This window comes from Fundulus heteroclitus, chromosome 6 (assembly GCF_011125445.2).
Source record: "Fundulus heteroclitus isolate FHET01 chromosome 6, MU-UCD_Fhet_4.1, whole genome shotgun sequence".
In the NCBI taxonomy this organism is placed as follows: Eukaryota; Metazoa; Chordata; class Actinopteri; order Cyprinodontiformes; family Fundulidae; genus Fundulus; species Fundulus heteroclitus.
The window spans coordinates 16177335-16460623 of NC_046366.1; the positions used below are offsets into that span (position 1 = coordinate 16177335).

Here is a 283289-nt window from a genome sequence, read left to right on the forward strand (position 1 = left end):
TGACCTGCTGGCACCTTTCAGCCTCGGCCTTTCTGCATGTCACACAATATTTGACGACTTTTTGGGCCAATCTTCGGATATACTTTGATTTAGCCGTCACGTAAGGTAACACTCAAGACTGTCCTTCTATTCTTAGCCTCTGGGTTAACATTTGAATTAATTTCCTATTTTTCATAAAATTACACAAGTAACATGTCTGAGCAAATTCTCAGTTATCAGTGTCATTGCAACAGCAAACAGGCTTAAATCTTAGGAGATTGGACTTTCGCTCGGTTCTTTCTGAAAATGTTTTGACACCTATCCAGGAGTCTTTGTCAATTCTGGAGGCTCGCACTTGAGCAATCTGCATCTGACTTACTAAGATGGGCCTCCAGGTCCTTTAGAAACAGCAGCGCTCCAACTGCAGGTTAAACAAGCAACCACTAGTTGACAGTAGAGCCTATGCATCAAAATCCCCTTGTTATCGAATTTAAAATACATTATTGCATCACAAAATGGTTTTTATCGTATTGCCTGCTGGCTGTGGTCAGAGGGCCGGTGCATGGCAGACTCGCCTCTGTCAGTCTGCCCCAGGGCAGCTGTGGTTTCTAACATAGCTCACCACCGTCAGGGTGTGAATGGGTGAATGACTAAACTGTAGTGTGAAGCCCTTTGGAGGTCATCAGACTAGTTGAAGCTCTATACAAGTACAAGCCATTTACCATTTATAAACCACATGCACACCCTAGACACCTCAAATATTCCACCCCACACTTCTTTTAAGATTGAAAAAGGGTTAGCTGTTCTCACAAAAGGCATGAAAAGGTAAAATAAATGTAAAAATAAGTAAAAACTATAGTTTTGATTAGGACTAATGGTAATTTTATGATTTAAGCACTATAAGTGAAAAACATATATATCTATATAGTTTTATAGCACTTTTACAGCACCTTTCTAAGCCAAAGCCACATGCTGAGAGGGACTGTGATTGGAAAATTTGAAAGTAACTTCTATGTTTGATATTCTGTATAAATTCAAATAGTGTCCACTCTACCTGTGCGCGCTTTACTGCTAGGTCAGGTATGACAGAGGGCCTTTTTAGTGTACCTCGTTAAAACCTGGCTTTCTGCAGAGGTCACTTATCTGCCAGGAGTGAATGGAGTGGAGTTCCCCCTGAAGGTCATAGTTCCAAGAGTTAAATCTCTAATGTCAACCTTGTGGAAGAGTTTCAAAAACGTATTCTCAAGAGCCAAACTGAAGATTTTCAGGACTCTTGGTTTCCTTGTTTTGTTGTTTCATTGCTTTTGTGTGATGGAAAAACACCAATATAAGCAAGAGGCTTTCTGTTGTAGTTAGAGCAGAACAGAAACAGAGACAGAGCAGAGGATTATTGACACTTTGTTCTTCCGTTCTCATTCTTGCAAGAATTAATAATGAAAATCACCTATCTCATTTCCTTAATTGAGAGCTGAGTTTTTTTTTTATTCAATCAACAGGACCAGAAAAGGGCGAGATTTTAATGCTTGTTTGAGCTTATAGTTGGAGCTGTGTACTTTGAAGGTAATAAAGCCAAATATGAGAAATTCATTCTGTGTGAGTTTGGTGTGGATGCCTATAAAAGGGAGCTGTGTTCATAGTTGGGAGAATTCTTCTACATTCGGCTTCAGATTCCTCCTCTTTGGTGCACAGATCCGTACTTTTTGACGTGGGCCTGTTTGAAATAAAATCCTCCTTTTTTCAGCCAAGTCCGTTTCAACAGTTTCTCCCTGGAACATTCTCACATTAGCAGTTTTGAAGGTGACCCAATACACAAAACTACCCAATAGTGTTATATAGTGTCCAGTTTTCACATTTTTACACACATTTTCTGTGCATATGAAAGAATTTGCAGCTAAATGTTTCTGCCTCTTAGCTTGTGGTACTTGTTAGTCCTTCTTCCTCCCCTACAAGCCTCAAATCTGTTCACAAACATCTACACGTGTCAATTGTTTTCAATTCAGAAAAGTTTTACTGATCCAGCTTTTTTTTTTTTTTAAGTTTCTTGACTTTATCATAAGTAATAATGTGTTAGTTACACTGTCTAATAACAGTGGCAGTGTCAGAAATAAGGTTTCACATTTCACGTCATTAACAGTTTTATCAGTACTGGTTTTCGTGAACATTGACAGATTCCCAAATTTATGACAGTTATAATATCCCCCTGATGTCCGACAGTGTTCTAGATGCTGTTCTTTTTGCTGGTACATAAAATCAGAATAGTGCGGTAACTTAATTTCCTTTCTGTTGCGGATGCATCACATTTACAGCCATACTTTGAAATTTCAATGAAAGTGGTAAAACCCATAAAGGGAAAACCATTATTTGCACTTCCTTTTATTTCTGGCATTCGTGTTTTACAATAAAGTTACATCATTTTGAATAAAATAACTGGCAAATAGAAAGTGAATAACATCAATTATTCCATAAGAATTAAAAATCCAAGCAAGCTATAAACATGTAAAACTACTACAACTATTTAAAGACAACTACATGTTGACTTTTTGGACAAGTTGCATTATTGTCTCTTACCACAGAAGTTCTTATCTGACATGAAACGTTGCTGAAGTGATGGTTGAACTGATCAATCCACTTGTCCAGCACAATCTCCTTTATTTTCCAAACTTACGCCATTGCCGGTAGGTTAAAAATGGGAATGTATTGCAAAAGCCATCAAAAGATCTTGCAATAGTTTATCTGGCACATGGTAACAAAAAAGTAGTTTTGTAATTCCTGAACCTAAAGCTCAATCTGTGTTAGGTAATATTGACTTTAGAAACATGACGTTAACTGGGCAGAGCTGCAGCTTTAAATACACAGGTAATGTGTCTTTGTTTCTTGTTTTAACAGATTAAATGTGTCTGTAACATAAATAGTGTTCATATGGGAGTAAAGCACATGCAAACGTGGTTTTTATTGCAAGAAATACTCAAGAAATGCTGTAATGCTTTGTGGAACTTGTGATAAAAGATTTGACCCATTTGTAAAGCTGTCTGAAGGATTGCATTTAAATAGGTTATTTAAACAAACATGCGAGCGTTAAATGCAAAATTCAAACTGCTGTCGCACATAAAAGACCTGCAAGTTAAAGTATTCAATAGAACAAGCTCCTTTGGTCAGCTTTTTAAAATCTCCGTTGTTTTACATGGAGAAAAAAAATCCTCTACATAGCAAAGAGTGCAGAGTTTTTGCATGAGGACAATTGTTTTCCTCTTAAACAAACTTTGCCTTTGGAGTAAAGGTGATGATCAAGTCAATTGATCAGTTCAGTAATGCTTTTTGCTTACAAAGGCCAGTTATAAGGTGGGCAATAATCAATGTCAAATTTAAATCCGTTGAACAAAACTTGAGAAAAAAAAAGCAAAACGTGTGGAAAACCCAATGTGTGGAAAGCGTGTTTGCCTTGTTATCTAAACTGATTTGTAGAGATGTAAAATTCCATTATGTGGAAATTTAGGTCAGGCCTCTGTTTTCCTGTGTATCAGCACACCAAAGTACACTGCATCGCTCACATTAGGAAATCTGAGCAAACTGTGGTATTTTATCTCTTGGCCAGCTCCGGTCGGCTCTGCTATAAAAGCCACAGCCCCCTGACAGAAAGTCTGCTCTGTCCTTCAGGTCAGGAGACCCCACAGTCCACCAGCATGAAGCCTCTCCTCCTTGTAGCGCTGCACGGGTGCCTCGGTAAAATACTTTTACTATATTGAAAATGTTATTTGAGTTTTAGGCTGACTAATCCTTACTGATATATTTCTTTGTTCTATTTACAGCTGCTGCGTTTGCGGCCCCGGCTGAGAAAGTGAAATGGTGCGTAAAGTCCGACCAAGAATTAAGGAAGTGCATGGATCTTGCAGCTGCAGCTCCTGCTTTCTCCTGCGTGAAAAAGGAAAACACCCTTGAGTGCATTATTGCAATCAAGGTAAGATTATTACCCTGATTTAATTAATTACAGAAATATTTGCTCTCTTTAAAATCCAAACTTCACTACTTTGTACAATGAATGAATGTTTCTTTTTCGTCCCAGTTTTTTTTCTTTTTCTTTTGCTTCTACCAAAATTTGACTCTGATACTTGTTGGAAATAGCTGAATATCATCCATAGGCTACTAAGCGGTCATGACGTAGCAAGGTGAAGACTAAAGACCTATAGTTTGTGTTACCGAGGGGAAGCAAACAGCAGAGACAGAAAGGGTGCTAAAGAAGTTTTATTCTGATTAAAATGGGTAAATGAGGCAATAAGAAGAGAACACAGCAAATGTTTTGGACAAAAGCTTTGATTTGTAAACTCAAACTCTTCACAATTCAAATTATACACAGAGCTAAAATTTTAAGTATAATTGTTTTAGAGCATATCAGTCAGCCAAATCTAATCCAGCATTCCCTGTGGCTTATTTCAATTTAAAATCAATGTCAAACTAAGGTCATCCATACTTTACAAGTAACAGTAAAAAGATTATACTGTGAAACTGAAGAATAGTGAATTGCAGACTTACTCTTTAAAGAAATGAATGACAAAGATGGCATTCAACAAGTCGACTGCAAAGCATTTATTATGTAATTTTAACAACACACTCACACAAAGGGATCATTTTGAATGACGAGCAAATTAACACATTAAACAGACGTCTGTGAATGTGCATTCTTCCACAAAGGGCTATTATGAGAAGCTGTATAGACTGATCACAGGGTTAAAAACATTAAAACATTCTGACAAATTTTACGTAGTTCAATAACACATCAGTCTACTGCCCTGTCTAAATGTATGCATGTTGCATAATTTCAAGAAAGAATAAAAACACTGACTGAATGATTGTGACACCATGATAAAGGGGGAACTCACTACATAGAAGGTATTTCCATTCCAAATAATCCGAGTTTAGTAATGCATAACGTAAAGTACTGCAGCAAAACAAATTGATGACTATCTTCATAAAAATATTTCACATTTTGAACTAAATCTATAAAATAATAGGCTCATGTTTGAAACTTGTGTAGCCTATGTACAAAAATTTGAAGAAAAAAGAACCCAGCACAAAGCCTCCTAACGTTAAAGGTCAAATGGAAAAAGAACTGGCAAAGCTGGAGGTCAAAACTCCTTTATAAGCGCAAGGTAGTGGCCAAAATTGCCTCTTCCCCTGCTAAACCTTCCAGTTATTTTGCTCTAGTAAGCTAACTTATGTTAGCAGACTCCAGTAAGTTAGCTCTCTCTGGTTAGCCCACTTTAGTTAGCTACCTCCAGTTAGCTCCTCCTGCTTAGCTCGCTCTAGTTAGCTAAATCCAGTTAGCTTATTCTAGTTAGCTCCATGAAGAAGAAAACCAACCGCCATTTGGTAATAAGTTAGGAGTATGTAGCAGTTTAAAGAGGAGAGATTGCTGAAAAAACAATAGCAGGATATTTTGATTTTCATATGACAAACACTCCCTGTTTTGCATAATGAAACAAAAAGTCCTACAATATTTCATAAAAATAAATGGAATTGATAACCCCCCTCCCTTCCCCCGAGGCAAAAGCCCCAAAACCCCATTTTAAAAAAAATCACATTCTAGCCTTCATTTCACAACAGATTGCTTTGATTTTTTTATTGGTTTGTTTTTCCCATATTTCTGGATTTTAATTTTCAATAAAGTATAATCTTCCCAGAATGCATCCATTCCCAGCTCAGAACTGATATGCTGGTTTTACAGGAGTAAAACCCTAACCTTTACAGTGAAAAACAATGTTGCGTTTATTTGCAAATAAAATGTTTTATTAAAAAAAAAACTAAATATTCTGTGTTGTATTGAAATGCTGCTCACATATACAAAGATATATCCAGTTAGAGACATTAGACACATTTATTCTGGATTGATGTTCTCTTATAGGCTGGGGAAGCTGATGCCATCACAGTAGATGGAGGAGACGTTTACACAGCAGGACTGAAAAACTACGACCTCCACCCCATCATTGCCGAAGACTACGGCGAGAGTATGCATACTGTCTTTGCACATAAATTAGTTATGAACAGTGACAGCTTTAATCACTCCTTGTTTTGATGTCACACATTCAGCTTCAGACACCTGCTACTACGCTGTGGCCGTGGCGAAGAAGGGAACCGGATTTGGCATCAGAGAGCTCGGAGGGAAGAAATCCTGCCACACCGGTTTGGGAAAATCTGCAGGCTGGAACATTCCCATTGGAACTCTGATTTCAATGAATATCATTCAGTGGGCCGGCATTGAGGACAAACCTGTGGAGGAGGGTAAGTGCTCCATTTGTCCTTCAAACTCAGCCCTCAGATAAAAGTTACCATAAACCATCTGATTATTTCCATGGGCTTTAGATTAAACGTTGAGATGATGTAGGAGAGTTTGAGACCAACATTTATGTATTCGCAGGATGAAAATAAAAAGTTCAATCAAAATACCAAGGCTGTAAAAAAAACGATTGACAAATCAACATGATACAGCATTTTTGACTCTGACACTGATCTTATGAAACATAAGAATAACAGCAGCAAGATGGCGCTTAGATTGTTTACACAATGCAAAGGCACACTTACGTAATTGTGTTTCTTTAGGGGCTACTTTAAGTAATTTACGCCCAGCATCAATTTGATCCAACTTGATCCCAAACAATATCTTTGTTCTAAATTTAAAGAAATCCAAATATTCTCATAAGAATATTTTGAGAATGAATGCACTGGCAAAGGTAAAAAGCTGAAAGTTGGCACAAAAATCTCAGTTATGCAATACAGTGAAAAAATAAAAAACTAATTCTGATCTGCCTGAAATGCCATGTAGGTAAAAAAAAATATATACTTTTTCCTTCACCCAGTATTCTAAAACCTTGAAGAATATTTTCACAAGTATACCTCAACACGCTTCAGGCGTTAATGCAGACAATGGGGCGAATGTATCACACCTCTGGCTGTGATTTAGACTGTGATAAGTCTTTGGTAATAATTTAAGACTTTCCCTTTTCTGAAATGTATTTAATGGCCCTTGTTTTAATGTAAGGTTTTTATATTTTAGAAAGTAAAGAAGTGGTAACGTAGTAAATTCATTAAGAAACTACAACTAACTTGTTTCATTGCCAAAACCGATGTTGGCCAGAGGTCTTTTTCAGTAAAAGCTTACTGGAGTTATTATTTATTTTTTTCTATGCTATTTCTTTGTATTAATTTATTATTTGATGTATTTTCAGCGGTGAGCACCTTCTTTCAAGCAAGCTGTGCCCCAGGAGCAACAAGGGGCTCTAAGCTGTGTGAACTGTGCAGGGGAGACTGCTCCAGATCTCAAAGGGAGCCCTACTACGACTACTCTGGAGCCTTCCAGTCAGTATTTGCTAGTGTCTTCATCTCTTTCCAATGCCCCCTTTATTGATCTCTGACAAGATTGAAGAATCCCACCACAGTCTCACATCAGTCGGTTAAATGGTCGGTCCTGTTTATGTTTTTTCCCCTCGTTTAACATCTTAGGTGTCTGGCAGATGGCGCGGGCGACGTGGCATTTGTGAAGCACCTCACTGTACCCGGTCAGTATCATTTATTTCAATGCTTTGTGTCAGTTTTATTTATTGTTCTTACATTTTGCCTGTAAAATCAAATACAAACGCAGACATTGGCAAGTACACCTGTATCAAAACCATTCAGTAAGTTAGTCATAGGCTCAACCTACAAACGAAGTGCCCTTACAAATGTGTCACCATTTCAAGAGAGGTAGCAGAATAAAAACATTTTCGAGGCAACAAGATTTATCACCAAGAGGCAACAGCAAAAGCAATATCACCCCAAATGTATTAACTTGTTGCGGGAATTGTAGATGTGGTTCTTCGGATTGTAAATACGAAACGTATTTAGCTTAACACAACATTTCTTCGTTTTCACCTATATAGAGGCTGAGAAGTCCAAATATGAGCTGCTTTGCAAGGATGGTACAAGACAGCCCATTGACAACTATAAAACCTGCCACCTGGCCAGAGTGCCTGCTCATGCTGTTATCACCCGCAAGGACCCAGAACTGGCCGACTTGATCTGGAATAGTCTCAACGGAGTACAGGTAAAAGGACACCCGCATAAAGGAAAAACTAGAGGCTGCCTCACATAGCAGGAGGGAAGAGGAACGTCGGGTGCTTGGGTTTTCATTGTGCCCGTGACTCCTTGGCCTTTCAGAACTTCCAGCTCTTCTCCTCTGATGCGTACGCCCCTGCCAAGAATCTGATGTTCAAGGATTCGACACAGAAACTGGTGCGCGTGCCCCCCAACACAGACTCCTTCTTGTATCTGGGTGCCGACTACATGAGCATCGTCCACTCCCTCAGAAAAGGTAAAAGCGGGAAGAACCCACTGATAGAAACAAATCGACATTTTTATCAGTCGTGATCCATGCCTGACACAAGGGTCTTATTTATTTATTTTATTACATTTTTTACCTCCCTCTCCAGAGCAGACCACGGGAACGACGTCCACTGGCATCAGATGGTGCGCCGTGGGCCACGCAGAGACTGAAAAGTGTGACACTTGGAGTATCAACAGCGTGACTGACGACAGCGCCTCCATTGAGTGCCAGAACGCGCCGACTGTTGAGGAGTGCTTCCAGAAGATTATGGTAAAATAAGAAATAAATATTTTTTTTAGCTACTTTATAGGAGAACTGGTTTCTTAACGTACTTTGTTTGAAACGTCCTGCAGCGCAAGGAGGCAGATGCAATGGCAGTGGACGGAGGACAGGTGTTCACGGCTGGGAAGTGTGGTCTGGCTCCTGCCATGGTGGAGCAGTATCAGCAGGGTATGATGCCTATGAACGAACACAAAGCCTGTATTTTATGGACGCTTTGGTAAATGTGCAATGTTTTCATCTTTTTTTTGTTTGTTTTGTTGTCTCTCTACAGAACTGTGTGGCTCTTCTCCAGGTACTGGAACTGTCTCTGTTTAATAGTTCTATCAACACACTATTTCAAAGCAGTGTAGTCCCTGTAACTATTTCAGGATCTAAGTCTGCTTGGCTAGTGTCGATGATCTAAGAACAATTCTGAGGGGAAAAAGCTGAAGCATTATCTGTTTAAAGTGCCTTGGAAAAGCATTTTTTTTTTTTTTACATTTTGTAAAGGTCTAATAAATTCGAGCATGTTTATATTGGTAAATCATTTGATAAACCAACACAACTGTGAAGCGGATGGTAAAAAGTAACCTTTTCTAAATATTAAAGTGGGGCACACATACTGTTCAGTGTGTCCCACTGAGTCAAAATTTTCTAGAACTGCCTTTTACTTGAGTAGCAGCTCTCAAATATGTCTTTACCAGCTTTTTACATCTAGAGATTGAATTTTTTTTTGCCCATTTTCTTTGCAAATGAGCTCAAGCCCAGTCATGCCAATGGGTCAACCCCTTTTGTGCTTATGATCCTGTTCCTGTTGAAAAATCTCCTCGGTGTGATGCTGCCACTGCCATGCTTCACTGAGGAGATACGAAATTATATGCTCCAATGTACCCCGTCATTGTTGGAGGCTTTAGACCCCAATAATAATACATTTATATAAATAATACATTTCTATGCTTGCCACACTTCTAAGTTTTTTATTAGTGAATATATATATATATATATATAATTTTCTTTCTATTTCCCAATCATGCAACATTGTGTTGGTTTATCACATAAAAGCCTAACAAAATCCACTGAGGCTTTTGCTGTCCGCTTTACAAAAATGTTAGAGTACAAGGGGTATGAAAACTTTTGCAAGGCAACATATTACAAGAAAAGAAGCTTTTTCACAGACTGATAGAGGTTATTTGAGGAGGTCATTTAAAAACTATCTAAATTTTTTTCCTCGCATTGGCCGCCACCAAAAGCATCATGGAATAAATCCTAGATTTGCCATCTTGCTATTGTCTTCTCTATTTAAAACAAATCTTTCAGATTTCCTTGCTATAACCCTTCTACTTCTGATTTCACAGCCACAGCCTCCTCTTATTATGCCGTCGCCGTGGTGAAGAAGTCTTCAGGGGTGACCTGGGCCAACCTGAAGGGAAAGAAATCCTGCCACACAGGCGTGGGCAGGACAGCGGGCTGGAACATCCCCATGGGGCTGATCTATGCGCAGACCAAAGACTGCAACTTTGGTGAGTGACCGACCGTCCACTTGAAAAAGCAAATGCAATACGGAAAGATTACATGGCATTTAAATACCAGGGTAAAAAATTGGTTTTATTACAAGACAATACATTTTTTTTACCATCTTAAGACTTAAAATGAACCCTTTCTTGAAAGGCTTTCAGTCCGACTGATGGACGATGCTCTGCTTCTCCGCAGCTAATTTCTTCAGCAGCGGTTGCGCCCCTGGATCCGAAGCCACCTCTCCATTCTGCCGTGAGTGTAAAGGGAGCGGCAAAGCCGTGGGAGATGAAGCCAAGTGCAAAGCCACTGCAGAGGAGCAGTACTACGGTTATGCTGGAGCTTTCAGGTACCTTAAGATGCAACAGTGACCGGGCGTAACACCGTAGGTCTTTGGGATATTTTGACCATGCAGACAGAGTTGTTTAAATGCGTCGTTTCAAAATTACACAGCTAATTTAGAAGGGGTTGCAGAGGTCACATAAGAATATGTGTTGCAATATGCTTATCCCACTGACCTTCTCTCAACACTATAAATTGAACACATGGTGGCTTTTAGCACAGGCAAAATGGCTCGTTCTGCAGGGGCTCTTCTTCTGTCACAACCATTAAAATAATTAAACAAAATGATTAGCTGCCACCCAGAATTACTCTTTCATAACTTATTAACTGCTACAAACTTGTTCAATTAAAGGGCTGTTTCGCTGACGTTTAAGGACTCTGGATTACATCTGATCCTATCTAGGTCAAAGTTTGAAATAAATTGACAGTTGTGGGGCTGGATTTTTCGACCCTGAACAAAAATTTATTGAAACACAATTTGGGATTCACAAAACCTTCTTCATATACTTTTTCCCTGCTTCATTAGCCACCAGGGCCACCTTAGATTAAGGCGAGCATAAAATGTAGAAATATATGTATTTCTACATAAGAATAAAGGGTGGAAAAGAAATCCTTTGGAAATCGGTCTTTCAGAAAAGACTTACTTTTTTGTAACATCAATTATGGCCTGTTGTTACAGGTGTCTGGTGGAGGGTGCTGGTGATGTTGCTTTCATTAAACACTCGATCGTTGGCGAAAACAGCGATGGTAAGAGACCTGATTTTACACCACCTCTTTCCTGAATCGTTGGCTCGTGAATGACAGCATCCGTCTAACCTGCGTGTGATTTTTCTCTCCTAAAAGGTAACGGTCCGGATTGGGCTCGTGGCGTGAATTCTGCCGACTACCAGTTGATCTGCCCTGGAAAAGATCCGGTGCCAATCAGTGAATTTGCCTCCTGCCACTTGGCTTCTGTCCCGGCACACGCTGTGGTAACTCGCCCTGAGATCCGTGACAGAGTGGTCCGCGTTCTCCAGGACCAGCAGGTCAGTGAGAGACTTTAAAGGCGGTTTGAGCTTTTGTTCATATCTACAGGCCTGAAAATGTTAGTCTTCACATTATGAGCTAAAAAAAGAATAGAATAGATAAAAATATTCACCGAATATTTAATATTGCCGCATTCTAATAATAATAATAATAATAAAAATAATTAGCACTTGCAAAATGCTGTTTTTTCTTTTATTGGTTACTCGAATCTGCATTCGGCATTTTGATTGTGGAGTCACAATAAAGATTAATTTAAAGCAAATAATCCGCTTAAAAAAATATATCTGCCTATAAATTTTCCGACAGCAAAAAAAAAAAAAAGTATTCTGTTTGATCATAGAAAAATAAAATTAGATATTCAGACTTCATATGGCTCCCTATACAGTATTAACTACTTTGTTCCAACGTTTGGATATGTATATATTGCTTAAGTCTGTTTTCATTAATTTGAAATTTTAACTAGAAAACAATTTTACCGATCCGCTGTACCGATCCGTTGTGGTGAAGAGAGAGCTGAGCCAAAAGGCGAAGCTCTCGATTTACCGGTCGATCTACGTTCCTACCCTCATCTATGGTCACGAGCTTTGGGTAGTGACCGAAAGAACGAGATCCCGGATACAAGCGGCTGAAATGAGTTTTCTCCGTAGTGTGTCTGGGCTCTCCCTTAGAGATAGGGTGAGGAGCTCAGTCATCCGGGGAGGACTCAGAGTAGAGCCGCTGCTCCTCCACGTCGAGAGGAGCCAGTTGAGGTGGCTCGGGCATCTGGGCAGGATGCCTCCTGGACGCCTCCCTGGTGAGGTGTTCCGGGCACGTCCCACCGGGAGGAGGCCCAGGGGAAGACCCAGGACACGCTGGAGGGACTATGTCTCTGGGACCTGGGAACGCCTTGGGATTCCCCCAGAGGAGCTGGCCCAAGTGGCCGGGGAGAGGGACGTCTGGGCCTCCCTACTGAAGCTGCTACCCCCGCGACCCGACCCCGGATAAGCGGAAGAAGACGGACGGACGGACGGAACTAGAAAACAAAAATCTGACTTGCAACTTTTACCAATTATCTACATTGGAGTACATGAGTGTTGAAAGAGAATCTCTTCTATCCTCAGTAACAGGTTGTTTGACCTTGCTTAAAGCAGAATACGGATCACAAAGCTTAATCTACAGCTCCCTCGCCAGTGATTACCATACAACGTCCGTTACAATACAAAGCTGATCAAAAACTACATTCCTCGTGACCCATAAATAAAACCCCAACAAATGTACTTTCTTTACAGACCAAGTTCGGAGCCAGTGCCGGTGATTCCACGTTCAAAATGTTCCAGTCCACCAGTGGAAAGAACCTCCTCTTCAAGGACTCAACCAAATGCCTCCAGGAAATTCCAGCTGGAAGATCTTATGAGCAGTTTTTGGGACCGGAGTACATGTCTGCCATGGCCTCGCTCAGAGCCTGCAGTGACACTGCTTCAGGTTTGTGCAACCCTAAATTACACTGAAACTAGTAGGACCACAGTTTATTAACAAAAAAGGTTTTTTCTCCCACCAGATCTGGAGAAATCTTGCACTTTCCATACCTGCCAGCAACCCTAAAAGTGTCCTGGACAGTTCTCCACCTAAGTTGGCCAACAGTGATTCAACTACACTTCCGACACACTCAACCCTCTAAATCCCATTGCTTTAATCAAACCGATCTTGTTGCCTGTTTTTATACGCAATCAGCACGGAGTTTTTACAAAATTCAAATCAATAATCATGTAACCCTGTTGTTCTATGTATTGTGACTCTACTTGTAAAAATAAACAAAACAAAATCACACTTCCAACATTATTGGACCAACTTTGCTTTTTCCAGTGTCTGACTTTTCCCAAATAAAATCTCTCAAAAGTTTTCTTTCTGGTCTGTGGGGGTCTCTGTTTTACACTAAGAACTATAGATGTGTTAACGTATTTTCTCATTACTGACTCAAACATACGTGCACTTTTAATAATCCTTTAGCGAGTTTTACTACATTCACAAGTCAGCCTCTGGGATATTTGTGCTTGTCCATGCTCCATAAATTTTCCCATGATCAAGGTTGGAGCTTTAGGAAAGCCATTCCAGAGGCTTATTGTTAGACAGTTTTATTCCTACTAGACAACAGTTGGTTGTGTTTGGGATAATTGTCCAGTTGAGTTGGAACAGCCAACTGTGTCCCAGTATCACCCTTCAACCTGTTGAGTATTTGTATGTTTATCTATTTTTATATACTCAACAATGCTTTACAATTGGTAGTGTAGTTCCTTCCCTTAACTCCTCAAAATGGCGACATTTCCATCTTGTTGGACCACAAATATTTCCTCTAGAAGCTATTTGAATTGTGCAAATGAACAGAGGTCAATTCTAATAGAGTTTGAAGGTACTGATTACGAAACAAGATCCATATTTTTTAGCTCGTGCATTTCATTGCTTTACTGAGGTACAGAATACAGCCTTCGCTGTGGCACTATGACGTTGACGTTTGTGCTCCATCATTTTTTTGTGACCTGCCTGGAGCTTGTTTGTGATTTGTTCCTGAATATTTTCAACAAATTCCTTTGGCTGAATTTTTGCGTCTTCTTCCAGACCACGGCAAAATGGTGACACATCCATAAACCTGCACGGAAACACGGTTGTTTCGATTTATATTCCTAGTACCTGCAGCTGTTTAGCAAAAGCTTTAAAACAATTAACCACCACCTTTTAGGTTCTCTCATCAGCCCAAGCTGGGAGTCTGTTTTACTTTAGCTTGGTTCAGTGTTCTGAGTAATTTATTAGTTATTAGGCGTTTAGCCTTGAAGTACATTCTAGAAACTTTTTGTAACTTTTCAAACGATTTAGGTGAACGCATGAGCAAACAATTGCATACAGAATTAAATCACCATCCACAAAAATTTAATTGAGGTGTTTCAATCACTTCCATGTCCTCAGGTTCATAAAATCCAGCGGGTAGACACTCTAATTCTACAAAACCTTTGTGAAAGACTTGGTGGCTTTCATGGGCTCAGTGAACTGCAGTGGTGCCTTAGTAGGATGCAATAAGTTCAGTGATGAAAGTTACTCAAAACTGCATAATAAACAGTCAATTGGTTGCTGTATTATAACAACATGGAAGTAATTGTACACAACGTGGAACGCCACAGAAAGATACAGAATGTGTCAGCAGATTATGGTGACGTTGGTGAGGGTTGCTCTTCGTGAGTTGGGCTTGTCCTCTTAGTTAAAGTGAAAGGAAACCTCAGTGCTTCTGTCCACCAAGTAGGTCCCTTCCTGTTCCAGCATGACAGCAAATCGGATGCTGAAGAATATTTACTCCATCTTAAAATTGTAACTGTGCACTCCACTATTACAATACTGACTGAAACTACAATGTTGAGCCTAATTTAGCTTACGTAAATTGGCACAGTGCAGTAGCAAGTGAAATTCTGTAACAATGTACGCGTTTAGGCCACTTTTTCTTTCTGAAAGTCAGGTTTTTCCAGTCTGTGTCAGACGGTATGCTATGCACTCCTCTCCTGACATCCTCTGAAAGACACTTCTCCTTATTTGTGCATAACAAAGCACTGAAGCATACAGGAATGTAAGAGACACATAAATAAATACACATATTTAAAGTATGCTGTTATTATCACTGTTATTATTGTTTATTAATAATTGTATTAGTGCTTTATTTATACTGCAAATAATGGATAAATTGTATAAAAATACGAGAAACAAATCAGTAATAGGCATATCCATTAACAGAAAATGTAAACATGGCATAATACAGAAATATATGCAACAATAAAGCAGAACATTTTTATTTTGAAGGATATTGTGCTCTTATTTATATCTTCTGTCATGTTTTGCAGTTTCAGTCCTCCAAATTTCAGCAAATTGGAGAACATGTAATTTAATGACACTTTGTTGGATTTTATCAGTAGCTGTATCGCTGCCATAATTATAATTATCTTTATTAATCTGATTTTAATGAGATGTAGCATGTGGTGTCTCATAATAAAATGTATGTTTTAATGCCAATTTTAACATGATTTCTGTTTACTCACCATTAAATTGTTATTATTAAATAATAATAATAATAATAATAATTATTATTATTATTATTATAACAATTATCGTTGTTGTTCTTATTACTATTAATGGTGTAATATTTTGTGGAATTTTGTGTTGTATGTGGGTTTTCCAAAAAGAAGGGGTTAAAAACGACTGATTACAAAAAAAGAGACATGCTATTATTTTTTGTGGTCAGCCATATATATATATATATATATATATATATATATATATATATATATATATATATATATATATATATATATATATGAAGAGTTCATTTGCAAAAACAGATGACTCCGTTTTTAGCCAAAAAACTAAAATGTAAGTGGGGGGGGGGGGGGTCCTTTTAGTAAAGGTGTATTTTTGAGATGCCATTATTTTGTTATTTCACTGTTACTTGATCAAATTCACCCGGTAGGTTAGTTTGACTGGTATCACCTTAACTAAATAAAGAAAAAGTATGTTTTTTTTTGTTGTTTTTTTTTTTAATTATAAAAGCGGAGTTATCTGTTTTAGCAAATGAACTCTTCATTTATATATCATACAATCTGTGGTTGGTTTTCGTACTTTTTCTCCATTGTGTGACGCTCCAGCGTCACGTGACCAAGGAACCGGCATCAAATTGTAATTTCCCCGGAACTTACCCATGCGACTTGGAGGTGCACCGGCTCCGTAGAGCACAAACATCGCACTATGGCCTCTCTCTGAGCCTGGTCGGACGAGAGAGAGTACAAATCTAACCGGCAATCCGTCACCATCGACGCCTTGATCATGGACCTCCAGTCCAGAGGCCTATCTGGGAGTCATCGCAATCATCAATAGCACTCCCGAAGAGCGATATTACATCTATTTTTTAAAAACCACTGTCACTTTTGAACATCCTGGGATTTAAAACCGAAGTGAGCACTCACCCCCATCTGCCGGTTAGCCAACTAGTTCGCTAAAGTCAACAGCCAAGAAGGGCTTCACTCGTCTGTTGGAACAAAGATCAAGCAAACAAAACTTTTTTTTTTTTATTACTACCAGAAGACTGACCAGAGGCTGACACCCCAAGGTCCCAATTTTACAACCCTGTCACTGTTGGTACCTGGTAAGAACTAGGCCGGTTAGCCTTGTTGACGCTAGCTTTGGGTGCACTCGGGCTAGGCATTAATTTCGTCAAAGGCATGCAGGTTGAGCAGGCCTCGCCGGGCTGTCAGTCCACACGCGTGGATGGCGAGCAGACGAGCGCCGCTTTATTTGACCAGAAAACCCTTCGGAATCAGTTCAGTGTAGCATTATATATATATATATATATTTTAAGAAAAACATTTATTAATCTGCTGCTTATACTTGAGGCTGTTAGCGGCGTTTAGCCTGAAAGTTCATCAGAGGTTAGCCGAAATGACAGTTGGTGGCTAATCTCGACCCGGTCTCCCGTTATTATCGGTTGCTTGTTACATCGATGTGGTGTAAAAAACAAACAAATAAAACAAAAAAACTTTTTTATTGTGTGGCCAGACAGCGCCTTTAATTTAAAGCCCTGTTTTGCGCTAAATAAAAACCCGGCAAGGCCGCTATCCGCTAAGGGCACGGCTGAAGGATAGAGCTGGCCGGCTCGGTTTGATCGTGGAGCCTGTTGGGCCTGTGTTTGATTTGCTCATATGGCTGTCAGGGCTAAAATGCTAGCTGACGTCCCCCGTCCCCCCCAACAATAGCTTCGCCACTATAGAACGTGTCAGTCCACCGCTGACGGAGAACACGTTGTTTCCCGTTCTCGCGATTTCCCCCCCTAGTCCTCCAAAGGAAAGAAAAAAAAAACGTGTCCATGCCCGTTAGTAGCAGATGCTAAATTGAACGCCATGTACTCCGGGCTGAAATGCGGAGCGAGCCACGTCGCGTTAACTGCAGAAAATGTCTGTGGTAGCGGGACACGTAACATTAGCGCGCAGGCTGGTGGGCTCTGCGATTTACGAGCGGCTGCCACGCTAGCGAGGTCGGTGAAATTCACGGTTGCCCTCCTCTCATCTCCCCTCCCCTATTAGACGTGACCATGTTTTCGTTGAGCCATCTTTTTTTTTTAATCACGGTCCAGCCATCACCGCGAGCCGCACCACCATATGGTAGCATTGTGGCTTAGGAAGCCCCACAGCATGGCACTAGCTAACCGGCTAACGACGGTTCCTGTGTCAAAAAACGTCACGTCGTCTTTTTTTTTTTTTCCCCTTTTCTTCTGCAGTGTCCCTTCGTGTTGCTGTAGGACAAACTAAAAAAAAAAAAGGTTTTCTATTAAAGTTTCATCGCATACTCGCTGCCATTTATCGCGTTAACATCGAGCGCGTGCAGCTTATTTCGCTCGCACATGGACCCAGAACAACACTGGTGCCACGGGCAGCGAGCGCACTTTGACCTGAGGTATCCATTTTCTCAAACTTAGTGAAAATTAGAACTGTCCGAGGGTATTTTTGAGCATTTAAATCTAAGGTATTCAAACTCGTTGCCCCACACCTGTCAGTATTTTTGTCCCCACACTTGCCATGGCATGGCCTATTTCAGTTGTTGTTTTCTTTTTCCGTCACGTTTTGGACGGTCAGCACCTAAATGTGTTTATTTCTTTGACTTTTAAACTGCTGTTTATGCTTTAGATACAACATGCAAGCGTGTGGGTGGTGGTGTTGGTTTTTTATCTCTTGGCCACACCCTCCCTTGCTTTAATGGTTGGTGCCACACTTACAGATGTGTCCATACAGCTGTGTTCCTGCCCCCGGTGTTGCAGCAAAAATCTGTTTAGGCAACACATGTGTCGCGCCCGTGTCTTGGGATTATTCAGTTAAAGTCGTTTTTTATTTTTCGCAATATGTGGTATGGCTGGAGTGGAAACGCAACTTGGGACGCTGTCGTTCCTTAATATTGTTTTCTTCTTCTTCTTCTTCTCTACAGAGGCTGGCAACATACAGCCACCCTGATGCAGACCTCTAAAAGAACGTGAAATGAACAAACCACCACAACCTATAACGGGACCCACCTCTGTCCCAAATCCCTCCCCATCCCCCGGACTGACACAGGTGAGGCCTGTTTTCCTCAGGTAGCTTCTGTCGATTTGGATAGATCGGAGTCCTGTATCATTTTTTTTCTCTCTCTCCCTCTCAAGGCTGCTTACGGCCCCGGACAGCCGCCCTCTCTCGTTTTTGCCACGCCGCCACAAATGAACTCCGCACAGCAGCCCAGACAGGTATTCTTTCGTGCCGCTTGGGGTTTTTGGGGTTAAACGCGTGCCGCGTCGGAAGTCTTTCCTGCTCTTTCGCTTTGATTTCCGACACGGCTTCTTCGGCTGCAATGCTTGGGCTCAGTGTCTGCCGTTAAAAGCCTTGAATGTCTGTCGTGACCTCTTTGCTCTTCTCTGCTGTCCTCCCAGTTTGCTACAGGGCCTCGTACTTTACACCAACAGGTACTAACTCTCCTCTCTTTGTCCCTATATACACCCTCCCTCCCCGTGCCGTTAATATGATGCATGTTCTCACTACTGTATTTTCACAGATTACATAACACCTTTAGTTTTTAGTCTTTAGGTTCTGTTTATTTATTTATTTTTTTTACGCCCATATTTAATTTCTTAAAATGTATTGCTTCACACCAGATACGGTAACAATTGTTTAAAAGCAGGCGCCTGAATTATTTTACTTGCTGTTCGTCAATCTTTTTTTTTTTTTTTTAAACATTCTTAATACTAGCATTTAAAAACTGATTATTTTTTTTCCATTTGCAAAAAAAAAAAGAAGCCCACTTAGATTTTCTGGCATAAAACCCAGCAGCAATGTATTCTCTACTGCAATAGAGAATACATCTTCTAAGTGATTAGCATTATGAAGGATTGCCCTGTTGGTTTAAATGAAATTGCCTGTGATGTTGATCTCTGGTTCGAATGGGTTGCAGAGATGAACAGAAACCAAATTCACCAATCTTCTGCTTCTGTGTTCTCTTTCAAACGAAGCGGCAGTTTCATGTCGATGTAAGTTTTGCTTACGTAACCGAAGCGTGTAAGATCGAGATGATTGTTTTGGGATTCCTCTTTTAATGACAGGTTGTAGGTCGGCATGCAAGAGTCACTGCCTGTAAAAACCTTTTTAGACGTTACGTAAATCAGATTCACTTAACACTCTGTGTGTAATCTGTGTGGAATTAGTAATTCTGATATCCTTTTACATTGCATATACATTCGTCGACTTTTGAATCGTCCTCTGCAGGTCTCTTAGTACGTCTTTCTTTAAAATACTGCAAGCAAGCCCGCCTGGATGGCCAGCCGTAATCTGTTTCGAACACTTCATTTTTGTTAAAATATTTCTAATCCTTTCAAAATGAGAATAAAAATTGGTTGTGCAGGTGGGCTTCCTTGATTGTTCGTAGACCCAGATAAATGTTAGTTTAGTAACCTGGTTTCAGTGCGTGCCACTAAACTGGGTCTGTTCAATGGTGTCGGGGATTTTTGATTATTCATTCCACTACAATCGAAGCTCAAAAGCGTTGACATCAGGAAGTTCAGCTGTAATGGCCGACTGATAAAGTAGAAAACTTCTCCCAATCAGTGCTCCGTCTGCCACGACTCCTCCTCGCTGTCTTTCCCAGCTATTAAAAGATGCCAAGTTTGATCAAATACAACTCTAAAGTAATTCAATTTAATAAAAAAAACAACAACCTTTAGGCAAAATCTTTGAATTTATTTCATAACTTCATATAGTTCAACCAGATCACTTTCTTCCACGCGTTGTCGTGTGTTTCACTGGGGATGGTTTTTGAGGTTGCACAACATGCTTGTTTAAAAGAATCAGTAGTTCACTTTTTGAAATAAACAGTAGTAAACGGTGACGCTTTATCTACAAAGGCCAGAACTATTTTACCATAGAAACAGTATAGTGAGACAGAGGAGACCTTGGCGGTGAAAGTAAGTTTCATTGTAACGAAGTTGAGATATTCCTCTAAAGGAGTTGGGGCACTTCCACCTCCCCAGCTCAGAGTATATCTAGGACAAGCTTGCCCGTAATTGTTGTCAAAGACAAGGGAGCAAAAACATTCAGTTTTGATATTTCTATCTAAACTGTGCTGATATAAAATAGATTCCATTCGTACCTTTTAGGTGAGTCCCCTTGAAACACGAGGTCTCATTTTCAGGTACCTTGGCTGTGCTAAGATGTAAAAGCTTCCAGATGGCTGAACAGTAAACGGTAGCACCGTCCTGGTGACGAGGAGGAGGAAGAGGAGGAGGCGGCGGGGCTCCTTCTGTTGAAGGAAGCGTGCCTTTATCAGAGGACTTAATTCGTCTGGGAATTATTTGATAGTCTCAGCCCAACTGGTGGTACAATTTCAAGTAAAGAAAAGCAACGAGGTGCAATGGAGATGAACGATTACATCAGAAAGTTGAAAGCTGACGGGGGGGGTAATGCGTTCTAAAACAAACGAATGTTGTAGCGTTTTTTACAGCGGTTTCTGCATGTGCCTGCAGTCCTTGGAATGATTGCTACACCCAGATTATGGGCCCGGGGGGGGGGGGGGGGGTCGTTTCTACAGAGTTGCATGTGCATCTATGATAGTTTAAACCAAATGTTTCACGGCTTTGGGGACGCACCGCTGCCTGTCTCACCCCTCACTTGTTAAGTTTTTATCTTTTTTGCACTATCCACCTTCCTCGTTGTCTCCAGTCCTCACTTTCTCCTTAATCTCACTCCCTCTCTTGCTCTCTGCTCATGTGTTGTGCGGCTGAAGGGTGGATACAGAGCGTTGCAGGTAACCGCTTTTCTCTTCGTCTCGTTTGCCCCCCCCCCCTTCTAACTTGGATAACCTCAGTGTGACAGGGACTGCATGCACAGTGTAGATTGGATGCGGAAAGCCTCAACCTGATGTAGAAATTGTCAGATGCTGTAAGTGCAGCGCTCCCCATTGAGGTTATGTGCGTGCGTCCGGCCGGGACACGCGCACCAACCAGACAAACACTCCCCACCATGTGAATAAATGGGCTGGACGTAGTCGGGGGATGTGTTTGAGGCGCGCCGAGCAAGCGTTTCTCACCTCTCCTCTTCTCCCTCGCCTCTGCTGTAGAGTTACTATCCGAGTCGAGCCACGATGGCCGCCAGCGCTCCTCGGGTGCAGACCAGCAGCGGCCCCCGGCCCGTCGCGCCTACGCACGTCTACTCTCCCAGCTCCCAGATGATGATGATCCCCCAGCAGCAGCTGCCCTTCGGCGGCTCCCAGGGCTACTTTATCCCACCCGGACAGGTTGGTTCATCGGCACTGTGGGGAGGTGGTCTTGTTCCGTCGCCAGATGTGCAAAAGCAATTTTTATATTGGTGTTTAGCTTCAACTTGAACAAAACCTACAAAATTCTATTATTTATAATCAACGATTTAACGCTAAAGAAAAGACGTTTTGGTACAGAATGTAAAAAATAACTAAAAAAAGTCCAACATGGGTGTTCAGCTGTTTGGACACCCATGATTTATTCAACTGAAGGTGGTCAACATAACTTAAAGCTGTGTCACAGCAGGTACAACATGTTTTTAAAGGATATTTTCTCGTTTTAAACCTCACGTAGTCCGACGTTGACGTGACCGAGCACCATGTGGAGATGAACGCACCTGAGGCCTCCAGAAAGAAGCCTAAGGGCTTTAAAGAGGTCTTTAACTGAAAGGGGTGTCGGCCCTTCCCTTGGACAGAAAAATGTTTTAACACTAGGAGACATTTAGTGAAGGTTCTGTCATCCAGGTCATGATCAATCAAAAAACTGGACTTCTGTTCTGAAGCTGAAGACGTTTCGCTTCCCATCCAGGAAGCTTTGTCAGTTCAAAATGTCTGGAGTCCCAAGCTTTATAGGCCTGCTGTTGAGGGACCATTAAGCTTAGATTCACATGTAGATTGACCTGGAAGTGATCACCCCCTCACAATGGAGAGTCGTTGGGTTCGTCGTTGGCCTCGCTCACAGGAGCGATGTTGTGGTCATGTGCATGGAGGTGTGAATGGGGGTGAAACTTGGCAGGAACCAAACCTATTGCTGTGTTGTAGGTTCCTGAAAGTTGAAACCTGAGCCGCCCTCCTCTGTTTGAGTAGAAGACATTTAAAGCAACGAGCTGGCCCTTTGCTTCCTAAGAAAAGCACCAAGGCCAGATGGAGGTTTGCTACCAGGAATAATGTTTTTACCGATGGGTCTAAAATGCAAGTCTTTATGAGACGGTGGATGCGGTTTACAGGTGAAGAACCTCAAACCGTCCGGCGCAGCTAGAAGCGTCGTGGTTTGTAGTATGAAGACCCGGTCAGCTCGCCGCCATGTCATCTGCCGCTCTGGGTCCTGAGCTGGGTCCCGCAAGCTGACAATGACCCAATCGTTCTGGTAAAGCCATCCGGGCTCAACTGAAAACCAAGAATGGACGCGCCGGTCCTAATGATTCAAAACGGGCTGGACATGCGAGGAACCCCTCAGACGGCAGCTGAAAGTGACGAGGGGCGTCTTACTGAAGTGTTTTTTTTTTTAGGGGAAATGGGGAAACGCAAACTAATGGGGCGGTTTTGTCCTTTAAATCAACATAAACACAATTATTTTTTTGTCTTTTTAAGGGAAACAAGATTAGCTTTTGTTAATTTAGTGCAATTAAAACCACATTTTTCCAGAGAGAATCAAGATTTGCAAATTTTATAAGCTCTAAAATCTTAATGGGGACCACATGTGGTCCTCAGGGGCTCCCTGGTGCCTTTTATTTCACTTCCTTACACCCAATGTTTTTGTAATTCTTTCATAAGATTTATGTATTGATTATATCTTATCAAAATATACCCAAAAATAAATGTTTTATGTAGTTAAAAAAATGTAACCAGTTTTAACGCTGATCCAATGGAATGCCGTATGTCAGCAGCTTTAATGACACTTTTTCTGAGGATTTGGCTGTCGTGTTTCTAAGCGATGCTCGTCTCTGTTTCTGCAGTACCGTACTCAGTACATACCTCAGACCCAACAGTATCCTGTGACCAGCAGCACAGGCTTCTATACCGGGACGAGCCCTGCAGAATACTCTCCTTATGGTAAGGCTTTTACCCCGAGGCCACCAGCAGCAACCAAGCACAACCTTCAGTCTTACCATTGAAGGGTGGAATCAGAAACACCACACCCCCCCCCCAAAATGATCTGCGTTGTGTATGTGTGTGTGTAGCTGTTGTGTAGAAGCTGTCCCTGCTTATTCTTAGGGGTTTTGCTTGGTTGTGTTTAGCCATCTCTGACGCGTCTGTGTCATAATACTGCTCTAAGTGTTACCGTGCCAGTTGCATGCGGTCTGGCTTGATTCTGCTTTGGTCTGTTTTTCTCTATCTGCAGCCACCTGACACTTTCTTTTAGGTCCCATGAAATGACTTTAGAGCTCACGTTTCCCATGAGTCTACTGTACATGCCCAAGGTTGGTTGAGTGGCGTCTAAATCTGTCAGGAACCAAATTGAAATAATACTCATATGGTTGGGGGAAAAACCGGAACCATACTTTTTATTATTATTATTTTTTTTTAAGGTTACAACAAGCTTCAGAACCATGATCCAAACATCTCAGGCCTTTAAGTAAACATATATATTGATTCCCTTTCTTCTATTATACCTGATAAGTGAGCTTGGGTTAGCATGAGATTTACATGATATGGTGACATGCAGTAAAACATAACCCCACTTTCACTGTATTCTGGTTTTAACAAATATTTAAAGCTAAAGTGTTTAACCTAATCCAGTTTCTTCGATTTTAAAAGCAACAAATGATTATTTAAGTGTTAGCTTAAACACTAGGTTGTTTTAAAATGTGTCCTTGCTCTTTGAAGCCTTAAATTAACGAAAAGCCAAACGCTAAATATAAGATAAGATGAGATAAGAAGATAAGATAAGAAATTCACATGTCACATCATTTTTAAACTAGACTTGAGTATTGCTAGAAAGGTTACCGATGTTTACCATTTTCAAGCTGGTATATTTTACAATTGGCCCTTAAAAACAAGAAACTAGAGGTCCCGACAGTTTGGCGAGGCTCAACTAATTTGTTGCAGATCAGTTGACGATGGCGTCCTCCTCGTTTTCATGTGACGTGAGCCCAACCAGGAAAAAAAAGCGAATAATCAGGTGGTCTGCACAGGCGACTGCTAAACCCTAGAAACTAAAAGCAGCTGCTTCCTCCAATTTTGAATAATTGTGTTCACACTTTTATCAGGCTAGTCCAGCCGCCGCGTCGCTCGGCGAACAGAGACGCTCCAGTGAGCAGCCGACGGCGGCGTTGTTCATTTCATGGGACCTTCTTAACACCCTGCTTCCTCTGGATCCTCTCAATAACTCATACGGCATCTGTCTCTTCCTTGCCCTCTCTTCTCCTTTCCACCTCCTGCTCCTCACTCCCCCCCCCTCTCTCCCTCCCCTCCCCCTCCCCTTGCTGCGTTGGTTCAGAGCCCTCTCTTGCTGCGCGGGAGAGGCGGGGTGGCGGGGGGAGAGGGGGCGGGCGAGAGAACGGCCGTCTCTCTCTCCACGGCGCTCCTCTCGCCTCCCAGCGCTACCCCGGTGAGTAGTGTGTGCGCGCGCTTGTGGTCAGCTAGCTTCAGTGGCAACAATCCGTGGCGCTTCCCGTCTCTGATCACGTCCTACGTGTTTGTTTTTTTTTGGCAAGCCGTAGAGTTGTCTCTGTCATCGGGGAAAAAGATGAACGGCGATGGGTAGAAAACGGAAAAGCAGCTTTGCTAGAACAAGGCCATGTGATAAAAGGGCTCCAAGTATCTAATGCATGCATATTAGTGTTTCTCTGTCCTAATCCATGCTTTTTTTTTCCTGTTTTTCTTACTGTACAGTTTTATTAAATGAGTTTTTAATGATGCTGAATAAGTTGCACTTTGACATCTGCTTAACGACCGTAAATGTACCCGTTGTTGTCCGAGCAGCTGGAACCTACTACCCAGCCCAGCCGCAGTACCCGCCATCCGTACAGCCGGCGCCGGTGATGATCAACCCGCAGCAACAAGCCCCGCCCCCCCAGCAAGCGCCCGCGCAGCCGCAGGGCCCGCCGAAGCGGGAGCGCAGACAGGTAGCGTCTCCCAACAAAGGGCCAGCAGGGCCTCCGTAGAAAGGAGGGAGAGCGTATTGTTTTTGTCCGTGTGGAACCTTCTTTATTAACCTGGAAATGGCAGCGGTGCCGCTGGGTGGCAACAATGGGCGGCTGCACCCCCGCTGGTGTTTTATGGGGTCGACGCATTCTGAGACACAACGTTAATGTTCTGTTTCTTCCCCGTCCGCCAGATAACGATACGAGACCCCAACCAAGGGGGGCGGGACATCACGAAGGAGATCATGTCAGGTGGAAGGTCTACCACAGCGGCGACTCCCCCGCAGGTGAGTTCAGAACGTCGGCTCTCTGTTAGAGAACCGGTGCTTCGTAAACAATAACCCCGGTTTACAGTTAAAACGTCTCTCTCTTCATCACTAGTGAGCTACAAATGCGTGTCCGTGACTAAAACGAGTCACAGCATGTCCTTTTACTACAGGTGTGCTGTAGTCACAAACCAGCAGATTACTACAGAGATGTTCTCCTTAGTTTCATTTTGTCATTTGTGTCACACTTCACGTTCGCTTTAATATTGATTTTTAGCGTCACCTCGGAGCTCCATGTGTGAAAATCCATTAGTGCCCATCTGGAGCTCTTACCGCGCTGAACCAACCCCCTAAACTAGATGAGGCGAGTTTCTTGGTTAAATACATCAAACATGAGCACAGCTCATTTTTCAATTGTCAAGTTTTCCTTTTTTTTCCTGATTTCCTGAACATTAATCAGTATTCCTGTTATCTGTAGTTATTAATGGGAGCTATGTGAAACTATAGCTTCATAATGAGCTGCTTGTGATATCTCTTAAAGCTATTTTTTTTTTCCTGAAATTGGTCGAAAGTGAAAGTTATCGTCTACATTAGCTCTCCGTCTAACTTGCCTCAGGTTTACAGCAGCAGCAGATCCTGGTTGTTCTAGCAAAGCGAATCTTCGGTTCATGAGTCTAGTTCTTTCTAAAATGATTCACACAGGCTGATGTGGGGTTTAAAGTAATCTATTGGCGTTAACCAACGTGTTTGTTCTGACTGGAAGTAATATATAATATTTTTCAGCCAGAGTCCTGACCTGAATCTGTGGAAGGAGCTAAATATCAGGGTGATTAGAGACTCGCAAATCAGAGCCAAAGATGTGGAGACTTTTATTTTTAAAGTGAAATCTTGAGTTTCATGACGAAGCACTCTGGGAAAGTCTTTGCAAATTACTCCAGATAAATTTCTGTTGACGCTAAAAAGAACATTGATGCAGAATGTGAAGTCCTGAGTACGAGCCGGACCTTTACACAAGGTTCGTGTTCAGTTGAAGAAAGAGTTTTTCCTCTCCACTTTTCATTTGTTATTCCCCAAATATTCCTCTTAGACTAAACGGAGCAACCTGTGTTCTCTGGGCATTTTAAAACAGGTTGGCTCCTTTTCCAAATGCAATTGCAAGTTCTGTTTATTACCTGATATTTAAAAATCCTTCATGTTTAGTTTTCCACCGGGTCTAGATACGTTCTCCTGTGCTTTAAATCTAACTTCACCAAGATGGGAGGGAAAAAACATAATTTTTAACAACTTCTTGTTGGGGGGGGAAAAATCTAAATTTGACCAGAATTCATGCTGCGACCGCTCTGACATTCCCAGGCTTGGATAACACGCCTCACTAAAACTTAAAAGTGGCTGAGTCTTTTTCCCGCGGTCACAACTTTCCCACCAAACAGCGCTGTAACCAATCAGGGCCCCATAAACGTAGAAGTGGCCGATTCTGGTCACCGGGCAATTTCTCTGTTCACCTCCACTCTGCGGTGTAATGTGACGGTTACGTTTGTGGCCCCGATGCAAACTTTGTCGCATGACGACGCTTCTTATTGGCAAATGAGTTGTTCTGGATGATGACACTGCAAAATAAAGTAAATTAAAAGTAAGTTGGCATGACTGGAGCAGTACAATACTCCAGTTGTAAAGTAAAAATGGAAGATGTGAAGAAGTAGAAATTACTAGTATAAATGGACTGAATTATGCGGTGCCTTACTAAAGTATTCACCCCCTTTGTGTTTTTTTTTAATGTTTTGTTGCCTCACAACCTGGAATTAAAATAGATTGTTTGAAACTTAGCACAGGATCCAATAAAACTGATGTTTTGATCTTTTTTTTCTTGGTACTTTAAAAACACGTTTCTCTCTGATCTCAGGCATCTGGAGCAGAAGTAAGCATCGCCCAGACCAATGGTGAAGTTGTACAGCCTGTTGCTACGGTGACACGAAAAGGTGAGGAAACCTTCCCGAGTTTGATTTTGTAGACCGGTGTGAAATGTCTCTGCCTTTTTATTTATTCCTCTTCGTTCCCGTCTCGCTCTCAACCAGAGGAGCACGCGGAGCCCGCTGCTTCCACTGAAAGCCCTCCACCCGCTGCCCCCGAAAACACGGAGCCCGTAGCGGAGGCCAAACAGGAAGTGATCAGACGGCTCACCCCGCCTGTGGAGTCGGCCGCCCAGCCGGTGGCGACCGCCGCCGCTACCGAGAGACTTTCCCCGTCGATAAAGGAGCGAATGTCTCCGGCTCCCCTCCCGCCAGCGGCTGCAGCTACCAGCGGCGCCGCTGAGGCGGTCGGTAAAGTCGTCGCCGACACGGTCGACGCGCCGGTCAGACCTTCTGCATCACCGGTGCCGCCAGAGACGGCGGTGAAAACGGAGGAGCCGCCGGCTGCCCTGTCCGAAAAGCAAGCCGAACAGGAGGAGGTGAAACCAGAAGTCGTCGAAGCGGAAAAAGAGGAAGAGACGCAGAGCGCCGCGCCGGAGCCCCCCGTTGAAGCTGCAGTAGCTCCTGTGGAGGCCGCGAAGGAGGAGGAGGAGGATGCTGCTGCAGAGCCATCCGGTGACGTCTCCCCGCCCCTCGCCGTACCTCCACCTGCTGCTCCACAGGCCCTCCGCCTGGACCCCAGCTCTGAACCGCTTAGCTCGGCAGAGACTCCCCTCTCCAACGGCCTTCCTCAGGAGGCCGAAGAACTCCCTGCAGACGCACCAGTGACTGACACTACACCCCAGGACAAACCCGACCCCCCTCAATCTCAGGAATCCGCAGCTGTGGCTAAAACAGCACCACCAGCACAGAAAGAGGAGGAGGAGGAGGAGGAGACGACGCGGGAGGAAGAGCCGCCGCCGCAGAAGAAGACAGAAGATGCTCCTCTTGCCTCTGCCAGCTGTCCAGAGGAAACTACTATGCAAGGTAACCAGATGATTCACCTGGATTTCATGTTAATCGGTGTTAAAGCCGAAGGTGCTGAAAGGTGTCGTCCTAAAGCCAGTAGGGGAACGCCTGACCTGTTAGAGGCATCTTCCCCTCTGAGTTCTGGAAGTTTGCGTGTTGAAAGAAGCGCTTGTTAGCGAAGGAACAGCGTTGTCAGTGGTGCCTGCCTGTTTGGATCGCACACACAGCAGCGATTATAGGTGTTTAATTAGACACGTTCATTTCATTCCCCTCACCGCCTATTGCTGTGCAGCCTAATGGAGATGACGCTACATGTAGTCCGGAGGAAACCAACAACTTCATGACAGGAAAAAGGTGTAAAAAATGGATAAAAACACAAACCTTAGTGAAACTAAGCAGTGATGAGCGTTATGGATTCAAACACAGAACAGATCTCTGTCCCGTTCGATTGAGGAGCAATCTGAGCTGAGAACCAATTACTGCCCACAAATGTCGCCGTGTGACAAACTAGGGACAGTTTAGAGCCCAGTGGAGGAGGAGAAATGCCCAGAGGAGCATTTCCTTTTCAACAGCTGAACCTTTAGGGATAAAAACAGGCACACAATGTCCTTTTCTTCTTTTCAGTGCTGGATTCTAACAGAATACAATGTTTTTAGCAAGTCCACCTAAGAAAAGGGTTTATGCTCTGTGAACATCCGGGCACCCTGGGGGATCATGGGGGATCGTAAGATCAGGCGGTGGATCACTGGAAGAAAAGAAAGCGGGGCTGACACAGAGATCGTAGTTTCAGGGTGATTAATTTGCTTTATTGACCCCCGCCCTTTTACAGCCACTATAAACAGAAACATGGACCCCGAGATCAAAACTGGTCAGTCTTAAAAATGTACCTCGTTAGGGTGAACCCATGATCAGGAGGTCAGATTCTCTGGGAACCCAGCGTTGTTTTCAGCACATGGTTCTGATGTTTTTCTGTAGCCTTAGAGACTAGAAACCAATGCCTTAAAGGAACGACTTTGAATTAAAACCAGATAAAGTAAAGATCGGAGGATTTTACGTTGAACACCTACCAGGACATCTCTGAGCCATGTGCTAAGATCTGCTGAAGTTTTTGTTCATAAGGAGACATTTTTATTTAGTGAAGTCATGAATTTTACAAAAAATGGCAAAACTACTGACAGGAAATGTTCCTAAAGACTCTGTTGAACCCGTATTTTCTAATAAATACCACTTAGAGATAATTACCCTAGTATTTTTCACCGTGCTTAATTACACAGCAGAACAGGGGACGTTGTGACAGCCGTTTCACAAATGCATCAAATCAGCTCATCTAGTCTTTTATCGCAGAACTCAAGCCTCTATGGGGGACCGATTGAAAGAAAAATGGTTGTTACGTTTAGTATTGAGGGGAAAAACCCGCTTTAAAGTGTTTTTTTTTTTCTTTCTTTCTGTTTTCTTCCCCCTGTTGACCTGAACAACTTGACCTCTGTCTATAGCTGCTACGTCTGTGCCAAAGAAGAAGAAGAACACGAAAGATCTGGACAAAAAAGCCATCCTCCAGGATGCCTTCAAAGAGGTGAGGCTCTCTTCAGCTGCGATGTTGCTGACTCTGCGTAGAGGAGCGGGTCGGCCTTTATGGCTTTATAACTTAACCCATCCTATCGTTCTAGCCGGAGCCGGAAGCCAAGCCTGTTCCTGAACCATCAGCGGTCCAGGTCTGCCCTCCAGCTCCAGCTGAGCCTCCCGCCGAAGCAGTGGAGGAGACCCCGGAGGAAAAAGAGGACAAGCAGAACTCAGAACCGGACAAACCCGAATCCCCCGTTGATCCAGATCAGAAATACCAGTACAAAGAAGGTCGGCTGCGATTCTGTGCATTTAACGAAACGTCGTGAAAAGCTTTAAACTGTCCTTAGAAAGAATTTAAGATCTGCGGTGAAGTTGGACTTTAAATTGGTGGAAACCAGGTAGTTACACTTTATTTTGAGCAGACAAGTAATGAATCGCTCGATGAAAGCCCAGCCGCAGATTTCTATTCAATTTCAAGTTTTTCTGCAAAAGAGAAAAACGCTAACCTGTAGATTAACTTTCAAAATGCAAATGGCAGATTATCTGTTTATCAGTTTATCAGCGCTGCTGTTCTGTAGCAGCTCTATTAAAATTGTTGTCAACTAAGCAAACTTCATTTGCTTTGCTTGGTTTTGACAGTAGTAGATATTCACATTTTTACAAACTATCACTTTTCTGAACAGCTTTCACTAATGTTTTAGTTACTGATAGATTTTTGATTTTTGCCATTTAAACAACCTGGAGACTATTTGGAAATTAATGATGGCTAACCGGGCGTGTGTGCGTTCCTAAGATCCACGTGAGACGGCGCTATACAGTCTGACATTTGAGTCCAGGAGTGGTTTGAGGCTGAAAATGTGCAGAGCGTCAAAGAAAGAGCTGGCGGGTTAACGCTGTGTAAGATGTAGAGGGTTTAGCAGCTTGGGTACCTCTAGTGACGTGGTCCACTCTCACGTTTAATAGAGATTTAATGGCGTAGCTGTTTTTCTTTTAACTTTTCTCTCTCAAATTGTTAAAACGTTGTGTATGCTGATGTGTATCAAATGTGTGTCGCTCAGTCCAATGGGAGCCGATAAACCCAGAAGCAAAGAAGCGGTACGACCGGGAGTTCCTTCTGGGCTTCCAGTTCCGCAGCGCCAGCATGCACAAACCCGAGGGTCTGCCGCTCATCAGCGACGTGGTCCTGGACGAGGTACGTAGCAGCAGCTTCACCGGGGGAAGGAAACGGAGCAATCCAGACGTTTCTGTTTGACAGATATGATTAAATGTTCCGTATTTGCCGTCATCTCATTTCACAAATGAGGCAGTCTCAGCGCACCTTTTTGCCTCCTTCATGTGGTTTTTTGTGAGAGGACGGCTGTGGCCATCCTGATCCCCTAATTTGGATATCTGCCGATACCAGAGCTCTGTTTGCTTTAGTTTTATTATCATCATAGCCTGTAATAAACTCCTCTCCTCCGGAAAGTATAATATGTACGACTGTAAGCACATTTATCCCAAGAAACAATTTGAGTCAAGTATAAGATCAGAAAAACAATCGTGTTGACAAGAATTGTCTGATTATATGAAAACAAAGGTGCAACTCTAAGGGTCTCAGACTGACGGATGCCCAGAAAGGGGGAAACTTCTCTGCTGTTCAGAAGAATTTTAGTTTAACTTTATGAATTTGTCACGAGAAATGTAGGAAGTTGTTAGGCTCGACTATAAAGTCCTAGACTGTGACGTCTGCCCCTCTGTCTAAAACCCTGTGGTCTTCAATGGGAGCTTAGTCAGATGTTCACCTTGGTTGCACTGTAGGTCACGGCGGAGCTTCTGCCTCTTGGTACAAAGGCTTTGTTAAACATATGTTGCAGTTTGGCTTTGCGTTGTTTCTGGTGTAAGGCAATCTGCAGCTTTTACTCCCTGATTCACCAAGAAACTCTGTCACAGCCCTGGATTCAGAGCCCTTTATGATGATGATGATGATGATACTGATACTACATTTTCTTTATAAACGCCTTTCTTGACACAGGTCACCCTAAAGAAAACATAAGAACAGGCGTGTTATATAAAAAATAAAAAGCTATATGCCTACTTGAAGCTTTTATTATGAAGGTTTGCCCTGTTGATTAGGGCTGGGTATCATCTAGGATGAGCCGATTCCATACGATTCTCAATACATAGCTCACGATACAATATGATTCTCGATATAGCTCAGAGTGGATTTGATTTGACTCCAGTATAGATATTTATTACTTTCAAATTAATGGCCAAAGTCATTCAATAAAAAAAGACAAATATTATATTTATGTTCAATTTATTGAACACTATTAACAGGAAAATAAAGTGTGTTTGGTTTAATGCATTTAACGTATCACAGAGACCGAAAATTTGCCTAAACGTCTGATTGTTAGGGACGAAGGCGCTTCTAAAATCCTGTTGGCCATTCCCACTGAGCTATATAATACACTGGAGTGCTGATTTTGCAGAAAAACTGAAGTCACTGGCCGCCATCTTGCTACTCCCTACTCTCACAGAATCCCATAGAATTTGGTTGCAACAACAAGCAGTTTTCTGGCTGAGTGAAAACGTTTCACAGTTAATTCTACAGTCAGTGGATGTACTAACACTATCAACTACTAGGAAATTAGGTGCTGAAATATTTTACATGTTATTCATATTAAATATATATGTGTATATATAAGTATGTATATATATGTATACACATATGTAAATATTAGGGCTGGGCAACGATTAAAATATTTAATCGCGATTAATCGCACTGATTAATCGCGATTAATCGCATTGTATTTACAAACTCCAAGAATGAATTCAAAAGTAGTGTAAAGAGCACTTTTATTTTAATGTTCTGCTGCCATATGAACAAAAGTGTTGTAACATTTGTAGCACTTATCAGTAACACATATTTAGTGTAAAGCTCAACTTAAACATGTAAAACAAAAAATAGCAATAATAATAAATTAAAGCTTATTGCCACTGACAGGGAATTCTCTTTATGGGGAAAAAATCTACCAAAAACAGGCAATTTCTGAGGTAACAGCAGGGAGCAGCATTACCATTTTATGTTTAATACCAAAGTTTAACTTGGCAGTGGTTCCAACTAACTTGTTTCTGTCATATTCCATGCTGGAAGAACTTTAAACTGAAATGCTTGCTAACTCGATATGCTTGCGTTTATTTGACATTGACACGCGGTTTTTTGTTGTTGCTTTCTCGCGCGCATATAGTGAATGGCAGGGAAAACAGGCAAAAATACATGGATACTTTGAAACGAGAAGCGACTTCACCGACGGCGTCGATGCAGACCCCCCCCCCGCTCCGCTCCGCACAAAACTTGTTCCATTCGCCAACTCACTGCCTCGCCTCGCCTAAGCTCGCTCGCGGTACCTGCGGGAAACACCGCCTTCCGCATGTCAGCTGTGTTTTTTTCCGGCCAGCACCTTTCTTCCTCTTTGAATCTGAGGCTGGGCTGACAGCGAGGTTATTGGCGCATTATCGCCACCTACTGTTCTGATTCAAACCCCTACACCGCAGCAACAGACCTTCACAAAATAAAAGCATGTGACCAACATGCGTTAACGCGCGTTAAAGAAAATATCGCCGTTAATAGTCTAATGAGTTAACGCGAAATTAACGCGTTAACTTGCCCAGCCCTAGTAAATATATGTTTTTGTATATTATTTATATATTTATAAATGTTAAACATATATATTTAAATGAATAAAATGCAAAGTATTTCAGCACATGACTTTCTCAGTACTTGATAGTTTTAGAACATAACATAAAAGTATATGGCATTTGACATTTTAAAATTCTTAAGCCCCCCCTGAACATGAGAAAATCCTCGTTATTTGCTGCTGTAGCGCACATATTCCTTAGTTACTGGGAGAAAATAGGGAGTACCAATATGGCGGCTGGTGGCTTCAAAGCGACTCGTTCAAACAGACGGTGATTAGCACTCCAGTGTATTATATAGCTCAGTGGCCATTCCGCATATTTGTCCCACTTGCTCTTCCTCACTGTGAGCAGTAATGGGGCACTGTAATATCGCCCCCTAGGGGTTGGGAGGTATATAGATATTGAAAGCCTGAACATCAATATTAATCTTTGTAGCGATTTTTATGCACAGCCCTACTGTTGATACTGTAACTGGAGGCATATGAAGTTGTGTTAGTGTTTCTGCTGCTCTACAGAGTGCACTCAGGCCCAATAATCGTATAAAATGTCAAACTGAACCCCTCTGCTTTGGGATTTAGCCATCCCACCTTGTAATTTAAAAACGGTGGCTTGTTTGTGCGGGATTGGCAGCAATATTTTTGTCTATTTTCTTCTCCAGGTAAACAAGACTCCGCTGCGGCCTGTCGATCCAAGTCGACTGATGAGCGCGGGTTCAGATTTCACGCCTCCGTTTTTGGGGGGTCTCGGGGGAAAATCAATGGGACAACGACCTCAGGTTATTTAAAGTCCTCCTCCTCTCATCATTTCCATCACGTTGCGTTTTTTTTTTTTTTTTATCCAACACATTTCCTGAACAATGCCCCGTTTTGTGCCTGCAGCCCTCTGGCTCCCATCGCTCCCAGCAGAGCTTGCGAAAAGAGCCCAAGAAAATCATCATCATCAACAGCAGGTCTCTGACCGACAACGTGCAGCTCAACAAGGCCGCCAACGCCTGGAAGCCCTCCACCATAAAGCAGGAGGACAGCACCCCCGAAGAGAGCGACGACGAGCAGGCAAAGACCCGGGAGGTGTTCAAGCGCCTGCGCAGCATCCTCAACAAGCTCACCCCGCAGAAGTTCCAGGAGCTGATGAAGCAGGTGATGGAGCTGAAGATAGACACAGAAGAGAGGCTGAAGGGGACCATCGATCTCATCTTCGAGAAGGCCATCTCCGAGCCCAACTTCTCCGTAGCCTACGCCAACATGTGCCGCTGCCTCATAGGGGTGAGTCCGCCGCCGATCGGCACACACACACACGGGAACGGCTCCCATGATGACCTCAGTTTTCGTGCCACGTGTCTGGGCCACTGAAAGCTCATGATGGCTTTTGAGGATCTGATGGAGCAAAACCAAATCTTTGCATTTAGATTTGCTCTCAAAACTATCGATAAATCAAGTCTAAACTCGTGTTGGTTGTTCCAGCTGAAAGTGCCCATCCCGGACAAGCCTGGAAACTTTGTGAACTTTCGCAAACTTCTGCTCAACCGCTGCCAGAAGGAGTTTGAAAAGGACCAGGACGACGACGAGATCTTTGAGAGAAAGCAGAAGGAGATGGAAGCTTCCAAGAACGTATGTTTCTTTTTCCTCCACCACCTTGTTTAGTAGATTTTTTTTTTTTTTAGACCAAATCGATCAGCTGGGTGCAAGAGCGAGATTGAGAACTTCTCCTTTTCTTTGCAGGACGAGGAGCGCGAGAGTCTGAGGGTGGCGCTGGAAGACTCCAGGGACAAAGCTCGCAGGCGCTCGCTGGGCAACATCAAGTTCATCGGCGAGCTCTTCAAGCTGAAAATGCTGACGGAGGCCATCATGCACGACTGCGTGGTCAAACTGCTGAAGAACCACGACGAGGAATCTCTGGAGTGTCTCTGCAGACTGCTCTCCACCATCGGAAAAGATCTGGACTTCGAGAAGGCCAAGGTCAGTGGGGCAGGAGGAGGCGGGTGAGGTGGGGTGCTTTTCTGTGATGACCTTTGTTCTTTGTGCCACGTGTCTGGTCCACTGACTCTTTATGATGGGTAGAGGAACTGAGATGGCATACGGTGCCTATCAAGAGTGTCCTTACCCCTTGATCTTTGTGACGTAGACTAACACAAAGCTTTGCAGAATGGTAACAAAGGAAATGATGCACCATTTTTAGGATGCAAATTCAAATATTTGATATACGATTTGTTTTCATCCTCCTTTATTCTTATTCCACTAAAGACCGGCAGTGCCGCCAATTGCATTCAGAAGTCTGGTTCTGGTTAGGTGAGACCAAAACCAAACTTTGTGATCTACAGTATTAGAAAACACCCTTCCCTGATGGAGTCCTTATTTATTGAGAAGCAGCTTGGTGGCAGCGTCAAGCTGTGGGGAAGCTTTTCTTCAGCGGGGTCAGAGAATCTGGTCATAGTTGATCAGGTGGAGCTGCGTCCAGACCGCAATCTGAGCGATGAGCTGGGCTAAGGCTTGAAACTGTTGTTCAGAAGCTTTCAAGCCGATCTGAATGGGCTTTAGCTGTTTAAGTTCGAACCTTTAGATGTGATGCTGACCCATTTCCCCCAGATACCATTCAATTTAATTTAATTTATATAGCGCCAATTCATGAAACATGTCATCTCAAGGCACTTTACAAAGTCAAAATCAATCATATTATACAGATTGAAGCAATCAACTGGTTTCCTTATATAGGACATTTTTGACCAAAGTCTTGACAAGCAGCATTCACTCCTGGGGAACCGTAGAGCCACAGGGAGAGTCGTCTGCATTGTACATGGCTTTGCAGCAATCCCTCATACTGAGCAAGCATGAAGCGACAGTGGAAAGAAAAACTCCCCATTAACGGGAAAGAAAAACCTCCGGCAGAACCGGGCTCAGTATGAACGGTCATCTGCCTCGACCGACTGGGGTTACAGAAGACAGACCAGAGACACAACAAGAGAGACAAAAAAGCACAGAAGCACACATTGATCCAGTAATCTGTTCTACATTAGATGGTAATATCACTAATACTAGCAGCTGGACAGGCAGGGAAAGGTGGTTCTACCAGGTATCGACTCGGATGAGGCCGATACAAATGTAAGCCGTGCATCTGAGATTTTTATTACCAAATAGCCTTCTGCTTGTCAATTACTGCACTGCTTTGTGTTGCTCCATCACATGAAACTGATGAAGTACATTAAAGTCTGAGGTTGTAAAATAACACGAGGAAAAGCTCAGGGGGTATGAATACTTGGAGGCACCATAAGTAAAAGTTATCTCAGTTGTACTCAGGTCTCACGTTCTTGACAAGTAAAAGCCAGGATATTCTTTTTCCTTCATCAGCCTCGCATGGATCAGTATTTCGCCCAGATGGACAAGATCATCAAGGAGAGGAAGACCTCATCCAGAATCCGCTTCATGCTGCAGGACGTTCTGGACCTCAGAAGGGTAAATGGTGATCCACAAAGCAGCAAAGCAGCTCATAAGTGATGCTGGTGGTGATTATCTTTTTTTTTTTTTTTTTTGCTTCCTTCTCTGAATCTTAGAATAACTGGGTTCCACGCAGAGGAGACCAGGGTCCTAAAACAATCGACCAGATCCACAAAGAGGCAGAGATGGAGGAGCACAGGGAGCAGATCAAAGTCCAGCAGCAGCTCCTGTCTAAGAAGGACAGCCGCGGGCCGCACACGCCTGCGAGGGGCCGGCCCTCCCAGCCTCAGGATGAGGGCTGGAACACGGTGCCCATCTCCAAGAATCGGCCCATCGACATCACCCGCCTCAGCAAGATCACAAAGGTAAAACCTCCAGAGCAGCGGACTTTACTCTGGCAGCTGTTATAAGCTGAAATGGTGCAGTTCTGAGTAGATTTAGATTCTACTTCTGTTAAAAAAAAAAAAAAAAAGTGTTTTGAAGCTTGTTTTCTAAATGCGACCTGGTGGTCTGCCTGCAGCCCGGCGCCCTGGACTTCAACAACCAGCGGCTGGCTCCGGACGGGAAAGGCATGTGGGGCAGCTGGGGGAAAGGCAGCAGCGGAGGAAGTGGAGCTAAACCAGCAAGCGGAGATCAGGGTAAACCTTTTGTCTCTACAAAGACCATGTACCTAAGGTGGTTTTACAGACTCTGATCCTATTTTAAATGTTCTATTCTCCTTTTCTGCAGACTCTGGACGTCCAGCGACCAGCACTCTCAACCGATTCTCAGCCCTGCAGCAGTCCGGTTCCATGTCATCATCAACAGACTCTGATCGGCGAGTTCCTCAGAGGTACTCCCTGAAACTCCCCCTTCGCCTCACTGATGTTTTCCGCTTGGAGCCAGTGTCCACTCACATCGTTTCAGCTGTAGTTTTAGGGAGTTACTTTGACCTGTCGGAAGTGTTGGTTTAAACCCCACATATCCCCAACTTGTAGGTCGAGCGCCAGTCGGGAACGCGGCGGTGACCGAGACCGGAGTGACCACGACAGGGACCGGTACGACCGATTCGCTCGCAGCGAGAGACAAGACGGGAACCAGTTTTCCAAGCGAAGCTTCAGCAGAGAATCGCAGGAGCGCGGCGGGAGGGGCGGAGACAACCGGGCCTCGACGGAGCCCGTGCGCCGCGTCGCCAGCATGACCGACAACCGGGACCGAGGCAGCAGAGACAGGGGCAGCCGGGACCGAGGAGGTCACGACCGGGGCAGCAGAGACAGAGGCAGCCGGGACCGAGGAGGCAGAGATCAAGGCGGCCGGGACCGAGGAAGCAGGGACCGAGGAAGCAGGGACCAAGGGAGCCGGGACCGAGGAAGCAGGAGCCAAGGAGCTCGGGACACTGGGCCAAGCAAAGACCTCCCAGGTATCAGGCTTGAGGAACTGGGACAAGCTTCAGAACGGGTGTCGACAGTAAAAAATGTGGGGATTAACTTATTTCCACCCGTTTTTGTTTCTCCACAGTGAAGCGTGAAAGTGCCCCTGCTTCTCTTCCCAAGCCGGCCATGACTGAAGAGGAGGTGGAGAAGAAGTCCAACGCCATCATTGAAGAATACCTCCACATAAACGACATGAAGGTACGAGCGTGTTTCCAGACGGCGTGCTCTGTGATGTCAGCAGATGTTAGCGCTTCCAACTGATCGTTTTTTTTTCTTCTCGGCCCGCAGGAGGCGCTGCAGTGCGTCGCAGAGCTCAACAGTGCCTCGCTACTCTACATCTTTGTGCGCAGCGGCCTGGAATCGACGCTCGAACGCAGCACCATTGCCAGGGAGCGCCTGGGTTTGCTGCTGCACCACCTGGTAGAGGCGGGGACGTTGGCCACCCAGCAGTACTATAAAGGGTGAGCAGAGGTCACTGGGGTCCTGGGCCCGCAGCAGAAACGTGGAAGTAGAACCAGAGAGGGGGAAGGTAAAGAGTCCTTTGTGTTTTTCAGGCTGCTAGAAATCCTGGAAGTGGCCGAGGACATGGCTATAGATATACCTCACATCTGGCTCTACCTGGCAGAGCTCATTACTCCCATGCTCCATGACGGGGGCATCCCTATGGGACAGCTCTTTAGGTGAGTGCTGGAGGAAGACTCATGTAAGAAGGAAGTTTTGACGCTCTGTTGTGTCCTCGTGTCAAACTAACAAGTACAAGCGTTTCTCTTCCTCATAGAGAATGTTTGCCGTTTCCTTATCTGGGCTTATCACGGTCTGTTTAGGAACATTTCTGACTGCCGCCGTAGTGAGATTAGATTCGCATTTATCCAACCATACCGATGCAGATTCAGCTTGTCTTATGGCTAATATACCAGCAGCTTTATACTTAACTATGAGAGGAGAAATTGAAACATTTCAGTGTCTGTCAGTTTGTTTCATGTCCAGAAGTGTTGCTCCTCTCTCTCTGCGACTCTTTACCCTGTATGCTTCTCAATGCGAACGTGATTCTGAAACGTTCTTCATTCAGATTCTTTTAAGTCTGAACCAAAAGATGCTTACTCAGCAGTCTTTTGTTTCTCTCCCACCTGCTTTGTTCTACCATATATACGTTTTCTGCCTTTACGTTTTAAATGCCGGGTGTTTTATGAAATTTTTATTCAGGTTCGGAAGAGATCGGCAAGACACAAATAAGAACACAAATACTGTTTCTATTAGGTTAATGGCGCCCATATTTATTATTCCCCACAGAATACAGCAACACAAACCGCAAGCTCTTCACACACGTAAAGTAGCAAGCATCAAAGCCGACAAGCTTTCAAACAGGCGTGATGGTCCATCTCTTACCATGGTATAGGATTGGGATGTCGGTCAGTCCGGTTAGAGCACAATCCACGCGGCCGGGCGTCCACACAACCCACGGCAGACTTCAACGACTGAGGGCAGATCCCTCCTTTTTATACTAATAAACAAAGTATCAGATGGGAGCGAGAGTGGCCACTTCTGAGCTGTTCGTCCCGTTTCCAAAACATGTTTCCCAAACAAAAAACGTTCCTAGCATCTCAGCAGTGTGTGAAGCAAAATAATATTGCAAACTCAGAATACAGCAAATATAAGCGAAATAAGGAATACAGAATCACTCTTTCCCATAACACATTGTCATAGGTTCCCACCACAAGTTAAAACAAGTTATAGCAAAATAACACATGTTGTTCTTAGTTTAAAACTAACCAGTTTTCCCCAAAATACATTGTCAAAGAACAAAAATAATTCTTTAATATATCACCGGGCCTCTGTAGCAACAATCATCTGTAAAGTTTACTCTCAAAAGCGGCGACGAAACAACAAGGCTTACACACCGAAGGCGGCGCCGGCTCTGCTGCGCTCCACAATGCCTTCGTGTGTTTAGCTTGTTCTGTGCAGCAGTGACCTTCTGCTGCGCTGAGCTGAGCCCAAGTGAAGCGCAGCTTCCACCTCTCTGGGTGCAGGTGCCCACGGCTCTATGGAGCTTTCGTTGCGCTCGGGTCAAAATTCGTTTGTTGAACTTTGCGGAAAGCTGCAGCTCACACTCGTCCTGCCATTAGAGACAGAAGATCTATCAGATGTCTCCAGAGGCAGCAGAAAGCAGAAACTGAGCTCCTCCACAAGCTTTTTTCCCTCTTTCTTTCTCACTATAACAAGTTTAGTTCTAATGTTGGATTTTAACACTAATATATATATATATATATATATATATATATATATATATATATATATATATATATATATATATATATATATATATATATATATATATATATATATATATATATATATATATATATATATATATTTATATTATTATTATTATTATTATTATTATTATTATTATTATTATTTTTTTTTTTTTTTTTTTTCCCCAGTTAACACCTCATTGCTCCTTATTTAGAAAATTCTGCCTCTTTTTCACTTTACTGTGTTGCGGATGTGCAGTGCCATCGGTGTTGGCAGCGTTTTAAAAAATATTGTTTCTGTGCAGTAATCTCAGTCTTGGGTGACTTTTTTTTTAGGGAAGAATTATATATTTCTCGTCTAAAACCACCTTTAATATTCTGGGATTTGATAAATACAGGCAGAGACATGTATCTATACCACCTAATGATAATTTAAATGTTTAATGCAAATTATCCCCATTTATGCATCAAAGCCTACGCCCTCAACCTGTATCTGTTTTTTCTTTTTTTTCCTAAACTCAAGACTGATCAAAGAAGGCTGTAAAAGTAGCAGTTTCCTGTCTATGTAATTACTCAAAAGAGGGAAAGAGGTTTTCCCGTATGTGACCCACCAACCACCGGTCGATCAAAAGAGGATGCATCATTAGCTATGTTTACATGGCCAAAATTTCATGATCGGATTAAAATGTATTCGGATTAAATAATCGGATTGTACCTTTTTATATGGGCACACAATCAAGTAATCCGATCATAATGTGCATGTATATGCACCTGGCTTTATTCAGAATAGAACCACTCTGACATGTGCAGTCATTAAATTCCCCTAAAAAACACAGAAGAAGATGTGCTTCCTTCTTTGCTAAACAACAAAAAATAGTAAACAAAGCAGTCTTCCGAGCGCCCAGGCTGGATTTGTACAATGTTCTAATTGCGGTTGAAACATTACTGAGTAAACAACAATTTTGAGTTCTTTTATTTATTCGAACAGAAAGGTTGTATCGGGAGCCCCAACAGTTTTGCTAATGCAGAAATATGTCACTTTTACACATGCGTACTCGGGTCAGTTTGCCACATTCGGAATAACTTGACAAGCGTTTATTTGCATGTTGATAGTATTATCAATCGGCATAAACCGTCCCTCTCACTCTGATTATAATTTCATTCAGATTGATGTTAATTTGATCATAATTTTCCGATTGGCTCGTTTACGTTACGCATTTTATTCTGATTACTTTTGTCCATGTAAACTTGGCTACTAACTAGAACAGCTGGTAGCTGGCAACCAGCCTTTGGATGCGTACCGTTATGAATCTTAGATTTTACAGAAGCCATAAAAAATCCTTCTAACTCTAAGGTTTCTTATTTTTGTTAAGAATATGCTTTGTCATCATGGGTCCCTTTTTTTAAAAAAGAAAATAAAAACACTAAAAAAACAAAATTCTTACGGGTGTCTATCTGGAATTATTCGTTACTTTGCATATTTTGACATAAATTATAGATTTACAGATGTCTAACAATAACTGCATTTTAAAAATATTCTTCACCTGGAATAAAAGGGTCAATCAGATGTAAATGTAGCTCACGTTTTCAGCCGGATGACTCGACATGCATCTTAAATCAAAATATGATGCATTTCACTCATCTTTTTCCCTTCAGTCGCAGTATTAACGGACGTACAAAGCTGCTAACTATTGTTGCAGTCTACAAGCTTGTGAAAACGCAAACATTGATGCCGTTTTAATTGCGTCTTCAGGGAGATCTCGAAGCCTCTGGTGCCTCTGGGGAAGGCCGGCACACTGCTGGCGCAGATTCTCACGCAGCTCTGCAAAGGAATGGTACGTCTGTGAGACTCGGTCCAATCATCAGCCTCCGTCTTTTGTAGATTCAAAGTGTTTCAAAGCTCAACTGAAAGCTTTTACATTTTTATTCCCCCATCAGACTCATGAGAAGGTCGGGTCGTTGTGGAGAGATGCTGCCCTGAATTGGAAAGAGTTCTTGTCCAAGGATGAAGATATCAACAAATTTGTCACCAATGAGGTACTTGGCAGATGTTCGATCTTTTTTTATTTCATTCTTTATTTTTAAAGAATGAAAGCTAGTATGGTTCACTATAGTGTGAACCATACTAGCTATGGTGAAACAGTTGGTTTTACCGCAGAGCTAACAGTCATCTGAATTTGAGGGCTCATGATTAATTGTGTAATTTGCGCACTACTTAAATGTTTTGTCTGATAATACAGCAGGCATTTAAGATAAGTCTTTACAGTCTCAGATAGCAGGCATCCTATTGATAAGGGTGCCTACAGCTTTTTATTAGATGACGAGAACTTCATTGACTTTGTAAAGTGCCTTGAGATGACATGTATCATGAATTGGCGCTATATAAATGAAATTGAATTGGAATGTGGCAGGATACAAGAAAACAAGTGAGTTTTGTCCGAAAGAAAATCAAGTGGTTTCTGAACCAGCTGTGTGCTGCATCCCCGCCAGTGCCGATATCTTCTGTCGGTTCGGCTAACCCCAGCTGGCTGTTGATCTAGTTCCAGCGCTCTTTTTCACATGAATGTGACATAGGGCTGGATGATAATCCAATAACAATATATATCGATCGATAGAGGTATATCCATGATAGAAAAAAGGGTCAATAAAATGTTCATTAAAGCAGTTTTCCTTCCTTTTGCATTCCAGCCATGTAGATTAATACTACAATCATTACATCCCCCCAACCAATCACAAACGCAGACCCAGGAACGCGCAGTCTCCAAGCTCCGCCCCCTTCAGAGTTCAGAGAGCCTTTTTCTTTTTAATGTTTTAAAAATTTGAAGGTTTGGTAAAATACTTGGCTGAATAAAGGGTGGAGTATAAAATGGCCAAGGCTGCACTTAAAATATATGCTTTGAATTTGTTAATTATCTATATCGATCAATATTTCTATTTTATCAATATGCTATTTTTACTACATTGTCCAGCTCTAAGGTGACGTAAACAAACTAAGAAAAAGATCAAGTTTCTGAACATTGTTTTCAGACTCTTTTATGTGCTGTACTCGTTTCAGAAAGTGGAATTTACCACTGAGGAAGACAAAGAGCCGAAGGAAGCTGGTGAGAAGAAGGTCCTGAGCGGAGAGGAAATCAGCAAAGAGCTGGACCGGCTGCTTCAGGAGAAGGCCAACAACCAGCGCATCAGAGACTGGATAGAGGTGGGTGGTGCCACAAGTTTCATTCAGGTGCATCGTGGGAACCTGGTTTTAACGTTAATGTCTTTTTGGGGTTTTACTCATTACTAGTTGTTAGTCAAATTGCAAGTAATTTGATTTATTTTATTTTTTTTAATTATAAATAAAGCATGGTTTATATCCCAGGCACTTAAAGTTTGCTGCGTCATCTGATCATTTAATGTTTAGAATCTGGTAGGAAGTTATAATTAAACACTGTTAGTTGTATTTAAAGTAGGACATTCTTATTTCTTGGTTCCAGCTATGTCCACAATAGTGACTTCCCTTGTTAAAATGACACCATTATAATACATAAATGTAGAGTAAGGTGTCATCAGCTGTGTTAGCTAACCGTACCGCCATGACTGGAGGAAAGTAGTTGAACGTCCAGCTGGTCGTTTAGACGTCTCTAATCTTCTCTTCTTTTGTAAAAGCTATGCATTGATAACCTTCACGGCTTTATTGCTGCAATAGCTGTGGTTATATGTCCCAATAATGCTGTCCTTGTTTAGGCCAATCTGGATGAGCAGCAGTGGGCTTCCAGCCACTTCGTACGAGCGTTGATGACGTCGGTGTGCCAGTCTGCCATCATATGTAAGTGGATCTGATACAGCCTGCCGGCCCATTTGGCCCCGCCTTCAAATACAGCACGCACACTCACCAGCCACTTTATGAAACGCGCCTTGAACGCCGTCATGTCGAAGAAAGCAGTTTGAGGCGATGAGCGTTTTGTACCGGGCCGGCAGCACTCCTAAGACGGGCTGTGGCGTAAACAACGCGGCGTGGTTCTGACGGGTTTAAAGCGTGCCGCTATCACCGACACCGTTAGAGGACAACCAGCCCCCAGATGAGCTGCTACTCTGAGCAGCTCATCTGGGGGCATCAACCACAAGGCGTTCAAAGGCCTTTAGATCCATTTCATCTCCATTCTGATTCTGAACTTCAGCAAATCTTCTTCATGTCGTCTAGAGGTCTAAATGCACGGAGTTGCTGCCCTGTGATTGGCTGATTTGTACCCAATAAAGTGGCCTTTTGAGCGGCCCCTACTGTCGGCCTTCTTGGTGCAGACGCGCCGTAATGGTGGTGATTGTGATAAGAGACGTCTTTTCTCACCATGACAGGTGACAACCCGTACAAGGTGGACGAGAAGCAGATCAAACAGAGAGCCCCTCTGCTGCAGAGATATCTCTGCGACGAGGAGAAGGGGCTGCAAGCCCTCTATGCCCTCCAGGCCCTCATGGTGCACATGGAACAGCCTGCAAGTAAGTTTGGATTTCACTTCCGTGCGTCTACAATAAAGAGTCTTTAAGGGAGAGTGCCCACAGCAAATGTGGCCTTTTAGGTTATTTTACCCTGTAACCTTCAGTATTAGTCTTACTTGGTACCAAAGCAAAGTAAATATTTTTTTTTTGTGGTGTTATTTTCTTTGTTTTTTTTTTGGGGGGGGTTGCTACAAGGCAGTGAGCTCCTTGGTTGTCGGTGCTGACCTCTGCTCTGTTTCTGCAGGCCTGCTGCTAATGTTCTTCAACACCCTTTACGACGAGGACGTGATTGAAGAGGAGGTCTTCTTCAAGTGGGAGTCCAGCAAAGATCCGGCAGAGCAAACCGGCAAAGGCGTAGCCTTGAAGTCCGTCACCGGCTTCTTCACCTTCCTCCGCAATGCCGAAGAGGAGTCCGACAAGGACTGAGGAAACTGTTTAAAAAAAAAAAGAAAATAATCCTGCTTTCATCAAAACGAGGCGGATCTGCAGGCAACTGCGAAAGAGTAGTAGACAATATATTTAGCCCAGAGTGGCAGACTCGAATCAATCCTCAATGAGGATAAATCTTTATTTTTCTTTTTTTTTTTTTTTTGTTTTCTTTGAGGGATGAACTCAGAAAACAATCATTTCTCCCTTTCCCTCCTCTCCTGCTTTACACAGCAAGTGTCCTCATGAAATAAACTTGAAACATACTCAGCAGGACTGCTTGTTAATGACGTGTCGGAAATCCACACATCACTACAAACTTTTTTTTTTTTTAAATCACAGTAACACAAACCAACTGGCTGCTTCTCCATCGTTCTAGACGATTACGCCTGATGTCCTCTGACCTGCAGGAGGCGGCCTGCGGGGGGGAGGGGGGGGCTGTGTGGTGTGGTGGCTTCCCTTAGACCGCGGGCCTCTTGGAATGATCTGATACACAGATCCTCTCTGTCCTTTTTACTGGAGTGTGCAGCATGACTGAAGTGCGCTTCAATCAAGAAAAAAAATAAAATTAAAAAAAATTCAGCGGACGAAATGTTTGACGTTAAGGACTTGAACTTAGATGGAGTTTTAAATGCAAAGGTTGTCTATTTTCCTCTCTTCCTGTTTCCTGTCATGAGAGCTGATGATGACTCTGACTACAGGGGGGGGGGGTTGGTCTTAATGCTTCCTCTAAGCCATCCTTTCCCATCCCAGGTGGTGAGCCACACACCGACTGACTCATCTTTACCTCTTTAACCTGACACCTAATGACCCAATCATCATTAGAAACTTGAAATCCGCAGAGAAAAAAAAAAATGACTTGATGAAAATTAAATATATACAGTGGGGGAGGGGAGGCAGTTAAAAACACAGAAGTGATCCGAAAGCCTTTTCTACTTTAAGTGGAAACTCATTTCAGGACCTTTCTGTAAATATATAATGATGATGAACTTTTTTTTTTCTGTTTTTATTTTTCAGAAACCATGAATTTCTGATGTAATTGCAGTGTCTCATTTTCCAGCAGAAACCACAGTTGTCCAGATGCAGAGAGGTGCTTTAGATAATTCAATGATTATTAGTTTTATTTCAATTTTGTAAATATTTCTTTTTTTTTTTTTTTTGCTTTCTTTATTTAAGAAAATGATTGCTTCTTTTGCATCGGAAACTGGAAAGATGAGGTGACAGAAACATTACAATAAATGACTTATTAAGTTGCCGTGCAGAGTTCTGTTGACTGCTTCCACGTTCTTGCTGCCTGAGGGTGCCGTCTCGTACCGACTGTGTGAAGCTGACCGGATCTTGTTCCTCATCAGTCGACATTAAGCTCTAGAGAAGTGGGATGAGAATTTTGCGTCAGGCCTGCACCCTAGTCTAGGGTGTTGGAGCAGTGAAGCAGCACCTGCTAACCTGGCTGCTTCTCCTGTAGTCCGAATGGGCGACGGCGCCATTTATCTCAATAGCATTTTGGAACTTGCATTTTGTTAAACTAAACCTTCATGAAGGGAGTCATATTTTAATTTCCCATCCATATTTTAGAACTCATAATCTCATGAATGCAATTGAAGACATTATTGGATGTTACTTGTGCTCTGTTCAAGCTTAAGCTCTTGGTGCAGCACACCTGACAGATGTTTGCTACATTTACCCCAACCCCCTTAAATCTTGAGTTTTTTTATTTATTTTATTAACGACAGCCCATGTGTATGATGCTGCTCTCTATGCAAGCATGATGTTGTACTTATGTGGCTTCTACTTCCTGCTAGTCTAAATTATTTCCATTGCATTGGGGAACAATATTTTCTACTCCAAAACTAAATATGAACGTGTGTCTGGTTTCTTATTGGCAGAATGTGGTGGAGAATAGTTATTTTAGGCTGCGTTTTTCTTTACAAAGTCTAACATTTTAGCGTATAAATTGTGAAATCCCAGAAGTTTCAGCTTTTCCTACGAACCAACCATCCGTTGCCTATACCTGCTAATCCTTGCAGAGATGTGGCGTCCTGTTGCCCATTTCCACTGGTCGCTGGGGTCCTGGCACCCACTTCCACTGGTCGCTGGGGTCCTGGCACCCACTTCCACTGGTCGCTGGGGTCCTGGTACCCACTTCCACTGGTCGCTGGGGTCCTGGCGCCCATTTCCACTGGTCGCTGGGGTCCTGGCACCCACTTCCACTGGTCGCTGGGGTCCTGGCACCCACTTCCACTGGTCGCTGGGGTCCTGGTACCCACTTCCACTGGTCGCTGGGGTCCTGGCGCCCATTTCCACTGGTCGCTGGGGTCCTGGAACCCATTTCCACTGGTCGCTGGGGTCCTGGCACCCATTTCCACTGGTCGCTGGGGTCCTGGCGCCCATTTCCACTGGTCGCTGGGGTCCTGGCACCCATTTCCACTGGTCGCTGGGGTCCTGGAACCCATTTCCACTGGTCGCTGGGGTCCTGGAACCCATTTCCACTGGTCGCTGGGGTCCTGGAACCCATTTCCACTGGTCGCTGGGGTCCTGGAACCCATTTCCACTGGTCGCTGGGGTCCTGGCACCCATTTCCACTGGTCGCTGGGGTCCTGGAACCCATTTCCACTGGTCGCTGGGGTCCTGGCACCCACTTCCACTGGTCGCTGGGGTCCTGGCGCCCATTTCCATTGGTCGCTGGGGTCCTGGCACCCACTTACACTGGTCGCTGGGGTCCTGGCACCCACTTCCACTGGTCGCTGGGGTCCTGGCACCCATTTCCACTGGTCGCTGGGGTCCTGGTGCCCATATTCAGTGGGCGAGATGCAGGCCACACCATGGTCAGGTGGACAGTCCTTCAAAGGGCTCTTGTGAATCACTGAACTAATGTTTAGGTGTACAAGAGCTGTTTCTGTTTTGCATGGACTCGACCAGCTGTTGTTAACTGAACAAGTATGACGAGTGCAAACCACCATCCTCCACATTTCCTGGTTTTGCCTCAGACGGACCGTCTGACGTCACCCTGGAGGTTTTCCACTGGAATAAGGTCCAGAAATATGACTACCGAAGTGCTGCTCTCTTACTGGTGTGTTTGGGGTCGCTGTCTTCCTGGAAAAACCTGATTTGAGGACATTTCCTCCTCATCCAAAGGCAACATGTCACTTTCATGTATGTATTCGAACTGATCCATGATCCCTGGCGCATACAGCCACAACTCCATAGTATGAGAAGAATTTCCATAGCATGACAGCTGAACCTAGTGTTTCAGGGTTTTGTGGCTTAAATACAATGTTTGGAGGTCATGTCACAAACTTTCTGTTTCTGTGGCCCCCAGACTACAAAAGTGGGGGAAATTATTGGTTTCATCAGGCCATTAAAGGTTTCTCTTTGACACAGTAAATGTGTTTTGCAACCTCTTCAGTCCATGTCTTTTTTTCTAAAATCAGACTCCAGGGGCCCCTTGTGGATTGCTTGGCACCTGCAGTTCTTACTGGTAAATATGAAGCTTCTCCAATAACCAGACCTGATCCTATATCGAGTCTTTGCCATTTTAGCTTTTCTTCAATCCATTCAAACAGTTGTCTTGGTAGTCTTTTTGGTTTTCTCTAAAGCAATTTTACCACAGTTTATTTGGACAGCCATCGTCTGCATTTCTGTCTTCCTGAGCTTTTTATTCAACGGTGTTTTTCCTGAACTATGGATTATTTTACACACATTTTCAGAGAGGATTTTGCTATTATGGTTTTTTTAAGCAACCACAAAGCAATCCTTTATATCTCCCAATCTACAGTCCCCACAACCCACTCCATATCCCCTCAGTTAAACTATATCTTGCATGGTAATAACGGGACCAAGCTCTCAGTCGATCCTGAGGGAATCTGTTTCCAGGTGCTGCTTCACAAACGTGAAGCAGCATCACCAACATCTCCAGAAGTGCCTTCCTCTGTTTCATCTCTGCCCTTTATTCCACTTTCCCACCACTGGAAATGTGATCAGTGGATTTTGTAATCCTACAAGGATGGCAGAACAGCACCTTGAATTATTTTGGAATGCCAATGCTTTAAAAACTGTCTAATAAAATCTAGCTGGCCATCTGGAGTATAGGCAGGAGAGTCTTTGGAGAGGGGAAAGCTAAACGGGCCTAAGAGTTGGTTACTCTTACACATGTGTAGGGTTTGGTTTATTTCATGTAATAAAATGAAACAGAAATTAGATTTAACTGAAAACAATAGTTGAAATAATTATCAGTAAGGCATAGATAAGTTTATTTGTATTGTGCATTTTTGTAATGGGATAATTCAAAGTGTTGTACGTGCATAAAAGGGGGGAAAAAACAACAGAAAAACACATTGCAGTGACAAAACATTGGATTACCAACTTAAACTAAAAATGTTTCAGTTAATAGTTTAACTAGTTCATTCAAAGGGTACTGGGTTTGTAACCTTGATTCACAATAACTTGGTTTCAGCATTTACAGTGTTATGTTAGTTTATTCCATGTAAGTGGCGCGTATAAGAACTAAATGCTGCTTCTCCATTTTTGGTTCTGGTTCTGGGTATGCAGAGTAGGCTTGAAACCATGAGACCTGAGCCATCCAAAAGATTGACAGACTGACAAGTCTGTGATGTATTTAGGTGCTAAGCCACTTAGTGCTTTATAAACTAATAGAATCATTTTAACGTCTGAGATACAGGGAGCCAGGGTAGATCACGTTTTGAAAAATGACTGCAATATGAAAAAGTCCGTAATCTAAATAGCATTGTTTTAGGATACCAGGACTTATTACATGTTTGGCATACATAAATGATATTGTCACAATTAGTTGGCCTGCAAAACAAGATTTTCTTGTACACTGACGTTTTAAATGACCTTTCAAGGATTGCACCTCTAAGCCTGAACGTTAGATAAACAGATCCAAACAGATTTTAGGGCTCAGAAACCGTATTTCTTTCCCCCCACCAGCGCATCCAAAAGCTCCCATGAGCAGCAAACATTAAATGATCAACTGCCTTTTGTTACATTGCTTTCTTTTTTTCTTATTTATTTTGCATTTCTTTTTAGAAGTCATTGCACAAAATGCTCGTTCAATAGCAGCACGTCTTAATAACTTATTGACCTTTCATGATGTCGGTAGTTTTCCACGCAAAGATCATCCTGCATGCACGTCTTTCCTTTTTTTTTTTTTATTATTTATTTTTTATTGTTTACCGAGCGACTGCAGATGTCTGAAGCCCTCTGGGGGGGAAACGAACCACCGCCAGTCTGTAGCTGTGATTCTTGGACTGAATCCGCAGGTTTGCTGGGTCTTCTTGGCGGCGCAGAGACGACGTGGAGAGGAGAGAGGAGAGGGGCGGGTTGGGGGTGTGCAGAAACGACACCGCCTTGCGCTGATGACGCTCGCCATCGGGAGACACTTGGACAGCCTTCAGCCCATATGCAACCCATATAGAGGGCGACAAATGGTGCGCCTTTAGCAGGAGACGTGCGGAAGATACGGAGATGTTGCGTCCGTCCCTGTAAGCGCCGCCGCTCAGCCGCAGAGACCGCAGCCGCTGGAGGACAAACCCCTCCAAGCCCCGCGGTATCATCTGTTGATCGGATTGGGAGACGATTAAGCGCAAAACCATGAGCCGCCGCGGTCCGATTTCCAGGTAGGTGGCCGAGAAACGACGGGGAGACAAGAGGCAGACAGAGGGAGAGAGAGAGAGACAGCGCGGCTGTGATGGGAACCAAGCTGCGTCGTTAGGCTGTTTATCTGGAGCAGGTACGGAGCTATTGGTATGCAGATTGAGACTTCAGAGGCTTCAGCGCATCGGCTGCTGTTTCCTCTCCGTTTCTCTCTCCTTTTTTTCTTCTTCTAAAGTCCCACTCGATCATGAGTGCAAGCTGCAGATTTGCGCGCATCAATGGCGGATTGGTGCGTTATTCAGCGGCGAGCGTGTCGCTTCTGCTACTTGAATGCACCATTTACCGAAAAAAAAAAAAAAAAAAAACACCCCAACAAGTGTGGCTTCTGCACTGCAGCTTCGCTCCGTTCACACAGAGCTGCGGGCAGAGTGGCTTCACCCTCCCACTTGTTGGTCATGTAAGTCAAAATCTGTGTCCGGAGGTGCCAGACGAGACATCGTTTATCTCTGAGAGCTTGTATTACCTTTTTTTTTTAAAATGTGTGGTGGGGAGAAATAAAAAAAAAAAAACAAAAAATAAAAAAACTCTTTTGCTGCATTCACAGCCACAAATTAGGTTGGTCTGGCTTAATTAGCTCTGTTCACCAGATGCAGAGAGCTGGCAACCTGCATTGGTTGCCAGCAATGCAGGTCTGGACGCATTATGCAAGTGTGCAATGTCTTATTTTTTTATTTTTGCAACAAGAGATTTGCTAATATTTCAATATACATTTGATTAACACGGTTTATTTATCAGCCAATAACTTTGATTACGGTAAAGCGCAGGGCCACATTTAGGTGGGGTGGGGGCCCCTCTTGCTTAGAGCCGTTTTTGGTGCCTTTAAACCAAACATGCACAGAACAATTTGATGGTAGCAATAGTATGTCAGCTATCTTCCGACCAGCAATTCTGGAGGGCATACAGAGCAGAGCACCTCCGCATAAGTGTGTGGTTTCACACACCGATAACTTTCTGTGCTGCTGTAAATTGAGAAAATATGCGACAAAGAAACAGGAAGGGCTTTGTTTACTCTTTACTCGTCATTATCACCATGTAGGATGAAAAAACAATGGTTGCTGTCAAAGATAACATGGGTGGAACTGCAGGATTTGACTGTGCTACATCGCAGCAGTGTCTCTGTTACTGGTTTATTGTTTTTGCATTCTCTGAGTTTTATAAAGCTGAAGCCTGCCTATAATTGTTGGCGAACATGAAGTGGACATCAATTTACAAAACCTCTTAAAGTGCTTGAAAACAACGTCTTACCCAATGCTTCTAGACAAAATCTGGCCATGTTGATGTATCATGGAGTGGATTTTGGATTTCAGCTCACTTCAGGTAATGTTACAGACAAGCTGTGGATTTCCAGATTAAGGTCTGTGACTGCCTACTAATAGTTGGGGGAAAAAAGCAACCTTTCACCTTGGCAGTAATACCAGCCAGGTCTTAGGCTGGGTAGGCCACTGATGCCTTAATTGGCCAACTAGACTCAGCTCTTTGCTTCAGTGACAACATCAGTTAGTTCACCACATCAGTGAATGAGCCAATAGACCCTGAATCTGGTCTATGTTTGCTCTTTGGCTTCTGACATGGCTCTCTTTCAATAAACAACATTTTCGTACTTCAGGGTGACGCACTTATCTTCACTCAGTAATTTTTATTGACAGCTCCAAGTTGTGTTGCCACATTCACACCAGTTGCTTGTTCTACAAGATGGGCCTTGGGTACATTTTGTGAGTCAGAACAGCCACCTAACAGGTTGTGGGGTACAGGGCCAGCATTAGCTAGGGCAGCTGTGCAGAGGTTAAAGCAAGGAGTTTGCAAGCAACAATCACAACAAAGTCATATGTAAATAAAATAATTACAATCTTTAGATGGCTAGAATGAAGTTTCATATTTTATCAAATAGAAAGAACTGAGGAAATGTCGCAATCATAAAAGAGGAAATAACAGAGACTGATATTTACATGTTACAAAGATTTCTAAGTTAGTAAAAGAGACAAATGAATAAAGAAGAGTCATAAAAGTAAATTCTACTCCTGATGACATCTAAAATACTGGTATTAAAACACAGTTACAAATGTTGATGATATTAAAGGTATGAAATTAAAAATGCAACAGGACCAAATAACTAGAAATTAACGAAAAGAAAGACAAAGATAAAGTGGATTGCTGACGTTAAACCAAAAATTGGCCCTTGCTTTTTCAAAACACCAATGGTCTTGGCTGCTCTCAGGTCTTCAGGAAGGTTGTCCAAAGGTCACAATAATAACATGAATGATTCACCATGAATTTTAACTTTAACTTTAGGTACAAACAGAAGGAGTTTCTGGATCCGCCGGAGCTTATCTTTTGTCCTAGCTGGAGTTATCTGTTAATTCCTTTGTTTTATATTTTTCTATATAGGATTCACAAGTACTTCCTCTGTCAAAAAATCTTAGCCCTATTTTTTTAATCTCTTTTTGGAGTTTAATTCTTTATGGGGAAAAAAAGGAAAGAGGGAAAGTCAGAATCCCTTAACTAACCTGGCAAGGGCAATTAGCCAAAAAAAAAAAAAAAAAAAAAAAAAAGCCTGATGAGTGCATCTTTAACTGTGTTGTTAAGTTATGATTATTTGAATGAATTTGTTAAAAGGATATTGCAAAAATTGTAAGCTGCCAAAAGTACTTTCCTACCTTCTGTCAACATGTAGGAGATAATATCTGTGAAGAAAAAAAAAGAAAAGAAAGGGTGTAGATGAAATTGATGTTGCTTCAGACTACACCTTGGGCTTATATTTGAAGATTAAATTGTTTCTTTTCTGTTTTTTTCTTGGCAAATGATATGACACGAAACAAATTAGATATGTAGGAAGCAAAGAAATGCAACACAAATGCAGCTTAATAGCACGTGACCTACAACAATCCACATCAGAGCGTTGAGCTGTCCGCGGTGCTGAAATCTCTGTGCCTGAGTCTCAGGTGGGAGCCTTTCAGAGCTCCTCAGCCCCCCACACCCGTTTGTCAGCGTTCAGAGTGAGTGGCGTCTCACAGGTGTGTTTGCAAGGCGCTAGCTCCCTGGGGAGCGATGACTGTCACCTGAGCTGTAGAAACTGTTTCCACCTTCATATCGGCTCCTCCCTGAGTTCCCCGTCGGCCTGTTTGCTCGCGTTTCCTGTCATGCTTGACTTCAACGTAAGCCTTTTACCGACGGCAGAAAGATTTTCTTTCTTAGCCGCTTAAGGAGACAATCTGCTTAACAATATCTGTCAAGTCATGCATGTTTTCTCAGGGTATGTTTCTCCTGCTTGTTAAAAGTCCCAGAAAGGGGACGTATTTTGAGTCAACCGATCCAGTTGGTCATGTGAGTTTGCCTGTTGAGGGCACAGAGTTCATTAGGCAGCCGTATTGGTTTCAATCAGTGGCTTTGTGGTGAGCGCGCCTGGATGGAGCCGCTTTACCCACACGCCATATGTCTCCTCAGTCAAATGGAGACTGCTGCCCCAGCCCTCTGCTCCCTCCACCTCTGACCACTCGAACCGGTTTCTCCGGCTTACTGGGGCTTTAGCAGCATCTGTGCAGCAAATTTAGGGCAGTGGTGTCTGTGTGTCTGACTGGTGGTTTAAACCAGAAAAGCGGAGCCGTGATCTTTAGTTGTGTGGGCTTACGGCGCCCTGAAACCTTCGCTGCATGTCCGCAATGATGTTCAGCCCCAGGTGCAGGGAAAGAATGGAGAGGCAGACCCTGGAAGAGGTAGGAGAATTTTACACAATGGGTTACAGCTGGGGTTTTTTATCCGGTGCTGCATATTCAATCGTTGGGTCATAAAAGCTGCGACATGTTGGGGAATTTAAGCTGTTTGTCGGGAGGTGAAGCAGCGGCTGGGTTTCATGCACAAATGCAGAGAGCTGATGCACGTTTTTGCCAAACTGTCCTGTTTATTGCAGGTGAAATTCGAAGAGGGTGAAATGATTCCAAAGTCGGGAAAATCTCCAGCAGACTCCAGGAAAAGTGTTGGCATCCATGAATTTGCAGCCCTCGCCAGATCCTCCCTAAATGGTAGAGAAAATCTTTTTAAATTTCATTTTTTAAATGTAATCATCAGTCTCTGACCTCTACATCTCTTGTCGATCCAGGCATCTCTCAGGCAGTGAGGGACCATGTGACAAAGCCAACCTCCCTGGCTCAGGGCCGGGTCGCCCACCTCATAGAGTGGAAAGGTTGGCCTAAACCTACAGGTCCTCCGCCGGGAACTCACTCCCAGTTCAACTCTTACTGTCGTCTGACTGAAGGGGAGAAGGAGGCTCGGTTTGCAGCAGGTAATCAGCTCTTGCGTCTTTCTCAGCTTCATATCAGACTTGAACTCCACTTTTCACAGTTATTAATGCAAAGTAAAACTAGTTACCGTCACTTATCTGTTTGGGGGAGAGCATGAGCATCCGGTTACTTAGCATGGTTTAACTACAGAATCGTCTCGTGAGCGACGTCCACCTTCTGTCATGAGCCTAATCCCTTCAAAACTCCTCATGAAAGGCCCCGCCCCGCCTTCAGGATCCCTCGGCCACCGGCTTGTCTTGGCAGCAGATGGTGGCCTATTAGACACACACTCCCAGAACACCTCGCTGCCCACCGACGGTACAGCAGCGCTTGTTGTTTTTGCCGTGACTCATCCTTTCTGGCGCCGGTGACATCGCTGCAGCTTGATGAGGAGATAATGTGAGGGGGAGGAAAGCAGGGAGCAGACGAGGCGAGCATACATCACGCGCGTTATGAAGTCTCTTCTTCTTGATAGCCTAATTAACGCAGCAAAACGCCTAAAGGTTACCTCGCCGTGAGCATTTAAAACCAAAAGCTGGGACAGGGTTATTGTTTTTCCTTTTAACAAGCTGCTGATTATGTCGGAGCCACTTTCAAGGCAACCAGTGGAATTTTAAACTGAATATTTTGATGTTTTAGATAAAGACGCTTTCTTGAAGCCATAACCATGAGCTCCTCTGATTAAACATGCGGAAATATGATAAATATTGAGAAAAGAACATGGACTTTATAAGCTTTTACCTCTGAGTCTGATAAAAACAGAGATGACGCAGGCACATTCATGCAAAAATGTTCCATGTGACTAGTTCCAAGGCCCACCTGTAAAGTAACAAATTACCAAAACTGAAAGGAAACGCTGACAAATAGTTACCTATAAAGTTAAAGGTGAAGGTGCATGACATGTGAATGAATGAATAATTTACCTTAAAGCTTTAACACATTCCCTCGACTACATTAGAAACAATTGTTAAAATTAACGCCTTGCTGTAGCGTCTTTTTATTCCTCATTTCTCTCATGCAGAAAGGAATATCAGATGAATCCCACCAGAATGGATTCAACCCTAGATCAGACAGTGCTGGTAAAAATTACATGTGCCATTACAGATTTCTTCCTGTCTTGATTTTTGTTTAGTACCTCATGTTCTAGAAAGCTAAGCACCATTTTGCTTGCCATCCCCTGACCAGACCCTTAACAGAACTTGCCTGACAACATGAAGTAGGCTAAAAGTTCCCCGAAACAAGATGGCATGCCCTGATCTAAAGAAATTCAAGAACAGATGAGATCCTCGGCGAAAGGCGCTATCCACAAATGGAGGAAACTTGGAAGAGTTTCCTCCATTTAAAGGAAACACCAGATGTATTGTGTTTAGTTATCTGGTGTAATTTCATCTTTATTGTAAACCAATCCACTGTATGGAGGTTCAGGAGTTTGTTAGAGAACAGCATAACGAAAACCAAGGAACCCAGCAGACGGTTCAGAGATATTTGATTGAAAGTTTTTGTTCACGAAACACTTTTCCAAGCCTGCACGATCTCATAGAGAACCGTGACATGTTCAAACTACAACTGCAAACCTACACAGACACGGTCGTCCTCCTAAACGAGCCGGCTGGGCAAGTAGAGCGTTAATCACAGAACCAGGCAAGAGCCTCATGGTAGCTCTGGAGGAGCAGCAGAGATCGGCAGCTCATATGTGAGAATATGTTGATGGTAAAAGTATTCAAGGCACAATTTTTTTTATCGAAGACTGCCCAGAAGAAAACACACAAATAGACTTTTGCAGTTTGCCATGTAAGAGACACTGTTAAACATGTGGTACAAAGGACTTTGGTCAGGTTAGAGCAAAGTAAAATCTCTGGCCTACATGAATAACATGTGTAGCGGAAAAGTAATACTGTATGTCATCCTGAAGAAACCGTTCCCACAGTGAAACACAGAGATAACTGCATGTTGCTATGGGGGTGGTTCTCCTCAGCAGGAACAGGGAAGCTGGTCAGAGTTAACAGTAAGATGGATGTGGCTAAATACAGAGAAATCTTGCAGGAAAATTTGTTAAAGAATGAAAAAGTTTTGAGACTAGGGCAGAGGGTCACCTTCCAGCTGAAATCATACAGACAGAGCTGAATGAAAGCTAGATGAAAGCAAATTCATGTGGCCTAGTCAAAGTCTATCCAACTGAAAATTGGTGACACAAGTTGAAAGCTGATGTTCACAGATGTTGTACATCCAAAATGGCTGAGCTTCAACTGAAAAACAAAATAAAAAAAAATGTATTTGCATTGTAATATTTTCTTTGAGTTTTATGATTATCAGCTACTTTGCGTTTATCGAATCCACCTTTATTTATAGAGCACTTTAAAACACCACAGCGGACCAAAAGTGCCGCACAGGGTTAAATCGAAGCCCTGCTCAAGCAGAACAAAAACACGATGCTCAACATTAGTGAATTAAAAACAAAAATCAAAAAACAACAAAAACCTAGTAAGATATGTTAAATCAGATTAAACCATCAAGACACCAGTAAATCAGTATTTGCAACGGGACGAAATGTAAAAAAGCTCACAGATAGCAACAGATATAATTGTCCCAAAGAAGTACTAAAGTTTAGTACATAAATAAATGAACTAAGCTTTCGGGGGTAGAGGTGGCTAATGGTTGGAGAGGGTGCAAGGTTCCCGGTTCGACTCCCATAGACTGCAGTTCTGGGTCCCTGAGCCCTGGCCCCAGAATGTTCCCCGGGCGCTGCGCTCTAAGGGATGGGTTAAATGCAGCGGACGAATTTCACTGTAATGTACGTCGCAATGACAATAAAGGTAGTTAACTAATTAGGCTTCTGCCCAGAGGAGTCAGGACTCAGAGATACTCAGCTGTTGTTGCGCTCACCTTGACTAACTTAACATGTGTTCCTGCAAAGGAGTGGCTGAGCAGTTTGCCATCGCTGAGGCCAAGCTTCGTGCCTGGGCGTCTGTGGATGAAGACGACGAGGAAGATTTCAACGATGAAGATGGGCAGACTCGCACCATGTCCACCGAGAGTCCAGGTACCCGACGTCATCATCCTCCTCATCCTCTTCGCTCCCTGTTCTCCTGCGTCAAAGCGCTCATCTTCCACATTTCTTCATCCATCATCACTCCCAGCCACGTCCAGATGTTCTGACCGTTTGCTCCTCTCTCAGACGCCGCCGTGTCCGAACCTATCCGGGGAGACCCATGCCACCCTGAGGCTCAAGACGTCGAGGTGCCGCCGTCTGTTCATCCCTCAGGCTCCATCAGCAGCAGCAGCAGCAGCAGCAGCAGCGACGGCCCCTTCCCGGATAGGCCTTCAGCTGATAATGACCTGGAGAGCGACTCGCCCGGATCGCGCAGCGGCTACTTGTGTCCTTTCCTGGAGGAAGAAGAAGAAGAAGAGGAAGAGAGGCTGAGCGGCCTGGCGGAGCAGCTGGCTCCCTCGCAGGAGCAGCGTGGCGAGGTGTGCGTCCACAGCAAGCCAGAGTGGCGGCCTCGAAACAGAAGCAGCAGGTTCGACTCCTGCTACTCCACGTCTCACTCGGAGTCTCCCGGGGAGGAGGACGAAGAGGACGAGGAGGAGGAGGAGGAAGGCAGCGTGTTTCACGAGGTGCGGGTGTGGCACTGCAGCCCCAGAGGCTTCTTCTCTGACCGGAGGTCTTCCGGAGTGGCGTCTTTTGACGAAGAGGAGGGGAGGGAGGAGGCAGAGGAAGAGAAGAAGGAGGAGAAGGAGCATTTGATGTGATGTGTCGTCCATGTTTATGTCTTTCTGAGTCGGTGTTGATTCTGATATGACATAGATCTATTCCGATTACAATGTGAACCTCCTCTCCATCCCCTCCGTCTCTTTTCCCTCCACCTCTCTCCTCCACTGGCAGCCCTCCCTCCCTCCCTCCCTCCCGCCCCCGTCCAGGCCTTTCACTGACCTCCTCCCACAGGTCGTCGCTGCCATTAACAGTGTACGTGTCAGAGAGTCCAGTGAGGATGTAAAGCTGTCGTTCAAACTGAGTTTTGTACATTTTTGTGAAGAGTCATGTGCGGTTCATTTGTCGTTTTTCTATGGATGTTTTGTAGTGTGGTTTATTTTCCAGGTCATGCTGTGTCACATGGGTTTGATATGGAAAGCACGAGTGTCCTTCATATATAAATATGATTTTTGAAACAAGATTCCCTGGTGGTTCTTTTTTTTTTTTCCCCCCCAGCAAAAACAAAATGTGTAAAAAAAACAAACAAAAAAAACAACAATTCTCAGTTTTGGTTTTGCACATTTTCTTCTTTAAATTTATTAATTCATGTACAAAAACAATTTCATGTTCTCTGAAAAATAACAATGGTAGTTGAGTTCAAAATGCACAATCCTCCTATGTACAACAGCATGTAGATGATCCTCATCTGTGTATTTATGTTTGTACAAAGCATATACAGGCCAGTGTCATATAAAGGGAGATACTACAGACTTATTGCTTAACTAGATACGCTGCAAATTAGCTCAGACGCTGTCTACTAATGAGTCCTTACACATTACCTTATAATGCAACCGTTACTGAATGCTCCACATTCAACCAAAAAGTGAAGACATTTATTGTACAGCCAGAGAAAACAAAAAACGAAACGAAACAAGCCTGGTTTGGTGCAGTTTAGTCGTGGGCCAGTGACGGGTATCAAGGTAAACCAATGGTTGTAAAAGTTATAAAACTGCTACTATTCTCACGGTTTTAACAGCTTTTAATGAGATTTTGGAGAAACTGTGGAAAGGATAAATGTTTTTCTCCAGCACTATAATAGAGTCCCACCTGTTGCTGCACACTGGTGTATCACAGTGAATTAGAAAACCACTCCAAGGTCAATTTATTTCACCATATCTGTTCAAAAAGTTAAACCTTGTTTTGATTTAGATCCAGATAACGAAAAGTTGCTGCATTTTGTGAGTTTCACTGCATACGGCTTACAGCCAATGAAATGATTAGACTTTTATGTGTGACCCATAAGAAATAGACGTTCATCCGGAAATGTTATGTTATGGCCTACATAAATATGTCATCCAGCAGATGATAAGACCTCTAACAGGAAGTTTCTTGACTAATACTGAAAAACTGCACCATCCTAGAAGATTAATGAAAAGTTCAGTGTAAGGAAAAAGTGTGGTGGAAAATTGCACTCAATCACCAGGGACAACAACAGCCTTGAGATGACTGGGAAGAAAAGCCCATTCAGTAGCTTTGGGGGAAGAATAAAAAGGTGTTAAGAAGTCGGAGCTGAAGGAGCCACACGTGTCACAGTCCTTGTGTTAACCTGCTCCTGAACCACAGACATCGTCATAAACTGGGCCAAGGAGGAAAAGGCTGAGCTGTCGCTCTGTGGCCCAAAGTCCTTTTTTTCAGATGAAACTAAGTCCGGCATTTGGAAATCAAGATTTGGGGGGGAAACCTGGAGAAGCACAGAATCCAAATTGTTTGTGCTCTAGTGCGACGTTTCTACAGTAAGAGATTTTTGAGAGCCATGTAGTGTCAGTCTGATGTTTTTGTCCAAAGTCAGCGCGCTCTGACTTTATCAGGAAATCTTAGAGCACGTCGTGCCTCATGGTGCTGACAAGCTTTATGGAGATTCAGAGTTTTATTTTCCAGCAGGATTTGACCCACGCTGACCAAAGGTTGCCTTAACGACCACGACATCCCAATGCTGGGTTGGCCAGCAAGCTGGTCTGCCTCTAAACCCCCTTGAAAATCTGCGGAGCTTCGTCGGGAGGAAGATGAGCTGCACCAGAGTCAACAATCCAGACGACCTGAAAGCCGTTATCAAAGCATCCTGAGATTCTTAAACACCGGGGCGCTGCCTCAAGCTGATCGCCTCCATCGACTGACTCCACCGATGCAGTTTTTCGTGCAAAAGGAGGAAACTCCTAAATATTGAGTGCATGCACTGTATGGACTTTTCACTAGGATGATATTTCAGTAATTAAAGCTGTTACCCTTTGAAGATTTCATTAGCTGTAAGTCAGTCTTCCAAAATAACATAAATAAATGCCTGAATTCTTTCTGTGAATCTCTGTATTCTTTTTTTTTTAAATGAATTATCAAAATAAATGACCATATCTATATTCTAATTCGCTGAGATGCACCTCTAAGACAAGACAAATTCAGCATTTGTGCAAAACATGGACAGCCATCAGGTGGAAATTAAATTAATGCTATCCGATAAAAGTAACGCTGCTTAGAAACTACAGCCCATGAGCAAAGAGCTGCATTTCTGTCTCGCAGCAGTTGAGCAGAACGGCTACCTGAGCAGACAGACTGACTAATTTTTTTTAGACTTCCAGTGTTAGTCCACAAACTGCAGAATGGTACTAAAAAAAACAACAACTTTTGAAACTATGACTAAATTCAGCAAAGATTTGTTCTATAATTTTACGTCAGTCTATATGTTTTTTTTAATATTTGCATCTTTATAAGCTCTATGTATCTTGATAACAGTAATAAATGGTTTGCAAACGCAATTAGGGTATAGTAGGAATAATTGTTTCAAATCTTCCTGTGTTAACGTTGTTAAAACCGTTGTCTGGTTAGCTAAGGTAAAAGGAAAATAGCTTACTGGCCCATGCCTACTGCAGACATACAACTCAGAAATGGCTCAAAAGGAGTTGAAGCTAAAAGGACGTCCATCAGAAGTGTTCACACAGTTTGCCCTAAACCAGCTTTTATGGCCTATTACAGCAGTCCAAACGTCAGCGTCAGAGCTCAGGCTGGGTTGAATTCACTCTATCATAAAGAGACGTTAAATACCCGCAGACCGAAGAGCATTTTGTCAGCGTTTGTGTGTGCACAGCAGCCTGTAAATCTCTTGATTGGGCCCCTCGTTTACGGTGCACTTTAGACTCGCATACAGCAGCAGAAGATGCTCGGACGATGAAACGGACTCTCTGCGCCGACAGTTTGGTGTTAAGGTGATAATTACAATGTGCTTTTGCTGTTAGAGCCCTGCGTCCAGCTGTAGGGATCTTTGGAAGCTGCCTTTTTATCTCAGTAATAATCTCCAAAGGGCCTGATCTGTAGACCAGTATCTGATATCAAAATAAAAATAAATGCTGATGACGATATACCCTTAAATAAGGCAGTCTGCACTTTCCCTTTACTGCATTATTAACACAAATGTATTGCATTTCATTTGACACACAAACCAACACATCCTACTTTTTTGTTCTTTGTGCATTGCTCATAAATAGGTAGTTTGGATCAATACCCTCATGTGCTTATTTGAATCATTTCCTCGTTGTTCTGTGCTGTCAGCATTGTTTGCTCTTTTAGGTTTTTAGCCCACGTCATTCGCACAGGAGCCAATGATTTCCTATATTCTTTTTAAGTTGGCTTCAAGTTTGCAGGATCTTGTTTTGTCAAATTAAATGTAGGTGTTAGATTTAGTCATTGTGAGATAATTATTTCATTATGAGATGCCTTTCCTTGCACACAGGCCGACACCTCCTCACCAACACACACACACACACACACACACACACACACACACACACACACACACACACACACACACACACACACACACACACACACACACACACAAATATGAAACTGTAAAGCTGGTGTTGTTATATCTTAATGTCAACAAATTCCATTTTAAAGACTTAACAAACTACAAGGTACACTTACATGAGACGATGGGGATTCATGTGCTCGTGGAAATGGACACAAACACAGCAGCTATACATGCTGATAGATATTTAGATCTAAATGTGCACTTTTGTGTCAACAAATTTACCACGTATCTGTTTAGTGACCACCCCTGAAAATGGTGCGGAGCTTTTGGAAGTTTTCATGGGTCAGGACACGACAAAGCATGTCTTGGGCCTTAACAGATCTGAAAATCTGGTAAATACCCGCAGCTCAGATACGGCGGCTCATAATATGTTATACGGTGTCATAAATCAATATCAGCCAAGCTTGACACGGGACCTATGTGTACTGCTTTACGTAAAGGAAGAAGATAAATGACAACATGGTCCTGCTTAGCAAACGTCCCGGGTTACCTAGACGCCACCCGATTAAAGTTCAGCTAATTTGCAGGTCAGGAGACTACAGCTGCATGTCAACACAATGCCAGGAGGGAAATACATCAGCAATGGTTTCAGAGAAGCAGTTATTGTTGCTTTTTCCAGTTATATGGAAAAGGTCAGAAAGGCTTTTTAAAAGAAGCGAGGCACCATCAATTCCCAGCGAGAAAGCTCTCCGCAGACACCTCACAGTCCTGTTAGCAGTGATTGTTCACTAACGTTAGACAGAGGTCAGACCGTGAGGCTCAAAGTAACTTGAGAAAAAAAAGAACCTCAAACATAAAGAGAACGTTTATGACAATACAGTAAAATTTAAATGAATCAAATTTAAAAAAGCTCTTGTATATATATATATATATATATATATATATATATATATATATATATATAAAAAACCTTCTGGAACTGCCTCCCATGGATAAACAAGATCATAGTCATGATGCTCTGCTACAAGAGCATCATGGGGGAGCATTTGGGGGGTGGCTTGGCAGAGAGATGATTGGGCCCTGGCACCCTGGCCATCACTGGGCGGGCCCCTTCTTCCTCCATCCCTGCTACCTTATTCATTATGCAACTTTCCAAAAATATCAACTAAAAAGCCTTTTTCTTTGTTTTTTACTTTACTTACAGCAAAAAAAGTTGACAAGAGGTATAACCTCTTTTTTTTTGTTGTTTAAGTGTTTCTGTCACACCCCAGAAAAATGCCACCCTGGGCAGAGAGCCACGTCACCCAAGCCTGGTAACAAATATGAGGCTATCTGTCTAAGGCCTCGAACTTTGCCTCACAGGGCTCCAATCCTTGCAAATCTACAACAAAGAGGCGAACCATGGATGTACCAAAACGTCAGCGGTCTGGGTAATTATGCAGTAGCACTTAGCAATTCCAGACCTCGACCTGAATGAAATGCTCTGGCAGCTGAGCAAGAACTAACGCCCGCAAACTGTGATGCATAAGGGTCACGGAGAAACAACCACTTTTAGGTCTATATAACATACACACAATAGTTCTATATATTTTGAATGAATGCTGACCGTGTGTGTTACGCGATGAGCCGTCTGCGATCTGATGCTGTATCTACCAGTTTTTTAGATCAGATTTTTACGCGTAAAACCTTTGAACTAAAATAGGGTGTAACGCACTCTGATCAGACCAAACGCTGAAAACATAGACGAATGAAGCAACTGAAGCAACACTGATTATATTGTTTCATCTTCCCTGAAGTGCTAAGAAAGCTTCATATTGACTTTTTCAGTGCTTTGCAAAAAAATATTCCTAAGCCTTGAACTCTTCCACATTTTGCTCGTTACATCTACAAACATGAATGGATTTTAATGGGATTTTGATAGATTAATATAAAGAGACACACCGTTGTGAACAAAAAGGGAAAGGATACAATTTTTTTTTACAAAATACATGTCTATTCAGCCTCCCTTTGCTCCAATTCTCCTAAATAAAATCCAATTGTCTTCTGAAGCCATCTAATTAGTAAATACAGGCCAGATGTGATTGATTGATTTTTCTGTATACACAGCTGCAAAGGTCTTGGGCAAAAAGAAAAGGCAACAAATGTCCCGTTTGCAGTTTAACTTGCAGCCATGTGAGGTACGCGCCACACATATGGGATGTCAGATTAGAGCAAAACATGCCATGTTGGGTGAGATGAAAAAACAAACACTGCAAAGCTCGACGCATGGGGCGGCATACGCACATCACACCTTTCAACATTTCATACGTTTTTTTGTTTTTTTAAAGATGTTTTTTTCCTCTTTTTTTCACAAAAAATCCCAATAAAATACATTGAAGTGTGTAGTTGTGCGGTGACAAATGCTGAATAGGTTTACGGGGTGAGACTAGTGCAAGGAACTGTACACTGATAATATTTTGCCACTTTGACGCCCGCCGCCCGATCAGCAGCCATCTTTCTGCTCACACCCAATCAATTGGGCCTGTTTTAAGCAATCACATGAAGAAAGCTGTTTGAGGGTTTCAGGCATGATCTTTGTCTAACAGTTTTATTTGTGATTAGGACTTTTTGGAAAAATATCCCGCTAATTGAAAATAGCCATTAACTAGTCCTGGCTGAGATTCAGAGTCGCAGCTCCGCAACACCACTAATGCTCCTAAATAGACACTTAACACTTAGTTTTACCCCAAAAACAGTCTTAATACCTGTTAAAGCCAACGTGCTGTTTTCGTTTACTTGTTTTTTCCTGCAACGTGACTTGGTCAGCAAATTTCCAGTGCGATTTGTGAGGAGAAGCTAGTACAGCCTTGTGCTTTAAGCTTTTTTTTTTTTTTTTTTGGCTTCACGCCTTCCGACTTCTTGTTTCTCATTTACAAACCTTATCAGCTGCCCACCAGGAGAAAAGAGGCTTTCCTGCAGCTTGTTTCACCTCCACGTACGCATGGGACATTCCCTGTTTCCCAGCGCTAAACAAACCATGATGTGAACATTTTTGGAAAATACTGAGATATTTGGTCTTTCGTGAGTGATCTGTTGACTCCTATAAAGATACAAAATAAAACCAACTTTTGTCCTTTCAACAGAAATTCGCCCACGTCACTGGGTTAGAAACACAAGTCTCTAGGCTGGACTGTTACAAATTTAAGAAACAGATACATTTATGAGGCAATAGTATAGAGAAGCATTAGATTAGCATTGTGATTGGTCCTTGGTGTGGACAGTGCTACCCTCTCCCCCAGGTTCTGATTGGTCCATGTTCAGAGTCGGACTCCTGTGCTCGTGCTCCACGTCGGCCGGCTCCGGTGTCGGGTCGGCGGGGTCGGGGTCACAGCCCAGTTCCGATTCCTCGGTGTGAGACGGGCTACAGTCAAAAGTAAACTCTGATTGGTCCTCGGTGAGCGAGGGGCTTTCCTGGAGCACAAGGTCCGACAACTGGTTATCGCTGTTCTCAAACTCCAAAGTGCTCTTGTCCGAGAAGCCGACGGGGACGTCCTTGAACGAAAGGTCCAGCTTTTTCGCCGCGTTGGGAGCCTTAGGGTCCCGTGGCAAGGACAGCCCTCTGTGACGCATGCACAGCTTGTGTAGTTCTGTTACCTCAGATACGCTGGTGCTGTTCCCACTGTCGCGGAAACTGGCCAGAGGAGGACGCACTTTCACTCCAGTCACCGTCACTGAGCCCTCGATGGCCTTACGCAGCTGCAGACACCGAGGAGCAGGCAGCAGGGAAACAGAAAGCGAGCACAGCCAGTGGGGGTATAGGAAAAAAAAGAAGGTCGTCAATTAAACATCTTTAAAAAAAAAATTTGTACGGCTTCAGGAAATCACAGGCGTACCTCTTTGAGAGAGACCACTCCAACCAGCCGCCCCATGCTGGTCACGTAGGCGTGATCCAGGCCCAGCAGAGAGAAGATAGTGTGAGTCTGTGGGTGACGAGGAGAGGCGGGTCATGGCCTGAATACAAACTTGAAAGAGCCTCATTTGCATTTTGCATCTGGGCTGTGAGAACTGTCATGCAGGGACGGGGACTGCATTGTGTCGAGATGGTCACCGAGTCAAATGAGCCCTTCTTTCACCGCACAATCACAGCTTGTGTCATTGGATGAACTGTGTGCTCAAGACATTTTCCTTATTTTTTTAGGTTGGTTTACTATTTTTTACCTCACTTTTACAGACTGGTCGCTAAAAAACAGCAAATGCTGCGATCAGACAGAAATAATGTCATGAGCAAGAGGGATTTCTCCCGTAACACAGGGTCATGCAAAGGCTATACAGGGGTTACATCAAATTCAAACCTTTTTTTCTTGGTATTAATACCGCTATTCTGAAAGGTAAATCTAAATCCCATGGCATTGAATGTTTTTAGTTAACTCTGTACCTTATGCAGGGACGTTTGCTCCACGAGCTGGAAGGGGGCGGGGTCAATCTTGCAGTTCTTGAAATCCACCAGCTGATCGAGCTGCTGATCCTCCCACTCTGCTATCTGCAGAGGGATAGAAAAGCAGAGATAAAGATGACGTTTTTAATATCTGAATTATAGAAGTCCTGGTTAATCCCTTCTGACCGTGAGAATCTCACCTCTGAGGGAGTCATGCAGTCCTCCACTTCAGAGGATTCCTGAACGTAGGAAGACAAAAGTTAAACGTAAATTTTTTTTTTAACCTTTACAACAATATTTACCATGTGAAAACATATTGAAAAACAAAACCAGCTGGTATCTACAAAGAAGCAGCTGGCTTTAGTTTTAACCTTGTGTCAGGGTAGTGACTTCTAGAGTTTCAGATCGAAAACTGACATGATGGCTTTCAGAGAGCCTTTCACAAATAGTCACACCATTTAGAAAAAAATAATAAAAATGCTCAGACAGCAACCCCAAACGTCAGGGTATTTTGTCAGGATTTTATGCCACAGACCAAGACAAAGTGTCCTATAACTGGAAATACTCAGCCCTGCAGAGTCTGTACGTTATCACATTTCACTGTATTTGCGCTGTTGCAATTTTCGACAATAAATTTATTTTTTTTGCAAAATAGCTTAAGTTGAGGCAGACTAGATGGAGGGCTTCTGTGCCTGAGGCATTCAAACCCCTTAAAACACTTTGGTGTGTAGCGTACTTAATTGTACAGCAACTCAGGGTTGTTGTGGAGGAGAACCTCTGCTCCAGCCTCACGCCATGCAAAGTGTTTTGCATGCACAACAAAACGTTCAGTTTTGTTTTCCTGTGACTCCCCCCCCCCCCCCCCCCCCACCATGTTCGCCATGTCTCCAACACGGCAAGGGGAACAAATGGGAGGACTCTTTTCACCATTTAATCAACTTCTAAATGCGACCTGTTGCATAGGATTTTATGTAGGGGTACCAGAGTAAAAGGGGGGGGGGGGGGGATTTAGAAAAATGTTTCTTTTTGACTTTTATTTGTGAAAATGCACATATTACATGGTGTTAGTCTATCACATTAAATTCCAATAGAATATGCGAACATGTGAAGAAGTTTAAAGGGGTTTGAAAACCACTATTTGATTCTAACAACACAGGTAAGGATGTATGTCGGAAAAAAAAAAGAAAAAAAAAAGACACTGAACAGGTATTATCAGCAGTTTAGAGTGAGAACATCTGGACACACGTACAGCTTGACCATCCTCACACATGCTCTCTCTCTCTCTCTCTCTGCGTGTAAAAAGCCACTCTGATGCTTTCGGTTCGAGCACCACAAATATTTTTTTTGCTCCAGCACTTACTATGCGCACGTCGCAAGGCAACAGTTACTTAGCAACAGTCTCTAGGCGGCAGACAGTCTTACCGCCATGGAGATCCTCACTCGTTTGGGCTTGGGCTTTGTTTTGTCAGGAGAGGCCGGCCTGGCCGGACTCTTCCAGCCGGGGGAGAGAAGGCATCACAGCACAAGGTTAACACAGAGGTTCAGGTAAAGCGGACAGTTTTTAGCCCTCTGGACATGGCGGCACTGAAAGCGCAGGGTTTCAGCCAGACTTCTACAGGGAAGAAGTCTCTGTGATGTAAGCACAGTTTTACTGAAAGGCTATAATTACTGCACCACGGATGAGGATGAGGGCACACAATCTTTATGAGGCGACCGATTTTCATGCAGCACCTAATGTTGGATTACACAGCCAGGACAAATGCGCTGATCGTCCCACGTTTTAATGTTTTTAGTCCTACTTAAACTATAACAGCGTCTATAAACTTCTATTATAGAAGAAAAAAAAAACCCAACAACATAAATTTACTTCTTTCAAAAGGAAGAACTTTCACCTTACCCAACTAATAACCAAATGGAGAAATAAACTAAACCTACAGTTTTGAATTGTCAAACTATCAACAGCTCTTTCTGTTGCAAAACACACCTGGTCATATTCAATAAATTTGAATATTATTGAAAAGTCAATTTATTTCAGTAACTTAGTTCACTAAGGGAAATTCATTGTATAGATTAACACAGACTGATGATGTTTTAACGTCTTTATCTACATTAATTATAATTTTTTTTCACCTCTTGTTTATAAAAACACATAATTTAAAATTTAGAATATTGCATGGGACCAATAAGAAAAGCAAAATATTTAATGAAGAAATGGGGGGTTTGTGAAAAATATGTTTGATGCCAGTTTATAGTTTTTTTTTCTCCAAAATGTACTTTTAATCTGATAAACAGGTCTTTTAAAAATGCATATTCAAATTGTTTTGAATATGACTGTAGATAACATAAAAAACCTCAGCAGATTTTTTTAATAAGGGCATGAAACTTTAAATGCAAGGCCTACATGTCCTAATTCCTATTATTTTCAGTGTTTCGTTCAAGATACTCATCTTACAATGTTAAAGTAGCATTATCTCTATAGTTACATAAAGAAAAGTTATTGTTTAAAGCCAAATTACTAAACAGAGAGTAAAATATTTGTTAAATAAATAAATGTAATTAAAAATGTAATATAAAAAGTAAGAAAAAAGAAAATTAAAATGTTTTATAGATGACAGCAAAATAATTAATCAAAATAATACTTTTGATAATAAAAGTGTTATATTATTAAAGATTAATTAATTGGTTGCTCCCCTTGGAAAGATAAAAATAAAATCCCTAAAAATAAATATGCAGTGCCTTTGTAATTTTTGTGGTTGTAGCATACTCTTACACTGAAACAATTTGAAAACATCCAACGTTGAATTTCAGTGCATCTTATTCAGATGGAGGAGAGAAGTCCCACATTAGGAGATACACTTCTCACAACACAACTGGCAGCACAATTACTGTTAAATGTTGAATAACTTCAACATTTAATCTGAAATAAATTATAGAAGCATTTTTCCAAATCCCACTTTAGATTTTTGCTAGATTGATCAGAGATTCTACAAACTTCTACTAAGTAATCCGTGACCTTTGTTGTCCCTGGGTTAAAAGGATTAACTTAAACACGTAATTTATTGTTATTGACCACTAGGATGAGAACACAAAGTTATCTTGCCAGCTTAAAGTGGAGGCAAGTAAGTGAGGTAAAAAACAAAAATAAAAATCTTCAAACTTCACACACTACTGTTTGAAATTGATGACAAAGACAAGCATGTCGGTGTCAGAACAGCTTTCTACATAGCAACAAGTAGTTGAGGGATGGGGAGGCTGTCCTACCATCACAAATGTGAGCATGTGGAGATTGCTTAGTGCTACTGGGAATTCAACTGGAAGCGTGTGTTTTAGTCAGCTGAACCTAAGATTGACTTTTCCTGCTACAAACACTCCCGATCTGATGCTAAACAAAGCGTCTGCTGTCAAACACAGGAAGAGTTTGGAAAAGCCCCTCATGGCCACTGTTAAGTACGGTGAGGGACCTGTGATGCTGCGGGCCAGCTTCTCTTCTAAAGGCCTGGGAGTGCATTTCTTTCACCCTGCTGAATATATTTAGTCTGAGGGCTTTACTAATGATTCAAATCTTTCTTATTAAAACATTACCAAAGCTATTTTTTTTTTAGTTTAGTTATAATGCAGCCTAAATGATCTAAATTGATGGCCTGCGTTCTGGCTTCTTTAAATGTTAGAAGGTTTTGCAGGCCTCATGGGTTTTAATAGTGTTTGCTTGCAAAGCGTTTGGGGTTTTTCGGGCCTGATGAGCTTCTGCATTGGCGAACCTGACGGAGTCAAAGACAGATCAATAGTCGCCTCATTGCAGGGCTCCATCTCTGCCAGAAATGCAACCAAAGTGAACTGAAATGCTGGAAGACTGGCAGTGAGTGTGCCGTGCAGGTATAGGGTGCAGTCACTTGCTGAGGGCAGAGCTGTGTGCACAACGACGACACAATGACATTACAGTAAAAGCTCAGCTGCCTGGGGGTGAGTCCTATCTGACAGCAACAGGACAGCAACAGCGCACGGACTCAGAGAGAGCACACACATCCTCTCACACAGAGCGTGTCACACTCTTCCCGCCACAGAAAAGTCACACCTAAGTAAACTCTGTTTTTCTCACCTCCAGCAGCTCCTTGTCTGGATCAGCACAAGAGAGGGTCTGTGAGTCTGACAGAGCAAAAAAATAAAAACACATTTCATCAAAGCGGCGTTTGATTCCGAAACAACGGCGCTTTAAAAAGTGTTCACGCCCCTAAAACATTTTTTTCACATTTTGTCACAATCACTGAACTGTTTTATGTTAGAATTAAGTGACAGAATAACATAATGTCACACATCATTTTGAAAGTCATGTTTTTCAATATCTTTTTTTCTAAATAAAAACCTAAAAGTGGGATCATCATCATCATCATCATCATCATCATCATCATCATCATCATCATCATCATCATCATCATCATCATCATCATCATCACCATTATCTCTATATTTTAGATATATAGAATAGAATAGAATAGAATTCAACTTTATTGTCATTGCACTGTCACAAGTACAAAGTAACGAAATGTGGTTTGCATCTATGCAGAAGTGCTATACAGGATATAAATATGTATTTACAAGTGTAAGTACAAGCAAAAAATAATAGCAAGGGACTATAAAATGTTGTGTATAAATATAAATATAAACATGGGAGCTATATGCAGATTATACAGATTATACAGAATTACGGGAATGTTAGGAAATGATTATATATCTATATCTATCTATCTATCTATCTATCTATCTATCTATCTATCTATCTATCTATCTATCTATCTATCTATCTATCTATCTATCTATCTATCTATCTATCTATCTATCTATCTATCTATCTATCTATCTATCTATCTATCTATCTATCTATCTATCTATCTATCTAAGTGTAATAAGATAAGATGATTTTGTAACGTGCCTTGAGATGACATGTTTCATGATTTGGCGCTATATAAATAAAATTGAATTGAATTGAATTAATAATTGTATATCTGGAGTGTGTAACAAAAATAATTTCCTATTATTACATAAATTAAGAAACTTGCACAATAAAACAATGCAAACACAGATAAAAACCATACCAGTAAAAATAAACTCAAATCTCAGTTGGGTTGAAGGCCAGTGAGTAAAAGTACATTTTTAAACGAGTTTTAAAAATGGACAATGAGGGGGCCTTATTTGTACAGGTAGAGCGGTCCATAGTTCTGGGGCCCCAACAGAGAAGGCCCTGTCTCCTCTAAGCTTCCCCTTTGAGCTGGGAACCACCAGGAGCAACTGATCACACTGATAGGAGGTGTAGTGGTGGAGAAGCTCTACCAAGTAGGGCGGGGACAAGTTATGTAAGACTCTTAATCATGACCAAAAGGATTTTAAAGTGAACTTTAAAATACACTGGGAGCCAATGAAGAGAAGCCAGGACCGGAGTAATATGCTCCCATTTACGCGTTCCTGGTAAAAGACGTGCTGCAGCATTTTGCACCAGCTGCAGAGGAGCAAGTGAGGACTGGCTGATTCCCAGATAAAGGGAGCTACAGTGATCCATCTGCGATTAAATAAAAGCGTGGATGTGTATTTGTTTTGAGTCCCCTGAGTCAATACTTTGAAGAACTGCCTTTTGCTGCATTTACAGCTGGGACTTTGTTATTTTATGTCCCCGCCAGCTTTTTGCATCTAAAGGCTGAGATTCTTGGCAAATCTTCCTAGCAAAAGAGCTCAGTTTGATAGCATCTGTAAACACCAATGTCTAAGTGATGCTGCTGACTTTCATATGGATGCAGATTTCAACGTTTCAACGATTGGTCTAACAAATGAATATGCTTTGATCTAAAATTATAGCTCTGGCTGTATGTTTAGGGTAGTTATAATGGTGTAAGATGACCCTCCAGCTCCAGTGTTTTCCTCCAGATGATGGCCCTGGATTAAGCTCCACCTATCCTTTGACCAGCTTCCCTGGAAAGCATTCCCTGTCAGTCACTTACAAGAAGTGAAAGCATGAACTACTCCGAGAGGAATTCTCCTGAAATACATCCAGGATGCCATCGCTGCTGGCCCGGACAGCCTGCGGTTCGCCTACAGGGAGAATCGCTCCGCAGAGGACGCTGTCTCTCTGGCACTTCACACGACTCTGGCTCATGCGCAGCATCCCAACACCTGTGTTAGGATGCCATTGGAGGACTTCAGCTCAGCATTCAACACCGTGCTCCCAGACATGCTGGCTCTGCAGCTCCACACCCTGGGATTATCCACACCACTCTGCTCCTGGATCAGTGACTTCCTCACTAACAGGCGGTGGGGATGTGTAAACACACATCTGTCCCGCTGATCCTCAACACTGGCATGCTGCAAGGTTGTGTCCTCGGCCCTCCTCTCTTCACCCACTACTGCGCTGCTACCCACCCCACAAACATGGTGGTGAGGTTTGCGGACGACACCGCTGTGGCGGGCCTCATTTCCAACAACGATGAGTTCACTGTCTGTGAGACAGGACAATAACCGCCCAAGACAATAACTGCAGAACGATTAGTGATTATTACCGATAACGCAGAAGAAAGTCACTAGATTTTTTGCTGTGACACACTGCAAAAACGGAACTAAAAATAAGTCAGATTTTCTTGAACTTAGTGTATTTGTCCTTGATTTGAGCAGGTAAATAAGATTATCTGCCAATGGAATGAGTATTTTGACCCCTAAAATAAGATAATTAGATATACTGCACCTGAAATAAGACGATGGAGATGAGTTGTTCCTATTTTAAGTGCAAAAATCTTATTCCATTGGCAAATCATCTTATTTGCATGCTCAAATCAAGGACAAATACACTCATTTTAAGAAAATTCAACTTATTTTTAGTTTCATTTTTGCAGTGCATAATTGTAAAAAAAAAAAAAAAAAAAACTGAGCAGAAAACAGAGAAAACTGAACGGCTTGATAAATATGACCCCAAAAGAATATAAAGATATCTACAAAGCTCCAGGTCAGACTACATTCACATTTCTGCATGCCTAAAGACTCAAAGTACACAAAAAAAGGGCTAAAAAAAAGCAGATTTTGCATGATATGTCCTCTTCAAAGCTTGACATATTGCTTTAAACTAGTCCACAACTTTATCCTTGGTCTTCATGGTGCCGCGTTCACAGACGTTCTCTAACAAACATCGTAGATCGTCATAGAACAGCTGGATTTATACTGAAATTAAATTACACAGGTGGATTCTATTTACTCATATGCTGACCTTTTAATTAAGGGCATCAGAGAAAAGGGGGTGTTAAAATGCACTATTTTGTAAATGGTAAATGGCTTGTACTTGTATAGCGCTTTTTAACTAGTCTTGACGACCTCCAAAGCGCTTTACACTACAGTTCAGTCATTCACCCATTCACACACACATTCACACCCTGACGGTGGTGAGCTATGTTAGTAGCTACAGCTGCCCTGGGGCAGACTGACAGAGGCGAGGCCTCTTCACACAAAGTCCCACTACACTGCAAAAAGGGAACTAAAAGTAAGTCAAATTGTCTTGAAATTAATGTCTTTTTCCTTGATTTAAGCAGGTAAATAAGACTATTTGCCAATGGAATGAGTATTTGTCCCCCTAAAATAAGATAATTAGATATCCTGCACCTGAAATAAGATGATAGAGAGGAAATGTTCCTATTTTAAGTGCAAGAATCTTATTCCATTGGCAAATAGTCTTATTTACCTGCTTAAATCAAGGAAAAATACATTAATTTCAAGACAATTTGACTTACTTTTAGTTCCCTTTTTGCAGTGTAAAATTCATTTAACATTTGTGACTATACCAAGACAAAATGTGAAAAAAGTCAAAGGGGTGTCAATACTTTTTCACAACACTATCATATTACATGTTCCAGTTCTTGTTTCTTCTGTGTGTTCTTGCTTAAGATACATACTATTTGGCGTCTCTGCGTCGCTGATGGCCGACACGGTTTTCAGGGCAGACTTCAGGGGAAGCTGAGCGTTGGACACGACCGGGCTGAAGGAGGACGACTCCTCTGTGGAGATCTGCGTGGACAACACATTAACAGGGGAGGCCAGACGCAGATACATGCGCACAGAGAGACAAAAGCACATAGATCGACCAAGCACATGCACAACAACAAACAGGACAGCACAGGTAAAGGCACAGAGAACAGAGACAAGAAAGAGAGACGTTAATGGAAAAGTAGTCATATTTCACATTTGTATAAGTTCAAAAACACTTACCACCACCACAAGATAAAAAAAAAATAAAAAATCCACAAGCTCAGTCTGTGCCTTTACCTATGTGCTTCACTCATGCCATTTCTGAACTACTTCTAGTCTACTGCTACGACCCACCCCAAGCCAGAGCTTGTCCCAGCCCCCGCCCCGGCGCCCCCGGACGCCTCACACCTGTTGGGTGCTCACCAGGAAGCGGACAACTTGGCGAGCACTGGTGTTGGTGGGGGTGTTGAGGTGAATGTGGGCGCATGGGGAGCTGGGGGTGCTGTCGGAGGTCAGACTGGGCAGACGATCGTGAGCGCCGTTGTCCTGGGCCAGCTGACGAAGGTACTCAAGCCTCCGCTGGCGGCTCAGCTGAAGAGACAGGAGGGACTGGAGCTGCAGTCGCTCTATGGAGCCCAGCAGGATCATGGAGTCTAAAAGGGAGAGGGCGAACGGTCAAATCCACCGTGCGCTGAACCACCGGGAGGAATAAAGTCGTACACGTTAGCTCAGAAGAGGCAAATCTCGCCTCTGTTATTCTGCTGCATTTCACAGGAGCAGTATCTACTTCCCATTACCTGGCATTACAGCCATTTTCACAGGGACAGGAGGAGTGAGCGAGACGGAGACCACACACAGGGCTAATTATTGTTGCCACCGAGCGGTCCCTCAGTTGCACAGCAAATGTTAAAAGGAAATTAGGTTCAGGTCAAACTGGAGGACATAAAGTTGTCTGCTGTTGCTGCAGCAGCAGCAGGAGGCTCATGCTGCTTTATCTGCCAGCTCAGCTTTGGCAAACAGGAGCAATTGTCCTCCTTCTAGTTTGGCTCTCTGGACTTGACACAACGCTGTCATAAGGTGCTCTTTGTGCACGTATTCACAAATCAATAAAGCAATTTAAGATGGGGTTTACCTAATACAGTTGTTGAAGAAAATAAAGTACACCCTCTTTCGATCCTAATGTTTTATATTATCGTGACGTGGTAAAATAATTTCTATCATGTTCAAATGATTCAAATCTTACCATAGGTGCACACAAACACATCACTGATCCTACATTATCCCTGTTCATGAATCAAGCCCTGCATTCATTGGTACAGCAATGAGCTTTAGCAGCAATAAAAGTGATTGTTTTCTCAAGAAATGTGTTAATCTCTCATATCACTGTGGGGAAACGTCAGCTCGCTCTTAAAATGTCAGTTCCTTGATCTTCGGAGACTCTTTTAAAGTCCCGCCACAGCATCGGTGTCAGTTTGAAGCCTGTAATTTAACTGCATCCTTGCATCGCCTCGATTCTTTATATTGTGGGCCATTATGTTCCTGCTGTGTTTGGGATCACTGAGCCTTTGCATGACCCAGTTACACAGGATCTCTGTCCAGCAACTCTAAAACACTTTGGTATTCAGAGACGTTTGTCGTCAGCTCAATAACTACGACGTACTCCTGAGGTGCACAACAAGCCCAAATCACCAGCCTTCCACCACCGTGGTTAATGGTGGATAATTGTTTTTCAGCTGATATGCTGTCTTTGGTATTAACCAAACACAAGCTGTTCATTATGGATTCTCGACTTTCCTATGGTGGTTTATTTAAATCAAACTTTGCTAACCTTCTGTAAAGCCCAGAATTATTCATACCGCTGAAGAATTTTAGTTCAACCAAGATTGGAAACCAGACAGGCGTTATTTTATTGTCTCAGAAGACAACAAAATAATGCAACAGGAGTATTAATGTGGAAAAAGAAATGAAACACATTTAAATAAAAACAGCATGCTGAAAATTTAACGAGAAATCTGTTTGTTGACATATTTATTCCATTGGTCATTTTGATGATTTATCTTTAGTCCTAATCTGTGGCTGCCTCCACAGATTTTTTTTCAGATTCAAGACAGTGCTCGCCCAATCCCAAATGTTTCTATTACTTCCAGTCAGAAGAAACATGTCGGTAAAATCAAAGGTTTGAGGGAGATAGGGACAATTTTGGGCTGAACCGTATGTCTTGTGGCCGTATACAAAGAGAAAACATTTTTGTTTTAATTTGTCTGAGGACTGGATGGTTTGATCTTGGGGTTATATTCTGGGACATCCATGCCTGTGAAGGTTGGCAGCTGTCTATAATATTTTCACTTGTTAATAATCTTTCTGACTGCATATGTAGAATGATGGACGTGCGACTGTTTGGAAACACCCTATTTGCCCTTCACAGATTAATAAGCAGCAACAATTGCTTCTCTACAGTGATTGCTGATGTTTTTCCACTTAACCATTGCGTTAACAAGCATATCTTAGAGTGCTTTTATCTTTCTTCGGTACATAGTGCCAGCATAGAATGTGCTGTGTATTTTGGTACAGTTGAGATTAGACTTAAAACAAATAAATATCTGGAAATACCATTTTAATAAACCCTCAGATGTTAAACCCTGGCATTAGAGACGGGTGTCATGGCTTTTCACCGTGACTGTGCATGATCAGGTCAGTGCAGATAAACTATGAAATACATTGAAAACACTTAAAATATTCTAAAGTAGAAGAAAACACAAGGTGCAGGGATATGCAAAGGTTGTGCTAAAGGGAAAAAATTCATATAGCCAAATGTGTTAGAATTAATTTTTTGTAGCATATTGAGAAAAAATACAAACAGATGCTATGTGTTTGTCGTTACCTCATTTTCTAACAGTAAAATTGTGTGGACATCCTTGATAACTTTTGTCAATTTGTCATATTTTATGTTTCATACATTTTTTTTCCGCACTAGTGGCCTTCATTTGTCAGTGAGTTGACAGGAAATGGGGTTCAGAGAAAGGGGAAGACAGCCAGCAAAGGACCATGAGCCGGGAGGGTTGTGTCAAGGACTGGGGCGTCTGTGCCTGTGCCTCCATCGTGCTTCATTTTTGTCAATTTATAACATAACAATTTCATGAGCAGGACTGGAAGAAGAAATAAAGATATGGAGCAGCAGAGGAAAGGAAGAAATGGACCTGGACAGGACAGGACAGGAAGTTCAAAAGCAACAGCTTAGAAAAACTATGAGTTTAAAATGTTTAGGATGTGTTTATAGCAACTAATGATAAAGGAAAACATAAAAAAATTAAAATAGCTCTTGCACCGCACGAGTTTTGCCTCAAAATTCACATTGGAAACAAAAACCTTTGTTAAAGGAGTGGATCAGCACATATTAATTTGTCTCTTAACCTGAAAACATTCAATTCACAGGAAATCTAAAGGTCCTGGCCTTGGATAGATGAGCCACTGCTAATCGTAGCAAGAAAAATAGAAGAAGATGAAAACAAACCTCTACACTCAACAAGGGCGAGTGTTTTAAGATGCCCGGTCAGCAGCATCTCCTGCAGGTCTCTGTATGAAGAATTCAGAGTGATGAAGCGCAGATCTCGGACCATGATGTCCTCCACACGGATATTATACTTCCTAAATCATGGAGGAGAAGGTAATAGTTTGGGGATGGAAAGGGTGAGATTAAAAAAAAAATCTGAACGAAAACAAATGAGGGCTCATAATTATTTCAAAAGCGAGAAAGAAAGAAAATCAAACTCACTCGTGGTGTCCCATGCCCAGCTCTGGCAGATAGGGGAGTTTCTTGATGCGAATGATGGAGTCGTACAGGGATGGTTGGAGCGCCTGCGCCACGGCGTTGGCCAGGATCACGGCGATCATCACAGGCAGGATGTGGGAGATCTGTCCGGTCAGCTCAAACACAATGACCGCGGTGGAAACAGTGTGAGTGACCGCTCCAGAGAGCGCTGCAGCCCCTGCACAGTGAGAAGAGGAAGCAGATGTATAACTGTCTTCCTAGATCTGTACAGCTGCATGTAAAACCTGCCATTAAAAACAGGATTTCTGCAAGATTTCGCTCCTACTCCAAACAATTCTCTTTTAAAACATGAACATTTTTGACCCGTTGAACTCACGAATTTTAGTGCTACTGTAGTTCAAAAAAAGGTTTCTGTTTTGGATTACAGCAGTATTGATTTCATTCATCCTATCTGGATGTTTTGCTATGCCGGTGTAGCATTTGGTGCCTGCAAAGTGATGAGATTTGCTGAAGCCTCAGGGCTACGGCAATTAAGGTCACACAAAGCGCGCACATTTAGAGAAATGGGTATAAAATGCAAAGTAGAGGGAACAACCGAGTATAAGAAGCAAGTTAGCGACTCACCAACTACAGCATAACCACCGGGAACAATGGGATAGACACTGCCATCTTCATGGATGCCATCAGGAAACATGGTCGCCATGATTTCTCCCACTAATCTGCCAAATGCTGCGCCTGCCAGTCAACAACAGACACAGAATGACGCTGATCCTTAAAGAGCAAAAAATAGCAGCTCACTTGAAACCAGAGGAAAATGCTGACTTATTTATTCACCAATAAGAAAGACAGGCATGAAGGCTCCACATGGGACCGGCATGGTGGTGGCTACAGCAGACATCCAGAACTGAAACACAGAGAAAGGTTTGGGTGGAAAAATGTAGTTCTTCAGCTTTACACCTGAACTGCAGAGTTTTAGGCAAAGTCCTGATTTACTAGTAACACCTTGTCACCGGATAATAGGTAAATTATATGTTAGAGTCAGAAATTATGCAGCGAGACATATATTGTGCTTTACAGGCTTTGTGGCTTCAGATTGTATTAAGTAGCTGCAAAGAACTTGATTAGCTAGAAAAGATGCTATTGCATATGAAACCCTATTGTCACAGGTAGTCTAACCCTGGCACAAAATGATCTATCATACATTTTAATGTTAACATGGTTTTAGTACAGGTACAGCTGTCAAAGAGTGTTGTTGAAATGACTTCAACAATCTAAGGAGCAGACAGGTTGGTTTGATTTCTAAAAAGTTATTGTCTTCTATTGTTGGTAATGTTTGCCTCCAAAGAGCATAAAGGCATCCTTGTTTTGCATCAAAATCAATCATCTTACATGAGGGCTCCTGCATCTGAGGTCATGCATATTGCAGCAGAAAGACTAGTTTTCCAAACGATCAAGAACTTAAAAGGTTAGAACGTTGACGTTATATTCGTTAAAAAACTTTTTTTTTTTGCAGGCTTTGGCTTTCTCACAGTTCACTGCCAGAACAGTCCAGGAATAAACATATATATATATATATATATATATATATATATATATATATATATATATATATGTACAGTACATATGTCCCCTGTTTGACAACGGGTGCTCAAAAGCAGTTTATTGCTTTTACCAAATTTCTTTTCAGATATGAGCCTCACTAGGAAGCTGTGTTCACATCTCAAAAGGCAGGAGGATAAACAGAAGCCTAAAGAGCACTAACGACACAAATAAAGGTGCACCATCAGGGTTTGTTCCAGAAGTTGATGTAAATGTTGATGTAAATGTTGAATATGGTTATAAAAGCTAGCTATAAATACGCAAGAAAACTCTTAAAGGTATAAATCACAACTTGTGTGTCGCTGCCACAAACTGGCCTCGGCGTGTACAGAGAAGGTTTTTTAATTACCCGAATCCACTGAGGAGTGCAAGTGCAATGTTGAAGGGCCATTTTTATACAACTCATGCAGGTAACATTCCCCCACACCATTCAGCCTTCAAGTCTTACCTTCATGATGATGAAGAGGATGAGCGTGACGAAGACGTTGACCTGGGGGTGTTTCCAGGCATGATGGTGGCTGATGTAGTCAAACTCCTCCGCTACACCCTGGCGACACCAGGTGCGGTTGTCGAACAGCGCAACCAGAGACTCGTGCTGCGTCAGCTGAGAAACAGGGAAACTGTCAGAACGGCCGATAACTCAGACAAGTACAAGAAAAACAAACCCTCATCGCCATGTATTGACGTGGCTCCTGGGACGATTATTTAGAAACAAAGATCCCTTTGTCAAGATTTATTTGGATAATTTCTTCAAAATTACAAGTGCAGATATATTAAGACTGTGAAGTCTTTAACAAAATTAAGGAGCAAACTCAGACGATGATCTATTTTGGGAGCTTCTAAGGTTATTTCACAACATTTGAGTTAATAAGAGGCAAATCTCAAAGACAGTCTATCTTTGGGATATTGAAATTAAATCAGGAAAGATATTAGGAAGCGTCTTGTGGACCTCCGCTTGTTCATCCTGGGGTGTGATTTCTAGATGCTTGAAGGTGCCACAGTCATTTGTTCAATGATTTATACACAAATATAAACGGAAAAGTAAACCCATCACCCTGTTCAGGAAGGAGGCAGGTTCTGTGTGAAAAATCTGATTAAATGAACATGTATTTGTGCAAAATGTGTGTAAGGTCCCTAAAAGAAAAGTAAAATATTGTAAGCATATGCTGGCTGCCATTATCCACCTTTAAACTAGTCCTGTACCAACAGGATCCTGACAGCCCATTCTGTGGGATGAAGCCATTATTCCAATCACAACAGATGTCCTGGGTATGGAGGACCAAGCCTTCCATATTTAAAAATAAATATGTCTCACTGTATAATTTAATTTCTATCTACATTTATTAGTTTATTGTATTTCTGGTGGCAATTAATTGTATGCTTATTTATTTATTGAGCATTTATTTATTTCTGTATTTATTTTTAAATATGGAAGACTTGGTCCTCCATACCTGTGGTCTGTTGAAACTAACATAGAAGTGCATGGCCATGATGACCGTCGTTGCATGTGGTTGGAAGAAGGTGGAAGATAGAAACCCCGAGAGCACCGTCACAGCTGCAAAGTGCAGGAGTGGCAGCATCATGCTGCAGGATTGTTGTGCCTCACATAATAGGAAAAAAATGCTGAAGCAACGTGAAATCAAGAAATCAGTAAGGAAGTTAAAGCTTGTGTTTTGTGAATCGACAGTCACATTAAGCATACGACCAACTCAGTCACCAAGTGGCTGAAGTAAAACAAGGTCAATGTTTTGGACTCAGTTACAGCTTTATGTGGCCAATAAAAAAAAAGAACTACTGCAAAAAGCATGTGGAATGACACCCCACGGACAATGCAACGGACTACTAAAAAAATGTGTTTAAACTTTTTAATTTCAAGTGAATAATAACTTTTTCTCAAATACAAATAGAAAACACAAATATTTTGATAATCTTAATTGACCAGAAACAGGAACGGTTCTGTCTGATTTAATGGCTTGTTTGTCTTTTAATGCAGTGTATGTGATTGAAACTGTAAGTGAGAATCATCAGAACCAGAGCTCTACATCTTGGTTTACCTGAACAAGGATACATTTCCTTTAATTTCCTGTTAATGGGTGGTTTTTCTTCCCACTGTCGCTTCATGCTTGCTCAGTATGAGGGATTGCAGCAAAGCCATGTACAATGCAGATGACTCTTCCTGTGGCTCTACGGTTCCCCAGGAGTGAATGCTGCTTGTCGGGACTTTGATGCAATCAACTGGTTTCCTTATATAGGACATTTTTGACCAATCTGTATAATCTGACCCAATCTGTATAATATGATTGAACTTGACTTTGTAAAGTGCCTTGAGATGACATGTTTCATGATTTGGCGCTATATAAATAAAATTGAATTGAATTGAATTGAATTGAATTTTCGTGTCCCTGCTTGATCAAGAGCTCAGGCACTGGCTCTGAATGTCCATAAAGATGTTTTAAAAACACCTAACCATCTGAGCAAACATAACAGCTGTTACACGGCTTATTAAGTATGAAGAACCCAACTTGACACCGACTCTCACTGCATTTAAAAACATCCATCAGTTATCTCACAACAACCAAGACGTGCTTTCCTTCTGTCAGAAAAGGTGCAAATGTATTTTCTCACCTGTCCAGCCATGAACTGCCCGAAGCCAGGAGGAAACGTGAGCGTGGACACCAGCAGGGTGACGAGGGCGGGGTACACCAGCCGCCTGACAGGAAGAGACGGACTGTGGGGTCATTAATGGGCGTGCTCGACACCCCGTAAGTACGCAGTCCATTCACCGCTCTATGAGTACCTTCTGACGCTGACGTGTGTCAAGCTGACCTAATTCACACACCTACATTTCTTCAGAACAACACTATCAGTGTGACACGCAGCGTGAGCAGGAAGTTGTTAAAACACAAGTGAAAAGAGGAGCAGGATTACGGTCAGAGGGTGGAAAGGTACAAAGCACAGTAACAGCAATGTGTCATTTTAAAAAAAACACACACAACCATCAACAAAACACTTGGGGTTTAAGGTGATTTATTTTTTTATGTTTAAATCTCTTTTACGTTGTCTCCTAAACACTCTTTTTGCGTGAAATTGTTGTGTTTCTGTTTTCCATTTTGTTGTAGTGTTTACTTTTTCTCATCATATGTTTGTCCTGGTCTCGTGTCAGCCAGATTTTATTTTTTTCATCTGTCTCCATCTAACCCTGCCTTCTGTATCTTCTTCTTTCACACCAACCACCTACATGTCCTCTTTGGTCTTCCTCTGGTAGTTCCAGCCTCAGCGTCCTTCTACCGTTGTACTCACTCTCTACACGTCCAATCCATCTCAGTCTGGCCTCTCTGGCTTTATCTCCAAAACATCTAACATGAGCTGTCCCTCTGAAGTACTCCTATCCATCCACATCCCTCCAAAAGGGAGCCTCAACATCTTCATCTCTGCCGCCTCCTGTCTCCTCTTCAGTGCCGCTGTCTCTAAACCTGACAGCATCACTGGTCTCACCACTGTCTTGTACACCTTTCACTTTTTCTTTCATTCTCTCTCTCATATCACACAACGCACCTGGCATGTTTCCACACTCCTGCTTGGACACGTTTCTTCACCTCGTCTCATTACTCCCCATTGTTCTGGACTGTTGACCCGAGGTACCTAAAATCCTCTACCTCCTTTATCTCTGCTCCATGTAACTTCACATCTCCACTTGAGTCCCTCTCATGTTTACAGACATGTACTCTGTCTTGCAACGGCTAACCTTAATTCCTCTCCTTTCCAGGGCAAACTTCCATCCCTCTAGATTTTGCTCCACCTGTTCCCTGGTCTCACCGCAGATCACAATATCATCTGCAAACATCATAATCCATGGAGCTTCCTGTCCAACCTCACCTCTCACCCTGTCCATTACCAAAACAGAAGGGGCTCAGAGTGTATACATACATATACTTACATATATATATATATATATATATATGCACAAGTGTGTGTTGTCATGGTGTTCATGATGCACTTGCTGTTTGACTTGTCTTTGTATCTTATCCACTTCCTGATGTTCCCCTTTAAGGATTTATGACAGCAGATTATATGCAAACAACGCCATATTGTGCCTAATCAGTGTTTATCAAAGTATTTTAAAGACCAAGATCAGATACTCACTTCCTCAACAAGAACTTGTTAATAGTCTTCTGCTTCCTCATGCACTCCACAATCAGTCGGTTCAGGTAGACAAACAGAGCCCCACCAAATCCACAAGCAATCCTGCAAACAGACAAACGGGACTTGTTTAGTATGTAGAAGAAATTACCACAGATCCCAATTAAGCCAATTATTGTTGGAAGCTCTGTCACAAGAGGACATTATTCTAATTTCCTGTTTACAGGAACATTTTAGCGTCTAACTAATTCGGTAAAGGCTCATCCAAGTTTATTATTTTCAAAGTTTCTTGCCCCATTTTCTGAAAAACAAATCAACCTTCAAAGTCCAAACAGTAACAGGACTGCTATAGAGGAGAAGACTTCAAAGAAGGCTTGACAGCGCTCAAATATCCTCTGAAACTAAACTCTGTTTAATGCGGAGTCACTCCAGAGAAACACACCCACCCGAGGATGGCGAACGCCGGCAGCTCCTGAAGGTCAAACGGAAAATCCAGACGGAAACGTGTCTTAAAGAGAGCAGTGATGGTCTCTGGGGAAAAGAAGATTGTTCTCACTCCGCAGCAGCAGACATTACCCAGCCATGAACGACAATCTGTCATCCCGACTTTTGAATAAAGATGGCTGAATATCAAAAATGCAACAACTACAAAAAAATGCTGCTGTTTGTGCGACAGACCTGGTCCCCAGCACAGGTGAAGTGGCACAAATATACACAGAGACATATATTAGCATCTCCTGTACCTTCCTCCTGGTTCCAGACAGCCAGCACTCTGAATATGAAAGCACTGAAGGTGGCGGCGAAGAAGCCCCTCCAGTAGTTCCTGACTGCAAAAAACGTTGACGTGACTTCGATACTGAACAGCACACCTGCAACGCACAAATGCACACCGAAATAATCCCACATTTTAGCACAGAAAAACGGCCACAGGGCCTTGCAAAAGTACCCAAGCCTCAAGAACATTTTTTTTTTTAAATATTGTCATGTTACAACCACAAACTTTTGGGAAAGTAGTGAATAGTTTGGAAGTCGACATAAAGGGAAATAGGATGTTCTGAAAAAAACATTACATGCGTTTGAACTTAGTTCCTTTACCCCGAAGCCTCTAAACCCAGCAGAATTGATTGCATTCAGAAGTCCCATAGTTCAGTATAAATGCGACGGTTCTGTTAAGGTCCCAGAGGATTGTTTGAGAACATCAGAGTACAGAGACCATCGTGGAGACCAAGGAACACAGCTATGGGTCGGGGACAAAGCTCTGGAGAAATCTGAAGCAGGGCTGGATCATGAAACAGTATCAGAAGCTTTGACCACTGGTCAATCCATCCTCCAAAAATTGAAGAGAGTAGGGCAAATCTGGAGAGCCATGAATGCATGTAGATCTGACTAAAGTTACACAAACCTATGGAAATGCTGAAGGAGCTGCAGCTTAGGTGGGAGGAACAGGTGAAAACCCATGAAATGTTCTGATTGCAGTTTGCCACCAATCGTGTAGTTAAAGAGGATGCTCTGGTCAGATCAGACCAAAATATATAACTTGTTTTTGCAAAATGTGGCAAAACGAACACTTCCCATCACCCTAAACAGACTTCTCTCCTGTGGTGACACATGGTGGTGGCCACATCGTGCTGTGGAGATGTTTTTCTTCAGCAGGGACAGAGAAGCTGTAGAGTGGGAAGATGGATGGAGCTTAATGCAGGTAAATCCTAGAAGAAAACCTGTGAGAGGCTGCAAAGGACTTGAGACTGGAGGTTCAGCTTTCTGCAGGACACTAACTCTAAACCAACGGCCAGAGTTTCCAAGGAATGGTTTACATCAACGCCTGTTCATGCTTTAGAAAGGCCAAGTCAAAGTCAAGACTTCAGCATAATTAAGAATCTCTGACAGGACTGGAAAACTGATGTTTGAAGTATTTCTCGTGCTGTGAAAAGCTGCTAGAGACATAACTAGAAATATTTTGAGCTGTATTTGTGGCAGGCTTAACATAAAGGTACGTTTTTTAGATGGGAAAACTAGACTGCTCGAAAAGCAGGATGTTTGGCATTTGTCAGAAAAGGGAGGTGATACAGGCATGTGGCGGCCACACATGCTACTAAATCTCATTTTGACTTGTTTAAGGACATTACATCAAAGCTGGATCCGCCTGTAGTGTTTTTCCACTTTAATTTTCAGTGTGGCTCCAAATCCAGACCTACATGAGTTAATAAATTTGATTTCCATTGTTATTTCTTTTGTTGTCAGCACATCCAGCTATGTAAAGAACAAAGTATTTAATAAGAATATGTGATTCATTCAGATCTAGGATGTAGTATATTAGTGTTCCCTTTATTTTTTGAGCAGTGTATTTTAAAAATGAACCTTTTCAGTCCACTTCTCAATCCACCAGCCTGCTGATTTAATTTTTATTTAGCTCAAAGCAAAATTTGTTTGCCATATAAAATACAAGTTTTTGCACATACCAACAGTTGCATAAATAAAGGTTATTCGTTTTTTAAACTGATTCTACACCTTTTTTCTGGTCTAAACCATTAGATTCCAACATATAGATGGAGGTGTATAGCTGTAACGTGATGAAATGTGAAAAGGTTCAGTGGTTAGTAACACTTTAGCGAGGCACGATACCCACATCTTGAAAATAATCCCCTGATGAATCCAAAAAGTTTTAAAACTGGGGCTGCAAATATTTATATTCATAGCCAGTTATGTTCTCTACTTTTCATTAAACCAATAAAACCAAAGAATTGTCAATCCGCACAGCAAATAATTTTGGATTGTTTGTCTCCATCTGATCACTTAATGAGTGCTGTAAATCTCTCAGTAGCTGGACAGCACAAATTGTTCTGATGTCAGTACGAGTTTATTTCAGAGCTTTAAATGAATGAGACAACACGTCAATCATGTTGGAAAAAACAACAACAAGCCCTGTCTGTCTTTGTCTGTATAAAAGCATCAACTCAAACAAAACACATAAAGAGTTTTTGATTTAAAAACTAAAAAAACAAAAATAAATCAGGATTTAGATTTTATAAATGAGGGGAAATCGCTGACAAAGAATGTCTTAGTGTCATCAAATGCACTGGATGAAATAGGCTCATTTGCAGTGTTTTAAACACTTCAGGGTAAAAATATTATATATATATATATAATATGAATTAAATTAAATCAGAAGAGAGCTTAGTTGGATGACATAGTTTACAAGATGTAAAATCAGTTTTATTAACGATGTCAGAGGACAGGTCAGAAACTTCTTCAATTGCTCAGTAAAAAAAATAGAAGTTTAAACATTTCCCTGAGTGGGCGAGTCCATCTGGTTAGAAAAAAACGCCATCGAAAAAAGAACAGCTGCTGAGACCAAACATGATTCATCACTTTAACATTTCATCCAACAGACTCAAGTTTAGAAAGCCCTGACTTCAATCAAAGAGTGGGTGAAGTGTGTGTTTTGACCTAGAAGTAGGAAGAAAGTTCAAGGATCATCAACAAAAGAAGATCTAACTCATGATATAGATAAACAAATATGTAAATGACCTTATATGTTGTCCTGAAGTAATTAGTAATTTGATCTGTGTAGAAATGTTAATCACTATACCGCTTTTTCTTTTACTATTGGCCCTACGGCGTTTCTAGCTCTCTCATCGCTCATCAACAAGCTTAACGAAGCAAACAAGCTCATTATTGAGAGGAAAGTTAATAAAACTTCCAAAATAAATCTAATTTAGAGCTATTTAAAATAAACTTTTAACTGCAAAACTTTAATTGAAGTGATCAAATATGTAAAAATGTCCAATGTGACAAAACAATGAAAGACCTATTGCATAAAATTTCATCACTTTCAAGCTCTACAGGCACAGATGTTCAACTCATCTATTTGGGTTTTCTTCACCCAGCTAATCCTGTCCAGGGTTGGGGGAATACTGAAGCCTATCCCAGCAGTCATTGGGTGGGTGTACCTGGTGTGGCTACACCAGGTACGACCACCCAGGACAGACACACAGAACAGGACCCAGGACAGACTACCATCAACACACACACACGCACACAGATGAAAGCAAAAAATTTAAAAAGTAAATAAATAAAATCGAGACCTTTGATGTAACAACTCCAAACTCAGCTTCAATGTATGTATGTATGTATGTATGTATGTATGTATGTATGTATGTATGTATGTATGTATGTATGTATGTATGTATGTATGTATGTATGTATTTTTTCACCTCAGGAATATCGCCAAAATTAGAAACATTCTGTCCAGGGGTGATGCTGAAAAACTAGTCCATGCATTTGTTACTTCAAGGCTGGACTATTGTAATTCTTTACTATCAGGAAGTCGACAAAATGCAGTTCAAAGTCTTCAGCTGATCCAAAATGCTGCAGCAAGAGTTCTGATGAAAATCAACAAGAGGGATCATATTTCTCCAATTTTAGCTTCCCTTCATTGGCTTCCTGTTAAATCAAGAATAGAATTTAAAATTCTTCTTCTAATGTATAAAGCCCTTAATAATCAAGCTCCATCATATATCAGAGCTCTGATTACCCCGTATGTTCCTAACAGAGCACTTCGCTCTCAGACCGCAGGTCTGCTGGTGGTTCCTAGAGTCTCTAAAAGTAGAATGGGAGGCAGATCCTTTAGCTATCAGGCTCCTCTCCTGTGGAACCAACTCCCAGTTTTGGTCCGTGAGGCAGACACCCTGTCTACTTTTAAGACTAATCTTAAAACTTTCCTTTTTGACAAAACTTATAACTAGAGTGGCTCATGTTACTCTGAGCTACCTTTATAGTTTTACTGCTATAGGCTTTGGCTGCTGGAGGACATCAGGGTGTAATTTTCTCACTCTATAGAGTTCTACTGTTCTTCAATTATGCATTACGTGTTGTCATTTCTGCTTTAACTTTCTGTTCTCTCTCTTTTTTCTTCATAGTAGGTACACCTGGTCTGACGTTCTGTTAACTGTGACATCATCCAGAGAAGACGGCTCACCCGCTACTACCATCTAATGTAGAACAGATTACTAGATCAATGTGTGCTTCTGTGCTTTTTTGTCTCTCTTGTTGTGTCTCTGTTCTGTCTTCTGTAACCCCAGTCGGTCGGGGCAGATGACCGTTCATACTGAGCCCGGTTCTGCCGGAGGTTTTCCTTCCCGTTAATGGGGAGTTTTTCTTCCCACTGTCGCTTCATGCTTGCTCAGTATGAGGGATTGCTGCAAAGCCATGGACAATGCAGACGACTCTCCCTGTAGCTCTACGGTTCCCCAGGAGTGAATGCTGCTTGTCGGGACTTTGATGCAATCAACTGGTTTCCCTTATATAGGAAATCTTTGACCAATCTGTATAATCTGACCCAATCTGTATAATATGATTGAACTTCACTTTGTAAAGTGCCTTGAGATGACATGTTTCATGAATTGGCGCTATATAAATAAAATTGAATGGAATTGAATTGTATGTATGTATGTATGTATGTATGTATGTATGTATGTATGTATGTATGTATGTATGTATGTATGTATGTATGTATGTATGTATGTATGTATGTATGTATGTATGTATGTATGTATGTATGTATGTATGTATGTATAACCAACTAATGCAGGGACTTTTTTAGGTATACATTAATGGCCGAGTTACGTTTGTTTGCAGATGATGCCATTCTTTATTCTTCTTTGCAATAGCCTCTGAACTGGGCCAGCTTTCTGCAGCATTATGGCCAGGAGGAGAGTAAGCACCTGCAACTTTTCCCAGCTCACGCTTCGGTTTGTAGAGGAGTTGCAGCAATAAGCCAGAGGGTTTAGGTATCCTGGGATCGGTGGGCTTGTGTTGTGTCTGAAAGGTTTGCAGGTGTTTTAGTTCACTGTGGAGAAGAATAAGCTGGGATCTGTAGGTCCAAACATGATAAGTCTGACTTTAATCTTGAGTTTTATCCTTTATGTGATCCATAAAAAGAAGATCAGAAGCACAGGTAGTTCAATTAACCTCATAGAATGGTTAAACACCTGGTAGTCTAAGCTAAGGCAAAGTGCTCAGATCCCCAGAAGGTGCTCTGCAAGAGCCACAAGTCAGATCAGTATCGAATTGAAATGTTTCCTTTATAGCTTTTCTGGACAGGTTCAGCAGACTGATAGCTTGCAGGGTAGACTCAGACATCGCTGGAGCGGCTACATATCTCATCGGAGCTTGGAACGCCAGGAGGAGCTGGAAAGCATCTCAGGAGGGGAGGACGCCGGGAACACCCTGCTTAGCCTGTTGCCACCAAGACCAAGCCTCGGTTGAGTGAAGGAAAAAGGATGGATGGATGTATGGACGGACAGATGGAACTCCTGGTTGAGTTGACATGGAATGTCCCACAAGGAACAATGGGAAACATAAATATACATGTAAGCTCACATGGCAGTAAGGATGATAGTCGTGGAGATACAGGATTCTGCACTGACTGAAAGAATTACAATAAAATGCTGGCCTAACTGGCAACTCCTACAGCTAGAAGATTACACATTATCTTCATCCTGTTAGCTTTTGTAATTATCTACCATTACTGGATCAAGTTCAGTCAGAGGACACGGTAGCAAAGTCTTACCTCCAATAGGAGCAGCAAAGCAGCAGCCAACACCCACGGCACAGGCAGCCGACAGCATCTCCGTGTTCCTCAGCTCATTCTGATTAAAGAGAGTGAGATATACATGTATGAAAAACCACACGGAGCAATGCAATCAAGACATTCAAAACACACCCACAGGTTTAAGTCAATGCATGCATGCAAAACACAGTGAATACAAAAGTGAAAACCAAAACACATTCAATCGTTCTCAGTTTCCAAAGCGTGCAACATGGAGTATTAATCCAGAAAAAACAATGTGTGTTCATACCTTGCTTCCCTCAAAGGGCTCTTCCTTCAGCAGTACGAGCAAAAGAAAAAAAAGTGTGAGTGCAGATGTGACTTTCTTATACACTAAATCCAACAAGGAGCGACAGCATTTCAGCAGATTTTAGTCTCTATTCAATGTTTCCCCAGTCGGATGTGGAATACTGTCCATGTAGCAGTCTGTATCAGTCTAAGTCTTTTGTAACTGTGCTGTCATGTCTTTTTTCTTCCTTTTGGACATCTCAGGCAGTGTATCTTCTTCCAAACTATCATGGCTGTGTGCAGTGAGGAGAATACCAGCCCCGGATCCAGTGCAGAAACAAGACTGAGGTTCCAGGTTGAGGTTTCATGTGCGTGGAGGTGAGAGCGTTTCCTGGGGAATGGCAGAAGGTCAAAAATAGCATGAAACACCTTTTTAAAGAATAATAGTTTTTGTTTCTTTTCTTCTATCATAATTATTTTTTTATTATTAAAAAGTAGCTTAAACTTAATTCATCTTCTTCTGCTGAGAAAAATCAGAATGGTCCTTATTTTTTCCCTTTGTTGCCTGAAAGGCTCTCTGCCTGTGATTTAAATCAGACATTTAAAGTTTTATTGATCAAATCACAGGTCAGTTTTTCACTTCGGGTGCTGGTCATTTCTCCCTTTTGGGCCCCGCCTGGGATAAAACAAAGACTGAACTGCACACAGAGAACAGAAGTGACGGGCAAAAATGCACAGAATGCACAGCGTTAACACGTTTTAGCTCCCAGGTGCGGGGAGTCACAGCGGGAGTCTCAGATACACCACAGAGCAGAAAAACTCTGCACAGCAGCAGCTCTGACTCTTTTTGCCCGCAGCTCTCCAGGCTGCATCGGGGAGGACATTAGTGGGCATCTCTTGACGTCGCTGGCCAAGTAAAAGATTGCATCCTCAAAGAAACCTTGGAATCAAAATGAGTGAGGTTACACCTTAATCTGTTGTTCAATAATACCACACTTCAGGCAGGAAATGTGTTTTTTTCCTCTTGTTGTTTTTGTTGTTGCTTTAGTTGTTGTTGTAGTTTATTCCTGACCATCAGATTATTTATCAAAAACCATCAACACTGTGCATCGTTTTTGGACTACTTACTTTGTCTTTTTGTCTTTTCACCTATTCCCACTGGCCTTGTTTGTGTTGGATAACTCACAATAAAAACAAACTAGGTCATACAACCAGACCTTTTACCAGTAGGACAATATGTTACAGCAATTTTCTAGGAGGTTGGAGCATACGGAGAGAGGGAGATCTTTGACCATCTAGCTTTGCACGATCTTCTTAGACAATCCGGTCCTGGGTCTTGTTTGATGCTCTTGATTCTTCAGCTTAGGTCACATGTTTTTCTAAAGGATTTCGGTCTGGGGACAATAGAGGAAAGTTGTGTTCTTTTGACTGGTAAATCCTTTCTGCTGCTTGGGATCATTGTCTCTCTGAAAAACCCAATAGAGATATATGTCCAGTTTTTTTTTCAGCAGAGACCCCTGGATCATTATTTAAGTTATTTTGGTATTACAAAGGTTCCATATTGAAATGCAACACACATACGTTTCACAGCAGGTTTTGTTATGTGAAACAGGCCCACGGCATAAATGATTCTCCACCACAGTACGTATAACACTCTCTGCAAAACTACTAAGACGTTTTGATGCTGAAAAGCCAAGTCTTTGTTTCATCTGACCAAAGTACGCGATTTCTGTTAAAGTAAGCACAATGTCCAGTAAACTCAACACATTTACATTTGTCATAGTAAGACAGAACAATTTTTTTTTTTCCTGCTTCCACCCCCAAACAACCAGTCGGCATGTAGATAGCCTTTAAAAAGCTGATGAGGGTTTTATGACCCCAACATGCAGAAGCTCTGCCTTTTTATTTTTATTTACTTTTACCATCTTTTACATCTCATGTTGTGCTTTTTGACAAGATACATTTTCTGTTTCTGGTTCTTGTCCAGACTTGTTGGCAACGATTCCAGTTGTTTTGGACTTTCAGTTTTGGCAAGCAGCCACTTTCCTATAGCCATTTTCTGCCTTATGAACGGCATGGCATACTTAACTCAAGTTGGATGTATTTTGTGTCATTTATCATTCAGATAAGTATTAGATAATCCTAATAAAAAACCCGTTCCTTTTCAAATGGTTTCAACTCTAGTTAAGCAGGACATACGTATATGGACTATTTGTGCTATATTTCTTAATTATTTTTGATAGATATTTGGTTTAATTGATGAACTTCTTATATGTAAAGCCCATTTGGGCATCTGTGTTGATTTTTAGATGTGCTTTATAAATAAAATTGATTTGACTTTAGTAAAAAATTCTAAACATATTGATCAATTTAAAAAAGTAGGTTAATAACCCAAAATACTTTGGTTAGATCTAACGGGATTACTACATTTGACAATGAGCGTGGCTCCTGTGATTTTATAAAATCTCATTTGTAGCAGGAGCTTTGCTAAGCATTATCAGCAACTCTCATGCCGAAACGCAGAGAGCATCTTCAACCATGGTATTTTTTTTGTTGCTGCTCGTTTTCTCACTGAGATGAACTGAAAACGAAAAAGAAAACCTTTCAAAAAAAACCAAAAAAACAATGCGACGTGTCTGTTGTTCTCACCATGTAAATCCCACCAAAAACGGCAGCCATGAATTTGCTCAGGAGAGCGGCGCACAGGCTGGCGACATGAACAAAGGGTCCCTGTGAAGGAGGGTGAAGAGAGATGTCACCAAACAGGATACTAATGAAAGCATTACAACTGTGAGAGGAGAATGCTGCAATTAACACCGGCAGGACCGTCATTAAAAACGCTTTACACAAACAAACCCCTCTCAGATTTATTTTCAGCCTACTTGATGTGCCAGCGTTTAGCAGTAAAATCGGGATGCTTTCACCAATGTTACCAAAAGCAGGAGGAGAAGCTTTATCTTTTGTAATCTTATGTAACAAAAAAAAAAAAATAATTCCCTTACCTCTTTCCCCAGAGGCATCCCGCTACCCAGAGCACAGGTCAAACCAATGACTTTAGCCACAAAAGTCTTAAAAGTCAGATACTCCTTGAGAACAACTCCTCTTAGTATCGTCTTCATCTCAGGAATACCTGAACCTGAGGTGGTGGAAGAGAGAGAGAGAGAGAGAGAGAGAGAGAGAGAGAGAGAAGAAAAGAAATGCCAGGTGGGATGATGGAGTGCAGAGAAAAGACGAGTTGAAAGAAAGCAATTACGGAGAGAGGGATAAAATGAATAAATGAAGAAGCGCAGGGATGGGAGGGAGGGGAGCTGATTGATTAGCATAAAGTTTTGTGTATGCACATCTCATCAGAGGCGCACTTTACGACTGTCCTGCCTGTAGAGATTCGCAGGACATGTCCTTGGGGCCCTTATTGTGCACTTCAGCCAATTACACGAGTCAAACACAGGAAATGACTGTGAATCAGTGAGATGAATACATGTTGGTGCATAAATGGGATGTATGTCTTACCAACAGCCTGAGGCGCCAGTATCTGAGTGAATCCTGCAGAGAAAGTGATGAGCACCACTGGGTAGGAGACCCAGGCGATGTACTGCAGAAGCATGTTGCTGTCCAGGCCACCGTGCATCCATTTCTGTGCTGCACAGACACACAAGTAAGTCATGTCATCTTGGTATAAATCAGCAGAAACCCAGACAACCTGCATCGCTGCTTCTTGCTTCTTGCTTCTTGCTTGTTGCTTCTTGCTTCTTGCTTTGTTTAATTTTTTTTCTCTTTGGGGGATTTCCGAACTCTGCATTGGTCGGCATGTTTTAGTCACCTTTTGGAGCTTGAGGGCCTCTGATTCAAGCATCTTTAAATTCTCTTGAGAAACAAACAAACAAAGAAAACTTGCAGGAAAAGAAAGCCTCATTAAGTGGAAAATAAACCAAAATATTATTTTATTGAAGGACTAAAAAATAACTTTTTTGGGTACAGTGCCACTTTACAATAAGGCTGGCCTTATTGTAAGGGGAGCCTCAAGTAAATAGTAAACTATTTACTAGATGGTTAGTAAATGGTTTATAGATATATCATTAATTAATCCGTAAACACATTATATCCCATTCATAAGTATTTATAATGCCTTAATTAAGGAAGGGCAAGAGACAAAACTGAGCATTTTGTGCTTACAAGGTAGTAACTTAGTCTGAAATGTTTAATATAAGCAACTCCAAATGAGATATATAGCTGAACAGATTAGATTTACTATTTGACAAGAAATCTGTCAGTTTTGTCTTTTGCGTGGCTTTGATTAAGCAAGTTTGCCCTTTGTTTGTTTAAGCCCAACACAGAGCGTGAACACCATGGTGAGATATTAAGAGGTGTCTGAGACCTTCAGAAACAAGACTGTGGCTGTTGATGAGTCCAATAAGGGTTTTTGAAGTGGTGTCAAAAGTTCACTCTGAGAGCAGACTGCAGGATCCTAAAGAAAGTCTACAAAACATTAAAATTTAATGTAATCACAGTTTCTTGCAACAGTTAGGAAAGAGCATACCTCCACAACCAGAAAAAGACTGGAAGTTTAAACTTGATGGTAGCTGTGCAATGGGGAAACCAAGCTAAAGACCAGGACTTCTGTAATGAAGTTATTTAGATAAATTAGTCTTAAGCTGAATTATCTAAACAACAGAATAGAGGGGATGTTTGGCATTAAACAAATACAGGATTCAGGAGAGGAACCCCATACCAGCTGTGAAGCACGGAGCTGAAAGTATTATGGTGTGGGAATATTTTGCTGCAGCAGGACTTCTCCAGCCCACCAGCATAGAATCCACCATGAACTCTACATTGTATTAGACAATACATAAGGCAAATGTGATACTAAAAAAATTAAAGCTTGAGCACTCATGGACCCTACATGACACTATCAGGGTCAGCAGGGGTCCATCAACATCAAGCAAGCATACTGCTGGCAGAAGAGCTTAGCTACTTTTTCACTTAATTCGAGATAAGGTCAAGTGGAATCGTCTCTATCCAGCTGAACCCTGCTGATCAACAGCCTGTGGTGGACACAGCCTACTGAAAAGTTAGCTTTTCAAACTCATACCGCGCAAACGAGTCCAGTCTCTTTCCACCTCATGCACTGCCGGTAACAAACCCAGGAAGCTCAGTTACACTACTGATTAAAGGGTTGGAGTCACACCCCACAGCAATACTTCTTAGGTTGCTGGAGGACATCACAATCTATTTTTCTCACTCTGCTGAGTTCTCCTACTGTTCTCCAATTTGCATTATTTGTTGTTATTTCAACTTTTTGTTATCTGTCTTTTTTCTCTTCATAGTAGGTACACCTGGTCTAGCATCCTGTTAGCTGTGACATCATCCAGGGGGGCAGATCATCTGCTATTACTCTCTAACATAGAAGGCATTCCTGGGTCAATGTGTGCCTCCATGCTTTTGTGTCTCCGCTCCGTCTTCTCTAACCCCCAGTCGGTCGAGGCAGATGATCGTTCACACTGAGCCTGGTTCTGCTGGAGGTTTTTCCTTCCTATTAAAGGGGAATTTTCCTCTCCTCTTTGCTTCACGCATGCTCAGCATGAGGGATTGCTGCAAAGCCATCAACAATGCAGACGACTGTCCACCGTGGCTCTTTCAGGAGGAGTGAATTCTGCTTGTCAAGACTCGATGCAATCTACTGGGTTTCCTTAGATAGGACATTTTTGGACCAATTTGTATGAGTTGATTGAATTTTACTTTGTAGAGAGCCTTGAGATGGCATGTGTAGGCACTATATAAATAAAATTGAATAGAGCGCTAAGGAATGCCCATCTGTCTGCCAAACTGCTGGAGTCCTCACACCGTGCAGCGGCGGAAAGTTTATTAACTTACTGCATAACTGTCCGGTTTGGGAACTGTTCAGCAGCTGACAGAGCGGCTCTCTAGGGGGATGGTTAAAACTGCTCAGGGTATCATTGACCCAAAATGGGCTTCAACATGCAAGAAACTCCTCAAACATATCGCACCTAGAGGTGAAGAGAGGCACACTTTCTCGGACTGTTGTCATAAACTGGTAGATAGATAAAAAAAAAAACCCTTCCTACTGAAGACATTTTCACTAAAGGTGTAGGTGACACTGAGTAAAATGCACTCAAAATGAAGAAAATTTTTCAGAGGGGCAAAATATTATCTGTCTCTGAGTAAATTTTCTTCAATTTGAGTAAATTTTATGCAAACAAATTTACTTTGTAGCTACTAGGGGAAAGAGTTACCTAACCGTGTCTTCTGTCAGAATATATATTTTGTTTGATGAGAAAAAAATATTTTTAACAATCTAATTTATTTTCCAGAATCAAATATTAGTGGAGGAATTAAAAAAATAACTAAATATTTAACAAGGTGCCCTAATTTATAAGGCTCAATTTAGAAGTGGTCTTTGCTACCTGCAGATTTTCTGGACTAAAGGGTGAAACTAATTTACTTGTTCTTGTTCTAAGAAGTTGTACTAAGAGTGAGAGATACAATCACAAAGTCCATAAATATCATTATCATTGACTATTTCACTATGTATCAAAACAAGAACTGAATGCAAAAGTTTTAACTTATTGTGGATTTTCTTTCAGCCACACAGATTCAGATAAATGCAGGCACCCTCAGAAATATTGGATATTTCATAGGTGTCAATAAGTCTCTGGCATAATTCTGGTTCGATATTTGACCACTTTTCTTATCAGAATCAGTAGAGCTCATTTGAGTTCATTGGTCTCCTCGTTGATGGTTTCAAAGCACAAGGGGTGCGATGTTCCAAGGAACATTTATCCAAATGTGTTAGTGGGGCCGTTTGTTTGAAGCTGTGTATCTATTGGTTTGACCTTGTGTAATTTAGAGAAGAGGCCCAATAAATTGTAAGTTGTCACCCAACCAAAGTTGTATGTTGCATAATCTTTGAATCCTGAAAATACAACAGCTCAGAAGAATCTTTAAAAGACCCCCAAATAATATGACACTTTTTTTCCCCATGGTGATCACTGCCACCATGGGCTCCTCTGGGAGAAAAGCCCATTCTTCAGTCATTAAACGGATGTCTTCTTCTGGCTCCCTGTCTCTTTCCTACCTTCTTGGCAGAAGGCGATGGCATAGTCCATGACCCAGCTGACCAGAGCCATGAGCAGTCCCAGCAAAATGAGGAAGATCCAGTCCTCTCCCATCCGTGAGATCAGGAACTTCTGGCAGCGAGATGCACATACTGAAGACACCAAACAAGAAAGAGAGAAATAAATCACTGGACAAGTTACCTAAAAGGAGGGACAAAACTTCACCGAGAGGCGTTTGCAAAGATTGAGACAAAAAAGGGGGTTCTTTCGCTGATGACCTGCAAATAAAAGGGGGAACCCCGGGGTTCCTCATTTACAACAGCAGAAAAAAAAGTGTTGAACAGGTAAATATTTTTCTCGGTTTGGATATTTCTAATTTTTCAATTGGCAAAGAATTCACAGCAGCTTTTGGCGACAACCCAAGTAATCCTCCTATTAAAAGGGGACAAAAAAGGAAATCAAAGCAAATTAGTCATATTTTTTTGTTTATATGCAATAAATTTTTGTAAGTACTAACCAAATCAGAAATTGCGAAAAGGCATAGAAAGCCAAGAAACCAGGGGAAAATCTGTCAGTATTCAGAAAACATCCCTGCTACCATGTACAAATCAATATCACCTTTTTTTGTATGATCGTTTCCAAAGTTTTGCGCTGGATGCATTTTGAAGTTTTCATTACCAAGAACGACTGTCGACAAAATATTCAATACATTTCTGTTTGCTTATTGTTTTTGACATCTGGTGTAAATTTTATGTCAGTGCAAACATTGGAAATATTTAAATTTAGAAAAGCATTGATGTATTTAACACCTTTTTAGAACATTATTAATAGGTGTCGGAAAAAAACGGCATAGAGAAGAAGAAAATAAATTCACAAAACACTGTCAAGGCCAACAGAGCTTGGTTATTATTATTTCTGTTATTATTATTTTGGTCGTTGCTGTTTTTTTTTTTTTTTTTTTACAGTTTCGTGTTGTGAAATCCTGGATACTCGCATTCAGATTTTCTGTGAATAAGCTGTTGTGCTTTGAGGCTGAAAGTGTGAAAACAGATTTGTCCTCTTTTAACAACTGCAAATGAACCAACATTTTTCTAAAGCATCAACAGGATCCAAAACTCCAGAAAAACAAAACTATTAAACATGATAAACATGAAGAAGTGGAGAAATTAAATTCAGATTTAAAAAGAGAATACATTTCCACTCTGTAAAATAGTATGACTCAGTGTAATTTCAAAGAAGCTCTCATCAATCACTTCGTCATTAAGCTATTAACAGATCTTTAGACAGGGAACTTTATGGGAGACAGAGCATCACTTAATCAATATGCTCTTAAAATGTGTAAATATAGCAGTGAAATAAAGCTAGGTCATAGTTATAAGCTTTATTACAATACAATCTATAAATCTGAGCTAGGTCAACTAAAAGAAGCATCACTGGACTCATTTCCTCACGCTGGTCTGTTAAACACAGCCAAAGCCTGGAATTCACTTCAGTATCCAGAGCATTCATAGATGTGGTCTTCCCTAGAGAAGATGAAATGTGCCACTAACGCGCAGAAAGATCCACATTTCCTAAAACTGCCTCAGTCAGGGTGCCATAAACTTATTTCTTTTGTTTAAATGCCCTGTTTAAATTTTAAAGGGGAAATCTGACGGCATAGAACAAAGAAAATGGTGAGAACAAAGCATGTGTGAATAAAATTTAAGTCAGGACTAAAAGCAATACATGAATGTTCAGCAATCTTATTTTTCAACCGGCCATGATATAATGGTTGGCCAGACTTCATCAGATTATCATTAACCCTTTCCTAAAGTGATTTCTGCTTAATCTGATTATTATTTTATCTAACGTACAAGGGTGAAAAGGGCCAGCAGTTCCCCCTTCTGACCTCTTTTTAGGTCCACTTTCACACCAGACAACCTAGGAGAGGCTCGTTGGGTCTAAACGTCTTAAAGTGCTATTTTATCGCTGTAAAATGTGCTTCTATGGTTATAGCACAGCACGCCTCCCTGGCGTAATCAGGATTTGAACCCATGTCCCCCATTTTAAAGTCACAAACTCAGGCTACCACGCCACCACAGAGGGACTGATATAGCAGGTTAACGGGGGCTAGAAGGCAAAAATAAGTTTCCTATAAAAAATGGTAAGGATGACGCATTCTTCAAAAAACAATTGTAAAAAATTCAAAGCAAATGTAAGTTTTGAGTGGCCTTCCTCGGTCTTGCAGACATTGTTTGCAATTTGTTGTCATTTTGAAACCATACAGGAAAGTCTTACTCATTGGAAGAAAAATAGAAGGAAGTGGGGGATGTTTGCAAACCTTTGCAAAGTACTATAGATTTTATTAAAATGGGTTTGCTTCGAGAAATCTTTTAGAATGGATTAAAAAGGCCTCAGGCTAAAATCTCGCAGGTGGATAAGATGTGACACAATTCCAGTTTGCTGTAGCTACATAGAAAGTAACAGTTGTAAAAGTATTCACACCTGTTAATTTTTTCAACAATTTATGTTACAGCCAGAAACCTTCAAGGTATTTTATGATAGTGTTATGGGACAGATGTAAACTATTACCTAATTGGAAAGTAGAAGTAGCATGATACAATGTTTAATGTTTTTGTAAATTTCAAAATGAGAAGCCTTCATTTATATTTACACCCCTTCACTCTGATACCTCTATTTAAAATCCTGTGTAACCAATAGCCTTAAGAAGTGAAAATCAGTAAATAGAGTATGCATGTGATTGCTTTAATTTAAGTATAAATCCAGATGTTCTGTGAAGGCCCAAGAGCTTTGTTAGAGAGTATTAGTGAATACCACTAAGACAAAGTAACAAATTACACAGGACAGGAATAAGGTTAGATTTAAGTGAGTATAGAGTTGTATCCTAGAGGACTACTCAAGTCATGATCCAAAAATATTAAGGGTAATGCACAACTGCAAACCTACCAAGACACGGTGTTCCAGCTACACTGACAGGCCAGGCAGGAAAACCATCAATCAGAGAAGCAGCCAGCCTGCTAATTCTGGAGGCGCTGCACAGAACCACAGCTCTGTCAATTATTTTAAGGTATGGACTCCCCAAATCTACATAGAAAAGAGCCGAGACATGTCATATTACCCTGTAAAAACATTAAAATACCATTAAATAGAAAGTCCACGGTGGTGGCAGCATCATGCTGTGGGGATGCGGTTCTTCAGGAAGAACAGAAAGCTTGATCGGAGTTGATAGAAAGGTGATCCTGGAAGTGACTGTAAAAGTCTCGAGACAGGGATGGAGGTTCACATCCCAGGAGGAAAACAACCCTTAAAGGTTTAATATATCTGTGTTGACTCCAAGGCCAGATTTAACTGTGAAATATGTCGCCACAGCTGAAAACTGTAGTTAGCGTTAAAGTTACCGCACCCTGTCGCCGATTAAACAGCTTCTGGGACCCCAGTTCTTTTTACCTTAAGCAAACTCCACTTGTTGCATAAAAGTTGTGAAGGAATGACGCTCCGAAACAGAAAAACTACACTTTAACATATTTCATCTAACAACGCAGAGGGCTGTTTACAGCTTCACTACTGGACTCTCATTCATAAAACAATGTGAGACGGGCAAACCTCTCACTTACATCAACTTATATGGTTCAGCAAAGACCTGACCCATGATTGATCGATTCTTCCCACGTCGTCTTTGAGATACGTGTCACTGTTAGCCCGCCTCCAGGGATATCCACGCGTCCGCTCCGCCACGATATAACCGTCCATCTGTTTATGCATGCCACATCTGTGAAGTCCTTGGCAACCCCCGAGTTATCTGCTGTTTCCCTGTTCACTGCTTTCTGCTGCTATAACCTCATGATCACATTAGTAAATTTAAATAAAATTAAATTTAACCGAGCTGGAGCTACTTTTAAAAAGAAGAATACGCACCACCATTTTCAAATATTTGCTTGTACAAACGACGTATACTTCCACTCTGTTGTGCACGACTATGTGTTGTTCTGCTGCATAAATCCCTTTGAGGTTGTGGGATGTACCTAACAAGAAGTGCAACACATGTTCACCTCTGCTTTTCTATGTTTAAGAATACATTATTATTCTCTGAATGACATCAATCATGTCAATATATGCAGTTTTTACTCCAGCAAGTATTATTTTTTTTTAAAACAAGCTTTCAGAAAAGCAAAAATGTTTAAAGGACATGTAAAAAAAAAAGAAAAAGAAAAAAAAGAAAGACTTCAGCTCCCTTTTGGTGAATGAAGGCGTCAGAAGACAAGTGGTTATAAAATCTCTAAGGGTGAAAAAAAAAAAAAAAAAAGACACAACTGTGTGTTTGACAAGCCAAGACGCCCAGCAGCCAGGCCACCTGCTGAACAGACAGCTGCCAACAGAGGACGCACATGCGCGCAGGGTAAACACGCAAACACTCACAAGCAGCTAGCGCAGCAGAAGTACACACACACAAGACACCAAGCTGATGGGCAAAAAGAAAAAAATATTTTCAAAGATAAACAATTGTGACCATAATCGGCTGCCATGTTTTCCGAGTTAAAATTTCTCCGTTCAGAAGAGCTGGTGACATTTCCAAAAGTGTTTATTCCTTCCACACACACACCCATTAATAAAGATGCTGGCATTATGCCTTGAAATGAAACCATCAAAGAAGATATTAAGCACCCAGCACTACCTTCAAGTAATTCATTAACCCTTACATTAAATCTTAATGTATAAAAAGGGATTCAAATTGTAAGAAAAATAAAAAAATTGATATACATGTCCCTGCTTCTAAAATAAAATCGCCCCCCACCCTTTCCCCCCAGTCCTCACAATGTTAGTCGTTCACAGAAACACAGCGTCTGGCACCTGCAAAGCCTCATATTTCCGTGTTCATGTTGGCTCGCTCTCGCATCCGCAGACTCATGGCATTCGCAGATGTCTTCTACCCCCCAAATAAAGATCACCCGCAAAGTCAGACAGCATTTCAATCTCTCCTGGCCCTGCACAGCCCTCAGCGGATGCCGTCATTGGAATAATAAAGCACAACCCTGAAAACACAGGCTTTATTTAGGATCTTTGGAACCTTTTTCCCGCACGTGATGGCACTGTACGCACTGTGACACGTAACACACCTGTACGCATAATCCAAAAACTTAAGGCTTGAGTCACATCAGCCATAAATATCCTCCAAAATTCCCTTTGGGGGTCGAAATGCATTCAGTGAGGTACGTGTTTTTTTTGCTCTCCACTCTGACAGGCACCGGAGCTTTTGGCTTCGTGTGTAGGCCGCCTCGTTCAGAAGCTGCAGCCGCTGATCTGAAACGAGGCTCTCTCACACTTGAAGTCCATCACCCACAGAGATGCCGCTCCCACACAGATGCATGAGAGGAGAACACTGAAACGCCCACTTCCACTAAACCCAGAGGAAGCCTCTCTGTGTGTGCGGTTACCTAAGAAGACAGCGGCTGGGCAGCGTTCTCTGTAGATGGATCTAAAAATACAAACACCTCTTGATCCACGGGCAGACAGAGAGCGCAAACATACAGTATCGCTGGCTGCTGATTCCGGGGAGTGGATGTTTTAATAGGACTGCTTTAAAAGGGAGCGAGAAAGGTTGGACTGGGATAGTGTAGTTTTCACCCGAGGTGCAATCCATCACACTTTAATCAGACCACTAAAGTCACAGGGGACAGGATCAGAAATTGATCCTGGAGAGCAGTTAAGCTGGTTTAGTCATAAACACCTTTTTCCTACACGAACAAGTTTTAGCAAGCCTCATTAAGTTAAAAAAGGAAAAGAAAAAGAAACTTTGCGACCCCATACAGGTGTCAAACTCAAGGCCCGCCAAGGTAAATTATCCGGCCCTCAAGAGCCAAAAAAAAAGGGCATATCATGTCATAAGGTAGAGGCATATATCCTCATAAAGTGGCTAAAACTGTGCCTCCTGTAAGTGTAACTCACCTCAATATCAACTATTTTTGCAGATAAACTGTACAAACTGGGCCTGAGGTGCTACTTTTATGTTACTGTGTATTTTTTATATTTCTATGTGAACTGGAATGAAATTATGTAATGAAAAGTCTCATCTATATATGTGCAACCGGCCCTTTTAATGACTTCATGACACCAAATTGGCCCCATATAGAAATAAGTTTGACACCCCTGCCATAAGGGATCGCGAGGGTTGCTGGTGCCTATCTCCAGCTGTCAATGGGTTAGAGGCGGGGTTCAACCTGGACAGGTCGCTGGTCCATCACAGGGCAACACAGAGATAAACAACCATTCTCACACACAATCACACCTAAGGAGAATTTAGAGAGTCCAATTAACAATTATTAATTGTCATATTTTTGGATTGTGAGAGGAAGCCGGAAGACCCGGAGAGAACCCGCGCATGCACAGGGAGAACATGTAACCCCCACTCTGGAGAAATAGCTCCAACAGATACCTGGAGAAACATCAGACATCTCAGTCCAGAAGAGCACAATCTTAGGAACAACTAAGATCCTAGCTGTTCCTAAGATTGTGATAGAGATACTGGTAGAGGATCTGGGCTGCTCAAGAATATGAGGGGCGGGTGAGAGAGAGCAGTTTTATACATATATATATATGTATATATATATATATATATATATATATATAGATAGATAGATAGATAGATAGATAGATAGATAGATAGATATAGATATATATATAGTTATATATAGATAGATAGATAGATAGATAGATAGATAGATAGATAGATATAGATATATATATAGTTATATATAGATAGATAGATAGATAGATAGATAGATAGATAGATAGATAGATAGATAGATAGATAGATAGATAGATAGATAGATAGATAGATAGATATAGATATATATATATAGTTATATATAGATAGATAGATATAGATATAGATATATATATGGAAGAGCAGGTGCTTATCTCCAGTGGTCAATAGGCAAGAGGTGAGGGTACACCTTAGACAGGTGACCCGTTTATTACAGGGTAACAAAGACACACACAACCATGCACAACCATGCAAACACATATACCTGTAGGGCAAATTAGAGTGAAAAAATAACCTACCACGCATGTTTTGGACTGTGGGTGTAAAACTGGAATATTTTGAAGAAAACTGCAGACTAAGCTAAGCAAATATTGTGAAGTTGTGGAGAAACTAACAAATAACAATAAACTTTAGCAAACTGCTACTTCTTTGATTGGTCGGTTGACTTAGAATACAAAATGCTATTAATTTCTAGATGGATTAAATATCAAAACAGCAACGTTAAAACCACAATCTGAAAAAGTTACAAAGTGCTGGAGAAAACACCTTTTTAATGTTGCTTTCTGTCTTGTTCTCTGCTGCATATATCTGTAAGAAGATCCAAATAAGACTTCTCACCCCCCCCCCCCCCCCCATCAAACAGATAGGAACACTGCAGATACAGCCTATGCACTTTTTATTTTAGTATGCTGTGGCTGTAACCTAGTAAGTCCCCCAGGACTGTGATATTTGAGATTCTTCTCTCATATAGAATATTTCTTATAGTCAAAAAGAAGAAACTGTGGAGACGCAGAACTGCAGACAAAAAAAAAAAAAGAAAGCCTCTTTTGCACTTGACAATCGGGTTTTTGTTCCTTCTGTTTAGAATTAGTCATAATTTCAGCAGGGCACAATGTAGGCATAGAATGCATCCATTAATTGTCAAAATATGCCAATAATTAACATGCTTCAATAGCTCAACTATGAATATTTTTACACAGGTTAGCTACAAACACATTTACACATTGTGGTCAAGTTTAAGATGTGTAGCATAATATGATGCAGATAAGGAGAGCTGGTGGCATCAAGAACTAAAATCTATGGGGTGTTTTTTTTCTTTTAGAAAACATCTTTGTTATGGAGCCTCCTGCTGCCTGTCACTCCATTCCAGCCTGAAGTGAAGCTCTCTGGCAGTGCCACGCCCTTATCCGCCTTCAGCTGAGAACAGGAGACATAGAAATAATCTGACAGCACAGATCAGAGTTCAAATCAAACACACACACACAAAGTAAAGTATTCCCCCCCCCTCTCCAACCCCCACACCCACAAATTGCCAAACCCACCGTGACCCACTGGCAGCCAGCAGAGGGTGCACACATTGAGGCCGCCCTTGTTAGCTGCAGCTTGTTGCTCAGATCAGTCACTTTTAATCTCGCTCACATCCTTCCCTGCTCCCTGATGCCAGGTAGCTGCTCCGCTTTCACTTCAAGGAGTCGGTGTTTTCACACAGCTTCTCGTGTCTCTCGGCAACAAAAGGCCGCCGCACACACGCCGCACGGCCAGCACAGCGCTGGTCTGACCTTCAGGGGTTTCCACACGGGCACAGTTTTTTTTATTTTTTTCATATGAGGTTTTGGGGCATGATGGACCGTCCGTACTTACGCTGGCACTTTGCGCAGGGGTCTTTCTCGTACTCCAGCAGGTCTGCGGTGCGACTTCGGACGCTGGTGTTCCTTCTCAGACCCCCGCCGTCCCGCATCCCTCCATCCCGCAGGCGGGCCGCCTCCTCCTTGGCATACACACCCAGCTCCTGGGTGTACCGCCCATACATCTGTCGATACATAACACAAAATAAACAATCACCTCAGTGCAGGTAATACAGGTGGGAGGCTGAATGACTCAGCAGGGGTCGTGATTGAACACTTGACATCTCACGGTAGGACAGCAGGCTTATATAAACAGCATGAAATTTAAGCCTAAAACTGAGGCTAAATAGTAGAGAGAGACAAAAGATACACGACTTAAATCACCAGTCCGTTGTTAAATTAATACTTAAATGGTTTTGTTTAAAACAATACCAGCGAGCTTGAAATTGTCAGTAAAGTGTAAAATGTATGTGTAAGTTTTTTTATTTTTGTTTCAATACACATTGGGGAAACTGTACATTCTGTGCTGAATCAAAAAATGATGAACACGATGGTTCTGCTCTGGGGAGGATTTCGCAAAAATGAAAAACATTACAGACAACCCTGAGCATCGTCTTCATCAGACTGTCGTACAACAACAGTGTCTTCAGTCAGAGGCTTCGCCAGAGACAGACCGCTACAGGAGATCCTTCCTGCCATCAACATCTACAACAGCTCCGTGAAGAAACTCCATTTATGTCAATTATGATAAGATCTAATTTCCCTTTGGGATTAATAAAGTATGTTTGAACTGAATCTGTACAAAGTTTGTTATCTTTCAGCAGACAGTAAAGCAAAAATAATGATAGGCTGCTCAAAAAATAGCAGGGTGTGCATTTATCTCCACAAACGCATATATTTAGAAAATGTTTTCGTATAACTTGAAAAATAAGTGAATATTTGCACTATTTAGCTCTATAAGGACAGTTTCAGAGAACTGCTCCACATCTGCGGTGCGTGGAGTCGACCAGCTTTTGGCAGCTGTGAGCAGGTATTTCACGATCATTGGATCTGGTTAGTGACAACTGTTTCCATGATTCCTGAATAAAAACTGAAAATACAAACATACTTTTGATAACAATAATACTAAGAGTATATGAGCACATCCATAATTATTTCACAGTTTAAATAATTATTATGTATCCAATAAATGTGAAAATACTTTAGCATTTTTTTTTTTGTTTAATACATGTCAAAAGCATATACAATTATTTAGGTTTCATATTTAATATAATCATTTCACTTTTCAGTGTTGCAGAAATGTAAATGTATTTTATCTGTCAGCCTTGTGTCAGTCAAAGTTAATGGGCGGGCCTGATAATGCTGTGGACAAGATGACAGGCCGGTGGAGTTGCTGTGCAGGTTAATTAATTGGATGTTAGGGCTGTTTGACGAGCCAAAGTGAAAGCTCAAATTAGTGTGGTAGACTGTGGCAGAGGAAACCTGAAATATATAAATAAATGTTGAAATATTTACATGAGTTATACATTGTAATTTAAATTAATGACTGATAAAAAAATATGTGTATTCAATAAGCTGTTGACATATTTTAAATAATCATAAAACATAGTCTTTAATATAATTATTCAATTCATCCTTACATGATTCTATATTTATATGTTCTTGGACTTAATGATTTTTCTCCCCAACAAGTCCAGTTGCTACTCTCATCTCCAAAGAAGACAGCAAATCCACAGATTTTCTTCTTCTTCTTCTTCTTGTGGAGTTTTATGGCGGTTGGCAACAAACTTTAAGTAGCATTACTGCCACTTACTGGTATGGAGTGTGGTTCTTAATGGTATATATATATATATATATATATATATATATATATATATATATATATATATATATATATATATATAAATCTATACATATATCAATCTATCTATTTATATGTACCTTAATATTCCCTTCATTTATATAATTCTCTCCTTCTATAATCAAATTCTATGATATAAATTAGTTTTCTTTAAATATTGAATAACTATTTGTAAATGTTTACTCCCCAAATGCTTCCTCAAAATATCTAATAAATTAATCTTTTACTTAATACATTTAAACTCTTTCCTCATATATCTTCTTTCTCTTTCATATTTATTGCATTCTAATATAACATGTTCTACTGTTTCATATTAATCCACAGAGCTCCTTCCTCTTCTTGATTTTATTGGCGGTAGGCAAACCAACTCCACAGAGCTTTAACTCATCAGTCCTGAAATGAGTTCCCAGAAATAAGATCCACCTGTCCCATCCCAGCTGATTAACCCTGCAGGTCTGTCACACATTGGGCTCCTGATGGGGGAGGCGGAGCTTCAAGCGCAGCCGCTCCCACAGTCAGCTGTGTATAAAAGCTGTGACAGAGCAGCATGTGCTATAGCTGTAGTTCTGGCTAGAGTTTAGTTCCTAATACTGCCATGGAGTTTTTCAGGTGTCTGTTTGGCGTCGCTTTGATTTGCGGCGTTTCTGCTCAGACGTACTGGATGCAGCCGCCACAGAGACACCAGCTCTCTCCTTCCTTCCAGAAGCCTGAGCAGCAGTCCAAGGTCCCTCCAGCTCTGCCTCCGTTTGATAAATGTGTCTTGGAAGAGGCTGAGAAGATCCAGTGTGGGACTCCAGACATCACTGTTGCTCAGTGTCAAGACATTAACTGCTGTTTTGATGGGCGCCAGTGCTACTATGGGAAAGCAGGTATGTCTCTAATTTTTACTTTTTTATTTTTTTAAACATGTCAGCACCTGAAGGCTTAAAATGAATGGCCTTATTTTTACCCAGTAACCGTCCAGTGTACCAGGGATGGGCAGTTCGTGGTGGTTGTGGCCAGAGAGGCCACTCTGCCACCCCTCGACGTCAGCTCAATCAGCATGCTGGAGTCAAATGACGTTCTCTGTGGACCGGTTGATGGCACCTCTTCCTTCGCCATCTTTCAGTTCCCTGTGACAGCGTGTGGAACTACACTTAAGGTTGACAGACCTCCTATCATTAATAATTTAGTCCCCTGTTTTTCAACTCTGCTTTAAAACTGAATTGAAACTGTGAACATCAAGTTGTATTGATGAGGAATGTCCTTGCATTACAAGCTGACTATTGTTACCAGCTGCGATTGTAAATGTGAGCACTTCTAAATATTTTGGTCCTATGATTTTAAACTCTTAATGTATTGTCATTTGTAGCAGAATGATGAGGGCTATGTGGTCTATGAGAACCACATGGCCTCTTCATATGAGGTGGGAATTGGCCCAAAGGGATCAATCACCAGGGACAGCCATTTTGAGTAAGTTCAACCTGTCAAGTCCACTTTGAGTATGATAACATCATTACTGCCACCCACTGTCAGGAGTGGGTGGCAGTAATGTGCAAACAAATCACTTGCCTATAGGGATGCCTGGCTTTTTTTTTTTTTTTTTTTTTTTTTTTTTTTTGTCTTCTTGAGGGGGTGTGGTGGAGGGTAGTAGAGGTCTTGTTTTGCCTTCATAGGAGACACTTAAAACTATACTTGCATAACATCTTGACGTTGCAAACCTTAACTCAGGTTGGTGTGATTAGACCTTGTCCTGAAGCTGTGATGAGTAAAGACTTGTCAATTTCTAGCTAGCCAGACTTCATTGGGCTTTATGTGTATACAATTTAGCAAAGCGGTGGATTAACAGAAGGCATGAGTTGTTGCAGGCCACTGAAATTCTAATGTAATTTTTTTTTTTTTTTTTTTTTTAAATGAGACTAAGGTGTAGAAAAGTTTATTTGAAAGCACTTTCTGAGACTAGTTTATCTCTTTAAAATTGGATGCAGACTATACACCAGCTGCCTGTAGGTGAACCAAGTCTTGCAGGCAACCCTGTGGTCCACAATAAACATTCAGGATGAAATGGGGAAAACATTGTTAAACCCTTAATATATTTTTGACATGTGCCAAAGAATTCATGTCAAGCTGCTGAAATCTGGCGGTAGCTTGAAAGATGCTAACGTTTAGCAGGAATTTAAAACGCTCTCTCCCTGCAGATTACTCTTCCAGTGTCGGTACTCCAGCACAACAGTGGAGGCTCTCGTCGTGGAGGTGAACCCTGTTCCTCCCCCAGTGTCTGTTGCTGCTGCAGGACTCCTGAGGGTGGAGCTCAGACTGGGCAACGGCCAGTGTTTCTCCAAAGGCTGCCTTGAGGGTATGCGGCATTAAAATTGCTCGTCCAATATGAAACCTGTAAACGTAACCAAACTGCTTTGCTTACAGAGGTGGCGGCATACAGCTCCTTCTACAGCGCATCTGATTACCCAGTCACCAAAGTGTTGAGAGAACCCGTTTATGTTGAGGTCCGTCTTCTGGGGAGGTCTGACCCAAATATTGTCCTGAACCTGGAACACTGCTGGGCCACTCCAACCCCAAACCCTCAAAGTGTGCCACAGTGGGACCTTCTGGTTGATGGGTATGGAAATGGGTTAATCTTGACAATTGGCTTTCCTTGCACTCGCTAAGTATGCTGTCCTTGTATGCAGCTGTCCCTACCATGATGACCGATACCAGACCACAGTGATTCCTGTGGATGGCTCTTCTGGCCTGGAGTATCCTTCTCACTACAAACGTTTCATCAGCAAGATGTTCACCTTTGTGGCTTCAGATACCTATAATCATCAGAAAGATACAGTACGTATGACTGCTTGAATATCGTAATGAAATCCCCCCCCTGTAGCTGCTTGTCCAGGATTGACCCTTGTGCCCCCTACTTTCAGGTGTACATCCATTGTGCAACAGCTGTGTGCTACCCAAGCAGCACAGACTCTTGTGAACAACAATGTCACAGGCAAAGTGAGTATCCTCTGCACTTTGGCTCTTTCTTCCTCTCCAATTATACTTGGAAAGAAAGCATTCTAGAATAAACTTATAACCACCAAGCTTTGGAAGATGTTCCTACATGCCTCACTGCAGTAATCTTTATATATATATATTTTTTTTCTTCTGCTCACAGGAAGAGCGGCAGTGGAGAAGGTCCCCTCAAGCCAGAAAGTCCTGGTTTCTAGTGGTGAAGTTATTCTGTCTGAGACGGCCACTGCAGCTCATCAGAGATGATCCACTCACTGTCACATGAACTCTTTTAATAAAGATCGCTAAAGGTCATGTTTGACTCTGCATTTTTAATTCCCAAACTGTTCAACTTTATGAAAAAGCAGCTAGCTGGTCATTGAGGAAGTGTGGTTTATACCTAAAAATCCTAAGGTTGTGTTATCTGTACAACTGTTGCCAACGAGTAGCACTCACTGAGCTATATTATACACTGGAGTTCTAATGGCCCGCTGTTAGAACGAGTCGCTTTGAAGCCACCATATTGGTACTCCCTATTTTCCCCCAGTAACTAGGGAATATGTGCGCTACAGTGTCAGATAAAAAGTATATTCTTTTATTTATTCCCCCCCCATGTTCAGAGGGGCTTAAAATGTCAAATGCCATATACTTATGTTCAAAAACTATCAAGTACTGAGTCATGTGCTGAAATATTTTGCATCTTATTCATTTAAATATACATTTATAAAATACAAAAACATTTATATATGAATAACATGTAAAATATTTCAGCACCTAATTTACTAGTAGTTAATAGTGTTACATCCACTGACTGTAGAATTGCCTATAAAATGTTTTCACACAACCAGAAAACTGCTGCTTGTTGCAACCAAATCCTATGATTTGGTTCTGTGGGAGTAGCAAGATGGCGGCCAGTAACTTCAGTTTTATGGCTAAATCAGCACTCCAGTATATTATATAGCTCAGTGGTAGCACTACAATAACTTCCCTATAAATCCAGGGAGTCTTGGCTTGACCAGATTCTACTTGGCAAAAGATTAAACTTGAGCTTCAATGCTGTACACCAATTGTGGCAAAACATGAATTGCTTCAGTTCATGTAGAGACCTATAGGTGAATGAGGTCAAATGTTGGCGGCACTGCACTTTTTTTTTTTTTTTTTTTTTTTTTTTTTTTAAACTGACTTGCCAAGCAATGTCTTTAAAGTTGACAACCTAATTGGGGACTTCAGTCTTTTATTGTACAGGCATGATCTCTACACCCACAGGGGTGTGTACAATTACAGACTCTTGCTCAGAAACCCTCCTGCTTTACTACTGTGCTCCACCTCCTTGTTTCCCCTGCCTGTCTCATTGAGATGGGCATCACGACTCCTCCAGCCTAACTCTCTCTGCTTGCATGAACACGGGGGAGGAGGGAGACCAGAGCAGCCATAAAGGCTGTCTGAACACAGGCCTGTGCTGATCTCATTTGACTTTTAACTATGCTCTGTTGGAAGGTCTCAAGGTAGCTATGCCTCAAAGTACATGGCAACATTCTTAATCTGGCATTTGATGTAGAATTAATAGCAGCTCCTCTGGCATAGCACACCTGTGAAGTGTGTGTGTGTGGGGGATGGTCTTACTACTGGTTAAAATTATCTATACTGAGTAACAGATCCATTTGAATGGGCAACTTTAAAGTTAGCCAAATGTCACTTTTAATTTAAAGGCCAGTCTGGGAATTTGAAAGTCACATGTCCCATTTTCATTAGGCTTTTTTTGTTTTTTTTCCCCCCAAAATTTCTTGCATGTTCCAAAAATACTAGTGTATTGACTTCAAGACCAATGTGGGTGTATGGTTTGTCTTATGCATCTCTGCACTGGCGACCTGTTTAGGGTGTACCACACTTCTTGCACAATGACCAGTGGAGTTGGACACCAGTCTCCCTTAACCCTGCATGGATAAGCTGGTATAGATATAGAAATGTTGGCTCCTTTCCAACCCTGACATGACCCAATATTACTAAGCTGCACATAAAATGTAACTAAAAATCAAATACTGAGTTTTTATTATATTGGTTTGCAGGTTTGATACAAAGTCTTGCAATTCTGTTGTAAGAGATCTACATGTCAACATATGAAACCAGCTGAGTTTGAGGGTATTACACAGTGAGTTGTCAGGTGTGCAGAATCAGGAAATATTAGCTTGACTGGACAATGCCAGCCCATTAGAAAACAGAAATCCAATAGCTTTCACACCCCATGATGTGGATTCCACTTTTTACTCTGGACACTGTTGCTGATTTAAAAAAAAAAAAATACTTTTGAGGAAGCAATGTAAAACGGTTTTAATGCATGTTGAAACATGACTGCAGTTTATTAGGCTCTGTTAATATGGGAGAGAGGAAGACCTTGACTAGATAACAGGAAGGCTGAAAGATGTACTGCAAAGTTGCTCTGTTTTAACCCTTTGAGCCTTAAACTTCAAGAAATTCCCTCCTTAATCGGATTCAAATGAATCAGTTCCAGATTGATAAGGTGCAGAACCAGAGTGCTACACACTTTCAATCTGGCTGACCAGGTTAGTGTTTTAGTTCTGCTGTTGACACCCACCAGGCTTACTGCGCTGATTGCTACTACATTAGGATACACTTCATATTTATTTTGTCTTTGGCTTGGAATATTAGTCATACCCGTTTACAGCATCTACTCTCACGTGCGTGGTGGGATGTTGCCTCTGCTCCGAAAATATATAGTCAGTGTTAGCTAACAGCAGAAAGACAAGCAAACATATTTTCAATGCTTCTCTTTCTGCGTTATAGTTCCCTAAAAAGAAATCAGAATCAGCTAAATAGACTTGCCAGGTCAAAGCTTCACAAAAACAGTAGATTAAAGATCCGTCACAAAATTGTCATTGAAGCATGTCTGGAATTTACATTGAGTGGGAAACCCCACCAATGTGGCAAATGTTTGAAACAAGTGTTGCTGGTATGGAGAAAATCCAGTGAAAGAAGTTACAATGCTGCCCATCTCCAGCGGCGGGCACCCAAATGCAAACCATAAATAACCACAGTTTAGAGGACATTTTCACTTCATCAAATAGAATCCTCAAAGCTGTCAGACTATTTCCAAAATTAAATGACCCATATCTTCCAGCGTCTGCAGATCACAAGCAATGCAGAGATCTGCAGTAGCGTTTTCTGGTGACTAGCATTCATAACATTTTTTCCCCATCCTTGGAAAAAGCATATGGATTTTTATTTTTATTTAGTTTTGTATTTTGCACAAACAGTTCTTTACCGAGGCACATGCTACAGCAGAGACACACAGGCAGACATCAGCAAACTCCCGTTAGAAGTACAACGAGAGCCTGTTTCTCACGTGGGCCTGTGTAAAAGCAGTCACAGGCCATCTGGAGCACGCATCGGTCAGTTTTTATCTCAGCATAGCACTTCATATACTGGACATGTAGCCCTAACTTATGGAAATATTTCCTTTATACTGCATGAGAATATAGGCATATAGACAGGGTGTCAAAAATGTTGGATGGGTTGGTCTGGGAATATAGGAAAACAGTTTTAATTTTACAATTAGCAAGCAGCACATGTTGTTGTGGACCAGGCGAGACAATCGATGGGGGCAAATTGTCATATAAATTTAAATTTCAAACCCGTTTAAAGAGAAATAGGCAGCAACTTCAGAGTCTATCCAGAGCTTTAGTCTTGTCACATCATAACCACAAACCTCCTTGTGACAGACTAAAAATAAGCACAGCATACTTGTGAAGAGGAAGGAGAGGTGTACAAGGTTTTGCCATTTTTAAAACTTTTTTTTTTTAAATAAAGGAAACAACAAAGGGTAAAATGTATTTGTACTCATCCCCCTGCACTCTAAATAAAACCCAATAGAGCCAATTACCTTCAGGCGTTAGCTAATTAGTAAGCAGAGTCCTGTATGAAGCATTAGTGACCAAATGTCCCCTGAGAGAACCGTTCAGTCCACGATCTGATCTGAAAACTGGTAGGACAACTGCAAACCTAGTCAGGCCTGGCCGCCCAGTTACACGGACGGGCCAGGTGAGGAAAACATTATTTGGAGAAGCAGCCGAGATCCATGGGGTTAAATATAGAGGAGCTACAGAGATCCAAAGCTCAGGAGGGAGAATCTATGGAGAGGGAAAGCAAGACTGCACAGCCTCCTGAGCACGTGGTGGTGGCAGCATCATGCTACGGGGTTGCTTTCCTTCACCAGAGACGGGGAGGTTAGAGTTAATAGGAGGCTGGATGGAGCTAAGAACGGCACAGGTCTGAAAGTGTTAGAAGCTGCAAATAAACCTGAGACTGGTAGAAAGGTTCTGTATGCAAACAGGATAATGAACTCAACATACAAGCAAAGCTACAAAGCAATTTCTTAACTCAAAGAATATTTATGGGCTAGCCAGTTTCAATTCCAACTGAGAATCTGTGTTAAAAACTGATGTTCACAGCCACTTTCCATTAAATCTGTCTGAGCTTGAACTATTTTGCAAGAACGAATGGATAGAAAAAAAAATCAAAAGCTGGTAGAAACATGTGTAGACCAGCAGATGTAACATCAAAAATAATAAACATAAATAAATAAATGGTGCTTCCAAAAAGCACGGACTCAGCTAGGCTGAATACAAACACGTTCCGTACTTTTCTGATTTTTATTTGTAAAAAAAAAAAATAATAATTTTCCTCCCACTTAACAATTTTGGAAAGATATTTTTACTATGTCCCCCTGACAATGGAAGTTATCAAACAATCTGATACCTGTTCTGGAGAAGCTGGTCAATGTTGCCATCCTCTACTGACAGCGCTAAAGAACCATCAAAGAATAATAGCTGATATAATAACACATATAAGTAGGATATTTGAAGAAATACTGAGCTATCCGACACTTCTTTCGACACAGATCTTTCACACAGTTGAAATGTCGACTTTTGGACAGACGAGCCGGCATCCAAAATGATTTCTGACAAAAACATGATGCAACGCGCTACAGACCGAAGATGAAAAGAGACCCGACTGTTCGGGCAGCAGGTCTGAAAGCCAGACTCTTTGATGCAAGCCAGTCCCCGCTTTGATGGCAGAAGTAAGGCAGAAAAGCACACAGACGGATCTTGAGTTCATAACTTTTTCAAGGTTGCCTTGAAAGCACAACTTTCCTGAAAATACGACTGAAAACACGTTATTGCACTTTTTATGTGTGATAATGTTGTTAAAAGAACAAATTAATATGTTTTCATAAATACTACAAGGTTTCTGAGGCAAAACAAGGTGTATTCCAATTAAACACATTCAAGTTGAACATTTATAGAATTTATTTTGATGGATCCAAAATCGACTCATTCAACAACGCTTTTGCTTTTGTTTTGGCCACGCAGCTCTTTAGCTGCTCCGTGTCTGAAGACGCTCTGACATAAGCGAGGAGGCGAGAAGTGAGCAGCTAACCTTTCAGCCGGCAGAAAGGCTGCCGTTCCTCCCCGAGCCACGGGAAACTGTTGATTCTTTGCAAAAGCCAAAAAAACCACCACCTTCTCATCTGGTTACTTTACAGGTTTCCTCTGCGACATTCAGAACGTCTAAAGGGCGCACAGGCTGACCTTCAGATGCTGACTCAGCTCTTCATATTAGGAGGGCTGAAACAATGTTGGCTCTGGTTTCTGTGTTGGAGGACCGTCCGTGGAAGAGAAGCTGGTGAGTTTTTTGTTTTGGCTCCGAGCTTGGAAAATATAACACTCGTGGGGAGCATGACTGTTCTTTTGTTGAGAAAACCTTTAGCTCGTTTCATCAAAACGAGGAGCCGGAAACGGGACTACGTTAGCTCACTGCCTCTCTGTAATGCATCTTGATTCAGATTTCCCATTGCAACCTGCATTAGTTGCTTAATAACTGCCTGTAAAAGTGTCAAACCATCTCTTATTTCCTTAAGCAGCAAGATTTTCTGGTAATTTCTTGGTTGGCTGCTCTTCTGACTTTCTGACGGTCTTTTTTAGACCTTTGCTGCTCTTTCACAGCAGAATGTCTTCAAAGCAACATTTCTGTGTTTGCTTGTAAACCAGGTACTTAAAGAGCATTTACGCCTTTTTTTACAGATTTGTCCCATCATTGCTTTTTCACACACTTTAAACCCAGAAATTGGTTGGGCCACGCTTGGTTAAAAAGAACAGCTATAAAGTGTTTTACATCAGTCTTGACAGAACTGTCCTAACTCTGCGTGGTTTCGGAGCATTAGCGTCAATGCAGCAATATTGTTTCAGGCCATGCCGTGACGATTTCATCACATTTAATAACCTCCTGCATTTTGAGGTGCTTTGGATCATTTTCCTGCTGTGCTGGAGTTTAATGTCAGCAAACGATTTCAAGGATATTTCTTTTTTCAGTGTTTTTTTTTTTTTCTCTTCTGTGACTTCTTGGATGAGTAGTTGATACTTGAGAAATTTTGGCTCGGAAGGGTCTTCATTGGAGACTCTCCACGCTGTCATGTTGTCTCCATTTGTTGAGGAACTGAAATTCCTAAGCCTAAGGAATAACTTTGCAGCCCCTTTCCAAACAGATAAATATTAGTTTGTTTCTCATCTGTTCTATAATAGCTTTAGATTGGGGCGTCATGTCTTGATTTTCGAGACCTTTTAGCCTACTTCACGTTGTCAGAAAGTTTCTATTTTCATGATTTCTTTTTACTACAGGTCTGGTAGTAATCCTGGTGGTGATATTGTCCTTTTGTCCATCTATTTAAAAAGTAGGACTGGACGGTATGGCCAAAACCTATATCGCCATATATTTCCTGATTTCGGTTGATACAATATAATTCTAGCAATATAAACAAAATAAAAGCCTCAGAAAGACTGCCAAGAATGCCCACAACAGATGCCTGTACAAGGCTATGACAATTATTTTGCCATATTTACAAAACTCCTTCATTGTAACATTTTATGAATTTGCTTAAAACTTTGCTTAAAAAATAACTTGGATTTAGAGTAAACTTTTTTTTAAAGACACAATTTTTTTGTCTTTTCTTTGCCACATATCTATACTAAATACTTTTTTTAAAACACTCTCAGCATTGCAGGGACTTTGGCAAACATCGTCTTACACTAACACGGTTATTCATATTTTTTTTCCTGCCAAACTTACTACTTCTCTTTCCTTATTTGTAAGTGCGGCTTATGCAATATGAACCCATTCTGTGTTTTAGCCAGAGGCTGCAATAAATGCCTACGTTTAGGCTACACAAAGCACTTCAAATATTCCCACAGTTGACATTAGATGATATTTCATAAGAACGTTTTAGCCCCTTAAAATGTGTTCGTGTTTTTATGTCAGTTTTGTTTAAACTGCGAACAGTTCAGAACTGTAGAAGTCGTGAAATTTGCTTTTACAGTTGAAACCAGGGGGATTTTTTATCTCCTTGTCTGACATTAAATCTGTGCTGTTTGGACAAAACGTAAAACCTCCATGCGTCTCAAAACTGTATCCAAGCACTAACCAAACTTGTGAAGGTCTGCAGCTAGCTTCGCAAAATCTTGGCTGTTTTATTTTTATTTATATTCCCACAATGTCAAACAATTAATTGAGGTTTTGTCTCAAAATTTATATATTTCCATCTCTTAAATATGCTATTGTTAATAACCATACGGCATTTTTTCTTATGTTGTAAATAAACTCTTCAGGTACACGTGAATTTCCTCACTGTGAACAAATAAAGGATCTTTCTATTTTACACCTTTACCCTCATTTAACTCACATGCTGTCAATAAACTTATAAGAAGCTCACAAAGTGATTACATTATCTGGGGTTTCCACATTGTTTAAAGGTAAAGCATGAAAACATCTAAAATAATAAAAAAGCTCTAGAGAGATATAGTATACATCTGGTAAGACTAACCTAAAACTGTCATGGTTGAGTTTTGGTTTGGCTTTGTTTTTCTGTTACTTTCATTTTTTCATCTCTTTTGGGTTAGGTTTGACTTTATTTATTGTTAGTTTTCAGTCATCAGTTATTTTCTGTCATTTTTCACTTCACCTCCTCAGCAGTCAGTCACACCTGATAATCATTTACCAGCCAATTAGCCAGACCCTTGTTTCACCTGTTAGTGCTCTATTTAAACCTCCCTCTGCCTTCAGTTCAGCACTGGGCCGTCATCATTCCACACCTCTCCATGCCAGTCCCCGTTTTGCCTTGGAAGCTTTGTTTTGCTCCTGTTGTTAAGGTTAGTCCTGTCAGTCACTCTAAAGACTGTTTGTTCACTGTTTGTTCCTGGAGAGGTTCTGCTCTGTGTCCTGGTGTCTCCAGAGAACTGCTAACTGGACTAGCCATCCTGGAAAGGCTCTGCTCTGTGCCCTGGTGTCTCTCAAGTTCTGCTAACCTGACTAGCCGCCCTGGTGAAGCTCAGCTCTGTGCCCTGGTGTCTCCAATGAACGGCTAACCTGAGTGCTATGAGGCCTGCTAGCCGAGCAGCACCTTGCAAGTGTGGACTCTCTGTCTCCGGGCCGTCAGCTCCTGCCATCACATTCATCCCTGACCTTCTGCAGTCCTGAACCTCCGGTCTTCATCATTCGCCACCCAGCATACTTCCTTCAATAAAGACTCAAACTTTTAGTCCCGTGTGTGCGTCCTGAGTTCATCAGTAAACAAAACCTTGACAAAAACAAGAAACATTTATTCTAAATTAAAGTCAGACAGTAAAGAAAAAAAAAAAAACAATATGTTTGTTTTTTACAGTGAATATCAATATCTGGTTTTAACTGTAACATTTAACCTCAAGGCAACAAACCATAAGGATGAAAACCGTGTCCTAAAGATATGATATTCATAAGAAGTGCATCTTAAAGTAGCAGCTGTAAAATATAGAAATAAAATCATCTGCAGCAGATAGTCTTCTTTCAACGTTCACTTGTCCACCGTTCTTCTTTAAATCACACACTGCACAACATTCTGCCAAGGTTGGAAAACAACAAGTGAAAAAGCAGCCGAAGTCAAAAGAACACCTTCCTGAAAGCCCGAAACTATAAAGAAACGACGACGATGCAGTCTAAAACTTCTGCACTGCATTCTTTTTATGTTATAGCTTCAGACTTTCTCAGTGGCCATGCTTCGGTCTTTTCCGTGTTTCAGCTTGAGTGTGTGCATATGGATGTTTGCCACATATGTCTTTGTAGCTGGAGAGAAGTGCAAGAATAAGAGGGTATAGGGGATGAGCCGAGACACAATGTGGATACCTTAGTTAACACTTATTGTTACCATTCAATCTTTAAGGCATTAAAAAGGCTTAACAGACGCCCAATGTGTTTAGCAGGCACTTTCATTAAAGCCCAATATGAAGGAGGATTTAGATGAGCAACACAGCTTCCCCACTTAGTGAAAAGCTGTTTCAAAGTCTCATCTTTTCCAACAGGAGTACGGCTCCACGTTTCAGGCAAAGTAAAGGGGCAGCAGAGGCCCTAAATGGATTTAAAACCTCGGCTGTTGTAGCTGTATTGCCTCTAAATGGGGCCTGTGAACGACTTCTTCACAAGCAGGAAATATCTTCACATTCTGAGGTTGATCTATCTTTCCAGGAGAAATTTTCCAAGAAGCGTTTTAGTACAGCAGCACTGCGCTGGATCACATGTTGGGTTTTAGAGAGAGAGAGACTGTTCTGCATGTCCGCAGAGTTCCCAGCAAGCAACGCCACCCCCTCCACACATCTCTCGCTGTGTCATATTTGCTAAGTCAGACAATCTGCTTTCTCAGGCTATAGGTTTTGTAATATCTTTGGACTAATTACTGTGTTCAGTTGTTGTTGCTTCAGTCTCATTGTTTTTTACGCTCAGTTTGCATTTTTCAATGTTATCTTTTATTCTGAGCTTTCCGGCGGTATATCGCCGTCCTTGTTTCACAATGCGTTTTCATTTAATGGCCAAACTTAAGCATCCCACCAAATAAACAAAGTGGCTGAGTTAATCTTCTTTAACTAAGTAATACACTGCTTTTGTGACCTTACAATCACATAGTTAAGAATGTTTCATTGGGTATTTATTTGCAATAGACCAACACAAACGCATAGTTGTTTGGAGGAAGTGAAATTATGTATCGATTTTAAAATGTTTTATAAAGAAATCTGAAAAGTGTGGTCTGCTCGTATGTATTCAGCCCAACCACACCAGACCTTAAAAAAAGAAGAAAAAAAAGAAAACCATGTATCATTTACTTCTACTACATGTTTTTGTGTTGCATAAATTCAGATAAAGCACATTTTATACAATTTATACAGATGTAGCTGTAGTGTGGCTCAATGGGAATAAGTCCAAAGGGTTATGAATATGTTTGCGAGACACTTTATACGGGTCTAGGAGAAAATAAAAGTAAACATAAGAAAATTGTCCGTCATACAGCCAATTCCAAGTCGTTACAAAATCATGTATTCAAACGGGACAATTACGGCATGTGACAAAAACATCCACGAGGAACATCTAAAGCTTTCGTGCCCGTTGATTTTAACAATAAATATTCATCAGATGATTTCAATCTCTTTTTTTTTTTCCTCCGCAGAGTGCCTCATCTCTACAGGAAGGATGATGAATTGATGATGGATGCTCCAGATCCTGTATGATTGTGGTTGTCTGATTACTTAAACACGTGCTGGGAACACATTGATGAGACCAGTTACAAAAAAACACTACAAACACGCCGTCTAATCTTAAGCATACAGCCTCCAGGGACAAGACGGAAAATTGAATTAGAGGAGGAAAGGGACAATCTGAGTCATCCTGCCTTCCACATTTGAATGAATATAGGTAGCGCGGGCCACTTTTCAGAATGGTTCCCCGTGAGTCAGGGCTGTTTCTCTCTCTCACACACACACACGCGCAGAGAATTAAACGTGCACAGTCTCGACGCAGTCGGGCAGGGATACGCACGCGCGGGGAACCAAGACAAGAGAAAAATCCACAGCATCACAAGATAATAACCTTAGAGAGGCACAGAGGTTGAAGACCCGATGTGCAGAAGAGATAGGCAGCGAGCGGGGAAACAGACACCCTGTCAAAGAAATACTTAAGTACAGAACTGGATTTTTAGCACACATCCACTCAGGGATTACGCTCCCATCAACCTTAAAGCACCAAAGCTGGAGCAGGTTGCTAAAACAACCTGACATGTCAGTTTATGGCTGAGAGATAAAAAAAAAAACACAGTCTAAAAGTGATTCAGATTTAAGAAGTGAAATCTGAGGCGCAAGCACTGTATTCTGCCCCACTGTTCAATACGTCCACACTTCGCTGCATTTCATTCATGCTCTGCACTCACAGGGTGGCATCGCCTCCCATTAAAAGCGTATTGGGTCAGCAGTCTGCTTCTCTAGGACACTGTGACATTGATCTGCCAATCCTCGTGATTGCAGCACACCCTGAGCCACGTCCGCCGTGAGATTCCTCGTTTGTTCTACAACCTGAGCCTGTTGTAGAACAAACGGGATAATCACACGTACGCTTGTGCAAGCATGACTTAAAAGAATCTTTAAGGTTATGGGGAAAACACGCCTTTGATTAAAGTCAGACAAACGTACATAACACAAAATGTAGCTTGGGCACGCGTGTGTTGTGAATCTCTGACGATCTTGAACCGCTTGTCTGAGTAGTTTCAACGTTTTTTGGTGCCATTCTGCTTGTATTTTCCACCACTTTTGCAACACTGTCTGTTCAAGTACGATGCAACAGAGAAAGTAAGCATTGAAAAAGTTAGTGCTCTTCAATATAAATATATTTGCGAAGGGGCTGTTAACATGAAACGTTCCCTATATATCAGTCACAAAACACATTAATTCACACATACATAAAACCCAACACAAATTAGACCATACATTATGTGAAATTAAGTGAAATGGCTCTGGGACTATGTATTAAACATGCTTATTGAAATGTATGCACCACTCTGTAAAAAATCCTCTGTTTATAGTGACATCTTTATGATGCTGACTGCGTGGATAAATCCGTCGTGTGCATTGATCAGAGGGGATTTCACTTCATTCATCCACACAAGCTGTTTTCAAAATGTAAATCCTAAAAACCTATGGAGCCTTCAGTATTTTTCATTGATTTTAAGTTAGGGTCGAGGTTGACTTGATCCTAAAGCAGCCTTATTTACTTTCTAGAAACCCAAATGAGAGTTTTTCTTGTCTGTGTGTTTGGGATCATTTTCATGCTTAAAAAACACTCTGATTTTATTTTCTTCATCCTGGAGGATAAAAGCAGACGTCTACAAACATTTGTCACTATTACCATCCTACACTTTTGTGGAGTCTGCTCTTGTGATAACCGTAAAAACAGTCCCGCGCCGTAATGTCCTCGCTTCCAAGCTTAATTTTTGTTAGGGTGTTCTAGGGCCCATGTGCACTGACATCGCCCCTCTGAACAGGGCGTGGGAAGTTACATCCAACGAGTTTGACCAGGTTATATTCATTCATAATTGCCTTGTCAAAATGTTCTGCAGCAAATTCTGAATGGGCATAAATCTTATGTGATAAAGCAGCTATTTTTTTTTTCTTTTTTTAGGGGAAAGCTCTTGCTGCTGATTCCATGTTTTTCTAAATCTCTCTCCGTGTACTTCTTGGCTCGTGGAAAGGTCTTCTGATTAATCACTTCTTCCGCTTTTTGGTCTGACTCAAGGTCAAAGATGTACTGCTGATGTACCACTGTGCCTCTGTTTGCAGCCATTTTCAGGTACATAAAGTGCGAGTGTAAACGCTGAGCTGGGGCGACCAGCTAAAAACAGCTCATTCTGAAGGGAGCCTAAAATAGGCGAAACTATAGCCTATAGACCTATCCTAAATGTGTAAAAGGAAGCACCTTCAACTCATCATAAATATGTCTTTTTGGGGTATTAATTAGGACTAAACCAGATTATATTAACTTGCCTTAACGGGAAGCAGGAATGCTGTCTAAGGGTATCAGATTTTTTATTGCAGCTTCTTTTCTTCATGTGTTAAAAACGTACCCAATGTCTCATTCCACTTTATTAGACATAACAATAGGATAGAAGACATGTGTTAATGTCTTGTAGTGTGGAGTATCAACATCTGGTATTAATTTTCATACTCAATCAATAGGCCTGATAGAAATATATTCAATGAGAAAAACATTGACGTTTTCAGTACTTATTTCCCCTGCATAAACATCACTTAGCTTCAAAAAATGACGCTTGTGCATCTGTAATCTTATAAAAAATAAGTCCAAAGTTTTCACCTTTTAAAGAAGCTTTTTATATGTGTATCTTTTATAAATCTCATTCATCATTTATTTGGTACTGCCCCTCCTCGGCTGCTACCTTCTAGATATTATAACATTTTTGTCTTGATTTGTCACTGGCGCTTGTTTCAAGTGGTAAATGGGTGAGAGGCGGGGTAGACCTTAGACAGGTCACCAAGAGAGGATCATTGTGACCTGTTCAAAGTGTACTCTACCTCTCTCTAATTGGCTGCTAGAGATAAGTACCGGAGCCCCTCAGTATTAAAAAAGTATTGGAAACAGCGTGTCTCCATCCTGGTACTATGATTCCACTTTTCTGAATGCTGTCGTTGTTTCTCTGATGCTGCACTCCTCAAATGAAGGGGCAATTAATAGACTTCTGAAGCATTTTCAGTGGCATGCTGAGTAAGTAATGCAATCTTTGTAATCCGGTGTTCTGATGCAAAGAAGCGTCTCAAACATGGACCTGAAACCGGAATTAAGATTTGTTTTGGCTGTGAAGACATTTGAATGAAAATGATCCAATTTTGGCCAACTGGGGACCGTTCGGTCTGCCGTCCCTGCAGTATCTCGCTCAGCAGTGTCTGCAGGTAACAGCACAATTGGGAGGTGACAGGATCTGGACTGGACTCGAGCCAAACCCTTTGTGTGTGTGTGTGTGTGTGCGTTTGTATGTGTAAGAAGTGTGCAGAGTGCTGACAAGGAGAAACCAGACCTCCCTGAAGAGACAGCAATTTTTGTGCGACAGCAATGGAGACGCTAAAAATGCATACGCATCACGTGCAATTTAAACCCCAATGCAATGTTTAACTTCCCTTTCCAGGAGAAAAACAAAAAACAAATAATAGTCTCCTGAGGAGAGTCTGAATGATGGAAATGACAAGCGAAGCAACGCTGGTTAATTTCAGCGTGCCGCAATCCTTCAAAGAGACAGAAGTAAACTGTAAACAGCCTGCTGCTATTTACCAGCCCAACTGCTCTGTGACACTTCAAACAATACGAAAAGCGAAGGCACAGATCTCACACTGCTGAGTCTAGCTTTCTGTGGACACAGCGCCGGCTCAAAGCTGCGGAGACGATCTGTGTCCGCTTTCTGTGTGATGCACTTTGAGCGGCCTGGTAATATCCGTGTAAAGAGTCGCTCCACGCTGATGTGCATCTGCGAGTGCTCAGTGTAAAGCAACGTGAAACCTCTCAGGTCCGCTGACGTTCTGCGTCCTTTTAATTTCATCCCTCTGTGCATGTTTAGCGCAAAAAAAAAAATAATAATGCAGTGGAGTGGCTTTAAATATTTATACGTGCACAAATAGACTGGAAGAGATCTAAAAGGAAGGAGGGATGGTTCTCAGCAGGGGGTGTATGTGGACTTTTTGCGTGAAGCAGATTCCTCACGGAGAAGCCTTCTCACGTGTGCGTCCTTTAAAGACGGCGGCAGCGTGTGTGCTGAACGCACGGTACGTTTCTGCAGTGCTGCAGTGCCCTGTGCCGAGGCAGAGGCAGAGGGGAGTGGCTTCTCTCCCTCTCAGGTGGACGATGCTCGCAGCAGCTAAACCCCTCAAGCCTCCCGCTGCTGGACAGACCTGCTGTCACTGATATGGTGTACGAGGTTTGCGTGTGTAGGCAGGTGAATATGTGTGGGCGCAAAAAAACATACCCACCCACCCACCCCCCCACCTCTTCCACTTTAACACACACAAGCACACGTTTACTCACACAAATGCCCATGCACAACCTTGCCCACGCTCCTGAAAAGAGAAAACACATGTAGCCGCTCGGGCGAATCCTATGACACATCCAGACCGCCCACGTCTCGGAGAAAAAGCTTCCACGGAAAATCAAAGATTGAAAAATAAAAAAATAATCAAACACTTGGAAACAAACTGCCGCGACACAATCCGCTCGCCTCCTTTCTCCTCAGCTTCTGACCCGCTGCTTCTTTAATTTACCACTTCCAGTCCTCCATCCCGTGAGACACAAAGCAGGCGATCGGCTGACTGATGTCCCAGCATGCCCTGCCCTTGACCTGACCATTTCACAGCGGCTACAGCCTAAAATAAAGAACTTATTTGACTCATACAACTGGTTTTCATTTCTTCTGTCTGGTTTAGTCTCCATTTTTTTTTACTGCACTAGTGGCTAATTTTCCATATAGTGGACTGACAGGAAAGGGGGTACAAGAGAGGAGGGGGGGGGGACATGCAGCAAAGTAACCCAGGTCAGAGTCAAACCTGGGTCAGCCGCGTCGAGGACTAAGGCCTCCCCACATGGGTCGTTCACACTAACCACTGCGCCACCAAACCACACCCAGTCTCCATTTTTTTTAAAGGAAGATGTTTGTGGAGAAACATTAAATGCTTTTTAATCAGTTTTCAAGAATTAAGAGAAAATGCCCTTCATTTATTACAGTGAGAGCCAGCACAATCCAAACAAGCTATACTCAAGGCCTAACGGGACCTTCCAGAGATTGCTTGGCTTCTCGCACTGACTACGGGTCTCAAAACATCATATTGGGAGTTATGAATCAATAGTGAGCCTATTTTTAATGCAAAATTTCGTTTTATTTTCTTTTAAATTAAGACTTTAGATGCATTTAGGATAAAAAAAAGTACAACCTGGCAGCAATTTCAGATTCTGATATTGACTAATACAGTTTTTTTTCCCAAAGAACTGTGACAAATAAAAGGGATTGATTTGTTAGAGAAATTACTTTTGAACCCAACAGGACATAAAAGGGATTTAACCAGTCATGCTGTTGGCTGATGCATTACCATGCTGAAAGTGGTGGGAGATCTTAATTTTAATGCATTTCCTGAAAGGGAAAAAAAAAAAGTCAGTTTTCACCCAACTATCATTGACCACAGACAATAAAGAGAAAATTGTCAGGTTTCCATCTCTGTGCTGGACCTCTAAAGGAAATTTTTTTTAGTTTGATGGCTAGCTTGACAGTCGGGACTTATTTCCACTACTTATATGGTCTTTGTGGTTTGTGTCTGAACAGGAGTCACATTTTACGCACAGTTATCTGTGGTTTCTTGTAAGCACAGCCAATTAGAACCATTTAAGTCAAAGATCATCGATCAATTAAACATGGCCCAATAGCCTGACAGACACTATTGAGCCTGTATTAAAAAGCTGTATGCCCTACATGACTGCTAGACTAAACGAGAAAGTCAGAGAAACAACATTGCTTCCACAATGTATTTACAGCTATAAATGTATTTATTTGTTTATATAAGTAATATGAAGTGCCTAATGTGAGGACAAAAGGGGAAGAAACTCTGACATAGTGGCACCCTAGGGGTGTTAAACAACCCCAAGAAACAACAGTGGTGTTGTTGAAGCTGGGTTTAATTGAAAATTAGCACCCAAATCACATTTTGCTCTTGTCCCTCTAAATCTTGAACCCCGGCTATGTAAGAGCTTTGATTTAAAAAAAAAAAAAAAATCATTAACAAAAAAATGGGTGTTCAAAGGCTACACTCTTTCAGGCGCTGGTTCTAATAAAACATTATTGCTGCATGTGTAATACGACATGCTGGTGGCCGATAACATCGAAGGCCCACGCAGCGTCTGCACCTCCTGCACCTCCTGCGAGTTTTCTGTAAAAAAACTGATTGAACCAGAAGCTACCCGCGTCCTTCTATCGTGCCACCATCGAGAGTGTTATAACTTACTGCATCTCGGTGTGGGATGCGGGGAGCAGAGCGGCAGATAAAATGGCCCTGCAGAGGCTCATAAATACAGCTCTAAAAAAAAAAAAAACGAAAAATCACCAGATGCCCTCTGCCCTCTCTGGAGGAGATTGCCAATTCAGGACGCTTCAATAAGAGCCACAAACATCCTCAAAGACTCGTCCCAACCAGCTCATCATCTTTTCAGACTGATGCCTTCGGGCGAGCGTTGCAGGTGGATGAAAACCCGTACCTCCCACGTGGAACATAGCTTTTAGCCGTGGTCCTTCAGAGCTGTCAGCTGTGACAAGTATAAACTCCCGCTGACAGCTGTTTTTAAGGAATAATTTCAGATACAGCATTAACTCCTACAGTGAACATTTTCTGACCAGTACAACATTTGTCCGCTGCTGCTATCTTCCTGCTACTGCTAGATTCCACGCTGCTGCTATTATTATTATTATTATTATTATTATGACTGTCTCAAATGTTTCTTATCAATCTTCATTATATTACTATTTATTTTATCTACAGCGCCTAACTATTGTTTGTATATTCGTGCGTAACAGGAGATGCAAACTTTTGATTTCATTACATGTCATATGCCACCTTCATTATGGGTTCCGCAGCATTCGCTGCAGCCTGCAGGTCCACCAGGTTCTGTAAAAGCCTTTTCCCTGCTGCCATCAGACTGTTGAACTGCTGAAGCTAAAACTGGACTCTGTACCACGTTTGTCCTGCATGGTTTACATTTCAATCGCTGTGCTGTGAAATCACTGCTGCACTTTATCCTGAAACTATCCTGCAAAGTTGCATTATTCTGAAATCCACTGCAATTCACTGAAATTCTCAAGCTGTATGCAAACGAAATTTCGTTCTGTAGGCACTCAGTGCATACAAAATGACAATTAAGTTTGTCTAAAGTCTAAAGTCTAAATGTCCATTTTGCCCTCTGCGATAGACTGGCGACCTGTCCAGGGTGTACCCCGCCTCTCACCCATTAAATGCTGGAGATAGGCACCAGCACCCCTCGCGACATCATGAGGGATAAGCGTGACAGAAAATGGAGGGATGGATGGATATATGTTTCCATTTCCATTTTCTAACATGTCTATGTCATGAGGGGTGCTGGTGCCTATCTCCAGCTGTCAGTGGGTGAGAGGCGGGGTACACCCTGGACAGGTCGCCAGTCTGTCGTAGGGCAACACAGAGACAAACAACCATTCTCGCACACACTCACACCTAAGGACAATTTAGAGAGGCTAATTAACCTAACAGTCATGTTTTTGGACTGTGGCAGGAAGCCGGAGAACCTGGAGAGAACCCACGCATGCACAGGGAGAACATGCAAACTCCATGCAGAAAGACCCAGGGCAAGATTAGGACCTTCTTGCTGCAAGGCAGCAGTGCTACCCACTGCCCCACTGTGCAGTCCGACTATGTCATTTAATGCCAATAAAGCTGTTATATACTTATATGTAACTGCTGAGAAAGTAAACGGAGAAATTATGTTTCTGTCACCCATCCTCCTTGAGAGGTCCCCTAAAGGCTTGGTGACGTCTGCTCATGTGGCCCGCAGCACCATGCTGCCAAACGCCGAGCAAACACGTGACTCAAAGTCGCCTAAGTCTTGCCCGAGGCAAACAGTAAAAACCATAAAAGAGCCTTTTGTCAACATCAGAATCCAATTTTGGGGCTGCAGCTAAACCCGCAAGAAAATCATCACTCATCAGATTATCAATGTTTTCCTTTTTTTTCTTCCCGTGGCTTTTGCAGCGGGTGATTATCAACCTCTAAATCTCATTCAGTGTGCAAGGGGGGGGGAAAGCAAAAACCCAGATGCGTCGCTTCACCTGAGGAAAGAAATGTGATAAATAGCGCTGCTACTGCACCAGCATTCAACTGCAGATACACACACACAGGCATACGAGGCTATTTTTGGCAACAGGACCCGGTGTGTGAGGGGTTAACAATAAATCAACTGATCAGAGTAAGATGGTCAACGACAGAGGTGGCGTGTACAGACAGCACGTTCCAATCTTCACACACTGCCATTTTACATTGCTATTGATCTTTTTTACTGAGAACCCAGCATGACATCGATCTTCACACCAGCAAGAGGGGGGAGAAACATCTCCGTGTTCATCAGGGGCCCGACACAGCTGCGAGAAAACACAACGACGAACAGATCTAATGTCTGAAAATTGTGCATCCATGCGTGCAAATGGGTTTAGGCAGAAACAAACAAACCAAAAAAAAAAAAAGCTAAACAGAAGATGAGACACATAGATCACAGATGCATACATCTATTTGGGATGACACAAATCCACAGGTTTTTTTTTTTTTTTCCTGCCCGACTGCCTGGCTGTTTCTCTGTCCTTTTATCTGAATATAGATAAAGTGCTCCAGGCTATCACTGTCAGTGCTGTAGTGACATGGATGGGAAACTAGTGCAGGAGGCAATTAATATTCAGAAACATTCAACTTTTAGTTCATAGATCCGGCCGGGCCAGCAGGCGAGAAGGGCAGAAAGGATGAAGGGGTATTTCGAGCACATAAGCATTTTATTAATTGATACTTTTTTCACACATTAAGGGATTGTGGATGGAAATGCATGCAATCCTGCTCACATGGCCTGGTGTAAACTTATGGGAATTAATTATATTGGTGCAGGCGGCCAGAGTGATGCAACACCTGTGGATGAAGGTGAATGGAGGGAGGGCGCAGAGAGGACCCCTGCGTTTGCTTTAAGAGCACACCAGAAGCGTTTCACACCGTACACGCTATAGGTGGTAGTAAAACGCAGCGGCAGGCACAGTCGCCTGTCCTCCTGCAGGACAGAGCAGAGCAGACAGGAGCTGCGCCTCCGTTCTCCGTGTAAGCCCAACACGTCCGTCCTGCGGCTGCAAACATCATCCATGACATCACACCCACGAAACTCACCAAAGTTTGCTGGTACTGGAGCGTCCGCTCCTCTGCTTTGCCCTTCACCATCGCTGCAAGATCCTCATTAAGAGGCCAAAATCCCGTCTCCGGCTAATTAATCTTCAGAGGAGGAAGATAGAGAGCGAGAGAGAGAGAGAGATAGAGGACCCGGTGCGGCTGGCTGCCATCGCGTGAGCGGCGTGTAACAGGTTTGTCATCACCGGCCCGCCCGCATGGTGCAGAGGACCGCTGCCTCGGCGTGTGAGCCAGATGAGAGGTAGAGCCGGCTGCTGCCTCACAGCAGCGATGCGGTTTTACAGCGAAACACTGCCTCCCTCCTCCACTTGAACTCTGATGCTCTCTCTCTCTCTCCCTCTCTCCCTTTCTCTCTCTCTCTGGAGCTGCTGTTGGAGGACTTTTCCACTAATGCTTTCTGGACCCGGGTGTGCACAGGTAGCATCATCCGTCACTCCTTAAACATAACACAGTATACTCTAGAGGGGTGTTTTTTTTTGCTCCCTGCTCCTGTACCCAGCTTGATTGATTAGAAAAAAAGAAGAAAAGAATCACAACAATTGAGGCTGGCCTGTAACCGGGACTCAGAAAGAAAGGAGAAATCATGCATACCTCTAGCAAGTTTAGACTATTTTAAATTATTGTCATTCAACCAAGAAGTTTCTTTCTGGTAGGAAATGAAACTATAATAAACAATATAAGAGGAGTATTAGTAGTGGACATGTTGTAATTATCTATTTAGATTTTATTAAAACATTCCATGTCTAAAGTTATTTATTTATAACCTTCTACATAACAGGACAATCATTCATTTGTATTACAGCGGTCAAACCTGGCTCATATTTCCTGATTGGTCCAATTATCAGGGGCCTCCCAGAAATGCTTGAACTGTAACACAGAGTGAAAGTTTTATTTATTTTATTTTTTTATTTTTTTTGAAAATCAAAATTTGATTTAATGGTTTCATTATAGATTAATTAAACAATTTAAAATTGTTTTCAATTCAAGATTTAAAGGAACTAGCAGGTTTTCTGTGTAAACGTACATACAACAACCTACATTGTTAACACAGCTACAATCTGAAATAGAAATAGAAACAGAAATACCTTTATTGTTCCACAATGGGGTAAACCGGTTGTGACAGTGGCAAAAACACGTAGACAGGATACGCCAGGGCTACACGCTAAAATAAGTAACATGAATAAAAGCTCATTTAAAGTTAGGTTTTAAAACAGAAGAGAATGAACTTATCAGAAAGGCCAAAAAAAGAACAATATTTAAGTTGTTAATTGATCATTTGGCACATTTAGGTCACAATGCACACATTATGTAAAAAAAAAAATGCAATATTCAAGTTAATCAGAGGAAAGACAGCAGCTGATTTACAGAATGATGTGAGAAAACTGTAAATGCATGATTGTACAAGCAAACACCTCAGAATAGCTAAAGCATGTGCCAAAGGAAATTAGCATCTGAGAGACAGTGTAAATGATGCACTATTAGATCGAGAACCCGTGCAATCATTGGCATGTTTGTAAACTCACTTTGTGAGTTTGTTGTGAGCAGCAGAGATTATAGAGTCAAACAGCAGCTGGGATGAAGGACCTGCAGATGCGCTCCTTAGGACATCTGGGGGGCAGCAGTCTGTCACTGAAGGAGCTCCCCAGCTCTGCAGCGGCTCCGTGTATGGGGGTGGAAGACACTGTCCATCAGTGGAGCTATTTTTCCTCACAGTCTCTGGACCCCAGGTAGGTCCAGGGGGAATCCCAGGACAGAGCTGGCTCTCCTAATGAGCTTATCCAGCCGCTTCCTCTCAGCTACAGATAAGCTGCTGCTGCAAGGAACCACACCACGGAAGGTAGAGTCTACCCATAACCTTCCTACTGCTGCTCTGACTTTAATCTCTTCTTTGCTGGGTTTATTCACAAATTCTCAAACAAAAAAAACAATTATCTGTAATTGTTTTTAAGCTCAGTCAATTAAACTCGGACCGTCAAGATTCCTCCAAATCTGAATTGAAGGGCTGTCAGCAGTGGTGATATTAGAAATCCTATTCTGATTAATGCTCACCTTGCCCAGTCTGTCCTTTTAGTGCCTCAGAAAGGGCCAGCTCTCTTCTAGGATGCCACCTTTACTCAGTGCAGATCGTAGGAAATGAACGAACTCCGGCATTTTACTGCTGGACAGTGTCTCCCACCCCATGTAAGAAGCCGTTGCAGAGCTGGAGAGCTCCTTCAGTGCCAGACTGCTGCATCCTAAATGCACAAAGGAGCCTGATTGCAGATCCTTCCTCCCAGCAGCTCTTAAACTTTATAACAATCACTGCTCCAAACAAACTCAATACGTGCTTGTGATCTCTTCTGTTTATGCAGTGTGATTCATTCTTGTAAATAGTCTGTTGGTGCTTCATGATGTTGATTGTTCAATTAAGTTCCCCGACAAAACCTCTGAGTTCTTCAAAGAATATTTGCATTTGTACCGATTAAACCAAAATCTATTCACCAGTTTGGTGACTTTCTGAAGGAAACTGACCTCACTGGATGTCATTTAGGGATATCAGATTCAAAGGGGCTGACTTCATAAGCACGCCACACTTTTCAGATTATTTTTAGCTAAACTAATAGAAAAACATGTATCACCATTATGGACTAGTTTGTGTTGGTCTATCACATAAAAACACAGTAAAATGCACTGGGGTGTGTGGTTGTAGTGGCACAATGTGAATCCTTTTGTAAAGCAGTGCTTATTTAAAAATGTAAACTATTAAAAAAAAAACTTTTTGTGGTGGTCACATATTACCATCCACCATTGCTTAGATTTAGGAGACAGGAAAAGTCTGAAAGTCTCATTACTGCACTTCACAGTTATTATAGTGAAATGTTGTTACAATGATTTGCACAATCAGGTTAGAGTTTAAATTGGCTATAAAGGAATCTAAAACCTGAATGCACACAGAGGCCCCACAAACTCTTTTCCTCTTGTTAAAAGGCAGCTTTAGAGCAAAGGAGGGGCTGGACACCCCTTATGTCAGGTCAAAGATCTTACAGACAGAGACGAACAATGAAAACGTTATAAAAAGAAGAGAGACGTGAAAAACCACTGCAGAGTTGAGCTGTTCTGAGATTTTCTGGGATAAATGATAAAGGAGTGAACTCACTTAATTAAAAAAACTCAGGGACTGATATTCAAATTTACGTAATATGTAAATCTCTAAACATTGGAGAGGCAGGTACTATTGATAATAATAAAAAATAACAAAATTTAATGTAAATGATTACATAAAAATCACAAATCAGGGAGAGCTGGCTTTATCAGCTCCTCCCCGAGCCCCCTTTGACAGAGCGCAGTCCAGGAAGGAGTCCTGTCAGATTTACAGCAGTGACATTCATCTCTAGACAGCAGAATTTACCCCCACTGACTCCTCACAGCACCCGCTTCACCCAAAATATTGCAACCCAAGGTAGGCCCATTATAAGTTAATACAGAATTACTGCTTTGTACAGAGGCCATAAGGGGACATTGAGGGAGGGAAAAAATCCCTTTGCCACAAGTTGAGAAAGTGTGCTTTAGGCGCACCCCCTCTCTAATGTTCCTTTATAGCAGTGGTCTCAAACTCCAGTCCTCGAGGGTCGGTGTCCTGCAACATTTAGATGCATCTCTACTTCAACACTCCTCACTCCAATATGAGCTCTTCAGCAGAGCTCTGCAGCGATTGGCTCAATCCCAATACCTTTGTAGAGCAAGTACTCTTTAGCCAAAGTGGAAATGTGTCTGTGGCGTGATAAGTGCTGTCCGGATAGTGCAGTCAGTAAGGAAGGAGGTAGGAAAAGCAGCCTGTATGCTCCCTCTTACAGCTAGTTTTGCCTGGGAACCCCACGACGTCCTTCACCGGCATGCACTTCTGTGGGATACTTAAAGAACCCTTTAGGTATCCCACAATTCTTTGCGTGACCTGACGTATCAGCACAGTCTCCTCAGAGAAATCCACAAAAATGTCCGGAGAGAAGAGATCACTCACTTTGACTCTCATGATCCATGTGCGATTCCGTCACGTAATGGCGCTGGAGTTAAAGCTCGGCACACAGCAGTCCAAAGCTCCTTTCCTCCCCACTTTAGAGTTCTTGCTGTTGACCCTGTAAAAGGCTTCTAGCTCCCAGAGCAGGAGCTAAAAGCTCTTATTAAGGGTATTTGGACGGAGCCAGTGACTGCCTGTTAGTGAGGTAGTTAAGTCATCTGATTCAGGTGTGTAGGGTAAGACACACATCTAAAAATGTAGGGACACTGAACCTCGAGGATTTGAGTTTGAGACCACTGGTTTAGAGGCTCAGCGATGGTTGTTCTCAGGTGATGATTAATATTCAGTTTTGTTAGTTAATAAGCATGCCACAGTATTAAAGTCCAGGCACGGTGTTTGTCCTTCTGGTTTAATTGCATAAACATTGCTTGTTTCCCGCTGCATTAATCTGCCCAAAGCAGATGTGTTTTTTCCCCCCGACTAATATTATTCTACTAGTGTTATTCCTGACAGTCGTAATATGTTCACATGCAGACAGACTCTCTTTGTATCGTGTGTCATTTTACCGATGCCTGTGCGAGTCCAAACGTGCTCGTAAATATAGACGCAAAAACTTTGCTCGCAGTCACTTTCAGGTTTGACAGATCACTTTGCGGGTGGTATTTCATTTGAATATCCTCATCAGCATGTGGTCTGCATATCCATGAAGGCACAGACTAAAAAAAAATTGCGTCTGCAGTTCCGTTTATTCTACACACGCAAATCGCTCTGCACCTGTGAAGATCAGTTTTGCACGCGCTAATTCGTTTGTACATGTTTTTATACACGCAAACCTTCTCAAGATCAGTAAATGCGCAGAGCCCAAATGAAATGTGGAATTGTAATGCATTCCTCTTTGTCCTTCCTGTCATTTTTAGTTTTTTTGGGCCGCCTGGCTGCTTGCCACTCTGATCCGCTCTTCTATTTAGAGTCAGTAGATACACCTGTCTGTCTTCTGATCACCTTCATTCCTCTCTGCTGTGATGCTGCCTTTATATACCTGTCTCTCACAGCCAGTCTTTGCCAGATTGTTGAAAGCCACTATGTGAGTAACTGTCCAACATTATTTATTTTTTTTATTTCTGTTTTGCCTTGCCCTCTCTTGGACAACTCATCACATCTCAGATTCTGGACACGACCTGGACTGTGTTTTGGACCGGGATTCTCGCCCTGCCCATTGGACCTTTCTGCCAGCCATCCTCTGCCTGCCTGCTCTGTATATGACCCTAACCCGTCTCACTGACCTCTGCTCCCAGCCTTTTCAGCCGTCAACCCCGGCTGTGAGCAGCCTACTGTCAGCACTGCCTGTCTCCTTCTCCACTCTGGTCATCAACCAGCCAGCATCAAGTTTTGTTATTTTTGTTTTCTTTTCGACTAAACACTTAAAGCGCAACACCATGTCAGGCTCGAATATCGGGTTCTCTGCAGTCAGTGCATCACAGGAATGTTTTGGGGGTTCGTTCGGGATCTTGTTATAGTAAGCCTATATACCCTCAAAGCTCACTTTTGGAATAAGCTGCCTCAAAGCTGAAGAAATTTCTCCTGAACCATTTGCATCCTGTGCAGCATTGACAACAATTAAACACATATTTAAATGAAAGGATTTAAATCTTTGCATTTAATACTATAAAAATGTGACATTCGGTCCTAATAACAGAGAGACTCTCTGCTAACCAGCACCCCGAAAAACTAATCTTAACAAGTGCGCATCACTCTTCTTGCTTGTCAAAAAAAAAGTTATTTTTGAATGAAAGGGTGCAGTCATGCCTGCAGAAGCCCTTTTCAGGAACCTCAAAGCTCAGACAGGAAGATTACTACTTAAATCCTTTCCTTTTTTCCATGCACTATCTTAATGTGGACTGTGTCAAATAGCCTTTTTTTTGGAGTTCAGTATAGTGGCAGAGACATCTGCTGTACTCAAATGCATGATGCCAATTTGACTACAACCCTGAAAAATAAAACAGTTCAAAGGATTTTTTTTGCTTCTTTATTGGAGCAAAATCATCCTCTGGGTTTATGTGTGCTGAACTCAAAAAAGCTTCAACATTGGGATCTCCTGGGTATTTCCTGGTAAAAAATCAAGTAAGGCTTTCGTATTCCTTGTACCGTGACAAAATTATTTGGTTTTTCACATTTACCACATGACTTTTAGCAATGGAGCTGTTTACTCCTCTCTGAACTTTAAACTCTCTGATCGTTCAACGCATGAAAGACTCTATTCCTAGAGGAGCAAAGACATCTTAGTAGTTAAGAGATTAAACAGTTTGTCAGAAGGGGCGGCAGCTGATAGGCTCCTGGAAAGGCAACAAGTGGAGAGAGATCAGGCAGACCAGAAGATTGCTGGATCTGAGAAACTGCTTAGACTTGACTACACTATCAGAAATGTCATTACTAATGCACTTTATCTAATAGAGTATCTCCAGTCCACAACTCAGCCCCTCCTCCTCAAACCGAGAATAATGAGCTTCAACAGCTTCACTTAAGTTGTGATAAGAGAGAAAAAGTGCTTTGCAAAGTATTTCATTTAAACTTTTCAATCTTTTTTCGTGTTACAGGCTCTTTTAATGGATTTATATGGATTTTATGTACAACCCCAACATGACATAATGCTTATTTACGCATCAGAAGAAGCACGATTCATTGCTTTTATTTTCCGTTTTGTCTTCTTCTTTTTATTTTTACAAAGAACAATGTAAAACGTGTGGCATACATTTATAATTAGCCCTACAGTCAATACAAACTAGCTGGAATAAAGGAATAAAGATTCAAATGTGGTGGTGGCAGCACGATGCATGATGCTGCCACCTCACTGGGATGTGATGTTTAGATGTTTAGCACGGTGTAGCGTTTGTTGTAGGTCCCACAAAGCATTTTGCTTGTAAGCTAGAAAGTTATTTATTTAAATCTCTTCTGAACACGTTTTCTGTTGCCCCTACCCATAGCTGATAGCAAACAGCAAACTTTTCTGACTTTATCCCAACAACAGCTTTATTCCTGCCACTCTTCTGTCAGCTTTATAGATGCCCTCTCAGCAGATTCTCTCACCTGAGCTGTAGATCTCAGCAGCTCCTCCAGAGCTGCCATCAGTGTCTTGGCGCCTTCTCTGATTAATGCTCTCATTGGCCAGCCGGTCTGATCAGGAGGACACTGATGTTTTGGTAGGTTTATAGTCAGCCAGACTGTTTTTGTTTTCTAATGATGGATTGACCAGTGCTTACACTGAAACTAAATTTCACACGAGTGGAGTCCATTTAAGAATTAGTGAGATTGATTCACTTAGGGTATCAGAGTAAAGGGGCACGAAAACACATGTACAGCACACTTTTCATTTCTCTTGATTTCTGACATAACACCTCCATCAAATAGTTTGATGGAGGTTTTATGTGATAATAGCGATGTTTATTGTCGACAAAATGTAAAACAAAATGCCAACATGTGTGAATATTTTTTGCAGGGCACTTTATTCCTGTTCTGTCACTTGTTGTAAATATGGATATCAACTTTATTGGCATAGCTGTTTTACTCATGCATTGTTTAGCTTGGAAGTCTGTGATCTTGTCAAGGACTCATCCAGAAGAGAAGGCATCTGCGTGGTTAACAGATTAAACAGTTCTCCAAAAGGGGGCTGCAGCTGCAGCTGGTTCTTGGCAAGGCAACAAGTGGAGGGACATATAAGCATCATTCATCACCCCATCCGCATAAGTAGCTAGGGCAAAAAGTCAGGCACAGCTCCAGACTGAGGTTAATGAACTTTGCCAGCTTCATCTTGAGGCACACAGAGGTGCATATTCAGGCAGCCCCCAAGACAGCAGGGCTGCTTTTAGAGAACCGGAATTACTGAACATCATGGAAACGAAATCAATGTTCAAAGTGACCCTGGAAAAATGGATACTTCTTGGGCGTATTTCAACATTTTTAGGGAAGAGAATAGCTTTATTCTGTTTTTTATATACGCATTTTGTTGTATTAACAAAGCATTTAATCCTTTCTAAAAATATATATATATAAAAAAAATCGTTACGTACCACAGTCTGTTTATTTTTAATGCCAAGTTACTGAATTTTAGGTCAGTCTGTGGGGCTGTAGCTGACACAAACCGCGAGGGAAAGAAAGCACTAAAGAAAAAATCTGAATCTCAACAAATATTCGACCTTTATAATTACCATTTGTCCTTGAGTCAGATGCAGATAAAGTTCAGGAGACATTTGGATGGATTTCACACTTCTAAATAAGAGCCCGTCAGGACGCTGTGTACTCACGGTTTCCTCTGGGCTGCCTTTTTGCTCTCTTTTTTTCTCCAATCTCCTCCTCGAGTTTGGGGATTCAGAAGCGTCAGCTGCGTCCTTCCATTGCGCCTCCGTGGAACGTTGACTGATATAAAAAGGGGCGCACAGCAGCTACAGGTTGCAGCGCTCACTTACAGAATATAAAGCGATCCGGCAGCTTGTGACCCCCGGTGATGACACAAAACTCTTCCAAGGGAGAAAGATCGGCAGATCCCAGAGGCTGTCCTGTCACTGATGCGCAATCCATAAAGGCTGCCGCGCCAAAGTTATCAGAAAGGCGCGTAAAAACCACCGGCTTTGCGCCTCCGGAGCGGCGCACATCTGTTTTGCGGGCTTTGGCTGATCGCGCGGCCGCTTGACTCCACAAAAACTAGGCGATAAGACGCCACAGTCTCCTCATCTGCGCCTGTTGAGGTGGGAGGAAGACAGCGGGGTACCGGGAGTCGTGTCCGTGATGCAATGCGGGTACAGTCAGCGCTTTGGCCCGCAGTCTTCTTCTCCCAGCGTGTGCAGAGATCCTCTCGCTCCGGTCGTTATCTGCGGAGGCGCGGCGCACATTCGTCTTAATTAACGGCAGCCGGGATTGTCTGCAGAAAGATGAGGGAGAGAAAGAGAACATCTGTATTTTGCTCATGGTGCGTCTTCCCCTGCCTGTCACCGCGCATACGCGCACTTAAAGGTCTGAACTGGGCGTCATGCGTCTTAATAAGGGCACACACACAGACAGAGGCACAGACAGACACACACACATACACACACAGACACTCAAACATAAAATATTTAAAAAAGCGAAGGCGCAAAATTGCAATAACGCTGGGACCCATTTACTGTCCGGAAAGAGGTGACCGGGATGAACAAGTGTGCCTGGGGATTAGGATGGATGTGCATCACTCATGTTTTTTTTTCTATCCATGATTTTGACAGCTAACCCCTCTCTCTACATGGCAATTGAATTGGAGCCATCGCATCTTCCAGCTGCGACCTGGCCGCTTTAAAACCCAAAGTGTGATTACATGTTTCCGGACGAAGATTGTTTCTTCACGGTCTTGATGATCAATGCAGCGAGGTAGACTAACGAGCTTTGGAGGGCAGTGATGTCACCTTGTCCTGCCTGCAAAGACGTGGCTGGATATGACTTTGATTTTTTATTTTTTTATTTTTTTTTAAATGAAAATCTGAATGGCTTGAAATCAACGTGTAGAAACTCAAATATGACTATTTTGGATTGCAACATAGCTCAAGCTCAGTCAGACTGGATGTGAATCATCTAGTAACATTCTCTATATGACCTCTGGCTCTCTGCAAAGGGTGATAGTAAAGATGGAAGGTGGATCATTGTCTCAGCATCAGGTCTTTTGCAGCCTCTAAGAGGTTATCTTCCAGCACTACCCTGCATTTTGGCTCCATCCATTTTCCCATCTGAAGAAAAACCTCCCCTCAGCACGATCCTGCCAGCAAACCTTGCCACTTTTCCTGACGCTGCTGTAGAAAAGCATCCCCACATCATGATGCTGCCCCCACCATGTTTCACCATCAGGATGGAGCGTTCAGGGTGATCTGCAGTTTCTGGAAAATGAACACCTCATAACAGGCCAGAAAGTTCAAAGAGGCCCCGTTTGAATACAGACTGCTATAATATAAAAAAAAAAATCGCTTACATTGTCCTGTCAGGCAAATAAGCTGCAGCCACATATGCTGCTGCTCATTGCCGCAGATGGATGTAGTACTTCTCATTCTTTTTGAGCAGCGCAGGATTTAATTTTTTTTTTTACAAGGAACGTAATATCTCTCAGTCATTGTGAAAGGATCTGACGGGCGGTTATGTAAAACCATTGCACCCCGAAGAACAAGCAAGAAGAGATTTCAAGTCAAATGCCATTTTACAGCCCGTAACATTCAGTCAGTAAAAGTCGGACAGTGTTGTCCTCTTAGACTAGTTAACACTCGCACTTCCCACTACCAAACGAGAAGGTGGGAAATCAAGTGGTGGCGGGACAAATGGGACACACAGCTCCATTTTACGAGACAGCACAGTAGACTCAGAGCGATTTTTGTTTTTTTTTTCACCTGATGCATTGCTCGATGAAACCAATAGGGAGCAGCCAGGGCAGCGCTTTAGGCGGCGAGTATACATTAAACGTCAACACATTGAGCATTTCAACGGACTTGTCACACAGGCCAGATTTTAGATCCACAGGTTGACGACAGGGATCCAATCCAGCACTTCCGCTGCTCTGTCTGCCTGCCAGCCGGAAGCATTTCTGTGCAACGTCGCTGCCAGAAAGGCTGTGAATATTGTGCCAGAGATGGAAACTGTATTGTTAAAGGCCGTCATTTTCTGCAGCTTCCAGATAACGCAGTCTGACAAAGTTGTGCTCGTCTCTCAGAGGAGTCCTAAGATGCTGAATCTTTCTCTTACATATAACACCTGTTTTATCTGGCCTCCCCCCCCCCCCTGCAAACATCCTCACACCAGTTCAAGTACCCCACATTGAGATTCATGCTGCAACTCGGAGAAATAAAACTGGATGTCAGCACAGGCATGAGTCGACTGCTGCTGCACTTGCTCGCTTCCTTCCTATCATCTTTTCTCCTGCTGCAAAAGGAAAAGAGGGGAGACAGCTTTGAGGCTTCTCGTTGGGGTCGTTAGGAAACCAGCGTAAAAAGGCCGTGGGACTTTGCCGCTGCAGGGATTGGAGGTTAACGTAGACACCTGCCCACTTATAGTTGCACAGCTTCAGCTGAGTGTCAGTAGGATGCAGTCGCAGGGACACGCTGCATGCAAACAGCCTCATAAGCACCAATTTGCTGGTCAAATTAACTTTATTCGCCATCAAATTAACTCCTGTCTTAAACCTTTAAATCCTTCGAGTCTTCCACTTGCACATGGTCCGCCTTCGTCGCTTTCACCCCAGAACTTCGCAACACGTGCCGTGTGCTGATTAAAATTCATAAACACCAAAGCAAACACGTCTTCTCGAGTTTTTTTTTCTGTAATTGGCTTGCTTTTGGAATCAAAGGCGTCATTAGCTTCCTCTGCTGGGAGATATCCTGCGTTCTCATAAAATCTTTACTCGGCTTTTGGGAATATCAGTGTTTTGTGACTCAAAGCGCCTTCCTTCCTCAGGACAAGAAGGAGATAGCAGTGCATATTTTCCTGCTGAGAGAGTCCTTCTGAGAAGTCACATGGGCTGTGCATGTGTTATCTTGTTTGTTATCCAGTTTGGAAAGGATTCCACAATCGTGTAATTTTAGCATTCAAAAGCTACGCCGACGATTAAAATAAACCAGTTTTCTAAACAATTACACATCAGGTGTGAAAGATTAACTCTTGACCACCCTACTGACTGAATTCAGTCACACTTTTAAAATAGCAATGTTCTGCATAGTTCCCAAATGAAGATTTGTATCTAGCGTCAGTGCAAACGCAGCTACACTTCAATTAGAGAAATTAAGAAACAAAAAGTCACAGGGCAAGAAATTGCTACAATAAATAAGTAAAAAAAAAAACAGATATTCACAATTAGTGCACTTAAATCCTCTTAAAGAACTGGGAGAACAGTGGGAAAACATGTACCCTCTGTCTTTGTTGACTCGTTTTGCTTAAGTTTTAATGTTTCAGATCATCATCTTCGTGTTGATAGCCACCCAGGACAATCTGAGCAGCAGCTTTTAGACGGTAAAAGTAAAAGGAAAATAAGCTTTAAACCAGCGACGTGGTGTGTTGGAGAAGGGATGCATCTAAAAGCTGCAGGATCGTAGCTCTTGAGAACAGGAACTGGTCCAGCGATTGGACTATAAACTCTGTGTTTGTGTGAGCATACATCAGTGGAAAGTATTGTTTGACATATTTACATTTATCTATACATAGTTTGAAGAATCAACTTCAAGAAACATGTTACCCAACACTTTGATGTCAAAACATTTTATCTGTGTAATTTGCAGCCTTTTTTACATTTTGGAAAAGGTCCAAATGATATTATTGATGTTCTGATTTCATAAGTTTCGGCTGAGGTTAATTCACAACATGTGAGTTGACCGGAGGCACAGCTGTGGATGTATTTTTAAGGCAACAGCTCACAGGCACTGCTTCTTTGTCTGATACCAAGAGAAAAATCCAGCTAACATTTTAGTGAGAGAACTTTGGACCTCCACAAGCCTGGCTCTTCCTTTTGGGCGCAATCTTCAAGTATTTGAAGGGGCCACATTTGTCTTTTCAAACCAGGAGAATGTCCGGTGATCATACCATTCAGGAAGGGGATGTGTTTTGTGTCCCGGTGAAGGACATCTTTTGTTTGAATGTGCAGGGAGAACAACCTGGAGCTCAATGCTCTAAAAACAGTGTAAATGGTTGTGGACTTCAGGAAGAACTCAGCCCCATCTACCCCCATCACCCTCTGTGACTCCACCATTGAGACTGTGGAGTCTTTCCGCTTCCTGGGAACCATGATCTCCCAGGACCTAAAGTGGGAGCTGAACATCAACTCCCTCACCAAGGAAGCCCAGCAGAGGATGTACTTCCTGCGGCAGATGAAGAAATTCAACCTGCCAAGGACGATGATGGTGCAGTTCTACTCCTCCATCATTGAGTCCATCCTCACCTCCTCCATCACCATCTGGTACGCTGGTGCCACCGCTAAGGACAAGAGCAGACTGCAGCGTGTCATCAGGTCTACAGAGAAAGTGATTAGCTGCAATCTTCCATCTCTCCAGGACCTGTACGCCTCCAGGACTCTGAGGCGTGCAGGGAAGATTGTGGCTGATCCCTCGCACCCCAGTCACAGACTATTTCAGACACTTCCCTCTGGCAGGAGGCTGCGGTCCATCAGGACCAAAACCTCACGCCACAAGAACAGTTTCTTACCATCCACTACCAGCCTTATGAATAAGGCCAAGAGTCCCCCTTGACACTTGACACTGCCTCTCTCCTTCCCCTGTTCAGGACCCACAAGCTACACCAAAGTAACATCTCCAGACCTTCTGCGTTACATTAACACACAGTCTACTGTGTACATAGCTCTAGATTCTATAGCTGGTGAAAAAAGTCTAATTATTTTCAGTAAAATAAGTATTGTACTGACATGAGCTGAAAAGCCACTCAAACAGGAAGAAGCCTGTTCCCAACATAAAAAAAAGCTAGATTACAGTTTGCAAATGCACTCACAAGCAAAGATCATATCGACTTGTTATATGGTCTGATAAAAAAGGAAATTTAAATGTTTGGCCATGATTGCCATTATATTCAGGGGACAAAGAGTGGAAGCTTGTAAGCCTGAGAACACTGTCCAAGCTGTGAAGTACAAGGCTGGGAGCATCATGCTGTGGAGGGATATGCAAAATGTTTGATCCAAGTCAGAAAAATGAAAACAGTTCTCCGCAATACTGACAGTGTCGTGGTGGATAGCACTGTTGCCTTGCAGCAAGAAGGTCCTGGGTTTGAGTCCACCTTGGGTCTTTCTGCATGGAGTTTACATGTTCTCCCTGTACACGTGTGGGTTCTCTCCGGGTACTCCAGCTTCCTCCCACAGTTCAAAAACATGACTGTTAGGTTAACTGGCCTCTCAAAATTGTGCTTAGGTGTGAGCGTGTGCGTGAATGGTTGTTTGTCCTGTTTGTCTCTGTGTTGCCCTGCAATGGACTGGCGACCTGTCCAGGGTGTAGCCGGCCTCTTGCCCATTGAATGCTGGAGATACTGTAGGCACCAGCACCCCTTGTGACCCCACAAGGGATAAGTGTGTCAGAAAATGGATGGATGGAAGTTAACTATAAATATCAACTATAAAGTTAAAAACAACAACTTTTCTCACATTGAACAAATCCTATGTGAAACTCTCAGTCTGATTTGATGCCAAACAGTGCAAAAAGGGACTTTTGAGTTTTTAAACCTCTGGTAAATGTTGGGGTGATATCTAAGACTAACCAAACGGTGGTATTAGAGTCTCATTCTGATCTCTTTTGACCTGCAATGTGTGAATTACCTGAATCTCAATTATTAAAGCAGAATCCTGCAGACATGATACATGAGCAATTTTTTTGAGAACAACAAAAAAAATGCTTTAAACAATAAATACAGTGCCATGGATTTCTTTCCTTTTTTGTGACAAAAAACATTTTGTTGGTTGTCAATGTACTTTTTGATTTTATTTTTGCCATTTTTGTTAACATTTTAATTGCATTTTCCCCACATCTTCCATATATATATATGATGTTTTTAACATGATGTTTACATGGTTTGGCTGGAAATGTAAGCAAACATCCTATATTTTGCATCTCTGTTGCTTGCTGCAGTTGTTTATGCAAATAATATTCGCCGGAAGGCCCGAGTTTCATACTTTATGGTTACAAATCTGTGGCTCCAAGCTAATTAACCCCAACTGGCACCTGATTGGAAAACATAGCTGGAGGAAGTAACGTCACTCCTAATCAACAGGTGGTAATTGCCGACAGGTGCGTCAGCTGGGCGGGGTCTTACTGCGGAGGTTCCGGAGGGGAGTCAGCGGTAGCTCCGCAGAGATGGCTCTGAGGACGTCAGCCCCTTTGGCCAAAGCAACCTCTCTGTAAGAGAGTTAAGCTTTGCTGGGTTTGCTCTATTTTCCCCCTGCAGTGACCGATAACTAATAAACCATCGGCAGAAATGGCAGAAAAAACTCCTTTACTCAATTACCGACTGCCCGCCAGCTCCGCTGCACCCATCCCCGGGGATGAGTGTGAGGGGGTCGGGCAGCCGTCGGCTACAGACGCTCCCCGGTCCGCGGCCCGCAAGCTGGGAGTGATGTTCGGGGTGGTCATACCGACCTTACTGTCCATGTTTAGCGTCGTGGTGTTCCTGCGGATTGGTGAGTCCAAAAAAATAAAATAAATAATTATTAAAAATTAAAGTAAGCCGAGTCATATTGACCAAAGGATTTGCTCTATGAATGTTTTCTAAGACAACCACAGAGTTCAAACTCAGTATTTTCCTCTTAGGTACTGGTGCTTTGTCAGGTGGTGAGCGGATCAAATAAGACCAAAAGCCTTCCAGCTTTTATTCAGTTGTTTCTATTAAGTGGAGAAAAAAACATTTGGTTGAATTAGGGCTGGAGGAATCTGGAGATAGAGGCCTTCTTGACAGGTTTAATAACTTTTTTTAAGAGCTTTTCATTCATAACAGTGGCCTTCTGTTAGAAAAGCCTTCAGGATGGATTATTTACAGGATAATGTTTTGAGCAAATATATATATATATATATATATATAAGTATTATTATTATTATTATTATTATTATTATTATTATTTATTTATTTATTATTATTTATTTATTTTTTTTCATCCTAAATTTTCTCCAGAGTTTTGATTAGGCTTGTAAGTTTACAAAAAGCAAACGCTATCTACTGTCTGATAGGACTTTGGTAAAAACAGAATGCACAGGCTTCTACAGTAACACTTTTTTATGTGTGTGTGTGTGTGTGTGTGTGTGTGTATTGACCAAGAATTGTGGTTTATGCTTTGAAATAAATGTATGACTTGTAATTTTTGCAGGATTTGTTGTGGGTCAGGCAGGACTGTACCACTCCATCATCATGTTGCTGGTGGCCTACTTCATCATCACAATGACTGTTCTTTCCATTTGTGCCATCTCCACTAATGGGGCTTTAGAGGCTGGTGGTGCCTACTGTATCCTTTTTTGTTGCTCAGAGAGATTAATGCCGTAGCTTTAAAACCTCACTTGGGTGTCGTCATTAAAAATGTGACAAAGCTAAGTTATGCTCGCAGCACAGACTCCCTCTTTGCTCAGGTTTTGATTTTTTTAGATGTTTTTTCTTCTCATAGGAGATTATTTTTTTGTGTGTGTGATCTTAAAAAGAAATTCCTTTATTTTACTCCCAGACATGATTAGTCGAGCCCTGGGTGCTGAGTTTGGCGGCAGTATTGGCATCATGTTTTTTCTTGCTAATGTCTGCGGCTGTGCTCTGTATGTTTTGGGCTTGGTGGAGGCCATCGTGTCTTCCTTTGGAGTGCCAGAAGGTAAAGTTCATGTAATATGATGATACTAGACGTGTTGCGTGTACTAACGCCTTGTCTCACTGTTTCTTAGAGAGCACGGCAGGCTTTCATCAGATGTTGCCGACGGGATACTGGTGGTGCCTGCTTTATGGCACCATCCTCCTCTTTCTGTGTTTTGTAGTGTGTTTGGTAAGACTTTTTCTTTTCTTTATGAGAACAATTAAGATGGGTGAAGGTGGGTTTGCAATTTATTTGGCACATGTACAGCCAAAAATACAATAAAGGCACTCCCAGTAGCTCTAATTGCATGTTAAAAACAAATTTGACTAAAGTTAAAATTCTATATGTAGTAATAAAAAACTCTATCCAACAAACAATGTATTTATCCAAATAAATTGTAATCAACACAAGCTGTGTTTTGCATTACATGTTTCTTATTTTTAAATGGTTCGATTTCATTCTGTTTCCTAGAGATTCCAATTTAGCATCCTGAATAATTTTGTCTATGTATGAAATATTTTGAAATATCAGATCTTAGATCATAAACATATCCATGAGAAAGACTTGATGTATAATTGCTGCAGCTTAATTGAATATATCCAGATGCAAAAGGCGCAATTTTCTTCTTTTAAGTGACGAAAGAAACCCCTTTAAAAAAAATAAAATAAAAAATCAATCAAATGAATTTGCAAGTCTAATTTTAAAATTATCAATACAAGGAAAGAGCAAACATTTATTTCAGAGTTGGTCAACCATATTCATGACCTCTGATATTCACAAAAGAGAAGCCATCCAAACTTTGTAAATTTCTGCTGCAGATGAGCAAAAGACAGTCTTCAGATCCAAATAAAGAGTTATAAAAGTATTTATACCTCCTGGAAGTTTTCATTTAGTTATGTAAGATCCACCAATTTTAATATATTGGGATTTATGTGATTTAAAACGACATAATGCAGGACACACATTTTTGTGAACTTGTTTAATTCTGCAGTATTTGTATTGAAACCATCGTAGTGCTTGAACGGTGGCTATCGCAGTTGAATTTTCCTATCGGTTCAAACAGTTCATGCTTTCATCACCATGGCCCTCCGTTTGGGGGGTGAAAAACCCTCCACTTCAAAAGACCGTTTTGTGGCAAAAACCACCAAATGTCTGGTCACTACATGTTTCAACAGGTCACTTTCCCTCGTCCTGATCACCGCAGCCAGAAGTGCCACTTAAAACCCCCATTGCTCTTCTGTCTCTCTTGGAACAAAGCTTAGAGTTTAACGCTTAATTTAATCAAGTTTTTCATGCAGGAATGTGTGCGGAGGAAATTAATACTGCACATTCCTCCGAATACTCAAGCCCCACTATGAAACGTGGCAGCAGTAGCTAGCATCATGCAGGGATGGACCAGGATGGAAAACCACTGTTAGAGGCTGATCAAGACTTGAGATTGCATTGACCAAATCAAAGTTTAGACTTAACTCCAACCTAAAATCTGTGGTGAGACAAGACTGCTGTTCAGCAGATTTTTCAAAAAATAATGGGCATAAATTTAGGTCTAGACATGTTAAGCTGGTAGAAATAATTTATCTGGAACCATGATTGCAGCAGTGGTGCTTCTAAAAGCAATGACTACAGGAGTTCTCCATCACATTACACTTCTGAATCTTTGTTCAAACTGAACATGCATAAATATACTTTGAGAGTTTAAGGACTTTGGCAGGGCTCCTTCGGTGGCTTTAAAGTTTAAAGAGTTTCCAGCTTTCTGAATTGGCGTTTTCTGTCGGGTTCTGTGAAATTCATTATCTTCAGTTAAAACCTAACCTAATATGTGAGTTCTAGTCTGCCATCGTGTTTTTCTGGCACGTTAATCCCAGTTAAACAGGTGCCATTCTTTAAATTTCAAAACTACATGCCAAATCCCGAAGAAAGCACAGAGAAGGCTCTTATCCTGGGGCAAGTTTAATATCTGCCACAGTATATTGAGTTAGTAACACATCTGTGTCTCTGAGGCTTAAAGAAACGTGAGAATCCGTAACATGAGGTCATCCCTTGTGAAAATTTCAATAAAATGTAATGGAATAAAACTACCACAATGTAGGGTGGGGTGGGGGGGGGGGACGATACAGCTACAGGTGTCACGCTCCACTGGCCAGCCTACAGTGTTGGTTAGAGAAGAGGGACATGGAAAAGCTGCATTGAGGTCCCTGAAGGGAGGCTTTCACATCTTTAAGCAAATTGCTATGTAGGGATACAGCAATTGTGCATAAAGGGAGTTTTGCAGTTTACCATTTATAATTTCACAGTTCTGCAGAAAATGTCCGTATTGTTGAATCAAACTTGTCTTTTACAGGTGGGAGCCCACATTTATGCCAAAGCTACCTTTATCATTTTTATCATCGTCCTGACTGTTCTGGCTTCAATCGTCATCAGTTTTTTCGTTGTGGGGCACACCGTGGTGATCCTTCCCGAAACCTCTCTAACCAACAGTACAAGAAGGACTGCTAACTATACGGGCCTCTGGCTCGGCACGTTGAAGGACAACCTTTTCTGTAAGTGGAAAACAAGTTTGCAAACTTCTTTTGATGGATGAAAACGTATATTCAGTATTTTTTTTATTTTTTTTTAAGTAATCTCTGACCTATGTTAATGATTAAGCCCTGTTTTTTACCCCCGTCAAGCTAATTACACAGTTGACTACACCACTGGCAGCGTGATGAGTTTCGCCCGAGTTTTTGCAGTCCTGTTCAACGGGTGCACAGGAATCATGGCAGGCTCCAACATGTCAGGTATACTGCTGTGACTGAAGCTGGATATAATAATAATAATAATAATAATAATAATAATAATAATAATAATAATAATAATAATAATAATAATAATAATAATAATAATAATAATAATAATAATAATAATAATAATAATAATAATAATAAAAAATAAAATAAAGCAGCAGCTCTGGAACAGGAGTTGGGTGCAAAGTTTGGAACAAAGCTTTTTCTTTAAAATTGTTCTGAACACTTTATCGAGCTGAATGATGGTTGCTTCAGCTTTGACTAGTTTGAGTGAAAAGCTGGCAAAACTCCTTGGTTTGCTGGAAATGGTTTTGTCACTGATTCAACCTGAAAGCAGGTTTTCATTCTCCCTGCTGAGGAATTAAATGTCCTTAAGGCTCAATATTTAGCGATGAATTACTCGTGATTCTTTGGTTAGCGCCTATTAATCAACTAAATGAGGCCTAATCTCCTCATGGAACAAGCTGCAAATTGTTAAGGAGACACTTACAGTGCCACTTTGCTCAATCTTTCACCAAGCCCCATTTTGACAATTATGTAAGATTATTCCAGTTTGTTTTGGCTCATGATTAGAAGCACGGGTGGTGTTGGACTCCTTTTACTGAGACATATAACCCAGGATGCATGTATGCTGTGCCCCAGTAAAATTCCACATTTCAGAAATGTATGAGTGTATTTAATGTAAAAACCATGCATAAAATCCACCTGTTGTGGGTTTCCCTCCAATAGTCCATATTTTGATATTCCATTTAATTTAAATTGTCTAAATACACCTATAAACTAGCTCTGTCCCTTGATAGTCTTGCACAGCAGACTAGAGGTAAAATGTGATACATTTAAAATCTAATAAACCAAATTTTATCTTAAAATCAATCGATGATGGATTATTCTCCCAACTTCTTGTTAGGGAAGGATCTACGCACCTAAAAGGAGACTTTTGTCAGACTTTTCACGTGTCTCACTTTAATATTTTTTTTTATTTTTTTTTGTCCAATAACTGCAGGTTAGTTTAATGGAGGAAGAGGTTTGTTTTAATTATTACCACTGTTAATCTAAGTTTTTAAAAATCATTTTTGTAGCCATCTGTTAAAAAAATCTGTATGTATGTAACATATTTTAGTACCACAGATGAGCAGAAAGATGAGGAACCACAAGTGTACATTTTTAAAGGAATAAGGACAGAATGAAAAATCATGCACTGCAGATCAGATGTCCTGATGGTCCAGTTCTCTTTAGTCCAGACAATTCAAGGCATACTAGGTTCAGCTCCTCATTCAAGATGTTGCGCTGATTTTTAACAAAAGGGTTGCAAATGTGTATTTACCTTGTAGAAACGGCCTTTGCTGTGTTATCAGGTGATCTGAAAAACCCCGGCTTCTCCATCCCAAGAGGAACGCTTGCAGCTGTTCTTACAACCTTCATCGCGTACAATCTGCTGAGTCTGCTGGCTGCAGGATCCTGTGACCGGTTGGCGAGATAAATCACACACAAAGCTGCAAAAATGTTTCTAAAACTTGAATAGTTTTGACTTTCACAGTCTTTCCATGAAAAATAAATTGCTGTTTTTTGGTAAATGCAGTCGAATGAGATGAACAAACATGTGATGGTTCATATTTCTTGACTCGTGCATAGTTACCTTCTGCAGAGAGACTACAGCTTTCTGGGAGACATCAATGTATGGCCACCCATGGTGACAGTTGGTATCTACTCCTCCGCCATGTCTGCTGCAATGAGTAACCTTATAGGAGCTTCCAGGATCCTGTATGCTCTGGCCAAAGATAACTTACTGGGTGAGAATGTGAAAGGTGTTGCTGCTAAACTGCCTGCAGAGTCTACATCTATCAATGTACAACAACCTTTAGCATTCTTTAACGGATAAAGATTCACCTGTAGCATTTTGTTGATTGGAATTGATTTAAACTGCAGAAATGAAGCTCAGACGAGCACAAGTGAAAAATGAGGTGTTTGAAGCAGGGTGATTATGCCTGGAACAAAGATTTAATCATTCAGCGATCGTTTAGTTCATCTTGATCCATAGTTTACCTCTAATTAAGCCTCTCTTCTGTAAAGCTTGTCTAAACATTTTATTATTCATCCATCTGTTTAGAATTGGCCTCGTTCCTGATTGTGACAAAATGTCGCTTGTTACTGACTTTCATGGTGGAGGCATTTTAATTTTGAAGCCATAGTTTGTCAACAGATGGCTTGCTCTGTTCACTCAGAAGAAGGGAAAAAAAAAAAAAAAAGAAGCCTTTCTATTGTGTGTGTGTTCGGCTTCACGAGTGCAGGATGACTCAGTTGTTTTTGATTTTTGGAAGATGAGCAATTCGAGAGATTTTCCTAATGTTCCACATTTTGTACAGGTGGTGTCCTGGCGCCAGCGAGGAGAACATCCCACAGTGGGAACCCCTGGGTTTCTGTACTTATCTCCTGGTTGCTTGTACAGGTAGATCTTCACTAAACTCAGTATTTTCCTTTAGCTTATGGCATAATGATTTAGAGGATGGATTCCATTTAACCTTCCATGTTTACCCCCAGATACCATCGATGTTTCAGACTTTGGATGAGAACTGTTCAATAATCTCGTACCCTTATCCATCATTTCTGCAGGAGCCTGCTAATGAGCTGTTTACCCTCAGTAAAAAAAAAAAAAAAAAAGTCAGAATGGGTTTCTAACCGAAAAAATGCATTAAAAAGATTCTATTCTGTGATTTTTGTCCCCAGTTGCTTCTACTTTGCAACAATACTAACGGCCGGTTGTGGGATATTTACTAAGGCTATTACTTGAATGGACGTATTATTATATATTAACACAATGTTAGAATTCCTCCTGAGTGACCCATTATTTCACAGATGCTTGTAGTGGTAGTCCACATGACTCAGTGGTGGATTTTATACATGTCGCCACTGAAATGATTGAAACACCTGAATTCAGTGAATCAGAAAGGTGATGCAGTATAATGTATGTCAGGATGACATAAATATTATACTCTATTGCCCAAAATTAACACTTCCAAAGGTTTAACAGGACTGGGAATGTTTAAGGGAAGTCTTCTGTCCAATAAAAACTGTTTTATTTCCATTTTGCTTATAATGGCCGACAATAATAATAATAATAATAATAATAATAATAATAATAATAATAATAATAATAATAATAATAATACATTTTATTTAACAGTGCCTTTCATGACACTCAAGGTCACTTTACAGAGAACAAAAAAAATCAAAACACTAACAAGCAATAGTTAATGCACTATTGTAGTTAACATATGGTGGATTTGTGATGGGTCAAAATGTGACAATCTTAAGGTACCAGTAAATACAACACCAAAACTGGAATCAAGAAACATAAATGATTGAACTTTAAAATGAGCTGTTTTAGATCCGCTTATGTAACTGCTTAGAGTATTATGTCCCGTCTTCTAGATTTTACATTTATCAAACAAATGAGGCCAATAGTTTGAATTCTTTCAACAAGATGGCTGTATTTTGTTATTTTAAACACATTTTTAATGTCATACAAATACTTCGGTAATGGTGGTAGTAGTAGTGAATATTGTATTAAAATCTCAGTGTTAAACAATCATTGATGCAGGTATAAACTAATACCTTCTGAATTTATGTAATAGGCAGAATGTAGAACAAGAAATTAAGTCTGGAAACATATTTTCCAGGGACCATGCATTGATGTCTTGTGTAAAGTTAAATCACTAATTCTGCTCATGGTAGATATATTGGGGAGGGGGGGTGAAGCTGTCATAATTATTTAATAAACAGTCAAATTCAATGACATCTTATTGTTCAGATGGACCCAAGTGTTTTAAATTGTCTGAGACTTTGGTCATGGGGCAGTTGCATTCTCTTTGTCAGCTGTATTAAATAAATTGAAGTCATATGTTCCTTCCACTAGGTGGTGCTGTTTGCTGGGAAATTGAACACCATAGCTGGCATTGTTACCATCTTCTTCTTGTTGGTGTATGCTGCTGTAAATCTGGCCTGTTTAGCACTTGAATGGGCGTCTGCACCAAATTTCAGGTATTTTTATTTAATTTTTTTTTTAAAGGAAGCAGCAGGGATTTACCAGTTTTGGGAGTTAGCTGTACACCTTTTACCTTAACCTGTTTTTGTTTTTAGACCATCTTTCCGTTGTTTCACATGGCACACCTGCACTCTTGGGATCTTTGGATGCCTGGTTATGATGTTCTTGATCAGTTCTATTCACGCTTTTGCCAGCATAGCATTTATGCTGCTCCTCTGGATGCTCATACACTACCTGGGGCCCATCAGCAACTGGGGCTACGTCAGTCAAGCTCTCATCTTCCATCAGGTATACAAACTTTTTCTTGCTATAAATTAATGGGTTACTACTATTAAGAAAAACAGATACACAAGAATCTCTGTTTGCAGGTGAACTTTTGCTAAACTCTTTGGGCTGTGTGCAAACCTGTTTGGCATAATGCTAAAACTGGCTACGTTTACATGGATGAGAGTAATCAGAATTAAGGGCCGATCGGAATAAGGTCATGTAAACAAGCCAAACGGAATATTTAATGATTGGATTAAGCTCAATCAGGATGAAATCCTTTAAAAGCCATGCCAATTTTCCTCCACTTCACAATTAGGTGCTACATTTTGTTAACCTGCCAAAAGAAATCCTATGCATTGAACTTTGTGGCTGTAACTTGACAAACACTCAATACTTTTTTCATGACAAAGTAAATATGGAACATTTAATGTAAATTATTTCTGTTCTTATAGGTGCGTAAGTATTTGTTGTTGCTGGATGTGCGTAAGGACCATGTGAAGTTCTGGAGGCCACAGGTGCTGCTTATGGTTGCAAACCCTCGCACCTGTACGAGTCTCATGACCTTCATCAATGACCTGAAGAAAAGTGGCCTGTACGTCCTGGGACATGTGAAGCTGGGGCTGCTTGGTAAGTATAAGGAGACATTTCATGTTCAAACAGCCTTTTTGTTTTTAAACAAATGGGCTATATAATGCATTTGACTTACAGGTACTCCTATACAATTAAATTCTTGGGTCATCTTCCAAAACCTCATCGCTTATTGATAGTCAAAAAGTCGTTTTTAATAGTACATCCTTCTGTTAAAATAACAATTTCTATTCTTTAATCACCTTTGTGACAAAACAAAAACATCTCAAGGTTACTTTATTTATACCTGTAGATAGATTTGTTTAGTAGGGGTTTAGGACACATACATACCCACGTACACTATGTGAAAAATGTACCCAAAACCATTTACATCAACATCAGAACATGCTCCAAGTGCTAGAGGCTCCACTAGTCATAATATAGCAGGACACATAAGCTTAAAATTAAAAAAAGCCGGCCTGTAAAAATAAATAAAAGGACAGATAAAAACACATCACATTAACATACTGAGCTGTGATCAACATTTCTTTAAAAGAAATCTGTTCAGAAAATAAATGTTAAATATGTGTAATACCCTGACTGTAGAAATATTCACATCCTTAAAGATGATGTATGCCTTGAGATGACATGTTTCATGATTTGGCGCTATATAAATAAAATTGAATGTATGTTTTGATTTACCTCAGCATTCAGTATTTTTGAGTACATCAAGTTTCATAAACCATAAATTAAAGTCTGACTGTTCTAGATGGAGGGCTGTAAACTGAACCTTCTGTCAAAAGAGACATCCAGAAAAAATTCAGGCCCAGTTATAATTTATAGCCTTGAGGTAAACACTGTTGAACATTGGGCTTCATTTCAAAAAGGAAAGTTTGGCACAAGAACACTCAACATTATAAAAAAAACTGATTTTTTTTTTTAATCTTTATGTAAAAATCATTGGTTCCAATTGCTGGTAAATTGTGGCTCAGACGTTTAGGTTTTTCAGCAGCAGTGAGTCAACATATATCCAAATCCACAAGTATTATGGTTACTATTAGCAAATGTTTATAATAAGAAAAGTAAAATTTTCTCAAATCATTTTCTGTAAGCCAGACCAGTTGGCCTGTCTGATTTAGTTGCTTTCCAGTTCACCAGTTCAGGTGCCAAGATACACATTTTTCTTAAGACTCAACAAAATGACATGTTGACATGACAGATCAGTCTGAAAGAGGTGCCCCATTATGTTAGTCTAGCTGTTCCCAAAATATAATCAGGCAATCCTGGCATGTTTTTTCTGCTGAGACCAGAAACTACAATCTTTCCACAATGGCAAAAAAATCATATTCCTGCAGACTTCATCGTCACTGCATTGATGCATTTACCACGTCCAAAGTTTTGGTAACAACGTAACCACCACATTCTACATGATTCTGTTATTTACCCAGAGGTTGATTGTAACATAAGATGTCATTATGCATCCACCTTCTGTGCCTCTTTGTGATTACGCAGATAATTTGCCAACCGATCCCCTGCAGAGCTCCTACGACTCCTGGCTGTCCTTGGTGGATCATTTAAAAATCAAGGCCTTTGTAAACCTGACTCTGGCTGATTCTGTTCGGCATGGAGTTCAGAATCTGCTGTTCATCTCAGGCTTTGGTAGGATCCCTCTGCTCTATTTTAAAGTCTTCTCTGATATGTATGTGATTATGGTGTTAATAATCCTACTGGTTTTAGGTGGAATGAGGCCAAACACTCTTGTTTTGGGTTTTTATGATGATTGTACACCTGAGGACGGCCTTGGCTCTGATGGGTCGTGTCCAAACGCAGATTCTGGACAGCAGAGCATCTTCTTTCCACGGGTCCGAAGGCCTGATGAACCTAAATACCTCCAGGAAGGGGAATATGTGTCCATTATTGCCGACGCTGTTAAAATGGGAAAGAATGTGGCTCTGGCTCGTTATTTGAATCAGTTCAACCGGGAGGAAGTCTTGGGCCTCCAAAGCTCAGTGGGACCATTTGTGGACTTGTGGCCTCTGAACCTTCTTCATCCAAACAGCCACGGATACGTGAACATCTGCTCCCTGTTCCTGCTGCAGCTGGCCTGCGTCCTCCAAGAAAGCCGGGCCTGGAACCGGGCAAGACTTCGCCTCTTCCTGTGTGTGGAGGCGGGCTGTACGCTGCCGGAGGACGAGGAGGAGAAGCTCCAGAAGATGCTGAAGGAACTGAGGATATCGGCTCAGGTCCAAACTGTGGTCTGGGACCAGGTGGTGGCAATGCACTGGCAGAGACAAGGAGGGAGAGGAGGAGAGGAAGATTTTCTACAGAACGATGAGATGAGGTCGAGACCAGAAGATGAGAATCAAGATGGCGCCCAAATGTTTCCCTATAACGCTTCTCATTTAACAGATGAGTATATCTGTGCTGTCAACAGCTTGATTTGTCGCCATGGCTCTCCTAAGCCAGCTGTGCGGTTTTTGTATTTGCCCCACCCACCAGCAGATACCAGCCGTTATCACGCCTACCTTCGTCAAGTGGACTCGTTAAGTAGGGACCTTGGCCCGACGCTGCTCATCCATGGAATCACTCATGTTGTCACTACTGACCTCTAAATCTTTATCAGCATCTCTGAACTTAACGACCAAAGCAGCAGTTTACCTAGAATACTATGATTAAGAGTAAGCCTGCTGATTTTTAGTTTGAAACAGGTTCTTGGGCGTTTTAGGCGTCACTTAGACCAAAGTAAAACATATTTTCAAATTTTTATAACAAAAGTGACAAAAAACCCAACGATGTCCTTGTGTATGTTTATCGTTTGGCCAGGGTTTGAAATTTGTTGCATAAGGGTGTGGACTTGGTGTTTGTGTACTTTGACTTCTTATACTTGTTATATTAAAATTAATTCTCAAAAGCTTTGTGTTAATTTTTGAAAAACGGTGCCATAAAGTCTTGGGCATAAGTCATGGGGGGCAGGCCCGTATTAAGACTATACCTCCAAGCCCCCCCCCCCCCCCCCTTACTCGTGCTGTCCTCCGGTCAAAAACACCAGACATAATCAAGGGGATTTCTGTAATGTAATTTACTATTTACTAACTTACACAACTACATGTAGGCATATGAGCAGTGAGCAATATTCAAATATCTCATTTTAAAATGTTGAAATCAAAAAAATCTTGATTTATTTATCATTATTATTTTGACCTCAGTGTTCACAAAACGAATAATGCATGGTCTTTCAACAATTTCAAGTAAATATAACAATTTATGAAAAATATATTTTTAAAGCATGTGTCATGTAGTGCCCCCCCATGGTTGGTGCCCCTGGGCACTGGCCCACTGGCCCTTATGGATAATCTGGCCCTTATGGATAATCTGGCCCTGATAGGGGGGCGTAAATTGAAAGCTTTTTTTTTTTTTCCTTTTTTTTTTAAATACGATGAGGTATAATTAGCCCCAGTTACCTCATGTAGAAATATAAATGCCATCATGTTTTTCTAAATGTTGGTTCTTACTATTTTAGCCTGTTGTGGAAGGTCCAGAGAGCCACTTGTGGCTCCAGGTTGCAGACCCCTGATCTAAATGAACAACGGGTGCTGCTTATGTCTGGGTCTGCATTGGATAGTAGAATGGGTAAAGCCTTGCACTTGTTAGTTTACTGAACATTTCTTATGGGAATGAAGTTCACTTCATAGATTGGTTGGTTAATAATAGGTGATCAAGGCGTTTTGCCAGCTGATGAAGCAGAGCTCTGTGTGGCAAATGCCACACTTGCTCTGACGAAATTTCCATGAGTTCATTCTGGCTGAGCACAGACGCAGACATGCGCGTCGCTGACAAACGGCATGTGGGAGGAGAGTGCATTCCCAGATGGAGGCAGGTTTGGCTCCATCCAAGAAAAATGGCCAGCATAGATGCTCTGACCTGCATCGTGTTTGCTTGGCTCAAGATTAACTTTATGTGGAAGTGAGAGATGCGCAGCTGTTTTCTCACAGCCTGCGATGGCTCAGATCAGATGGATGAATGTCTGCGCTCTTCACTTCCTAAACCAAAAAGGTAGAGAGGGGAAGAGCTGACTCACTTCCGGATGGCGGGGAGATTTACTGATGGGAGACGAGCACTCTAAACCACATACATTTTGTTGTGACCTGCTTGGCTGCTGCCGGCTTGTGATTTTTATTTATTCATTTGTTTTTTTTTAAAAGGTGGAACATCGGCTTCTATTTAAGGCACTTAGAGAAATGTAATCAAACAAAAATAAATCTCACAGTTGCTTCCACCTCCAGGAGAAATATTAAAGCATTTAATCATCTTTTTTTTTTTTCTCTCGGCGTATGGATTACCTGAAAAAAGACGCGTACAAAAGAGCATGTTTTATAAAAACAGAAAATAAAACTTGGCCATTTATGATGATTACACAAAATGGCCACAATTATCTGCAGTTAAAATTAAATTGAAATCGACCTTAGGAGTTCCACTTCCAAGTACCTTGTGCCGTTTATTGAAGCTAGGATCCAAAACTTTTTTTTTCTTTACAAAGGTCACAGTTTAATTCTCTAGTAACTCACCCATGAAAAAAAAAGTTACAAAGTTATTTGTTAAAATGGATTGACATTCGGGGGGGGCAGGGTGTTGCATTTAAAACAAACAATGCAAAAAGCCCCTGAGTAAAAGAACATGCATATTTTGTAAGCGAGATTCTTCCGTCCAAACTCTTTATAGACATTTCTGATGTTTTTTTTTTGCACTCTAATCTTCAGTTTTGAAATATTTTAGATTTCGCTCCAAATCAGATGACTGAGCAATTCTCATAGTTTTGCTTTCTGTATTTAATTAAAACTTTGGGACTATCGTCTTGCTTGGAACTAACGCCCGTGTCATCTTCATTTCACTGTCTAACTCTTCTGTTGCCAACCCTAAACAATTTCACAATGTTTTTTTCTCTCCAAGAGAGGAGTCTTGCGTACTTGATGTGCAAAGAGGCAATTGTGTTGAGTGCATTACTTTTTTAAATTGTAAAAACTGAACCAGCACCTTCCAATTCCTTCTGCAAGGGATCCTGGATCTTGGACAACTGTTTCTGATTATTCTTTTCACTTCTCTGTCAGAAATCACACAAAGGGCACCTGGCCAAGGTCGATTTAGGGTGAAACTAATGTTCTTTCCACTTCAGTGCTCACTGGGACGTTCAGAAGTTTAGAAATGCAGTTTCAACCATTGTTATCAGCATTTTTTTTTGAAACGGGGAGCTTTGGTGGAGGTTCCTGTGCTTTTGCCCAATCCAAGCAATCATTTGCTTGGATTGAGACCTTTTTTTTATAGGGTATCAGTTAATAAACTGGTGGATATTGATTTGCAAATAGCAAAACGGTTTTATCTTTTTACACATTCTTTTTACACATTCGTCTAATAATTTTCCTCTGTTAAATTTTTACACATTTACTTTGTATTTTATATGTTGATTATATTTGGGGATGCTGACATCTATGAATTTCATGTTAATGACGCTCATTTAAAAACTTTTTTGACTATAATTCAAAATATCTGCTGCATAAATATTAGGATTCTGCTTCTTTGATGGGTAGATCTTTCCTTTTAACATCTGAGGAGCTCTTTGAGCGGGTGTGGATGCTGATTGGTCCTGGAAACAGGAAGATTCCTGGATTTCTTCAAAACTAGAAGCTGCTGCATGTGGTTTCATCGTTGGCACACAGGTTTTTGTCTGAAACGCTTCTTCTGATCCGTAGCCCGTTCTATCTGTGGCCTGCGTCACGTTTGCACCACAACTTACGTATATTTTCACCAGCCCACGCGCTGCTGAAAAACTGCACGTAGGAGGGAGGTAGGGTGTTACCAGACTGAGGCAAGCCTTATAAGGGGATCCAACATCCACGCTCAAAATATCTTAATCACTTGTTCAACTACATGTCAGAATAACAAGGAGAGGTACTGGCACAGCTTTACACACGCACGCACAAATGTCGCTGTCACATGTTACATCGTCTCAGCAGTTTTGGGTGTCAAGGGTGATTCCTTCACTGACTCTGGGAGCTTAATGCCTTAGCAGCTGTATGATGAACACGTATAGAAAGCCTGTTTATCAACCGACTAGCCGCCCTAGCTGAGACCAACTCATGAAAATGGGTTTAAATGATGTTGCTTCTGGTCTGATTTTTATTTTATTTAAATTTTTTTTATTTCAATTTGCATTTTCATAGCCTAATTTCCGTTCTCGTTTTTAGCTATGGCTGGATTTGGACTGTGTCCCAGATTTACTCATGCCAATCAGTAATTGAATCTATTTATAAAGCCCTTTTCATACACATTGAAGGCAACACTAAGTGCTTTACAAAAATGTAACACAGGAGATAACCAAATAAGGAGCCAAAAAAAAAAAACCACATTGAAAAATGTTAAATGTGTAGATTATGTTGCTTTAAAGGTCGGAGGAAAATGTAACCGTTAATGATTATAGTGGAAAAAAAGCACAGGAAATGCTTTATATGGTCATTTTAGCTGCAGCACCAGGGGAAAAATGTCTAATTAGAAAACACCTGCAGCGACAAGAAAGCATCCATACAGAAGAGAAGTGAGAGAAACAATTATACTACAAATTATAAAACAGTGGCTCAGGCAAAGACAGATTTGTCACAGAGGGAAGGCCAACAAGCCTGATTATGTCTGCAAAGATAACTTGAACAATTGAGACACTCTCTTCTTTGATTGATAGGGAGTCGCAGGTGCATAAATGGAGCATGTGTTTAAAGAACTGAAACTAGGAAATGTTACTTATAAAGTGTAATAATACATTTCAGACTCAGACATACTTTAATGATCCCAGGGGGAAATTACTTTGTTACATGCTCCAGAATGCACACATTGTTATATATATATTTACAACATTCCATACAATAAATGTATGATGTCCTGATCGATACTTAAACCATCCAACTCAGGGTCCCAAAAAGCAGTCTTGTTTTTTTTTTTTCGTTTTTTTTTTCTTTTTTCTTTGGGGCTAGAAAATAGGGCAGCTGAAAAAACAATCATGGAATGTAAACGATGGTGTAGAATTACTTAACTAAGCGATTATCCATTTTTTATTTTTGCTGTCTCTTAGATGTTTCAAAAACCTTTTGATCTGTTGGAAGGCTTTGAAATAAATGTACAAAAAGTCACATTTAAAGAAATATTTTTTTTTTTTGGGTGGTCGCAATGAAATGAGGTTTGGAGAAGGGAAACAGAAAACACGCAGGGCAACGGAGGACTATCCTTTAAGCTATTCTTTATTTTCAGCTTTAATGTTTTCACATGTTTTATTTTATGTGGGTCCAGCCTGATAGTCCAGTCTGAGGCGTCCTCTGCTCAAACCATCTCCCAGAAAGCCTAAGCAGGTTTAAGATGGCCAGGTTAATAGCTTGACATGGAGGATAACCTGGTTAATTCAGTTTCTCATTAGCACATACATTTGGCAGGCGTGTCCTCTGATCAACAGATAGAACCATCTGTTGCTTACGTCAGCTTTCCACTGAATTCTAAATTTCTGATTTACGTGTTTAATCACCAGCCTCCATTCCACCTCACTGTCAAACAGGATGTAGGAGGAAATGTGTTAGTAGTTGGGCAAACACCATGAAGGGATATCATCACATTGTTGGGGCTCAGCCATGAGAGGAAACCAAGAACGACCTATACGGAGAACAAAAGAGAGTGGTTTAAAAACTCCAAATCCCAGAATGCACATGATCAACCTATTTACATGACAGCGTCCAGGAACGAGGACAACAGACACATGACTCTAGCACGAAGAAACACGTTTTTTTTTTTTTACCCACTGCCGGTTTGCATTGAGATGAAACGTGCGTCAATGTCAGATAGGTGTAGTTAATCGAGGTTATGCTGGTTCTACGATCTGAGGAAACAGCTTTGCTTTCTTGATGGGGAGAAAACCATACAAGTAGAGATCCTAATTCTGAGGTGCATAGATTTCATGAAGTCATGATATGAGTATCAAAAAGAAGAAAAGTAAAATCTACATGTCATTCAAATAATTGGTAAAACATTTAACAAACCAAATGTATATTAAGTGCAGTTACTTATCAACATAACACAAAAATAAAAGGGCAATACAAATCCAACATCACTGGAGATAAAATAAAATTAGAAATAAATGATATTCAAACCAAAAAAATACACATTTTGAGTTGAGTTTGACAGGTGGAGCTGTGATAACATGATGCCTGAAATGATGCCTTTCCTGAAAGCATCTGGAAAGCTCGTACAAGAAAGCAGATGTCGTCACTAGAACTATTATAAATAAACTCATTAAAACCACCTTAGAATAGATTCTGAAATGTACAGGCAACCAATACAGTGTGTTGAAAATCAGAGTGAGTTGCCTTCCTGGTCTTTGTCTCTTCGATGGACCAATGTTCTCTAGATTTTTAAACCCGCTGTTGGTAAAATCTTAAGTATGAGTTGAAAAACATAAAAAAATAGGTTTTCTTAAGTCGATCTGAAGGGTTACTTTCCAGATTTTAACTGTAAATTTAAGGTTTATCCTACAACGAGTAACTTAATACCAATAAAAAGTGTCTCAAACAGCTGTTGGTCATCAGCATGTACATTAATTTACATTTTTTTTGTCATTAGCATAACTCTGAAAATTAATTTTCCTGGTGATCTTTTTCCAAAGGCACAATATACAAAATAAAAAGTGTAGGACCTATAATTGAGCCTAGGGATACTTTGTGTCTGAGTTTGTAATAATAGTTACCCCATGTTTACGAAGAGTTGTCTGTCAGATAATGTTTAGACAAAAAAAAATGTCTTTAGCTTTAGAGCCCTGTGTGGTCAAGCTTCATCTTATATTTCCAACTTTTTAGATTCCCCTTCTCGTAGTTTGAGATCCTGCAGCCCATATTGTTGTTCAGATCCAGGTTACATCTACGGTTATAAGCAATCTTAAATAATGCTGTCTCTGCACTATGGTTGATTCTGAACCCTTACTGGAATGCAGCAAATCTATTATTAATTGTCAGAGAATAGTTTAATGCATTTAATACATGTTAAAACACTTTTTTTTCAAACTTTCCATACAGGCAGGGAAATTACAAATCAGTTTTTAGCTTCTTTAGCATGCGGTTATTAAGGTTGGTTCTCTTCTGATGGCATTTAATGTTGGCTTTCCTAAAAGCCTGAGAAAGTTTTAAAAAGTGATGTAATTGATCTAAAAAGCAAGCTGTCTGTTTAAGTTGTGAGTATAAAACTGGTGTAGATCAGCTTCATTCAGGGGAAACATCTCTTGCATCTCCTTATCAGCTGAGAGGATTCCACATTTCATCATTCTAGTAGATAACCATAGAAGCAGGTCTTTAAAGGAGAGCTCACTGGTGGATTGGACATATCATGGAGAGACAAGACCAAATGACTGGATTAACACGTAATACAAAGTACTGTTAGGGTTTAAAAGAAGGTGCATTAGTGTCATTTTAACAAATTGAAGTGGCCAATTGGCGGTTTTATTTTTGAAAGATGTGCCTTCTTTTCTAATCATGGGTCCCCTAAACTGCAAGAGTTGTTGAAATATATGCATTAAAAGAGTATTTTTCCTGTTTTCAACATGGTTCTGTATACTGAATATAAAATTTGGTTTCTGTGGCAAAGCTTCTTGGTAGTGTACAAATTAGTTTAGACACAGGCATGAGGCAAATATAGTGTCCCTTATTTATTTTTAGATATACTTTATTTGTAAAAAAATAAATAAAAATTCCCCGTTGATAGATAAATGTAAAAAGATATTATCAAAAAGCCTATTCAGTAATTCATGATTTCTTGTGTTCCTGGGATATAAATTCAACATAACACAGACGCCTATTCCTCAAAGCCCCTTTTCAAAATAGGAAAGAGGAGAGATCTTGACAAGTTAAAGAATTGTAAAAAGAAAATAGTTATGTGCCTAAACTTGCACATATTAACAACCAGAGCAGTAATTACCATGTTTAAAATTACCCGAATTGTTTTAAGCAATGATAAATATTTATCTTGCCACCACACATAGTGTGAAAAATTCACACACCTTTAGAAAAATGCAGAAAGTATTAATTTTAAGGCTTATTACTCCAATGAACCAGTATTTAATTTTGGTTGCATAATGACAAGAAAGACCTTTGATTCTTGATTACACATCTCACCAGGGCTGCTGATTATTCTGAAGGCTTTAATATCATTGAACACGACTTCTACAGAACATATTTCAGCCTGTTTGCTGCTACGATAAACCACATAACTGAGAATTTGCACAGGCATGACCAAAGAGAAATTTGAAAAGATCATGGTACATTTACTGTGATTTCTTTTATATGCTGGCTGGCATTTGAGTCTGTAATTCTGGTCGTGTAGCCATTGTTGAGTGCTATCCAGCGTGTGTTCACATTCATAGGTGTTATTTTGTCCTTTTATGGGTGAATTTGTGTGTTTCAACAATGCTCAACATCATTATGCTTTTGAATAACTAGTGAGGCGTTGAGACAGACAAAATGCCCAATCAGTGTTTATCTCGCTTTAACCAAAGACCAAAGAGTTGGCAGCAGTTTATCACTAGGAGAACATATATATTTAGCCCCACGGGATACTATCTCACAACATTACCCCCTGAGGGCCTGTGCTGATGACGTTCAAAATGTGGAAATAGCTCAAGTTGATGTGAGGGTGGGAGGCAAAGACTGCAGGATGTTTTATCATGTGGGAGTGTGCAGTAAGCTTCTCTCTACTTCTGCCCACACAACCCCAGAGGTTTATTTGTGGCTCCTTCGCAAATATGCTGCACCGAAGCTGCCGTCCAAGGTGTAATCTATTGTTTTGCGACTGTGACGTATGTCTTTTTGTTACTTTCGAAAAGGATCCTAAGTAGTTAAAGTAGCTCAAAGGGGATAGGTTTTGCTTTATACTATGTCTCCGTTCAAACCATTGAATTGTGACACATAACATCAAAGGTAAAAGGCTAAACTAACTGTTCTTTTTAGCAAATTTTTTTTTACCTCATGTTTTTATTTTTTACCTCACCCTTCCTTTAATTTTGTGCCACGGGTTGCCTTTATTTGACAGTAGGCTGACAGGAAAGAGGCTTGAGGGAGAGTGGGAGACATAAAGCAAAAGTCCACGAGCCTGGATGCGAACCAAACACGGCCACGTTGTGGACTGAGGCCTCTAAACATGGGTCACATGTTCTCCACCTGCACCATAAAAAACAAACCAACACAGATAATTAAGAGCAGGTTCAGTTATTTTAATCTCAGAGGTAAGTCAGGGGTATCAGTAATTGTAACACTGATCATCTTGTAAAAATCATTATTTTCCAACATGGGATTTTTCCATCACCAAATAAATGTACAAAATTAAAGATTACGTTTTTTCCCCCCCTTAATGTCTCAAAATATTTATTTTAAGCTGGTCCTTACAGAACCTGCTAATAAGCGTGGCTGGAACTGTAACTGTATCAGACAACTGTACCCTTGTTTCAAGGTTACAGTTCTTACTGTTACCGAACAGCGTTTGCATTGTACGAAACTGAGTTAGACCGAAAAAACAAAACAAAAAAAACAACAAATTGCAGTTCAGTTGAACAGCAATACAAACACCCACTTCAGAATTACAGTGAGGCAAATCAACCCTCTAACATTTTGTCATTTATACAATAGAGGAATGCTGTTGTAAAAAAAAAAAAAAAGTTGTATCTAAACTGAAAACCAAATCTGCATCACCAAGGTCTATTTTTAGAGTATTTCCATGAGGTTCCTTTTTTCCAAAAGCTTTAAATGCAGCACTTGATGGATCCAACTTGTACAATCTTGACTGACTCACTGTTTGTACCCCTCAGTGGGCTGTTGGACTGTGGCCAGTGGTTCTGATGATCATAAATGGTTTTTGTCTCCCTCCGCCCCCACATTGCCGGGGATGCCCTTATCTCCATGGAGAACTTGGCTACAGCACGGCCTGCGTCCCCCTCCTTCTGCGTCACTGTGACACTTTTACTTTCATGCATCAAAAAAGGAAACATTTCCACTTCGTGATGCTGTTGATTGTGATCCATGGGTTGTGGGTTGCATGGAAACGATCAACGTCCAATGAGATCTCAGTCGCTGACTACATTAGTGGCACGGTGCTTGGCAAAAGTGTTCAAACCCTTTCAATGATCCCCTTAAATCTTTTGACATTTTGTCACAAATATTCATGTTTTATTCATTTAGTAGATCATCAAATAGTAGCACATGATTGTTACGCGGAAGGAAAATGATGCTTCATGCATTTGCACTTGGACCTCCTTACTACGATACTTCTGAATACAATTAAGTCGAACCAATTGCCTTCAAAAGACATCATAGTTGGGGGATAGAATTGGATGGATCAGAGATACAGTTGTGAAGAACTAAAAAAAATTAAGCCTTGCTGAAGAGCTAACAATTGAGATGGAAAAAAAATATTTGAAATAAATCTTGTCTAGTTAAGACATGAAACAAACAGACAAACAAACATGTGGTCAGGGACGAGCAACAATCATAGGCTTCAAGCAGGAGGATCAGAACCAATGTCCTGATCTGATTTCCTGTCACAAATCAGATCTTAAATCTACTGCTCCATCTTTATCTCTGGCCCCAACAGATGTGCTGGTGTCTCCCCCTCCTGCCTGTCTGTTTCTAGCATTCTGGTGAAGAGGCTTATGAAGACGCTGAACCGGAACAAGGCTGCACGTCCGGATAGCGTCAGCTCCAGTGTCCTCGAGGCCTCTTCAACCTTACCCTGACCCAGAAGAACTGTCCAGTGCTGTGGGAGACTGCTGTCTCTAGCAGGGAAATCGGTAAATGAGCCACTGATGGGAAGAGTTGTGGGTTTGAGACCATTTATTATTTACCATTTAACCCTTTTAGGATAATTGTCACAAAACCACCTCAAACTGCTCCTGGTGTTAATTCAGCCAACATGCCGTCTTGATGAATGCTCTACACATTCCAAGGACTGTGTTGAACGCACTGTCCTATCATCTAGTGGTCAGAGTGTTGACGACACCCTGAGGTGATTTGACAGTATTAAACTGAATTTAAAATACTGTGATGGTGGACCAGAATGTACTGAAATGCATTTTGCAAGCCCGGCTTAGCAATAGTGTCAAAAAATAATCTATATACCGGAATGTGGAAACATTCTTTAATTACTGTTGTGCCCAGTTGTGCCTAATGTCGCAAATTTGCATCACAGCTAAATTTACATTTATTCTGTGTGATGTATTCAAACTAACATTCTCTACTTTCATTTAGCATCTGCTTGACAAGAAAAGCATTGCTAATTTATTTTTCACACAAATGTATATCAATAAATAAACTCAGGCAAACAGAGGTTAAAGGAGCAGCACACCCTAATATATGTGATTAGAGACCACTTCTTTGGGTCATCTTACTTGTCTTTAGATGATTTAGACACATGTATGATCATGTTATCCCAAATGATGTTTCAAGTCACTGTTCCAACATGTCCCTTGTGGGAAACAGCTGGAGTACCTTTGCTTTGCAGTATTACAATGAAAGAGCAGTTGTTTACATGTAAGTCTAGAAGTTGCACACGTAACATATTCATACAAAACCGTGGGTTAAAGGAATAATGTAGGAAAGTTAAAAAAGTTAGAGTTAAATTATACTTTCTAGGAAGGATTTGTTCCTAATAATAATAATAATAATAATAATAATAATAATAATAACCTTTATTATTATTATACTGTGAGAGACTGGTGACCTGTCCAGGATGTACCCCACCTCTCGTCCATTGAATGCTGGAGATAGGCACCAGCACCCCTTGCGACCCCAGAAGGGACAAGCATGACAGAAAATGGATGAATGGATGAATAATAATTTTAATAATAGTAATAATAATCCTCAGAACACAAGCATGAACAATCAATGTTGTTGGAATTTAACCATTATCTATTATTGCATTCACAGACTAACATGATTCATACATATTTAAATGTAAAAAATGATATGCCTTAATATATATATATATATATATATATATATATATATATATATATATATATATATATATATATATATGTATATATATATACATATATATACATATATATATATATATATATATATATATATATATATATATATATATATATTAGAGTATCTATGAAGTTATTTGAAGTATTTACACAAGCCTTTGATACAGTAAGCTTCTTCTGCATCGTGTAGACCAGGCGTGTCCAAAGTGCGGCCCGGGATTTTGTGCCCCCCCGCCTGTATTTTAAAGCGTAATAATTTTGCCCTAATTAAAAATAATGTTTCCATCTTCATCAGACAGGTTAAGATCTTACAATTTAAAATGTTGGGTACAACATAAGGTATTCATCTTTCAATAACCACACTTTTTACACTCTAGCTATCCAAGGACTTTAACGCAAGTTCAGGCTTTTGTGAATTAAAATAATTTCTGAATTAATTTATTAAAATTTGCGATATGTTCTCATACAAACACTGACCCAAATCCTGTTCTGATATTGCTAGACCAAAACTAATGTTTTTTTTTTTCCAATTGACCCTAAAATACTTTGCAAATTTGGTGACCATCTGTTAATAAAGCAAATGAGCAAAAAAATATTTTTAACTTTGGTTCTGCAATGATTTACACATCATTTTCCTGCAGAAAATCTGACTAATTTTTTAAAGAACAAATATGATATTTTATAGAGCAGGTAATAAAAAAAAATCACACCATATTTTTTTATTCTTTTTTTTTTTTTACTGTTTACATAATTTTTTGGCCCTCCAGTATTTTTGACTTGACCGTTTCGGCCCACGTGCCGAAAAGTTTGACCACCCCTGGCGTAGACGTAACATATCACCGTGTAGCCTACAGAGCGACATCGCTGAAACGAGTTCCTCCTTATAATAAGCAGACGATATATTTGATAAACTTCTGCAGGAGCCTCGGCATTTTTGCACAGGCAAACTTTCCTGCTTACGCGAATGACTGCGCACAAACGTCCCCCCCACATTGCCATGCACACACTTGTATAACCCTTTAGATAACAGCCGGTCGCTCTGAGCCGCTATGAGCCAACCCTGGCCACTGTTTCATTCACCGGCTTCTGCGTCGTAGTGATTTGCTCTCGCACATCACGCTGCCAGCAGCCGTGGGTTTCCATGTGAAAAGCCCGTCACAGCCTTATGTAAAGCGACTGACAGCCGAGCGGACGAATCGCCACGCGGAGCGGCGGCGGCGCTGCCCGCCTTCGCCGGCTCGCGGTGCGCCGATTGGTCCGACTCGCGACGCGGCGAAGACTGGCGTCCGTTCGGACCAATGGGCTTTGAGCAGTGGGAGGAGCTTAGAAGAGGAGCTCGTAATGAGGTCACCCCTTGCGTTGGAGGTCCAGAGCAGTGCGTGGAAACCGGAGCCGGGGAGAGAAATTGAAGTGAGAGCAGCCCAGAAGCAGCGGACGGACCCGATCCTTTAGAGACGGTAAAGCTGCTCCAGCAAGGATTTCCTTCACGGAACGACCGGAGGAACTACAACCAAAAGCCGTCAAGTGAGGTTGGTGAAGCTTAACTTCTTCGATATAACGAGTTGGGTGTTGCATTATAAGGTCACGCGTCATTTAACTGGACGTCTGCCCTCTGGACGGCCGGGGACCCCTGACGGAGTTACCGCTTTACCTGCAGCGGAATGAAACACGGCAGCCGGCGGAGGCTTCCTTTAAGGAACTTGGCGCACGGAGCGTGAGAGCGTCCAGAAAGAAAGTTGAAGCAGTAAAAAAAAAGCGGTGAGTCCCTTCTGGAGCTCAGTTAGATGTAATAGATGGGTGAACTCGGTGGTGTGAGTGTCACATGAAAACGCCGGTATACAGCCTTATATAAAGTGTTATGCTGCTGCTGCTGCACATGGAGCAAGTTCACATGACGCGCCGATTAGCGGATATGCGGCACTAGGAGCTGCAGACTGGAAGAATCAACCGTTCATTCATTGTAGTTTCAGAAAAAGTGAGGGTATAATAGCTGGCCCAGGTGAATCTCTCTCTCTCTCTCTCTCTCTCTCTCTCTCCTGTTCTGCATTGAGTTTTCATGTTCTCCCCTTTGGGTTCTCTCTGGGTACCCCTGCTTCCTCTCACAAGAAAGTGCGTTTTTCCCCCCTCTAAGGCTTCTGATCTCTTCAGTCAGAAGTTTATCACCCGTAGAGATAAAAGAGGAACTGAGTGTGCGATAATAGTGCCGCGTCTATCTCCCTCACCTTAAATCAGATTAAAAAAAAGTGGAGAACTTTGCACGCCATTGACTTATTCGGGCGGATGGGAGACGGCTGCTAATGTCTTCCAACTTGCAGCCACGAAATGCAAACGTAGTTGTGTCAAAATATCCCTGTGACCATTTTGTAGCTGGAAACTAACCGGTGACGCTTTAAAAACTTGTACTTGTCCCAAAAAAACAAACAAAAAAAAAAACAAAAAAAAAACAACGTTATCTCAAGTAGGATGGTGCAAAAAAAAAAAAAGCTTGTGCAGCAGTTTGAGAGGGCATGACAGTTCCTGCCCACCTGTGGCGCTGTGCGCGTTTTGTGATTGAACTAGACCTTTGGGTTCAAGAGCCCAGAGACCAACATGAGCTGATGTTTAGGTTGGCAAGTCACTCTGCAGGGTGCATATTGCAACAGTTAGGACAGAAGTTAGGAAGGTGCAGCAAGCATATTAACAAGGGGTCTTTTGTCAGTGTAAAACAGGTAGTGAAATTGTCCCAAATTGCTCAGAAATAAAAAGTTATTTACACTCTTTACCATATCTGTCTGCGAGGAAGTTTGCAAAATCAGTTGTTCGTATGTTTTGTTGTTTATTTGTCCCAAATTAGATTTTTCTATTCAAAATAAGCAAAAAGTTTAGATTTTATTGCACTTTTGAAGAGGTGACAGTTGGCACTTCATGTTTTAACAGATTAGAATGCTTATTACTCATTCAGATACTATTTAAAAGTTTAACACAAAGTAGCCACAATATAATCCCATGTTATTGAATTCAATATCATTTATTGATTGTAGTCAATTCAGAAACTCTCAAATACAGCTTTTTTTTATTGGTTATTGCAAATATTTATAGATTTTGCCAAACAGGAAACTATAGACTTGATTATACAATAAAAAAATATCTGTATAATGCTTCAGTTTATTTTTAAGCAAGTTTTAAACTGTCTAATGAATACATAAGAATGAGGTAGAAACTTCTCGCTGACTTGGCAACTTGTTGTCATGGTAACCCTGCTAATTATTGATCAGGGCACAGGGATGCTTACGCCCTCTAGTCAATCAGGAGTCAACACTGCAGGTCAGAAAAGGTCTGTGGGACTTAGGTTAATTTTTCCAACTTAAACACATAGAGAACACCCACAATCTAAGAATATGGGGGAAAAAATGTCATGAATTGTTTTTATCTGATCTAAAGAACAACTTTGGGACAGTTTTTACCTTCTTCTTTAGTTGTAGCGTTATCTCTAATGGACGTGTGTTTTCTCCTAATGAATACCATTTATACCATTTAACCAATAAATTATTCAAAATAATTTCTAATCCAAACCAATTCCAAAGCCCCAAGGCAGCCAAATGTTCCCATTAGCCTCAAACACGTGTTAGATTGCGCTGACTTGACCACAAAGTGTGATATAGTGCATATCACACTTTGCAGTCAACCCGACGTTAGCAACATCCGAATAATTGTGTTAGGTTTCTCATCTTGCGGTGTTAGACACCTGTGCCTCATTGACCTGACTTTACTGCTGGACGTACGTCACAGCTTTATGGAGCAGCAGCCAGACGGTGCGCCCTTTGAGCTGAGAAGCACCGTTTAACCGAGTCAATCCATGTGCCGATTACGTTATGAGGAAGAGGAAGAGTCTGACTCAGCAGAAATGGAAGGAAAAAAAAAAGACTTGAAAAATGGGGATGGACAGCAAGGTCCATTATAATTGATTTTTAAAATGATCAATGGTTTACCCACAGGGACAAAAATGACCTATTGCCTCTTCTGTTACCTTTTTTTTTTTTTGCAGTTGCTCAGCTAAGTGGAGTTGCTTTATTGTGGCAAGAAAAGAAGTCAGATATGTTAAATTTGCTCTGGTCCATTGGACACTCATAGCCTCCTTTAAAACTCAATAAATGCAGTTGGTAATTAAGTCAAATGACCTGTAGATATTTGTTTTTTCTTCTTAATTTCTCTTAACAAACAATAAAGCCTTCCCAGATAATCGTCCAGCGACATTTTAACATTGTTAGGAGGAAAAACAAACCCTGAAAGCAGGAATATGTTGTGTATTGTTGCTCATTCAGCGGATTTGGATTCATTCTAAGCTAATGAATGAAAAATCCCCCACGCCGGTAGCTGGTACAGTCTCCTGGACTTTGGCTTTTGCGATTCGACAGATTGTCAGAGAGCTCTTTCATCTTTGGACTAGACCTCCGGTTTGTTGCCTCAGTTGCCCTTGCTGTAGGCGGAGAAGGGGGGAGGGGGGGGGGGGGGGGGGGGGACCTCAGCATAGTAAGTGCAACGAGAAGTTCAGAGCAGAGTGTTCACTATGTGCAGAACAATCTGTGAGTAATGGCTCTAAGTTACATGGGGAAATTGTTCCAATAATGGCAGTGAAGGGGATTTTTATTATGACCGCAAGAGGTCAAGTGCTGCATCATTGTTTTTTTTTTTTCTTTCTTTTTTTGCAGATTTGTTGTTTTCCTCTTTTGTTGACATCACATTTTGTTTATATCTTCCAGTTTAAGTTACTCAATCTTGGCTTAAATATGTCCGCTCTCGAATCATCCCTTCCAAACACTGGATGGCCATGAAGATCTTTTGTTTTTCTATTTCAAATCAGCCCGTATACTTGCGCTTGTTTAGCAGAGATCATGAATATTTGACTCCTTTAGCCCATATGTTTTTCACCAAATTTCAGGATCCTGCTTTTTCTTTTGAAATTTGCTTCCAAGAATCAAATTTCAAAAAGATGTTTGCCTTTTCAAAGGATTTTTACATATTACTTCATACTTTCTGGATCTTTCTACATTTGCCTTCAGATATTGGCCTCCCTTTAACAGATTTTCTTTCCACCTTTTTTAAGCTGCTTAACTCTGACCAGTCATAAAACAGCCACTAAACTCCAGGGATGACCCACTGGGGTGTCTACAGGTTCGAGACAATTTAGTAAGGTGCTCATTTTGCATGAGGTTTTTATACACTTTCTTGTCATCGGCATTTAACAAAGGCAGTACTGTCCCATTTGTTTTGTTGGAAAAGAAAAATCTAAAGAAATATCACAGTTTGAACGATGCATTTGAATTGTAACACGAGGATAAGGATGCATCCATCTGGTCCTTTGTCAGGTCTCTCCTGGAGATCTTCTTTTAGGCTACATCATAAATACATTATTTTCATGTAGTTCTTATTTTGTCTGTATGCAAAAAAAAAATTGTTTTTGCATACAGACAAAGGAGTGAAAAATCCCAAACAGTAGCGTTGACATTCAGAAAGCCTCAAAAACTAGAACATCTGACTTCTGGTGAGGATGGTACACAGCGTCAAACATTGCCTTCTGGTCTTCTATTGGTGTTTGGATCCCCATGCTTTGTCTGTGCATGCCCATTCTTGTGTTAGCCACGGACGTCACCATAGATTTGTTTTTCTTTCCTATTCCCTGCTCTGCTGCACTTTTAATCCTTTCGAGATCTGCTGCGGCTTCTTCTTCTTCTACTTCCTACCCCTCGTCTCGTGCCCGCTGTCTGTGTTGCAGTCCTGACTTGCTCCATCCTGACAGGCATCGGTGAACTCGTTGCTCAAGACACGCTTAGCTAGTAAATTTTACACTATGTAACACGTCACCCTCTGAATGATCCTTTTACTCAGCGGCTGTAAGATGACCTATTTCACTCGGCAGCTCGGACTCTGGCCATGAGCCAACTTCGCAGCAGGTCAGCGATTAGCAGAACACCCCACACCGGGCACAGTCTTCTGATAAGTCCTACAGGAGTGCTGATTATCGACTTTTATATGTGTACTTTCTTCCTTTTCATGTGGACTTGGGCATCCAGTAACAGTGGCCTGGAAAATGATAAGCTTTTAGGAGGCTTTTTAGTTGCCTCGGGATTGTTTCTCAAAACACTCTTTATAAACTTTCCATTGGCAAAGTGTTTTTAATCCAAACACTTCAGCGTTGGTGCTCCCACATGAATGGACGCGCGTCATTGTCTGTGATCAGGCGTGTTCTTAATACTGGATGGAGAACCGTGACGTCCTTTTTTTGTTGTGTTAAAATTACAGTTGTGGTAAAAAGAAGTACACTTTGTTTGTAGTCATCAAAGTTCACATTTCTGTACATGATAAAAAAAAATCTGATCTTTACTTAGCTGTGATATAATTTAAATCAAACCTCCACTGTATAGAAATACATCAGAGATTCCACGCTGACCTCACTGATTTAACAAAAAGCAAGACATGAGCATTGCAAAGTTTTACCTTAGGTGTGAATTTAACTGGAGTTTTCTTCTGCTGGTTAATTTCACTGTAGATTTGAAAATGACTTTATAACTCTAAATAGATTGATCCAGGCAAAATACTAACACACAATTGCTGAAGACAAGGTAATCAAGTGCTTTACCTACTGTATCATTGACTGGGTACTGCTTACTTGCTTAAAGTTTTTAAAGACAGCAAGGGGGTACTTAGGTTTTGTAAAAGACTTTCTAGTTTAAACCATTTTTCCATCTGTTAAACCAACCTCGTGGTTTAATGGATGGACAAATATGGAATCTGTGGCACATTTCTGTTGGCTTGACCAGATTAATTGTGTTATGTCCTGGCTAGTGAAAGAAAAGAGTTGAAAAGAGGACCTACTTTCTCGTTACCATGACTCTGCGCCTGATTGTTGCTTGGCGATGCGCGTTGGCAATCAGATCGATCTTGTGGGGACTTATTGGTCTTCCAAGTTGCACAAATCCTTTGATAAGAGTTGAAGGGGTTTATATAGGACAGACCCGCTGTTCCTAAAGGGCAACCTGTCTGAACCAGAGACTTTCCTGGAACATCAGAGAGGCATTCATCAGGCTCTTCAGCGCTCCAGACCTCACAATGTCTCTGATATGACATCAGACTGAAGGCAGCCCTTTGGTGTAGGATTGGTGCAATTATTATGTTTTTAACTTTGAGCAAACTGCAAGCTTTCACTATTTTATGCAACCGAATAGAAATGGAAAGAAAACCTTACTGTTTACGCTTCATTCTAGTGGACTTTACAACTTTTTTAAGACAATCTTTTTGTCTTCACTGGATGTTTTTCTAAATAGTAAAACCAGTAAGTTGAGACAGATCACTCATGCTGTACATATGTGCTCTCTATCCACAGATCCGTTCATTTCATTTCCATCCACTCAAGTGTCACCCTTATGACAATGGGATGATTTCCTTCTCCCTAACCTGAAACAAGCCGAAGAAAGACCCCCTCCTGATGTCAGACCATTCAACCTCCAAGCCCTATCGCATGTCGGTTCCCGGGGACCGGGATGGAGCCTCGGGGTGCAGCCCCATGGCGCAGATGCGCTGGGTGGGCGGCTTCGGCCAGGGCGGTCCCGGCCTTGGCCTGCCTTCCGAGGGCAGCGACAGCAGCAGCCAGGACCCCGCCCTCTCGCCGCAAAACGTGCGCAAGACCACGCGTTCTCGGCTGTCGCCCGAGGAGGACGTGGAAATGAAGAGCAGCGGGTCCAGCGGCAGTGGGACCGAGTCCCACGGCAACGAGAGTCACGGCAACGAGAGTCACGGCAACGAGAGCAACGGCCACGAGTCGACGGGCAGCTCCAACAGCCGCAGCAAAGACTCGGCCTTGCTGGAATCGTCAGAGAGCAATAAAAGGTAGGAGACGTTTGGATTTCCTATTTCTCTGCCTCAAGTTTTTATGAGTAAAAACAATGATTAAAAAAAGTTTATCTTTTTAATTTGGGATGGTGCACATGTGCAGGAAGCCCCCATGTTTGCTTCTCACACTCCACAATATCCAACTCTATAACCTTTCCCTATTCTCAGCTGTTAATTTTCTCTGTCCAGAGGCATTAAAACTTTATTTGTGCCAATTTACAGCAACATTATCTTGAACCAGCGTGTGATGGGGTGGGCATTTTTTCTTTCTGCCGAGAAGTTAGTTTTGATGTGGGACTTCATTATAGTTTCAATTAATCATTTACAGACTTATGGACTTACTGACCTATGCTTATGTAAACAAACAGCATGGGGTCTCCTGGGTGAGCATTCACAGCAGGGGTATTTACGAGACGTTTCTAAACTCCGTCAGTAACGACTAGCAAATATAACAGGAATGGACGAAGATGAAGTGACCGTTAACAATTTTACTGGATGATAGCCACTAGCGAAATACCGTTAGCACCTTTTATCCTCCCTACTTAACACTGGATCCCTCTTCCAAAACCATGCAAGAACTTTTGAATGGAGACTCTACAATTAAATTAACCACATAAATTGCCCATTGTCAGTTCTTTTCCACTGATCATAAAAACACAAACACTTTAGCTTCATCTCTCATCTCCTCTTGAGAAAATTAGGTGTTTTTTTTTTTTTGTTTTTTTTGCCAACGGTGCCACAACTGTAATGTGAAGCCACTTTATGATTCAGTTCCTCTCATACTTATACTGGCATTTACAGCTGTATAGCAGCAGCTCTAAGAGATCAACTGGTTAACTTTCATTCCTGCACACTGCAAAAACGCATATAAAAATTAATAAAATGTTCTTAAAAATTAGTGTTTTTGTCCTCGATTTGAGCAGTTAAATAAGATCATCTGCCAGTGGAATGAGTATTTTTACCCCTAAAATAAGACATCCTGCACTTGAAATAAGATGATTGAGATGAGTTGTTCCTATTTTAAGTAAAAAATCTTATTCCATTGGCAGATTATCTTATTTACCTGCTCAAATCAAGGACAAATACATTAATTTTAAGAAAAATTTACTTATTTTTAGTTTGGTTTTTGCAGTGTGGTTTTAGACAAGGATTATTCATCCCATCATCTCATCAATCAAACCGTGTCATGCAATCGTCATCCCTTGCTTTTTAGCGCTAAAAGACGTACACTAAGACTCTAATCTCTGCTTAATCAAACTCCAAAACTGTCTTAATAAGCGTGGTCCAGCTAGACAAATAGTTAGCAGGACCATGCTTCTCATGACAGTGACCCTAGAAGAACTGCTTCTGCAGCAGAAATGGCTTGCAGAGTTTATTTAGCAAACATAAAAGCAGTTTTAACGAGCAGCAGCGTCGTCCTTTCTGCTGCCATGAAGCTGCGCACAGAATCCAGCCACAAAGTCGTTCACCTTTCACCTCGTGTTGATCATTGATTGTGCTGCTGTGCCAAAAGCTTTCCACCTTTTTCTAAAGTTAGACTTTAGTCAGACTCAGTAGATCCACAAATAAAGGTAAAAATAGCATTAGATAAGAATCAGCCCGGTCCCTTTTTACCACTTAAATCCAACATTCTGCTACTTTTACTTTTATGATTCGTGTTTGGGGGTCGCTGTTCTGAAAATAAAAAATCACGATCATTTCCATTAGTTTCCCTGCAGATTGCATAAACGCGTGAAATCATGCCGTCCCATAATGGCTCCCAATGAACGGAGCTCTGAACACTGAATGTGTTTGCCAGATCTGACTGATGTCAGAAGGACGGTGAATCAAAGCCTCAGCAATAACCAAAAGTGTTTGGCCTAAAAAACAATGAATAACGCACGTATGTGACAATAGACTGCCATAAATATTAAAGATCTGTACAAAGCTGTAAAACAAAACCACATTTTCTCCTGTGTTGCAAACTTTTAGCCCAGTGCAAAGTCTCTCTCTCGTCCTTAAATGAGACTCAGGCTGTTCATTATAAATCCTTTTCGTTTTAGGAGTTTTTGGAGACATCAAACTTTTTTTTTTTGTTTGTGGCAGAAAAGAGTTGTCCTAAATCTAAAAAAATGCTTTAAAACTCCCAGAATTTCCGCCTGTTGTCCAGAAATAGCCTCAGATGCTCGGCAGCTCACCCAGGAAGAACGCAGGAACAAATAAATGAATGCATCACCCAGCAGGAAAAGCAAATTGATGTCATCTCGGAGGCTGGAAGCTGGCTTTTCCGTAACGCCAGATGGGCCGTGTCACGCTCTCCGACTCCTTGTCACCATGACGATCAACTGTTTGGGTCTGTTTACGTCTGGGGTGGAGCAACCCAGTTGCAAGCTCTGACGTCTTTACTCTCACTCCCGGCCCTGCCTTACCCTAAAGTGCCCTTGCCCCTTTAGATCAGGGCTTTTTGTTTAAACCACTCCTCGGTCTGTTTCCCTCCTGGCATTTAACTCCCCGTCTGCCAACATGGTGACGGATTTTAAACACACCTAAAAGTTTCTGCCTCTTTGTTGCTGCATTTCACCCTTGACTACCAATTCTCAGTCAGCCTTGTCAACTTTCTAAGTTTTTGTCCTCCATTTTTTTGGAGGTAAGCCACAGAATATTTTATGTTCTGCCTCTTTTTTTTTTTTGCACTTATTTCATACAGCTCACTGTGATTTACACAATGTAGGTTTCAGAAACAATTCAAAATCCAGTTCTGCAGCGATACAAGGAGATTTATATGTCTAATCCGGTGAGTGATTTAAATAAAGATAAACAGCCAACATTAACCTTGTTTCACTCATTAAACTAAATATATTAGCAAAAAATTATCTTTCCAAATGTTAGTACGCCCTAACCCTGTTATCTGACCCCGTTTGGTTGAAGTAACTTCAATGAGACACTTCTTGTGACCATTTAGCAACCTCTGCGCTAATCTAGGGAAAGTTTGCTCCCCACTCCACTTTGATGGGGATTTTGTAAGTAAAGCCGGGTTCAAGTCACACTATGGCATCTCAGCTGGATCAGGGACTGGCCTTTGACTAGACCCAGGACTTCTCATCTGTTAATTCTTGTCCTTCATGTATTACTAGCAGTTCCCCCATGGATCCGCTGATAGACAATAGATACAGGCCAGATCCTGCAGAAGAAGAACAGCCCCACGACACGTCCAGTTCTGATCATCTCTAGACAGAACAACTAGAGCATTCAAAAAGATGGAAAATATTGTTTTCTTAAATTCTAGCCTTAGTTTGTCTACAAAAAAAAACTGCAAACATGTGATATAAACATCCAGTGTCTGAAATTTTAACCCTTTTATCGTGTCACAGAGTGTCAAAATACTGGTGGGGGGATTTGGTCAGTAGTTGCAAAGTTAAAAAATAACTAGGTCGGACTGACATTGTAAAGCAGTGACATGATTATACTGTTGTCTTGATGCACTGGCTCTAACAAACAGAACAAGAAGGAAAAGTATCAAATAGTGTGATAAGGCAAATTGCCTATTTTTAGCAGGTAAGCAGGTTATTAATAGTGGGTCTGTTTTAGTTCAGCTGAGTCAGGTTCTTAGACAGCTACTAATAGTCTTGTGCTAAGTCTGTAGGCTAATACTTTGTGTAAGTGATAAGCAGCATTATATAGGCAATTAGGCCATGATGGCTTTTCTCAAACGTTTTGCCAGCGCTCCAGCTTTCCCAACAGGCCGAGCAGCTGAGTGTGGCGGTGAGGAGATGTCTGAGACGTTTACCGTCGAGTCTTAAGCCTCCGTTATCGTCTGTGGGTGTTGAGACTGAGGAAGGTTGTGGTTTGTTTGATACGGAGCGAGCGTTCTCAAATTGAGGTCAAACAATTTCTGTTTATGTCTGAAGTAACGGCATGTTCTTCTTCACTCACGTTAGCAGAAGGTTTTAAAAACAGCCGCTGGTGTAATGAGTAGTGGAAACATTTAGCTTTATGCCTGAGTAATGAGGACGATGACGCACTGTTGTTCTCGGTTTCTTTGAAAAGGAAATTGTAGAAACAACAAACTAAACAAGAGGGTAACATGATTTGAAAGAACCACTGACTTTGTATTTATTCAATTCCATTTATTAAAGCTGTAATTCTACTTTTTATCTTCTCTGTAAATCAGAATATCATTTACATGTTTATTTTTTTAGTGATTGAATTTAAAAACAGAAACGCAAATATTGTAGAGTCATTACACGCAGAATAATATAAGCATTTATTTCTGAACTCTCAAATTTCAGTTTCTGAGAAAAAAAAAATCCACATGGGGTCAAGAATTTAGTTTTTAACACACTAATTATATGACTGTATTGGTAGAGCCTTCAAAACCAAGAATAAGGCCGCTGACCGGACCCACGTCCAGTCAGTGACGCCCTCCAAAAGGACAGTAAGCCACCAAAGGTTGTCTAAATAACGGGGCTGTTCACAGGCATATCAATACAAAAAATATCAATAAAAACTGTTTTGTAAACATCGTGCACAAGCAACTGTATTGTTAAGACGTTAGAGGTGCAAAGTCCATTCAAGAGTTAGAGGCAGACTCACAAGATGCAGGACGCAGCTCCTGTCAGAGGTTAACCTCTTTAGACCCGATTAATTTTAGTCTAAACATTGGCTTTGTGATGCCTGAAAATGACCAGTTTCTCTTCAAATATATATTTTTCTTTCTCCTGACAGATCTGTAAATGATTTTGACAACCGATCAAACAATACATTGGTGCAGTAGTCCATGCAGGAGAGGTACGGAGAAAGTACAGAATATATAAACCTTACAGTGCATACGGCTGCTCAGTAAGATCATATTCCTGCAATAAAAGTAATTGTTTAGTAAATCTAAATGATCTGGGTTTGTTTAAGTTATCATCAAAATCTCTCCCGCTGTGGCGACAGTACAAATCTGAGTTTCACGTTTTGAATTCAGTCCCTGAAAGAAAAAAAAACGACCTTTTCGATGAGTTTCTCACTTCTGGATATTGACCTGCAGAAACACACGTGGCTGTCTTCAACTTCAGACTGGGTAGCGGAGTCAGACTCCACGGCCAAAAACAGTCCTCGGTGACAAAATGTCAGATACTCTTTCTAAATCTGAGCACCAAGGCAACAAGCAGGGATGTACTGCCCCCCCAGTGGTGCCTTGACCTCACACTCGGCCACGCTGATGTTTTCCTGCTGTGCAACCATTGAGCTGCCGGCACCAATTCGGGTCCTTCAAGTCGGTGACAAAGACTTCAAGATAAGAGCGTGAACTTCTTTTGTGACTCGGCCGCTAAATTGGATCTGACGCTCCAAGCGCACTCGTTCCAACGGTCACAAAGGGCGAATAAAAACGTAGAAAGGCTGATCTTCTTTTAGCCTGAGTTAAATACCACCCCAAAACGTGAAAATGGTGACACTTGTCCTTTTTTTTTTTTTTTTTTTACTGAAAGACACTTCAGCGCCTCAGATGGGTGCAGGGCACACGTGATAAGTTTGTACTTCAGTGAAAAATGATGTGGACCTTTTCTTTACCCTGTTGCTCTCCTCCCTATGACCTGAATGTGCTAAAGAATGGGACATCTCCATCAAACACCCTCAGAAAATCAGTTTTGATGAAACTGACGTGATTTTTACTTCCGTTTTGCAGTTGCAATTTCAACTTTTTCCTTCTCTCTTTGCACAGTTCCAACTCCCACAGCCCGTCTCCCCCCAGCAGCTCCAACGCCTACAGCCTGCTCAGCTCGGAGCAGGACAACCCTTCGACCAGCGGCTGCAGGTTAGCTCGCCGACCGCTGCCGCCGCCGCCAGGATCAGAGTCTTTCATTTTGTCCCTCTGTGGGACTTTTCATTAGTGCTTTGACTTGACGCCTGTTTGTTTTGCTCGTCCGTCTCGCAGCAGTCAGGAGTCTGCGAAAGCCAAGAAACAGAAGGAGGTGATTAAAACCCTGAAGGAGCTGAAGCTTCACGTGCCAGCCGACAAGGAGCACAACAGCAAGTCGACCACACTGAGCGCGCTGAAGTACGCCCTGCGCTGTGTGAAGCAAGTGGAAGGTCTGTCGCAGATTTAAAAAAAAAAAATAACCCTTATCTAATTGTTTTTGTCAAGTTTTGTTTCTGTTTGCTTTTATAGTTTATTATCAGAGTACATCTCTGTTTAATTTCTGAGTAAATTCATGAATGCAGCTGTACTTTATTCAACAAGACTGCCGTGCACCACCGAGAGCAAAGTAGTTCTGATTTTGATGGAGGTAATGGCCTGTAAATGTTTGCAGATGTAAATTGGGCCGGGTAGCTGTTCAGTAGTACAGCTCTTTAGGTTTTCAGAGTCTGAACATTGTCCTTTATGAGAAAAAAAAAGTCCTAGGCATCAGTGTCGTGGGCGTCTTGGAAGACGATGCTTTCTGTGCTGCGTATTGACCAAATTTGGACAAAATCTTGTTTTCTTCCAGCGAATGAGGAGTACTACCAGCTGATGATGATCAATGACAGTCATCCCTCAGGGCCGGACGTTTCTTCCTACACCATCGAGGAGATAGACAGCATCACTTCAGAGTACACCCTCAAAAACAACGTAAGATAATGTTGTTGTTTCCCATGTGTTTTATTTCTTTTTCTTCGTGAACCCGACTGGTCCGCTTCATATTCATTTCTGGTTATCAACAGGACATCTTTGCTGTGGCGGTGTCCCTGAGCACAGGAAAGGTCATCTATATATCTGACCAGGCTGCCTCCATCCTCAACTGCAAAAGAGATGCGTTCAAGGACTCTAAGTTCGTGGAGTTCCTGATGCCGCAGGATATCAGCGTGTTCTACAGCTTCACCACGCCTTACCGCCTGCCCTCCTGGAGCATGTGCACTGGAGCAGGTACCAAGAGCTGCTCTCCGAATCCACGGTTCATTTCAGGCCCCGTTAAACATATGGATGCTTTAGTTTCCATTTCGCGACAGCTTTAAAAGAACGTGTTTTAATATATGAAAGAATTATCGAATTAGAGCTTTATTTAGACAACAGTGGCTTACCTTTCTGTATTTTTCCATTTCATTACATCTTACTGCCACTCACCATTCTCATGCAGAAAAGCAAAGTATTCATCCAGCACCTTTCAAACTTTTCTACATTGTGTTACGTTAAAATTTGATCCAACACAAAGAAGTGCGTAACTGTAAAGTGGATGGGAAGTGACACGTGGGTTTTAAATAGTACTCTGTAAGGCATGGCCTCCTATTTAGCCCCTCTGAGTAAATATTTTATACAAAAACCTTTTTACATGTTTACCTGTAAGCCACAATGTGCAATTTTGTTCTCGACTCCTCTTCATGGATTTTAACAAACTTTAAATATGATTTTATTTTATTAGTGGCTTTCTTCTTGTCACATTTCATAAAACTTTGATTTTTAACTAAAAGTTCCACCTGAGTGGTTGATATCTGCAGCTCCCACAGAGTTACCACAGATCACTTGGCTGCTTCTCTGGATAATGCTCACCTTGCCTGATCTGGTAGCTTTGGCACTCAGCCATGTTTTGGTAGGTTTGCAGCTCTGCCGCACTTTTAGAGGATGAATTGAGTTGTTCTCTGTAAGATGTTCAAAGCTTAGGACAAAGGTTTTATCGCATAACCCTCCTTTAAACCTCTCCTAAACATTATCGCTGACCTATCCGCTGTGCTCCTGGGTCTTCATTAGGCTGTTTGTTCACTAATCTTCTCTTACAAAGTGCCACCCGGATGGACTGTATTTCCTAATTAGGTAACTTTTGAGGTGGTTATGCAGAAATTTATTTAGGGGTATCAGACTAAATGTGGCTCAATCCAAATGAAATCCAAGGTTCTAAGATTTGAATTTGTTAAACATTTAGAAAGCCATATTTTCCCTTAACAATTATGCTCTACTTTGTGTTGGTCAATCAATCAATCAATCAATCAACCATTCAATCAACCAATTTTATTGTCAACTATAATTTGCATTGCAGTTGAAAATTCACACCAATCAAACCAACATCCAAAAAAAACACATTAAAGCATGTCGTGGTAACGTGACAAAACAAAACAAAACAAAGTTGTTCATACTTTTAGAAAGGTCATGTTTGTCCCTTTTGATTTAGCTTAAAAAAACAAAACAGTCGCTGTGCAAAGTGCACAATTAAAGAAAGAATAGCAAAAGAACTGAAGCTAATTTTGGTAAATTAAATATGCAACCACAACTTTCTTAAATCACATGACAAAGGGATTAAATTGTTTTTTCATAAACTTGCCAATGTGTCATCTAAATACTCCAACATATTTAGGTTAGAGCTGTAACCTAACTCGACACCCTTGTTTATTACGTATTCAGTGTTCGCAGGGCTTTTCGATGCATTTTTTCAAACCTTACGCAGCTGTGGTTGCCTGCATCCTGTCCGGATCATGTTGCCGTTGAATTTAAATGTGTGTTTTTTCCCTTTTCAGACCCATCTCCCTCTGACTGCATGCAGGAGAAGTCCTTTTTCTGTCGTATCAGGTGGGGTAATTCACATGTCAGCCCATCTGCTGCTCGTACCTGTCTTGTTGCTTATATTCACACATTTAATTCCAGTCCAGGTGTTTCGCAATTACTCTGTGATGTCACATGCGTACAGGCCGTGATGAGATGCTTCTTCTAGGTTGACCTAGTGCATTTATGCAGAAATTAAAAACACACATTGCATTTGTTAAGGCAACTGGATTTTTCCTTCATTTTTTTGTCAGATAATCTACAAAATAAATAATTTGGAGTTATCTTAAGCCCTAGAAATGTATAACTAAAAAATTTAAGTTTGCCTTCTTTTTTTGCCCCCTCTCATCTGAAATGAATATTTGCCGAATACTGCCCCCATGTGTTCAGCTTGAAAACTAAAAGAAGCTAGATTTTAATATATCTATTGGCTAAAACATGCTGTTTTTTTTTTTTTCTTGGGTTGATTAATTGCTAACTAATTGTTTTTTGACCAATACTCAGTGGAGGCAGGGAGTTTGACGGTGACCTGCGCTACTATCCGTTCCGCATGACGCCTTACCTGATGAAGGTGCAGGACACGGCTCACGATGAAGACCAGTTCTGCTGCCTCCTACTGGCTGAGAGGGTTCACTCTGGATACGAAGGTGAATACGCTGCTGTGAAAAGAACATTGGCATGCAACCATCTAAATTATTATCGTCAGTAATTTAAATTATATTTTAAAATTCCCCCCAGCCCCGAGGATTCCACCAGATAAGCGCATTTTCACCACCACGCACACGCCAAATTGTGTGTTTCAGGATGTGGATGAAAGGTAAGTCTTCAGTGTTGTTGGTTTACACTTACAGGGCAAAAATGTTCATACCCTTTGAAGATTTTCCACATTTTGTCATTTTAGTACCAAAAACTTTCTGCTATCTTGGAGCATTAATGCGATAGACTAACACAATGTAGACAAGCCAAGTTAATTTATAAAACACTGATATAATAAAAACTGCTGAACACAAAGGTGTAGAAAGAATTCAGTTATTATAAGAGTTAAATTAAACTCTTGTAAATCCAATTAACATCCTATATTGGATTAGACACCAAACCAAAGCGGTGGCTCTTAAGAGTAGATGTAAAAATGGCTGGAGATGTAATTTGGGAGCTGTGAAAGCAGAGTGCCTAAAATCTTAGAGGAGCGTAAAAGTGTGAAAGGAAAATTAAGACATAGTTTTTATGCACTTTTAAGTGAGCCGGTCTAAAACATAAACATGCTCTGAACTAAACGGCAGCTTTTTTCTATAAGTCTATCAGAAACAAATTTCTATAAAAATATATTATATTATGGTTTTACTGTGACAAAATGTAAAAAACACCTCAACAGAGTTGATTGTTTTATCTCTTCGATCTCTACACGCGCAACACTAACAGATTATCTCGCCATGTTTTGGCTCAGGGCCGTTCCTCTGCTCGGCTACCTCCCCCAGGACCTCATCGGGACCCCGATCCTTTTTCACCTGCACCCCAAAGACCGGCCCATCATGCTCGCCATTCACAGAAAGAGTGAGTCCAATAGAGCAAACAGATCCAGGATCACGTATGTGCACGCCATGATCCCAGTTTTAATTCTTGAGGTTTTATGCTTCAGTCATACAGAACGCAGGGCAACCGTTCGACCACTCGTCCATCCGCTTCTGTGCTCAAAACGGAGAATACATCGCCCTGGACACCAGCTGGTCCACCTTCGTGAACCCATGGAGCCGAAAGGTTTCCTTCGTTATCGGGAGGCACAAAGTTCGCATGTGAGTACGGCTATATTGTTTCCTGTACTGACCAAGATTTTTACACAAGCTATTTTATCAGTGTTTAAACTTTTTTTTGTAAGTCTTTAACTGTTGATGTGTTTTTTTTCTACCAGGGGCCCCATGAATGAGGATATTTTCATGGCTCCAGTCTCATCCATGGGCCACATAAAGAACATGGACTCTGACATCCAGGAGATAACGGAGCAGATTCATCGCCTCTTGCTGCAGGTGAAACAAGATGGCCGCCGAGCAGTACTGCGCAAAAGTCTGCAGACTTTGTTTTGGACATTTAAAATGTTCTTAAATAATAGTTCTTTGGGCTTTCTGAAGATCTTTCGCAGCGTTTGTTTTTACTTTAGCTTTGATTCACCTATTTAGTTGTTAGATGAAATCGTTGCGTTAGAGAAGATAATCAGCGGAAGGATGCTTCCTCCTATAGGTGCTCTTTCAGGTGTTCACTGCATTTTATTGCCATTTATGTAAGATAAAATACATCTGCAGTAGATAGTTGTTTAGGCTTGTTTGTCTGGATCTTCCATTTTAACGGATTATTAGAAAAGTCTGACTGAAGAAACTGTTATATAATATAAAGTTAGACGAACATTTCCAATTTGGGTGCAAAAGAGTAATTTTATTTTTTTTCGGCATCTCTTTATCTAACTCTCTTCTATCTTTTCTCCCCCCCTCTCCATCTGCCATCAGCCGGTTCACAATAGTGGGTCAAGTGGTTACAGCAGTCTGAACAGCAATGAGTACCTTCAGGGCATGACCTCCTCCTCTAGTGAGAGCCTGAACAACAGCAAAGGAGGCAAAACGCAACAAAAGGAAGGGGAACTGAGCATCAAAAGCAGACCAGTGAGTAAAACTGCACATTCATGTCTGGCTTGGCAGCACATTTTATTGCTAAATCTCTGTAACCACTTAAGTGCAAAGTGAGCCCAGGGAATAACTGCTCAGTACATTTTCCTCCACAGCGTACTTTTCATGAAATCTGTAAGGGAATTCATCTTCAGAAGAGCCAAGAGCAGCAGACGGGCAAATCAGAGCACAAAAGAAACAGTGCCGGTACGTTTTTTTTTGTTTTTTATATATATATTGCAGTTATTATCCCATTTACCTGTTTATTCAGAACGTAATTGTTGATCTATCTCCCCTAGGGTCTGGACAGAACAGCCAAGCTGTGGTACGGCTCAAAGACTCGGCCCCTCCGATCAGCTGGAGGGAGGCCACCACGGCGGACAACCGAGTCTCTTTTCCCGAGGAGCTCGGCCTTAACGATCAGACTGTCTACTCCTACCAGCAAATCAGCTGTCTAGACAGCGTTATAAGGTATACAGATAGAAACTGACGTGTCTCTGATGAGTGAGTGAGTGACAAACCAAAGTTCCTCCTGCAAAAGAAGAACCTGCCTATTGATTATATTTTAAAGCTGAAGGTTTTTAGTGGACTAAAAAGGCTTTCTCAGTAAAAGTTCTGCCTCTGATCCCAATAATTGTTAAGAGACTATTTTATCTTCTCTGATCTGTTTAGTTCATGCTTTCTGGAGTTGATGTGTAACCTTTTAAAGGTTTCTTAATCTCCCAGGAACGTTCGTGCACTGAAAACACAGCTGCTGACCAACAGAACCAGAGCTCACATTTCAAGCTTCAAAGAATTTAATGACCTCCATGGCCGACATGAACCGCCTTTAAAATACATTTTCCTTATTCGTTTGGACTTTACTTAATATTGCAGTCAACTAGCTGCTGCTAAGTGGAAAAGACAGAAACTGACCACAGTGTTGTGACTGACTCCTGCAGGTATTTGGAGAGCTATAATGTTCCCGTCATCATGAAGAGAAAGTGCCAGTCGTCCTCCAACACCACCTCCTCTAACTCTGATGAGGACAAACAGAAGAAGTCACATGCAGTGCAGGCCTCTGAAGGTATGTGCCGATGCAGTCCATCCGATAGAAACAACCAGATTTGCTACCTCTCCAACCAAAACCAGAAGCCCTTATAAGGATTTCACGCTCTTTCATGTAAACTCATCACTCTTTATCTCTCTCAGCCGTCCCTTGAATGCCAGTGCCTTATCTGTAGCTGTTGTCCTCTGTTCTCTTTGGCAGAACCAACCTTATCGAAGGACCAGTCTGGTCTTTCAGCTTTGGACGATCCTCACAAAAAGAGCAGTGACGCCGCCACGGCGGTAGTGGGCACTTCGATGCCCCTACCAGTGCCAAACAAACCAGAAAGCGTGGTGTCCATTACCAGCCAATGTAGCTACAGTAGCACTATAGTGCATGTTGGGGACAAGAAACCTCAACCAGAGTCAGGTACAGTGGAGAGAAAACTCTCCTGCCAGAATCTCTCTATTGCTCAATATGTTTACAGTGAAACACTTCTGGTGACAGAGAATATCTATATGCTGTTGAACTAATCCTGTGCAAAATCGAGACCTCTTAGCTCTTGTTTGCTATGCTAATTCTCTCCTCTGAGATTGGTAAGGATTTTGTCTGTAATCCATTGTTTCAGTAATCTATACCTATAACATTTTTTAGCATATAAACTGCATAATATTACAAAATTATAAAAAGGCATGTTTTTTTCAAAGCATCTTAACATGCACGCGTAAACATTACTGTCTCTGTGTGTTTATGTGTTGATTTTTTTTTACTCACTTCAACTAGTCCTTCAGACAGAAAGGCATTTATTTACCATTTTGTGCTTTAGTCTGCACAAACGTTTTCAGGCTATACACAGTCTTCGTCACCAGAACTGTTTTAACCTTAATCTAAAGAGTAAAGCTGCTGTCCCACTGTTTCATATCCTGTCACTTATGATGGTGTATCTAAAAAAAAACTTTTTTACATGGGTCAAAATGTGAACTAACGAAGAGCATTTTGTGAAACATCAGCTCATTTCATGCATGTGAAGAATGTTTGTTGCGTCTGATGAGCCATAATCATTTGGTTGAAATGCAGAGCTGCATGCAAGGGCTAACTAAGTTACTTGTCGTTGTTTCCATTTTTAATTGCATGACCATCTTGGGCTGAGAAGTGAATTTTTTAAACACTGTCTATAAGTGTCTTCACATAGTCAAATAGTAATTTGCTGAATTTATTGCAAAAGGGGTCCAATACTCCTAACTTTTCTGCAATTTTAGGCATTCAGCATGCCGATGTGAGTTAATCTTTGTTGGTGCAGACAAAGCGTCTATAAACTGTAGGATGAGATTTATTGCTATTATTGGGTTTTCTACAACAGTTTTTAGACGTTTGCCTCACAGCACAAAGGTCTTGCAGTCTGCACGGAGCTTGCACGTCCTCTCTGCGTATGCATGGGTTCTTGCTAGGTACCCAAGGTTTCTCCTACTATACGAAAGCATGCTTGTTAGGTTAATTGGACACTATGGCCTTGTGCACACGTAACCAATATCTCCCTCACATCATTTTTAAAAATAGTATCTGTCTTCAGACACCAGAGGTTGCCAACCTCTTTCAGGCCTTTTTCTGATTAAAGAGTTTTGAAGGTTTTCGTTTCAATGCCGCTAACCATTGAACTTGATTGCAACCTTTACACCTGCCCATAACCTTAAAGGAGACATATCATGCCTTAAATACATTTTGAGTCTGTCCAGGTGCTGCATAGATATCTTTATATTCTTTTTGGGTCCTATTTTTCAAGCTGTTCAGTTTTCTCTAATTTTTATACATTTTTTGAATAATTAGTCACAGTATTTGCTGCGGAACAAATAAGTTCATGGACCTCCGCCTAGCCAATTGCGCGAATCTGACATTTTTATTTCTCAGAATGATTTCGTAGTCCAAGCTGAAGGATGCTGAAACTACAAGTGGGCATGCCAAAATGTTCGGTTATTCTTTACCATCCCCCAGCATACTTAAAAAATGGCAGAATGGGGTGTAGCGAAATGCGATGCGACCTGCGACACGTTTATTCTATTCATAAAAATAAGTGTTAAATAAGTGTTTATTACAACCATCGTAGACTTAGAGAAGCATAAAAAGTGCATGTTGAGTGGCCAAAACCTAGACTGAATTAATAAATGCTATTTGCAGATGCTGCAAAAGCTGTGATTTATAAGTTTTCTGTTTAAATCCATCCATCCATCCATCCATCCATGCATCCATCAGTCGGTATAGTTGGTGCATGTTTGGTTGTGTGTGAGGTGGTAGAAGGAGGGGCTTGCCAAGGACCACCACTCATCATAGAAACAGAAGCAGATATGCAACAGTGTGACAGGAGCATAAAGATCATGAATCATACAATTGGAAGCTCCTTTTATCTCCTAGTTCATATGGTGTTTTTAGTGTATATAGCTAAACTGTTCCTATGTCCACTCAGTATTTATCAGCTGGATACGTCAAGCTGGTGTGTTGTTTTGATGTCTGTCAGTCACTTGTAGCCTTTTTATTTACTTAATATTATAAATTCAGCTTAAAAAACAAGATTGTTCTCTTAAGGCTGATTAAATTTAATTATGATTAGGATGAATTACGAAATGCAAAAACTCTTAAATATTTCAGTAATTAGTATAGACCTCAAACGAGTCAGAGTCCAGGATAACGAAACAAGAGCCACCAAGCAAACAAGTCCAGATGGTGCACAAGTGAAATTTTCCGTACTGTTGTACATTGTAGGAAATGTACTTTTAATGTCATGAGAAGTGGTGATTAAAACATCCAATGAAATGGGTCACCCCTTCAGGAAGCTGATTCCTTTTGCCTGAACCGACACGTTCCTGCTGGTGATCTTATAAGACGTAGCTACTCAGAGTGGAGTAGCTGTGACTGCCATCCTTCAAGCTTCTTAAGGAAGATTGGGAATTATACCAGAAGTAATAATTTGTAATACATCAGCCGGCACATTAGAATCTTTTGTTGTGACAATAATATGTTTGACTGAGAAATTCTGCATTTCATTATGCTTTTTAAAAATATTAACAAGTGCCCTGTTCAAAAATCCCCCCTGAAACATGTTCATTTTCAGGGCCAGATTGCCCTACCACTTCAACTAACGTGAATGTTGAGAACGTATGGCTATAACTAAGTGGTGAAGAGTGAAGCAATGAGTTGAAGTTCAGTCTTCTTCTTGGTGCTTTCACACTGCAGGATGATTGATCCCACAGTCTAAGACTTGTGACCTGTTATTAACCCTCAGCACAATGTGACAAGGACAACAAAAATATCAAGGAGAATGTATATGTGCCCCTTCTTTGCAGGGCAGCTCTGCAACGATTTGTGAATAACTGAAATGAGATCTTACATCAAAGTAAATGGTTCCAATATCCAGCAACATTATCATTTCACATTTTTCCAATAACGTGCAGCCGCCGCAGAAACCCCAAAGTGTTCAGGCATTTCACTTCTTTTTAACCTCTAGCATAGCCCTGAAAGCGGTTTCTGCTTTTGTATAATTTCCCTACATAACATTTTTGCACTTAAGAATGAGATAGCGTTTTTAATACAATAAACATATAGCACTTGTGGTTTATGTTGGTATTGTGGCTTAAGTGTCATCTGTCATTTGTGATTATGGTGCGAGCAGCCGCTAAGTAGTGAGATGTCAGAACCTGTGTTAGTACCTGCTTCTGTGCCAGCCTGTATGGTGCTAAACCCGTCTTTGCTATGTTTGTCATCTTGGTGGACGGTTAACAGTTGCGTCACAAACAAACCGTGAGTTAAAGGTTCCTATCGCACTGTCATCCTCGCAGAGATCACAGAGGATGTACCGGTTACAGGAGAGATGCCCGAAGCCAGCCAGAACCTCAGTGCTCCTCGTCCAGTCTCCCCTCCCAGCCAGGAGATGGAGTCCTACAAGAAACTGGGTCTGACCAAGCAGGTGTTGGCGGCTCACACGCAGAAGGAAGAGCAGGCCTTTCTCTGTCGCATCCGGGAGCTTCGAGGACTCACTCCCCACAAGACGAGCTGCTCCCTGCCCTCCGACCAACAGAGAGACGAGCGCACCATCACTGGTACTACTAAACACCAATATCATGGTTAAATAGATGTTCCAATATCATTAACTTTGAAAAATATAAAAAAATAAATACAATCATACATCAGAAGTCTATCTATATATATGTATCTATCCAAATTGTTTTGTTCCTAAATAATATTTTCTCTCATTAATCTACAGCTTCACGCGCTGTTCAGTCCAGAAAACAGGAAGGCCAGAGGCCAGAGTCGGCACCACGCCGAGGAACACGGAACAAGAAGACCAAAACCAAGAGGGCAAAGCTTATCACATCTCCAAACACTACAGCGTCTCCTCGCAGGGAGCGACGGCCGCAGAAGCCGCCCCTCCAGCCGAACCAGAACCTTACGCAGACCCTGAGATCTCCCTCTGAGGCCTCACAGCCCACTTTCCCCTCACCGTATCCAGTCATGGTGCCAGGCTACCCCATGCCGGTCTACCCCAGAGTCGATTCTTCATTTCCACGCACAGAAGCCCCCCCACAAGACTTGGGGGACAACCAGGGTGCCCAATTACCTTCTGCTCCCTTAACCTCTCCTCTGGTCACACCCATTGTGGCTTTGGTGCTGCCCAACTACTTATACCCTTTTATTGGGCATCCAGCACCACCATTACCAGTGTATCAGGTAGACGCTGGGGGGGTCCCAATGCAGGCGCAGCCTTTCGATCAGGCTGCCTTTCCAGGCCAAGGCGCCTTCACACCCCTACCTGTCATTGGTGGTCAGAACCAACTCAACCCATCGTTGCCATCATACATGTCTCCATCATTCTACTTCCCTTCTTCCTCCGACACCCCGAAGCCCATGGCGGACGGCCGCTCGCGCTCCTCCACACCGCTGTCTGGTGAAATCGAGGGCCAGGCGTCCCCGCCCCTGTTCCAGTCCCGCTGCAGCTCCCCCCTCAATCTGCTGGAGCTGGAGTTCTCCGTGGACAGGCAGGACAGCACGGCTCACGCCTCGGGAGGGCAGAGCAGTAATATGGCTGAGAGGGAGAAAGGAGCAAGCGCCTGCAAGGCAAAGGAGAGAGAACTCAAAGAGGTAAATGGAGCGAAAGAAAGAGAGAGGAAAATGTTTTTACTGTCATCGTTTTGTCCTCGAGTCTTTCATTGTTCTGCCTGATGTTCTCCACATATGACCTCCAAAAAATTCCCAATTATGTTCCTCCAATAAATTCAGCTCTTTTCCCCCTTTTGGGATTTATTCCCATCACTTCCCGGATTCTTAAAATATTCGCACAATTGAACTGACCAAGTTTTCGTTGTATTGCTATGTGTAAAATCAAGTGAGTCAAGACTCCTTAGATGAATTTTGGCTTTGGGTGTTAATGATGCTATTATCCCTTACACCCTTTAGCCCTCTCTCAGTCTACTTGGTCCAACTGGACCCTTGTATTTCCAGCCCACATCCTGTGTCTGTGAGCGTTTGTCTTGGGATAAAGTGTGGTCTAGGCTGGGGGCTTGCAGCAAAGAGGTAGGCAAACCATCAGAAAACTCCACATTCTGTAAATCCCATTCCTCCATATTCCATGTCGACTGTGAAAGCTTGTTTTTTTTATGTTTGCATGTCATTTACATCGTACCCTGTGAATTTTTAATATTTTTCAACAGATAGCTAAGACCAAGATGAGTTTAACTCAAATATTAGAGTAAAAAAAACATAAAAACGGGCAATAAATTCATTCTGCGGGATTGCACAGAGCTTTGCAAAAGTATTCACACACATTTCAGTGTATGTTTCTTAATAATATGTGTGATATACCACCTCAAAGTAGTGTGAAACTATAAATCGTACAGACAAGAATAAATGCTTTACAAAATCTTATTGCACATGCATGTTTAATGCAAGTTATATAACAGTACATCTGCACTGTTTAATCCATCACCTAAAGATGGAACCAGGAACCGTTTTCTGGAAGCCATGTTTTACTGGAACAAAAAACAAAAACTCTCACCAAATATAATGCAGATACAGAGACAGAATGTATGCTACTTGTATAATTACCTCAACTTTATTGCAATCAAGAGGTCCTGCATAATATGCACATCACATACTGTAACAATGATAAGTTTGGGATATATTATGCATTCCTAAGGACGTTTCTCAAATGACGTCACATTTGGCCAAAGACAGCCTAGTTTTTCCTGCTGGTCTGACAAGCTGAGTACAAGCTACACTGGCAACAACTGCAATACCAATCATTTTGGGAGATGACGACGTCCCAGGAGCTTCATTTCAACCTGCTTCAATCCAGAAACTTGACTTAGAACAGCTAAAACGTTGAGCTCTGCTCTTGTTGCACGATAACCAGGAAAAGGGGTTTAGTCAGAAAAAAGCCAAGCCCAGAAAAGCGACTTCACGTTCAAAAACAAAACCCAAGAAATCACAACAGCAAAGTTAGAAGAAACAAGCCTAAAGTTACTTATAATGAGCAGACTAAGCAACACTTGACGCTCACATGAACAGCCCTCATGGATTGTATGATGAAGTTTTCATTCCGCTGAGAAAAAGCCAAACAAACGTCGCCTACCTGCACAGACGCTGCAGTCGCTGGTATTAGGTCTGGACATTCAAGTGTTGACTCCTTAGCATCGAGGAAATGTAAAGAGTACATAGGTGACTTTGGTCAGATTCCGCAGTAAAGTCTTCTCGGTTACAAGCTTGTGTCCAACACTAACATTTATCTGCAATCCTCCAGGGTTTTGGAAAATCAATGAAATGAAAGAAAAACCTCCATATGGTCAACAATCATCATTTCGCGAGTCATGCAGACAAAAGCGCAGCAGCAGCGGTGTTTTGTTGTTGCCATAATTTGTCTGTTGAGGCAATATTCAGGACAGATCTGTTCACTATTTGACTTGTACAAGTAAACTATTCAAGCGTTATTTGTACGACCACAAGATGGCCGCGATGCATGCGCTGTCCTAAATTTAGTCCTTTGACGTCATTTGAGGAATGTCCTATTCAGTTTCATGGTGTGACCTTACCTATGCCTCAGAGTCCCTCCTCTCTTTCCACTTGAAAAGAGAGAAAAAAACAAATCTGCGTCACCAAAATCACTTTCCAGTTTTTACAGTTGCACTTTTCTCTGTGCGTTGAAGAGACTTTATAGGTCATAAAGTGTAATTGCTGGGGCCAAATCGTAGGTTCCTTATATTATTGCTTCCATCCTCAGCAGCAGAGCAACAGATCGGTCGACCCTCTTTTCAGTAGGAGTCACATCTCTAAGTCTTCAAATGAAGCGCTGGTGTCACTGTTTTTCTGATGTTAACGGCCATGGCGCCTTGTTACAGACCAGTTGACTGCTGAGACGGACTCGCCACGATCCAGCAGGAACATATTCCCAGCGGTGGTGTACTGTGGTTGAAGGTCAGAGCACCACTAATGCCACTGTTTCAATGTGTGCTTTTGCAGAGGAGCGATGAGGGTAACCACAGTGATGTCATCTCGACATCCAGCGACATGTTGGATATCATCCTCCAAGAGGACTCCTGTTCGGGAACCGGCTCAGCCACCTCCGGCTCCATGGGCTCCGGTTCCAACGGCTTCGGAACTTCAGGAAGCGGGATGTCCAAGAGCAGGACGTCTGCCAGCGGGGCCTCAGCCAGTGGGACGTCAGGCAGTTTTTCAGGTCTGGATTTAAGCATCAGCTCCAAAGTCAATGATATAAACAGAATTTCAGACACCCTGAACTGGGGAAACTGCGAAGAATGTAGCAACTCTTTTCTTAGTCATTAAAATATGTGGCTTTTGGCTTTTTCTTCAGGAAGCAACAACAGCAGTAAATACTTTGGCAGCGTGGACTCGTCTCAGACCAGCCAGAAGCCCAAAGGCCTCCTGAGAAGCAGCGAGGAAAGACCCGCTGAGACAGAGCTCCTCAAGTGTGTCCTGCAGGACCCGGTCTGGCTGCTGCGGGCCAACACAGACGACAAAGTCATGATGACCTACGAGCTGCCCTCGCGGTGAGTCGAAGGGATAAAGGCACAGCAAGCGAGGAGTAGAAACAAGGACCTTGTTATCACTGTGGTTTGATACTTTAACAGCCTGTGGTTGGTTAAGGAATGCACAATGGCTCTTATTTTGTGGTGTTGTTTTCTGCTTATAACCAAAGATGTGTCTGCAGCCAGGTGACAGGAAGTTGCAAATATACGGCTCCCTCCAAACGTAGCTGCAGCCCGGGAGTTAAAAAGCTGTAAAACACAAAAATCTTTTATGCATCTGGACAATCCATTAAAAAAATCCAGCGAAACAGTTTGTAAGAAAATCACTAATGAAGCATTTAATGCTGTCAAAAGTTTGTCCAACCCCGCTTTACTAATAGACATATCTTAGATATTGAGCACTATGCAGGACGATGACCCAGACTGACCCTACCACCGTCCACAGTGAGGAGATTATGTAGAAGAAGGGTCAAAGGTGCTTCTCTGGCATGGCCTTTAAAATGCTGCAGGAGAAGACTGCTGGCTGTCCTGTTGACAGGTGGTTGTATAAGGTGTTAACGATAATTGTGGCACTGATGGGTTTTTAAAAAACACAAAAGTATTTTAAATGTGTTTTCTCCCACTGATTGAAAATACTCAGATTGAATGTTCATAGTTTCCAAAGCTGTTAGGAGTTGTAAAAGCGACAAAAGATCTATTTATTTTAATGCTTTTTACACTTAATTTCCAGAAGGTGCCAAAAAGAGCTGAGAAAAAAATGTTGAAAGGGAAGTTGAGAATGTGATGAAAATGACGCTGTAAGCTAAAGTGCTCTTAAACAGACTATTTTTACCAGCTTTTTTCAAACATCATGTTTATTTCAGATGATTTGATTATTTCACATTACATACCTAAAAGAAGCTGTTCCACTAAAACTAAAAGTTAATTATGATCAAAACATTAGCCATCTTTAAATCTGGACTCTTTTTTTATTACGCGTTCGCACAAACCACGGTTGTGCCCTGATGTGCTTTGATATTGCAACGTTTAAAACTTGTAAAAATCAAGTATGCACGCGTAGTGTAAATGTAAGACTAATGCTCTTAGTGGTCAGTGGAGAAAACCGCAGGCCAAGGACAAAATAAATTAGTCTAGACTTGAGAAAAGCTTTGTTGATTCTATCACCTATCATGTTTCCAAGTGCCAAGAACTGGAGTAACTAGTTTGATTAAGAAATCCAAAGAGAGCAGCGTACAGGAGAAGCCTGGCAGGCGTAGGACGCTAAAGCTTTGAAAGACCCTGGAAAGAGAACTAGGAAGACATATCCCAGAAAGACCATACAGAAGGAGTATTAAAAGCTAGAACAAACGACAGAGGGATTTCCTTTCTGACCGCAAATTAACAGAATGAAAGCTTCCAAAATAAAACTAGCATATCAGCAAAAGCTATGAAAAAAACAATTTTGCTCTGTTTAACGGGACTAAATACTTGAAATCTTAATGGGGGGTGAATAATTCTGTCCTTAATCTGTACGTTATCCGTTATAGAAGCTTTTCCTGCCTTTTCCCATAAAGCTTTGGACTTATTTCTGGCGCTGACTGCACACACATCTCAGAGTGGTTTCACCTTCTACAGAAATATTAAGTGTTGACTATGTCCACAATAAAAAAATGTTTCTGCTGTTGTGTTTACATGAGCTGCAGATCGGATATGTCAATAATAAAACAACTTCCACGTTATGCAATATACATATTACATCCTCCTGACAGTGTTTCATTCAGAGTACGACCTGAATCTGATTAATATGGTACTATTTCTGTCTATTGCATTTCTCTGTCCTGTTTGAAACGGTGTAAACTAAACTTTACTGAATCGTTTACTCCTGTTGTTATGAGATTAGGAAAGCAGTAACTGGCAACACCAGATTAATGCTGTTACTGGGTTTAACAAGACTTCAATAAGTCGGGGGGAAAAAAGCTTTGTACAGATCACTTTGTTGTAGATTGGCAGGTACTTTTTAACATGAAGTAATATGGGTTGCAGAATGTAAAAATTTAGTTTGGGAAAAAAAGTCACATTTCTGTTATTTACCGCACTTAGATTTTTTTTTTTTTTCATTTAAATGTTTACATTCTGTACCCCATAAAGCAATAAGCTACAGGCCCAACTGCATTTTTGTATCTTATAATAATGAACTATATTCACTTTTGGGGATCTTTGAGTAATTTCTACACCCTCAATTCGTGCGAAATAGACAATTCTTACCTTTTCTGAGTGTTTTGAATTGTTGTTCATGATTTGATGTTTTCTCTTGACAGCTTCCGTTGTAATTAAATATGTATGTGTATTCCTGAGTAAACTTGCAACACCCTCTGAAAAAAAAGTTGGTGGAAGAGTCCACTTAGGGCTGGTGGAAAATGTTGAAAATAAATCTGTCATGTATTGAATAAATATGTTATTCAAAACAGGTGATGTCACTAAATATTTGTAATGATACAGTAGTATAAATGTATCAACAAAAGGACACTGTTACTCTTAGCGTTTCAGCACATCCATTGGAAGTTTTTTGAATATGTTAGGAAAACATATTTCACTTTTAGAAAAACATTCAAAAGGATTTGATCCCTTCTAACAATATGTGATAACGTAATATCTAACATCTAATATAGCAACTATACACTTCAAAGGATAAGGGACAAACTGAGGTTTAATCTCTACTTTCAATCAGACGGTGCTACAGCTGTGTGGAGAAGGCTTAGTTTGGAAAGCCATTTGTAACAACAATCCAGAGTTACAGAGTCGCAGCAACTAAAAACTGTTATATTAGTCTCATATAGGCAGCGCTGAGTCCTCTGCACTCTCTCACCTCCTGTCATGAACCATAACCAGCGGGCATAACGGCTCTGCATTACTACGAGTTTTCCTCTGGTTTGTTTTTTTAAGGAATGATTAAAGCAAAGACAGTAAGAACTGCAATGTTCTCAGTAACGACCCTGGAGAGTTATCTAATATCTTGTGGTCACATCACAGCCCTGGGGCTAGTTTATTTAAGCGTCAGCATAAATACAGTCTTGTGTTGCAGATCTAAAATTCAGAAATCAATTCTTCTATACGTTGACGAGAGAGAGCAAAAAAGGTTGCCACGGTTTTCAAATAAGAGTAAATCAGAGGATGATTGCTTACCCAACATTTGCGTCTTCGTCTTAACCTTTATTGAGCACATATAATTACTAAAATAACTTGTTTTTGATTTGTGCGGCTCTTGCAGGGACATTGAGAGAGTGCTTGAAGAGGACAGTGAGAAGATGAGGCTGCTGCAGCAGTGCCAGCCCCACTTCTCCGATGAGCAGAGGAAGGAGCTGAGCGAGGTCCACCCCTGGATACAGAAGGGAGGGATACCCAAAGCCATAGACGTTGAGGTAGAGACAAACCTCCCTTTCATTTTCACACACACACACACACACACACACACACACTGCTTATACCTTCCATTTGTTATAACATTTTAGTTGCGGTCCTTTTCGAATAATAGTTATATTCACTTCCATGACCCAAACTGCAAAGGTTGAGTAAAAAAGACACGGTGTTTGGAGCAAAGGCTCCATCTTCATCATTTTAAGTTCATAAGGTGAGATGTGAAGATTTCTATGGAGAACTATCTGGTGAGGAGCAGGCAGTCAAGAGAAATGTCGCCTTAGAGAAGCAGCCAAACAAAAAAGGACTCCCTACTGGGAGAGATTTAAATGTGTCCTGCTGTAAGCCCAGGAGTGCTTGTAATTCACCACAGTAATTCATCACAGTGGCAAAATGACCAAAACTATAGTAAAAAAAAAAAAAAAAAAAAAAAAAAAGACCTGACTCTGACCAGCATCGTTGGTCTGATGTCATCCCCAGATTAGCCCGCGTTTTATTAGAGAGCCATGCAGTGGCCGTGTAAGACTCTCTAACAACTGAATACAATCCACAGGCATTAGCGGAAATCTTTAAAGAGGACCCATAAAAAGTAGGAATTGCAGGAAAAGAGTGCATTTTATTGCCTGATGAAACGTGTGCTCACACCAGCAGCTGTGGCCGCCTCGGGGCATCTGCAGTTGCAGCCTTTTACTTCAGCTTTTAGTTCTTACTTCTCTTTAATCAAGATTCCAAAGGTTTTGTATGCAAGGGGCTAAAACTTTAAACTCTTTGTCTACTTTCACATAGCTCAACCTGGGTGCATGATCAAAAGAGCTCACTACATCCTTTGTGGTGCCAATAAGCAGTCAAATATTAATTCTACATAAAACTGCTTAAACCCTTTTTTTAATCAATAAAAATAGCTCTACATGTCGAGGTACATTGTCATCCATATGTGGTGCTCACTTCCTGTTTTTTTTAAGGGCGGCATTTAGACAAAGCCATTTGTATTGTCAAAAAAAGTGATTTTAAACAAGCTTATCTGTTTTGAAAGACAATGGGGGGGGGGAAATCTAAACAGCATTTTCTATATTTAAAGGTTTTGTAGCTAAAATTTGCCCTTTTAATTTGAAATTCAAACCCCATTTGTGACTTCCAGGGATGCACGTGTTGTGACAACACTTCGGAGCAAGCAGCAACGGTCGGGACAGAGGATCAGCCAGACCTGGGACTGGGCGATACAGAGACAGGAGACGACTGCTGTCCAGAGAGGCGCAAAGGCGAATCTCTAACCTCTGCCACCATCTCCAGTCCCTCTGGTCCTCCTTCAAGCTGCGGCCCGCTGGCAGAAAAAGAAAATCAACGAGACTTTTAAGGAAACCGCCGCTCTGCTGTAAAGAGGAAGCCGCCTTGGATGAGCTCTTTATGCTGTGTATTGCAGTAAAATACGTACATTTGTAAAATGTGAATATCTGTGGCGAACATCAATTACTTTTTTTTTTATTTTTAGCTGCATTAGGCCGGGTCGCTTTGTTGCTTTTGGGATAAAGGCTGGGCTCTGTGAGTTTGTGTGTCTTGATAACTGGCCTTTAATAGCAGGTAACAGTCTGGCACCTTGCATAATTTTCACGCACTGATTTATAGGAGATGCGACACGCAAAAAAAAAGGGAAAGTCAAAGCGTGACGGCGGATGAAAAGCAAGCATCGACGTGTGGCGGAGGCCCGAGTACGAGGCAGTTCGTCAACTCAGTGTTTCGTGATGTTTTCTCAGTTACCGTACATCAGCATGGGACGAAAACAGGCGGAGGGACTTTTTAAGGGCAGATTACTTTAGTACTGCTGTCATTCCTGCACAGAAGGCACCAAATAAGCACACGTGCACTTTTTTTTTTGGAATCTAAGGAAAAAGTATTGGTACTCCTAAGTGGCTACAGTTGCTCAGTCATTTCTGGGACTGGGGGAAGTTGAAACTTAATCCCATACTGTTTTAAGCTATCCACCCTTTCAACCCTCACTTCCCCCCCCACATAAACATGCTCTGCACTTTTGCACTCACTGGAGTATCAAACCTTGCATAATGGCAAGCTAGTCAGAATACAGTTGAACTCTTTCATTATTTAGGAAGCTCCACCACCAGATGTAAAACCAGTTTGTTTTTATTATTTATCGTTCATCCAATACTCCGCATGTCATGACAGCTGGAAGCAAGCTGGGCCACAGTAGTCAGTTGAATGTAGTGGAGGAAAATGTGAAATATTTCCCTCTGAAATGCCAAAAAAACAGAAACCATATCCCACATAACGAAAGCGCGTGCAATATGTCAACATAAGACAACTCAGCATGTGCCGAAAGCCGCATTTACTCACCTGGAGATTGGGCTGTAGTGTTAAAAAAACATTTAAGTTAGTTTTTCTTTGGAGCCATGTGTTACCAAATTTAGCTTGATGTGGGCATATTTTAGTTATTTGTGTCTCATAAAATGCATCAATTCTTTTGGATGTGAAATTTTTATTTCTTTGCTGCCTGTCATTGAACGAGGTAATCTTTGTAACAGTCTTTGAGTACATATATGTATATATTTTACATATTTGGGTTTTTTAAAAGCATATAATGCATTTCTTAGAAAAACGAAAATTAAAAAAAAAAAAAAAAAACAGGACCAAGAAGAGTAATGCTGTCTGCTGATATGATTTTGAAATATTGTGTAATCTAAACATTTTCCCTCCATAAACAAGAAGAAATGTTGATGTGGTTGTTTACCATGAATACTGTTGGTAAAGTAGGAGATGACGCCAGCTCATTACCGTACTATCCAAAACCCCAAAAGGTTAATTTTCAGGGTGACAGTAAAAGTATAAAGAAGCGTTTAGAAACGTGAGGTGCCTTTGGTTTTTGATGCTGTCACTTTGCATAAATCTCTGCTATTTATCTGGAACTTTTCCTTAATGTCTGCCTGCTGTCCCTGCAGACATTTAAAGCACCTTTCTGTTGTATTGTGTCCTTACTTGTTCTTGGTTTAGTGAAAATAAATATTTTGCTGAAATAAAAAGGTTTAATTTTTCAAAGAAAAATGGCTTTGCTTGTTACTTACTGCAGTTTTATGTCCCTCCCTTGTTGCCTGATATCCGGGGCAAAAGGTTTTTACAGGTCAGTAAATATGAAATAGGTCTTTAAATAAACAGTTATGCATCTGATGAGTTAAATCAAACTAAAATGCACACATGAAATAGATGACTACAAACAAATATAATCATCTTAATGTTTCAGTAAATATATTAAGATAATTCACTGTGAAAATCTATTAGAAATTTAAATTCATTTGTTGGAAGAAAAAAAAAGGGCATATTGTTGCCTTTTATCTATTGTTGATTTTTGTCTTTCCTTTTCTGTGGAGCAAATCGATAACAGAGCAAAAGCTTTTTTATATGTAAATGATGCATAGAGACCCTGCAACCTTGCAATGGCCCATAACATACCAGTAAATTCCCCAGCGCTTGTCAATATATAGTCAAAGCCCAGATTTGACTCTATATTCCAAAAAAAGGTAAAAAACAAAGCAACTGGACTTGTTTTCCGTAGTTGAAGACGTTTCGCTTCCTCTCCCGGAAGCTTTCTCAATTCAAAAAGTCTGGAGTAATGATGAGTAACAAGCTTTATATGACTGAGAATCTTCACCAGCATTTGACTCTATAATTATATATATATATATATATATATATATATATATATATATATATATATATATATATATATATATATCGTTGGCATGCTGTGTGGCGACTTAGCGGTGGTTCAGGTTGGCCCTCAAACATTTTAGAACTGAAATAGGATTGGGGCAAACTTTCCCAAATATTATAAGAGACTGGAAGATGGCTCTGAGCCGGTCAGGTGTCCTAATTTTTTCCTCAGAAGACAAACTTGTTGATGTCTTTTATTTGAATGACGGTGTAATCAAATCACTTCCTTGTTCAGATGTGGCCTGAAATAAGAGCAGACATTTGTGAACATTTCTTTTGAAAGAATCACAGAGCTGTTTAACAATGTGTGCACATTTTCCACGTGAGTGCGAAACTAATACATAAATAAATGGGCTTTTTATTTCTCTAACTGTTTATTTGCTGGCTTGTGGCACTTTGGGGCTGTGACAGACAGGACCTGAGAGCATGGTCGTCCTCGGAGGATGAGCCTTTGATCGGTAACAAATCACACATGACCACTAGGGGGCATTGCAGCGCATAAATATGAAAGAGCGCTCCGGTGACGCTCAGCATTCACATTATAATGAGGGGAGAACATGCGTGGTGTTAAGGTTCTCCTGTCCTGACTTTCACTTTCCTGGAGGTGCAAACAGATCTCTGCTTGGCTGCGGGCTGCAGGGACCACTTTGCTGTCAAGTCCAGACAGATGTCTGAAATTATAGCGACCAGGGAGCAGAACCCGGCCTTTTTTATTTCAAGTATGCTTTTAGTAGCGGAACTAATTAAAATGTGCTGAGTGCTTACATTCAGGATCTGGTAATACTGTGCAATACTTACTCTGGTATTTATTTATTTTCTTTTAGTTGTTGCCTTTTTTCTAGCTGAAGCACGTCCTCTGTTGCTTTAGAACTAACTTCAGATTCGATTAGCTTGTTTTATTTTTACTTTTGTCATTACTATAAATTGTGTGTAGCTATCTTTGTCACACGGCCGAATTTCCCCACTCAATAATAGCGCTCACACCTTCCTTCCTCCCTCTATCTTTTAGGCTACAAATTTAGTTACAAGGCGCAAATCGCTCGCCTGCTGCTCTCATTTACATCTGAGCCGATCTGAAAATCCGCCCCCCCCCCTTTTTTTTTTTTGTTAAATAACAATGAAGTGAAACTGTTTTTGAACTACTTTTGATTTTGTTTTTAAATGATTGTGCATTTTGATGGGTTGTCAGATAAATGCAGCATGTTTTGTTTCTTCAAATCTTATTATCCCTTCACTCAAAAAAAGTAACTTGGTCTATTTTCTGCAAACGTTTTATTTCCAGTTAACACATACAAAAAGGTGTCAACATTTTTTTTATATTTACTAGGGGGGAAAAAATCTATTTAGCCAAATTTAACCCAAGTTCAGACATAGAAAAAACATGGTCCAATCAGCCTGCAGCACTTGGGGACTTTACTGTTTCAGCTTTTTATAAACATTCATAAGGAGGTGCTTTCACACATTTTAAACTCTAAAAAGATACTGCAGCTCCAAATTGAATTAATTACTTCAAATAATTGAATTAAGCTGATTCAACTGCCGTTTGTGAAACCATTGTGAATTAATTAATTTGGATACATTTAACTAAATTACTTGCCACCGATTGAAGCAGTTCATTTAAGTTGAAGCTGCAATCTTTTTTTTTTTTTTAAGAGTGTCACATCACATTCAGTGTATCACTCTGGGACTTCGTGTGAAATTCTCTACCAGCGTTTGTATGAATGCATTCTGTTTCATCGTTGTTTTCCCAGGGTACACTGGGATGTTCACTCTCGATGAGGCTTTACCTGGTTAAATAAAGGTAATACATTTTCACATCTAGTAACAAACATCTCTGTCCCTTCTTTGTTTACATCTAGCTCAAGCTCAGTTTGGCGACTGAAAATCCAGTTTCAGATTCTCAACTGGATCTGGCTTTGAACTTTGTGCTCTAACACTGATTAAACTTATTGCAATCGAAACCATTCACATGTAGCTCCTACCAAAAGATGAACCTTTGCCCCAGTATGAGGTTTATCGCAGCCTCTCGACAGGTTTCGCCCACAGCATGATGCTGCAACTACGTTTTAGGGTGGTGTGTGGCCAGACACGATGTTTTGCAAGCATATATATATATATATATATATATATATATATATATATATATATATATATATATGTATGTATATGGATTTTGGGCTAATATTACCAAAGCACTTTCCCCCACGTTTGCTGTTTCTCCTGCATGACCTGAACCAACTGGACTCCTTGTGGCTTTCCTTTTGCCGCTCTGTCATAAAGACCGGCTTTGTGGGTCTCTGCAGCTCCTCCAGAGTAACCATGGGATTCTTGCTTGCTTCTCTGGTTAAAGAGCTGGTATTTTTCAAGTTCTGCAATCCTTTTTTTACCATTCAAATGATATTGTTTCAAACCTGACCCTGCTTTAAACTTCCCTATAATGTTGTTACAGACCCGTCTGCGGTCTTCACAGGCCGTCGTGTTGCTGTTTCTTCACTACCGCTCACTGACAGCTGTATTTATACTGGACCCAAATTACACACAGGTAGACCTTATTTACTGATTAGGTGACTTGATTATATGTAAGGTTAGCAGGGTGAAAAGGGATGGACAAAAACGAATGCCTCCCTCTTCAGATTTTCAATTTGTTTAAAACGATTTTGAGAACCATGTGTCATCGATTTCCTTCCACTTTACAGTTATTCATTACTTTGTAGTGTTAGGACTGTGGATCGTGAAAGAGTTGACACTCTGAGGGAACATCGCAGGAACACGAGAGGAAACACGCGACCAAAGATGGATTTCGGAACGGCCTCAGAAGCGCTGCTTAATCTGAAATCTGAGGGGTCTGAGTCACACAGTCTGTCTCTTTCGCTGCGCTTAAGATGCAGGCATGAGATTAGAAACCTGAGCACCTTTGATTGTGAACAAAGTAAATAACTTGCTATCATCTGCACACCCAAATGCTCTGCAACGTTACTCTGTTCCAGTACATTACAGCCTAATCCAGATGATGACCTACTGATGACCTACTGCTTATGGAAAATTCCCACTCATGACCAGCCATGTATCCAGGTTATTTAAAATAAAAGACACAAAAAAAAAAGATGAGCTCTAATAAAGCTATAAAACCCATTTGTCAAGTTCTGAACGAGGCCTATAAAAGGAGCGATTACTCATTTCACACCTCACAAATGCCTACGACGTGCAAAGAGATCTTAGAGAGAGGGAGGGAGGGAGAGCGCACAGAAACTGCAGAGTAAAAGCTAAAATCTTTGTAACAGACGAGGGTGGGTGGCTAGTGGGATCCTTCTGTGTAAAATGTAGCTTTTTAGGAGCGCGAGAGGTGCATAAATAGAATTTCGACGGAACCTTTTGTTAAAAAAAAAAGTCGTTTATTAGAAGCGTTTGAACTTAGAAAAATAATCAGTCGAGGTAGCTTACTAATGCACTATAAATACAAAGTTCAGGTCTTCCCAAATGGGAAATAATTTATCTAACAAACGTATCTGCAAGGGAACAGCTAAATATTAACAAGGACATATTTACAAATGCATTCACCACCTTCACCTGGAGGTAGGACTAGATACACTTTTAAATGCACACCGATTTTATTATGTTTTGTTTCAATTGTCATTTTAAAATATTTGACAAAGAGCTTCTTGATGCCTTAGACAAAGTGGTTCCCAATTTTTTTTTTATCCAATGACTACAGTCACAAAATAATAATAATTTTAAAATAGTCAGTGAACAGGACAGGGACCTTGATTCCTCACGTTATTTAATTTTAATTAAAAAGCCCAAATTCTTACTAGAATTTTGGGTTAAAAAGATGCAGCGTGTTGGCACCATGCAGCAGACCCTGAGGACTTGGCTTCTCCTCTGCCCAAAAACAACTGAATGCAAATTTTAAAACGACTTGTATGGAACCTCCCTTTTGTTTTCCGCCTTTTGTCGTCCACAGTTTCAACAGAGATATCAATCGCGCTGCTCAGAAAGCCTCTAGCTCTTGGTTCCAGTTGACGGTTGCCTGCTTACAGAGGTTGAATCTGTTTGAAGAAACGTTCCGTGAAAATGTTACCGTCAATGTATTTTCGTTAGTTTTTGCACAAACATGTTTTATCGCAGCGAGTTTGTAAGGAAGTAAGGAAATCCTATGTGCAAAGCTAACAGGTTGTCAAACATGACCACTGTTTTAGCTTATTTATGGGTGACATGGACTGTTGTTAAGTTTGTTGCTGTTCTCAGCTAAACTTCACAGAATTGCATATCAAAAACATCCTTTTTGCCTCTTCACTGGAATCTTAAAATCATTTTCTACTAACCGGAGAAGTTTTTCTTTGGCGACAAGACCATAATACCATAGTAATATTGTCCATAGCAGTACAAGGTACTTTAAAGAACTTTGGAATTAATCATTTTAAGCTAAGTGCAAACACATTACCTGTTTTGCAGCAGATGGCAGTGAAACAGGAACAAAGGGCTTGTGGTTACCTCTGCTGTGTCCCACTGACCTCTGAAGCTTGACCATGGAAATGCCATTAAACCCAACATAACCATGTTCAGGGTCCAGAGGTAGAAAACCATTGGGGTTTGTTAATTGTGCTCAGTGAAGATTCTACGTAAGATTAGCAATACCTGGTAATAATGTTGCATTTCTCTTAATTTTGTGCTTTAAAACATGTTGCAACCTGTCCATTAAAGATTGCAATGCACTCTTGATTAGACACACAATGTCAAATAAAGCTTTTCCTTCCTCTGGCAATCAGTAAATGTAATCTCAGGGAAGTCATATTGGATCGTGAGGTCAAGGTTGGTAAACGTCTTCTGACTTTGGAGTTTCAGATTTCTTTTACGGTTTCCAAATTTGGAAATGTGAGCTTCTGAGTAAAAGTGAAGGACCTATATAAACCACATTCATTCATCCATAGGCGAAGCGTCAATGGTAGGGGAAGGTTTTTGTTTTAATGGCAAAACCCAGCAAGTGGGGGAAAAAAACAAGTCCTGTTTTATTTCTTATGTTAAAATGTCTATAAAGATGGTGGTACGGTGGAAACTTACTACGGTTTTAAGTTTAAAAATTTGAGAACCACTGTCTTAGACATTATAAGGTCATCTGTTCAGGGATGTTTTGTAGTGTATTGAGGCCTATCCATCAAATTCTTATGCAAGCTCCTTCAAAATGCTCTACCAAGGTCTCCACACCGGCTTGGAGAAAGTTAAGCCCGATGACGCCCGCTGGGTGTCTACCTCCTCCGTGGAGGAAGCTTGGCTTTGCTCCGAGTCTGTCTCATCCAGGTCGGAGCTGAGGTCGTTGGTAGCAGCCGGGGTGTACGTGCTCTCAGGGTGGGCCCGAGTGCTGGTGCAGGCCGGCTCGTTTGCATCAAGGCGCTCCTCATCATTAAGGGGCATGCGGTCCAGGAGGTGGTTCAGCAGCTCCGCCGCTATGGCGCTGTCTATTCCAGGGCAGCTGGACACAAACGTGTGCACGTCATGCATGCACTGGATGTAGCCCGCGGCGAAACGCTCCCTGGCCTCCCTGTTCAGAGCGTCCACCTCTGGGGAAAGACCAACAGCAGCCACGGCGTTATTTCATATTTTAAATGACACTACCACAACGGTCTCTGATCTGATTGGCAGATTCACATTTAAAACCATTCTGCCTTCAGGCGTGTGACATTACAAGTCCGTCAGTGTGTTGCAATATCTATAGATTATTGATGTTCTCTGAAAATCATCATCATCATCATCATCATCATCATCATCATCAGGGTTACTATCAGCAAGTCTGTTGTTTGTTCTCCAGTCCCTTCATTGGTGATCATCATCATCATCACTCTTCATCATGGTGTCAAAAACAGCTTTATTTTACCTAGCGAGGGTTTCAAGAAGCTCTGATGATAGACTAATCAACCCAGAAAAGCAATAAATATTGTCTATTTTTTTTGTTTTGTTTTTTTCATTACTGTTAGCAACAAAGCTGGGTTTCTCACTTATGTTTTAGGTCAATTTTTTTCTTAAATCAACTCAATAATCTGTTAGATGTTTTTCTACCACCTACGTACCAAAAATCAACTCGTTTGATTTGTGAGCACACGCTTGACTGGCCCATGTGGAAATCATCTTATTTTCAGGATTTAATACTTCAAAATCACAGCCAGCTAACCGTATATATGTTTGAAGGTAAAATATTTACTGTTGATGTTTTTAATCAGGAAAAATGTATTCAATTGGAACAAACTAAAGGACCAATGCAGTACATTTTTTGACCACAGTTTGTTAAATATTACATGACAATTTCTTAACAAAAAAATCAATAAATAAGAATAGCACAATGTGTGACTTCAAGTTACAGAATCTCCCATGTTTTGATTTGACTTAGATTTAGACAGACTTTGTTGACATTCAACTCTGCATTTGCTGTGTACATTTTAGTGAAATTTCATTGCAAGGCTTTAAGTAAAAACAAAGACATATAACATTAAATCAATTAAATGTTTCCCTTTATAGTCCCACAGTGGTGAAACGTGTCTCTGCATTTAACACATGTCTTAGGTAACAGTCTGCTGCCAACACCGAAACGCACACAGGCAGCAATCTGTGGTCAGGGTGTTGCTCAGGGACACAGAGTGACAGACTGAGTTTCGAACCGCCAACGTTTGGGGCCTATCCAAGATGCAAATGTCCTGCTCTGTAACCACTTCCACATAAATAGAGAGAAGCAAATTAGCTCAGAATTTCAGCTTTTAAAATGCTATAGCTACCTTACTGTGTTATTTAAAAGTTAATTTAATGTGCTAATATTGTTTTGACATACATTTATATAGTCATAAATTTATATATATATATATATATATATATATATATATATATATATATATATATATGTTTGACGCACATAGGCTCCGCACGGAAATGACACTGCTGCAGCATTTATGCTCCGTGCGGCAAATTGGCACTATTCTCCTAAACTCTAGAGGGCAGTATTGTGCTCCTATGCCAAGCATAATACACCCCACTACACGTAACGGTATAAAACAGTTGTTTCCAACATTTTAAAGCCTCTTCCTTTCCTCCAAGAGTGATGGCGATTTATCACCAGCACTTGTTAACAATTTGTTGATCACGGTGATCTTTATGGGCCGAATCATAAAGATGTCTATATTTACGGACCTCAACAAGGAGGAGCTCTTGCTCATCCGCACTGAACTGTCCACGTAGTTAGCAATTTTCCAAGTGCGGGGAGCGGCAACATTTGGCCGGGATGGCCAAAATTATGTAAAATTGCCTGCTTGGACCTCGCGGATGCGTCAAGGATAAAGATCTTTTTTGTCTCTCTTGTTGTGTCCCTGCTCTGTCTTCTGTAACCCCAGTCGGTCGAGGCAGATGACCATTTATACTAAGCCTGGTTCTGCCGGAGGTTTTCCTTCCCGTTAATGGGGAGTTTTTCTTCCCACTGTCGCTTCACGCTTGCTCAGTATGAGGGATTGCAGCAAAGCCATGTACAATGCAGACGACTCTCCCTGTAGCTCTACGCTTCTTCAGGAGTGAATGCTGCTTGTCAGGACTTTGATGAAATCAACTGGTTTCCTTATATAGGACATTTTGACCAATCTGTATAATCTGACCCAATCTGTATAATATGATTGAACTTGATTTTGTAAAGTGCCTTGAGATGACATGTTTCATGATTTGGCGCTATATAAATAAAATTGAATTGAATTGAATCTCATGACCCAATACTTGTTCATTTGCGACCCCAAATGGGGTCACAACCCACATGTTGAGAACCCCTGGGATAGTGGGAACATACTAAGAACTGCATTGTTGTTTTACTGTATGTATTTATTTCTTTATTTTTTTTTTTTTTTTTTTTTGATTATTTGTCTCTGCATGGGTCAAAGTTATTTGAAACTCTCCTGACTGGCAGCAGAGATTTACCTTGAGTTTGGTTCCGCAGGATGCTTTCTACGTGTTTCACCGCCACCTCCAGGACCTCAGCATTCTCCATCTTCGACTGTAACTGCGGTGGAGGGCACAATTAACACGAGCAGCAGCCGATGGCTGAGCCACATAAACTCAATCCGGACTCGCCTATTAAAAATAGAACTCACGTCGCGGTCTGCGATGAGAGCCCTGAGCTCCTGCAGGCTTTCATTAATGCGAGCTCTTCTTTTCCTCTCCACCAGAGGTTTCCTCATCTACAGGAAGAGAAAAAGGAGATAGGTTACGCTTAGTCATTTCTTGGCTCTGCTGCTGCTGCCAAAAAGTCTCCATACATCCTACCTTCCTGTCAGGTTTTATTCCTCCATCGCCTCCACCAGTGTTGCTGCGTATCGGAGCCATGGGGGCCGCTGGCTGTGATCCAGAGAGCCGTTAGAGCAGATAGGGGTCCCTCAGGGGGGGGACAGATGGCGCTGCGGTTGGTTGGCTCCCTCCCTCACAGACAAGGGGCTGTTTCTGCGGCTCCGAGGGGCCTCGCAGCGGCTCTATGCGTGACCTCGTTTACATATGAATGACTGAACTGGGTTGTAAGACAGCGAGGGCGCGCAGCGCTCGTACCCTTTATCAACAGGGGGTCCTGAACCACGGAGCCCATGTCAGAAAAAGAGCCCATCCCGCAAACTCTCTGCAGCTACTAATTTCACCTGAAAGAGTAAACACGCTTATTTTTTTTTTTTTAAATGCCTTGGATTCAGGCTATATTCATAGAAGGTCTGTTGCAAAATCCAACTTCATATTTTCCCTGTTTGTTGATTGATAAGCACCCATTAAAGCGGGTTTATGAGGGCCGGTTCTCACATTGGATCATTAGGTAGTTCGGGTCATTCATTCAATTAGCTTCCACATGAAAACCAGTTCTCTCCTGCTCAGTCAGAAGGAAGAAAATACTAATGTGAATGGAACAAAAAGACGGCAAAGTGCAAAGATTCTGAATCATTTCTCTTTCTCTCTCTCTGTCTCTCCACTCCCTCAATCCCAGTTTCAGTTTTGTTTTTGTAAAATAAAATTTAAACTAGAGCCTGGCAACTTTTTAAAATAGAATCAAAGAGACCCTTATAAAGGTGTTTAAATCGTTAATAGGACTACAGAGTAAATTAAAATATTTGTATTTGCAGAAAAATAATCTTGGATTGAAAAGGAAATTAGCCACATCTAACTTTTGGTTTTGGCAGATTCATTCAACACATCCCTTGTTAAGATATAATTGTTTCTAACAAAATCCCTGGTGGGACAATGCGAGCCCATGCTGTTAATACTTTGTTTAACCCCAAGTTACCAATAGAACTGTACTTATTCTTCTGGTATTTAACGCGTTTAGAGAAGAGAGGAATCTTTGTCCATCTGTCCACAATCTTTCTAAATCACGTCAGCTCACGCTTTCATGCTGTCTGTGTGACTCTGGGTCTGTCTGGGGAAACATTTCTGTGCCGATTTGGCCACATCTTTTTGGGTTATTATACCAATGAAGAACCCATCGTTGATCCATTTTCAGTTTACCAGTGGAGTTTTCTGGATACTCATTTAAGTTAATCTGGCATTTAAAGAATTCATGATGCCAAGTCGCATCATGCAAAAGCATTTTAAACAAACATTTTATCCCCGCTGGTCTCAGGCTGCAATGAGTGACCGTATGTTGTTATAATGTATTTTTTTAAATGTTCTTGTAAATGTTTTAATTGTATTTTACTGTGTAGCACTTAGCCTATAAATAAAGCGTACCTGCCTACTGGTGCTGATGATTACGTATGATTTGCTCCATTCGCCCCTCTGAAGTTGAAACTTGAAGTTGGAAAATCAGTTGGATCAGCAAAGCGATGTTTTCAGTGACCAGTCGAACTATTGTCAGCAATACAAGTCCAAAGCAATAAATGTAGCTGGCTCTGTACACAAGCAATGACAATTCAGAAAGACCAGCTGCATCACTCCTTCTCAGAAAAGAAGACCTTACTGTTGAACTTCTGCTTTTTTCTTCTCCTTTTTTATGTGAGTCTACCACATTTTTCACTTCTACTGTTTATTTATAGAATGCAAACACATATCATCTATACATGCTGAAGGGTCTGATTATTCAAAGATAAACTGCTTAGAAAACATTGCAAATTATTGCTAAGGATAAAATTAATATTGTTGAAAACAAATCAATTCTGGATCCTGCGCCTGGCTTAACCCCTTTGTGATGCAGAGCATCACATTTTGAAGAAAATCGCTGGATCAATGCCGACAGCTTACAGATTATCCCTGTTTTGGATTTTTGTGCTCTTGAATCGGGATTTTACGGAAGTGTAAACGTTTCTGTTTGGTTTCCTATTATCCAAACGAGGTCTGTCTCAGCTGTATGTCAGATGGTCACTGTTATGACACTGTGGCAAGCTGACCGAGATCATTGGCATGAGTAGCCAATTAGCAAGGGAGATATGTTTGCAGCACATGAATGGCTTGTAGTGATGTTCACTGTTCATGTGTGTCACAGATCATAGACTCCTCGCTGGCTGATGCCTTAATGAATAAAAGAAAAATTTTGTTGTAGTGTACCATTGTATCATTTTATCTAGCTTCTATTTTATTGGACCTCTTACTTGCAACTAAGCACATTTTTTCTTTGCTCTCACAAATGCTTTCATTTTTTTAAAGTCTGATTTTCTATTAAATTGCTCAGCCAGAGTAATGTATATCATTCTACACAGCGTACAGTTATGTTATCACTACCAGTAGTAGTAACCCATTGGTAACTTTATTGCAGTGTAGCTGCTGGCTGAGCCAATTTGAAACATCACAACATTTCCGGATGATAGTGTTCGGAACAGTGATGAGGGGAGGATATTCATCTTTAAATACATTTGCGGAATTCATTGCCATATTGGGATTTGGACCATAAAGTAAAAGCACGGTGCAGATAGATATGTGGGAATTATTTTTTAAAAATATACTCTTTTCGCTGTAAAGCGGGTCGAGGGGCCAATTTGTCAATTATTTTCACGCGACTCGGTAAACAAAAGGTATAATTTACACTACCGGTGCACAATTGACACTATTTAGGAACCTTTGACTTTAGCGTGAGCTTTTACTTTGAAACCAACGAGGAGGCTTTTCCCTCGGTCCCACACAGCGCTCGTACGTCAGAGAAGACGCTCTTCTGGCGTCACAGATTCCCGGGGGCGAGGCAGCACCGGCGCTATAAAGACCTGCTGGTGCTGAGGATGGAAGCGCGGTGCTGAACCAGAACCAGAACCAGACAGGGGGAGCATCCAAAATAATATTCATTACATTAAAAAAAAAATACACAGCTAAACCTAAACATGGTGAAGATCACCTTCCAGTCAGTTTCGGCGCAGAAGCCGGAGAAAGATCAGGATGTGGACAAGATCGTCATACCCCAGGCTCACGTGAGTTTGCGCACTTTATCTTTCTTTGTTCCATGTTGTGGCATTTCTCTTTTGGCTCTATTATTATATTGGTTTCACTGCATCTTGAATAGATTTTCACTGCATCTTCAATAGATCCTCCTTTTGCTCGAGCAGATTAATGCTGTCTAGTCATGCGTCCTCCGGTCGGTGATAGGATTTAATTCTAAACCTTTAATCTTTTAAAGTGGCTATATATAAAAACGCCTCCTGAGGTGCAGTGTGAACCCTCATCTACTTGTAAATGTTTTATGATGTAAGATTTCTGTCATCCGACTGAAAGTTGCAGCGATTGTTTTGTTGAGGTGACTGTGTGCAGCAGCATAATGAAAGGGGTCAGTGCATGCCGACGGCCGTCTGAGGATGTTGACATTACATCATCTCATTCGGCCAGCCTTGAGGACACTGCAGATAATAACCTCCTCTTCTGCATAGATGTGCATTAAAGATGGACGGCAGTCCTGCCTTCCATATACGATACTATACAAATATATTCAAATTATCGACTAAGTTGTACTTTTACCTCAAGGAAGTAAAGCCAGTAAAGAAAAAAAGGGGCAAAAACCCCAATAAATACTGATGCAATTACTGCAGCAGTCGTGTCATTCAGGGGGTGATGTTCAAATTCAGCCCTGTAGAAGGCGACATTGAGCACATGAGGATGAGAGGTGTAGTGATTCACCTTGTGTTAAGTGTCTTCTGGTTATAGTCTGAAGACAGCTGGATCCAAAACTTACTGGAAAATTACCAATTTAATTACAAAGTAAATTATGTGTTGACATTGAGCAGGAGTTAAATTGAAAATAATTCATGCATTCATAAAGAAAGACTTTAAAGAAGGGTTGAAGGTGGGAATGTGTCAATTCTACCCCTGCAAATTATTGATAGATAGATGTATAGATGTATAGATAGTGGTATAGATGTATAGATGTATAGATAGTGGTATAGATGTATAGATAGATAGATAGATAGATAGATAGATAGATAGATAGATAGATAGATAGATAGATAGATAGATAGATAGATAGATAGATAGATAGATAGATAGATAGATAGATAGATAGATAGATAGATAGATAGATAGATATTCCACATACGCTCCATCTTTTCTTAGCCTCTTGAATCCATCCCAGAAGTTGCATATTATTAGATATCTGGCAGTGGATAGTCTTTTTCGAATCCCTCACCCTCCCCTGGATCACACTGCACCCTGTAAAAACCACTCAATGACGTACCAGTCATCGCAGAAGACACCCCTTTTTTGTCTGTTTGGTTACGTCAGCTGATGGATGTCAGATGCAGAGTGGGTTTTGATTGGCCAAGACAGGAGGTGAGGCGTCAGAGCCAATACGTGTGGATCTATTAATACGCCCCCCCCCCACACACACACACACACCTCTGCTGAGGGACCCCTCTACTCTACGTAGCCGTCCTCTTTTTTTTTCACTCCCACTTGGTGAGCCGCAATTTAATTTCTGCAAATATGGAGCATGGAAGTAGGCCTCCAAGAATAGACCCAGACGGCCACGTGCCAGCATCTTCGTCAGAGGCTGGCACAAGCTGTTCTCCTCGCTTCCGCTCTCCATGGCAACAGTAGTATGGGAGAGGCAGAAGGTCGGCCGAGAGACCGTGGGCGGGCATCTGGCGTGCCTCACTCCGCTCCATCCTACGTCTACCAGATCCCCTCGCCTGACTAACACCTTCGCAACTGCCTCCTGTCAGAATTACCTCTTGTTACAATTCAGACTCTGTGAGGAACAGCATGGGTGTGTGTGCTGAGACGTCACCAGGGGTCCTATTGTAGCTCCATGCGAGAGCATGTCCTTCCTCCTCAGTTTGCATTTCTTTAACAAAGTAATGAAAGAGAACAGAAGCGCAGCCTTGTGTGAGCCCACTGAGCTTCTCTCTAACCCATCGGCTTTTCTTCTTCTTCCCTTACAGGGGCGTCTGGTTCCTCCTATGAAGCCCAGAAAGCCCTTCCCAGTGGGCTTGTGCTGCCTCGCAGTTGGCCTGGTCATTTTCACGCTGGGACTGGTGCTGCCTTCCATTTACATCTACCGCTACTACTTTATGTCCCAGGTCAGTTGACTTAAGAAAAACAAAATAAAAAATCTGAGCTCAAAGCTTACCTGCCGGTCCATGTCATTGAAGATAAAACGTGCTTACCCAGCTCTGTTTCATCCCCTTTTTAGCAGATGCCAGAGGACAGCCTGTTCCACTGTCGAGTCATCTATGAGGACTCCGTGTACGCTCCAATGAGAGGACGCCAAGAACTGGAGGAAAACGTGGGCATCTACCTTGACGAGAATTATGAACAGATAAGCGTCCCCGTACCTCACTTTGGGGGCAGCGACCCGGCCGACATCGTCCATGACTTCCAGAGGGTACGCTCTAAAAAACACATCTCTTGTTCTCTTGTCTAGATTTCCTGTAGTTGATTGTTTTAGTCTAAACTGTTTTTTTTTCTCTTTCGCTTCATCCCAGGGCCTCACAGCCTATCACGACATTGCCTTGGACAAATGCTACATCACCGAGCTAAACACGACCGCCGTGATGCCTCCGCGCAGCCTGTGGGAGCTGCTTGTTAACGTCAAGGTGAGCACCGCGGTAGATTGTACCCGCTGCCAAAGACGAGCGAAGACATTGTGTTCCCCCCCTTTTGACTGACGGCTTCATCTCTTTGTCTCAGAGGGGGACGTACCTTCCCCAGACTTACATCGTCCAGGAGGAGATGGTGGTGACTGGCCGGTTGAGGAACATGAGACAGCTGGGGCCCTTCATCCACAGGCTCTGCTTCGGCAAAGAGACGTACCGCCTCAGACGCCGCAACCAGCGCCAACGTGAGTGAGAGTTTGCGATAAATTATGCGCCGCACGTGCCCGGGGTCACTTCCGCTTAGTTATCGCCCAACCATAACGCCAGGCAATGTGAGAATGGGAGCATGCGATATGCTTGGGATGGGGGAGGGGGACGGAGGGGGGTCACTGGGATCCATCTGCATCAGAGTTATTCGGAGAGTTCAGATTGGCAGCGTGGGCGCGCCGGAGAGTGACCGGTGCCCGAACCAAATAGGGTCTTCCTTGTGAGGATTTCAGACAGTGTTCAATCTGCTTCTGTCGCAGACGTTTGTGTGTTCGAGTGTGGGAACTTCCTCCTGCTGCGTGAGTCACTCGTAGTGCAGTGGACACATCCACACATTTGCGGAGGAGGTAGTGATGCACATGAAAGATAACTCTGGCGTTGTGTCCCTCGGCTTGGTGTGAGATCTTTTAGAAATGATGCGGCAAACTTCCCCCCTGGGTACATATAAGGACGAGACTGGTGCTGATTGAAACCGGACAGCAGAGGCATGCCAGCGGCAGTAGTAATACGAGGAGTTTCAGTACTGAGCTGATTTCTCTAAACGCGTCTTTTGTTTCTCTCTGTCTCTCTCTCCCTTTGTCTCTTCCAGGTATCGAGAGGCGCGAGACGAAGAAGTGTCACAAAATCCGTCACTTTGAGAACACGTTTGTGGTCGAGACCGTCATCTGCGACCGATTCTAAAATCTGAGGCGGAAATCACAGCCATCCGACACTGAAGCCAATTTCAAACCATACCTCTTGAATTTCTTATGCGTTTAAAGCTGCACTTTAAGAGCAAAATGTCGTCCTTTAGTTTCAGTTTCCGAGTTTTTGTCGCATTTTTGCTCTTTTTATTGTCCACGTCCTACTTTTTCATTCGGGTTGTGTTCCGTGACATGTTTGGATTTATCTGTAGCTCGTCTTGTAGAGCAGGAGACCAGACTTGTTCTTGTACTTTCTTGTCAATATTTGTTTCCTGGTCACATTTTGTATTCTATCTAAAGAGAAAAAACATACCTCATGTAGTTAAGATATTAATTTTGCTTGTTGTCATAACTGAATTGTGTGTATATAACTGATTGTTCCTAAGCAATATACATATATATATATATATATATACTGTAAATTAATTTTCTTCTTAATACCACAGTGTTACATGCATAGATTTTTATCAAAACCTGTTTTGGGAGAGATCATTGATTTATGGTTCACTCTTTTTTCCTTTGGTATCACATTTTCGTACTCCTTGGGTTATAAATGGCTTTAGACTGTAATCAGTAGCAGTGCTGTAGTGGGACAAAGGGAACCAAAGTCTGCAGTCAGTGATGCTACACATAGTTGTAAGGGATATAATATTTATATTGAAGAGTGCTTTATTGTTTAGATCACTTACTGTAGATGATATCAAAGGCAAAAACCTACTTTGTTTTGCTCTTCCTCCTCCTCCTCCTCACTCAGATTTAGCTGTTTGTCTTTCGCTCTCGCCTCTTCTCAGTCCTTTCTAAGTTCCGCTCTCTGCAGCGTTGACACGTCCTATCGTCAATATCCCTTTGGGGTGTGTTTATGATGTATATGTGCTCATATTTCACTGTTTTTTGACACTTTATCTTACTGTACAGTCTCAATTCTCTTGTAAGATCTCGCTGCTTTAAAAATAAACTATCAAACTTTCTTTGTCTTCTGGAGTTTCTCACTCTCGTCGATTCATGGTTTCTCCTGGAGGGCATAGGTTAAAAGTGCCCTCAGCCATTATTGGCAACCCTGTTGAGGATGTGTGTAACGACGTGAGAAGAAATTGTTATGGAAACTTTCACTGTATCCCTTTTCACCGTTTAACCCAGTTGTCTTCATGGCCTAAGTGAAGGCTTAGGGACATGGCTTTCTCACTTTCTCAGACTGAAAAACAAATAATTTTCCGGGCACAATCGGAAACCTTCAAAGACAGTTAAAAAAGAAAAGAAAAAAGGATAAGCAATGTAATGTCCAGTTGGAAGGATCTTGATGTAGTGCATTAGTTTAAAAACTTTTTTCATCTTAAATGTGACATATATCCCACACAAAACAACTGAAAAATGAACAAATCTGCTTGTGAGAATTTAAACGGAATAAAAAAAAGCCTCAATAACCGGCCCGCCGAACAATTTAGTCCAGCCCGGTGGCTAAATGCATTATCATTATTCAAAAAAAAATTTCTAGTGTCCTGTCTGGCAATGTGGCAATAAGAATTGTTGTCTTAATGCCAAATAAGAGCTCATGAGATTTGACTTTCACAAGTGGAGCAGTACTGCTTTTGCCATAGTGCTCCGCTTGATTTATGAATGTGAATAGTTTTATTATGATTCATGCGGGGAATATCTCAAATGATATGGACACTACAATGGGAAAGTAGGAGAGGAAAGGAAGAAGAAGAAAAAAAGAAAAGGTGAAAGAAAGAGGAGATAAAAGGAAGAGAATGATAAAACAATTATTGAAAAAAAACATGTACTTCGTTTAATTGAAAATCTGCAGTTCCTATATTGTCCTGTGTTTTAATCAGCAGATGGTAGCACTGAGCTTCAGATGATGTTAAATCATTTCTTAATTTTTATCTGTTTGATGTATTTTGTCATGCATTACAGTGTTTTTAAGTTCCAAAAAATGTGAATAAATGTGTTTCAACATTGTACAATCGCTGTAATCAGTTCTTATGCATAATGCACTTAAGTAAAGTAGTTTAACTGAGTAAAAGTATTGTGGAAATTGCACATACTTTTCTTAAAAACGCTGAGGTTATTCATAATATATTGTGTATAAGTGAAATTCATTTAATATAAAAATCAACAACAAGTCCACATTTATTAGTTCTATTTAATCTTGCAATGAGTTTACTCTAGTGGCCCTCTTGAGATCAGATTAAGCTGTATGCGGCCCCTAAACCAAAATGAGTTTGACACCCCTGCTCTAACTAGTGCCTTGTTGAAGCATGTTTTGATACAGTTTCTGCATGCAGAGCTCATGTTCAGACTTATAATAGATACAGATAATCTGATTAAATCATCTGGATTTTTGACATTTGCATCTTTTAGCGAATGCTTTACAGAGAGGCATCAAAAGCCCTTTCTGTACAAATCAGTCAGGAGAACAGTTCAGAAACTTCCTAGGCAGTAACATACACAGCGTGGCACAGAGAAGACAACTGAAAAAAATATTACAGAAAGTATGGAGCAGTAGCAATATTCCAAAACCTGTGCGTTTCTGCAAAACTGATGAGACGACGAGACTGAAACCGGTCAGAGAGGCTGCCAACAGGCTTGGCAGAAACACCGAAGCAGCTGCACAAAGTTTCGCCAAGTGCGGGTTGTGTTTTGGTTTCAGCTCAGTTGAGTTTGTTTATACAGCATCATGTCTCAACAAATATTGTCTAAAGGCACCTTACCAAAAAACAAATAAATAGGTAAATTCATTGTCATCCAGACACGTTCAAAGCCAATTATATACGGTCTAATTTGATCCGAGTTGTCGAGCAATGCAGTCTGGTTCAGTTTATTTTTTTCTAATTGGTTAGAAAGTTTCCAATCTAAGGAAACCCGGCCGATTGCATGGGGTCACTGAGTTTCAACGATTGCTTCTCTGGATCGAGCATGTAGCAACAGACAATTGCATGGTATCATTAACCTCTGACCTCAGTTCCAGATGTTCTTTATATAGGTAACAGGTTTTCTTCCAAAGACCATATCCAGGCCTTGTTACATCTGTTGTGGGCAAATGTGTTAGGCCACTGAAAGACTACAACCACAGAATAATAATGCTGAAAATGAAATCAAAGATGCCTTAATAAAGGACGAGTTTAAGGTCGTCACACTTAAACAATAAATGTTTAGGCGCCTTTTTTAAATTATTATATTTTCCCCTTAATAGGTTTCTGTGCTTTTCTGTTGACTTGTTTTGAATATACTTTGTGTCACAGTTATAATGGCAAAGGTTTTGAAGTGATTTTCAATGTTGCTTTTACAGAAAAAAAGAAGAAAATGCTAGATTTTATGAAACCAGGCTTGTGTAAATTTTGGAAATCCACTATAGAGTAGCGGTTTTTGCATGAGTGGTCACACACAAGACAAAATTGAGAACCTTCTTTGTATTCTTCTTTGTACCCAAGGGAGAATGTAAAAAGATTAAACAGAGTATCTGATATATATATATATATATATATATATATATATATATATATATATATATATATATATATACATATATATATATATATATCAATCGTGGCATGCTGTGTGGCAGCTTGAATTGTTGGGCACCCATTTCCCATTTACTGGAAGGCAAATACACAACAGGAAGTTGGGTCGGGGCACCAATGACAGAGAACTGTTTTTGTTTTTGCCAAGTTTTCACTAAGTGAGTTTCAGTGGGTAGCGTTCTCTTGCAATCTGAAGCTTGTGATCCTGGTTCCAGCTTCCCCATGCCATATGTTGATGTGTTTGCTTTACCCCATGTTGCATAATGATCTGCGTATCAGTGTATGAATGTGTAAATGTGATTAGGTGAATGTGGCTCTAATGTAGAGCGGTGTTGTTATAACTAGAAAAGTGCTATATGGAGTCAGTTCATTTACCATTTTACCATTCATGCCACACCCTCGTGTTGAGACGCTGTAGGCAGTGAATCATAAGGCCCTTATCAAAGAAATGCCTCTGTAACACTCTGCAAGAATGAATTATAATGTTTGGCTAGATGTATTTTGGTATATATATATATATATATATATATATATATATATATATATATATATATATATATATATATATATATGTGTGTGTGTGTGTGTGTGTGTGTGTGTGTGTGTGTGTGTGTGTGTGTGTAAGAGTTCGGAATACAGTATATTATTAAAAACTTAACATGCCAAAAGATAACGTGATGATGTCTACAGGATTAATTACATTTACGCAACACATTGAGTCACCAATCTTTTACACAAGTAGATTTTTTAAATTTAGGAGTGGGCCATTTTTGAACAGCATATTTTAACTGGATTTAGTAAAGACATATGGGGGTGCTATGGGTGGGAATATAACTGTAGGATGCTGTTTTTAGTGACCCCGAGACAGGAGTTATTGCTTCATTTCTTTTGTTCAGCTTTTAAAATTACTTTTATCATGCCACCACTGCCAGAGACAGATGAGCGCAGGTCCTCATGCAACCTTTCCTGCCACCGTTCTAGCTAATTTTACATGACTTCTCTGAATATCGATATTGGTTAAGCCATCATAGTCTATCCATTTCCTGACTCTTACAGATGAAAACAGATCTGCCCTATTTGAATAACACATTATTTTGTCTTTCCCATTTGGAGAAATGCTAAAAATGAAGGACCTCTGTGCCTCATACTTAAAATTTACTTTAAAAAAAAAAAGTAAATTGATAGAAAAAATACCTCAGTTAGACTAATTTCTCCTCCACTGAATACATGTTCCCAAATTAAAGGTATGTGAAGCATATTTGTTTGTTTTCATTTCTTCTCATCATTACATCTCGAGGGCACCGTGCGATCATTCTAGAAAGGAGCCAGCAGAGCATAACCCTTTGTTTTCCTGTGTGGTCCCCATCACAGTGGTATACATTTGTCATGTGGGTTACCTGGTTTGCTACTTGAAGTTTTTAATAACTTCGCCTAGTTTCTACCAGGGGCGTTATATTGCAAACACATCAAATTTCAGTTTTCAGAAAAAGATACCTTCATATAAAGCCCGACTGCGTCTCCACTGAGTACATATAAACTTTGAATTTTTATGTTTATTTTGGGTTTTAACTTAGCTGTCTGTTTTAAATGTTTAGCTTTCTGAATAACATCTGAGAAATGTATTCTACTGTTTTTTTTGTTGTTGTTTTAAAAATAAGACCCATAAACATGATAACACTGACTATAAGATGTCCCATACTATATAACCAGTATTAAATATCATCATCACAATTGTGAGTTTTTGTCATATGTGTTTGCACCTGCTCACCGTGTCATATACATGAAACCACAGAAAAGAAATCTTTGACCTTTTAACATTTCTTTTTTATTTTGCTGTATAAACATATTCTTAGTTAGTCTCTAATTAAATTCCTCTGTTCCTAAACTATAATCTAATAACAACATTGTAAGTCATATAAAATTAGCAGGCATCTTAACCTACATCACTGTAAAAACGTACAGTTATGTTTGCGCTGACGTATAAATGAAAAGTTTATTTTAGAGGTTTATGAAAATGGTGCCACAACCCGTCTGGTGGTTCACACGGTGAGAGTGACTCGCATCAAAAATGACTTTGTAACTACTTAATTTAGAAAAGCACACTTAATGCTTGAAATTAAAGTTCTAAAAACAGCGCTAAAAGTCAACTGTCTGAATAATATCGCCACGTTATATAACCAGCAACATGCGACGTATAAAACTGACTAAGATGATTTCTGGTACGGAAAAAAAAAAAGTTGCTGATTTTGCGTCTGTAATATTCAACTTGCTTCGCCTGATGTTTCATTCAAAACAAATCGACATACACAGAGATATTTTAGTGGCTTTCAGCAGTTTAACTCATAAATCCTGCCTCAGGCTTACGGTCCTTGTGCAATTAACTGAAACAGAAACAAAACTTTCTGTTAAACTTTATTTCAAAAGACAAACGTGGGGGAATATTCTTTGTTTCTAATACAGTATTCTGTATTATTTAAGGCTCAGTTTCACAGTGGTTTCTTACACAAGCAGTTCATCCTACTTAAAGCATTTATAATATACAGGGGGCAATAAAGAAAAAAGAAAACACAATAAAAGCCAAGTCAAAAAAGTTTTAACTATCATCTAAAGGGTTAATGTTGGTAAAAGAAAAAAAAAAAACATTTATTTCACAAATGTTTTCTAAGATCATAGAGGATTTATTTGGTGCTGATGGGACTGGAACTTTATGACTAAATATAGAGATGCTTTTATCAACATGCCTTTATCAATCATTCATTTGCACAGAAACGTTTTAATAAATAACTTTTAATATTTCTATATAATTTGCACATGTACTGGGCAAGACATGTTTTTTTTTTCTATTTGAACTATTGGTTCCTTTATATGACACATTTAATCATATTAATATGTTATTAAACCAATATTTCAATAAGCATATATAATGAGATAAAGCTGTTTGGTATTTATCAATTGTGATCTTTTGGTCTTTTTTTTTTTTTTTTTTTAAACGAGAACCTGTAACAAAGGGCTCCTTTTTCTCTGTTTGACTCCCGCTTTCGAGAATCAAAACAACAAAGCTCTGCAAACCAGCCGCCTGTGCCAGATTTAAAATGAATCATACCACAATTCAGTTTCTCATCAGGGAGTCAACGAGCTGAAAGTGTTCTCAGCCATCAGATACAGAGAGAGATAAAAAGAAAAAAACATATTCGTACCATCTCCACCTGTAGTGGAAGTTTTCTGTTTTTTTGCCGCCCATATTTTGGTTATCGGCGCTCTTTGAGGTTACACATGCGTCAACTGGCTTTACTGCTCCAGCGCAGTGGTTAATCAATGCAAGCTGACCTGGTTCCCTTCCCACTGCTCTGAGCACATACCACCTCTTTTTTTATTTTTTACAAGAGCTGCTTGCTCAGTCAGTTCAGTTTTACTGTCCTGCTAGTAAGGAAAAATAAAAACAAGAACGAGAGCCCGCTCTGTTGCGTGTACAAGTTCCCTGCTCTGGCCCAGCGCTCAGACCTCTGAAGTGCTGGAATTGGCTCTTCGTTGGCTCAGCCTCGTCATGCTGAAGCTGCTTCTGGTGATCCTCACCTCGTTAGCCACGAAGTAGTAGCACAGAGCGTCCAAGCAACAGGTGACGTTGGACAGACACATGGCCGTCTGTATGAACAGGCTCAAACCTTTCTGGGCGTTGCAGTCCTGGATCACTCGCTGGTGGACCTGAAAGTATGTGTTGAGTATTGTCAAACCCAACTGCATGATGTATTTTTTTATTGATTTGTTTATTTCATAATTGCATGTATTTATTCACTTCATTTTGTGATAAATTTTTTCTTATTTGTTTAGGCCCCACGAGTTGCTTCCACTCACCCTGAGAATCGTCTGTTTAAAACGGTAAAGAAATTAAATCAAGCACCGCTGTGGTTTAATTCGACTTTTGCATGTCCTCACGTTCACACCGCGTCTCGGCTGTGCTTACATTAGATTTTATATTGACAATCATCTATTTATGCACTTTTTCGGATCCCACGATAAAATTAGCGCGAACCCAAAACCAAGCATAACTTTGCCAGGTAGAAATTATTTCGCACGTGTAAGTGAAGGCGTTTGATGTCTGCGTGGGAATATTCTTCAAACCTTTCAAAAAACGAAGAAAACACCCGAGACTCTGAGTCATTTTAGAAGTGTGCAAAATAGTAAAGCTGCAAGTTCCCCGGTGTGTAGTAAAGGAATAAGTTTGTAAAAGAAATGTCACATACAGAAAACATTTACAGTGGCTGATAAAATAAATAGTTTGGTTGACATATCCTTTGAACAAAATCTTGTTGGTCTTCAACCAAAGAGTTCCTGCATTGTCTGCTGCCGTTAAATTTTAAAATGATCATCTGTATCTCTGTATTATTGAACTGATTTACATGTCTGATTTATCTAAAAACACAAAACTTTTTAAATCCATCCATCCATTTTCAAACACGTCGTGAGGGGGGCTGGTGTCTATCTCCTGCTGTCAGTGGGCGAGAGGCTATGGCAGACTTTACGGCAGACTTTTTAAATCATTTTATTTTATTTATTATTTACTTTTGCTTCACACACACACACACACACACACACACACACACACACACACACACACACACACACACACACATATATATATATATATATATATATATATATATATGTATAGATAGATAGATATAGATATATAGATATATAGATATGTATTTACGTATATGCAGGGGTGGTTCTAGACAGGGGCCAACAGGGGCCCATGCCCCTGTAGAAATGGTCCTGGCCCCTGTTATGGTCCCTGTACTAAAGACATGATAATAAATACACTTCTCATAATTATTTCCAATGGTAAAGAAACCATAACTGACTGGTCCCTTTGACCAATATTATTTTTTACCTATGCAGTTTTGCTCTAAAAAGAATTTAAAACTTAAGATGTTCCATGTTTAACTTTAGCCGTATTGAGCTGGGGGCAAAGTTTTCAACTGCTAGATCAGGGGTCTGAAACCTGCAGTTTCAGAGCCACAAGTGGTTTACTTAATATTATTACACATTTAAATATTGCCATTTTTTTTTTTTTTTTTTTTTTTTTGTTCTGTGCCCCTGTGAAAAAACACTGGCCCCACCTTGGCCCCCCTGGTAAATTTGGTCTAGAACCGCCATTGCGTATATGTACATAAAGTTTAATAGGCCTCACCAGGAACTGAAGGAAGATGGCCAGGTTGCTCGGAGTGAAGGGCACCAAGAAGGCACTGAGGCTGCTGTAGATGATCTTCACGCAGGCCTGGCTCGCGGGGCTGCGCTGGCCCGACTCCTGGAGGGCCCAGATGGTATAAACTGAACAGCAAACCACCACGAGCGCAGGCCCCAGGAAACCAAACACCAGCGAGCACGTGATCACCTTGGGACTCCAGCCGTCCTCTGAAAACCTGTGGAAGCAGTGGAAATCCCTCCCATCTTCTTTCCTGAGGTTGTAGGCGACTGGAAAGATGGCAGAAAACGCCAGACACCAGATGGCCAGGCAGGTCAGGAACGCCACTTTGGGGGAACGCAGCTGCTTGGCTTTGTACGGGTGACATATTGCCAGCCACCTATCAACGGCTATGCACATGATCATGTAGATGCTGCCATATATGCCAACAAAATAAAGGTATTCCAGAAATGAGCAGAGTTCCTGGAGTTCGCTCCGCCACTGCTGGTTTGCAGCGTGCATTTTGAAGGGTAGTGGCAGGAGGAGGACGAGGTCCATTAGAGCCAAGCTGGTCATGTAGATGGTTGACTCCGTCCATTTTCGGCAAAACACCAGCAGAGCCGCCACATTAAGAACCATCCCCAAGATGAATATGGGAACGTAGATGACGAGCTCCAAGTATCGCATCGTTTCGTCCACATCTTGCGTCGAACAGTTTGCGCTGTCGTTGCCGTAGGGGGACAGATTTGGTTCGATTTCATCTGCCCTGCAAAATATTTCAAAGCAAAACAATTTCACTGTGAAAGCCTCTTTGAAATGAATGTGCCTTTCCTGTCATTACTCTCCGTTCCCACACTGAGCGTTGAGCATAAAGGATCGCAGCGAGGCAAGTGAAACTTCTCAGATGTGTGGGTACGCAGACTGCGGGCTTGCTTTTTTCATCTCTGCTGTAAAGACCTGACACAACGTAGCATGGGAACTCTTCACACGCCGTCGCTCAAAACCTTCTTCATCTAGACTGGCGATGTCGATTTGAATCAGAGGTATAGAGACACAGACTGAGGCCGGTGGTAATTTGTGGTGGAAATCACCTTGCCGTCAGCATTTAGTATCTGCAGAATCACAATTATGTTTCTAATTAAATATGTGTTTCTCAAAAAGCAGCTTCAGGTTTTTGACTGAAACTCAGTGGAGTAGGGTGAGGGACTGCTAGTTGACGGTGAACTAGTGTGCTGCGAACTGTGTTCGCTACGGTCACGTTATCACACAAATCTAAAGTTATTTTTAATTCAAGCAGAAAGAAAAAAAAAAAACTTTTACAACAGACAGAAGCCCAAATTAACCCCATGACGGCTCTGTGGTGAAAATTGACATATATTTTGAATATTCAAAATCAGAAGCTGTTTATGTGGAAGGATGGCAAGGCGAATAACCTTGCAAAGTTCATCGCATTTAAATTCACGCTCATTCTCAAAGCAAACCCTTTCGTACACAGCAGCCATGCATGAAGAGCTTCACCTGCCTTTGTTTATAATGTAACCTGCGCAGAGGAAAAAGTCGACATGTAGTTTTGCTCTTACCTCATGACTGTCAGAGAGGAATTCTGCTGTTTCTTTCTGAGTGTCTCTGCTGTGCCAGACAGCTTCTGCTTTTGTCTTTTGTTGTTTCATCACCACTTCCTGCATCATGCCACACATGTATGTTTGCTCAGATGTCTTTTTTTTTTCTCTCTCTCCTCTGAACTTGTCCAGCAAGTCTTAAACTGCCACACTCCGAGCTGCCAATGTAAACAATCACTTGCAAAGCGACAAAAAGGTCTGACTGAACGCACCAGGGGGGAAAAGGTTGATGCAAACTTGTGAATAAAGATGTTGTGTGCGCTACCGCTATCTTGAGCCATATTATTAAAAAAAATTGTGTCGTTGAATTATTGTTAATTCCCTTTAATTTTGTTTACCTGAAACGAGATTCGACAACACAATATATTTTAGGCACATTGTCAGTCTGCCCGTGTAGTTTCTTTTTCATTTTCATACGCTGCTCAAAAATGGATTATTGTTTTCAAGACGCGCTTCCAGAGCATTCAGCATTCAGCATCCAGCCGACACTTTCCACTGAAAACCACAGATTTCAACCAGACGTCAAACACTTATCTCGAACCAGCACGCTGTTGTTGATGTGTTTTAGGCCGGATTCAAGTGAGGAACTGAACGCCTGACTGCAAGAGGCAAAAAGGCAGAGGTGTAACCTGAAATACAGCAGCACCACACTTTTATTTCTACAAAAAAAAAAAAAACTGAAATATGAAATTGAGGAAACATTGGCTTTAGTGAATGTCACCGGTTCCATATGACTGCTTATGATTGTTTTTGTTTTGTTTCCTCAAACTGAAGTTTCCATCACTGCAGAGGGGATTATTTTGTTCCTTCAATATTGAAATATGCGTGAGTCTTAAACATGTGAATTTACTTTTCAGTGTATTGTTTCTTCTCTTTGTCTGGTCAGTTTCACCTTCATCTTTTGACAGTAATGAGTCATACAGTACGAAATGGGCCAAGCTGTGATTCCTGTACTGGTACATGTGCTGGCATTTTGTCTGCATCTTCCCATATCAAAGGGAATGACTGAGCCATGAGCGGGGTGACTGTGAGAAGCTGCCGAAGCTGATTTTTGACTGTGATTAAGTCTGAGGGTTTCCTGGTTTCATGTGTTGAAATGACTTTACTGAATTGTAAGTGTGAGAATTTCTCTATGGCCCCGTTCAGTCGCTGAAAGATGGAGGTCTGAGCTTTCCGAAGCCAGTTCACCGGTTAATGTTACCGACTTGGAGAGTCTCCATGAAGGTGAAGCCTTTGAGATTAATGACATGCAGCTGAAAGACAGTCAGGAAACTGCCTCTGTGAGCTGAGGTGAGTCTGCTCACTGCACTGCCACCTGCCGGTTGTAAAGGGTACTGTGAACAGTCCTGGCTGATGAGCCCAAATCTTGACTCACCTAAAATGAGTTTATTTTGTACACTTTTAAGATCAGTAGCTTGAGATTTTGGCTCAAGTTATTTGACGTAATAAATCAATTTGTTCATATATTTCGGCATAGCTGAATACGAATTGGATCTGTTTGTTTTGCCTTCAGATTACATTTGTTGTGAGTTGGAGCTGTATAAATATGCCGTACTGAACCAAATTAATCAAGTTATTTGAGTGGACAGACCTAAAACAAATAATACTTTTATAAAGTAGTGAATATTGTTCTGACATTATTCTTTGTATTGCACGTGCATCTTTAATCATCTCTGTCTAGATAATTCCTGCATAAAGTGCATTTTCATACTGTATTAATCAGTTATACATTATATATCAGTTATAACCATTAATGCTATTGATATTAGTACCAATTGCTGTTATTGCACTCCTACAGTTCACAGTGGGGGTGCTTTGCAGCATAGCCTTGGTTAACTATTATCATCGTCATAGGTCTGTATGTCATTATAAAGCTTCACAGCATTTCTACTTCACCCTGGTTTACTATATAGTGTAATTACTCTTATACTTCTTCTTTATCTTGTAATTTTAACTACACTTAGCTGAATAATCCCCATAAGATCAATGAAGAAACAACTTATTTTATTTTCTCATATGTTAAAGTCTATTTTAAACAAATAGGTATCTTCCTAAAAAATATGAAATATTCTTTATAGTAATTGATGTTCACTCATGATTATGTACAGTAGATCTAAAAAACACTCACAGTAGTCAAAACTTTTACTTGTACTGATATTATTTATTTGTCCAATAGAAAATAACATCAAAGTGTTTGGCTAAAACTCTGAGGCGAACAGAAAAAAAGACAAAATACTCAGACTAATATCTTTAATCGCATGAAAAAAGGTAGCAGGCTAAGGAGTTAAATTTGAACACGACATCCATCTAAAATCTGATTTAATATTTACTCTGCAGAACCATTCAGGCCACTCTCTCGCTCTCTCATATATATATATATATATATATATATATATATATATATATATATGCCCTAAAAGCATACATTTTATTTATTTTCTCTTCAAATGTTCACAAAGGATATAAGAGAAACTTCTAAATTTGTTTCACGTGTATTTTCTTGTTTATTTTTGCTAGCATAAGGAGAATTATTGTGAAATGTGACACACTGAGGGGAAAAAGACATAATTTCCAAGAAACAGTAAACCAGAAAATCAAGATAAGAGAAAGAGATATAAAAACTCCTGATGAATAATTACCTGCATTTAATGGGTATGATTACAAGTAGAAGAAAAAGAAAACAGCACAACTAATCAAATAGATCTGGTGATAAGCACTGGAAGAACCAGCCAGTTTTTATGATTCAGCAAGTTGCCAGTTTTATTTTTAGTTAACGGACCTGCCACAACTTCCAGCTTCTGGGGCACAAAGCATCTTATCTCAAAACGAAATACGAGGGGGCCAGCTCAGGGTTTGATGTGAAAGACAAAAGGTAGCAATAGCGACACATACACCCACCCACACACACACATCCATGCACACAAAAAGGAAAATGTCTGTCCTCTAGGAGGCGGTGAATTTCCTGATTGTGATGACGATGAGGGCAAGGAGGACCGACGCTCCCAGGAAGACTGCAATAACTATGGCTGTAATGGCCCCTGGTCCCAGAACACCTAAGGACACACAAACACACACACGCCGGTAATTATTTTATACACATTGCCATTATTTGTCCTTTACAGATTTCTTCTGTTCTGATGTTTCAATTCAAAACATAAATTCTAATACCAGACATACCACAATAAATACAAAAGGAGCACGTTTCAAATGATGATTTCATTTAGAAACAGAAAAAGCTGTATCAAAACCAAAATGGCCTATGGGAATATTTAACTGAACTCCTATGTTAAGTCAGTAATTAACTACTATTAAGTACGTTGTTTTGGAAAGCTCAAGTTTAATTGAAATAGCCACAATAAAGTCTGATTAGTACCAGACCTGAACAACGATGAAATGACTTAAAGGTGAAAACGATGCCTCATTTTAAACATTTAGGATAGGTCTATGGGTTATACAAAACATGTTCATTAATTTTTTTGCACAAAATCGACTTAATTTTCTCAAAAGTGACTAGCAACATATCTAGCAGCTATTTTCTGTGTTATTAATTATCTAATGCCAATATAGTTTTTAATCTAGTGTCTTTTTTTCTCAGAAACTGTTAAAATAATTTCCTGAATTTGATGTAACCACAGCTTAAATCCCTTATTCACCTTGTTCACTGTGTGCCTCGAATAACTGTCTTTCTGGTAAAATTTTATATATGTAGTGTAAATTCAGGCAATGTATAAAAATTCATGAATTATTTCATAAAGTTTGTTTAAAGTTTACTAAAATTTGTAGCTCTAAACATATTTGTGTTTTTAATAAAATTTGTGTCCTGCCAAAAATTTCTATTTCCTACAAGTACATGAACAAATATAAACATTATGTGATGACGTTATAGCGCGACTTTTATGACGGCTATTAGCGAATTTCCCTGCTGAGGAATTGGCAACAGTGGTTTACCCTCGCACTCTATATAGATTTTGAAAGGGTGACTTAACAACCGCACTGCATTGTGGGAAACGTGGGAAACTAAAAAAAAAAAAAAAAAACTTTGTTTGTTTACTCCGCCTTCATCCCCAACACTCTCTGTTTTCTGTTCTTTTGTTTTTAAAAAGTTAAAAGCATGGTGCAGCATGCTGTGTCATTAACTGTCACATTTGTTCTCACAATCGTTTTGGGAGCAAAAAAAATTTGAGTTGAGATTTTTCAGTTTACCAACGTGGAAGCAAAGCCAAATTCAATCTAGAATTGCCTCAGTGGCCTCGCTTAGCGTCACGTTGATCCCAAGTGGCACCTGTGCATAGTGATATCATTTAATCTGTCACTCAGCCTGCCATATTCACACTCAATGTGAACGCAGCTTTACTTCCTCTATGTCAAACACAGGAAAGTCTAACCTGTTACATGCTTATAAGGCACAAAACACCATGCCTACATTTTACAGAGACAGACTATGCCCGTTGGATATAGTTAATATTTTAGTTTATTAGGCATAAATGAAACAATATTCAAACTAAATATTTCCAAAATAAATGTAGAGTAGGTGTCAGGCTTAAAAATGTCTTGCAGGCACCAGAGCAGAGGAGGAGCACCGTGAGGTAAAGGTGTGTTGTTCAATTACCTATGAAATGATAAGTTTTCTCTATAAAGGCAAAAAATTCAGAGATCCTGGACCCACCCAGAGTTGCTTAAAGACGTAGCATTTCTGAATTCTTGAAAATTAACTCCACTGATGAGATAGAAAGCAAGCCGGAAGGATAAGAGAAAAAAAAATAAGATGCTAATAGTGCTAGCATTCCTCTGGGATTTTTTGATACAGATTAGCATCTTGTTAACTGTTAGTTGTCTGTCTTTTCAGCTGTAGTTAAACCTACAGTTGGTAATTCTGTTCAGAAACACTTTTTGTTATATTGGATGAAATCGCTCTTCCATCCCGAGAGTAGTCAATGCATTCAGAAAAAAGAATGAAAGACCTCTGTGAGTGCTGCAGGCCTGTAAAAACTCTGACCAGTCCCTGCCATTTGGTCCAAATGGAAATAACCAATCAGATGCCATCATGTGTTTACATGCCTTTTATCGCCATGTATTAGTGCCAGTGTTAAGTTGTGAATGTGATTTATCCCAATAACAATTGTAAAATTAATGTAAGATGTGATATAAAAGTAATATGTTAAATTTTTGTATGTTTTGTAAATCAAAAATGCATCCAGCAAGTTACAAAATAAACAGAAAAACATCAAAAGTGTTGCAGACCCTTGCTGGTTTGGTTAGTCAAGGCTGAGGATTCAACAACGGAAGAAAAAAGACAGGGCAACAACGGCAACGTTTTTTTCCACTAATAAATTATATAATCATTTTTGAACTGGCTATTGTATTTACTTGGTATTTACTATTTATGTCCATTACAATGTGTGTGATGATCCTAAGCATTTAGGGTTGACATAAAAGGGAAAGAAGAAATCTGTAAGGAATGAATATATTTTTCAGAGCACTGTAGAGCACTAAAAAATATTTTCTCTCCTAGATGAATAAAATACATTCTTGTTTATAGATTTTTTAACCTTCGTCCTCGTCTAGGATGGGAGGATGCGTGGCTTCATCAAAGTCAAAGGTGTAGGTCTGTGCTGGTCTGTCCAGGAAAGGGTTTTTGGTTGTAACATCAGCGGGTGGGTCTCCAGACATGGCATCCTGGTGGTCCCTACCGGTTAAGGCAGGGTCCAGTACTCTCTCTGCACAAAAAAAAGGTAGAAACAAATAACCACACAAGCTTCTTTACCTTCCTGTGGAACTCATGATTAGGTAAAGCCTAATGCTAATGAACCTTTTTGTCTGCTTTGGAGACTTTCTGTATACACAGCAGCATGCATGGCCTCTTCTGTAACTCTATAAACAGCCTCTTTTTTGTTTTCCAGCTAAGGCCTGAGTATAAAGATGTCTTTGTAAAGGATGGACAGTTTCTCAGCTTGACCCATGAGTAGTCTGTTACGTTTTTTTTTTTTTTATAAAGGCTCCACTAAATTTCAGAGCAAACAAACAAACAGACGGTTGGTGACTGGGGATACGTCAAAGCCGGTGCTTCTTCCTCTGTATCTACCCGTCCAAATTTGGCCTCGTCTGACATTCCTTTGCGGCTAGCTTGTAAGTTTTCACACTTTGGCAGCGGAGGGACAAAAGCTGTTTCTCTGAGACACATTTGTCTGTTTCCTAAGTCTACAGTTAGAGTGCAGCTTATGTAAATGTTAAGTTGAAAAGTCCAAAAAAACAACTTTAACTGCTCTCTGGTTGTGGTTTCTCGAATCTCTGAGGTAGATGAACATCAATGAAGCCTTGCTTTTAAAATGCAAGGGAAAGGGGGGAAATTTCTGAATCATCCCTCTTATAAAAACAAACTATTCATGAGGCCCACCCATTCAGACACTAATAAGTAATTTACTTATCCAGTTCTCTTGACTACTCGCATTCCAACATAACCATAATCAAAATATGTGTACATTAAGCCAATTTAACACTCAGTATTAATTTTTTTTCTCTCTTATCCTCTCTCTCTTTCTCTTATATATATACAGGTGGGGTATCTGCTAATATTCTTAACTCCAACGTTTGATGTGAGTGTTTTGATGCTGCCGTGTTGACTCTGAGCAGTGAGCAGCTTCCTGTCCTGTTGCTGGCTTTAAGTCTGGAGGCCCAGGCTTGTGGCCAGTTTAGCCATCAATGAGGCCTTCAGCCGGTGCCACAAAAGGCAGCTTGTGCGGCCAAGCGGACCAGCAGGCTTCAACCGGTAACAGCCGGACAGGCCAAAAGCAGGCACGGCCTCGGCACTGGATGTCAAACAAACTTGTTTATTAAATAGAACCTGTGTGTAAAAATGGCTGCAGTTCTCAACACGGCGACTAAACGAAAAGGTGACGGAAATTAAATGCAGCGTGTTGTTGTTCTTCCCAGGTGTTTGTTTCCATGGGATGAGGTTTGCTAAATCTTTTCATTGGTGAAATGTTAATTTAATTCTCTGTCATCAACTCAACATGTCTTCACTCCTAAAAACTGCCGGTCAAATTAACCTATTAAAATATTATAGCTATAATACAATGTCTACATCGTTTTAAATTACACAAGACCATGATGTGCATACCTGTGAAACCATTTGAAATTATTGCCAAACACTTTATGCAATTTTATTAATATGTCGGTGATTTGGTGCATTGTTTAAAAAGTACTGCTGAGGCTATTCTATTGCTTTCTGGCCGCCTCAGATTCTAACCTAAACTAACTAGTAAAAAGTTAGTTTGGATGTTTTTTTCCCTACCCAAAATATATTTATTAAAATGTTGGCAGTTTAAACAAACATCTTGAACAATCTACAAAATATGACAACAGCAGTAGTAGTGTTACTTGTTCAAGTCAAAATAAAATACAAACAGAAGAAAAAAAAAAGAAAAAAAAAGCCTCTCACAGTATTAGTTCCTGTGCAACTTGTCACATTTCGTACTTAACCTCTTTATATTGAGAATTAAGTTTAACAGTATATGTCCATAGATAAATTGTCTTTGGGAACTGCAGCTCACATGTTCTTCAATCACTTGCACCTTCTTCTGAGATATTCAAGTTCTTGACATACTTATTGAAGGAATTCCAGATAGACTCAAATAGGTCCTGTTTGCCCTTTAATATATATGTCACTTTTTCCAGAGGGAGGACATCTGCTGCAGCCATTGGTTTATGGTCGGTCTGTGAGTCTTTTTCCAAAGTTTGGATGTTTTTTAATATCTTTTCTAATTCAGCAGTTTAAGATAATTATTAACTCTCACCACCAGTTAAGGTGTTTTATTGTGTCGGGTTTGATGTGACATAGCTCTGTATCATTTTCTGTAGCTTTTTTAGCTAACCCTTGTTAATTCTTTTGATAGATTTGAAATTACCTTTTGTTGTTTGCTAGTTCAACCACTTCTTTGTGATCTGTATAAGCCTATTTTAAAATGTAACCATTATTATTGACACGTTTTACAAATTATAGTCGATTACAAACGTTAGCTCTCACCCTGGAATTACACTCCATCACAACCCTACTCCTGTTCAAGGTCAGGCTAAAGACCTTTTTGTTCATATTGGCCTCTGATATATAAAAGTAATGGCTCCTTTTAAAATGTGAACTCAATTATAGTTATATGTCAAGTTATTTTATCCATTTATTCTTTTTGATTTATTATTACTTTTTGAGTTTTTAATTCTGTACAGCACTTTGATCAATCTGTGGTTGTTGTAAAGAGCTTTAGAAATAAAATTTGATCGACTGATTCAAGGTATTTCGATTATCTACTATGTGGCTATAATTTGTGTGGGAGCAATAATTTAACCACGTTTCAAATTACTTAAATCTCTACTCAAAAATATTTTCAAGAGTTATCGTACAGCACATTTTTTCTAATCTCTGCTGAAACCCTGCGAGTTGCAGATTTGCCAGGGATTATGTTCCACATGCATCACCTTTTTTCTGACACCCACACACTGGCAGTCTGAAGATGATTTAGAGATCAATATCTTGCTCTTGGTGATTGTGTTCTGCAAACTGAAAAGTTGATAATTTTCACCACTGATCCTCCGATTACAGGATGGCAGACTCTTATCTTTTGACTTCTTTGTTCTATGTCAGTTTGCTGCCTACATACACATCATCTGGATCACTGCAGGCCTCCTTCTGTAACATCATAAAAATCAAAACTTATTACCTGCGTTACAGCTTACACCAAAAGGAGGGAGATTTCAGGCAGTAGAAATGCAGAAAGCCATTTGTTGGTACCTCAGGGCTCCTCTATCAGGATTTCACACCAACCAGAGAGATGACCAAGAGTTCAGACAAGTGAGTGTGAAAAGTAACCTTGCCCAGCCTTGGAAGTATAAGTGATGCATCCCAAATATAGACGGGGCATCACTGTCTGTGCCCTTGCTTCACCCTTCTTAACTACCACATGAAGTACTAAAGTTTTAATGACAAAATATTAAACGCATTGGCAATATTTTATTCAGTTTACAAAACTGTTAAAATGACAGTTTTGCTGAAGACGTGGAGGGATAAATCAGATTCTTGAAACAAGCAAAGCTATTGCTTGCAAAATCGTCAAACTAAACCTTTTATCATGGGACCTGTGTCGGCTCTTCCTTCATGCTGAATCAACAGATGAGGCGGCAAGTCAGACTGCATCAGTTGCTGTGGTCAAGTCTCGTGGATGACTGGCATTTGTGCACATGACAACCCTGTCACTCAACAAATGCCAGTAAGAAGCCTGAGGACAAACAAAAACTAACCTAAACTAAACCAAAACATTTTACTGATTCACAGCAGAGATTTTTTGGTTGGACCGTCACTATAGACATATAAAACAAAGAGGACACTGTCCTCGTTATCCTACTGGCCTCTTGACCTTTACACTGATCCCCGGGCCTGAGATTCACTCCGCTGCGTTTGAAGATTTTTTAAGCTCTATACCGAAGCTATTCTAAAGAAAAATGCAGAAAGAATTTGTATTAACAGCTAGATTTATATCTGACTGTTATTTTTTTCTATCTGAACATAGCTGACGCTGATCATAAAATGTTCCCCACGTCATATATATATATATATATATATATATATATATATATATATATACTCTAAAATATAAACCAGTGCCACACTGAATCACTTCTGCTCAGGTTGAGCAAGAGGGAAGTGGGTTTTTTTAAGCTTCTTACGAACATCAGGCATCATGAAGGCAACTGAGTCATCCTGACCATCAAAGAGCAGCTTTCACAGCTTCAACAACTGCATCATTTACTTCCAACTGTCGACGCACACGTAAAGGCGTGCGTGAATGGGGAAAGAGGGGGATAAAAAAAAGGCACAAAACTCACACACCAAAGAATTAATAACTGCAAGAATAGAAAGCCGCCATGTCTTCTTAGTAGAATTCGCCCTTAACGTTTCCTGCAGAAGCAGGATGAGGTCTCCTCTGACCACAAGCATGAAACCATGAAGAAAACAGATTTACCTGCGTGTGCAATGGCTAACAGGAGGCTGAAGAGAACCAGGACAGCCCTGCAGATGCTGCTGTGAACCATGGCGGCTGTGACGGTGGAGCGTCTCCAAAATGCCTCGAGCAGAGACTTGCAACAAGTAGCCGGCCCAGGAGAGGAGCAGGAGTGGAATAAAAGAGGGCCGTGAAGGGAGAAAGGTACAGAGCTAAGGGGGTGAGAGGAGAGGTGGGACTAGGTGTGCACAGGGCCGTCAGAACAGTGTGCACTCTGTGTAAATGTACAGACCCCCCCCACCACCACCACCACCCAAAGAAAAAAAAAAACACCCCTGAATGCTCAGTTTGATTGAAGGGGTAAACATTTGGTCAGCTGAGTGTGTGCGGATCATAACACAAAGATTTCTACCCACATTTTCACTTAATCGACCTTCAAAAAGACATATTCTATATTCACTGAAAAAAATAAAAGAATAGAGCATGGAAAACTTATTTTACAACAAACTACACAATCATATACGCTATATATATATATATATATATATATATATATATATATATATATATATATATATATATATATTAGTATTGCACCGATACCGATACCAGTATCGGACAGGGCCCCGATCCAGTACTAAAATGATCGGCGAGTACCAACAAATAGGGCGCCGATACCATATTGATGTTTGTATGTCACTTGAACACAGCCTTCTCTCTCCCGACTAGTATTATACATGTTATATAAGTTCATGAAAGTTGCACTATTTTGGCATTTGAGAGCCAAAACTCAGGGTTTAAAAGAGATTGTTCAATTATTAATGTTATTTTACTCTCTTACTGTTGCACTACTATTATACATGTTATAATTTCACGAATGTTGCACTATTTTGGCCTTTGAGAGCCAAAAGTTTATTCAACTATTGTCACCCATTCCAGGTAGGCAATAAAAAGTTCTACTACCCAAAGTACGTAGTATGCAGTTCTTCATATATACACACACACACATCGATTTCAAACAGACGGTATCGGTATCAGCCAATACTGCACAGCCAGGTATCGGGTATCGGTATCGGGGCCAAAAAGTGGCATCGGCGCAGCACTAATACATATATATATATATATATATATATATATATATATATATATATATATATATATATATATATACATATATATATATATATATATATATATACATATATATATATATATATATATATATATTTTTTTTTTTTTTTTTTTTGTCGGTCTTGACCACCCTCAAATGTCAAAAACAAGGGATGAAAATAAAACCATTGCAGAAGCACAAAACCTCCGTTAAAGATTAATATCAACATGCATAACTTGTTTACCATCGATTAAAACATCTTTTTGTAAAAAAGTGAGATCTTTGCTCATTAAAGTTTCAATTGTGTAGGTAATCCATCTTTTTTGGGGGGGGGAGTGTACGCACTGTTTGGTGTTCAGCATGAAGGTATAAAATTTCCCATCATGTCGTTCCTACAGTTTCAGATCCTTTAAAAGCCAGAGTTTGAGTTTTCTTGGGCTGTAAGGAGCATAGTACAACGCTGCGGTAGCCCCTCCCCCACATGTTACTCTGCACTGCCAGTCAGCTGGCTGAATGAATGAAAGACTTTTTCTTTTTTTCATTGCATATGGAAAGCTACGAGCCCCATGTCTGTGAACCAACCAACTGCAGGCTGACTACCTGACCTGATTGGCCAAAATAGCCATTAGCTAATATAGCTAATGTTAGCTTTGCATGCTCATGGTACTGCACAACCAGAAGCAGAAACAGAAATGCACAATAAAGACTTTAATGCCATGATTATATTTAACAAGTGTTTGTATTCTAGATTTTTCCTTAGAAAACAAAGTTACAGTAAATAATATGGGCAATATAATAATGTAATACAAAATGTTGTATTAATCCAGCAGCATTAATACTGATAGTTTTTTTTTTCTCTTTTTTAATAATTAAGTTATTCATTTTTGGACATATTTCTGTTAATATTGTGATATGGGCATATGGGCATACTACGCCGGGTAAAAATGCAAGAGAATAAATTATTTCACGTTTAGTTAACTATGCCTGCAAAATATTTATAACTAACTGAAATATGTATCCTGAATATTTCTTAATGTTCCTAACTTTAATTTACACATTGTTTTCTTTACTGGTATTGCTTTATAACTTTTTTAAAGTTCTAATTCTAGCTTCACCAACGCTAACTTTTGTCTGATATTTTTCCTGTCTCAGAGGGAACGTAAGTAGAAGAGTGCAAGTGTGAGTAGTTGAAATATACATTAGGCAAGCTAAAACCAAATCCATCCATCCATCCATACACACACACATATATATATATATATATATATATATATATATATATATATATATATATATATATATATATATATACACACACATATATATATATATATAATTTTTATTTTATTTTATACATTGGGTAATATGATCAGCACTCATTTTTACCATATTAAAATGTGGTAGGGTTATGCAAAACATACCTGTGGCAGGCAGGACCAAATAAAACACTAGAGAGAATTTACGCAGATGATGATTTCCATGTTTAATGGTGAGAAAGATAATCTAAAGGCTTAAGAGGGGAAAAACATTTGAGGGCTAGATAATGGCACCTCTGTGTGTCCATATGTTGCTAAAACAGCAGCAGTTTGATTGGGTGCCAAGTGGAAAGTGATTTTTAAACGGTACTTGGCCAACTTGAATTACAACGAAAGGGTACCTTTCTTGCACACTCTGATAGCAGAACTACAACATTCCTCTACCAAACATGTAAAAAAACAACAACATTTGTGGTTGTTGGATTTGCTCTCGTTAATTTGAACGAATGTGTTAAAGGCGACAGATAATCTGTCACTGACCTTTTGAGGTGGGGGTTCTGTTACAGTGAGGCTGGCTACAGTTCAGACATTTACGCCGCAAAATATGTGAACGACTTTGGCCATGCATAATTTGAAATTACATGAATGTGACAAATTCTGGCAAAGTGCACTTGTCTGCATTTCTCACTGGGGTGACTCGCTTTAAAGGGTGAAGGATGAGTATTTTTAAAGACTATATGCCACAGGCTTCTATAGCTTTCAGATTGAGCTGCTCAATCTGAAAGCTATAGAAGAAGAAAATTTAAATCAGATATTAATGATTTACATTAATATCACAACAAAATTCAGAACCTACTTTGTATATTTAGGACGCCCTCTCTATAGTCAAAACTGAACTTGACATTAAATCAGTTAAATGTCTGTAGGAAAAGTGGCCTTGTTTCGCAATATAAAACAGCTTCTCTGTTATTCCAGTTTTTACGCATCAGCAAGGTATAGATACTTCTTGTTGCATTGGCACAATTGAGTGCATGTTAGTTGGGGGGGTTTCTTTTCCTCTGCTACAAGTAGCTAGTTTTACTTCCTAAGAAATTATCAACTGCTTTTGTCACTGCATTGTGGTTTAACGACCTAACTAATCTTGGGTGTGGAAATAAACTGTCAGTGCAAAACAAGTGGCAAAAGAGAAATGTGACCTTAAACAACAAGGGCGTTTACCCTGAAAATGGAAAACATTTGAAACTTCCTAACTAATTAAATACTAAGTGTTAATTACCTAATTTATGTACACTGGATATTTACATACAGAGTATTAAAAAAAAAGACATGACTTGTCCTCACTGACAGTAATTAACCTTAAACCTGTAGGGTGCTGCACTGCTCTGTTAAAGGTATAAACACCGTGGGAACGTTTGGCCGTCATTCTGTTCAGGAAGAAGTTGGGTTCTGCATCACAGATGAGATGTGAGTAACATGCTTTTGGGTGTTAAAATGTGTGTCAACCCCAAAACAAAGGTTAAACATCTCCTGACGATCCTGGCTGAGGCTGGTAATTATCCACAGTGAAGCAGGTTTTGCACCAACCGGCCTGAAAGGCCACTCAGATAGGAAGAAGCCAGTAAATAAAAAGTAACTTAAAAAGCCAGATTACAGTTTTCAGAGGGAATTGGGGGACAACAACTTTACATTTTGAAGGCATGCTCTGTGGTCTGATGAAGCCATATCGAAGAACTTTGTCTATAATGTCCGTTGTTTGGAAGAAGGGGGGGGGGGGGGGGGGGGGTGTCAAGGTTCGTAGTGTCATGTTCTGCTGCAGCAGACTGTTACCCTTCACAAAACACATGGCATCATGATGAAAGAATATTATGGGAAAATTCTCAAGACATCAAGCAGGAGGTCCAATCTTGGACATAAACTGGTCTTCCACTGTGACACTAAGCATACTGCAAAATTAGTGACAAAGTGGCCCAAGTACAACTAAGCCAATGTTTTAGAGTGACTATCACAAAGTCCTGGTCTGAGTCCTATAACGGAAACAATTTCATGTAAAATAAATAAATAAAATAGATTTATGTAGGAAGTTTGATTTAAATAATCTTATTGCTGTTTTTTTTTTTTTTTTTAAATTGAACAGATTTTGGTAATCCTCATTGATCTAAAGCAGGACATCAGATCACCCAACAATCGTATCGTCAGCAAATTTAATAAGTGTTTGTTATGTGGGCTGGCTGGCAGCCATGGGTGAAAAACAGAGGGCCAAGTACACATTCCTGGGGTACACCAGTGTTCAAGGCGATGGCAAAAAAGTAGCAATGGGTAGTTCCCCATTCCAACAATTTTAGGGTGGTTGGTCAGGAAGTCAGGGGTCCAGCTGCAGATAGAGCTCAGGCCAAAGATGAGCAGTTTGGACACCAAACTGGTGAGAATGACCGTGCTGAAGGCTGAGCTGAGGTCCAGCAAGAGCAGCCTGATGCAAGTGTTCAGTTTCTACAGGTCGGTGATGCTGATGGCATCCTCTGTTGACCTATTAGCGCTGGTGAACTGGTGTTGATCCAGCATAGCAGGGATGGTACATTTGATGTGAGCCTTTCCAACCTTTCTAAACACTTCACGATCACAGAAGTGAGTTAAATCGGTCTGTCAATGTTCCGGCTGCCTTTTCAGCTTGGGGATACACAGAACGGCTGTAGATTTGAGGTATGCTGGTCCAGCAGAAGATGAAGATGTTGAAGATGTTCTTTGTTGAGGTTCTCAAAATGTGTAAAGAAAAGTTTAGATCCTCAGCAAACCTGGGGTCACCATAAAATGTGCAGATTTAACAAAGGCATAAAAACTGACCTTGGGAGATACTTCCCAATCATGGCACTGACATAAACACCATCAATTCTGACCTAGACTGTTAAAAAATAATGATCTATGGTGATATTAAACTGAATTAATCGAATTCCACAGACTTTCTACTTAGAACAAAATGCAATGTTTGAAACACTTTTATAAAATCCTAATGCATGTGAAAAGATGTTAAATTATTGCCGTTTAAAGTAAATATCTTCTCTCCTAAGACCATCTCAGTGGAGGTCTCAGAGCTTGAAGGACACGCATGGTTGGTATTATTGTTTTGGTACACTACCTCTCCCAGTAAAGAGGAAAAACGTTTTCATTTATTTATATCTACATAGATGTGGAAAAAAAACTCCCTCTGAGCTGCGAGATGTGTGTAGCTACTGATAAGGCAGCACGGTTCAGTTGTTTTTGTTCACCGCAATCTTCCAAAAGAGCTTTTGATTTGCTTAAGTTTGGTTCTGAACTCTAAAGAGAACTTACAAATCTTCAACACCTATCCCAAGAACAAAACATCGAATGCTGCGATCACACCGTCTCCTCAATCTCTAGCTGTTTTTTGGGCATCAGAAACTGTCAGAGTGTGAAGGCTTTCCTATGAATTTTTGGTTTCCTTCCCTTATAAAGTCAAGTATTTTGAAAATATAAATTATGTACTGAAACCCTGAGGTTATCATTCATGAGGAAGAAATCATCGGAAAGATAAATCTTTACCAGCTCAAGAAAACCTGATTGTTCGTTCTTCAACCTTTCAAAATTCCTGCAAGAAGTTAATTTGATGTTTATGTCTGGTTAGATAATCATCATACTAGCTTGATCACAAAGGGTGCATTATGGATTCTGCAACTAGATTCAACATATTCACCCAATTCAAAACCGAGCTTTAATAACGTGATACTGAGAATAATAGATGTTTAATCATTCTTTCCCTTTTATGTTTGCAATTATGCTCCCTGACAGGAATTTATCCACCAGACACATTTCAAAGCTTTGAAATCAAGAAAAATATTTGATTCACTGAGACTAATGTGATTTCTAATAAATACCCAAGTCTACTTACGCATTGCACGTAAGCTTTTGTAGTGAGACACTTATCTCCATTTCCCTACATATTGTATGTATTGTGGCGTGTTGTGGTGATTTGTACATTTAGGATTTGGCTGAATAGTTCAGACACAGATGTGTACAGCCCACACATAAGACTGTTTTATTAATTCATACTGTAATAAAAAAGTATGATTCCAGCAGGTCCTTTTTCATATATTATAATACAGATGCAGAATTGAAAGTTTATTCTTTTAACAGCCTAGTATTTTACAAGAAATAGATAACTAGTTGGAACTTTTGAACATGTCCTTAAAACAGGACATAAGTGGGCACGAATCCTTGGGCTCTACTTTGCCGTTAATATCCACGAACAACCAGCTGAAAAAAAAACAAAGGGAGAGGGTGGGGGCAACGGGGGAAGGCGGGAGAAGTGGGGGCTTTCAATAAATAAAACAAAATAAATGAATATAGTTTATACTTTACCATGCTTTACCACCCATCTATCCACACTTCAAATAAAACCCACGAACAATAGAGGCCAAATCTGAAATCTGTTTCAGTGACTTTTTGCAGGAAGTTTTTTTTTTTCTAGATCAAATAGCTGAAACCAAAAGGAGGTCAAAATCTCTGAAGATTTTGCTGATTTGGCCTGGTAGATGTTTCCCTCACCAGTTTGCTCCAGCTACAGGTCCATTTGCAAGAGAGCAAAAACAAAACTGTAATGGAGGTGATCTATGATGGGCAAACGATAAAAAAAAATAAAAAAAAAAGAAATTGTGGAAACTTTAGGGGACTGGGGATTCGGTAGAACAGCTGCTGTTCAAACTGGATACAGTCCTTGGGATTTGCTTGGCTGTAGTCCCTTATGGGTCCTCCAAAGTCTCGATTTCTCCCATATTCAGTCTCTCAGATGATGCGTTCACAGAAAAACCTAACATTTAAGAAGGAAGACAACCTTAGTACACAGTGTAGATGAAACAAGTCATTTTATTTTTATTTAACAGATAAATGTTTAAAGCCCACCTAAAAGGCTCGGGTCTGCTCGGACCATCTTCTGCTTCTTTTTCTTCTTCCCTGAGGTGACCGTCTCAAATCGTTGCTGCTGGCCGCTCGTATGGTTGGACTGGTAGATGGCTGAAGATCCCGTCCCCCCCCACACAGAGTCCTTTAACAGAAGCAGGAAACGTACGACTAATAAAAACTGTCCATAACCCTGTAAGTGCCTTTAAAATACAGACTGAACTGTATGCTTCTGCTTAATTCAACCAGTTCCCTGAATGAAGCTGCTCTACCTCTGGCTAAACATAGTCTTGTACAGAGAACAATGTTAAATACATGAAATAATGTCATGTGTTATAGGGAAGTTACTGCTTCAGTCGTCTGCCATTCGTGAGAGAAGCACCGTGTACGATATTTGTCATATGAGTCTCACACGTTTCAGGCTGAGAGTAACAACACTTTATGGAAAAATAAAGTGAAAAATATGGCTGGAGTTTAATTTTAGTTAAGGAAGAGAGATCAAGATGTAAGAATCGTTGTTTTCATTCTCCCTCCTGTTTATAGGATTTTGCCTCCCCTCCCTATAAAATAAGGAATCTAGTAGGAAATGCAGTTTCAAACAATAAAGATAAAGTTCACTTCTCCTTTAGTTTTTACCATAAAGCTGTAAAGAACCACAACAAATCAAACATTAGTACAGCTCTACTGACATGAAAATAAAAATGCACGGCGAGGGCTCGACAGACGTGCCTTGTGATAAAAATAATAAATAAGCTCCACACACTCGACATATATCAATCGATAGACGTGTGGTGCGAAAAAAAAAAGAAGATCAATAGAAGAATGGTTTTCCTTGCTTTTTGCATTGCAGCCTATCATGTAGGTTTAATACGACAGTCATTAAATCCTCCCAGCCAATCACAAACAGATCCAGGAATGCTCCGTCACCAAGCACCGCCCCCTTCATAGGATTCAGAAAGCATGTGTTCTTTTTTCCCCCTTTTTTTTTAAGCTTACAGTTTTCGTTAAAATGTTGGTTGAATAAAAGATTGAGTTTGAATTAAATGCTTGTTTATTTAAAAACAGGGCATTAAGCAACAGCATAAAATCACCAGGTCTGCACTTAAAATAGATGTTTTGATAATTATCGATATCGAACAATATGATTTCCATTTCATCGATCTCTGTTTCACACCGAGGTGAACCCACTTATGGAGCTAATACTACCATTACCCTTTAGCTTTTCTCTAACATAGAAAGTATTCCTGGGTCAGGGCTTCTGTGTTCTTTTTGTGTCTCTGCTCTGTCTTCCCATAGCTCCAGTTAGTCGTAGCAGATGATCGTTCACACTGAGCCTGGTTCTGCTGGAGGTTTCTCCCTGTTAAAAAGGGAAGTTTTCCTCTCCACTGTCGCTACATGCATGCTCAGTATGAGGGATTGCTGCAAAGCCATGGACAACGCTGGCAACTGTCCACTTTCGCCACCTGCTCATCCAGGAGTGAATGCTTGATGCAATCTGCTCGGTTTTCTAAGTTAGCTTTTTCTAACCAACATGAATGATAAACTGATCCTGACTCAATCGTTGGATAACTAGGATCAACTGGAAAGTATGAAATTGACCTGGATTCTGTCTCCATGATTTGACTTTTTTTGTAAAGTGCGTCGAGAGAACATGTGCTGTGAATTGCTCCTATATAAACATAATAAAATCAATAAACTGAATATGGACAGCATAACAGGGATGTTTTAGTTATAATTGCCTAAACGTTTCAGCAGCCTCCACAAAGTAAAGTGCCATTTATTGCCGTCGGTCAGAAAGTAAAAAATGTTTGGGACTGAAAAATGCAACTCTGAATTCCTAAAAATTTACATTTTTTGCATGAGATTACTTTACCATAAAAAAATAAACATGCAACACCAAGTTAAACAAACACAGCTGTTTAAATGCGCTGAAAGGCGTCACCCTGAAAGGCCTGATGAGTAAACTAGTCTCATTTTGACCTGGTGGCAAGACAATTTGTCTGGAGCTTGAAGAGCAACACAAAGTAGAACCTTTGGGATCCTTTAAACAACAACTAGCACTTCAGGCTTTCTTACTTGCTGCTGCTGCTGCTTGGCTTGCTGCTGTTTCGGCAGCGCCTGCTTCTGTTGGTTAGCGTTCTGTTTGGCACGACGTTCCAGGAACTGCTTGGCAAAGTCCTTGGATTCAGGCGTGTCCCCCAAATAGGCCCTGACGTAGTCATGCACCTCATAAGGAGAGTCCACTTCCTTCAGGAAGGACGCAAACGTGGGAACTGGCAGGACGAGAGAAACGGAGCGTTATTCCTGACTCGGGCATCCAGGAAAGGGGGCGTGGTTAGGTGTGGGTGGAGCGACTTTGTCAAATGCTTAAAAGATTTACCATCCAGGTTGTTGGCTGTGTTGAGCGTGTGCAGGGTTTGCTCACACCATTGCATAAACGTGTCCTGCTGGCTCTTACTGACACCCTGGAACAACTTTAGCAGCTTCTCCTCCTCGTCGACCTTCTTACTGGTTCGCCCACTCATAGAGTTGCTTAATGCGGAAGACAAAAGCACTGAGTTAGAAGTGTGTATTACTCATAGCTCGCAGATAACAAGTCATGCTTTTTCATCACAAGCTCTGACTAAGAAAGTTTTAATTTGGCATCCTAAACAAATACCTGAGGTTGGCGTTGCCTTTGTTGTTCTTCTGAGTGTTGCCTTTTTTGGTCTGGGGAGGTTGTTGGACGGCCTCCTTCACGGCCTCGTCCCAGAAGCCCATGTTTGAGTTGTGGGTGTCGCCCCAGATACTGCTGGAGTCTGAGCCCCAGTTAGTGCCGGCGTTAACAGAGCCCCAAACCGAGTTACTCAGCGATGTCTGTGAGGAGACGCACAATGCTTTAGAGTCAAATCAAACCATTTTCACCATAAATCTCACATTGTAGTTCACATGTTCACAAAGCTGTTAGCGACTAAATGCAGCTCATGATTTACCACTACCGTATTTTTCAGACTATAAACCTCTCCGTTTGTTTTTTTGTTGTTTTTTTTATAATTTGGTCGACCCTGTAGCTTAGTCAGGTGCGACTTATATATCAATTTGAAATGGTAATTCATGTTGACCAACATGAACCAACAAGTAAACACTACTGTCTACAGCCGCAACAGGGCGCTCTGGGCTTGTGAAAACTATATGCTGCTCCTGCACCACTTAAAAATGTATTGAAACATTAACTTAAAGACAACAAACACTGAACACGTTTGTATGTTGTTTCGCTGTTCCAGTATGGATTCAGGCAGCGGAGCGTTGCGTGGTTCAGCTTGAAGGGCCCAGACCGCGACAGAACCTTGTTACTGGTCTGTCTGTGAAGCTAATAGCAGCTAGCGCTAGCTTACAGGTCTGTTGTCCGGGCGGTTTACAACCTCACTGATGCACGTGAGCTTTATGTTGCTCTGAAACATCCGTGTCATAGTGTTAGCTTAGCACATAGCACCGCTACGCTCACGGTCTAATTTCAGCCTCACTTTGAGAACTTTTAGCGTAACGAGCCGTTAGGCTGAAATACGCCGGCAAGAACTTTCCTGGTTGGAGTCGCTGGCTTGTTATGCCAATTTACCCCATTCATTCTCCCAGGTTTGTTTCATATTATTCAACCAGTTGTGGATGCAGCTGTGTAACTTAATAAGTTGGTTTTCCAGATTAAATGTCGGTTTTTGACTTGGGATTGTGAAATAAATTTCTAAATAAATGCGTATCTGGTGTGACTTACAGTCCAAAAAATATGGTACGTGAAATTGGTCTAACTGGAGCTACTCTTATTATAAATGTGCAAAGTCACCATGGGAAAAAATGTTTAAACAATATTTTATCATTGTTTTTAGGTTTTACTTCAAAATGTTAGACTTTATCATATCTTAAGACAATGTCTTAACAATACCTTCTGAGCTATGATACCAATTTGGGACAAATGATCAAAATCTGACCTAATGTTCTTGCCATGGTTCATGTAACATCCCTGTGATACATATGACCTGTGGACTACTACGTGCATTGCTAAGATGACTAAAAACGAAGCACGGAGGCTTATATATGTGCCAAATGATAATACTAATAATAATTATAATCAGTTCTGCCTAACCAATACTGATAAAACCCTAGGTTTTAACAAGCTACATTCATACTCAACCCACAGGGAACACTTTCGTGCACCACAACTCTAGAAAATGTGGACGTGGCGAACGTCCTTTTTAATTTTACAACTTCATCTGAAGCGCATGCCATTCATTGGAGTTCTTCTTTTAAACAATGGAAGATCAAATCTGATAAAAGATAAAAATCTGTATTTTGCTCTTCGCAGTAAAAAAAAAAAAAAAAAAAGTAGCTATTGAGGGAGTGGTTCACTAACATAAAGCTCACACATATAAAGTCAGACTTTATAAGTGTGAGCTTCTATATATTTTTGGAAATCTAAGTAACACTTTAACATTAAGCCAGTTAAACTTCAGAAATACTGATCTGGTGGGTTCAGTGGTAGAGGTTGTTAGTCAGTGTCGACTGTTCTGGTGTAAATAAAAGCAACAACAAGGGCACTAAAGGAACAACAATGAGACAGGAAGGGTGTTGCAGGAGGAAGGCAACAGCATTTTCCCTCCTCCTCTTCATGCTGGGGTGAACGTTATGCTGCCTGCAACATTATTCACTATGATCGCTTTGGTGGTGGGTCAATGTTGGTCTGGGGAGGCAGAGACCTGCGCAGGATAAACGACGGCACCCTGAATGCCTTTTAGACTTATTGTTAGACCCGTCTCTGCTGCGGCGGCTGCTCCTCCTGCTGCATGATAATGCCCGCTCTAATGTGGTGAGAGTAGGCAGGCAGTTCCTGGAGGATTAAGGAATTGATACCGTTGACTGATTTCCACGCTCCCCTGACCTAAACAAAATCAAACATCTCTGTGACGTCTTGAGAGAGAGAGAGATATAATCTGATCAATGACGAGCCTTCTGATGCAGCAGGTTTTATTCCGAATTAATTTATTTACGTGCAGAGTTGTCATATTTCCCTAAAGAAAAACAAAAAAAAAACCCCAAAGAAGAAGTCTGTGCTGAGACAAACAAACACGGAAGTGCTCCGTTTCTTCTGAGCAACCCAGAACGGACCCGCGGCTGGTACCAAGACAGGGTGCTTGCTCTTTTTCCAAATCAAAATTCCAGACTTTTTCCAGACTTTTTTAAAACTGATATTTTTTTTCCCCAAGACCTTAACTTTATGTACTTGTATACTTGTGTGCCTACTTCCTAGGTTGAGATTGTACAAACTGTTTATTAGAAATGTTAATTTTTATAGGCTAGTATTCAATGAACAAATGCATTATTCACAGTAAATTATGCTTTCACTGATGAAAACGTTTCAAAACATGAAAATCACAAGTACATGAATTTCACATCAAACAAGTGTTTGATTCCATTAGGCTAATACAGTACGTGACCAGTTAGTAAAATTATAGTTTTATTGCCTACCTTCCTATTTCTCATTTCACAATGCCTTTGAGCATACTGTAAAATTCTACCATACATTTTTTTCCCATACTTTATTAAGACTTTCACACAAAATTCAAGACTTTTCAAGGTCTGGAAAACAGTGTTTCAAAATTCCATACTTATTAAGACTTTCAAGACTTGCGCAAGCACCCTGCAAGAACAGTTTACAGCCATCATGGCGCTCGATAATTTGGCGCTCTTAAGGTTTCTAATAAGAAGGTGGTGTCGCCAACAGACCAGTTTTTGCTTCCCCAAACATAGCCTCTAGTCAGTGACGGAGCAAACACACGATGTTGACATAGGGCCAACGTGTGCAGCCAGGGCGCTTTGCCCCGATCTGAATGACACGATCAGAACAAATGTTTAGACGGACGCTGCTCGGATTAAGGATCGGCATAAACCACCGCTCTCATTCGGACCATATCCAGACTGCCGTGTTTGTGTGATGCATTTTTATCCAGACTGGCCCCTTATTTCATTACTTATGTCCACATAAACACATAGAGAGACAGAGTGTTTTAGCGTTCTGGTAAACAATAACATAATCAGCCGTGTTACATACAGTTCTGTTCTGAGGTCGGGTCTGTTGGGTGACAGTTGGATGTTGTTGGTGTGTCTGCTCCTTCCGCTGCTTCATATGCTGGGCCTCCTCCCGCTGAATCTCCAGCAAGGACTTGGTAATAACGGGCTGTTTGGCCATGTTCCCCCAGCCAGACAGCTTGGCCTGCGACAGCTGAGCTTGCTGCAGCGCCTGCTGTTGCTGCTGCTTGAGGAGCTCTTGCTGCTGACGTCGCTGCTGAGAGGGTGAGAAGACCACAAGGGTGTTTTTTTTTTATGAAGGATGGGTCACACGTGAAATAATTATATAACTGGAGAAACTGAAACGATGTTCTGCCGTGACAAATGGTCTAGATCAGGGGTGTCAAACTCATTTTGGTTTAGGGGCCGCATTCAGCTTAATCTGATCTCAAGAGGGCCACACGAGTAAACTCATTGCAAGATTAAATAGAACTAATAAAAGTGGACTTGTTGTTGATTTTTATATTAAATGAATTTCACTTTTACACAATATGCTATGATAACCTCAGCGTTTTTAAGAAAAGTATGTGCAACTACAACAATACTTTTACTCAGTTAAACATTTACTTGTGCATTATGCATAAGAACTGATCACAGTGATTATACAATGTTGAAAAACATTTATTCACATTTTTTGGAACTTAAAAACACTGTCCTGCATGACAAAATACATCAAACAGATAAAAATTAAGAAATGATTTAAAATAAATTTTCCGCATCTGAAGCTCAGTGCTACCATCTGCTGATTAAAACACAGCGCATGTTTTTTTCTATAATTGTTTTATCATTCTCTTCCTTTTATCTCCTTTCTTTCACCTTTCTTTTTTTATCCTTGTTCTTCCTCTCCTACTTTCCCATTGTAGTGTCCAAATCATTTGAGATATTCCCCGCATGAATCATAATAAAACTATTCACATTCATAAATCAAGCGGAGCACTATGGCAAAAGCAGTACTGCTCCACTTGTGAAAGTCAAATCTGATGAGCTCTTTTTGCCATTCAGACAACAATTCTTATTGCCAATGTTTTTTTTTTTTTTTGTTAAATAATGATAATGCATTTAACCAGAGGGCTGGACTAAATTGTCCGGCGGGCCGGAACCGGCAGAGGGTTAGCACTTCACTCACACTGGCTGAACTAACTTCTCTACTCACAGACTCAGTCAGGCTTGTTCTTATCAAATAAACTTTCATTACACCCACATTCTACAAAAGTGCTAAATGACAAAAGGCATCAGTCGCTACATTGTCGCCATCTTTTCCTTAAAGGCGTACAGGACTGGGAGAATGGATGTTTGCATGTTCTGTTCAGCTTGCGTGAACCCGGCCGTAAAACTACATTGAGATCTAAGCTTGTCCTGGAGGTATCTGCATCCATTTAGTGAAACGTTCAAAAACACAAAGAAACAAAACGCAAAAATGCAAAAGCAGTTTGCAAATTCTTTTAAAACGGACACAATGATTCTTCTCTTCAGCTCCTCGTATGTTCTGCTGCAACTTTTGCAGCAAAATGAAGACCCTAAATCCACTGAGATAAACATACACACAGGTTATAGTTGCCACTTTATCACTGCATGCGACATGAAGAAGAACTGCGGCAAACGTTGTCCAATTATTAATTAATTATAATTGCCATTAGCTGGAAAGACTGCTCATTATTTGGGTTCTACGAACCCCAGGCAGACAAATATAACTTTTACTTATTAATCCCAAGCCGTAGTGTTGTTTCAACATTCAGCAACATTATTGGATTCCTTCCTACTATTGTGCTGCCCTGATGTTCAGAAGAAGTCTCTGCTGAGGCCAGACTAGAACAGCTTGTAGTTTTTATTGCATATTTCTTCTGTGGGATTTGTTTTGCCGTGTGGCGGTGACGTTGATACAACGCCGGATAACGGTGGTCTGTTAAAATGAAGCAGAGAGGCAACGTCAGCAGCTTGGACCCTTCACTGCAAAAACAGAACTAAAAATAAGTAAAATGTTCTTAAAATTAGTGTATCTGTCCTTGATTTGAGCAGGTAAATAAGATGATCTGCCAATGGAATAAGATTTTTGCACTTAAAATAGGAACAACTCATCCCCATCATCTTATTTCAAGTGCAGTATATCTAATTATCTTATTTAATGGGTCAAAATACTCATTCCATTGGCAGATAATCTTATTTACCTGCTCAAATCTAGGACAAAAAACATAAACTTTAAGAACATTTTACTTATTTTTAGATCAGTTTTTGCAGTGTTGTATCACAGCGTCAAAAGAATATCGGCAGATATCAGCCGTAACACAAACCCTGCCTCTTAACATCCAATTTTGGTGCTCCATATGGACTTTAAGATTTTAAGAAAACCTGCAGGAGCCCTGATAAAACTATGTAATCAGTAAAAGAGTCCAAAATAAGCAATGCTCTTTGACAAAAAAATAAAAAGAAAGAAAAATCAGCCATAACAGAAATATTAATACTGGATGTGGATATGGAGCCAAAGCTCTATATCACTGCATCCCTAATAATCATTTTAATCATATTTTAAGCTTGTGGACTTCCTGAGTTTCGTTACACTCAGCTGCCAATCAGTAATCTCTCTATGAAAACCAAAACCAAAACACAACGGTGCGTTTTGGAGAACATAAGCTAAAGGTGACAAATTCCTTTCATATTAAATATAATGTAGAAAGTGATGAGAAGAGCTACACATTACGGTTCTCACCTCCTCGCGCGCTTGTCGTTCTCTTTCCTCCTCTAGTTTCTGGATCTCGGCCAAAGACAAGGCATTCTGTGTGTGGTTGTGATTGGCTGACTGCTGTCCCCACTTAGATGACGATGGAAGCTGCAGACCAGGAGAAGTCTTAACTCCGAGTCCATTTTATTCTGTTTAAAACCCTCTGGTGGTTATGAGTCCTCACCTTCATCTGTGCAAGCTGCTGCTGTTGCTGCTGCTGCTGCTGGAGTCTTCTGAGGGCCTCCTGCTGCTGCTGCCTCTGCCTCTGCAGCTCCTGCTGTCTTTGGGCCTCCTGCTCCCTTCGTTTTTGCTCCTCCTGCTGCTGTGCAAGAGCCGCTGCAGCTGCGGCAGCGGCCGCCTCCTCCTCCAGTCGCCTCTTCTCCTCCTCGCGTCTCCTCAACGCCTCCAGTTCCTCCTGCTTTCTACGCTCCTCTTCCTGATGAAGAAGAGCTAGCTCTATTTATCTGAGCATTTTATGGAAATAAATACACAGACGATTTATTTTTGTTTCACCTGTTTGCGAAGGAACTCTTCCCGTTTCTTTTTCTCCTCCTCTTCCCTCCGCCTTTCCTCCAATCTTCGAAGAGCTTCCTCCTGCGCCTTCCTCTCCTCCTCCTCCTTTTGCCTGCGTTGTGCCTCCTCTTGTTCCCTTTGCAGCCTCAGCGCCTCCTCCTAAAGATGCAACACGGAGTCAGGGCCACTAAAACAACGGCAAGCTAAACCGACAGCGTTCAGTTGCTCGACCTGTTTCTGCCGAGCCAGCTCCTCTTCTTCCAGCCGTTTCCTTTCCTCCTCCTGTCGAGCCCTGAGCGCCTCTTCCAACCGTTTCCGTTCTTCTTCCTCCCGTTTTGCCCTCAACTCTGCCTCCCGTCTTTCCAGCTCCTGTTAGCAGATCAAATTAGAAGTTCACCTCATATAATTCACCTGAACTTAAACATCTTTGTAACCGGAGTCCGTTCTAAATTATGATTTGATCATATCCAAGGTTGCAGGCACGATTGTTCCAGGTTTTCCTGACACCTATATTTCCACTGAAGAGATGTATACAGTATGGCCACATTTCTTTATCCGTGCTTTTATTGATCGTATGTTTAGCTCCAGAAATCGCATGTGCACTGGCCATTTTGATGGTTAAAAACAATGTGGTGTTGGTAGATGGGATGGCTGGTCTGGCCACAGAATTCACATCATGGATTGATAAACTGAGGTAAAAAGGTGCATTTTCTCAGGTTTCTATCTCCAACAGAAGGTCAACATGTAACCCTGAGACATACAGAGATTCCCTCCAATTGCAGTGGCTGAAATGTCACCGACTCTCTTGGCCATGAGCCACAGATCCAAAGCAGATCCATCTCCCTTGATGATGTGTTTGACGGTGGCTCATGAGTGACTGCATGGGTCTCCAGTAAGCCAAAAAAAGGCACCGTGAATAGGGCTGGACAATAATTCAGTAACAATATATATCGATCGATAGACGTATACCGATGATAGAAAAAAAAAGCTTCAATAAAAAGTTCAATAGAATAACAGTTTTCCTTCCTTTTGCATTCTAGCCATGGAGGTTTAATATTACCGTCGTTACATCCTCCCAACCAATCAGACGCAGACCCAGGAACCAAGCTCCGCCCCTTTAAGAGTTCGAAGAGCACGCGTTCTTTTTCTTTTATAAAAACTTGCCGCTTTGGTAAAAAGTTGGTTGAATAAAGGTTGAGTTTGAATTCAGTATAAAACAGCCAGGGCTGCACTTAAAATGTGTGTTTTGAATTTTTGTGATAATTATCGATAAATGTAATTCTATTCTATCGATATGCCTTTTTTTCTGTATCGTCCAACCCTAACCGTAAACCCCAGCATGGAGAGAACCCGCACCGTCATGGATTTGGAGCGCCAGGCTCCCCTACTTCACATGTGCTTTTTTAAGAGCGTGGCTTAGCTAGGAGACTCAACAGTAGCTGCGTTTCCATCCAATTCGCATGAGAATTTTAAGACTTTTAAAATATCGCAAAAAAGAAAATGCGCCTCAGACGTGATTCCATTTACTGGTTTGTAGCGAATTAACCAATAGATGCACATCGTATCGTGGTCATACGCTGATGTTGGCTGTAATAAACAGGAAGTAGATGTTGCTAACTGGCACGGACCACAGATCAGTGATGAAGCAAGGCTTTAATGAATGTGCTGAATATTATTATTTAACCGATGAGACGACAAAACGCTCACATCTCTTTGTCGCTCCACACGTACCCGTTGTTGCTTCCAGGCGTGTTTTCGAGCGTTATGGGAATATCCGGCAGCAGAAACATCTGATCAGTCACGTGAGGTGAACGTTCGCTACGTCACAACTGATTCCACAAACGTGCTTCCATCTCCTCTTTAGCGCATTTACTTGTTTTTTGAAAGTCAAAAACCCCCTCCAGCTGAGCGTAAAAACTATTACTTCGAATTTGAACCTTTTCTAATGCAATACTTCAAAATACACATTAAAGAACGTTGATGGAAACGCAACTAGTCAGTCACCCATTATTCTTGATAATAATAATATTAATAATAAAAAAAAAATCAGTTCAATCCATCAAACATCTAGAAAACCCCTTTTGGAATATGTTGCCTAAAGAAGCCGACTAAACTGTGCTCTGTATGATAGGGACTACTACTTCATGTTAAAAACCAGGGCATCTTGGGGGGGAAAAATACTGGCTGGTCTAAATTAAACACCAAGGAATCTTCAAATGCCAGAGAGACCAAGTAAAGTTTTGTAAGGTTAGGTGACGCTTACCTTTGCAGACCTCGCCTTCTCAAACTGTTGCATCTGCTCAATAGTCGGCGCTTGTGCCACTGAGTCTATAGGCAAATCCCACACGCTGCTGCCTTCCCATGCTGTGTAAGCAATGAAATACCATTTATAGCCGAGCTGTTGTGCCAAACAGCGAACTTTGCTGAAGACGAAAGACAGAAACTCACTGCTTGCGGGAGCTTGTTGGAGGTTTGGTGTGCAGGAAGCCTGAGACGACGGATTCTGCATTTCCCACACAGAACTGGAGTCGGGCACCGATAGCGATCGGGTCACAGGAGGTAGAAGGCTCTCAGAAGCACTACGAGAACAGACAAAGAAAAACGAAATTAGTACAACGCTTCACTGAAAACGCTGCCAGACGCAGCACCACGTGTCAAACTGCAATTGTCATCTTAACATCAGTGTTTGCTTTATTGCAATTGCAAAGGACAGCTGGACAGCTCTTTGAATCGTCTTGTTACTGAATAGTGCTATATAAATAAACCTGCCTTGCCTTGGATGCAATACTTAACGAGCTACACTATTTCAGGTGTCAAGTGTTGAAACTTTGCTTTCCAATAACATATATGGGCAAAGTTAACTGTCCTTAAAGCCAAATCTGATCTAGGTCTCAGTGAGGAGGATCTGAGAGCCCAGGATAAAGGTGAAGACATTGTGATGATTTAAGGAAAGGAAGCGATGAGGAAAATGTAGGTAACTCATAATCTACATGATCATCACAATCTTCAATAGGGATGCACGATACCTATCGGGCCGATTAAATATCAGCCGATTTGGTGGAATTTTTTATCGGCCCGATAGGTAAAATTTTCCGATAAAAATAGCCGATAAATTAATTAAATTTGGTGGTATTTTATCCAGGCAGAGTAGCCCCAAAGCGGGACAAGCCCTGTGGATTTTGCGCTCCTCACGATCAGGACCCAGGCTTGGCTCCGTTATTGCCTGACTAAATAGTCAAACATGTCTTCACCAGTGTGGTTGTTTTTTTCTGTATCGGAAGAACACAATAGTATTGCAGTTTGCAACACCTGCTCTGCAAGGATTTCGAGAGGAGGAAAGAAGACTTCAGGTTACAACACAACAAACCTTATAACACACCTAAAAAATCGTCATCGTGGCGAAGCAACATGGAAAGAATACGAAGCAGCCGCGGCAGCAGCCGGTGGTGCTAAGGCTAAAACAACAACAACACGGAGCGCAGATGTATCCATTCAGAAGGCATTTGAAAGCTGTAAAAACTTTCCAAGAGACAGTGAAAAAGCTAAAGCTATTAACGACAAAGTGATGGAATTTATAGCGCTCGACAACCAGCCTTTTTCTGTGGTCGAGAACCCGGGTTTTCGTAACTTAATAGCACTTTTGGAGCCCCGTTACACCATTCCTAGCCGTCGCTTCTTCTCGGACATCTCGCTGCCTGCCCTCAATGATGCCGTCGCCACACACGTCCACAATTTGATCAATAAAAACGGGTTGTAAAAGATGAGTAGAAAGTGGTTATTTAAGTTATTGTAATTTTGATTTTATTTTCTCATATTTTCAAAAAAAATTCAAAAATACATGTGGAGTTAAAGCATTGATCTGTTCAATAATTTTCAATTATTGTTCTATGAATGTAATTGTCTTTTGCTGCTGTTAATTGCAGTAAAGGACCCTGTTTTTGTTATGAAAAAGTCACCACTGATGCACTCACCTAGAAATTAGAAAAGACAATGTAGAAATTAGGAGTGAAAATACTTTGGGGGTTAAATTATAGGTAGAAAGTGACAATTATTTAGTATTTTTTATTTTATTTTGAGCTATAAGATTTAAAAAAAAATCTCTACAATGCCCCCATGCAGTCAGGCAACCTTTTCTTGATTTTTCACCTCATATTTAAGGATGCACTTTTATTTACTTTATTTAATTTTTTTAACTGAGGCTTACATGCATATGTGTGTCTGAACATTTTTTAAGAAGTTGAATTTTTTTCTGTCACCTTAGCTGTGGTTATTTTTGAGGGTGCACTTTATTTTTTGATTACATTTTTGTAACTGAGGCTGACTATGTAAATGCATATAATTTTATATTTGATATACATATTTGACTTCACAAATACCTATGCAGGCATGGATCTGTTCAGTAATTTTCAAGAGATGCTCTTTGTATTGTGTCTTTTGTTATGTAAAGCAAATTACCACTTTTTGTGTGATAGCATAAAAAAATAAACATCTGAAGAGCAAAAACCTTTTGTTTGCTGTTATAAATAAGACAGAGCTACTAAATAATTGTTTTTCATAAATGCATCCAGCATAAGCTGCTGATTATGCAAAAACTATATTAAATATGAACTTATCGGTATCGACCATGAAAAGCAGAAAATTATCGGTTATCGATATCGGTTGAAATTTTTAATATCGTGCATCACTAATCTTCAACATCTCAATGTCCTGTTTTCCAGATATCATGCAGGCCCATTTGAAAACTAAAGAACTTAAAGATAAGATAAGATAAGCTTTAATGATCTCACAGTGGAGAAATTCACTTGTCACACATCGGCTTAGTGATCAAAAGAAGGTGCCAAAAAGGAGGAAAAGGTGCATAAGGTGTAAACAGTGTGTCCACATGTATACAGTGTATCAAAAATCAAAAATAAAAATACAAAGGAAGTAACGCAGAGACTTAAGTGGACTTATGTTCATTCAGGGTGGCTTATATACAAATGGATTGATATTTAACTTGATTAATGAATTAATTTTTAACTAATATTTAACCCGAGTGCAAGTTTAGAGAGAAAACAACTATATATTTTTTTCCAACAAAACGTAAACAAGCCCAACCTCAACTTTAGAGCCTGGTATTGCTGCAGAAGCATGTTGATCTGCTGTTGGTGCTGCTGCTGCTGCTGGACAGGAGCCGAGTTAAGAACCAACGTTTTCTGCTGCGCCAACGCCTGGGCATACTGCTGCCTGTCCGAGAACGAGAGAATCAGAAGATTAGAGGAAAAAAATAAGACCAATACCTGCGTAACTTAACATGTGATGATAAAAGGTTCAATCTAATTCTGTTGAGTGAGATTTAATCCGGAGACGAGCTTCCTTTGAATTGTGCAGTAAAGAGTTTAGAAGATAGACATTTAACATTCTGTTTTACTCACATTGAAATAATAGATATGTCTTTGTTTTCATTATTCTACGCAATTACCGTATTTTTCGTAATATAAATTGCATCAGTCAAAAATGTGTCATAAAGGGGAAAAAACATAAGTTGCACCAGACAATACGCATTTATTTAGACATTTCTTTCACACATTCCCATGTCAAAAACAACATTTAATCAGGCAAACCGATTTATTAAATTAAACAGCTGCACCGGCTGTATAACATGGAACTTACCTGGGAGGATGAATGCGGTAAATAAGCATAACAAGCCAGCAAGCTGTCAAAATTACATTGAAATTAAACCGTGAGCGTAGCATTGCTATGTGCTAAGCTAACAGTACGACACGGATGTTTCAGAGCAACATAAAGCTCACGCGCATCAGTGAGGTTGTAAACCGCCCGGACAACAGACCTGTAAGCTAGCGCTAGCTTTATTAGCTTCACAGACAGCCTAATAACAGGGTTCTGTCACGGTCTGGGCCCTTCGAGCTGAAACACGCAACGCTCCGCTGCGTGAATGCATACTGGAACAGCGAAACAACATACACACGTGTTCTGTCTTTCTTCTCTATAAGTTAATGTTTCAATTCATTTTTAAGTTGTACAAGAGCAGCATATAGTCTTCACAAGCCCAGATAGCCCTATTGCGGCTACAGACGGTAATGTTTACTCCTTGGTTCAAGTTGGTCAATATGAATTACCACTTAAATTTCATTTATAAGTCGCAACTGACTATAAGTCGCAGGATCGGCCAATCTATGAAAAAAAAGGTGTGACTTATAGTCCGAAAAATACGGTAATCAATTTGACCAATATTTAGCCATATGAACATGGTTTGTTAATTTTGACCATGCTCCTGTGGAGAAGAGCAGAGAGCTGTGGGGTTTCTCTTTGGGACTGTTGGATAAGAGGCAAACATACCTGAGGAGGTATTGATATTGTAGCTGCTGCAGCTGGTAAAGGTTGAGAGCGGTGAGCTCCTGCTGCCTCTTTAACCTCTCCTGGTCTCCATCAGCCTGCAATACAGAGAAGGATAACATAGGAATGAATCACTGCAAAAGCTCTAATGAATCCCTAAACTTGGGTAAAAGCTGCCTGATACGGACTCACTTTGCATTCATGACTTATAGGGCTGAAACGACTCCTCAAATGATTCAAACACCTCGGCTCCTAAAATTCCTCGATGCAAACTATCTGCCTCGAGGCTTCATTAAACTCATTAGCGCACTTTGTTTACGCTGCTGCTACCTGGATGCCAAGTGGCGTTATCAGCTGTGGTGGGCCAGGGGCGAAAAAAGAAACGCGGACAAAACGACAAAATATCATAAGTCTAGGATTCCTCTAAATTTAACAGAAAGGAAAACAGCACTGTGTGTGCGCTGTAAAGCTAAATTAGCATTTTAAAATGGCACACAGCTGGGCAGGAAACATCCACTGCTGCAGCGGTGACCCCCACCCAGTGATTTCCTTTCACTGCTTGGAGCTCTGTGCTCAAGGCAGAACTTTGTTCTCATAGGCCAGCATGGCAGCCAAACACACGATACCATAACAGGGTTCCTGCCTTACGCAGAAAGTGGTCAAAGTTACACTGAAATTAGAGCGTAACGATCAGTACAACATGGACGTTTGAGATCAACATAGGAAAGTCACTCCAACAGCAGACAGCAGTGATGAGAGCGCATCCAGTTGTCCCGTAGTTTAACCATTAGTGACACCTAAAGGGGGAGCAGCACCTGGGTGTGGTTTAAAATGTTTGGAACAACAAAGCAGAACGCCTTTACTGAAAAATGAAAATAACTTTGAGAGCAGGTTCCACCACAAACCTGCCGACATATCGGATATTTAAATTTTTTGGTTAATATTATGCTTTTTGATGTTGAAAATCTCTGTAAAAAAGCAGAATGCAACTTTTAGTTTGTGACCATATTCACCACACTTTTACTGAGGTTAAGCCAACCAGACAGGGGAAGAGCTTTTTTTTAATTCTTTTTTTAATTCTTTTTTTAACAGCTGATGCTTCCTTTACTACAAATGTATTTTTTATTCTTTTTAAGAAACCGAGTTGCATTTTGCTTTTCACGAATTTATCTTATTCATAAAACAAGCTTAAGTAGTGTTAAATAAATATCTGCAGAACGTGCCTATTTTTTATCCGATTATTTGTCAGAATAATCGATAGCATGCTCGACTGCTAAAACATGTTAGCTGTGCCTCTAATACCTTAGAAAAGCTGAGACTTTGCACGCTCTGATAGAGAACAAAGAAAAGAAGTTGTGTGAAGGTAAAACCAGAAGATCAAAAAGAGTGGTTATAAATCTCTGATTTCACACTTTCAGGAATTATTCCATAATCTTAAGAAAAGGAAACATTTTAGGACAAAAATAAATTCAAAACATCGATGCTTCTTAAAATGATGCGTTGTTGGTAAGTTGGATGGACGACACCGCCATCTACAGGTCACAGCCTGGTACTAGTAACACACAAAACGGCCTGAAAGGCCTCATCAACAAAGTTTAAGCGCTTCTGACGAGTTTATGTTCAGACTCAGCACAGAGCCACTTGGATTGAGTCCCTGGAGACTCTTGTTCTCTAACCAATGGACCTTTTGTTCTTTCTGAAGTTCTTTGAAACATCCTGGTTCAGGTAAGCAATGCCTAGAAGATTGTTGCATATTCTCACATTTATAAAGATACTATCAGTCCACGTTCATGAACTCAGTGTTTCCTTTTATAAAAGCCGGATGAACTGCAGAAAGCAAACATTTTGGTCTGCATGAGGAAATTCTAACGTGGCTAAGAATAGAAAGCTGGTAAAATGAAAAGGTCAAAGAACATTTCTGAACAAAGCTGAATTGCTGCTTGATGACAAGTCAAGCTCATAATCTACTTTTAGCTACTCGAGTCGACAATGAAAAATTCCTCTCAGGCAATTTAATACCTTCTTTTAGCTTTTTCTAAACGGAGTAAGAACACACCACTGATACACAGCATCCCTTGTATTTTGCGGCGGATTCTTACTTGTAGTGGTGGCGGCGCATGGCCTGGAGTAAAAGGGACCCTCCCCCAAATCTTCATCATCTCTCCCAGAGGCTGGAACACTTCGTCACATCCTCTTTTCACCAATAGAGACACGGTGAAGTAACCAGCTTGAAACCAGTCAGACATCTCCGGATTACTGAACGGACCTGAGGACGTAAGGGCGGGTCAGAGGTCCAAATTAAATGTTATTAAGAGAGTGACATGGAAAGTTGGAGCGCATTGAGCTCCCTGCATTCTTACCCTGTATCTCCCCCTGTGGATCTTTGTAAAACCACTTGAGAGCCGCTTCGTGGGTGAGGGGCAGCCCTGCAGGCTTGGGCTTCTCTGAAGGCTTAGCTGCAAGTCTGTCATCGTCCACTCCGCTGTCTTGGAGGTATGCTACCATCTTCTCTGCCTCCTAGACAAGAATAGGAATGATATTTGATCCTAAACCAGCCCAAAAACAACGACAAAAACTGGAGATGCACCGATAAACAATATCCACTGATCCGTGTATATTTCTACACCCTTTAAACACCATGAAAAAAAAAAACCCACGCAGCTGATTTTGCTTCTCTGCTTCAGCTAAACAGATATATTGTGGATCCCTACCTAAAACCTAAGAGCACTCACATGTGGGAGTACAACATAAATCAAAATAGGATTTCCAATATAAAGAAAACTTTGACTTATACACCCCGCGTGTAAAAAGCAGCGCTACCGAAGGTCATTCATCCCTGCTGCCATCAGACTTTACAGTGACACTGCACTATAACCTGGTGTAATTACACTGCAATAACTGTGCAATAACCATTACCCTGTGCAATAACCTGTATGATAAAGAGCCTTTACCTATCTCAGTTATCTTATTTTAGTTATTTATTTAACAAACCAGAAACCGCACTGTTTTTTACCTGCCACCACTTGAATGTACATAAGATACCTTAAATCCTTACTGTAATTAAGTCATCTTAAATCTCTTTATCTTTTTTCCCCATCCACTGTATAAATCTGGATGCACTGTATATACTTCATGCACCTTTTCCTCCTTTGTGCACCTTCTGCTGCTTATAAGAGCCGATGTCACAGGTGAAATTCTCTATTGTGAGATCGATAAAGTTCTGTCTAATCTAAAAGCTCTTAAAATTTAATGAAAGCTTCCAGTTGAAGCCAAAATAAATAGTAGCATTGTAAAAAAAAAAAAAACGAAACATACTTGCTCAAAATGTTTCAGTCCATCTTCATCAGCGTCGTGTGTCACCATGGTGGGCCTGCTTATAGGTGCCATCATATTTGATGGGTAGGGTAAAGGATTGTTTATTGGCACGGGGACTTCCACAGGTTTTTGTTGTGATAGATGAACAGTGGATGAAGGAGCAGAAACCTCTGCATGAAAGACACAAAAACAGAAAGTCTTAGTTTTGAGATTCATGCCAACAGAGGATTAATTTTTTTTTATATATATATATATATATATAAATGCCCACCGGGTAGGGTGGTGGAGATGTGGGTCATGGGGTGCGACTCCAGCATGCTACTAGACATGGGAACACGAAGCGGTGCTTTGCAGGACTCTGCTGGGAGCTCCAGGGACGGATGGCGTTCAGCTGGCCTTTCTGCCTCCTCTGTTCTACCGGGCTGCTTTGGAGACAAACTCTGAGGAGGGAGCTGGGACTCAGAGACCGCTGAAGACGCCGCTGGAACAGGCGGACCGTCTTCGGACAATCTAAGCAACTCTGAAACAAATAGAGATGTGCAAAACAAGACAACGTCTGAAAAAGGGCTTTTGTTTTGCGACAAAAATCAGAACAGACAAGATGTAAGGTGAAGAGGTTTGCGTTTTTTTTTTTCCTTCTTCCAAGAACAGAGCGGCTCGGTCAGCTTTATAATACTGGGTGGGTCGGCTTGCTGCAGCTCGATGAGCGGCTTTTTGTTCTCTCACTTCGTGGTCCTTTAAACTACCCTTTTCTCTCTTTTCTAGTAAAAACAACCCTCCTTTAACACGAAAGTTGATTTTTTTCCCCTGACAACATGCATCAGTGAAGGATTTCTGTGTAAAAGATGAAAAGACTTTAAAAACAAAAATGCAAACAATTCAGGTAGAAAAAAAATATGTGATTGTTGAGGAAACCAGTTATGCTGACTCAACAACAAACTTTAAATATGAAATGATAACGAAGCAACAAAGCACAAAGCAAACAACATTCAAGGACAGATTGTACAGACCTTCTGGACGTCTGCAGAAAGTTCTGCTGAAATGGTTTAAACTTGTTTCAAAAAGGGCAAGAAAATTAGAAATACTGCTGACTCAAGCCACTGGAGTCCTTGTTTTGCGGTTCTAAAGAAGGTTTGCAGTCCATTCTAAGCAACAACTAACTTTTTTCAAAACCCAGGATGTATTTAGCTAAGTTTAACGAATGGTTCTGCCCACGTCTGTTTTTTGAGTAAAAAGTTGCTGGATGCTTGTGGTCCAGCTGAAAGGAACATTAAGTAATAATGATATATAGTGGTTAAAATGAGAACATGCGCTTTTCACGGAGACCAGCCCTTTACTTAACGGTCCGTTGGTGCTGTGAATCTCCGCTCAATTTTTACTTCCACAGGACAGACCTATGATGTTGTACCTTGTTTTATTTCTGGTCTGCTTCTCTTACTGGCTTTCATGTTAGCAGGCTGCTGCTCTTTTGCCAAAATAAAATACCAAATGCTGCGCTCTGCTTTGGGAACCCTGGGAACTGTCATATGATTGGCTCAGGAACCAGGAAGTAAAAACAGACCACTAGGTTTGAAAGGAAAAAAACTTGACATTGCTGATGAGAGGACAGATTGTTTAAAGGAAAATGTTAATTCCATCCCGAGTGACAAATTAGAATGATTTAGGTTGATTTTATAGTAAATATCTTACTTATTGCTCCTTAATATATTATAATGACTGTCGTTACAACAAGAAGGGGAATTAGGATGATAGAAAAACAAGGGTCAGTAAAAAGTTCAATGGTTTTCCTACCTTTTGAATTCTAGCCATGTAGGTTTATATTTAATTATTTCCTTCCAACCAATCACAAACGCAGACCCAGGAACCGAGCTCCGCCCCCTTCAAAGAGTTCAGAGAGCACACTTTCTTTTTTCTCTTTTAAAAACTTGCCGTTTTGGTAAAAGTTGGTTGAACAAAGGGTTGAGTTTGAACACAATGTTTATGTGTTCTGTATCTAAAAATTGGTCGCCAAGCAACAGCATACAATAGCCAGGGCTGCAGTTAAAGTATAGGTTTTGAATTTATTGATAATTATCGATATTGATCAATAAGATTTCTATTTTATCAATATGCTTTTTTCCTATATCATCCAGCCCTACTTTTACTATCCCTGAAAGACAGTTTTATTTCAATTAAAGCATGGAAATTAATTTCCTGTTTATACTCTAGATGCACCAGTAAGTGTAAACATGGTAAAAATCCACACTCAGAGGCCCATTCTCACTGACCTTTTCGATCAGGTTCTCTTTTGGCCTCTTTTTCTGTCTCTTTGGTCTCCCTGGGTAAAACGTCTTCCTCCTCCGGACCCTCGTCACACTCTTCCAAGGGTCGGAAATCAAGCTCTGCCTCTTCTGGGATAGGTTCCTTTGATGCTTTCTGGAGGCAAAGACATTTGCACCAACATTGACACCCGCATCATCCCGGAAACATAATAGGTCATCTAACAGGGGATGAAAATGTTCTTTTCTAGAGTGAAATGAGAGCTTGTTGACAACTAACCGCCTGCCTCTCCTTAAAAAGCCTTACCTTTAGAGAATGAAAGGCTCCTGAAGAGTCAAACGTTCCTGCCTCTTCGTCTGCGTCCTCCAGACACCACTCCGGTAAGCTGTCTCTCTCGTCCTCCAGGCTGCCGCTGCCCGACCTCGGCCTCCTGTAGCCGCGCTCCTCTTCTCTTGCATCAAACGGGAAACGCCGACGTTGGTCTGGTTGTTCCCGCCACCCTGCTGATCGAGGCCCATCTACGAGAAATGGAGCAAAAAAAAAAAAAAAAACTATCAATCATATGTTTGCAGCAAAATAAAGATGGTAAAACTGGGTCTTTCTCTTGTTCTGTCTGCATTTGGTAATCATGTAAATGCAACTGAACATTTAGAACTACAGATATTTATCCACGGCAAGACTCCCCATCATAATGGGACAGAAGCAAAACATTAAGCAGCGTTAACCTCCACATCTCCAGTAATTAAACAAGTCCAACCCAGTGGGGCAATCCTGCAGGACTCCCATGTGACAAGTAATGCACACAGGTCTCCTTTCTCTCTGCTCACAGATTAGCATCGTTTGGGCAACGAGGGTGAAAGGTACCTTAAACGTAGTGAACTGGTAACCAGACGAACAGGTCAGCAACAGAACAGAAAGATCCGTAAAGACTTAAGATGCACAGATCAGACTTTTTTTTTTGTTGTAAAACTGACTTGCCGATATTTGCCTAAAACGATACAAGAAAACGTAAGATTGACAGTAACACTAATTTTTCCAAGAGTTGCTGTTGCAATTTACAGTAGAGGCAGAAGCAACATAACACGGCGTGAGTGAGAGAGCAGACGCTGGGAAATGACTCCACTAATATTCTGACGAAATGAGTATGGAGTTCAAATCTAAAGCAACATTTTCCAAAAAGGCTGCCAACATTTCAAAATTTAGCATTCTACACAGAAAGACGGAGGTAGAAACCCTCAGAAGCCAGGCCCCTCCCCAATCATCCTCACCGCTCTGTTCGTCACGAGAAGTACGCCAGTTCTCACTCTCTGACCGCGTGAACTCGTGCTTCCTGGGTAGGGCTGTCCCGCCCTCCTCGTAGGGGACTCCTCGGGCTACAAAAGGAGGTACTGAGGAAATCACATCAACTAGACTAGCATCGTGAAGTGACGATCGACAAGCAATAAAAAAAACTTACACCTGCCCATAAAACCCCAAATTTACGTTGAATGACTAACGTCTGTGAAGCACACTTACTGTGATTGACTTGAAAATGTCCAGGAGCAGCTTCTGAAACGTTCAAAGAGAGGAACAAGTAGGTGAAGCAGGCCGCTTGCCAAAATAACCCGTCGTGTATTGATTACTCCAGCAGCTAAATGTGACACCAACCTGGGTCTTTTCGACCTGGCTTTTCAAATCTTCTATCTCCCCTGATGGAAAAAAAGTCATCACTAGAAAGGAGCAGACTGGTCAAAAACACGCATCTCACTCAACATTGTATGTGGTCAAAACAATGCTTGGTTTTGCCAAAAACACGTCAGTCATGTTCCTTTACCTTTCCTCCCAGCTTTGAGAGCGATGCATTTCCCTGCCTCCACGACCAAAACCTTCCACGTCGTCAAAACTTCTTTGGTAAAACCCGCCGTCGCCTCTACCCCGCCCTGAAATCAGAAGTACTTTTAGTACGTTTACATTTAAAATTGTTACCAGCAGACCAATGAAAACTATTCCTGGTGAACAATCAAAAGTGATGGCGTCAGTTCTTCGATGCTACTGGTCACCTCGGGTCTTGGCTGAATATTGCTTCCTGAATAAACCTTAAACTTTACCAGAGTAAATAAAATGAATCCCAAACATTTAATGAGTTACAACAGTACACCACCATTACCTTTAATTATCCAGACTACACCATCTTCCTTAGCTTTTCAATTTATTCATTAGAGACGACAATACAATTCACAATGAATTTGGCTGTGGAAAGTTACTCCATTAAAGAATAGATAAATCCTTGAGTTCACAACAATATTTGTGCGCTACTCCCAGGCACCAGATTAATTGTTCCTACATGAACAAACAACATCAAATACACAGTTGTCTGATGTAATAAATAGAGCATCCTGCAGGACATTTAGTAAAAATTCTTATATCTTTAGAAACATTAGAATCAGCTTCATTTCAGATGGGTGAACGTCATGATCTGAGACGCACATTTCTAGAGATTCTCTCCTAATCTGCTTTACATTGAGGGGGATTTTAACGTAGCTCTGGATGCTTTGCCTAACAACAACCTTAAGTTGATATTAATCACATTCATGTGTTTATGTTACCAAAACCGGTCAAAAGAGCCACGAAAGCTCGCACCTTTGTGAACAGAGGAAGTGTGTACTGTCAAGCATGAAGTGAAAGAAGATCAATTCTGTTTATTTATAATGGTGCCAACTCACAACACGTCAACAACACGTCATCTCAAGGCCCTTTACAAAGTCAATTCTAGCAAATCATGCAGATTATTTCAGTTTTCTATCAAGGAAACCCAGCAAATCAGCATTCGCTCCTCCTGGATTGAGAATGAAGCGGCGGACAGTCGCCTCCGTTGTGTCGTTCACTTTGCAGCAATCCCTCATATAGAGCATGCATTTAGCGACAGTGGAGAGGAAAACTCTCTTCTAACAGGAAGGAAACTCCACCAGAACCAGGCTCACTGTTGAGCGGCCACCTGCCACGACCGGCTGGGGGTTAAGAAGACAGAGGAGAGACACGCAAAGAACACAGAGGCACTGATCCAGGGGTACTTTCTATGTGGGTGAGAAGTAAAAAGGTAATAGTAGTAGTAGCTCCTCTAGTGGCTTCATTTAGGAGAGACACACAGCTAAACAGATCAGCTCATTTCTTATAGGGTTCTGCCCTGCCACCCCTCCTATTTACTGCCTGAAACCGAACTGCAGTACAGGAGATGTCTAACCTCTGTTAACTGGGGCAAAAATCGCTGCGTTCAAAGGGAATTTCCATCCTTCACGGCCAACCGATGAGATTAAACAGCTGAGGTTTAGGTATGCAAGGCTAGTACAGCAACTAGAGAGTGGTGCTGTTACACCCCGCGTTCTCAAAGTGTGGGAAAAACGTTGGGCTCTTAATAGGAATCTTAACCATCTGCAGTTGTTTTCCCTCTGAAGCCCCACATGAGGTAGAAATACCTTTACTGTCCCACGATGGGGTTAATTTGGCCCTGACAGAAAAAAATACTGTGCAATTATCAATAGATAACAAGGCATATTCAGATAAATATGAAATGTTGAAGTAAAAAAAAAAAGAAAAACAGCAGTAGATTATAGAACGTAAACAAAAAATGCGATTTGCACGAATGTACAAACGAAGGTTCCCCGAGAAGCGAAAAAAAAAAAGTGTGCAAATAGACATTAGCATCAGAGAGACAAGAACCGGTGCAACCAGTAGCATGTTCGCAAACACTTATTGAGTAATAAATGAAATCTGCTCTTGGAGTCACTTATTCCTCAGAAATGTAACAACAGCATGTACCCTAATTATGGCTGAATTCTTACCTCTACCTCTAGACGTACTTCGGCCTCTGGGTGGCCCAACTATGGGCCCCGCTCCACGCCCTGTCAGCCGGAGGACAGCCGCACTGTTTACAGACATGGAAAAATTTCTCTGCAGATACAAGGAAGGGGGAAAAACAGGGAATCCTTCAGCTCAGTACTTTGGTCAAACTTTTTATGTGATAATTGAGTCACTAAAAACAGATCCTGTGCACACTAAAAAACTCGAGTCAACTAGGTGATGCCAAGATATTTTTATTAATCTGTGCAAACATTTTTGGAATTAATAAACCTAAACAATACATGTTTCTCAAAAGAAAGAGCAAATATCCTTTTGCAATAAACATTTACATCTAATACATAATGCCAAAATGCAAACAAAGCTTTCCACTCAATTTATTCTGTAACATTATAATTTAATTATACGTATATAAAGCACAATCTGTCTTTACAAATAAAACAATTCAGAACGTCAAATATGAAGAGACTGAATTGGAAAAAACAAAAAACAAAACCACGCCTCGGTTCAATCATGAGTGCAACTCCAAAAATAAATCTGTTTCTATTAAAGCCTCCACTTTTAGTGCAATAACAGACTATTTAAGGTTATCTGTATTTATTAACCCTACACATTACTTATGGGTTTGTCTGCTTTAAACTTCACTCATTTAGAAAAGTACCATCACACGATCAAAAGTGGTTAAAACTGATTTGGTCGGCCACACAAAGTCTGCACACTAACACACGGATCCACATCCTTTATTATATCAAGCTTGCATCTGTTCGGAAAAACTCAGTGGAGGAAAGGAGCTGAAACTTTGGTTAAAATGTTAAGGAAAATAAAACATCTAATTTCACGATGTCAACTCAAAAGAACTGATCATGATCATGTTGAACGGTCGCAGCAGCCCCAATAAGTCAACCGGTCTCAAGTAGGTCTGGCTTGAATTATTTTTATTATTTTTTTACTGCCTTCCTACCTGTTCTTCCTCCGTAAAAGACACGAGTGCCAGAGGCGGCAAGGGCTCTTCTTGCAATATAGGTAGAAACTCCTTATCATGTAGGTCTATAGGGATCTGGAAGGGAGGAATACACATTCTGTTACAGTAAATCTCGTTTCTAAAAGGATATTATGCACAAGAACTACAGACGACGTGCATCTTATACTGGAATTACAATTTTTTTTTTTAATAAATTCACAAAATGTGTAAGTCACAGCCAACCGCTGGCAGCTCCAGACTCAGGTGACGTGAAACTGCCCACCTTGTTGTCCTTTACATAAAGTGCTAACATTTCTTCTCTCCCGTAGCGATAGTCTGCAAGTTTGTACTTTGGCAACGCAGGTGAGAGCGGCGGAGAAGTAACGGCATTGCTGCTTCCGCCACCGCCGCCGACGCCGGTGGCAGCACCGGCGCCACCCCCTCCAGACAGGGCACGGAGCCTTGCAGAGAAAAAAACCAAAAAAAAACGTAGTGAGGCGAAAGGGTCAAGAAAGCCAAGGACGGCAAATCTACCTGAGAAAGTTAGGGGACAAGTTTGAACATGTATGGGAAAAACGATCACTCATGTCAGAGCACAAAAATCATGGCTGGGGTTAAATTCAATCCTTTATGCATGTTTAATTACCATTCAGGTCCAAAGTTAAGTGTCTGGGTTTCGGCCATTTTTCCTTGAAGTTCTACAAACAAGCAAAGAGAGAGAGAGGGAAAAAAAAGAGAGAGATTAGCATCCATGTTTCCTAACAAGTAAAAATGGAGTTTTAGGAACAATTCTACATTGTTGTTCTACAAGGTTGTTCAACCTCGTTCAAGGGTGTAATGCAACAGTTATAGCATTTCTTTTAAATAACGCTTTAACCACATTTTGGTAACAAACTAGCCTAATGGCATTTTTTTCCCCCACCTTACGATTAAATGTAAAAGCTGCTGCATCCCAACCACAATCATCCTCAGCCCAGAAAAGCCAGATAAAACGTTGCTCATATCAGGGCGGCTTGGTTACAGTTTACATGAGTGATAACATTTCCAGTAGGTCGTTGCAATGGACAGTTTTTGAAACTTTTTTTTTTTTTTTTTTTTAAATACAGGTTTTAGTGCACTTCAGCCATTCTAGATACAAGTCTCATCCCAAGAGCACGTTAACAGTTTAAGATTTCAATCTATTTTAGGAAGCCTCCCTGGGTGCAGCAATTGATAACAGAGGTGCCCTTGTCTTGAGCAAATAAAAAAGTTACACGACATACACACACACACTAAATAATGACGTGACAATAATCATTGCTATTGCATAGGCTAGACAGCAAAGCACCGCAATGAAGGGTCTTCCTCAAATAGCAGGCACAAATGGTCAGAGTGAGCTTGCGACACTCCCGCATATATGGCAACCCGGGACAGGCCACGTGTAATCCCCTCCCCACTTAAAAATAATGAATAGACCCACATCAAAGTAAGTCAGACACAGCTAGTATGGGAAGAGTCAGTCGTGGGGCTTTTCGCTCCTTTGCGCAGTGTTTACAGAAATTAACTGCGTCGTCGGAGCTTGCATGACACGCTGGAAAATGTTTTAAGAAGCAACTCCGACGGAACGTGGTGATTGTAGCGATGCGTCGTTTAAAAGGGTTTGACGTTCGTGGCCATAGAAAACGACCAAATTTGTTGTTTTTTAAATAACTACAATTTATGAATCAAAACGTCAACTTTTAAGCTATATATATATATATATATATATATATATATATATATATATATATATATATATATATATATATGCTGGTAACCATTCGTTCTTTTTAACATCAGCTCGCCATAAACCATAAAGGGTGACGCTCGGTTTGAACCCTGAAAGTTGCTCTGCGATGGCAGAAGTGTCGAGATAAGTTTAAAAACACTCACAACTCACCACAGAACTTTATTTAACGCGTTTCGCAGCTTTGGTCTGATGATTAAGAGTTGACCACACAACAATATGTTCACTGACCGGGCAGCGCAGTTGAAGTTAAAGTACTCTTTTGGCTGCATGCTGTTACCTCACTGTATTTTTCCAAGCCACCAGCACGAGAGCCAGTTGTGTTAGCACGTTAGCATACGGAGCTTTAGCTCAACGGTGGCGAGAGATACATGTCATACAAAAGTATTCGCATGCCGACAGCTGTTTAAAATGTGCTTTCGTGTGTTTCAGGTGTTTCGCCTGACCTCCACTGTACTAGAAATTAATCTACATAATTCAACCGAGGCGGTTAGCATGCTAACTGGTTAGGCTAACAGCTACGCGCGGCCTTCCCCGAGAATCCTCGGTCCACGGCGGTGTTTCTTCGCCGAGGCGCGCCGGCCTTAGCGCGACCTGAACCGGACGCCCACACACTCGAGCTCGGTGCTGCAAGGCCAAGTCAACATGGTATCTTAAAACAGCACCCCTAACCAGCTCCCGGCCGTGAGAACATGCCCCCTTTCACACGGGACTTAACTCACATGTTTAAAAATCCCTGGCTGGTGGATGAAACTTTGGCCGTCTTACCTCTGCTGGCTATGACAGCTCAGGGTTTGTATGCGTGTTGTTGAGTGGCTCTCTCTCTCTTCGTTTTCCACAAGATGGCTGAGTCTGGGTCACATGACAACACACATAAACCCGTATGCGGTGGACAGATTTGCTGACTAGTACAAAGTGATTGCTCCCAAAAATGTATCACATTCAGATACACAAAACAAGAAATAATAATAATAATAATAATAATAATAATAATAATAATAATAATAATAATAATAATAATAATAATAATAATAAAAGAAAAAGAACAGGTTTTTAAAAACGGGTTTAAAAATTACAATTAAATGGCCTTCTTTGGATAGGATTCTTTTTCTAAAATATTGGGGCGATTTCCTTTATTAGTTCTTTCAAACTAATCAATGCAAGAAATAAATGATATAAATACATTATTACTTATTAATAACTTACAAAATAAAAGATATACACAAAACATTTCTCAAATTGATTTAGAATCAGAATCTGCTTTATTTGTTAGTTATGTTTTACACATATGTGGAATTTCACTCTGGATTGTGCAATGCTAATGATGTGCTTACTTGTACAATGACACAACATTACAGTAACAAAACTTATACACAGTCCATAGTATAGAGGACACAAATGAACACATTATAAACAGATTGAGCCAATAATTATTGGCCAATAATGGTACAATGGCTATGTTTACATGCACAAAATTTCATGATTGGATTAAAATGTATTCGGATTAAATAATCGGATTGTACCATTTATATGGGCACGCAATCAAGTAATCCGATCATAATGTGCATGTATATGTACCTGGCTTTATTCAGAATAGAAGCACTCTGACATGTGCAGTCATTAAATTCCCCTAAAAAACACAAAAGAAGATGTGCTTCCTTCTTTGCTAAACAACAACAAATAGTAAACAAAGCAGTATTATACAAGCACCCAGGCTGGATTTGCACGATGTTCTAATTGCGGTTGAAACATTACTGAGTAAACAACAATTTTGAGTTCATTTATTTATTTGAACAGAAAGGTTGTATCGGGAGCCCCAACAGTTTTGCTAATGCAGAAACATGTCACGTTTACGTGGGGCGCACATGGACACTCAGTTTGTCACATTTTGAATAACTTGAGCCTGACAAGTGTTTATTTGCACGTTGATCGGATTATCAATCAGCGTAAACCATTCCTCTCATTCGGAATCCAATTTCATTCCAATTGAACTTAATCCGATCATCATATTCCAACTGGCTCGTTGACATGACGCATTTTATTCTGATCTGCTCTTTACTCCGAATACCTTTGTCCATGTAAACGTAACTAATGAGCAGCGTGCAAAGGATGCCGGAGAAAATATTATTTCCATTGTTATTCCATTGTTATTATTATTATTACAAACAGGTGCACATACACATAAACATACATGTCCACAGTGTGATTGGTGCAGAGGATGAGGACACTGTAATAAATAATAGGTATATGATGAAACATATTTAATTCTGTTTTACATTCTCATAAATTTAATTGTATATTATATATGAGGTTTATTTTACATATCATCTCAAATATTTTCATGTTTGTTTTTCTATCTGTATTTGTTATGGTTAATTTCTTAGTCTTTAGTTTCTTTTCAAGGGTGCAAGCTTAAGCACAAAAAAGATAAAGTACAGACATGGTTATCTTAGAAAATTCTTATTAAACATATAGAAATAGCTATTTAATGTAAGAAAAACACAAATCGAGTAGTGTTCGGTGTGAAAAAGAATTGTATGTCTTAAACAGACAGAATTGCTCTCAAAATCAGGTCATTGTACCAATGACATATACTGCACGTAGATCATAAGACGGTTGTATTATTTAGTTACACTTAAAATGAAATAGAACCAGAGCTGATTATATAATTAAACAATGGCTAATGGAAGAACAAAGCTTCAACAGAGCTCCTTGATAACAGACTGTTATCAAGAAAAGAAAAAAAAAAGTCTTCAGCGGAGCCAAAGTGTCATGAATGTGACACTGAAGAGACACTGTCCAGTAACGCTGGCCATTTTTCTGCTCACCCTCCTCCTTTCTTCCCCTTATCTGAAGATAAGCTGCTATCTCGACATGTTACTAAATAGAAAACGATTACTACTAAACATTTTTGTATACTGCTTCATATGCCATTATTTTGTTGTCAGCTGTTAGTGTCACTTGTGCTTCTAGAAACACAAAACAAAAGCCGATTACCTCCTGGTATTCTCACTTTGTTAATATAGAAGAAGTTAAATCAGTCACCGCCCATGTCATGCTCTTTTAAACAGGGCCCTCTATTGTTTGATGTGTCAGCCACCTTACAGGTTAGTTCAGGCCCTGCTGTCGATGCAAATTGTGTCAATCAGGTGTTAGCAAGCACCGGTGGGGCGGCAGCAGCTGGAAGTTCGGATCCCATTACAGAATGAAGTAAAACAGCGCGGATTTTGGTACGTGGCTTTGCTTTCTGTTATCAAGCAGTATAACGTGAAACACAGACAAAGCAACTGCCTTTTGCAAGCTGTCATGCCAACAGGTAGCTGAGGTTTCTGTGCGAGATGTGTCATTTTGTGATCGCTTCGTCATTCAACGTCTTTCATAACATTTTGAAGAGCTCTTTGAGGACTTTCTTCCACGTGGCAACGTTTTCTATTAATTTAGCTTAATAAGCTAAATATTTCGTTTTATGTAGTAAAATGGTATAATTGTGAAACGGAAACATGAATTAGCAGACGTAGAATCGACCGGGTTTATGATATTGCAGCGTAACCGCATACTCGTTTTCCCTATAACAGGGTGTAGGATCTAATCTGATTCCGCCGTCCATTGACGCAGCTTGGCTCGTTGGTCTAGGGGTATGATTCTCGCTTAGGGTGCGAGAGGTCCCGGGTTCAAATCCCGGACGAGCCCTCTCTTTTTTAATTAACTTCTCAAATGAAACTCTCTTTCGCTACCCTACAGTAGTCACAGCAGTTTCTGTGTTTGAGACATATCGGATCGTAAAGGTATTTAATATGAAAATGTGTAATCAAAAAATATATAACAGTTCATATCTCGTTTGTGTTTATTGAATCTTAAAAAGATGGGATACTCTACGATGTTGCTCACAGAAGCTGTTAAATTGTAAAATAATAACTGATCTTCTCCTGCGGCACAATTAGAGTCATAGTAAATCTTTGTGGAATTGGAAATATCTAAAGATGAACAAAAACCGAATGACCCCGACGTGATTTGAACACGCAACCTTCTGATCTGGAGTCAGACGCGCTACCGTTGCGCCACGAGGTCTGAAAACGCAAGGCTAACTCTTCAGTTCATAAACCAACAAAGAGGACATGGCGTAAGCTACATCGAACATAACACTTATGCTTTATGGGGGTTTTCTACACATGACACATTTGCTCTACGCGCAATATAAAACATAAGACACCCTGGCGACACATCAAAATGGCATTTGGCAAAATGCGTTCCGATTCTTGGACTACATAATCCTGTACACCATGGCTGCGTCCCAATACTCACACTACACCCTAGCCCCCTCTACGGAGTATGCACCTGGTGGAAGTACACTAATGGGTCGGGGTGCTCAGGCTACAAGTGTGCAAAATCGGAGAATTGGGACACTACGGGTTATGCCACCAACTTGCGCCTCTGCGCCATATCTGCGACACCAAAAATGACGGGACCTTCGCTGTTTTTGCAATCCTGACTGCCAAAAATAATGCGAATGTTAACAAGCGAGTGTTTGGAGGGGAATTAAGTGCAGGAACATAAATTTGCAAGGCTTGGGCATAGCAACGCGTGTATTCCCATATTCGCGAGATTTGACCAAAATGAATGGAAAATAATATTGTTAAAACATATACCCAAAATAAATATTAAATAACTAAAAATATATGTTGTGTGCCTTTAAGTAATGACAGCATCTGATGTGATTGTTTCCTTGTGATTCAGAAATTTTGTAAATAATATTAAACAAATTTAATATTTTTTCAGAACTATTATATTTCTTAGAACTTCAATTGCTGCTACTGGTTGCATACTTTCAGACAAAACATACACAACAAATAGACATTCCACAAAAGTAAAAAACAAAACAACTGGACTTTTAAGTTTTAAAGTTTTGTTTTTTACTATTTTGGAATGACCCTAACCTGGATGACTGAGAATCTTCACCAGCAAACAAATAGACATACTTTACTTGCTGCATTCAGACATTTATAAAGTGCAAATACATCGAACAAATTTGATAAAACAATTTGAATAAAACTAAACCGGCTGGTAAGGTGATCAACAAGTCTCCTAAACAGATCTAGCATTTTAGCCATATGTCCCTGAGAATTTACCAGCCAGGCTGGTCATCTTTCAGGCTGGTCATGTTTTGCCTGCTCTCCGTGTTCCATGTTCTCTAGGTCCTCTTCTGCATTCCCGTCACCGTTTCTCCACCTTCTCCCTCCAATTTCATGATTGAAAGAAAAAAAAAATATATATATATATATATATATATATATATATATATATATATATATATATATATATATATATATATATATATATAAAACTGTTTGGTTCATACGAACATAACTGTTCGTATGAAAAGGTCCTTCTGTTACTTGCCCAATGACCGCTGAAGATTATAAGAGGTAAGGACTGTTGTATTGTCAGACAGATAGCATCCTGCACACCTGGGACGGGCAAAATATACAATGGCCCGTACGGGGATCGAACCCGCGACCTTGGCGTTATTAGCACCACGCTCTAACCAACTGAGCTAACCGGCCGAATTACGTCAATGTGACAAATGAAAAGTCAACATTTGAAACAACATAAATGTTCAGCACGTACTGTTTAGTTCTGGAGAGGGACACATCTTTTTGTAAGGCCTCATGTATTACATTGCTTTTCGCAATATTGTACGACACATTATGTGGAAACAATCGAGTGATTTAACACGTTAAAACTCAAGCTTTACGCTGAGTAGGAGAGGTAGACAGGAGGTGGGACAGAGAGGAGCTATCATCCTGACTCTTTAAGAAAATGGAGAAACCACTGAAACAGAAAACTCAACAGGTTTTTGACTACCGTGCAGACTAGATCCAAAAAGTGTGTGTTAACCGCGCCCAAAAAAAAGAACGGCCGTTTTCCATTCATGGATAGTTGTCACGCTTAACACGATATGTGGACTGTGTTGCACAAGCGTTGGTGGTATAGTGGTTAGCATAGCTGCCTTCCAAGCAGTTGACCCGGGTTCGATTCCCGGCCAACGCAAACCTTTTGACTATTTTTCTGAATTTTTTGGCAGAGGTCAATTTTATAGCAGATTTTTACACACAGTTCTTACAAGGTTAGAAATACCTTTATTGTTCAGTGGTAAAAAAAAAACCAAAAAACAATCCAGACAAAGACAGTTACACACTACATCAGTAATGAAAAACAAGATAATATAAAGTTAGGTATAAGGCAACAGAGAATGAACAAATCAGAAAGCCATTTGCTGAAGCCACAAATGGACTCTGTACTACATTCGTATATTGCACGGTTTTAATTATACTCACCTGTACACCGTGAATTGCACACTGTCTATTTCCCCTGCATTGTTTGAATTGTTTAAATTTCAATTGTTTACATAAATCACTGCTGCACCTTTATCCTGAAATTTACTGCAATTTACGCTGAATTTTCAAGCTGTATGCAAACGAAATTTCGTTCTGTATGCACTTTGTGCTTACAAAATGACAAATAAAGTTGTCTAAGTCTAAGTCTAAAAATAAAATAAAGAACAGAAAAAGGAATTATTCAGATAAAAATAAATATTCAAGTGAAACAGAGAAATTACAGCGGCCTTTTTTACACAGCGATGTGAGAAAAATATGCTATATGCACTGACTGAAAACTATGTATGAAGAGAGGCGATGCACACCACAATCTGAGTGCAACGGCTTGGAAAAATAGTTTTTTTTTCAAGTTCTGGAGACCATAAAAAGGTTTTGATTTGATGACCTCCGACAGAAGAGGCATGTATTTGAATCAAATCAGACATATAAGAAGGAGCCTGTCCGTGTAAAGCTCTGAAGGTTAAGACTGATTTAAAAAAAAAAATGAAACATAGACCTGATTGACAGCCAATGTAGCAACTACAAAACAGGTCAAAAACAGGTCTTGCAGCAGTTTTGGACCAGCAGAGGAGTCAACCCCTTCTTATTGAAACAAGTAAACACACCATTACAATAGTCCAGTCTTGTAATGACAAAAGCAGAATTTTTTAATCTCAAGTTCACTTGTTGACACCACTGATCTAGGTTTTGAAAGGTTCTTACTATCTGTTTTTAATGATGCTCCAGGGAAAAAGATGAATGAACACCCAGTTGCTATTTAACGTCAGACATGGTGCAATAATCAAAGTGTTCGTTTTGTTTGGATTTAGCCGTAAGTAGTTGTTATTCGTCCACAGCTGAATGTCTGTTAGACACACGTATTTACGCTACGCAACCCCTAAATTAGATTGAAGGTCTTATTTCAGATGTGCGTACACTCTTGTTTGGCAGGGAATAAACAGGAAAACCACATCCTGTGTCAAAGTTCACGTCAGGAAGTATCCTAAAATAAGAATTGTGGGAAATAAAGTGCCATGGATGATGTAGTTGTGATAA

At 40.9% G+C, this 283289-nt stretch overlaps 12 protein-coding genes, 1 long non-coding RNA gene and 6 other non-coding genes across 33 annotated transcripts; 11 read left to right on the forward strand and 8 right to left on the reverse strand.

Moving 5' to 3' along the window:
* Positions 1-3591: 3591 nt before the first annotated feature.
* Positions 3592-13349, forward strand: tfa (transferrin-a). The gene is made up of 17 exons (XM_012878936.3): positions 3592-3699; positions 3786-3934; positions 5876-5978; positions 6061-6252; positions 7197-7326; positions 7471-7526; positions 7887-8050; positions 8164-8317; positions 8436-8599; positions 8683-8779; positions 8883-8903; positions 9946-10110; positions 10301-10451; positions 11124-11191; positions 11288-11469; positions 12739-12931; positions 13008-13349. The coding sequence occupies exons 1-17, from the start codon at positions 3660-3662 to the stop codon at positions 13049-13051; spliced, it is 2073 nt and encodes a 690-aa protein (XP_012734390.3). The 5' UTR covers positions 3592-3659; the 3' UTR covers positions 13052-13349.
* Positions 13350-16175: 2826 nt separating this feature from the next.
* Positions 16176-47276, forward strand: eif4g1a (eukaryotic translation initiation factor 4 gamma, 1a). Of its 8 annotated transcripts, none has more exons than XM_036138176.1 (34): positions 16176-16622; positions 18452-18576; positions 18663-18743; positions 18927-18959; positions 19503-19520; positions 21269-21289; positions 21602-21778; positions 23476-23572; positions 24960-25070; positions 25445-25587; positions 25800-25892; positions 27772-27847; positions 27944-28804; positions 30280-30359; positions 30454-30637; positions 31408-31541; positions 34686-34802; positions 34906-35289; positions 35488-35634; positions 35746-35982; positions 37369-37473; positions 37572-37820; positions 37976-38093; positions 38185-38287; positions 38433-38854; positions 38953-39065; positions 39156-39328; positions 39422-39547; positions 42873-42954; positions 43058-43156; positions 44175-44318; positions 44846-44927; positions 45455-45595; positions 45840-47276. In XM_036138176.1, exons 2-34 carry the CDS (start codon positions 18502-18504, stop codon positions 46019-46021), a joined length of 5208 nt encoding a protein of 1735 aa, XP_035994069.1. In that variant the 5' UTR covers positions 16176-16622; positions 18452-18501; the 3' UTR covers positions 46022-47276. The 8 variants fall into 8 exon arrangements, with proteins under 8 accessions (XP_035994069.1, XP_021180399.2, XP_035994071.1 ...); XM_036138177.1 differs by lacking the exon at positions 16176-16622 and adding an exon at positions 17487-17507; XM_021324724.2 differs by lacking the exon at positions 24960-25070.
* Positions 35331-35409, forward strand: LOC118563503. Its single transcript, XR_004931261.1, has one exon. It is a non-coding gene; the product is annotated as a small nucleolar RNA SNORD66 (small nucleolar RNA).
* On the forward strand, positions 36021-36097 carry LOC118563504. Its single transcript, XR_004931262.1, has one exon. It is a non-coding gene; the product is annotated as a small nucleolar RNA SNORD66 (small nucleolar RNA).
* Positions 47277-51663: 4387 nt separating the features above from the next.
* On the forward strand, positions 51664-60140 carry fam131a (family with sequence similarity 131 member A). 2 transcript variants are annotated; one of them, XM_021324713.2, is made up of 5 exons: positions 51664-51770; positions 55599-55710; positions 55788-55970; positions 58883-59008; positions 59144-60140. In XM_021324713.2, the coding sequence occupies exons 2-5, from the start codon at positions 55620-55622 to the stop codon at positions 59716-59718; spliced, it is 975 nt and encodes a 324-aa protein (XP_021180388.2). In that variant the 5' UTR covers positions 51664-51770; positions 55599-55619; the 3' UTR covers positions 59719-60140. The 2 variants fall into 2 exon arrangements, with proteins under 2 accessions (XP_021180388.2, XP_021180387.2); XM_021324712.2 differs by lacking the exon at positions 51664-51770 and adding an exon at positions 54529-55404.
* A 5413-nt stretch (positions 60141-65553) lies between these two features.
* Positions 65554-132640, reverse strand: clcn2a (chloride channel, voltage-sensitive 2a). Its single transcript, XM_036138182.1, has 25 exons — positions 132344-132640; positions 107685-107853; positions 99304-99435; positions 95721-95849; positions 95213-95346; positions 94860-94940; positions 92233-92256; positions 91944-92022; positions 86116-86241; positions 85819-85903; positions 85376-85477; positions 83858-83942; positions 81681-81836; positions 80468-80537; positions 80258-80368; positions 79637-79850; positions 79376-79509; positions 76273-76517; positions 75792-75903; positions 71969-72015; positions 69295-69363; positions 68073-68111; positions 67873-67977; positions 67331-67417; positions 65554-67193 (listed from the first exon to the last, which is right to left on the reverse strand). The coding sequence occupies exons 1-25, from the start codon at positions 132392-132394 to the stop codon at positions 66687-66689; spliced, it is 3093 nt and encodes a 1030-aa protein (XP_035994075.1). The 5' UTR covers positions 132395-132640; the 3' UTR covers positions 65554-66686.
* On the forward strand, positions 110076-112814 carry LOC105937576 (zona pellucida sperm-binding protein 4). Of its 2 annotated transcripts, none has more exons than XM_012878958.3 (8): positions 110076-110398; positions 110483-110670; positions 110884-110981; positions 111707-111864; positions 111933-112125; positions 112196-112343; positions 112430-112505; positions 112666-112814. In XM_012878958.3, exons 1-8 carry the CDS (start codon positions 110125-110127, stop codon positions 112764-112766), a joined length of 1236 nt encoding a protein of 411 aa, XP_012734412.1. In that variant the 5' UTR covers positions 110076-110124; the 3' UTR covers positions 112767-112814. The 2 variants fall into 2 exon arrangements, with proteins under 2 accessions (XP_012734412.1, XP_012734411.1); XM_012878957.3 differs by having other exon boundaries at positions 110077-110398; positions 110881-110981.
* A 14470-nt stretch (positions 132641-147110) lies between the features above and the next one.
* On the forward strand, positions 147111-159239 carry LOC105937578 (solute carrier family 12 member 9). Its single transcript, XM_012878962.3, has 14 exons — positions 147111-147516; positions 148198-148332; positions 148546-148683; positions 148754-148851; positions 151004-151202; positions 151332-151439; positions 152801-152912; positions 153078-153235; positions 153809-153891; positions 155359-155483; positions 155583-155775; positions 156207-156381; positions 157834-157980; positions 158059-159239. The coding sequence occupies exons 1-14, from the start codon at positions 147315-147317 to the stop codon at positions 158931-158933; spliced, it is 2748 nt and encodes a 915-aa protein (XP_012734416.2). The 5' UTR covers positions 147111-147314; the 3' UTR covers positions 158934-159239.
* A 12506-nt stretch (positions 159240-171745) lies between these two features.
* On the forward strand, positions 171746-204862 carry per2 (period circadian clock 2). 4 transcript variants are annotated; one of them, XM_036138183.1, is made up of 25 exons: positions 171746-171903; positions 172032-172132; positions 177735-178237; positions 183927-184019; positions 184140-184294; positions 184693-184814; positions 184907-185108; positions 186689-186740; positions 187218-187360; positions 187452-187530; positions 188158-188264; positions 188350-188503; positions 188620-188734; positions 189209-189361; positions 189481-189571; positions 189664-189835; positions 190306-190430; positions 190614-190820; positions 194219-194479; positions 194644-195518; positions 195834-195950; positions 197892-198108; positions 198244-198439; positions 201666-201816; positions 202950-204862. In XM_036138183.1, the coding sequence occupies exons 3-25, from the start codon at positions 177837-177839 to the stop codon at positions 203163-203165; spliced, it is 4404 nt and encodes a 1467-aa protein (XP_035994076.1). In that variant the 5' UTR covers positions 171746-171903; positions 172032-172132; positions 177735-177836; the 3' UTR covers positions 203166-204862. The 4 variants fall into 4 exon arrangements, with proteins under 4 accessions (XP_035994076.1, XP_012706715.2, XP_035994077.1 ...); XM_012851261.3 differs by lacking the exon at positions 172032-172132; XM_036138184.1 differs by lacking the exon at positions 195834-195950 and having other exon boundaries at positions 171746-172132.
* Positions 182782-190393, reverse strand: LOC118563441. The gene is made up of 3 exons (XR_004931222.1): positions 190280-190393; positions 187276-187372; positions 182782-184150 (listed from the first exon to the last, which is right to left on the reverse strand). It is a non-coding gene; the product is annotated as an uncharacterized LOC118563441 (long non-coding RNA).
* A 3053-nt stretch (positions 204863-207915) lies between the features above and the next one.
* LOC105916674 (transcription cofactor HES-6) lies at positions 207916-214023 on the reverse strand. The gene is made up of 4 exons (XM_012851255.3): positions 213812-214023; positions 213640-213726; positions 213467-213548; positions 207916-211083 (listed from the first exon to the last, which is right to left on the reverse strand). Exons 1-4 carry the CDS (start codon positions 213869-213871, stop codon positions 210713-210715), a joined length of 600 nt encoding a protein of 199 aa, XP_012706709.2. The 5' UTR covers positions 213872-214023; the 3' UTR covers positions 207916-210712.
* Positions 214024-216658: 2635 nt separating this feature from the next.
* LOC105916681 (integral membrane protein 2C) lies at positions 216659-221442 on the forward strand. 2 transcript variants are annotated; one of them, XM_036138186.1, is made up of 6 exons: positions 216659-216912; positions 218872-219009; positions 219126-219314; positions 219415-219525; positions 219620-219770; positions 220382-221442. In XM_036138186.1, the coding sequence occupies exons 1-6, from the start codon at positions 216826-216828 to the stop codon at positions 220471-220473; spliced, it is 768 nt and encodes a 255-aa protein (XP_035994079.1). In that variant the 5' UTR covers positions 216659-216825; the 3' UTR covers positions 220474-221442. The 2 variants fall into 2 exon arrangements, with proteins under 2 accessions (XP_035994079.1, XP_012706718.1); XM_012851264.3 differs by having other exon boundaries at positions 216660-216912; positions 219123-219314.
* Positions 221443-226406: 4964 nt separating this feature from the next.
* LOC105916682 (G-protein coupled receptor 55) lies at positions 226407-230952 on the reverse strand. Its single transcript, XM_012851267.3, has 3 exons — positions 230762-230952; positions 229188-229947; positions 226407-227698 (listed from the first exon to the last, which is right to left on the reverse strand). The coding sequence occupies exons 1-3, from the start codon at positions 230764-230766 to the stop codon at positions 227492-227494; spliced, it is 972 nt and encodes a 323-aa protein (XP_012706721.2). The 5' UTR covers positions 230767-230952; the 3' UTR covers positions 226407-227491.
* A 2581-nt stretch (positions 230953-233533) lies between these two features.
* On the reverse strand, positions 233534-241040 carry snorc (secondary ossification center associated regulator of chondrocyte maturation). The gene is made up of 3 exons (XM_036138187.1): positions 240811-241040; positions 236350-236517; positions 233534-233853 (listed from the first exon to the last, which is right to left on the reverse strand). The coding sequence occupies exons 1-3, from the start codon at positions 240878-240880 to the stop codon at positions 233744-233746; spliced, it is 348 nt and encodes a 115-aa protein (XP_035994080.1). The 5' UTR covers positions 240881-241040; the 3' UTR covers positions 233534-233743.
* Positions 241041-247190: 6150 nt separating this feature from the next.
* gigyf2 (GRB10 interacting GYF protein 2) lies at positions 247191-276715 on the reverse strand. 2 transcript variants are annotated; one of them, XM_012851275.3, is made up of 29 exons: positions 276628-276715; positions 274741-274792; positions 274378-274555; positions 274095-274190; positions 273118-273226; positions 271113-271218; positions 270947-270987; positions 270815-270847; positions 270568-270687; positions 269606-269817; positions 269308-269455; positions 267312-267560; positions 267041-267210; positions 266086-266242; positions 265825-265991; positions 263729-263823; positions 262487-262615; positions 259838-259968; positions 259653-259753; positions 257621-257758; positions 257390-257548; positions 257061-257312; positions 256865-256984; positions 254144-254377; positions 250724-250920; positions 250445-250596; positions 250141-250337; positions 248068-248209; positions 247191-247975 (listed from the first exon to the last, which is right to left on the reverse strand). In XM_012851275.3, exons 2-29 carry the CDS (start codon positions 274776-274778, stop codon positions 247908-247910), a joined length of 3939 nt encoding a protein of 1312 aa, XP_012706729.2. In that variant the 5' UTR covers positions 274779-274792; positions 276628-276715; the 3' UTR covers positions 247191-247907. The 2 variants fall into 2 exon arrangements, with proteins under 2 accessions (XP_012706729.2, XP_021165554.2); XM_021309879.2 differs by having other exon boundaries at positions 270947-271023.
* A 2762-nt stretch (positions 276716-279477) lies between these two features.
* On the forward strand, positions 279478-279549 carry trnap-agg. Its single transcript has one exon. It is a non-coding gene; the product is annotated as a tRNA-Pro (tRNA).
* Positions 279550-279855: 306 nt separating this feature from the next.
* Positions 279856-279927, reverse strand: trnaw-cca. The gene has a single exon. It is a non-coding gene; the product is annotated as a tRNA-Trp (tRNA).
* A 1419-nt stretch (positions 279928-281346) lies between these two features.
* Positions 281347-281420, reverse strand: trnai-aau. Its single transcript has one exon. It is a non-coding gene; the product is annotated as a tRNA-Ile (tRNA).
* Positions 281421-281835: 415 nt separating this feature from the next.
* On the forward strand, positions 281836-281907 carry trnag-ucc. The gene has a single exon. It is a non-coding gene; the product is annotated as a tRNA-Gly (tRNA).
* The last annotated feature ends 1382 nt before the right edge of the window (positions 281908-283289 follow it).

What these genes read in the sequence shown, in the direction of transcription:
- tfa (XM_012878936.3), top strand. Translation starts at nt 3,660, where the DNA reads ATGAAGCCTCTCCTCCTTGTAGCGCTGCACGGGTGCCTCG. An exon ending in AGTGCATTATTGCAATCAAG is followed by an intron (nt 3,935 to 5,875) that starts GTAAGATTATTA and finishes GTTCTCTTATAG; the next exon opens with GCTGGGGAAGCTGATGCCAT. An exon ending in GACCAAAGACTGCAACTTTG is followed by an intron (nt 10,111 to 10,300) that starts GTGAGTGACCGA and finishes GCTTCTCCGCAG; the next exon opens with CTAATTTCTTCAGCAGCGGT.
- eif4g1a (XM_036138176.1), top strand. Translation starts at nt 18,502, where the DNA reads ATGAACAAACCACCACAACCTATAACGGGACCCACCTCTGTCCCAAAT. An exon ending in GAAATACCAGTACAAAGAAG is followed by an intron (nt 30,638 to 31,407) that starts GTCGGCTGCGAT and finishes TGTGTCGCTCAG; the next exon opens with TCCAATGGGAGCCGATAAAC. An exon ending in CCTATGGGACAGCTCTTTAG is followed by an intron (nt 39,548 to 42,872) that starts GTGAGTGCTGGA and finishes TTGCGTCTTCAG; the next exon opens with GGAGATCTCGAAGCCTCTGG.
- fam131a (XM_021324712.2), top strand. Translation starts at nt 55,342, where the DNA reads ATGTCCGCAATGATGTTCAGCCCCAGGTGCAGGGAAAGAATGGAGAGG. An exon ending in CGCCAGATCCTCCCTAAATG is followed by an intron (nt 55,711 to 55,787) that starts GTAGAGAAAATC and finishes TTGTCGATCCAG; the next exon opens with GCATCTCTCAGGCAGTGAGG. An exon ending in CATGTCCACCGAGAGTCCAG is followed by an intron (nt 59,009 to 59,143) that starts GTACCCGACGTC and finishes CTCCTCTCTCAG; the next exon opens with ACGCCGCCGTGTCCGAACCT.
- LOC105937576 (XM_012878957.3), top strand. Translation starts at nt 110,125, where the DNA reads ATGGAGTTTTTCAGGTGTCTGTTTGGCGTCGCTTTGATTTGCGGCGTT. An exon ending in ACCAGGGACAGCCATTTTGA is followed by an intron (nt 110,982 to 111,706) that starts GTAAGTTCAACC and finishes CTCTCCCTGCAG; the next exon opens with ATTACTCTTCCAGTGTCGGT. An exon ending in TGGGACCTTCTGGTTGATGG is followed by an intron (nt 112,126 to 112,195) that starts GTATGGAAATGG and finishes CCTTGTATGCAG; the next exon opens with CTGTCCCTACCATGATGACC.
- clcn2a (XM_036138182.1), bottom strand. Translation starts at nt 132,394, where the DNA reads ATGGTGAAGGGCAAAGCAGAGGAGCGGACGCTCCAGTACCAGCAAACT. An exon ending in TCCAGTACCAGCAAACTTTG is followed by an intron (nt 107,854 to 132,343) that starts GTGAGTTTCGTG and finishes ATGTATCGACAG; the next exon opens with ATGTATGGGCGGTACACCCA. An exon ending in AACAAGTTCTTGTTGAGGAA is followed by an intron (nt 83,943 to 85,375) that starts GTGAGTATCTGA and finishes TCTTCCTGTCAG; the next exon opens with GCGGCTGGTGTACCCCGCCC.
- LOC105937578 (XM_012878962.3), top strand. Translation starts at nt 147,315, where the DNA reads ATGGCAGAAAAAACTCCTTTACTCAATTACCGACTGCCCGCCAGCTCC. An exon ending in TGTGTTTTGTAGTGTGTTTG is followed by an intron (nt 148,852 to 151,003) that starts GTAAGACTTTTT and finishes TGTCTTTTACAG; the next exon opens with GTGGGAGCCCACATTTATGC. An exon ending in GCTGCAGGATCCTGTGACCG is followed by an intron (nt 152,913 to 153,077) that starts GTTGGCGAGATA and finishes ACTCGTGCATAG; the next exon opens with TTACCTTCTGCAGAGAGACT.
- per2 (XM_036138183.1), top strand. Translation starts at nt 177,837, where the DNA reads ATGTCAGACCATTCAACCTCCAAGCCCTATCGCATGTCGGTTCCCGGG. An exon ending in GGTTCACTCTGGATACGAAG is followed by an intron (nt 187,361 to 187,451) that starts GTGAATACGCTG and finishes AATTCCCCCCAG; the next exon opens with CCCCGAGGATTCCACCAGAT. An exon ending in ACCTACGAGCTGCCCTCGCG is followed by an intron (nt 198,440 to 201,665) that starts GTGAGTCGAAGG and finishes CGGCTCTTGCAG; the next exon opens with GGACATTGAGAGAGTGCTTG.
- LOC105916674 (XM_012851255.3), bottom strand. Translation starts at nt 213,871, where the DNA reads ATGGCTCCGATACGCAGCAACACTGGTGGAGGCGATGGAGGAATAAAA. An exon ending in GAATAAAACCTGACAGGAAG is followed by an intron (nt 213,727 to 213,811) that starts GTAGGATGTATG and finishes CTCTTCCTGTAG; the next exon opens with ATGAGGAAACCTCTGGTGGA. An exon ending in CCTGCGGAACCAAACTCAAG is followed by an intron (nt 211,084 to 213,466) that starts GTAAATCTCTGC and finishes GTCTTTCCCCAG; the next exon opens with AGGTGGACGCTCTGAACAGG.
- LOC105916681 (XM_012851264.3), top strand. Translation starts at nt 216,826, where the DNA reads ATGGTGAAGATCACCTTCCAGTCAGTTTCGGCGCAGAAGCCGGAGAAA. An exon ending in GCTACTACTTTATGTCCCAG is followed by an intron (nt 219,010 to 219,122) that starts GTCAGTTGACTT and finishes TCCCCTTTTTAG; the next exon opens with CAGATGCCAGAGGACAGCCT. An exon ending in TCGTCCATGACTTCCAGAGG is followed by an intron (nt 219,315 to 219,414) that starts GTACGCTCTAAA and finishes GCTTCATCCCAG; the next exon opens with GGCCTCACAGCCTATCACGA.
- LOC105916682 (XM_012851267.3), bottom strand. An exon ending in CCATCTTCCTTCAGTTCCTG is followed by an intron (nt 227,699 to 229,187) that starts GTGAGGCCTATT and finishes ACATACTTTCAG; the next exon opens with GTCCACCAGCGAGTGATCCA.
- snorc (XM_036138187.1), bottom strand. Translation starts at nt 240,880, where the DNA reads ATGGTTCACAGCAGCATCTGCAGGGCTGTCCTGGTTCTCTTCAGCCTC. An exon ending in GTTAGCCATTGCACACGCAG is followed by an intron (nt 236,518 to 240,810) that starts GTAAATCTGTTT and finishes TTTTTTGTGCAG; the next exon opens with AGAGAGTACTGGACCCTGCC. An exon ending in CATCCTAGACGAGGACGAAG is followed by an intron (nt 233,854 to 236,349) that starts GTTAAAAAATCT and finishes GTGTGTCCTTAG; the next exon opens with GTGTTCTGGGACCAGGGGCC.
- gigyf2 (XM_021309879.2), bottom strand. Translation starts at nt 274,778, where the DNA reads ATGGCCGAAACCCAGACACTTAACTTTGGACCTGAATG. An exon ending in AGCTGGCTCGGCAGAAACAG is followed by an intron (nt 257,549 to 257,620) that starts GTCGAGCAACTG and finishes TTGCATCTTTAG; the next exon opens with GAGGAGGCGCTGAGGCTGCA. An exon ending in CCCGACCTCAGAACAGAACT is followed by an intron (nt 250,921 to 254,143) that starts GTATGTAACACG and finishes GTCTCCTCACAG; the next exon opens with ACATCGCTGAGTAACTCGGT.